Raw genomic sequence first — 276,002 nt, forward strand, 5'->3', positions numbered from 1 at the left:
TAGTGGGGTTTTATTTTTATTTTTCCCATTACAAGTTAAAATACTTTGATTTGATTTTAGGCGTAAACTGTCTATTGCTGTCACAAACATTCCTTTAGGCTGAGAAATTTTTGGAGCAAATCATGCTTTGGTTATGCACCATCTCCATGAGGAACCCTGAAAATCTGGAAGGGACTTCTAAGGAACATTTTATATCATATAATATCAGGAGAAAGTGTTGTGAATCACAGAAGTGCTACCATAAATAATGTGAATATGCATTACCATATTTTGTAGTATATGTCAGTACACCAGACACCATGACGGAGCTAATCTTAGTGTCTGTGGTTCCATGGGGATCTTGTGGGATGTGCACTGCTAGCAACCAGTGGGATTCTCCAGATCAATATTTATTTTGTCTGATGTTTGCTTGACTGTTATTTGCCTTTCTATGCTTTTGCATGGCTCATGATAAAACAGATTTCTGAGATGAAGGTGTGCAGTATAAAGCTACCTTTAAATTCTTGATGTTTCTTTATGTACATAAAGGGGAGCAAATTGCACTGGAGAGCAAGCTTTGATCCGCTCATTATCATGACTTTCTATAATGCATTAAGATAGTCAACTTTTGCTTCAGGTACACAGAACTGCAGACTGTGATTCTGCATGAAACAGCAAATGAAGATGAGTTTTTAAGGGGGATGGGTATGTTAATTTTCTGGAATTAATCTTTTTCAGCAAAACTCCCATTCATGCAACACCATTGCTTCACAATTTCCATGAGGTTCCCTCTTCTCCTCCATATAAATGAATAGCAGGAGAAAACTACATGATTTTAGAAAATTATCTAGTAAGCTTAGAATGCCTTAACTAAATCACAGGTTGTAAAAACATGTTTTATGACGTCAGTGTTTTAAATTTGGAACCATTGTTGTGCATAACTGGAAATAAAAGTGTTTGCTACTAGATCTACACACTTGGTATACTTAAGTGCTTGCTTCTTAGTTCATGCCTTGTAAAAGTACAGATTTCTCAGAACTGCTTAGGGGTTTTTTTAGTGATTGCTTGGGGAAAATTGCTAATAGATCATAACACTTCATATCTTTGTTTGTAATATATTATCCTTCTGTGTTAGGCTGATTCAGAGACTAAGCCAGTTATTTGTAAATCCATTCTATTGTTATGAAAAAGCTCTAGCTCATTAAAACATAGTATAATCATGGTAGGCTTACAGTTACAGCTCTGTAAAAGAAAAAGAGATGCAGAGACTGCTTGAATCTTATTACCAGCAATTTGATACAGCACTATGTCACTATTGCACAAAGGTGTAAAAAATATGAAAAAAGCGTATTCAGCCAGTTAAAATGCTACAGACCTATTTTTTTGGTCATACTTTTATCAGTACTTCTATTGTAATGAAGCTGGTGTCAAATCTCCAGTTCTCTTCAATACTGTCTGAATATTCACGTTTGTTACTGGAACGTCCCTGTAGTCAAGCCCTTTTACTGGACAGTGTAATCTAGAGTGTACTCTGCACTGCACAGTGTCTGGTCTGTAGGAGTTTTGCTGAACTTGTTCCTCAGAAATGTTGCATGTAGGTTTATGATAGTTCCCTTGTTGTTTGTCATCAGAAGTCACCAGATGAGAACAGCTTGATAGAACAGAGAACTAACAGCCAGTCTGGGCAGCTCTTTTGAATTGTCGTACAGAGCCATGTCTAAAATTAAAATATTTTTTAAAATAATGCAAAAGATTCAGTTTTTAATTCTGGGCAGTAAAAATCTTTTTTTTTTTCTTTGGAAGACAGTAATGTCTAATTGGGGCTTGTACTGAAGTTCAAGACACAGATCATAATTCCACACTAAGAGTCACATTATGACAAAAGGTCAGCCTATGGGCCATCTTCTGAATGACAAACTCATCTTACTTTTATTACTCATTAATAGCTAAAAATTCCCAGGTTACAATTATGACCAAATGGCAGTTTGAGCCACTCACTAGTGACAGAGTGACTTTTCACTGAACTAATGCTGGATTCTCACTGATCTTTAACTTAATGACAATGAAGAGGGTTTACTTAAGGTTACCTTATCCTATTCATTGGCACATCTTGCCTCATGTCTTAGATAATATTTAACTTCCCAGTTGCCACACTAGGCTTAAGAAGGTCTGCCGATTGATCTTAATTAGCATGTGTCCTTTTCCTATGATGTGCTGAAATGCATAATAATAAACTGCTTAAGTGCACTACTTGATCCGGTAACATGCACTCAGCTGAAGTGTATATTCCCTTAGAAGTCTTCTGTTGTGACAAAGAGCTGCCTTCATCTGAACAGTGCTGCTCAGATTGCACAGGAAAAAGAACCTGGCTCATTAAAATGTATTTTGTCATCCGTATGTAAATGCTGTATTCTCAGGACCTGAAAATATAAGGAATTATTCAGAGCTGTCAGTAGGGGGAACGACTGGATGATTTAATTGGTCTCTTCCATGTCTAATTCTTAAGATTTCATGAATACAGATGAAAATATAAATTAAGAAGTATGCAAAAATTTATTTTGCACTCTTGTCTTTCATTAGTTTGATAGTTTTCAGTCAAGGGCATAAAAATTTAATAATTGTGGTAACTGAAGAAGTGAAGATCTTACGGGCAGAGTAAAGGAAAAAAGACAATTTGGCCTTTACTCTTTTTCCCCACCTCTGTTTTTCTCTGCTTAAGACCTTTATTCTATATTCACTCTAATTTCCAGATACCATTTTAAAGCACAATAAGGCTTTTTCATATGAAAACCTATGCAAAAAATTATTATATTTTTTTAAAACTCTAAATGACAAGCTCAGGAAAGAACGTAATCACTATGCAGTTTTTAGATGTAAGAATATTTTTTCTACTCTTAAGGGGATTGCTGACAAGTTTGAGAAGAATAGATACCCAAGTAATTCTCTATCTTAGTAAACTGTCATTAGCTGTCTGAAAGTCATCTACCTTTCAGATTTTTTTTGAGCTTATTTATTCTGTAATTTATCCCAATGATAAAGCAGGCAGTTATAGACTTGTCATGTAAGTAGTCCCTTTTTTTGTCTTAAAGGTAGCATGTCCACAAAATGAATATATTGGAAGCTACTGGAGAGGCATACTCTTTGGTGCAAGGAGTCTGAAAGAACTTGTCATTCACTTAAAGAAAAATTATTAAAAAGATATGATTTCCTTATTTTTCTTGGTGGTTAGTACTGTAAGCATTTATGTTGTGGTTTTTTGCCTGCTTTAATTGCATATGTCTCTGCATGGATGACAAGTCAGGACTGATTATTTTTCTATAATCATTGTACTTGATAGGGAAAAAAATCTTCCAGTTCATTTTGTGAGTTTCATTATTACTTCTAGGTATTGTAAAACAGGCTCCATGAATCTTGTTTTCTATTCTTTTGACACTTGCTTACAGTAAAGATGGAATAATACACTCCGTATTTGAAACTGGATGCATGTCCCTTACATCTACCTTTATCATATTCAACTACTTTTGAACCTACCATATTTTATCCTTTGGCATTTGTGTTATTCTTATATGGAAGATAGAGTCATCTTAGACAGCAGTGTCCTTTTTTTTTTGACAACATCGCAGAGAATACTGTCAACACGCTCACTACAGCATTTACTTTTCCCTGTCACATCCCCAGCAGTATTCTCTCTCCATCATGCTGGGGCTTACACATTCTTTAAAAGGAAGCCATAGCACATTGTGTGTAACACTGTCATTTCTATCCAAATGGGAATTATCACTGCAAATACGACCTATGTTTTAGTGTCTGAAGATTGCATAAGGCACCATGTAGAAAGAATCTACTAAGTTGGCAGATCCTTCAGCACTTTTCCATGTTAAATATTTCCTTTAGTATTTTCATATAGAATACCTTCAATGTTAAGCTTATCTGTAATTCTGCTTTTAATTTTCTGCTACGTACATGTGTGGCTAAATTATCCTGTTATGTTGTCTAAAATCAAACAACCCGTTCCATTTTAATACCTGAAAGCTGTGATAGATATTCAAAATTGTTTTTGTTTCTACATGAATTAATTATAGATTTCTATATAAAAATATTATAAAAACTTAAAGTAAAATTGCTGGGAGTTCTATAATAATTACTGGGACAGCCTCAAAGTTTTTGAACTAAAGCAGAGATAACCTCCAATATTGAGCCTCATCTCCTAGATTTTAGAGCAGTAATTATTATCATGAACTTTCTCTGCTGCCAAAAGAAAGGAAAAAAAAGAACAGAGGATCTGTCTTCTGTTTGTTTCACTAAAACAGAAGTTGACAGACCTGGAACTCCTGTCTCTTTAGGATCTTTTATGTGCCGGCACTTTCTGTGGCAAGGACAATTATTACCCATTTTTCTTTCCTTTTGCATGTCATCTGCATCTCAGAAAAGCTATCTAACATTTGTTGTCTCTATCAATATTACATTTCCTAAGTTATTGCAGAACAGTGTTCTTTTATAACTGTGAGTTAATACGCAATCAGCTTTTTTCCCCAGCATAAATATATTTTTCCTTCTCCAATGCAACAAACTATTCACTGACAATGAAACTGAGGAGGCATTAAGTGTTTGCATATCATTTGTCAAAAAAAGGAAAAGGAAAATAATGCAATTGGAATCAGCTGTCTTGTTAATCAGGAAAAAATGTAGCCCTCATTTCTAGGACATTACATCTGGTGAGACAATCTAAAACTCCATCATCATCTATGCTGTCTTCTCATGATTTGTGAAATACAGGTCAAAATATTCACTCTGGTTGAGCATAAATGTGTCCACCTTTTATGGCGGTGCTATTCAAAGATCTAGTTCATAGAGTAATACTCAAACATTGCAATCTCAGCTTTTAACCCTAAAAACAAGAGCAACACAATCCTCCTGGCTGTGCAGAAAAGCTTTTAAGTGCAAGTCAATTTATACAGCCTGGATGCTTCAATTGGGAAAGGGTTAATCCTCCTTCTCCATCTCCTCAGGCACCAGAGTGGGACAGTGAGCACCAGATCTGTACTGCTCTGTGTGTCCCTTCAGCATCCCTTAGGAGAGACCTTTGTGTGTACACAGCTGCTTACACCTCGCAGCAGTCAAAAATGAATAAATAACACAGCAGAATGATGGGAACAGCCAGGTTTCATAAGTGCTTCTTCTAGAGCAGAGTGTCCTTGCTGCTTCTGAGAATGGAGGGGGTAAAGAGGAGCTGTTCTTTTTAGGGAACTGCAGACTCTGTGCCCTCTGATGGCCTTAAATTATGTACGGAAAATAGGAAGAGGCCTTCTGCAATAGGGTGTTTTGAGCCCAGGGGGATTTATTCAGTGCTACTTTACCAGAGCTTTCTAGGTTGCTGCAAAGCAGCAAAGAGTAGCCAGTACACAATGACTTCAAAGAAGAACAAGTTAGAGATGCAGTAGATTACCTAGGATGTTACCTTGCAAGGTACTGACTTGCAGTCTGCAGGATGTTTGGCATTCCCATCTCCCAAGCAGTGTTCATATAACATCAGGATGTGAAGCCTTGTTAAATATGTGAAGTTCTTGCTAGGACTGGTACCCTACAAAGCTTGCCTAGAGCATCCAGTTGTATTAGTTCTGGGCTGGCTTAATATATTAACTGACTTGATGCTGTAATTCACTTGAGCTAAATGGCTAATTGGCAAGGCTTAGAATGAGCTACAGTAGCACATGATTATGAGGCATTAAGCTCTTCTTTCACACAAAAAAATGCAAACAGGTACAAACAAGTATCAAAAATTTTTTACCATTGTGTTCTGTAAATACTTCTGAAACCATTAATTCAAGAACTGTGTGAGTATGGGTAGGCTTCCTACAAAACTGTCGGTCTGCTGAGTGATGCTGAGTCTTCATATAACTAGAAAAGCCTTCTCTTTTTAAGAACCTAGAAGTACTCTGCAATTCATATGTATAGAACTTCAAAAGAATTTTATTTAATCAGCACCTCATGGGATAACAGGTAAAGAATTTTATATGCAGATTAAAGTGCAGTTTCCTTTAGGAATTATGATGTATTCCTGGTGCATACTGAAATTCTGAGAGAGCTCGTTAAACCTCCTTTCCTGTCGTTCTCAGATTCACTGAATGAGTTTCAATTGCCTGTCATGCTGCAAAGCCCATGTGTCTAAGGTAAATCATACAAGAAAGATGAGATTATTCCCTAGCCTTCATTTAACTGTACCCATTCACATCTGAAACATAATAGCTTTGCCTTGTTCTGCTTATTCCATAATGTGTTTTGATATTCACCAGTTTTCGCTACAGCAGTTGGTGCATCAGCTCTTCTAATCAATTTAACTCCAAATAAATCCAAATATTTATTGTTCTTCCTACCTCATTTCTGTAGCTGGGAGGTACAGATCTGACAGCCTTCCTGAAATCAGAATATCGTTTCTTAAATCATAAGAACAAAGCTTTCAAAGAAGCAGAGCTGATGACCAGGAGCTTAAATTTCTTTCATCAGCTCTCTGCAGCTGTGATTATGATGACCTTTCCAGTTTATGGAACATACTGGCAGAGGTATTTGGCAAAACCATATGAGCATCATAAAGTGGAATACTTTGAATATGAAGAATAAACATTTGTTATACTTTATTACAAAGCTTGGGTTTTACCTCTCTGCCTAACAGTATATAAGAGGAAGAGACTTTATCTTGAAACAAGTTAGGAAAAAAATGAAAAGGCAATCGTGTCTAACTTCTTCACATAACTACTGAAGTTATACATTCAGATTGGACAGTTGCACATGAAATAACTCTATTCAGCCGCTTGTGCATCCCATAAGAAGCTAGCCCCTATGCAAGCATAGTAAATCCACATACAAATTAATTTCAGAGTTACAATCTGTTATCCCAGCATGTGTGCTATGTCACTTATATTCTTCAGCACCTTCTGCAATATGTAAGAAAAAGCCTTAGGCTTGATGTAACCTTTTCAGGTTCTGCCTTTCAATTAAATCCATCATGAACTCACTTTTCTTTTAAAAAAAATCAAGGTGCAGCTGTTGAAGCTAAACTGATTTCCCTACTACACAAATACACTGAGTTCAAAACAAACTGAGCTTGTAGGATACACTGAGCTTGCAGTATTAAGCTGCATATACATAACTTTCTTCAGGGCAGGCTTGGACAGAACTACCAAGTCTCAGATCACAAAATGCCATTGCTTTCCATTACAAAATAGAAAAACTTGCAAATTTCTTCTGCAATTCCTTCAAGACCACACAAATTCTGCCTGTGTTAGAGAAATCAGCTGGCAAAACCGTCTGCACTCTGAAGACTCTGAAGATTCCCCAAACATCTACATGTACTGCGGACAAAAACCTACCTCTAGGTCCTGAAGCATTTAAATATGTGGTGTGCATCTTGCCCTTCTTGTAAAGAAACACGCGGACCAAACAACAGGCACGATTGCTTTTTGGGGGAGGAAGGACCGATGCTGGGGGAGAAGGAAGTTCTACTTCGCTCAGCCTAAATAATGGTCTTCCGTCTGGAACTAAGTAAAACTTACCCTGTTTTTAGCAATAGAAAGCTTTCGATGCTATTTCCCTGTATGCTAAGAGACATTTTTGTCCTAAAAGGCCTCATTCTCAGTGCTGGGCAAGGTGCAAAAAGCATGAAAGAAAATCGTACTTCCAAGCCCTTACAGCTGTAAGGCTTGAAGGGAAAAATAAAATTGTCCGGTGATCTTTGTAAGGAAGTAGCGAGTCCCAAGAAGATCGCTTGGTCTGAAGTTGTTAACTGGAAGTACAGATGGAAAAGGAGTTTGAAACTTTTAAACTGCGCTGCCTCTGAGTAGCCCCTTTGTCTGACATTGCTGGAAACTTTCAACAGCCCTGATGAGTTGAAACTGTCTTCTAAATGTTTATTATTTAATGGAAATTCTTAAAATAAAGAAGCTCGGGTTTTTTTAACATTGGGTAGTTGTATGTGAACAAATATATTTGTTTGCAACAGTGTTGTGTGATCACAGAACAGCTGACGTTGCAAGAGACCTCTGGAGGTCAGCAAGTCCAGCTCCCCGGCTCAAAGGAGCATCAACTAGAGCAGGTCACTCAGGTTGCACCTCCATTTGTTTTGTTCGTTCTGTTTTGGTCTTTTTTAAGGAAAAAAGTAAAGATTTTAAATAGCAGTATTTCTAAGGAAACTAGAGCCCTGTAAAAAGTACGGGTAAATGAGAAGAGAATCAGCCGCTTATTAATGTTTCTTCTGTGTTCCATTATGCTTGCTTATGTTCACTAGATGACGTTAGGTAACTTTGTTTTGGAGCCATGCTGTAATGAATAGTGTAAATGCTGTACTGTTGGTAGGGATAACTGTGTCAGTACTTGCTTTGGTAGCAGTTTTCTCTCACAGCCTCTGCTTTTGAATGGCTAGACGTACAGCCCAGCAGTCCAAGTGCCTGTTTAAGGTTAACTTGAAACCAGCCAAGGTTGTTAGAGCTCATATGTAATGTAAATAAAAGTGATCCTGGCCATCTGACATTACCTGTCTTTTCCTTGTGTCTCCTGGCATAAACAAGGGCACTTAGCCACACGATACCCTTCCTGTTCTCTTTTCCTGAGGCTTCTCAGGTCACTGATATTGCTGTCTATGGGAATGTGATGAAACACTGGTAGGATGGGGATTTTAAGTGTCCTTCGTTGTACTCTTCCCATCTGAAATGTGAAGACATCTTATGGATCAATTCCCTCTCTTTTTTATGATTCTGTAGGTTCTCTTGACTTGTGCATGGTATTACTGGGGGGAAAAAAAACCCAACCAAACCAAACAAAACAAAAACACAGCAGCAATTGCCAATGTGAAAAATCAATGGCTATATTTATAGTTGCCTTAGTACATCTTAGCAGTAAGGAACAAATGCAGTTTAATCATCCAAGTCTCTGGGTTTGCCATAACCATTGGATAGATCTGAGACACTATTTTTAATCTCTTCCTATGTTAGGTTTTTAATTTTAAGCTTAGGTAAGGTACAAAGCAATAGAAATTTTCAAAGGGTTAGTAAGGCTTCTGGCATTCTTTGAAAGGTGAACAGTGTTTTACACAATTAACAGAGGATGTGAAACTTACAGTACGGAAACTATTTGTTTTTTCAAGTAATTCAAATACAGTGGCAGCATCCATAAGGTTATTTGCCCAATACCTTGTCTTTCACAACTGTGTTTATCTGTATAGGTGTGTATGAGGTTCACTGAGTAGAGAGTTTTGGTTCAGCACTTTTTTTTTCCTTTTTCCTAAGTTGTATAACCTAGCTTTTCAACTCCATGTATTATCTACCCAGCTGATTAAAAAAAGCAGTTGTTATGTACAGCTCCGGTTCCAACTTTCTGTCACTTACAGACTCGGTTTTTAAGTTCTGTAGAAGGGTGCTCTCTAAAATTTTGGGAAATCTCTTAACACTTATTGCTTGCATGATCCTTTGCAGTATTTCAGGATGTTCAGCCAGTGGGGTGTGTATGTGTATATATATATAAACAGGCACCCCTTTGTGAGGGTGTAGATGCAAGTAATTTCTATCTCTAGATCTGTACTATAGATGTAGTTCAGTAATATCATAGATCGTGGAACCAGAAAGTCATAGAATCATTTAAGATCATCGAGTATAACCATTACCAAACACTGCCAGCCCACCACTAAGCCGTGTCCCTAAGCTCCACATCTACATGTCTTTTAAATACCTCCAGAGACGGTCACTCAGCCACTTCCCTGTGCAGCCTGAACTAATGCTTGACAACTCTTTTGGTCAAGACATTTGTCCTAATATCTAATCTAAACATCCCCTGATGCAGCTTGAAGCCATTTCCTCTCATCCTGTTGCTACTGACCTGGGAGAAGAGACCAGCAACCACCTTGCCACAACCTCCTTTCAGGTAGTTGTAGAGAGTGATAAGGTCTCCCCTCAGCCTCCTTTTGTCAAAGCTAAATAATCCCAGCTCCCTCAGCTGCTCCTCATAAGACTTGTGCTCTAGACCCTTCACCAGCTTCATTGCTCTTCTCTGGACATGCTCCAGCACCTCGATGTCCTTCTTGTAGTGGGGGGCTCAAAACTGAACACAATATTCAAGGAGCGACCTCACCAGTGCCAGGCACAGAGGGACAATCCCTGCCCTACTCCTGCTGGCCACACTATTCCTGATACAAGCAAAGATGCCGTTGACCTTCTTGGCCACCTGGGCACACTGCTGGCACATATTCAGTGGGCTGTTTGCCAATAACCCCCAGGTCCTTTTCTGCCGAGCAGCTCTCCAGCCACTCTTCTCCAAGCCTGTACGTTGCATGGGGTTGTTATGACCCAAGCGCAGGACCCGGCTCTTGGCCTTGTTGAACCTCATACAACTGGCCCTGGCCCATCGATCCAGCCAGGTCCCTCTGCAGAGCCTTCCTACCCTCAAGCGGATCAACACTCCCACCCAACTTGGTGTTGCCTGCAAACTTAGTGGGGTTGCACTCAGTGCCCTCATCCAGATCACTGATAAAGATATTAAACAGAACTGGCCCCAGTACTGAGCCCTGGGGAGCACCGCTTGTACTGGCCACCAACTGCGTTTAACTCCATTCACCACCACTCTCTGGGCCCAGACGTCCAGCCAGTTTTTAACCCAGTGAAGAGTGTGCCCATCCAAGCCATGAGCAGCCAGTTTCTCCAGGAGAACACTGTGGGAAATGGTGTCAGAGGCTTTACTGTAGTCCAGGTGAACAACATCCACAGCCCTTCCCTCACCCGCTAAGCAAGTCACCTTGTCATAGAAGGAGATGAGGTTAGTCAAGCCGGACCTGCCTTTCCTAAGCCCCTGCTGCCTGGACCTGATCACCTGGTTGTCCTGTACGTGCCGCATGATGGCACTCAAGACAAACTGCTCCATAACCTTCCCAAGCACCAAGGTCAGGCTGACAGGTCTGTAGTTCTCTGGATCCTACTTCCTGCCCTTCCTGTAGATGGGCATCACATTTGCTAACTTCCAGTCAATGGGGAGCTCCCTGGCTAGCCATGACTGCTGATAAAGGATGGAAAGTGGCTTGGTGAACACTTCCGCCAGCTCCCTCAGTACCGTTGGGTGGATCTCATCCAGCCCCATAGACTTGTTGTGTGTGTGTGGTATAGCAGGTCACTAACCATTTGCCCTTGGATTATGGGGGCTTCATTCTGCTCCCAATACCTGTCTTCCAGCTCAGGGTGCTGGGTGGTCCAAGAATAACCATCTTACTATTAACGACTGAGGCAAAGAAGGCATTAAGTAGCTCAGCCTTTTCCGCCTCCTTTGTCACTGTGTTTTCCCCCACACCCAATAAAAGGATGGAGATTCTCCTTAGCCCTCTTTTTGTTGTCAATGTATTTGCAGAAACATTTTTATTGTCTTTTATGGCAGTAGCCAGGTTAATAATAACCTGTCTTTTTTTCTTTATGAAAGCAGTTTTGGTGCAGGGTGTAGGCCAATCTAAGCTTGGTGACACCTCCAATCTAGATAGACCATCGTCCTTGTCACTGTTTGCTTCCACTCGCAGATCCTTGTACGTGTTGAACTAGAGTACCTGGGAAAGTGGGGCAGTCACAGCAGAGGCATGCCTGTTGCTCCAGGCAGGAACTAGATGACATTGCCTCCTATCCCTTAAGTCACTATGTTCTGCCAGAGGGAGAGAGGATAGGGGATCCTCTGTATCCTATGTCACAGAATCACAGAATAGTTTGTGTTGGAAGGGACGTTTAAGGGTCACCTACTCCAACCTCCCTGCAATGAGCCTGTCTGTCTGACAGGCCCGTCCCAAGGATGGTAGGATGCAGTTCCAGTAGTCAATCTCCCTCTCAGACCCCCTGATATTCCTCAACCTACCCACGTCCTCCTGGAGCTCTGCCACTAGGTGAAGGACTTCTACCTGGGTTCATCTCCCACAGGTATGCTCACTGCAGCAGGCTGGTACTGGTGTAAGAGCAGAACACACCCTGCAGCCTCACACCTGGGTAGCAGCATGTTCCCATTGCAGCTCTGTCTGGAAACTTGTGTCAGTCACAGTGGGTCCAGAGTTTAGAGAAGACATGGCCTTCTGCCAGGTAGATCACTTCTAAGATTCCTGGACTAGTCGGGTTTCCTATTTGCACCCACTGGGTGATCAGTGCAACCCATTTACTCCATGTAGCATCGGTTGCATGGTGCGTAGAGGGGACCCAGTTGTTTGGCTTCCTTCCCCTCTAATTCCAGACTGCTGGCCCCGTTATCCCAGCATTGGAGCATCCAGGTGACAGTATGCTCACCTGAACGATGGCCGAAATATTTTGCGTATCTTGCAGCTCACTCAAGGATAGGGATCGGGTAGTTTCTATTTCTTATATGAGTTCTTCCTCTTCCTCCTCCTCTCCTCATGATGGCCCTGCTTTTTCATCATCTCTTTCTGAACGAGTTGACTTTCTCTTTCAGGATTTCTTCATGTGTATAGGGGCAACTAATACTGGCATGGGTTGATCCTCTGATTCAGCTGCAACGCTTGTCACTGGGGTTGGAATAGCTGCAGCATCTGTCATGGGGGTTTGAGTGGCCGCAGTGCTTCTCACTTTCCTTGTCCATGTCCTTTTAGATCCAGAGGCCTTCTTTTCCCCTTGGCGGTACTGAATAGTGTTAAACAGAGCTCAGTAGGCCTGGGCCGGGCCCCAACACATTGCAGTGATTTGTATCTCTCTGGAATTGCCTGGGTGACAACATACTTCCACCAAATATTTTAGTAATATTTCAGGATTCTGCACTTGTTCAGGAGTGAAGTTCCAATACACTGGAGGTGCCCACTGTCTTAGGCATTTTTCCATACTATCCCACATACCCTGCCACCCATAGCTATCCAGCCTTGGGGCAGATCTCTGGATGATATTCTTACATTGCTTATTAACCTTAGACAGAGCTGAAATGGTCTGCCAAAGCAATACCTTAACTACCCAAGGATGTTCAAGATACTGAAAAGTTGTTGTAATGAAAGAAGAGGCATTCTAGAAGATGGTAGCTAAGGTGCTGTTCTGTATTTCCTCCACAACAAAACTCTCAGAGGAGGAAGTATAATTGCTAATTGTATCCATGAGGTGGTACCCGACGTACAGTAACAGCTTCAATATATACTTCAAATACCAAATAAAACTCAAGGTCAATGTTTTAAAAACCACTCTCCCAGGCAAAACATCACTAATCACTGCAGAGCACAGCAAACCACAAAAACTAACACCAATCTTTAACAGACACAGCAAATACAAGAGCATGGTGCAGATCAGATAAACTAATATTGAGAACAGAGTCTATGCTGTGACCAGCAACTCTTTTTACCTCAACCCTTCGTGCCCCATGTTGGGCACCAAAAAGGACTGCCGTGGTTCAGTCCCAGTCAGCAACTAAACACCACGCAGCCGCTCGCTCACTGCCCCCACCCCTGTGAAATGGGGGAGAGAATAGGAAGAACAGAAACAAAGAACAAACCCAAAACTTGTGGGTTGAGATAAGAACATTTTAATAATTAGAATAAAATAATAATGATAATAATATTTATTATTATGATAACAACAATAATGATAATATAATAAAAAGGAAAAAGGGAAAAAGGGAAAAAAACAGAAACACAAACGATACAACCACTCACCACCCGCTGTCTGATGCTGCCTGCCCCTGAGCTGCGACTGCTCCCCTCCTCCCCCGGCCAGCCCCTCCCAGCTAACATACTGGGCATGACGTTACATGATACGGAATATCCCTTTGGCCAGTTTGAATCCGCTCCCTTAGCTGTGCCCCCTCCCACCTTCTTGTGCACCTGGCAGAGCATGGGAAGCTGGAAAAGTCCTCGACTAGTACCAGCACTACCCGGCAACACCCAAAGCATCTGTGTGTTATCAACATTGTTTTCATGCTAAGTCCAAAGCACAGCACTGTGGCAGCTGCAGTGATGAAAATTTACTAAATCCCAGCTAAAGCCATTTTCAATTCCTGACAGAGCTTGGCAGAGCTACAGCACCCATCCTGCACTCCCCTGCTGCGCAAGCTGCCATGCCATGCCCTAATTGCCTAGCCTGCTTGCTAGTGCTCCCGAGAGGGTTGTTTTATAGGTGTGAGGCCTTGGTCACAGTTGCTCCAGGCCCTGCCCAGGTCTGTCAGTTGCTCTCATGCAAGCTCTGGGCTCCCAGTGGATGTCTCTGCTCCCTGGAGGCTCCCCGGGTTGAGAAACCCCCTGGTACACCACACTAGAGCAGTCTGCTACAGATTGTGCCAGCACTGGAGCTGCTCGCCTCTGCAACTGACTCAAAATACTAAGAACAATAGCTTAATTCATTATACGGTAAGGCTAATTGCTGTAGCGGATACCCACTCCTCAGCTGCAAGGCCTGAGGTGTGAAAGGTTTGAAACTGGGTAAAGAAATGAGAATTCAGCAACCTCTGGAGGGTAGCAGACATGTGACTGAAGAGTTAGGTAGAACATATCAAATCCTTAATCACCCCGCTGCCTTTTCTTTTACAGGGGAAAGATATGCTTCACTAAGATCTGCCCTTTGCTGAAAGTAGACTGAAGTGATTTTTGTCCTAATTAGTGAGAACTTCTGGTTTCTCTGTAAAGGTTATTCCTGCGTATTTCTTGGAGATATTTGCAAAGATCACCCTCCTTTTAATAGTTATTCTTAAAAAGAAAAAAGGTAACAGAACTCTTTGAACAAAAGCAGCTTTGTAAAAGTGAGTTTGCAGAACTTGAGGCTGGTATCTCTCCAATTTATCTAAAGAAGCATGAAGGTTCAAAATTGATATAACTACTCTGTTACAAAATTATGGGGGGAAAAAAAAGAAAGAAAAGACTTGAGAATTAAGGGAGGGGGGGTCTTAGAATTGAATTTTCTCTCCATGGAGGGTTTGTGAGGTAGAACCTATCTGGTTTTGAACTCTTACATTTTGAAAGCCTCCAAAGTACTGAAATGTAAGAAAAACTATCTTCTCTGATAAAAAGGGAAAACCCCCACCTTAGAGACTAAGGGTTATAGAAACTGTTTTTAAGCACTGTGTTTTGGATCTCTTGTTGAACGTTATCAGTAGAAGTGTGAAATGAGAGATTTCCTGAGAAAATGCTGAAATAGTAACTGATAACTAAAGAACATTGTGAACTTTCACCTTGTTGCATGGTGTGAATTTTCTTTTCCTTGATAGGACAGATTTAAGTACAGGTATTTGATTTTACTTCTGTGTTTTGATTACATGACAAATGAGACAATCTAGGAGAAAAGGCCCAAATCACTGCAAGATGCAGCTATGACTAATCTTATTAGGCTTGATGAGCACTGCAGATGGATGGATGTGTTGTACAACACTTCAAAGGGCTGACTGGACTGTTCCTTACTTCACAAAACAACACAAAAATACCTGATATTTGAGAAAAACCTGTAGTATCAAGGCATGTGGAACAGTTATCTTTGGAAATCTTGAGAAGAAATAAAGATAAAGATAAAGATGAAGATAAAGTTGAACCTTTTAACTGAAGTCTAATACCTTGACAGCTAACAGAAAGGTGGCAAAACTTTGGGTTAATCTAAATAAGGAAGTGCATACGCATTGTGTGCTTGAAGCAGATGTCACTAATCTACTGTTCTTTCACCCTGTTTCCAAATCAGTGAATAAAAGTTCCCTCTGGTATCCACAGAAGGGAAAAGAAATAACATGGTTCTGTGAACACTGGTCTCAAGTAATCCCTGCTGATTATGGATTGAAGGTTAACAGATTGAAGTGTGAGGTCTTAACAAAACTCTTTCTATGGCTAGGGCAGCACCTCAGCTTTTCCTCCCATTTAGGTTATCTGATATTAGATGAGTAATCAGCTGAAGAGTTTTCCCTTTATGGGAATACTAGAAGACTGGTTTACACAGAATTTTTGTGAGTTCATTACTTTTTTCATCAGCTGTCGTTGAATTTGTCCAGAGCGTTCAAAGATTATCACAGGATCTTGGGAACACATTCCACAACATTAATTTTCCTAGGAAACCAGAATAGTAACTTCAGAGACTAAATAGCACAGTGTACTAGTTACAATACTTTTAGGTGACAAGAACCACCCAAAAAAAATCTCAGTTATTCAGCTGAATTTACATTGGTACTGATAGTAGTTTACTTAAAACAGCTGCTGCATGGTTATTAGGATCAAGAAACTGAGCTAATAGTATTGATTATAGGAGATTGAAACTGCTTGACCAAGACTCAACATACACAAAATTAAAATGTTTTGTTAAAAGGCAATCTGTTAGATAATTCGCAGTCTAGGCTGTATTCAGACTATGTGATTTTTGACAAAGAATTTCCATTATGTTGTTGGTAAATTCTTAATTCCCTAGATTCAAAACCCTTACCTACAGAAGGAAGAATATCTAAAAATTAAATTCTTATTAAATTAATCTATTTCCACAGAAAAGTTTAATATGAAGCCATTTTCATAGGTTAAAAATTAAAAAGTCCTCCGGATCTAAGCTTAAAAGTGGTGAATGAAGTAGCTACATAATATTTTAATTATATTTACTGTTTTCCTTAAATTATCGTATGTGCTTTCAGGAAATATAATTGATACTATGTAGGAGTCTTGAGAAATCATCTGATAGAATCTAGAATGAGATGTCAAAGGATGGACTTAAACAGTGCTTAGAAAAGTTGACATAGATTTATAAGTCATAGTTGTCAAAAGGAAACTGAAGCCCTGAGAATTATGCCAACCATGAAGTAAATGTAAGAGAAGCCTCCATCCTGAGTGTCTATATGCACTGAGATTAAAGAGTTCTTATTAAAAACATGGCTATATTTCTCTCTGACAGCCTTTCAACAGTACAAGCATCATAAGCTAATCCTACAGGCAGGGAGGCGGTGATTTAATATTTTATTTCTTGCTTTTTTTCGGTTCTTTCCTTCCTCCTCATTCCTTTTAAAGGGTTTCTCTATTTGTTAAAATAGGCTGTTATAAGGAGGGATTGTAAATTTGGATTGTTCCTGAGGAAGCCTGGGTGTCTCTCTACTTGCAAGTGGTGTGGAATGAGAGAAAAGGCCAGGTTCATCACCTGCCTGGCTGTAACAGAGTAACATGTGTAGCAGGTTTTTTGAGTGTCCTCTTTCAACATTAATTACATGCTGCAAAGGGGTAAATCTGGAACTGACTCCATGGACATAACTTGCACATGTCCCTCTCTAATAGTAGCTAGAAAACAGCCATTTTTTCTTTCTACAGCTCTTGACTTGCAGTTAAGAACTGGCTTCTTGCCCCATTTTATATGCCCGTGGATCAACTCTGTAGTCAGTATTAGAAGAGCTTGGCCAAGAAAATATTTTTAGTTATTCTTCCTTAAATGACTTCATTGATTATATAAAATAGTATATGTGGGTAATAAAGTTTTGGATGACTGAAGCCTACCTGTTTGTTGCCATCAATTTTGACATCTGTCAGTTTTAAGGAGTTGGTAGAGGTACAATAACATTTAGAGCAATCAAGCTGTTGGAGCATCTTGGTGTCAGTTGATCATCTTGCTGTTCTCAGCAGGCTGCTTCAATCCGTAAGTCAAAGCCAGGCCTTGATCTGCTTGCCAGAATAATTTTGTTGCTGATCTGTGTTCGGTTTTCTGACATCTTGAAGTATGCCATTAAAGTTTTGTAGGTATAAAAACTGGATTTAAAAAAACCCCAGAAAACAAAAAAACAAAAACAAAAATGAAAAAAACACCACCAAACATAATCAAACAAGACATTGTTTTCAGCCACCACTGATCTTTTCCTCTTTTACCATTTTTAAGCTTCCAAGGATAAGGTAATGTCTTTGCAAAACAAAATATTTAAGCCAGAAAACTTTAATCCAGGAACAGTGTGGCCAGCAGGAGTAGGGAAGTGATCGTGCCCCTGTACTTGGCACTGGTGAGGCTGCACCTCAAGTACTGTCTTCACTTTTGAGCCCCTCAGTAAAGGAAGGACATTGAGTTGCTGAAGCGTGTCCAGAGAAGGGCAATGGATCTGGTCTGGGTCTAGAGCACAAGTCTTATGAGGAGCAGCTGAGGGAGCTGGGATTATTTAGCTCTGACAAAAGGAGGCTGAGGGGAGACCTTATCACTCTCTACAACTACCTGAAAGGAGGTTGTGGAGAGATGCCTGTTGGTCTCTTCTCCCAAGTAACTTGTGATAGGACAAGAGGACATGGCCTCAAGTTGCATCAAGGGAGGTTTAGATTGGATATTAGGACAAATTTCTTTACTGAAAGAGTCGTCAGGCATTGGAACAGGCTGCCCAGAGAGCTAAATCCAGTTGGTGGCCGGTACAAGCGGTGCTCCCCAGGGCTCAGTACTGGGGCCAGTTCTGTTTAATATCTTTATCAGTGATCTGGATGAGGGCACTGAGTGCAACCCCACTAAGTTTGCAGGCAACACCAAGTTGGGTGGGAGTGTTGATCCGCTTGAGGGTAGGAAGGCTCTGCAGAGGTACCTGGCTGGATCGATGGGCCAGGGCCAGTTGTATGAGGTTCAACAAGGCCAAGAGCCGGGTCCTGCGCTTGGGTCATAACAACCCCATGCAACGGTACAGGCTTGGAGAAGAGTGGCTGGAGAGCTGCTCGGCTGGGGGTTATTGGCAAACAGCCCACTGAATATGAGCCAGCAGTGTGCCCAGGTGGCCAAGAAGGTCAACGGCATCTTTGCTTGTATCAGGAACAGTGTGGCAGTAGAGTCACCATCCCTGGAGGTATTTAAAAGACGTGTAGATGTGGACTTCAGGGCATGGTTTAGGAAACACAGTAGTGTTGGGTTGACAGTTGTACTTGATGATCCTAGAGGTTTTTTCCAACTTTAATGATTCTATGACTGTATGATTCTGTTTCTATTTCCCCTTACCTTCTCATAATAATATTTTGAGATTTAAATAATTCTTCACAGCAGCACTGGCTGATAACTGGGTTTTTTTCCCAATGATATGAAATAAGTTGGCAAAAACTCTGTGCTGCTTTGAAAAAAATATTTATTTAAATTTTGCCTTGCTGCTAATTGTACCTAATTGTATTGAAAATCAAAAGAGAAACACTTATTTTTCAATTATCAGTTTTATTTAATCACTCTCATTTGAGGCAAAGAAATGTTAATTCATTTATATATTTTGTTCTTCACAGTCACATAGGTCTTCACAGACTGTAAAGTGTAGTTAATACACACTGTATATGTCTGTGTGTATATATATATATGAAAAAGTCCATAGATATGAGGAAAAACTACCTTTCCTTCCAAAGGAGTTTATCTTTGCTCACATATCTATCTGTGTGGTTTTCAACTGTGGCCATCTTATGGCTTTATGGTTCGGATAATCAAGCAACAATACTGAACCTTTTGCACATATGCTTAACAACAATCTTTTCCCCTGCCTTTTTTTTTCAATTTGCTAAATGTAAAAAAAACTTTACAGTAAAGATGACTGGTTCTAATTTCATCTTCTCAATCTAATGCTCTTGTTTACCTGGTGGTTGTTCAATACCTGCGATCAGCTGGTGGATTTTATTTTTTTAAAATTTAATCTCTCTTCTGGCTTATTGGCACAGGAAGCTAAGGTAGTTTTAATTTCATGCCTGCTCAGAAACATAGCATCCATAGTTAAAAATAATTGTTCTGCTGAAAAGAAAAGAAAAAAGTGAGAAGAAAGAATTGTGTTTTGGCCTGGACACTGATGCCTGTCCTGATGGTATTGAATCATTCCAGAGAGCTGGCTCTTGTTCCTCTTCATCAGACAATGAAGTATCACTCTAGTAGATCCTGGTGCACCCTCTCACATCTCAACACAATAAAGTACTTGACAGCGGCTTTATCTTGGGTGTTACAGTGATAGCTTTGCACCAGCTGACAAGGCTCCTGCATGCTTTTCTATCAATGTGAGAAATCACTCATTTTATTGTCAGGTGGCAGATCTTCAGTTTGATCAGAAAATATACGACGTTAATTTGATGCTTTGCTGCTTATTCTGCAGCTCTGAAAAATTAATTTCTGGATCTATAACAGTGCAGCTGTAGAAATAGTCCCACAAAGGCAGTACAAAGAGGTAACGTTTTTCCAAGTGAAATCATAGAATCATAGCATCGTTTAGGTTGGAAAAGACCTTTAAGATCGTTGAGTCCCATGACTCTAATACTCTGAATTCAGAGAGCAACAGATTTTCTTTAAATAGGTTTGCATTTGAATCTAATCTAATTCTAATGTGTATGAGTGGAAACTACATCAGTAAACCATGGATCTGAAGAAAATTTAATTTCTGGTTTTAATTTGTTAGATTCTCACACCCTACTTATCTATTCCTTTCCAGATTAACACCTATCTAGTTCATCTTGGGTAGAACAGAAGCCTTGATAAGAGATAATGAAAATCTATAATAACATTTGCTCACATTTATTCATGTGCAAATAATCTGTTCCTCAGCCCCTGAGCTTTTCTATGTCAGATCTGACATTATGGATGACAAGTTTCCACTTTCTAATAGTCAGCTTTCTCTAGAACTGTTTTTCCTCTTAGGAATGTTTATATTTAGTGACTTCACTTTTGCTGTCTGCCCTGCATTTTTTCAGAGGTGCTTTTTTTTTTTTTTTAATGCAGAAAAGATGGAGGGATATTTTTTTTCTTTGAGTGCACAGATAATAGAAATGACTGTACCAGGATCTTCAACACTTCTTAAAATTATTTTATCTGATACATTATCAGGAGTTTTCATTTAATGTGGGTCTTGCTCTGGCAATTGTCTGTTACTTCAAAAACAATTGTAGAGCTGTCTGTAGCTGTAGGAAGCCAAAAACAGGCCTTTTTAGTTAGGGCAGAAACATGTACGTTTGTATTTAATTCATGTAGAAACACTAAAAGGAGGATTTGATTGTGAAACTGTGAGTATTCATACAGCGCAGGTGTAATTCACATTGTGTAAGTGCAGTCATCTAGCCTATCATATTGCAAAAGACCACAAAGTTGAAATAAGCAAGATTTTCAAAAGTGGTATTCTAAATTTGGGATTCTCTTTAAAATAAAAAAAAAGATGTGGGGGTGGTGGAAACCTCTCATGCTACACTTGAAACTGTAAAAATAAGATGTGCAGGCTTTCCCCAACCAATTTCAAAGTAGTAACAGCAGGGAGAGACAATGACTTTTTGGAAATAAATTTTCTAAAGTTGTAATATGGATGGGATGTTGATGAGTCAAATGCATGGTTTGAATATTATGTATTGCCAGTACAGTATTGCCTTTTAGTGACATTTTTAGTGGGAAAAGGGCAGCAGAAATCAGGCTTGTGACCAATAGTTGTGCATATTTTCATAAGATCTCAAATTTGAAACAGCTGTTTTAAGTGAATACACCAATGCGAGCTTTCTTTTCACCAATATAGTCTATTGGTGCGTATCAAAAGGCACCAGAGTGAAACTGACTGACTAGATTTCTCTCCTAATTTAGTTTGTCTGTCCCAGTTAACCTTATTAAATATTATAGAACAGTTGAATTTCTGGGAGCAGAAAATAAGCTGAAGTTTACATTCTGTTATTTTTGCAATTAAACATAGACTGGCTGGAGCTATTAAACTTGGAATCTAATGCATCGTCTTCAACAGCAGTGGAATGGAGTAACTTTGGTCATTGTGGACCATTGGCTATAGAACACATATAGATGTAGTAGACTTACCTGTTTTCTCACCAACTCTCTCTGTTTTATCAACTCATTTTTTTCCTAAAACAAAAAATACCTAATGTATTGCTAATCCTGACAGACAATATCTTAAATTCTGGCAAATATCAAAATCAACAAAACATTTTTAGAGCTCTTCTGAGCAAATATAATAAATTAATAGTGCACACTACTTTTTTAACATTAATTATAATAACTATTATACTTGTTACAGAAATTTATAAATGTTTTGCTTGTAATGTCAAACATCGCAGATGTCAAAATTAATAAACAGCCTATTTATCTGGGTATGTACATAAGCGAACTTTTTCTAGATTTTTAATCTGTTTATTTCCAACAGCATATGTTCATTGTGAATGTCTTATATGTAACCGTTAAAGACTGTGAAATGTTAAATGTAATACTCACAGAATTGGTAGAACCAGGAAAAAACCCAATATTTTCTTCTAGGTTTTTCTCTCATAGTATGTGTATAATCACGAAAAAATATGTTCTGTAGAATATGCAAATAGAGAACATTAATTACTTGCTATTTATAGAGGGCTGATGCATGAAAAGCTTTAAGTATCATGGTTATGAGGACTATCATCATCTATCATAAAAGGAGAACATAATGTATTCCTCAAAACTGTATAATACAAATGTAATATGGCATAAACGGGACTTCATTTTGTATTTTCTCCCAACAGTTTAAAGTGCTTCATCAGCATAACAGTCTTGCATAAAAAATGATGTGCTGAGAGAAAAGAGAAGGTACAGCTGGGTTGGTCTGGTTTGTGAAGGAATACATATGCCACCTGGAAATGTTGGTCTTGCTTTCTTCTGGTTTGAGACACAAACCTAGCCTATGAGTTCAAAACCTTTTTACTACCTTTAGTCCATGAACTTCTGTTAGCATTCATCCATGCAACTTGTGCGGCAGGGATGGAATCCATGTGGCATTCTGGTTGAAGTGAGTCAGGTACTTGATGGCAGCTCTCTTATCAAACAGGAATATACAGAAGCTCCCTCTGAATATATGGAGGATTTCTGTACCACTTTGTCATTTAAGCATCTTTATGTAATATTCTTCTCCTTTCCCTGTCTGTATGTATTGTTAACTATTTTATTATATTTCTGGCAGTTATTATTCATGAAGCAACCCTATGCCATGGTACTACAAAGAATAGTTCTACTCAATGAATGAGGCAACTAGTCTATAACGTATTGTCTGATATGCAGTGTGAGGTTGTAATTACTTTGCACCTTCCAAATCACATTGTAGAAACAACTGCTTTGAGTGCTTTCTAAGCTGTTCTTTGAGTATTAGCTTGTTACCTTACAAGCGTTAATAGATTTTTTCTTCCTATTCTGCCAGAACAATTTCGAAGTATCATTAATTCCTATTTTATAGATGGACAACCAAAGATTAAACTGAATTAATTGCCCGTGACCATGTCACACAATATCTCTGAAAATCAGTAGACAACTATGGCTCTGCTGAATCTCAGTACAGTGCCCTAGTCATCTGCTTTTCCAGGACAGCTCTGGGATAGAGTCTCAGTCTCCTTGAGTACTGAACAGCAACAGCCGCAGCAGTAGCCCTATGGGGTAGCCAGCCCCATGGGCTGCCCTCTACACCTGCCCCCTCGGCTCCCCCCAGGCACCATGCCCACCAGTCCCAGTCCCCCACGTGCCCACCTCAGCTCCCAGATGACCAGTGTGGCTTGAGCCTGCAGGGTTTACCTGAAGGAGGAGGTGCTCAGGGAAGACAGGAACTTGCTGGGAGTCTTCAGTGGGGCCTGCAGCCCCAGGACAGCCGCTGTGTGGGAGGGTGAGCACCCCACAGCCAAGCAGTGGGGAGAGGGGCATGGGAAGGGGTGGCCGTAGCTCAGCCCCCAGAGCTGCTGCTCTCCTCAAAGTCAAGACTCAAGCCCAAGCCCACGGTCTTGCTTGCATGTGCTTGCAGTGTGCACGTGTGCACACCCACAGGAGCCCTGAGCAAAATGTGCTGGGGCAATGACGGGGGCCACTAAACAGCAGTGAGGTCACAGGCTGTCACAGGTGCTCCACAGTGACAGCACACAGGTCTCTGGGGCTGCCTGCCAACTGCCACCCATTGAGGATGGCAAACACCCCAAGGGGAAAAAGCTGTTTCTTCACAGGATGTTGGCCATCTTCATGTGGACTTGCCTTGTGGTGGGGCAGGTGGGTTTTACCTCAGGCTTGTCAGGTGCTGTGATGAGAGGCTGGTGCCCCTGAGCACAAGGTCCTGGTGATGGACAGCCCAGCAGTGCAGGCGGGGAACCTGGTGACCTCCTTCGAGCAAACAGAGCACCCTGACTGTGTTCCTCTGAGGGCTGTCAGGGGAGAAGGACTCACCCCATGTCACCGTTGGGAAACCCCCACAGGTGACAGAATGGCTTAGGTTGTCAGGCACCTCTGGAGATCATCTGCTCCACCCCCCTTGCTCAAGCAGGGCCACCTAGAGCCACTTGCCCAGGGCCACGTCCATATAATTGCATCTCTTTGCTTAGAAAGCCACCCGTAATTGTCTGAGCTTTGGCTCCAAAATGTTGTAAATGCTGTGCACGGTTATTTCAGGCTGACAGGGGTTGCTGCCTCCAGGTCTGGGGGAGACTACACAGCGCAGGACAAGAACAATCTGGATTGCACAAATGTTATGGAGGGATGTTGTTTAGGGGCTTGTGGAAATGTGTGACACTCACCCAACAACATTTTGGGGAAGGCCCAAAGATGGGAGGAACAGGATGGGCACAGCTGGATGAGAGAGGAAGCACTGTGGGAAGAGTAATCATAGGCTTATAGGAAAGTTCAGGCTGGAAAGGGCTCCAGGAGGTCCCCAGTGCAACTCTCTGCTCAAATAAACATCACTTAGGAGGCCAGACCACATGGTTCAGGTGTTTCTCAAGCCTGGTCTTGAAACACTCAAAGGACGTCAACTGCACAGCCTCCCTGGACAACCTGCTCCACTCTGGACTATCTTCATAGCAAAAAATCTTTCCCTTTATACCAAGACTGAACTTGTTTTAACTTATGCCCACTATCTCTTGTGTCAAGATCCTGGTTCTGCCTTCCCAACGTCCAATGTCATAGGTAGGAGAAGGCTGCTCTGAAGCTCCCCCAAAGCCTTCCTTTCTCCAGGCAGATCCAGTCCCACCCTTCAGGCTGTCCTTGCAGAGCAGGTGCTCCAGTTCGCTGAGCATCCTGGTAGGCCTCTGCTGGGCTCACTTATGTCTGGCACTGTCTTTCTTGGACTGAGGACCCCAAACCAGAGGACACAGTAACAAGGTATTGTCTAAGATACATGGAATTGAGGGGAATCATCATGTCCCTCCATCTCCTGGCTGTGCTCCTACTTCTACAGTGCTGGATGCTGCTGGCCCTCACTGCTGCCATCCTCAGTGTGGCTCCTACTGCTTTAAGTCCCCGGAGCCCTGGGGACTGTTTTGCAGAGCTGCTGCCCAGGCAGGCAGTGCCCAGTGCCTTGCACAGAGAGTAAGTTTATGTTGTTGAAGTGTTTGAGGAGTCATTTCAAGACTTGGTGGTCCTCTCATCATGTCTTTTCATAAAGGTTGGACCAGAATAACCTTCAGATCTTAACATTTTCATGGGTTCTGTACAAGCTATGATAACATCTTTGGATTATAATGAGAGCATAACTGAGATAGGATGACTGGAGAGCCATCTAGTCTAACCCTTGCTTAAAGCAAGACTAACTTCCACTTCTTACTATGTATGTTACACAGAGCCTTGTTCACCTGAGTTTTGACTGTCTCCAATGATGTACTGTCCTTACGCTTTCTTCTGTCTTTTTTTTCTAAGTTTATTTCATCTATCCTGGGCTGCATCAAAAAAAAGCGTGGAGAGCAGGCCAAGGGAGGTGATTCTGCCCCTCTATTTCCACATTCATGAGACCCCACCTAGAATACTGTGTCCAGCTCTGGAGTCCTCAACAGAGGAAACACATGGACCTGTTGGAGCAGGTCCGGAGGAGGGCCACAAAAATTATCAGGGAGATGGAACAGCTCTCCTATGAGGACAGGCTGAGAGAGTTGGGGCTGTTCAGCCTGGAGAAGAGAAGGCTGCGGGGAGACCTTATTGCACCTTCCAGTACTTATAAGAAAGATAGGGATAAACTTTTTAGCAGGGCCTGTGGCGATAGGACAAGGGGTAGTAGCTGTAAATGAAAAGAGGGTAGATTTCGGCTAGGTATACGGAAGAAATTTTTTACAATGTGAGTGGTGAAACACTGGAACAGGTTGTCCAGAGGTGGTAGATGACCCATCCCTGGAAACATTCAAGGTCAGGCAGGACGGGGCTTGAGCGACTTGATCTTGTTGAAGATGTGCCTGCTTATTGCAGGGGGGTTGGACTAGATGACCTATTAAGGTCCCTTCCAACCCCAACTAGTCTACAATTCTATGATTCTGTTTTTTCTCTATCATTCTATGGAACTGCTACAACTGGGTATAAATTCATATTGGTGAGTGATGTTAATTATCTAATTATTTGTAAGTAATTATTAATTAATGGTAAGGATTTGAAATTGCATTTTCTCAGTTTATTAAGTGCATCATCTCAAGGCTACCAATAATTTAATCAGAGACTGTACAGACTTGATCAAAATATCAGAAGTGTGAGAATAAATGGTACAGACAATTTGGAGGGAATATAAAGTGCATCCTGAAAAAGAAGATAGCTTGTTTCAGAGCTTGGGAATTTTGTCACAATCTTTAAATTGTCTGAGCCTGGTTATTTTAAACAGAAACAAAAAAAAAACCCACCCAAACCAAACCAACCAACCAAACAAATCCAAACAGAACAATGCCTAGAAACTCAATAAGAGTCTGTGCTGATGAATGAGTAACTCTTTAATATTAGAACATACTCAGATGGGACATTGTCTCTTTATAGCACAAATTGTCCAGAAACTTGTCTATCATCATTTCTTTTTGTGAATGGGCTCAGAAGGTGGTGGAACTAATACGGTACAACAAACTCTGATGTTACAGTAACTAATATTAACTCCCAAAACTTACTTTTGCTTCACCTTTTCCATTTCTTAGGAAAACTTTAAGCTTCTTTTGACTGCGCTTAAGTACCTATGCCATAGGAATTTCCTCCATTTATAAGACATATTGTATGGTTATTGGGATTACATACAGGAATTAACATATTTAAGATCCATACAGTTCTTCCTAGACCTACAGCATTCTGAAAGCAACAGTTCTAAAAGATGACATTTGTAGAAAAACTGTTAATGGTAATTTCTAAAGACATCTCAAACATAATAAAGGTTTTCCTCTTATTTATTGTATGTTGGGAATAGTGTTACAGGGCAGCTTGGTTTATCAGATGAAGCTTTGTAATAGAAAGAACTACAAAGTCTTTCAAAGGAGACAATCATTTAGTAATGGTGTCTTCAATATCAGCATATGGGGTACACTGACATCACCCCATTTTCACCTGGAAGACAGTGCATTGTACTTAAGGGGAAAGCTGATGATTAAAGCACAGCAGAACACATATATTCCTTAGGAAGGTTAAAATTTAAAATAGGTTATGTTACATTTAAAGGAACATGAAGTAATTTCTTGTGGATCTTATGATAGGGCCTAATATATTGGAGCCACCTGAAACCATTTCAGTGACAATAAAAGAATGCATAAACATTTTATATCTTCCTTCAGTAGAGTTATTACATATAATGAGACTACTGTGCACGATTTAGCAACAATATAAAGCTCACAGCACTCTATATGCTGTATGCAAAATGACTACTGATAACATAGTAGTTTCTTTTTTGAGTCTTTTTGTCTTCCTTTGAGAGAATAAGAAGCATAAATTAGAAGGACAGATGGTGAAGACTTACTGCCCCCAGGTGTCCATATAAGGATTCATTTGATCAGGAGGCAGCAACATCCCTCAAGGAAATATTTCTTTTCCTGTCAAAGAAATCAGATTCTACAATTTTATCTTAGGTATCCAAACACTTTCAGTTTGGTTTAGCATGTACAATATCATTGCCAGAGTTAGAAATAATTAAGCTCGTGTCTAATGCACTGACCAAATACCTAAGCTGATATTTTTCTCAAGAAACGGGTTGGTTTATTCTTAGTTGGGAATGGGCAAACTTTGAATCTGCATACAGCTAATGGTTTTGAACAAATCAAATCAGGTCTTACCCAGCTTACTTATAGCCACTCAGAGAACAACATTGGGAGTAACTGTCAGAGGAGAAACAGGATGAACAGAAAACAACAATGAAGGAAGCATGATTTACATCCCCAAAAGCACCATAACAAAACAAAAAAAACCCAAAACAACACAAAACAAAACAACAACAAAACCAACAAAACCAAAACAAAACAAAACAAAAAACGCAACAGGGAAAAGAAAGTATTCCCATTTGATTCTTTAGAGACTAGAAGAGTAATGGGAACTATTTATACAGTGGAACCACTGGAGAATTAGTGCTTTATGTCCCTTATTCTGCATTTCCATTGAGTTAATTGTCTGAACATGGTGCTTCCCACATTTCCTATTTGACACGTGGGTCACTAAGCAGGGAAGTGCTACTGTGTGACTGAAGCAGGTGAGCTTCCAGTGGGATCCTGTGCACTCTGGAAGGCTCATGGAAAGGTAGATTTTAATGGCAGCTGCCCTTCACTACTTAAGGACTCTTCTGCTATCATCTGGAGGCACATCTGTTGTATACAGACCCAGTGTGCCAGTCTCTCCTACCTTGTGTGGTATCTTACAGCAGTAAGCTGAAGTGCCTTTGCCTGCACTCATCCTCAGAGACCCCACTAATTACTCAAGTAACAGAGGATAGTGCTGTGAGGCATCAAGGCTCCCTGCCAGTCCCATCTTGATAAAAAGCCATTAGAGGAGTATAGCATTTTCTTAAATTAATATACACATATATTTATTTAAGATAACAGAAACATACATGAGAAGTGCTATTCCAGATTCTTTTAGGACAAGCTCTTTGTTTTGCTTGCAAGTAAGCCCAGCTGGCCAAGAACTTGATTGGAAAGATGTAGTTTGCAGGAAGCTGGCATGTGGCATTCCTCCCTTGAGATATACAAAGCCTAATACATTCACCAGCATAAGACAGGGAGCCATACATAATCTGCTGGGTTTTGGTTGATGGACTAATCCATGGGCTTTAGCACTTGTGGTTACTAAAGATTTAGATATTTTAAGGTCAGGTAACTATTAAATCATGTTTCCTAACATACTAGAACTTGTTACTCTGACTATGATCCTACCTGCACTTGTCATAGTGACCTGACCAAATTACACATGGAGTGTTTACACTCTAATTAGCAATTTATTGGCAGTTTCAAATGGGTACAATAGTCTTAGTTAATTCTTTAACTAGACTATTAAGAGACCTTTCGTAACAGCAGTGCTATATTCATTCTAGAAGTAATTCCACTTAAAGAATCCTTTATCTATCTAGGGCTAATGTGTGATTTCACGGGTATGAAAGGTACTGCCCACACTGAATATTTTATTCCTTAGGATCTGTAAATCTAAATAAGGAATGATACATACATATTTAATACTAGATGAGAAAAGTGAAGGCAGTAAGGTTAGTAGAGGATAAATCTCTACCTTTAAATTTTTTAAATGGAGAAACAAAAAGAAATGCTATATTGACTAAATACAGTATTAGAGCTCTGATGCCTTTATATGCCAGCACTTTTCTGCTTTCATCATCCAACTCAGGACTTCTGTAGCTCTTTTTAAGTGCACAAAATTAAAGCTGTAGCATTAAAAATAGAACTCAACAGATTATACAAGTCCCTTTATGAAGTTCACAGAATCACAGAATGATTGAGGTTGGAAGAGACCTCTGGAGATCATCTCAACAAACCCCCCTGCTGAAGCAGGGCCACTTAAAGCCATTTGCCCAGGACTATATACAGGCAGCATTTGGGATCTTCAAGGACCCATGAGCTTTAATATAGATTAAAGATCTATAACCTCCTGTGGAAACCAGTTCCTGTGCTCGTTCACCCTCACAGTGGAAAGGGGTTTCCTTTTGTTCAGGAGGAACACCCTGTGTTTCAGTTTGCACGGACTACCTCCTGGCATGTCAGTGGACACCACTGGAAAGAGTCTGGCTCAGTTTCCTTTGCACCCTCCCTTCAGATATTTGTACAGCTTGATGAGATCCACCCACCCTGATCTTTTCTCTCAGCCTTTCTTCCTATGGGAGATGCTTCAGTCCATTATCTTGGTGGCCCTTCTCTGGACTCTCTCCAATATGTCCATCTCTCTCACGCATTGGGGATCCCAGAACTGGACATGCTGCTCCAGAGGTGGCCTTACTAATGTTGAGGAGAGGAGAAGGATCATGTCCCTTGATGTGTGGTTTAGGCCTCCTAACGCAGCACGGGGTACCGCTGGCCTTCTTTGAGGCAAGTGCACATTGCTGCCTTAAGTTGAACTTTGCGTCCACCAGGATCCCCAGGTGCTTTTCTGCAAAGCTGCTTTCCAGCTGTTAGGGCCCTAGCATATACTGGTGTGTGGGATTGTTCCTCCTTGGGTGTAGGACTTTGCAATGCCTTTTGCTGAATTTCATGATGTTCCTGTCAGCCCATTTCTCCAGCCTGTCAAGGTGGAACTGGATGGGACCACAACCCTCTGGTGTATCAGCTGCTTCTCCCAGTTTTCTACCATCTGCAAACTTGCTGAAAGTGCACTTTGCACCATTATCCAGATTATCAATGAACATATCGAACAGCATTGGGCCCAGTGTTGACTCCCGGGGTACACTGCTAGTTACCGGCCTCCAATAAGACTTCATGCCACTGATCACAATCCCCTGGGCCCATCCATTCAGACAGTTTTCAGTCCACCTTGCTGTGTGGTCACCTACCCCATACTTCGGCAGTTTCTCTGTGAGGATCTTATGGGAGACGCTGTTAAAAGCTTTAATGAAGTCTAGGTAGTCAAGTGGGCAGTATCCACTGTTCTCCACATATTTACCAAGCTAGTCATTTTATTGTAGGTCATCAGGTTGGTCAAGCATAACTTACTTCTTCTTTGTGAATCCATGTTGACTAGCCATGATCAGCTTGTTCTTCATGTGCCTGAAAATGGCTTCCAGGATTTGTCATTCTGTCACCTCCCACAGTGTTCCCAGCAGTTGTTTAAGTAAGCATAACCTAAAGACTGATGTGTCTGGGTGCAGATACAAAACTTGAATACAATAGCTAAATTCTACTGTAATTTAAATGTGGAAAAGTTGTGCTGAAAACAAAAATGCTAGTCCCTATTAGGTAGTCACAAGTGCTGTCACACTTTTTAGTAAAAAAAGTAAACCCCTAATTTTATGTTTATGTCTAGCAAACTTGTATTACTAGATGAATAACATTCCCAAATGGGCTTTCTTCTCAGGATTCCAGCTTTGTTTAAGATAGTGGAGACAGACATGTGCTGGTTATGCACAAGAGCAGCCATTTGGAACGTAGTTTGTTAAAGACAGTGGGTGCTGTCCATCTAGAGACTGGTGAGGAATGGCAGATCAACCATGCTTGGATGGCCTCACAGGAGTCAGTGACAGTTTCTGTGGATGAAAGTCAGTGAAGGGATCTTCCAACAGCATGTCAACTGGCCTTTGCCCATGCCCACTCCCCAGTGGGTTCTCCGCTTTTGTTGCTTTTACATTTGATGAGCTCTGTGGTATAGGGGGAATTTAACTGTAGAATGGTATTAGGGATCAGTGACAGCTTTTTCCATGACACATTACAGGCACTGGAAATATGGCAACATGTTTGCAGAAAGATTTGTGATCTCTCACAGATTCTGCTGTTGCTCTGCTGTATATTGTACAGAAGGAACTGCATTGGAAGATTAAGGCAGTCGCCCACTCCTTGTTTTTCCTTCACATATCTGTATCTCTTATACCTTCCTGCTAATGTACTTCTAAGCAGGCATTAGGAATAGTCATTTAAGTCTTATCACAGTATTGAAAAAAACAAAATTTAGTCATTTACCTTTCCTATCTTTCCACCAGGAATTTTGGAAAGTGCTCAGTGCCCAGGGTACACTTTGGGGTTTTTTTTTTTGTGGTCTGTACAGAAGGAATTAATTTTTACACTCTACATTTATCAGAATACATATAGAGAGTAAATCAGAATAGTTTTGCTGACTGAACTAGAGATCTGCTGGTGGTTTGTGTGTGTGCATGCACTCACAGGTGAATTTCAATCCTTGTGCAAGAATTCACATGTACAAGAATACTTGTACATGCAAAACTTAAAATTTATTCTCTGGTTGTTGGAAATTAGTTTGAAATGTTAAGCAATCCTGAAGTCAGAATTACATAATCTATTGATGTTTTGTTGCTCTGAAATGGTTTAGAAGAAGACAATCTAATCCTCACCAAGATGGGTGATTGGATTAATAAAGCCTTATCTCAGTGATACAGAACAGAATATATAGATAGAAATAAATATATATCTGTTTGTCCTTTGTGTGTAAATGAAGAGATTAATCAGCTGAAAAAGGGAATTAGGAACATAACAGACCAATGTACCTGTAAGACAGTTTGTTTGCTTATGAAATACATGATTTGGACTTGATCATTGGTTTTTTTAGCACAATTATGTTCACAATAAATGCTTCTCTTACCAAGTTTTCCACCAGTACCAATTGCTTGTTACAATACGTAATATTATTTATCATAGTTTGTGGAGGTTTTTTCACTTACTTTAAAAGGACTTAAAAATATTAGTATCTTTAGAAAACAGATTTTGTGAGATGAAGAGAAATATCGTCTAGAAACTATGTGAATTTGTGACCAAGCTCTCTTAGTATTGGGTGAATATCTCATAACACTCATGAGAATACGTGAGGCTTTTTTTAAAACACAGTCATACTTCCTTATTTCTCTTGAATGTATCTAACCTGGTTTATTCAGAGTTGACCTTTGACTCTTCTAGAGTTTTTTTGTCACCTGATCCAAAATCTTTCCTCCTCTTTCTTACTTCCAAGATCCCAGATCTTTTAGTCCCTATGTGCACACCCTCACGCTCATAACATTTATGTTACTTTATTTCTAAAGATCACCCAGTTCTTCTGTAGTTCAGAAATAATTGTAGTTATGCTATCTTGCCAGACAAAATCTTCCACCTTTACAGTCTATTTCAGTATTGTTGCTTTTAGCAGAAACCTTAACCTGTTTACATTTGTGCATTAACCTATCCAGTGTACATGATGTTCTTCTTATTACAGGCTATTAATATGATTAATTGCAAAGTAATTATATCTTGTCTCCTATCAGACAAACCCTTTCAATATAAATTGCATTACATGGTACAATTTTTTCTGTGAATAAATAAATGCACTGCTTACACCTAGACTATTTACCTATTGTTTATCGTCGAAAAACTAGGGAAGGGAAATTCTTTGCTTGTTATGAAACAATTTATTTGCCTGTCATTTAGCTAAACTTCTTTCTGAAGTGGGCCTCTCATTTCCTTTGCTCGCAGTAAGATTATAATTCAAGCGTCTTTGCAAGGACATTTAACCATCAGTAATCTTCTTCCAAGATTTCTTACCTCATCATCTTATACATTCTAACAAAAGACTATGTAACAGGAGAATCCTATTAAAAAATTTGGTTCTGCAGATCTGCCAGACATGTGGTAGTACATTCTAGCTGCTTCTCAGAAAACAGACAAAAAATATGACTCAATTTCTATAGTGCATCAGCTTTCAAATAGGTTTTTGATTTGAAGTAGTTGCTTCTGCTTTTGAGCTTGAGACACACAGCAGTTCTAAAAGAGGTACAGAAAGAATATAAATGTCTAAACAACTTATTGTCCTAGTTGTGGAACTATAAGGAGAGAGGATTTCAAAATTAACCTGTGGGGTTTTTTTGTTTCTGCAAAGATCACCAAAGTATTGCCTCTCCCATAAAGCATATTATGCTAACCTTCATATTAAAATGAATTAAAAAAAAAAAAGAAAAATAATATGAAAAAGAAGATTAAAGGACTATGTTTGCCTTTTTCATTATATACCTCCTCTACTAACTTGCAATCAGTGCAAGAGCTATGTGGTCTTCTAATGACTCAGTAGGCATATATAAAGAAAGAGTTCTGACATAATCCCTCCTAGGAAGGAATGACCTCCCTCCTGTTGAGATAAACTTGATAAAAGACAACATACGCCATAGACAGAACATGGTTTTCGAACTTATTTACTATTGTTTCGCCATCATTCCCACAAAAATTATGAAGCATTAGGCCCTGTCCTTTATTGCTCTTGATAAGGTTATTGGTACTCCATGCATGCCTCGGTTTAGGAAAGCAAGAGAAAAACAGTCAAAGTAAATCATAATTTAGTAAACTCATATGAGTCACTCAAAATTATTTGAGGCCCCAAAGAGCCCATAACCCTGTAAGACAGATTATCAAGCAGTATTTCTTTCTCAAAAGAAACTCTCTCAAAATAAGTCTTTGAGAGAACCAAACAGACAAATAACCAGAGAAGATACAACACACATAGCTTTCTGCCTTAATATCTTTTAATCTTTTTTTTTTCCCTTTGAGAAAGTAGTAAATCCTATCTCAACAGCAAATGCTGAGGGAAGCAAAGAAGAAACAGCAATATGCCTGGGTAGCAATTCCCCAGGACACACTCCCGGTATTTCATATCTAAAGGTCTGACTGATCCAGATGTTGTATCTTGATGCATTTTTCTTGAACTAATATCTGTTCAGCTGTTACAGATCCTGCATAAGCTTTTAGTATCTACAGCATCACACATCAAGAAGTCTGAAAGCTCAACTACAGTTACACAATGACACTAATTTTGATGCTGGAATAGACTATGGATAGTTGTTTTGCATTCACCTTCTTTGTGCCACTCATGACTCGAGTTTTACATATAGCAAATCCTTCAAACTGTCACTTTTGGACTGAAGAACCCTAGTGTAAATACTTTCTACTGTTAGAAATCCAGGAGTGCATATACCAGGGACAACTAAGTAGAGTAAAACTCTCCAGCCAATGGAAAGCATATGGTGGGTTTGTGAAATCATGAGAGAGTGTGAATAAGGAATGACTTGACATTTTATTTTCCAATCTGCATGCTAGGAAACATTGATTGAAGTTATTGAGGAAAGACTGAAAATAAACCAAAGGAGGTGTTCTTTTGCATAAGGTTCAGTTAAACCATAGGATTTTACTGCCAGAAGCTGCTGTGGACAGTAAAAGTTTGCGTGGATTCAAAAAGCTTATGAACAAAGCAATGGGGAGAAAATCCCTTGCAAGCTATGAATACAGAGACATTGCATTTGGTCAGTAAGCCCTAGACCTGTACGTTTTTGAAGGTTACAAGAGCATTTGGAAAAAGTACTGCATGCTTGTCCTGTTCTAATTTTCCTCCTTAGGTTTCCACTACAGTCAGCTATTAGACCATGTACAACGGGTTATATGGACCTCAGATCTATGCAGCGCTTTGGATCAGCACTCTCAGGATTTTAGTTTGGCATCATTTTAGTTTCTTCCACATTTCTGTAGGCTTTTGCCAAAATTAAGAAAACATGAAAACTCAGATTAGCATCATAGTCTCTTATCAGGGACATCTAGGATGATGATTGCCTTCTAAAGAGAGCAGAGTTGTTTTGTTCTGTTGACCCATAAAGTGGGCATACTCATCCAGCTGATGTGGGAGCTGCCAGCACAGTTAGAGGTCTTTTAACTAAAAAATCCCTTTAGCAACATGTGCTCTTCTCTCTGCCAGGTCACTTGCCTGTGAAGTGTGGACGCTGACAGTAACATCTTTAAAACAAAACTGCCCTTCAGAATTACTGCAGCAAACGTTGTTCCTTATAACAAAAATTTTCCACACTAGAAACTCTCATCTGTCAAATACAGCTCAAACACAGCTTGCTGTTAGTGATTATTTCTTCCAAGATTTTAAAATTAACAGGATGCATTTTAACTTATCTATAGGTCTAGCAAGAATGAGAACGTGTACAAATCCAAATACAGATGCGGATTTATTGATATACAGAAAAATGCCTTTTCTTTCTACACACCTAATTGTATTATTTCTCAGGTTTTACTAAATAATAATGTAAGTATGAGTCTTTTCTCAGCTTTATCCTCTACAAAATTATTTGCCTAATATTTTCAATTACAACTGTGTTGTTAAGGTAGAAAATTATGTTCATAAAATACTGTGAAGCCACCGAGTAGGCTTTGATATGTTTTCTTAAAACTGCAATTTTGTATGGTGATTCCTTCGGTACAGGTATTAAATATAACTCAGGAGGCTAACATTGTTAAGCATTGTTTCATTGTCCATTTGAAATTACATATCTGAATCTGTAACTCTGGTTGCCACTCTGAGTGTAGTAGATCCACAGCAGAGAGGAGAGGATGATAATGTCCAAATTGGCTCATGTGATCCAAAGTCTGAAAGCTTGAAGCAAAACAAATATCATGATTTTTAAAATAAAGGTGCATTAAAAAACTTGTTAAGGTAAATACTGTTAAAATCTTTGACTAACCTGTTATAGCTATTTATGCTGGAACAGTTTAAAAGACTGCGGTTCCCACATGTCTGTCAAGCTATTCTGTTACAGGTTATTGCCTCTGAGAAGACTGTCATTTAAAAAGTGAAGGCCACAGATGTGACTTTGTTTTTTCTAAATTCTGTTAACCTCACTAACGAGAAAAGGAAATGGCGGATGACTATCATGACTGAGGACTGATTTGACAGTGCAGCTAAGCTGACCTTCTAGCTAGCTACAGTCCAGGTGGGTGCCAACTCCTCCGTGTGGGCTCTGCCCTCATTCCCCTGATTTTCATCAACAGTCTGACTCCCTAATGCAGTGGTCTCCAAATGTTTTTGAACACACACCTCATCAGTAAAAAAATTTGTAGCACCCCCGATATATGTATATTTATTTTTTAATAAATTATGTACTTTTACTACTGTACTAATATATTACATCCACTATAAAGCATGCACAAAAATAGAAATTAAAAAGGATGAGATTAAGAGGAAATAAACATTTGTTTTAAAAGAAATTTTTTAAATCTTTTTTATTAACAGTACAAAAAATATTTTCTTCCCAAACCTCAATGGACTTTCCTGTGCATGCACCCCACTTGTGAGTCAGTTCACAGACACTTTTAGAAAACTAGCCCTGCAAAACAAAGTGATTGAGTATTTTTTGCTGGGTAAACTCTCTGAACAGATTCACTGAGAGCTATAGAAGCACCAGTGGGTTAGGGGTGGTCACGTCAGAAACAGGAAGGTGCGACCATCCCATTTGTGGCAGCCAGGTCATCAGAGCCAGTGCATCAGACTGCACCCTATTTAGCTGCACGAACCATATCAGCCCTGGAATTTTAGGCTCTCTTCCCATTTTCTTATTTGCAAATTGGCTGTGTTAACCCTTGTCAGGACAAATTTAACTACCAAACATGGCACCCTGTGCTATGATATTGCAGCCTTAGGCCTTGAAGCTTGGCAGAAGCATGTACCACAGATTTTCAGGCACTCCAAAAACTGGAATTCACATTGAGAATGATACGGTATGTCTTTATGTTCTGAGCTCTGTAAGAAATAAAGCCGTGCATTACACACAAGGTTTAAAAGCATAAAATTAACTTTTTCTGTCAAGGTAAAAGTTAAGAACACCAGTCCTCATTATAGGGCTAGAGTTTAGAGATTCTTGTGACTTATTTCTATCAATCCTCTTTGTTTGCACCTTCCTCAGAGAGAAACAAACAGCTGTCCATACCATCATTCAAGGCATAACTCCTCTTTTCCTTCTCCCTGTACTTTTATGAGCCTTCTAACTAGCCACAGTGGTCAGGGACAGAGACGTCACAAGCAAATCAGTGGGATGGGACTTCTCTTCAAAGTTGCACTTCATTTGTGTCTCAGCATACCTCCGCTACCACATACGCACTAGCACTTCTAGGTGTCACTACCTCTGCTGGCTTTGTTACAAAGGTGCAGTCAGCAGTTTGAGCCTCCCTGGAAGTTTAGACCTACAGGAGGGCCTAGTACCCACAGCACTGGATATTGCGTTGTCTCCTTTTTAGCATTGACATTACATTCCTCAAATAAATTTACAGAAAAATTCATTGTACTGAGTTAGGAACCACTGCAACCCATGGGGCATATTAAGATTTCTACTAGGAAATACTGAAGACAGTGGTACTTGGAAAATTGCTGCTATCATATTCAAAATGCGTAACTGCAAGAACTGTCAGTGAGATGAGCTCAGACATCCATATAAACTAAACTAATCTGTTTACTTTGGGCAGAAACAAATCAGGAAAAAGGAACCTCTGCCTTTGGGAACTGACACTGTCCACAGCTAATTCTGCTTCCTGACCTGTAACAAGACATCTCTGTTCTTACTCCCTATCTACACTGAAATAATATAAACTTTCCCAAGGAGTCAAAACTCCGGTTTTGAGGGACTGGAAAAGATAATGGGAAAATGGAAGTACAAACATCTTAAAAACAGACAGAAAATTTGATTTGTGAACTTAGACATTTTCTATCTGAACCCTTTTTTTATTAAATTAATCCCTGTCAACTGATCTTGCTTCTTCAGTTCTGCTGTCAGAAAATAATGTCCCTGTTCTAATATTTCAATTTCCTGTCTCAATTTGTCCTTTGCAGATTAATTTGTTTGGACTGAGAAAGCTATCAATCATGCAGTTTAATCAATGTGTGCTACTCCTTGCAGCTGTCAGCACTATCTGAAGGGAGTCTCATGCATATTAATGTTGTAATTTTATTAAAGCTTTTGAACAAATAATATGATACCTGGCGGGACACTGAGGAAGAGAATATAAGACATCAGGACTAATAAGTGAGAGTGGTGTATACTACAGAATGATGGTGAAAGTCCTTTAATCATTGTCTAATTTCTGTTTCCTCATGGAAAAACAAGAGTACAAAAAAAAAGCCCTCAAGCTTATGGGTAATTTCAGCTTCTCTTCAATAAATTATTACCTATTTGATATTTCCCTCTTTAATTGCTGTTGCATCATATAAAATATTAATTACTATTCCTGCATATTAGGCTGGACAGCTGGGAGTCCCTTACAAACATACTGCTGTGAGATTTGGGTCATTTTGAAAATGCATCTCTGGGGATGTGAGAAGTTTTTCTGAAATGCTGGTAAATTAGGGAAGACAGTAGAAATTAGAGTGATTTCATTGGTTAAGTCAGCAGAGAGAGGTGGCTTACAGGCTGCACACTAATATATATGCTGCCTTCAGGTCTGTCAGCTAAAATTAATGACTTGCTGCAAACTAGAAAGGACTGTTTTCTGTGAGCTTCTAGGGGATAAAACAGCTTTGCAAGGTCACATTCTGTGCACCCTGTGTTTCTCATTAACTTCCGCCTGGCCTAATCAGCAGTGAAAAACAAAATCCCAGTGTAGACACATGATAAAATGCAGTAATATCTGATTATGTTTGGGAGACCAACAGGACATAAGTGAGCGTACTCTCTAAACAACATATTTAGCTAGATAAGACTTTGTTGGAGCAAACATGGTTTTAGTGGAATTAAAGGAAGCAAAATAAGAATATATTCCATACCTAAGAACAAAGTATGGTCCTATGATATTCACTTTATAACATGCATTTCTTCTTTTAAAACACAGATTTCATATGCATTTTAACTTGCTTTCTTAATTTTCCACTGTCCATAGATATTAGCCATAAAGAAAAGTTTTCTTTACCTAAAATGATAGACATCTAAAGTATCTAAATTGTTAAGACAACAACTTTTGTTGTCTTTTTTTATTTTGTCCATTTAGATTTCTAAAAGAGAGTTTGTAATGGGAGGAAAGAGAGGAAAAAGAGCAGAGACTTTATATTCTTTGCCAGAAAAGAGTATATTTTTACCTTTAGCCAGGATACTTGGCCCAAACTGAGTCAAAAGCTGTGTTCAGAAAAGCACCACGTTGTGTCTTCATTTTGTTCAGGAACTTAAACTTGGTGTTAGATTTCTTCAGATAAGAAAGGAAATGCGTTTCTCTCAAGAGTCTGAGAAGAAAGCACATAACGCAAATTTTAAAAAAGTTCCACAAATATTTTGGAACTACACATATTGCAGACTAAAGAAAGGCTTGAATAAAGTTAAATAATCAGGATTTATTTCAAATAATAACACATGCTTAGTCAATACAGTAGAAAATACATATAGAGTGGCTTAATGAACTAGAAAATTTATATAGTTCATATAATATACATTGGTATAATGATGTTACACTGGTTGTCAGCAAAATATGCCCGGCACTGTACATACAGTAACACAGTCCATTTTCCAGTGAGCTTACAAACAGCTGTGAAGTGGCCACGTTTCTGCAGCCCCTTGGAGCTGCTATCTTCCTCAGAACGGAAGAAGCTCCTGGGAGTTCCTCAGGATGTGTGGCTGTCTCGTTCTACAGTCTCCCTAGCGGACCGCTCTGGGGTCAAAATGCTTTTTGGTTATGCTGATATTTTTCAGGTTTGACCTATTGTACCCTAAGAAATAGATACCCTAAACCAAGCTTGGGGTATTACATAATCCACTCTGGAAAAATCACGAGAATCTGGTATTTAATATACTGCATATGGGCGATGCTTATTTTGTATTTTTCCCACACCTTCTAACCTTCCTATAAAATATTATTTAAATAGTGAACTACAAGAGCTCTCTGATACTCTCTTAATATAATTATGAGCTAGAGAAAGAATTTTCCACTTTCTTTTTTACATTGGAAAGGAGCAAACAAACTCAATGAACATTACTGTTGTTCCTAAATTGAAATGCAGGGAGACATTCTGTTATTATTTATCATAAAGAGTGAAAGCATACCACGTAGCAGTTTTGCTGCATATGTTGTACAGTACATGCTATCTATTCCTGCTTTTATAGAACAAGTATGCTTGCCTAATGCTTTCTTAACTCCATTCTGGAAGGTCATGTCTTTTCTATTGGCACAGCACGTCATGAAGGAGTATGGTTAGCGACTGTGGGTTATAACGTTGGAATAACACAGTAGTGTTATTCACAGCAATTCTAATCAGATCTGACAGGGAGAGTGTTTGAAGGCTGTGCAGGAGGTGGATATCTAAAAACTGCTACTCCCCAGATCATTTGCAAGGGAGACGCACAGATCTGGTACTCGCAGTTCCCTGCTGAGTACCTGTGCTCCTTTTGGATAAAACCTGTGATGCTGGAAAACAGTTGTGGGAGCAAGTGGAGCCTTGCCAGGGAGAGAGAGGTCTCTACCTTTTGTGACTGATATAAGCTGATGTTTCAAGCCCCGCATGCTTGTCCTTCCTTGTTTAAAAGGGCCAGTGAAGAAAACATGGTCCAGATTCACCCAGTGCTAACTTCCAGCATCTTATTGTGATACTGAACTAGGAGAAACCCTGTAGCTCAGGCTGCTCTATAGACAGAGGGCAACTTTATGGCTATCTTAAATCTAAATTGGCACTGGAAGCATCTCTCTCTGTCTCTCCATGAAATGCAGGAGGAGTAAGGTAAATAGGTGTCTAAGCTAGGAGTTAAGTGCCCAAAGTTAGGAAAGAAAATATGTGGTCGGAATCCACTGCTGCTGTTGTACTTCTCTAACATCCCACACACTTCCCACTGACATTGCTGTCTTCGGTCACACACAGAAGCAACATTATCTTTCATCGTTTACAATGAAATAAAAGGATTCAGAAACTTAAGTAACTGAATTCTTTGTACAGAAAGCAGCTCTATAGCTCTGGTGGTGTCTGTGTGTTGCACAAAGTCATTAGCAGTGTCTGAATGCCTGCAGAACAAAAACTGAGTACCAAAATGGATATAGAAATTTGGGAGTATTACAAAATTATCAGATCAGAAAAAGGTAACATCACATCAAAGTATCAAAAATGAAAATTTGCAGTGTGACTGTCATTTCACCTTTGCTGTTGGTAGGACCAGCTACTCGTGGCAGGCAGATGGCTGCAGCCACAGTACTCAGGCCATCCCAGTGCTCAGGGCACCCCGGTGCTCAGGGCATCCCGGCGCTCAGGGCACCCCGGCGCTCAGGGCACCCCGGTCCTCAGGGCATCCCGGCGCTCAGGGCACCCCGGTGCTCAGGGCATCCCGGCGCTCAGGGCACCCCGGCGCTCAGGCCATCCCAGTGCTCAGGGCATCCCGGCGCTCAGGGCATCCCGGCGCTCAGGGCACCCCGGTGCTCAGGGCACCCCGGTCCTCAGGGCATCCCGGCGCTCAGGACGGGCCGGCTCCGGCGCCCCGAACCGGCTGCCGCTCCGGATTCGCTGGGCTCTAACACTGCGGGGCTCCGCAGGCCGGCACCAACTCGTCCTTCACTTGCAGGGCTGAGAACAACGGTGGGAAAGTGACACCTTCCGGCCGAAGGAGAGATTTGCACAACCACCACACACCTGCCTAACTCGGGTGGTGTAGGGATGGCGAGGACTGGTTATTGTCTCTCCTGCAGTCTCCGTTTGCTTTTAAAATATTGATAACTAACTGCTTTCCACTAATATTACTGAACCTCCTAATGCTGGCAATCTTAATGTTCCACTGCTGGTATTTCGCAGAATCATAGCTCTGTGAATAGATCTAGAATCACAGGATGCCCTGTGTTGGAAGGGCGCACAAGGATCATCAAGCCCAACTCCTGTCCCTGCACAGGACAACCCCAAATTCACACCCTATCTCCTGAGGGCGTTGTCCAAGTGCTTTTTGAACACTGTCAGGCTTGGCACCATGACTGCCTCCCTGGGGAGCCTGTTCCAGGGCTCCACCACCCTCTGGGGGAACAACCTTTTCCTGATACCCAACCTAAACCCCCCCTGGCACATCCTCCTGCCATTCCCTTGCGTCCTGTCATCGGTCCCCAGGAGAAGAGATCAGCGCCTGCCCCTCCTCCTCCCCTTGTGAGGAAGCTGCAGACCTCGATGAGGGCTGCCCTCAGTCTCCTTTTCTCCAGGCTGAACAAACCAAGTGACTTCAGCCGCTCCTCATATGTTTTCCCCTCTAAACCCTTCACCAACTTCGTGGCCCTCCTCTGGACACTCTCTAGTAGCCTTATGTCCTTAATATACTGTGGCGCCCAAACTGCACACATGCTCAAGGTGAGGCCGCACCAGCGCAGAGCAGAGCGGGACAATCCCCTCCCTCGACCGGCTGCGATGCAGGGCTTGATGTACCCCAGGGCACGGCTGGCCTCTTGGCTGCCAGGGCACACTGGTGGCTCATGTTCAGCTGAACATCGACCAGAACCCCCAGGTCCCTCTCTGCAGAGCTGCTCTCCAGCCTCTCCTTCCCCAGCCTGCCTCTACATCCAGGGTTGCCAGGCCCAAGGTGCAAAATCCAGCACTTGTCCTTGTTAAACTTCATATGGTTGGTGATTGCCCAGCTCTCCAGTCTGTCCAGATCCCTCTGCAGGGCATCTCTGCCCTCGAGAGTGTCAACAGCTCCTCCCAATTTTGTGTCACCAGCAAACTTGATTAGTATTCCTTCCAGTCCTGAATCCAAGCCATCTGTGAAGAGATTAAAGAGTACTTGGCCAACGAATGTCCTAGAATTGGGCTGAAAGAAATAAACGAATTGGTGAGAAGTGAAAAACACTTTTCAACCATGTTGTGGTTCAGCCCCAGTCAACAACTAAACACTGGACACCCGCTCACTCGCCCCACCCCTGTGGGATGGGGGAGAGAATAGGAAGAACAAAAGCAAAAAAAAAACACTTGTGGGTTGAGATAAGAACAGTTTAATAATTAGAATAAAATAATAATGATTATTATGATAACAACAATAATGATAATATAATTAAAAGGAAAAGGGAAAAAGGGAAAAAAACAGAAACACAAACGATACAACCACTCACCACCCGCTGTCTGATGCTGCCTGTCCCCAAGCTGCGATTGCTCCCCTCCTCCCCCGGCCAGCCCCTCCCAGCTAACATACTGGGCATGACGTTACATGATACGGAATATCCCTCTGGTCAGTTTGAATCCGCTCCCTTAGCTGTGCCCCCTCCCCTCCCGCCTTCTTGTGCACCTGGCAGAGCACGGGAAGCTGGAAAAGTCCTCGACTAGTACCAGCACTACCCGGCAACACCCAAAGCATCTGTGTGTTATCAACATTGTTTTCATGCTAAGTCCAAAGCACAGCACTGTGGCAGCTGCAGTGACGAAAATTAACTCTATCCCAGCTAAAACCATGACAAACCATTTTCAGTTAAAAAAAACTGTTAAAAATCTCTAGTGATGCATGGTAATGGTATCTTCATTACCGTGTTGTAATGCTATTCGGCAAGCAAGCGCTCAATGTGACACAGACAGAACTTCTCATGCAATGTGGGGTTTCATAGATTATGACACAGATGATAGCAAATTCCAACACCCAATTTCTTTCACTGGCTGAAAATGGATGGACAGATTAGGCTGCTGAGTGACTGAAGTGTGCCATGATAATCTAGTCCAGATAAACTTTATATTATTCTTTCTACCTACTGAATTTTCTGGAAGTCTTTAGAAAGTCACCACAAGATTTCCTTGATTGAAATGTTACCTATCAGTATAGACACTGATGAATAGAATTGATGGTGAGAGCAGACGCAGTTGAATAAGTGGGGGTTTTGTTGGTTTAGTCAGCTGATGTGTCAGCTCTGTACCTTTAGATCAACTAAGACTTTATGATTCAGTGCAATGGCGAAATACTACTCCCTTATAAATGGCCTGGCACCTAATACCTCAGTCAAATTGCTGACTTTCCTTAGAGCATGTGACCTGATGTGACATCAGAAAAGGGGAAAATTAAATAGACTGGCACCTCACTTTTTCACAAGTAGGGTGATTGGGGATGTTAGCGATTTAAAAAATCCCCCCCCAAAAAAAGAAAACCAATGAATTTTAGTCGTATATTGATAACCAAATAACAGACCTTGATCATGCTCCTAGTTAGATATGTTGGTGTTTTGCCATTGCCCTTAATTTCAGCAAGGTGACCTTTCCCCTTGGGGATCTTCAATTATTCACCAAACCACTGTATGGAAAACTCACTTCTGCTTTAGGATTTTTTTCAAATGCTATGTTAATATTAGTTGCTTCCAGAAACCTCTTCTGGTCTTTTCTTGTCAGCAATAATCTTTACCTGCTCTCTTTCAGTAAAACCACTGCACCATGTCTAATCCTAGGCTGCATTTTTCTCTTTGGACCATGTTTCTATGATTCCTTCTGTTCAGTGATGACAATGATGAGTAAGTCTTTATAATTAAGTGATATTGGATGGTTTCAGTGAGAAATTGAGTGACAGCATGTGTGCAAGTGAAATTTCATCAGCTTTTTCTTCACCCTTATTAGTGTTACAGTTCTAACAAGGAAGCAGTGTTTTTACTTCAATTAGCATGTTTTGATAAACAGGATGTAGGTTTTCCTTCATTGGTACTTTTAATTGTGCAACAGTTTAAACAATTTCCTGAGAAATTCACATCAAGTGTCATATCATGCTTCCTAACTGGCTTCACCCTACCAAAGTAACTTCTCAGCTGACTCATGTGGTCCCTGCAGTTTGGGGGTGCACAGTATGCCATGTACCTTTATGCACCATTCAGCATTGTGCTACAGGAACTCCTTTTTCAGAGGTTGGGAGTCACCTGTTACTCAGACTCATGACCAGTATGGACAAGGCATGACAGGAGAAGGACCTGGTTCTCTTTACAAGTGAATTTTTTTATCTTTTTGGCTACTGCAGAACTAGTTCTTCTCCAGTTTCTCCAGAACAACATTGTAGTTTTTTCTGGATAAATAATTTAAACATAGGGCACACTGGCCAGTGAAATAATTGGATTGACAAATGAATCAATTCAGTTACACCGCTCGACTCCAAGCCTGAATTTATCTTTTGATGCCCAAGATCTAGTACACAACTGATGACCAAACACATTACATTACTGCCTCAGGTGCCTTTTCTTTGATTTAATTACAGTCAGATAGGAAAACCCACTTACACAGTACATCTTCAAAGCACGGTGCAACGTGAGGTAATTTGCTTTTAGGCATAATTTTATTAAAGGAAATTATAATCTTGTAGTCTTATCTGTGGGGCACAAAATTATGAGAAGTTTATTTTGCTTAATTCCTTCCCACATATATAGATAATAATTTAGCTCTTTTCTGAGCAGACTGACTACAGGAAGGTATTTAGGAAATACGACAATATGAATGGACTGCAAATCAATCTCCCAGATAGGCCTTAAACTTGAAGTAGAAGATTGTATTTATTCTTCTGCTAAGGTTTGTGGAAGAGAGATGAAAAAGGAAGTAACAGGCTTAAATATGCTATATTACTGCTTCATAGTGGATGAGAAGTGTTTAGTTCTAGAAATACCCCAAATCTTGAAAACTACCAGTGGCAAATACGGATTATTTGAAAAACTGTAAAATCCCAGAAGAATGTTTTCCAAATATTGAATGACTTATGCTTTAAAGAATGATACATTTTTCATTCAGTGTTTTTAGGGGGAGGGGGAGGAATATTCATCGCATTTCTTAAAACTTGTTCTTATTACTTAGACCTCTGGGGTTTTGACTGCTGCTAGAAACGTACTGTCAATTAATTCAGACGGCAAGACGCTGTGGTAAAAAACACAAGCTTGAAACAAATCGGTATTATGCAATTCTTCTAAAATTATTGCAGTATTGACCCATAAGAGAGAGAACAGCCAAAATTCAGCATGTTTCTGCTAGTAGCACTTAGCAGATTGCCAGGAAAGGGCCAGGAAAGGGTATGAGGGCATGGCAGGCACACCATGATATGCTGCAGGGGTATCTGCCACGATTTGAACCATCCTTGGATTAGACTGTCCTTGAGACAAAGGCTCTAATCAGTACTTGATACTGGCAGACTTTTCATTTGTGAATTTACATAATTACTTTTTAAGCTTGTCTAAATTTTGATACTCACAATATGTTGCAGCAGTTAGTTCTCAGTTTAATGACATCTCCTGGGAAAATTACAACCTAACAATACATATATAAACTGGCTATAGTCTTGCTTTTATCAAATTTTGTTATCTGCTACTTAATCTTGTTTAAAATGTTGTTGTTCTACAATTCTGAGAACTCATTTTCAGATTGATAGTTAAGAACTATCAGCAAACTTTCTCATTTCACGAAGCAACCTCTTTGCTTAATATGTTGAACAACATGGATGTTAGCGGGGATCCCTCCTTACACTCTGAAAGCTGAACATTATTAATTTTTATTTATTTCTTGTTAAGGCAACTCTTGGTCTATAATAGTTCTACTGCTTTTTCCTCTAGCCTTTTCAGACATTGCTGGTATGGGACCTTGCCAAAATTTTTTTGAAAGTCCAAATACATAATTTCATTTTTTCCACAAGTTTATTGATTCCTTCAAATAACTCCTACAGCTTTGTGTGGTGACAGTACTCCTATGCTGACTCTTCCTCATTGTATTATTTGTATTTTAATGTATTCTTCTGTATTATGTCATTTCTGCCCCTCTGCCCACTTACAGTGTCCTAAGGTCCACATTCTTTTTCCTCTCTTTTCCTGCAGATCATGCTCTCTTGTCTGCCTTACCTATCTGCCAAGGCAATGGCCAGCAGCAGGGTTCAGTTGTAGCACTGTTTATCCATGCTGTGATGGATCTACATCAGAGAGTATACTTTCCACACACATTTTTTGGGACAGGGGTCACTAGGAGGACAAGATCAAAGGCACATCATTCAGATTTCATAAAGGATATCTGTGATCTTGTGAAAGCATACAAAAAATCTCTCTGGATTCAAAGGAAAAGTCCCCTGTTGTTTTGTTTGATTTTCTGTCACTCAACGCACATATTACAACCACGATCTTAGAACAGGATGTTAGGATGTGCAAAGATAACTCTTCTTAATGTACTGTTGTGTCACCTAACGTATGGATGCGACGGAAAAATATTAGCCTCATTGTCTATGTTTGGTGTCTATTTCATCAAGTAGTAAACTGTCACGTCTCCTGCAGTAAAATTCTGCACAGAGATGACTGCTGCACAGCACTGGCAAACTTCTCCTCCTCTATAAAGCCACAACTCTTCCCCTTATCCCCCCATTTTCTAGGACTTCTTCTGTTGTATGCAGGCTTTGCTTTGTATGCAGTGAGAGACAGTGCCCTAAATTAGCCCACAGATAACTGGACACAACATCTATGGTCCTGTTGAATGAACAATGAGCACATCAGCCTTTACTAGGTCTGAGGTACCCCGTTATCAAATCAAGCTGAAATAGCAGCTGATATCATTCTTTCTAAAACTTGAGCTTGGAGAAACCTTGCTCTCCCTTCTCTCCACACACTTTTATTACTGACAATGCCAGAAAACAGCAAAGCCATGTAAAACTCTTCCAAAGGTGTGGAAGTCTAAAGGCTTACAGGAAGCAACTCAGAATATTCATTAGTTCGTATGTCTGCACTGTCAGTAACTGAGGCTTGGCAGAAGTGAAAAATCACCTGAACTGCTTTTAACCAGAGTATCTAATTTCTTCATGATGGCATCTGTAAGTGCTATAGACGCTTGCAGCTTCTTCTGCCTAGCCTGACCTAATAGTCATCGATCGGGAAGCTGGTTTCCCCAAGCTAACTGATCTGACAGAAGTGCTTTTATTTACTTCTCCAAAACCAGGCTGTGTCAAATCACATCATATTTTCTAGGTAATATCTATACATATTTGGATGGAAAGAGGCCAATAAGAACTTCTGCATACACTACACTTTTCTGAGTTGGTGGTTGTATCTCCTGGGATGTCTTTCTCCAAAGCGTTTTCCTGATTATTTCTTATCACTTCTTTCCTTCATTTCTGTGTCATAAAAGTTAGTGATCAGAGGTTTGCATGGACGCTTGCTGAGCAGAACCACTGCACCTGAACCTAGAATGACCCCAAGTCCTGATTGCATAATTGCATGTAATGGCTGAGCTATGTGGCAAAATTAGTTTAGCTCAAGAGAACCACATCACCCTAAAAAACAAAGTCATTTCCAAGTTTCAAAGAGTGTCTGCATGACCTCATTCCTTCTGATGGTCTTCGTATGAGATAAGTGCAGGTGCCCAGCTATCAAGTAATCTAAAATGTTGGACATGATTATCAGCTCTTTATCCACAGAAACTGCAGAATTAAAGGGATTAAACAACATTCGTTAAACAATATGGAAAGGCTATTGATATTTTATTTGCACTGGGGAGATGATTTCTTTGCAATCCATGGTGTATGTTTGAACTGTTAACTTCTTTTTAAACAGTATTTTTCTACATATTTTCCCTTACGATTTTCAGAAATACACATGCATTTAGAAAACCATCAACAGCAAAGGCTATAAATCCTCTCATTCCTCTCTTTTGGAAGAACTCCAAACTTTGCCCCCTCTGCTACTACTCTCTCTTACACATATTACCTTTCAAATTTCTATGGTAGATTTTTTAAAAAGACAGTAAGTATTTGGTATTACAAACATGACTTCTCTCTCTTATTCTATGGCAGTAAGTTGTCCTCTCAACAGTCTTGCTGCAACATCCTAGATTTGCTTAGGATGTGATTATTTATTGATAGCAGTTAGCTTTTTTGTTTCATGTTTTTGCCTAGGCTTGTATTTCTTTGCAAGAAATTCCAAGTGGTACAAATATAACTAATGGCATTCTATCCTCTGCCAAAGGTTTGCCTGCCTATCTTAGTGGCCTGTGCTGGGGGAAGGAGATGCTCAGAAACATTCCAAACAACTGCCAAAAGGGAAACTGAATGTACACTTGCTGCTATGCAGTTTATTATTTAACCTCATTTGAACTCTTCAGGCAAACAGGGCAATGAACAAGGATACAATTGTTACTTAACACAGTAGAGACAGCATTAATATATAGTAAGAAGTGCATCTCTTTATGATCATAGTAGAAGGCAATCTAATGAAATATCCTTAGGCCTCCTTTAGAATGATGACCAAGAGAAGAAACTAGTATATATTTCAATTTCTAAGCCAAGTACAGAGATTTGTCTTCACAGAAAGACTAACAGAATTTTAAATCTGTTTTCACAGAATCCCAGGACTTCCATACAGAAGTCCAACCCTTCTAGGAAGACCAGAGTCTAGACAAGATGGCCCAGCACCCTGTCCAGCCAAATCTTAAAGGTGTCCAACGTGGCCGAGTCAACCACTTCCCTGGGGAGATTATTCCAATGGTTGACTGTCCTCACTGTGAAAAATTTCCCTCTGGTGTCCAACCGGAATCTCCCCAAGAGCAACTTGTGTCCATTCCCCCTTGTCCTCTCCATGGGACTCCTTGTAAAAAGGGAGTCTCCATCTTCTTTGTAGCTACCCCTTAAGTACTGGTACATGGGGATGAGATCCCCTCTGAGCCTCCTTTTCTCAAGGTTCTGACATGTTGTGCTTTATAAAAAAAAAATTAACACTGTCTCAGAGGCCAAGACTTACCCTCCTTAACTCCAGATTCAAATTAGGCTGTTATTTTTCTACCAGAAAATAGTCCTCTCCCACCCCTGCCCATTAAACAGAAGAAACAGAGGAGACAGGTTCCTAACTTAGATGTCCAAATTAGAAGGGACAAATCTAGGCCAGATGCAAGATGTGCATTAGAAAGGAATTACTTGGACCTTACTTTATCTTTGGCAAATGCTCCCTAAAAGGTTATAGTTCCGACTAAAAATAGTTTGGTAGTCAAGCATATGAGCAGTTTAGGTCTAAAATAAGATCTGTGGGTATGGACAAATAAGAAATGAGAGAGTCTGATTCTGTTTCTCTAAGATGCCAGGCATAAGTACACTCTCCACTTCATGGGTTCTTCAAGGTTAAATTTATTGGAATTACTTACAAGTACAATATCAGTTCATACTACTTATAACTACTCTCCTTGTTATTGCATATACATCAAACATACAGAGGCTATCCCATTTTCTGTATACATCTTAACTGCTCAAGCAAAACAATAGAACAGTTGAGTGAGCAGAGTATAAAATCAAGAATGTAAAATAAGGCAAGCGTGACAAAAGCATTAGATTCAGTAGTCTTTCACTAGAAAAATAGATTTTGCTGTCAAGTTTCCTCTGAAACTTTTAATAAACATACTGCAAAAGAGAAAAAATGAACTTAACCAATTCCTTCCTTCAAGGCACTGTTATATAACTTTTAATGTCAATTTTAAAATAATTCAGGAAGTCAACTGATAGAAATATTACCCGAATAATACAAAGCCCAAAAATCTTTCTTTGGTTAAATAAAAGGCTGAATGGAAAACCAAATCAGATTAAGTTTCTATATGGAAGAAAAACAATCATTATTTTGACAAAGATGGAACAAACATTACAAGACTTATAAAATTCAGCTAGAAAAAATAACTACTGTCAATGGTAAATATACACAATTAAAAGAGTTTTTGTAGCAAGTTGTAAAGTTTGGAACTTGGGTTATTTTTTCATAAAGAACTGTTTAAAGCATTATATTTGCATATTCTAGCACAAGAAATAACATGACTGCAAAACTATTTAAGACCAGTGGAGAAAAATTTTCCAAGGATGTACCTTCTAGTTCTCTTACAAAATGTATCACTTGGCTTTATGTTTTCACCTATGCAAGTGCTTAGTAACAGCAGTTGGTTTTCCGACACTGTAGAGAACTTCCTACACAAACACTCTGAATGGCACAGCTGAAAAAATGTTGTTTTGCTACAGATTTACATTCTACATTCCCTGTATGCATCTAATTGCAAGTCACCTCAGCTTCTGCTGTCTGTCCCTCAGGACCCCTGTGGAATACCTGCAGGTCTCTCCCATGTCCCTGCAACCATTCTCAACTGGTTTCTTCCTCGCTCCTTGCCCCTTCCTAATTTTGGGGAGCTCCCAGCAAAAACTGCAACATAATGTGGCTAAGTGTGGTCAGCCTGCATGTGCTGGGCAGCTCAACACTCAACTGAGGACCACTCAACTGAAACCTACACACACACTGAAGACACCAACCAATTTCTTTCTAATTTTAACTGCTCAGCAGTCAGTGTTGAAAAGTTTTGAGGATTAATTTAAAGGCAGAATATAAAACTCATTTTCTTTGGCTGAAAACAGAGGCACATGGATGCCAATTTCAGTATCAGCATCAATACTGATGGTTTTTTCCTCTCTTCCTCAAGATTGTGTGTGTCAATTGACCTATAGCTAATCACTTAATTATCCTGGCCCACTACTGGGTCATTCTTAGGTCTCCATCTGAAGGAGGTATTTATACAGTTCTATCCAAGCTCAGTCTGGAAACTGTTCTATTTGTCAAGCTTCACTAGGAATCTAGTCTCACAGTTGTTTGTGTCTACTTTGGACCTACAGAAAGGATAAATTTACAGTGACCAGTTTGAAGCACTAGGAAACAGCCCTTCAGGGTTGTTTCGCAGACTTTAATCTTTTCCTCTCAAATGGATAAGGCTTTTGTTGGTATGGAAACCAATAACATACCACCTCTTGCAAGAAAAGGATTTGATCTTGGAAGACAAGATTTGCCAAACAATTGTAATGGTTAGAGTCAGCCTGCCCATAAGTCAATTATTGTAGATTCATGTTTATTAGAACTATTTTTGTGGATCCTCACACTTAGCTCTAACTGCTGTTTGAAGAAAATATCTTACAGAGCCTTATGGCTCTCATTTGGTATCTCTTGGCAAATGAGGTGTAAAAAAATTATCACTTAGGGTTTTGGCTTTTTAAGATTGCCAAATTTTTTTCTGTTGAAGGCTATGTTTGCATAACAAAACAGACACACAAAGCAACTACAGTAGGAATGTTCTGAACATGTAAAACATGTTTCTCAAAACGTAACATTTCTACATTTCCAGAGCTTTCTATGTAGTATCTGGACTAAAAAATTAGGGTTTACACCTTTGAAGTTATGACCATTAATTATGCCCATTAGTTAATAGTTATCATTTAATATTATATATTAGTCCCCTCTGTAGGCGAACCCAAGGAGGTTTGAACCTTGGCAGACATGAGGAAATAGAACTACTTACCAAGAAGAAAAGACTACTTGCCAATCTAAAAATAAACAAACACCAAACCCCTTGCAGACATGGCAGGCAGAACACACTAGAGGCAGATCAAGACAAAACTACAATTACAGCAGCCAATAACCAAACTATCCAGTCCTGATAGGAGGAACACATCATAGATCTATAATCCATGCTTAATCCAGGTTGTCCAGTTCCTGCCTGCCTTCAGTGCAGCTCTTGTTTGCCAACACCAAAAAACCAGAAGTATCTATTTACATAATTTGCCTATGATGGCTAAGACTTCATACTACAATCTCAAGATCAGGTAGGAATGCTCAGTGAAGGTATATATAAGTTGTTACCATTTCAGATTAAAAGGCTTTTTTTCATGTAGTACCTAGCCTCCTTTTTGTTGCAAAAGATTGATTCTACGTTACTCAGAATCTAATTCTTAGATCTATGAGTAAGCTTACATTTTTACTACTGGATTTCCTACAAAAAATGTTTTCTACAAAAAATAAAATTTTATGTTTCAAACAATATACAGAAGTAAATATTTTCAAACTGCAAACATTTACTTGCTATAACAAAAATGCTGTTGTACCAATGATAACCTCATACAAAACCTGTAAATGCATTCTGGTTTTTATAGTGCATAGAAACTCCAAGGCAAAATACAATAAACACAGTATCTTAGCAAGGGAAGTCTTTATCAGTGTTCAGCCCTTACAGTCAATCACTTAATGCTTAATATACTCCCCATTGTTTTTTATTTGGGCTTTAACTTGTAGTTGTTAAAGCTGCAAAATAAACTATGAAAACCAAAAAAGCATGGATCAAACTGAGTTTTGTCCCATCTCCAACCAAACAGCCAGTGCTAGACTTTTCTAATCTTTTCCAACTCATAAGAACAGTAAAGTAGAAAAAATAAAGGGATTTAAATCCACTTTACCTTTTATTTTTCTGTGGTCATTTCTTAGAACACAGATAAAGGAATATTTTGAGGAAATTCTGTTCAGATTTTTTTCCTTTTGCTTCCCTAGAGTGTCCACAAATGCTGCCTATCTTTTCCTCATACTTTTTTGAGAGATGAAACTCCGAACTTCAAAGATTTTACTTTTCCCTTTCTTAAAATGGAAGTTATTTTTCTTTTGGATCAGCAAGCAAAGGCAACTAATGCAATCAACTGTTTTTCTATTAGCTGCACATTTTTCAATTCCTGAATGCATAATCTAACTAAATGGTTTTTAAATATTTTAGATATTTTAAATTCTGGCAACGAGCTCTTCTAAAGGAATATTGTAAGTCATAACAGCAGTGTCACAATTTTATGTACAAGAGAACTAGCAGTGTTGATGTTGCTTTAACCTATTACCCTGAAAATTTTAGCTGCTCAATACCTTCTCTATGCTCTGATGTGAGTTTTAGGAACAATGCTGTATGCTGCAAGAAGTAGGAGTACCAACCAGACAGGATGTATGACAGGAACCGTATATTTGTGAAATTTCTGAGTTCTCCAGAAATTATAATTGCAAAACTGGTTTTGCAGCACTCAGACCCTGTGGCAATTTCTGAAATAATTCCTTACATTTGTGGTTGTATTCTGGTGTGGCACTGCATCCCATTTTCTTCTTTTATCTGCTCTGAAATATTTAAGCTGTAGAGTATTTAAGGGTTTAGCCTATTTAAAATTACAATATAGGCGCACAGACATATGGCAGAACATCTTAAGAAAATTCGTATCCTAAGTATTCAGAATGTACCTACTATTGCTTTCTCATTTAAATGAAGCTAAGGAAAGGTAGAATGAATACTTCTACTGTTCAGAGCAAACTGCGAAACTAATTTTTCATTTAAATCATGACAAAGACTTCCCTTTGACCATTTCTTTGGTAAAAATGGCTGTATCACATCTGCTTTATCTGCAAGTAAAAGGCATTTCCTTTGGTGGAAACACTTTTTTGATCTTACAAGTCCAGCTTTATAACACTTAGATAATAGGCCCATTCTATATAACCCTGTTCCTTCAGTGAATGCAAGGTTAGTTCCGATTTAGGACATAAAAAAATCAAACACATCAGTCATAATACAGGAAGTCTGATCAGGTAAAAACTACCTTTTAGTAGTAAAATGACGAGCAATGTGACAGACAAAGGTCTAAATGCAGACTACATTATCGGCTGTATCAAATGAGCCGTTTCACAGGTATCTTAAAAGCATCTCATTTCTCTCAGGTGTAGAGGAGTTTATTTAGAAGCATAGAGGATGTTAAAAAGGCATAGCCACATACATCTTCTGTAACTTCAGGATGATTTCCACTTCTGTTGTCTTAAATCTCCTGAATTAAAAAAGAATAAAAATTTCCTTATAACATCAAGTCTATTATTTTGCTGTTAATATTTTCCCATATTTATTTGTAAACAAAATGTAAACTAGAATGAAGTTTAAAATTTTTTTTGAGCAGTCCAATTTGCAAATCTGAACCCTTAGTGATTCACTAAGTGTCATGTGCCAAAAGGCCTTTACAAGAATGGGACCTTAGATCCAATATGGGATAAATCCTTGTTTTCTGATATGTTACTCTTTATATGAGCTTTACTTGTCACTTGCTTTTTCTGTTCTTTAAAACAAACGGTATGGGAACAATCTTCCTCCAGGTCGATGGCTTGATGAGGAAACAGTACCAGCAGTGACATGAACGCAAAGTCACTCGCACCTTATCTTGAGATGAGAGATTGGGGTGCCAGATGCAGATGACAACTAACAAGGGGAAATAGCTAGTGTGTATAGGATGGGTCTCAGCTGACAGACCATCCTGACAAGCATTTCCAGCTGGCATAAGTAGAAGCAGCTGTAATTAGACTGTAAAGAGGGTAGAGAATCAGCAAAGTTCATTATATAGGTTCCACAGGGCTACATATCCTCTGCTTCCTTCTACCACTAATCCCTTCAGTCACCATCTACTAAGCTCCATCTTCTTTCCTAGGCTCCTATAGCCCCTTGTCTCCTACTTCTAGTACTGTCCCATTCCACGCTTGCTATTACACTCGCATCCTTCCTCCATAAACTCACTCGACACCCAAAATACAGCCAAAAGAACAGCAATTTTTTGCATCTCAGCACCTACCCTGGCATTTACAGAAACGCTGCATCAGTAGCTGTGCGATTAAGTAGGTTAATCTGGTTCCTTTTTTAAGGACTGCATGGGTGAACCAAACTATTAAACCACAATGGTGACAGCATTAAATTAAAAGGTTTAACTCACTTTCTTGCTGATATTACATCATAAATGACTAAACATTGTTTTATGTAAAAAAAACAGTTCTATTACTATGTTTTTCCCCACATCAAAAAAAAAAAACTGGGATAGCACAGTGAATTTCTTTGTCCTTGTATTAGGCTGCTCAAGAGAAAAAGTAAACTCTGGTCTCTGTTTCATCTCTTACCTACCTTTTTAGGAACCAGATTAAATTCTTCTCTGCCTAGCATTACTGTTTTCCAGACCATTGCTTTCTTCTGATTTACTGTAAGAAAGAGAAGTTCAGTTCTAAAACTCATTCCAGTCCCACAATCCAATCACAGAGTACATCTAAAATGTATTTTATTTTTCTCTTTTAGTATGTGAAGTTGTAAGAAAAAAATATTAAACAAAACTTAAGCAACCAAAATACTGATGCTATACAACTGCAATGCTATATACTATACTGCTTCAGCCAAGTAGTAAAGACAACTCAATCGCTTTCAGAAATCCCACAAAGTTCTGGGCAGAAGTTATAACTGTGATAGTACTCTCAGAAGTTACTGTTGTAACGTCATTTCATTCAGTGTATAGGATTGGTATACAAAGTGAAAGCTCAAATACGCAAGCAATATGCAGCTCAACACCCTCAGAACATGGGCTGAAACGTCCATGTGATTGTTCCTTCTGGAGTACCTATAACTATATGGTGTTGGTCACAATCAGGACTTAAATTATCTATTGTCTTGCTATAAAATTCTGTTTCTGAATTACTAGCCTCTCACCTAAAATATTGTTGGATGTGATGTTTTAATTATAGCCTCAACCAAGGTCAGCTGTATATTAGTCATCACTTAACATAATAGAGCAGAGAAGTTCCCTTTGGAGCCATTCTCTCTGCTACACAAATCTATCTTCTGAACAGCCAGTAGTTGAAATAACTTTCAGTTATTTAAATCAGGCAAGAAGTACATGGTTTAATAGGTTTTCCTTGTGTGTTTATCTAAGATAGGACTCCAAAGTATCAAGCAGCTGATCAAAACCACACCCCACATCTCACCACTCATGAAAACATTATTTCAGTGTGCTATACTGTGTTACAGTCCTATTGTAATACAGTTTCAGCATGTTTAAGAAGCAGACCTGTGCAATAAGTGCAATTATTCAATTTTCAACCCAAGACATATCCCCAAACACTCACTCAGCATCATAATAGCATACTATATTCCCAAGACATATCCCCACTTTATACTATAATTGAATTACAGCTTTAAAGCTGTTTAGGTAAGGGGAAAGCACTAAAATATATTTTCAGCTAGCACTGGAAAAAGGAATAGGGAAGTGAATACAACACAGAGAAATAAAGAAGGTCACTGCAGCAAGAAATTCAAAAAGGGAAAGACAGCACTACTCAGAGGGACAAAAAAGGGAGATAAATATGGGAGGAGAAAAGGAACTGAGGGGAGGAAAACTGGAGTAGACTGGATACATCCAAAAAAGGAACCACTAGACTGCATCTTAAAACAAAAGGAAAGTTAACAGGCTAAATGAAGCAACTGGGCTTCAAAGGATGGGCAGTGGGAGATAAGAATAGCTTATTTTAGCAAGCAAGACTTTAGAAATGCATCATCCTAAGGAGGGGGTAGCCAGCACAGGAGCACCAACCCTCAAGCAGCAGGACAGCAACAGAAGTGCCTACATCTGCTCCTTTGGCTCCAGCAGTGCAGCCATTCCTGTGCCCAGGGAGCCCAAACCATCCGCCCACTGGGAGGCCGCCCCGAGAAGTCAGAAATACCACCAAAGCAGCCAACACCACCAGCTCCCAACGCCCCAGCAACTACAGGCTTACATAGGAGAGTCAGGGCTTTGACCACACACAAGTGAGAAAAATGTACGTTAATATGGACAAAAAAGTACATACGAGAAAAAATTCAAAGTCTCCTCTGTAAAATTTCCACCTGAAAGGGATTTTCCTCATAGTTATAAGCCTTTTAGAATGAGTTTATAATGAGGACACACAGTACTCTCACAAAAAAGTGAGATTTTTTTAAACACCAAAATTAAGTGCCAGGTAGAAAACAGCATTCTGCACACTCGAATTAGGAAGTCTTAAGGAAAGGAATAAACTGTACTTTCACATTCATCATTAACCCTTACCAATCAGGTCAACAACAAGGTATAGTTTTATACAACACAGTAATATGCAAAAGAGCAAATATTTAACCATACAAATTCTTTACTTACAGTTGCTCAACTTGGTCAAATTCTCTTCCATCTTCTGCATAACAGAAAAAGGATTATATAAGGTCTCAATTTAAACAGAACTTTTCTACTGTTTGTTAATTATATTATTTGCTGTATGTGTATGCAAAACAATCTTATTTTTTCATTTTATTAGTTTTCTTGAATTTGTAATTCAAATTCTCCTCTTCCTCTATTCAATGGAATTACAGAATCACACACAGAATCACAGAATGGTTTGGACTGGATTACCTGCATGTTTGTCAAAAAGTTACTTTGAACAAGTTTCATTAAACTGATTAATACATATTGTGTTATGTATTAAATAAAATATATATGTATATATTATATAAATGCATATATGCATAACTATAATACTGTATATGTGTAACAGGCATATATATATAGATTTTATATACAGGTCACTTCTGTTTCATCTTGCGCATCTTGCTTTGCTCACCTGTGTGTGCCTAAGGTTCAGCAACCAACATTAGTGTATTCTGTTTTAATGCATTTTTCCTTCTTACTGAATTTGTTGACAGAAGTTTCTCCCATCAAGACTACTGACAGTTGCTTCCATTCCTAAGCATTCCCCAAAACAGTATAGCCTCTAAATTCCTTTGTCTTGTGAGGGAGAAAAAAAGGACTGTATCAAACCCTTTATGAGAAAGTATTGTTTATTGAAAGCATTTTGTACCTGAGTTCTAGACTCATGGAAGACATTTAAAAATCTATAACAATGCAATGTTGTAGAAGAAAGTATTTTATCAAAATACAGACGTGAAAGATCACACTGAACTTCATGTATGAAGTGCTATGGGGTCATAGCTTTCTACTTTTGGCTGCAGTTTCAATGGAAAGCTAGAAGAGACTATAAAAAGACTTACCTGCACGTTTCTCTTTCTTTTTCGAATACATCTCATAAAGGAAAACAACAGTTACTAAAACCCCAACTTCAGCCACAATTGCTAGAAAGGGTTTGAGAGGCACCATGAGGGATAGAACTTTAAGCTCCAGCTTTCCTTTACTTTTCCCTAGTTCAAAAGCAGCTTCACACCAATATACACCATCATTTTCCTTGGCAAGCTTCAGTATCTTCAGATGGGTTACATTGGCAGACATTTTATTAATTACATACTTGTCTGCCAGCAAAGAGTCATTAATGACAATCTGAAAATAAAGAATACATTACAAGTCTTATTAATGCAATGAGAAAGTATTTAATCAAATTATTTCGATTACTAACAGATAGTTCTATAGAGAGAGGTAAAATGAGTTAAGAACAAGCGGCATTTGTGAACCATGTTTAGCCCACTTCCAGGGGAAAGATTTACCTTACCTGACCACCCTGGTTCCTTTTACATTCAGTTAAGGAAATTATGCACTTTTAATGAGCAAGCTGTCTGACCTATTTTAGTGTATTTAAGATCAGATGAAAGGTACCCTTGACTGTATTTACTCTTCAGCTGTCAGGACCTCATGGCCAGGTTTCAGCACAGCACAGCATACGCTTTCAAGGAAGTTGAGCTGAGAATGCTGCTTCACTGGGAATATTATGTTGACAGTCTTACAATTCAATGCTACTCTCCAGCAGTATACAGGAGACAGATCTATTTACCTCCTCTCAGTTGACAGTGCTGCCCCCAGAAAAGGACTAGAACAAAGTGGCTATGCTTCCAAGGCTAAGGGGGGAGTCCTGAAAGGCAGGTATGTGAATGAGGAAAAATGCTGAGCAGGATTTTTTCCTCACAGCCTTTAAGGCAGGAGCTGAAATTAAGATTTCAGCTCCTTCAGAATCAAGTGGCACAACATTCTCCACCATGGGATAACCTTCTTCAGGTTCAGTACCCCAGAGAAGTCATACAGGCTGGAAAACACAGAAGTACATGTAGCTGGAGGAGGAGGAAGAGAAGGGACATGCTCCTGTTCTCCCTCAAGTCTCTAATACCTTACCTTACATATCTTTAAAAGAGTGTGCTGCTATGGTAAGATTTTTTCAGTATCAAGTAGTAAGATTTGAGCAATGTAGCCATCATCAATATAGTAAAGGCAAGTATCTCAAGACTCATCTGATTTGTTTTACTCATATCTGGGCTCTAGGAGTGGGACAAGGAGTTTTTGAAAAGAAACATCATACAAACCAGAACAAAAACTACATCCCTGTAATAATGAATACTTCTAAGTATCACAGATTATTTTCCATGTGCGGAGATTTACATTAACTCTAATGGAAATGCAATTTATAGCGCTTGAGTGAAAAGTCATTATACTTTACAAAGTGTCTGCACTTTGTCACATTGTTTTGCTTGGCCAACAGACGGAAACCTTACCTGTTCACTTCCATTGGTCATGTACCAAGTCCAAGCAATGGGAGTATAGCCACAACTTTTACAAATCAGTACAGCTGCATCTCCTTCATAACTGACAATGGGTTTGTCTTTTGCTTCAATTTTCGGCACTAAAAACAAATAGGGAAAAGTTCATCAAGTAAGACGTACAGGTTTTGATTACAGTATTACAAAGAGATAAAATATATTTATACTATACATATTTGTAGTAGTCCAATCATTTTCTTTTCCCATAAACACAGATGATTCTACTATCCATGACATGATCTAAATGAAGAGTCGTTTCAGGCTGATACTCCATACACAGAATTTGCACAGAAGACTACAGGAATCCTACTCTCAGTTGCTGTGTGATCTTAAATGTTGCCAGTTAATACTGAAAACCAAGCGATAATCAGATTGATTTCTACCCTTGCCCATTTCCTCTTTCCCTTCCTTGACAGCTGTGAGCTACATGCTTCAGTTCTAGTACACTACAAACAAACACACTATTCCTGCAATTTCACTCAGTCTGCAAAAACTGAAGAGATCTTTTCCAGCCATAATGCTACCACATAATGGTATCTAGCAAGTTGTGCATGCAGAGAACTTTTCTGTAATTAAGACATAACTGCAGTTTGAGGGAGCTCTGTAGTTACAAAAGCATTTTCTAAGCTGAGGTAATGACTTGTGGGTGCATGCCAGTAACGAGGACTTTTGGTCCAATCTTGCCAAGGACAGAACACGGCCACAAGAAACAAGACATCAGGTTATAACTTTAGAGCTACTTGTCCCAGCCATTATGACTCCAGATGCCCCAGAGCCTTCCAAGAGCAAAAACCTCAATAAAGCTGTTGAATATATTGAGGCATCGTACAGATATAGTTACAGCTGAGCAAATATATTATGATGGAGTACGTATTTCCCCTTCCCCCTTCTTTCCCTCTTTATAAGGATGTTTACTAGCACGTTTTCCTCAGATGCATTTAAATTTTACTTCAAGTTTCATTGCTTTATCTTGACCCAGTACACCATTTAAATTATATTGGTCACACAGGACTAAACAGGCCAAGAACTTGCTTTCAGCAGTTATGATAGAACAATTTGATATAAACTAAGATTGCTCTTGTTCCCTCCCCTTGCTGACTGGGTGAGCAAAATTAATTGCCCCAAAAAGTACACTTCTCATGAGTATTCAAACTTTAAAATTTCCATTCCAGAAATATATTTGAAATGAATTTGTTAATAACAACACTGCTTACAACTCAGAATTTGCTGCACCATACATCAATCCAGCCTCATTACTAATGAAGTCTTCTCATTCCATATGTATTTGTTTTAACCATTGAGCACTATCTCTTTAAAGAGCAGTGGCAGAGTATCTTTACTGCTCTTAGTAAAAGGGACAACTTTACTAACAACTGCTGCCACTTCCTTTGCAATTTTTAGAAGAGAAAAAAACAAAAGCAGGTTGGAAAAAGAATGGAACATGTGAAAACAAAATAAACCCTTCTAAGTAGCATGACAGATCTATGTGGTGGTCAAAAAGATTTAGCACACTGATAGCTGTGCTTTGCCACTGATAAGCATACCAGCAATACCTTTACCACATTAGCCATGATTAAGGAAATGAATATCCATCATGAGTTCTGGGATCTGGCTCTGTAACAGAGTGGTTAATCCTTGAATGTGTGCAAGGAAATAAAATGCTTTGTCCCACATATTTTTGGAAATAAATGGCACAGAATTTGGTAACAAAACACTGCTGCTGCACAAAAACCCGAACTATTGGAAGAGATGAACAGACAGGTGACCACACCAGCATTCACACCAATCAGATTTCCACACATGTTTAAGACCACAGTTGTTTTATACTGTATGTACCTGGACAGCTGCTTAAGCATCCCTCAAAGCGCAAACAAAAATTAATCTACTGTACCCTTGAATATAACTTCACACCATTCTAAGACACCTGTGAATGGTCTCCATGTTTAACAATTTGAACTTCCTATAAGCATCTCTCGAAATGCTGTAGTTTCTGCAGACCTGGGTAAAGCCTCAACTCCTCAAAATCTGCAGGGCTTTGCCAAGCCAGCAGCAGGGGGAAGGCAAGGACAGGCAACCCATCCAATAGTGACTAACGGCCTAGTGGAAATGCTACTGCAGTTAGTTACAGCAGTGATGACTTTAGCCACTGAGTCTATACCAACACATTACTCATCTTTCAGTTCAAGAATTGTTCTCTCTGCATTATTGACCGAAGATTCAAGGACTTCTTTTTCCCCATTTTCTTTACTCCTCCATTAATCTTGCAAAGTCTCAAGCCAGTACTTTTTATGGCATCAGAAGTGGCAGCATTCAACCATTATGAAGCAATTCTCCCATCTTCTTGTAATAAATCAGCCAGTCCTAAGCACTGTTCTGGAAAAGACGACTTCCCTGTTGAGACATTCCTGCCCTCACTGAAATAGTTATTGCATACTTTTGGAAGAATAAGGTCTCCTTTGACTTTTTTAATCTAAAAAGACATGGCTAGCCATTCCACTAAACCTTATCCACATGTTGACAGGAAAAATATATAAACATTTTTAGAGATTAAATATTTTTAGAAATTAAACAGTCTGAATAAACTATAATTTTGTCTTTCTTCAGTATTACAAGTTTGAAAGCAGATATCAACATTACTGTTCAAGACTTAAACATATGTGAGAGAGTTTCCTCAAGTCATACGACCAGATATCCCACTGAACAAAGGCATCTTGCAGCACTGAGAATTACAAAGCCCTGCTGGTTAGTTCAGATGGAGTTAGGGTAGTTATTTGAAGAGTTAGGATTTTTAGGAGCCCGAGTTCGGGAAGAACCCTTCTTATATCACAGACTGTGGAGTTTTCACAGATCAAATGCTTGCCTTGCTCTTGGCAAAATTTGGATGGTGCGAATAGAGAAGGGAATAGCTCTCATTAGATCTCAGCAGCCTGTATTTGTTTCATTTCCACATGTCTTCCATTCAACTGGATTTCACCTACTACTGTCCAGGGCAACATTATTGGAGAAGAGAACATAGAATAGAAGAAAGGGTGATCATTTGCTCAGTGAAGCACACTAACTTTTAATATAAGAACTGTTCTTATATTATGTAGAATGAAAAATGCACTACGGCAATAACTTGGTGTTTCAGAAATACAACTGAATTTGTTCAAAAACCTGTCTCCATTCTGCCAATTATTGCTCCTCTTCAAACAGCAAATCTCAGGCCAAACTTTCAAGTCACTGGCTCTGCTTTTTAATAATTTATCGGAGACCCCATACTTTCTTCCCACTTCCCAGAAAGTGATGAGTACTCACTCCTGCTGCAGGGATGGAGAGGGAAGGGGAAATCAGTTACTCATTTAGCAAAAAGTAGGCTTTTTTGTTAGCAAATTTTGCTAAAAAGGCTTTTAGTTTTCCTTCAAAATTCTTCTTCCCTCCATGCTATAGAAATGCCTTTGATAGCAAGTCTCACTTAGCTTGACCATATCACTCACTGATTACCAAATTAAGTTGCAATTTCCATACGATCCAGAAACCATATTAATACAGGTCAAGTGAAGCAAAATTTAAAATAACTTGCCTTGTAAATGAAACACAGCGCTGATTTCTTCTTCACCTTTCAGAGTACAACTGTAACTTCCCAGCTTACTGCTATCCAAGACCATCAATCTTCAAAAAAAAGTTTTACCAATTCACTTTTTTGCTTTTATTTTATTTCATCCTACAACCATCAGTGACTGCTAATTAACATTCTAAAGAAACCGGCAGAGATTAGTAGTGGAGCAGAGAACATACATCACCGAAGCACTAGGATTCAGGTTTAGTGCAGTAGAGAAACAGCATGGCATTTTTAAGAAATCAGAAGAGCACAAGCACACCTAGGAACATAAACATCATTTTCACCCTTGCTGCTCAGAGAAGGCCAAACATCTTCAAGCAGTATGACATACAGGTTACCAAATTAGACATGGGTTCACCACATTAACTATGTAGCATACAGTCTACAGGACTTCAGAAGAGATTATTTAAATGGTTTGCTCTTTCTAAAGCCAGTCAGGCAATGGCTAGCGTAGCTCCACACAGAACAGTTTTAAAAAGCAGTCATCTAATAAAGTCCAGCATCTTCTCTGCTGGCAGACTATACATTTCACATGCACTTGGAAAAAAGATTTACATTGTTGTATATGTGTACATGGAGTAGAATTTTTTAATCACAGACATTTTATATAAATATTTTATATAAATATTATTGATGTTAAGAAACTAAAACAATGCAGAAGTCACCTGGAGACTACCTGGTTAAAATTAGCATTGATACCTTTCAGACTTCTGCAAAGTAGCACTGAGGTGGAAAAAAGAATGCTAAAATACCTCAATTTCTTTTTCTATACTCTCAGACGGTGACTACTACTTCACTTGCTGAAAAGAATTACTGGACCTCAAGGAATTGTCCTTATTCTATGTTCTTGTCTTGAATAAACCTTGTTTTTCCAACACTAGAGGAAGAGCAGAAGCTCCTTCTCCAGGCTTGAGATAACTGCAACCTTTTACCCTTTCCTGCAGCTTAATATATGCCCATAATCAACATGTTAAATCACCGCATTTGGCTCTTTTCTAATATATACATGACTACTATTGAGCACTGTACATGCACGTGGTAACTCCTTTGAACCCACAAGTCAAAATAAAGAATGCTACTTACTGGATGCTCCAGCTGTTTTCAGTTTTATTGATGTGTCTGATTGTTTCATTTCCCCTCTTCCAAGTCACTTGAAAACTTTTCAAATGTGAATACTTATTGTCCAATCTGCATGAAAGTTCAATTCTGGATGCACTGTCCAAAGGGATATTTTTTTCAATGGAAGTACCAGAAACACCTAAAGGGAAGTTAAAAATTTTTTATGAAAAGCATGTTTCTTCATTCTTGCGGGAATAAGACATTCAAAGATTGTGTTTTACACATGCCAGATTACAGGTAGATAGTGTGCTGCTGTTTATTACCCTGTTGTTCCAAGGTAAGAAAACCTGCAAAATCAGACAATCATCATTTGACAGTAGTTTTCCTAAGCCGTAACTGAGTTATGCTACACATCCATTGCAAAAGTGACAGTCACTCCATTCTGTAGGCAAACTTACTAGAGAGCTCCAATATAGAAACATAGATCTTCATTTCACTGAAAGCAAGATAGACTTATACTTCTACGCAATTTAACCCATACCAAAATATATTAAGTAGCTAGCTCTCAAAGGCAACAAAGTCTGCTCGCCATCTAAACTTCCTTTTTGACTTCACATCTGGTATTAAGAAAAGCAGGATTTATTGGATTTAAAATATTAGTAAGCATATAAAAATTATATTAATAATATCAAAAAGAGTTAGACTTGTAAATATCTATAACCATCCAGGTTTTAGCCAGTTGTAGATTTTTATTATACTGTGAGATTAAAGGTAATGTCCTGTTACTAGTGAAGCTGATGATAAAATTCACAACCTTAACATTGCTGGATCTGGTCTTTCATACTACAGCTACTCAACTTCAAGCCAAATAATCTTCAAAAGGATTTATGGCTGCCTTAGCTTTCCTAGTGGGAAGACAGTAGAAATACAGTGTGAAAAACACTCCAATACAGTAGAAGAACCTGATACTTTTTTGCTTTTAATAAACTCCATAACCATCAGATGAGCACACACAAAAAGTAGGTTTCAACAGCAGATATCCTCTCCAATCCATACAAACAGCCTCATATAAAAAACATGTCTGACTTGGTATCTTTCAGCACTGACATTTTATTTCATAACTGGCCTTTTAATTCACACCTTCTATATAGAGCTGCAGTTAGTCAATCTGAATCCATTCCAGGCCTCACCTCAATCCTAGACCTACCACATAGTACTTGATAGTCAAAAAAGTGCAGCTGTATTTCACAGCTAAAATTATTTCTGAGAGAAAAGGAAGTTTTAACATACAGCTCACTGACTTAGTAATGCAAGTCATACCTAAGAAGCAGTGAAGTCTGGCTGAAGCAAAAGCACTGGATACTCCCATAGAATATTTGAGCTTTACTGGGTCTGGCAGAGACATTTACAGCCTACAGAACAGCACACCCAGATCTCCAAGTCTCAGCCAAAATATTACAGATCTGTTGAACTGGAGTTAAACTTAGAGGTGCAACACCTCAGTCTTTCATAGCTCTGCTATGAAAAGTCAGTTACTGCAACTCATTTATTAGAGCCATTACACTCAAATAAGCCAAGCATAACTCACCTTGCAGAGGTTGTTTACGATCAAAGTAATTTTGCAAATGGAATTGGCTTCCCAGTAGGGAAAGTTTTACAGTCAGATTAATTACACTGGCTAAAAACCAAATCCATACCTTTTGAGATTATTTTTAAAATAAATCCACACTTTATAAGAACAGAACCTGAAAACCCTATGCTGTTAAGATTAACCACTAGGCAAGACTGATATCTGGGGCATCTCTGTACCAAGTGTACATGTACCAAGACAAGAAACAGACACTACCTTAAGTTTTCTGCTAGAAGAAAGTATAGCATAAACGCTGTGCAATTATGCCCTCGAAGTATCATACCAGTACTTTGCAAAGGAGTTCTAACTGGTCTCAAAACTCCAATTGAGAGATATTTCAGTTAGATCAGTTTCTCCAGTTGTCCAGGAAATTAGTTCTTAATGTTTATTTGGCAACTGGGAACTTCACATCTACTTTAGGAAGAGGCTTTTTGCCTTTTCTCCATGCTTTAACTCCTGTGATGCTGCAAAGCTGACTAACACCCGCTAGTTAACAACTACTCTTGCTTACCTTGTCTCTTCAAGTGGATTCACTAGTGTAAAGAAATTGTCACTTGAATTCATTTGGGGAAACAGATAGCTATGAGTTGGTTTTACTTCTCATTTTAATTTTAAAAAGTAATAATCTCATTCTCCACTGCAAAATAGTTACCTGAACACAAAACTGAATAGTACAACAAATTTATTCATCTTTTCTTTTACTGAGCTCATTGCTTGCTCATTGTAAGCTTCTTATCAAGAAGTTGCCATCCTAGATACTTCTACAACTTGTACAAAAGATTTTGAGTAATCATAGCCATTTAATGTAACATAATTGGAAGAGAAAAGTAACACACTCACCAGGTAGAAGCACTTCATACTCCACAAAAGTGACATTAGACACTTTGGTTCCCTGCTTTAACTCTGGTGTGGCAAGATCTGGACCTAACAAGGTTGTGGGGGAAGCAAAGTGATGTGTTATGATCCTATAAAAGTAATCGCACAGCAGAGTGTCAATATGGTACTGCAATTGTTTCTTACAGTAATCTTGGGGGATAAAAAGACTTTGCCAAATGCTGACTCCTATGGACATCCTTTCATATACTTTGTGTGTTAACAGCCAGAATCTTAAGGTAGCAGTGTTGTGTGGCCACCGTTACCGTAACTATACCATTTTAGAAGATGGCTTCTAACTTTAATATGATGTTGTAATTGTGAACATCAGTACTCCGAAGAGGTCGTAACTATCTATTTCACAGCTTGATTCAAAGGGTCACCTATACATGTGGCTTTTCCTAGAGCTTACAGGGGGTCCTTGAACTGTATAGGACTACATAAATGTTTAAGTAGAGCTGGGAAAAGTAATAAGATTAGAAAAATAAAAAGAAGAAACAGAAGGACACAACACTGCTATTCCCAAAGCCACTACAATTTAACAACACAGCCAGAAAGCCAGAGGCAGACTATCTAATCTAGATGCAGCTCTAATGAATGCAGGGGCAAAAAGACCCTGTGCTCCACTGGAACATTGTCAGAGTCCCTCATTGCTCCACAGAACTCCTGTTATACTGCACAGAATTTCCTTCCACATACAAAGAATATCAATATTGACCATCATCTGCCTGACTAAAATGTACTCCTTGCCTTCTGTGAGGGAAAAATACATTTAAAAGGTTTAACACGGCCAGCAAAATCCCTTTTCTGTAGGGCTATGAATAGCATACTATTCAGAGACTACCTTTACAAAGCTCTGCAACACTTGATACAGCTGTTAGGCAGGCAACTGCAAGCATATACAGCCTGTTCCACCACTATATTTGCTTTCATGCTCTGTGTATTTCAATGGATGTAGCCCAGCTAAGGAAACATCACCGTTCCACATCTAGAGACATAATTGTTTCATTAGTATTGTACTGTTTGAATACAGGTTCCTAAACTGACATACACTGTGGGAGAAGACATTAAATTATGCTTAAAGGAAAGGTCAATTCAATTAAGTTATAGCAACTTCCATTTTTTCAGTATCCACAGTTACTTTCTATACAGTTTTAAACATCAAACTGTTTGCCTCGGTAATTATCGAATATATAAATTCTCTGTAACTACTTGACTAAAAAATATGAAGGTAGAACCTTAGGGTAACCAAAGTTTAACAATTTAAGTAGAAGACAACATGTGATTGCTTTTACCAGGTGTAGATACATTATGTCCACAAGTTGAATTATTTGCAGGGCTTCCCTGACTTCGCCAGTTGACAGTTTGCATAGTTATCATGGGCTCTGAAAAGTGAAAACACAAACCTGTTAAAAAAGTTAATTTTCTTTTGATTTAGTGATGAACTCTGCCCATGGCGGATAAAATACACGAAATGTTTTAAGCCACATTCGACATGCTTGCAAAGTAATTTTATTGTCAGTTATTTTATAATGCATTTCAGGAATATATAAACAGTAGTTACTGATTGAATCTGCCTAATCATACAGCACTATAGGAGAAAGTTATTCCAGTTTTTGTAGAAGAAAGGGGTTTCATAATCTCTCCTGTTCATGGATTCAAAAGGTTCCCACTCACAGTTGGGAAAATAGAGGAAATTGGACTACAGCTTCAGTCTTCCCACAGAGAGAAGCACTGGTTTGTAGAGTTGATCACTGTGTAGTAGAAATAGTATCTCTGAAAGCCCAGATCATCTCAGAATTAATACCCTTCTCTTTTCCTGCATAAAGTACTGAACTTTGAGGTAAAGTTCTTAAACACACACCTCTCCCCTACAGTTAAGAGTAGCTGGTTGGGCTGAAGGAGGTCCCTGCTCGTGGTTTGCCTCTAAAGGTCTCCAAACAAGTGTAAGCAGATGTACCACATGCCTCCCAAGTTGCTGGCCCGTTCTGTTTTTCTTTGTCAACATGCCAGCTTACAACACAAGGAATGCTATGCCAAGGGCAATCAGCCTTTTGCCTGGCTAGTTCCATCTGCCATTTCATACCTTCCCTCATGCTTCAACCAGTTTAAGTAACAATAATCCTGTATATTAAGGTGGATGATGTGGAAGAACTGAGCTTCAGGCTAGTTCATTTGGTGGTTGTTGACAATACACTGTTGCCACTCTCAACTACGAGTCCAAAATGGCTTTTTAAGCAAAAAAAATTATGAAGCTGTCTCCTAGTACTAGACAGTAAGTCCTTTTCCCCTAGAAAAGAGCACAAGCCTTGATCTCTGCCTGATAGAGAAACAATCTAGTCCAAATGTTTACCCCTGAAATAACACGTGAAGGCTGAAAGCATTCTGGACAATCTTCCTCTAAGCATGCAAACACCTTGACAGCACACCACGATTGTCATGGATCGCCTGAGTTTATGTCAGTCTAGTACACACATCACCTGGTTTGTTACTAAAATCCCTCATAATGATAGATTCAGAAGGCACCAGTGCCAGTTCATATTGTACTTATCTATCCACAAAAGATCAGACAACCTTTAAAATGTCTTGCACACTAACAGGATCCTCATACTAACTTCCTTCCTCAATTCACATAGCAAATGGAAATAGTCAGGTGAGGCTACATCATACAAAATACTTCATGTATTTTAACTCATTCATATATGTGTGTTTATGTATGGAAAGCATTATTTGAATCTACTAGCTATTGCAGTCCTAGTTCTCACACACACTGTGCTAAAAAGCTCTGAAGATAAACACCAGGTAAATTAATCAAAGTGAGCTTTGGTCCACCACTGAATTTCTGCTGCTCTAGTGCTTACAGAGAAATGAGATATGGGAATCAACAATAATCAGTTTCTTCTTCTGCCTGGAAGTTATTCTCTGCTCCCTATCTAAACCACAATTAGGGTCGAGAATATGGTGAATAAACTGTGGGGTGGGACAAAAGGGTTTGACACATCCATAATTTAAAAAATAGATGACACTAGCAGGCACAACGATGCAAGGGCATTATTGTACCTCTCACTAATACAAGAGGACTCCTCACATAAAAAATTATCAGGTGTAAGTGCTAGAACAGAACCTCCTGCAATGGTTCTAGTTTTGAAATTGTCCCCTCTCCAAGGTCATTGCCTGCTTTTATGGCATATACACATACGGGCAAAAGACTGTGCAACTGACAGTTGGACAGCTTTCTCCCCAGTCTTTGAGATGCCTATGACACTTAAGCTCTTGCAGTGGCTTTAAAAGGCCTAGATAATATATTTACTTCTATTTCTTATGAAAAGTCACAATCTTATTTCAAAAGACTTATTTAGTATGAAAATGTACACTCTACATGGTAACTTAGGATCACTAGGAAAAGTTATTATAGCTTTATGTGTACTGAAATAAAAGAATTACCAGAAGATGACTCATTAAGTCCAGCTGGGGTCTTAGTCAAAGAGTTTGCCTGAGACTGACTGGCATCTTGTGTTGTCGCAGCTGGATCTAAAAAGAAAAAAGGGTTTAAAGAATCTTTATTCTGTCTGTGGAACTGGGTTAGAAGTCTCTAGCTCATGAAAAGATTTCAGACAGAACCTCCTCACCTCAGCCTACTACCTCCATTTTCCCAAGTTCTGAGCATATCCAGACAAAGTGTGCAAAACTTACTTATTAGTTCTTTAGTTTACTTTAGGCAAGAAAAGATTAAAGAGAGGCAGTATTTGACCTGTAATTTCTGTATACAGATCTTCTCTTGTAGTTAGCTTAGAGTCAGGCAGAACCATTCTTCAGAACATTCCAACAGACCAATAAACTTTTTAACCTGTATTCAAACCCTGCCTTGTTTGTGGGCTTAGACCACCACAGCCTATGACACTGGCACTAGTTGATTATTTTTAAACATAGATTAGCAGACTCACCAATAGAATAAAAACCTTGTTACAATATTATATACCCTGTTTAGAGATGCAGTGAACAACCTCTTTGCCTTCTATTATCACCTTGGTGAGCAAAACAAAAGGCATCTCTGTCAAACAGACTTCACCAAGTAATACTAATAACTATTTCCATTTTCCTTAAGGACACTGCAAATCTGATTCTGCTCCTATAACACCATTTTTGTAAAAGCCAGGCAAGACTCTCGGGTTTTGTTTTGTTTTCTTGACTGAAGAAAGGACAGCAGGGGAAGAAGCAGAAGACTTGCTTAGTTTGCATAAAATAAACCCTGTTTTTTCATGTGCTTAGGTGTTCCAGGACATATTCTGCCATAGCAGCAGGATGCACTCTTCCTCAGGCTCAGGCAATCCCACAATAGTGGCTTTTAAGTGATTTGGCCAGTAGTTACACAGGGGGAAAAAAAAATGACGTGTTCTGCAGGTGTAATTAAAGTCTGGGAGGGGTAACAAGCTCTGCTGGACATCCAAGACAGCAGCAAGCACAAATGAAAAGTGAAAAGCTACATTATACTTCAAGTGTGTTCAAACTTGTTGAGAACTCTGTGCCTTCAGCAGAAGGTAAAGTCAGCACCTTGCCAGTTCCTACAAGTGAACAACACTACTAACACTCCTACCCCATTTCAGCACTACAGGCATAGACAACCTACAGACTCTCCCACTGGCACCTGTAGCACACAGTTACTCCAGACTATGTCAGAGTCATGCCCAGTTTGCACCATCTGCTTTCTCAATCCGCCCATCATACTTCAACCAGTCTGGATCAAGAGTAAAACAAGACAGCGAAAGGATATGATTAAGAAATTAAACATTAGTGGTTCTTAACAACAGGCTCTTAATTTCTCATACTTTTTCATACCAGTCCACTGGTCCCACAGACACATGTTCCCTCCCAACCCTTCACCCAAGCAAAGAACTCAAGAAATCTGCTGTCTGAGTATCTGCTGGCTTATGACCCAGCCAGCAAGAACACCGATTCTTATTCTTTGCTTGACAGAGGCGCTGAGAGCAGGGAGAGCTATTATGCTTCTGATATTCATAGTAAGGTTGAAGAAATGTCCATGAATTTTTATATCTGCAGCATCTTGAGCCGTTCTAAGGATGTCATGGATCACCTGACTGTGTCAGCTTAGTAGATGCATCACCTGCACAGTAATTAAAATCCCCAAAGATGATAAATTTAGAAGGTGCCAGTGCCAAGCTGCACAGCAGCTCTGTTACCTCCCTGCAAGGAAGCCAGATAACCTGCAACATGGTTTGCATACTAATAGGGTTCTCACCTTGGCTTTCTTCCTTGATTCACATACCAAGTGAAAACAGTCAAGTAGTGTTATTTCTAGTCATCACTGCTTCCACATCTTGGCTTTTATATGTCCATATGTCAAACTACATAGCACAGGGACAACATTGCACCACTCTTGTGCTCCAATAGACCTGCTGCATAGCATCAGAGACAAAGGTGACCCAGCACTGCATAATTAGTGTCATCAAGCCACCCAGTGATGTAAGCAAGTCAGACAGAATAACTTCTCAAACTATTGAGTCATGGCTGCACATCTCAGCCTATAATTGATTTGCATTAGATTTAATCAATAGTGTGGTAGCTTGCCGAGTCCTTGTTGCCCTGATCTCTATGCAGAAAGGAGTAGATGAGTGTATGAGGTCATTAATTTATTTTTCTACCTTACCTCTGTTCCCTACTGTTGCCACTATTTGGGGGATAAAGTGTGGATGTACCATACCTGTCACCACCAGAGCAATTTCAGACTTTAAAATCTATTTCCTCTTTTTTTTCAGCCAGAAAAGTAGCTGAATAGGAAAAGGTTGGTATAACATTTGTTAATTTAATATCATTAGTTTAATGTTTTATTTAATGTCAATTAATTTAATATCCATATTCTACTTTGTGCAAGTGTACAAGCATTCAGTAGCATCCAAAACCAGCCACCAGAACCTCCTAGTGCCCCTAGAAAAGGGAAAAGCTGCAGCCTGAGCTCTCCGGAGGTACCAGAGGGTCCGCATGAAAGACTTCCAAATGCCCTGACAGAAGCCCTTCCCACAGGGTAAACCAGAAAAATCCAACCTGGAAGCAAAGCCTGTAAGAAATTAGGTGTATCCTCTACTCATACAAGTTGGTAGACGAGATGTGGTGCATTTGCTTTTCCTGATGTAATCTGGCAGCACATGCTGCAACAAAATTAGGCAACCACAATGACAACCAAATGAAACCGCAAACTTAACAACAGAGTTACAACAATTAGAAATTACCCTCAATTCAATAAAGAACTAAAGTGATGGTTTAAGTTTTTCAAAACGATTAACTAAACAGTTACAAGACTAAAAGACAAAAGTAACTTAAGAACTCTCCTTAAACTACTTATCTAAAAAAAAAAATCTAAGAGGCCTCTTGTGGTATCTGCGTGACCAACTCCAGAAGGCTGTGCACCCTTCTGCAACTCAGTCCTTGTGCACCTAGTACTCCCCCCAGTTGCTTTTACTGCAGGCATTTGTTTTGATTGAACAAATCTGCTGAACACCCACATCTCCAGAACACGTACTCTTTCTGCACTTCACTAGAAGGCCATTTTAGTTCTCCTCCCTCCAAGGGAGCTTGAACTTCCCTTTGCTGCACCTGTGCTGATAGTACCCCCGTGCTGATACTACCTGTGTTTGACAAGGTTTTTGCACATTTTGTTATCAACCAGTGGAAGAGTAAAATACTCTTCCTCATGCTTAAATCATCAGAAATCACAGTATGAAGCCTCCCTACCTAGTTCATACAAATATGAAAGCACTTCTTAAAAGCCTGACAAAAAACAGCCTCACTGTATACAGATAAAGGGTACTAAAGGTGGCTCATTTCTGATGTCTGCTGAAAACCAGACAAAACATCCACCACTTTAGGAAGATGTTAGATTTGTGAAAATTTTGGAAACAGAAACAGGGGGTTTTTGGTTGGTGGTTTTTTTTGTTTTCAGATTAAGATATAATTTTACTGATGGCTTTACATAAACTTAGAATTGCTTTGACCATCATTAGGTACAGTTTCCAGCAGAAATAGTGATCAAAAATAAATAACATGTGGCTAACCTGCCTTAATGTGACTCATGTTCCTACAAGTATCAGGCCATTTACAGTCACGAAACTTTTTGAGCAATGAAATTAATTGTTAGAAAGGATTTCAACTTGTGTGAGTGTACATACACATATTTGTTTTAAGGAAGCTTTAAGAACTACAAAGCATGTATTCCTCTGTGTGCATACATAAATATATGTATTTTATACAAGCCTTGAGAACTGCAAAACACATTTTTCTGTCCTTTCACATTAGGTGAAACTACTACAAATTTTACAGAAGTTATCATCACACAGGGAGCAGTATTGCCCTTCTCAGCGTGAGGAAGGCCAACAGGGGCACGCACAAACATGTAACTACTTACATACAACATACTAAAAACACAGCTAAACCATTGACTGGTTAATTAAAGCCACAGCAATAATGTTCACATACATGTATCGACAGAACTTTTGGCCTTGGCAAGACATGCTCAAACAATTACATCTTGCACAGCTGACACCAGCAACCTGATATTTCCTTCTGTTACCATTCTGTACTACTCTGCAATGCTTCAAAAACAGGGAGTAACAACAAAACTCTTCTAGTTTTAGAAATGAGCTCCTGTTTCCTTAGAAGTGGCTGGCCAGCTCCTGCACTGCTGAAAACCACTAGCCGAAGAAAAGGGCACAGAAGGCTCAAATCCCTCCTCCCCCGTGGATTTAAAAATGTTACATTTAAAAAGATATTATAAAATCCTCCAAGGAACATTCCTCACAACCTGCTAAGGATACTGGTATTTTAGTAACTTAACTTGCTAATTTAGTTTTTTTCAGGACTTAAGTCATGCTTTACTTGATAAGGATAGCGCATAAGCCTCGACCTTCCAAGTCCTGCACCTGTGAACTAATACATCCTCCCGTCTGTGGGGCAGAGAGCGGGAGATGGTGTTAGACCGCAGGACTGGGCGCCACGGGAGGCGGCTCAGCACCGCAGCCGCGCACCTGCTGCCCCGCGGCCGCCACGGGCGGGGAGGCGAGGCGAGGCGAGGCGAGGCTCCGGGCCGCCGAGCGCTCGGAGGGCAGCGGCCGAGGGAGCCCTACCTTCCAGCAGGCCTACGAGAAACCCAGACGCTTTTTTTGAAGCTAAACACGAAGGAGCACCCATGGGGAGGCAGCATGGGGAGCTGCGACCCCGGGGAGGGTCGGGCCCGCCAAGGACAGGAAGCACCTCAGCCGTTCGTACAGGCAGGGCGGAGAGACAGCCGCCTTGGCGGGCCAGCGCCTCCTCGCGCGGTGAGCCGGGGGGATGCTCCGGGGCCCGGAGGACCTTTGCTCCGCCGCAACGCCCCGGCCCCCACCGCCCCAGCCCACCCCGACGCCGGGGGCGGTGTGACAGCCGCCCGGCGCAGCCCGCGAGCGGAGGGAGAGTTTACCTGTGGGGCTCCCGCCCGAGAGGCTGAGGCAGAGGCAGAGCAGCACCAGCTGCCCCGGGCGCTTCCCGGAGCGGGCGGCAGGCATGGTACCCACGCCGCACTACCGCTCCCCGCAGCGGCTGGCTCGGCTCCGCTCCGCTCCGCTCGGCGCCGCCCACGGGCAGCTGCCGGGGAAGCCTCCAGCGGGCCGGATCGGCTCTTGCGAGAGAGACGGCTGCTGCAGCAGGGACCGAAAACAAAGCAAAGCGGCCCCAAATCTACGAACAGGGCTAACGTAAGGTGACGGCCAGTAGAGAAGGGGGAAAAAGAAAAAAAAAAAAAAAGGCCGGGGAGCCGCTGCAGGCGGGGAGTGCCGGCCGGACCGACGGACCACCACTCCTCCTCACGAGGAGGACACGCTACCGCCGGCAGCTAGCGCTGCCCCGGCGGCCTTTATGGGGTGGGGCGGAGGGCGGGCGTGGGTGCGCACCGCTGGCTAATCGGCGGCGGCCTTGGCCGGTGCGGCCGCCGCCGGCGGCGGGAAGCGGACGCGCCGTCAGCGGGGCCGGGCGCGGCGCCTTGTTTCTTTTGTCGGGGCACAAGCGGCTGCTGCCGCGGGGCTGTCTCAGCCCGAGCAGCCCTCCGAGGCAGGCGGCCTCGGTAGGGTTTGCCTAGAGGAGGCTGCCTGGGGCAGAGCGCAGCCTCTCTCTGCCCTTTGGCTGATGATCTTCTGGAGAGCCCAGCTTTGAGGGTCAGTGGCTCCAGGGCAGCTGGGTTATACTGTACGAGAGCTGTGGCTTTTCACATCTCTCTAAATCTCTTGGCTTGGGCAGCCATGCCCGGGGAGCACCATTTCTCACAAACACCTCAGGACTTTTGAGTAGTGCTTGGTGCTTTAAAATCACAATTTAATTGCTTAGACTGTTACAATCTATATATGTACATAGATAGTAAAATCATTCCTATATGTAGTATATGTGCATTTCTGTTTGTTACTTAATAACTGAATTTGGATATTGCAGCATTAAATCTGGCAGGGTGTCATTCTCTGAAGGAGAGTCTCCATGATGGGGTGCTTGCTGCTTTGTCTCTCCTATCTAGATATGGTTACTTCAGCTAATGCAAAAGTTTAATTGTGTGTAAGGCTTGTAAAAATAATGCAGAAAGGTCACTGCCTTTACATCATCTTAGCTCTCTTGTGCTGGTGGAGCTGTAGGAGTTTATGCAGAGCAGGAATAAGCCAAATGCCCTGTGTGGTGATTTTCCAGCATTGCTTGTGTTTATGCTGCCATCCTTGTCCTCCAGTACAGTGTCCTTCAGGTCAGAATTTCCATCATTAAATCTCCCAATTACTATAACTAATGGGAAAAGACTGGGAACAGGATTGTTTTCTTAAGCCCTTGCTGCATCTCACAGGAAGAGTCAGGATTCCTGCTGGCTAAATGGGACCTTCTGTAGGTAGGAGCATTTTCTGGTGTTGAAAGAATGAACACCTTTCATACACTTGGAGCAATGGGATGGAGCCCTCTGTGCTCTAGCCTTAACGTTGTTTGGCTCATGTACAAAAAGTATGGAGTCATATGTATGAGTAGTCAGTGTACACTGATGCCTATACAGCTGTAAATCCACTGCTGCTGAAATTGAGATACAACCTATAGTTCTGTGGAGTGGTTTGATAGACAGTATCAGTGTGCTTTAAGGAGAAATTTGAACACCCAGAGTTTTGCTAATCTGTCAGCCTGCCACAACAGAGTGATGGGTTTCAGAGAGAAAATCCAATTGAGATAATGCCATTTAGGAACGGCAGATATTCAGCATTTAATGGGAAAAAAAAATTGCCTGGAGCTTGAAAGCTGTTTTATCTGAACCAGTTAGGCCTCAAAGAGACTTATCTCGAGAGGCAAGGGGAGGGAAAAAAAAGGGTATGTGACTGCCTTAAAATATGAAGGGGCTGTTTTGTAGTTCCAGTTAGCTCTTCCTGGAAAGGGGTGAAACAAAACCTGATGTTCACCTGATTCAGCAGCAGGGTATGCAGCACCTTTAGGCAAGTCAGATTCTACCCACCTGGAAACCACATGGGTGGGTTGGTGTGGGGCAAGTCTATGTAAAAGGCTATGGCTAAACTCTGCCAGCTGGCAGGAATGGAGCTGCTAGGACAGTCTGCACAAGGACCTAGCTGTAGCTTTATCAGTTTTTGCTCAGAGGAGGTTGTAGAGGTTCTGATGGAGATGATTTGTGCTGAGTGATTTTACATTATGTCCTGAATAGAACTGACTGTCTTTCCCACCAGGTCATCCTGGGTAGAGCATCCAAGCAATCTCAAGACATGATGAATGCCTTTGCAGGATTCCTTCTCAACTCTTCTTTAGGGCTTGTCATCTGCTAATGGTACATCCCACACTTACCTAATGCTGACTAGGAAGAAAACAATTATTAAACGACTCCTGAAAGAGTTGTTGTTTCCTATACTCATGAGATGAAATACAGAAGCCACAATGCAACGGAAGGGGGAGAGGCAAAGAGGAAACAGAATTTAGAGGAACCAGCCAAGCAGAGGAACCAGACAGCCTGTCAAGGGTTTCAATGCTCCAAAGTTTGCCTTACTGTAATAATATGCTCGTACTAGATTATTCCTCAGGTACTACTGCTGAATTTGGTTGGCATTGTATAGGAGTGAGAAATTTCAGAAATTAAAAGGTTAGTGATCACAAACTATGAGAAAACAGAATATTGGCGATATTAAAAAAATCAGCTGTCATATTTGCTTACATTTGGAAACACTGACTGGTGAGTTATTAGGAATTTCAGGAAAAGTATCTCTATTTAGACTTTACATACTAGGACTAATCTGCTCTGTCTGTTAACATACAGCATATTTTCCTTTTCTCCCTTGAGCTAGTCCTTTTCTGTCACTTCCAGAGAGAAACTTTGACTTGTTCTCACCCAGTAATTTCTTGGTAAATGTGATGGTCATTTTGGAACAAGGGTTCATATGTTGAACGGTACTCTGGCTTATAAGAAAACTTTTATATTTAATAAAACTTCTGATACAGGGAAATTACTGGTTTATTCATCTGGAAGATCTTTGCCAAAAGTTTTTTATGGCAGAAGGAAAGTAAATGAAGCTCTGAAAATTGCTGGTTATTGGCTGAAGAAAAATCTGGGTGATAATTTGTACTTTTAGAGCTCCTTTTCTCTAACCACCAAGTGTATGCTCTCAAAGCCCACTCTTTGGTGTTCATTTATTTCTGTTAGTAACTAAAGCAGTAAAATAACCAAAGGACATACCTGATCTAGCAGTTTCCTTGACTGGAGGTTTGCTTTTATAAAATCCACTCAAATTGTGAAAGGGTAACTAACGTATTTAAGAAGAACGGGGAGAAGGAAGAAACAGTCAAAAGGGACTGAAAACCTCTTGAGGTGGCAGTTCAGATACTATTCAGCTGTTTTCAGTATCTGAAGCTGAATCATCATGCACTTATTAAACTCTAGCTATATTTTTCCAACGTTCAAGTCACTTTAATGAGGAAATGTCTGTTTATGGGTGTGAAATTTTTAACAGGAAAAGCATCAAAACAAACAGTGGGAAATAGGAAAAACAATTTAGAATTACTTCAGAATTAAGTCATGCTAGCATGGCCAAGAGATAATTTTGCAAAGCCAGGACATAATGTTTTACTAATCTGTGGAGCGCTATCAAAAAGATGTGCCCAAAATAGATTCTGTGCAACATCTATATGAGTTCCTCATTCTACAGTAACAGTCAGGTTGTAATAAAATTTAGATAAAAACGCAGAATGCATGTGTTTCTGAAAGCCAGAGCAATATATTGAATGCTGGTACAAGACTACAAAATGGACTTTTATTGTCTTCCCCAAACATTTGTCTTTTGCTTGCTCTCTTTGAAGATTTTAACTAAACTGACCTCTTGGCTGGATTTAAAATTACCGGCCAGATTATGCAATCTGCATACTCTGCAACTGCCTACTCTGCAATGTCTGCAGCCTGCTGAGTGGCTGTAAATCCCAGTATCTCCTGTCACTTCCTCGGAGGCAATTTGCAAGATTAAGCATATACGCTCTATTGAGAATTCTGCCATTTATCAAATGTTTAATGTCATTTGCTAAGATTTGAACCACAGATGAAATAAAAATTTGGGCTGTAGCGCTTTAGAAACATATTTCTTAAAAATCTTAGGTTGGTGTCAATACCAATTATTGAGATTGGTGATACTGATCATACAAGATACAGTATCAATTGTTATTGTGCAGGGTTTGATTTTGGGCAGGGTTGCAGATTATGCAGTATGGCTCTGCTCAGAAAAGTCGTTGTTCACATGGCAAACATACTGTCATCAGAAACTGGCAACCAGAATGTCAGCCAAGTATGATTTTTGGCAAAGAGCTCTTTTGCCTTTCTGCCACCCTGTCCCCACCCCCACTAAAGCCTGAACAAAATTGACTCTTTTTTTAATGGAAAATATAATGAAAAAGCAGTGTTTGGATTAAAACATAATTTAGATTGAAACCTTATGCACAGACATCTAAAGAATTTTCTACAATCTGTTGGTTAAATGTAGAAATGAAGTTCACTGCAGTACCAATGCGTGCCACTCCATCAAAGGGTTTGTTTTGCAAGCTGTCGCTTTGAACATTGCAGAAAATATTTTCAGATGTCTCAAGCAAGACCATATTTTGAGGGAGGTAGTATTCATTACAGTAATATAGCTGGAAAAAGTAAGCCAGCCTCTGATCTGAATACAGTTTGAGAACAATTACTCTGTGTAATTGTAGTTATGCTGAAGGCACACAGTCTCAACTATAGCGTTAATATGAAGAAGGTGACCTCTAATAAGTCTTTCTTTTTCATGAATTCTCCATTTTCCAACCTTTCAGACTCTTAAAAACAGATTCCTTTTTGTTGCAAAGATAAAAAATAATGAGAAGCCGTGTATACAATAAACTATGCAGGAAAGCCTCCTCCATTGTTCTACTGCACTTGCTCCATTATTAGCAGCAGTAAGTGGCAGCACTAATTCGCCTGCTGAAACATCACTGAAATTGGGCTATGTGGGGCTCCTGCTCTGGGGGGAAGTAAGATGTCTGCTGCAGAAGATAATGCTTTTCCGTTTTTTTTGTGGGTGTGGTGAGAGAGTGTAGACTTTGTCTCATTCGGCTGACCTGTTTTGTGGTTTTCCTCTGCTGTGGGTTTTTTCAGGTAGTTGATGCAAACCTAGTTTCTCTGAATTTTTTTTATTTGGAAATATGTTTGTAATGCTGAAGGTAAGACCTGAAGATAAGACAGTGTAAAATAATTAACAAGTAAAGTGGCCTAAGCCTTATTGATTGTATTCCTGGTGGAGGGAAGTAATTCAAGTTAAACATCACTCCATGTATTTATTAGTCAGCTTCAGGAAAGTTTAGAAACTCTACCTCTAACAGCATCCTTTCACTTTCAACATTGTTTTTCCTTTAGTCTTTATTTTAGAAAAAAGTGGAGAAAGCTTTGCAACTAAAACTGTTATAATTTCAAAATCCCAAGTTTTTAAACAGTTTTTATTAGTCTTTTGAATTTTGATTCTCTTTTCCCTTAAATGAAAGCTAAGGTTTTTTACTGAAATCACAGAACTCCAGAAGTGGGAACTGTATGGAAGGGAGAAGGAAAAAAAAAAAGAAAGGAGAAAACGGATTGCAAAAGTTGTGATAAAATCTTCGGCACTTCTACTGACTGCAGAGTCATCATAGCCAAAACTGAAGAACTGAAGTGGGAAGAACTATGCTGCCTGCAAACATTTCTAGTTCTTCACATGTGGAAGAGCTTCTTTTGGAAATTGATTGTTTTCCATTCTGCAAATGGGATGTAGCAGAGTTCAGACAAAGAAAGGAAAGCCACCAGAACACTAAGAAACTTGTCTGCAATAAGAAAGAGTATAGTCAGGCTTTGCATGTCTAGAACTTATGGAATATTTATTTGTACACCATTTTCCCTTGTTGGCTTTTTCAGTCTGACTATGCATCATAATCCTACTGTTTCTGATGCCTAAAGTGGTACACGCTTCACCCCTGCACAGAAACTTTTTCATCCAGAGCTGTTCACTGCTCCATCAGAAGTGTCCACTGGGATCTGTGAGAGAGGAACTACTGGGCTGTGAAACAGTCATGTTATGTATCTTTTTAGTACTATTAATACATAAATTTTGTTTGTCACTGGTAATAATGGAGTTAAAATGCCTTTTTCAGCTCAGCTTATGTCACACCAGAAGGGTTCAAAGATGAACTTCTGAAGGTGACTTTTTAACAGCAGATTTGTTCTGCGAGGCATTTCCACAAAGGATTCATCAGGGTTATATTATAACTTGTACAATGTTATCAATATTTCCAGGGAAAAAATACATATATAGTTTTAAGTAAAAGAGGCCTAAAATATATTAGTGTGTAGAATGTGAATTTCAAAGTGAAAAAGAATGGTAATAAATAGTTTTTACTTTTAGGTCTGATTTAACAATTGTTAATGTATTTCCAAATATTTCTGCACTCAGTAAGCTGGGGGAGGATTATGCAAAGATAACTTATCCTAATTGAGTTTTACCTTTCAGTACAACAATTAAAAAAAAAAAAAAGATTCCTCATGAAGAAAAGAAAGTGCAGAACATATCAGTAGTGAAAAATCTACACAGATAATGTAAATTTTTTCAACAGTAACTGATATCAGCTTATCCTGGCTGATCTATGAAGTTTATTTCAGGTTTTGTAAATGTCACAAATGCCAGAAAAAAAGCATATTTTTGTTCTTTTGTTCCAGCTTCCTCTGCAGCTTGTTTCACCTTCTTTTGGTTATGAGAGTTACTAGGACCAATAGTAAATTATATTGTAGAATTTCAATTTATAGTGTAAGAATTAGTTTAGTTATTGCATTTTGATTAATCAGCCACAAGTTAGATTCAGTAATGCTAAGACAGCTTTTTAGAAGAAAAAAATAATTTTGTTTGGTTTTTAAATAACTCAGATAAGAATAAGAAGTGATAAATTACATCTGGCATCAGTAAGACTTTAGAAAGCATATTGCTAAGGGTTATATAATTATTTACTGGAAAATAAGGTTCCAGAGAAAAATGTAAATCTGTCTGCTGTGAGGATGTTGAGTCATTCCGAATATTTAGGTGGCATATAGTTCTCTGACTGACTTCTCAGTGTTTCAAACACGTCTGTTGGAGGAAAATGTGATCTCTCCCTGTGGACCCTATTCCCATTCTTGACAGCATATCATGTGTTTGTCCTCACATCAGCCTTGTGGGTAATGTTAACTCCGGTGAAACACTGCATGGCTCACCTGAGATAACCCAGGAAGAGTGCTACACTTGACTGTTCTTGTCTACGTTTTTCTGCCCTATGCCGGGTTCTTTTTGATTCCCCAGGATAAAGCTGAGTAGATGGAAAAGGCTACTCCGGGTGCACTGAAAAAGTCAGAGGTATTCCCTGCTGACCTGTTTTATTACTCCTCTTCCTTCTAGGAGAGGGCAAGCCATGCCCTTTGTACAGACGGCATGTTTGGACTTGGCTTGGGCAGAATTTGAGTTGCCCCCTCTAACACACAGCACAGATTGCAAGGTGAGCATCTAAGACTGCAGACAGCTGTATGGACATGGTGATTTTGATGCAAGCAAATGTTTGAGCGCTTTTACACATTGGCGTTATGTTGGAAATTAGATTCCAAGTACGAGTGGCCTGAAAAACTGCTGTTGTGCAACAGGTTCATTATCTTCTAGGACTTCTTGCAAGGGTTTTGATTGTGTATCTCTAGGACTTGATGGTTACAGGTCTCCTGGACTTAGAGCTAGTGTAGTATATTGACTAGGAAAAACACTATTTTTTAGCCTTACTTTTTACTTTCTTACATATATGTCTTTTCTGGGCTTTACAGACAGAAATTGTTCAGCTTTCCTGTAAAAGTGGTGTGCTCACTCCTAATTTGAACTGTCCTGGGATATTCAAACCAGAAATAAAATTTCAGTTGCACTTTCTTATTGGTACACGCTTCTTTTAAACATGCTTGAAAGTTTCATAAAATTATTTAAAGCTTCTCAGTAAGTTGCTAAAACAAAGCTTATTAATTCTATATTACTTCAAGGCTTTTTTTCTCCTCTTGAGGGTGATGATCCCTCACTATTACAATGCATGAAGCCAGGGGCAGTGCAGGTGTTAATTACATTTTTTTAAGTAATCATTAAAGAGTTTGTACAACACACAGAGACCATGACCTCCATGCAGGAAGTTAATTGAACTTAGTAGTAGGAAAATGGGAGAATAAATCTGGATTGCAGAAGCCACTGCCAGAAATCTGTGACTAGAGTGGTTGGAAACTACATGATCCTCTTTTCACAAGCCTTTCTTAGTCACTGTTCCACTTAATCTTGATAAGGGTGGTTGGACTAGATGACCCTTAAAGGTCCCTTCCAACCCCAACCGTTCTATGATTCTATATGGGTATCAACAAACCTCTTGCATCATCTAGTGCATCCTAGTTTATCAGTGCAACATAATTCATCAATATTTCTACAGCATCTCTGCAGCCCTATCCTTGAACAGTGAAAGAAATCAGTTCTAAGGCAGCTCTCATCACAGTGCACTAATTCTTCCAGCTGTCGTGTGCTGCAGAAGTTGCTCTGCCCACTGAAATGCAATAAATGGCATCTTTCCTTCCTAGTAGGAAAAAAAATTACTCATGTGCATTTATTACTTTTTTGGCAGTTTCCCCTTTAGGCTACATATTCATTCTTGAAAACCTTTGCACTCTTTAGCAGACCTTTCAAGCATGCTCTATGACATGTCAGGTAGAAGCAATATCGGTGCTGTTACTGGAGACACAGAGATCCGTGCAAGGAAAGCCCATATCTAGATGGGCTTGTAACAAGGAATATGACACGGTTTGTGCAACACTTAATTTAATCTCACTAACAGATTGAGTGATGACCTTTCAATTACCTCATTTTTTAGCAACTTGCAAAAATTAATCTCTTTTCAAGTACTTTTTGGTGGTGTTAAGCTGATGTCTGAAGAATGATTCCTGCATTTTCCTAAAATGCATGCTGCGTAATGTGTAACACACAAAAAAACCCACACTTGGAGCTTTTCAAAAGAGGAACATTTCAAAAGAGACAGGATCTTGTAATGGCAACCTGAAGTCAACTGAAGCCGGAAACATCACCGTTTCCAGTTCTGTGTCTGTATGCCAAGTATGTAGCTTATCTGATTCACGGTATGACTGTCCACAGTTAGTCCTAAACAGGCGTCCTCTGTAGTTCAAAAAATTGAACTTCCAGGGTTTTAAAAAGGAAGGAAAGTACAAAAGGGAGATACCTCACAAAAGGACTGGATTTCTCTTGGAACTGAGCAAACATTTTTCCAGATAACTACTGAGAACAGTAGTGCTATCAAGTAGCACTTTTGTGTCTCTCATTCAGATAATGCCTTTGTGCAGTGTTTGCTACTTTTTCACTCTTACAGCAGGAGGTAGACAATAATGTTTATCAACTGCACGTTTGTTTCTTGCTGTCTTCGTGATACCTACCTGTAACAGCTTTTGCCATTTTTTGTGTGTGTGCATATGAGTATAATTTGAATGAAGAAGTACAGTCATCAGCTGTATTTCTTATTGGAGAAGATGAGATAATAAATGTGAGTATCTTCCCCTTAATGCTAAGTTTATGTAGTTTTTTTTCCTTCATCACTCTTCTTCCTACATAGACCTAGAGGGAAAATGCTGTCTGTAGAATACTATCAGATCATGAACTACAGGCACAAAAAACTGGCTTGTAGGAAACATGCATAAAGTTCTTCACAGTGTCTCTGAGGCAGCAGATTTACTGTCAATAGGTGCAGATCAGAGAGCAGGCAGAAACGTGCTTGGGAATCACACTAAACAGTAGCATGTGATTCACTGTTTTATTAGGAATGGTCAAATCTCGCCCACAGTCCATGAACTTCTGGCATGGATGAACTTGGACTTGAGTGCAGGTTTGAGTCTGTACCTGGAAGGCAGTGTAGACATATCCAAAACAAGTCATGTTTATAGAAAACCCAACCAATGGGGAATATGCAAATCAGGCTCACAGCAAAACAAGAAACCTTTCTCCAATGCAAAATTAACTTTTTGTATGATAACGACAAGTCATTAGTTTCCTTTCACATCTGCCCTGGGGCACAATTCTGCAGGAAAGAAAACCTCCTTTTATAGGTTCCGCCTCATTATCCCTAGGCAACTTCACTGCTGATACCCACATACTGACTTGCCAGCATGCTGGATTCAGTGCAGCAAAGAGAGTAAATGGGTGGTGTCTGCTTTTTATTTTGGGGAAGAAGGTGATCTCAGCTCAGCTAGGAAATAAATTTGCTTTTGTCACAGTATATCATCCATTATACTTATTTTTAAATCACGGTATCTGTTTTTCAAATCAGTAAGCTCTGTTAAGCTAACAAGAAAAAGTGCACATATCTGTGACAATTGATCCTTATGGGTCATGATCGTCATGGGTCCTGGGGTATTCTATGATTCTATGAATTAAATGGTGGGTTAAACTCATGTATAATAGAAATTGCTGATACATCTTAAGAAAAAACTTTCCTGTTTAAAACAACCAAGAGTAACATCCATCTCAAAATCATACAGAATCTGCCGTTCTCTGAGTTTTCACCAAATCTTGTTAAAAATATTTATCATTAGAAAATGATAAATTAGAAAATAAAATTGCTTTTTTTTTTACTTCTTTGCACTTTCTCATGCACTTTATGTAGGCCATATTTATGCTCTCTGGCTAGGCGAGTGCATGTCTGAACCTGAATTCTGTCTATAGAGCTAGAGGAATATCCTACTCCTGGCACACCCTCTAGTTTCCTCTGTATTAATCACTAGAAATCTCAGAATAGAGCCAGCCCTCTTGGGTGAGCTTGATCATCCCCTGATACTGAGTGTATACTGTGAATCCCCTGAATTCCAGCTCTGAACAACAGAGGCGCAGTGCCTTGCAGCAGACAGCCCTGCAGCCAGGCAGTGTTTGGACATCAGACACCCGCAGGTTAAGAGCCAAGGCCCTCATAGCTCGTCCATGCTAAGCAGACACTGTGAATGCACTTTTGAACGGTAGTTCCCTTGTCCATGTTTGTCATTGAGACTGCAAAGAAACTCTTGAGACTACAATGTATGGTACTGTTTTAAACACAGCTATGAATCTGGTTGCGTTCCTCTATTACAATAAATAACTTTCTTCTACTTTTCTGTGTGTAGCCTCCAATCAGTTCTAGGTTCCTGCTGTGTTTTGCTATTGCACTGGACACTCATGCATTTATTCATTTTAAAGTCATCTTTCTTCAAAAATAGATGAGCAACCTAGGCTTGTTTTCCTTTCTCTGACCTTACTATTTCTTCTTTTTGGTAGGACATATCTAGAAGTGAATATGTGAGTTGTTTTTAAATGTGTTAAAATTATCTGTATAGACTGCAATATGGTTGCACTCCATATAGCGCAATAATGTTTTAGTGTAAAAAGCTCAGAATGTAACAAGACTTTATAGTTCAAGGTAACAGCATTCAGTCACTGCTGAGAGAAGCTAGTTTTGAACTGCTGACCTATAAGATAAAGGGAGAGGTGATCATTCTCTGGAGACACCTAAACTACTGTGTAGTTTTAAATGTAAAAACTTTTCATTGATCCATGCTAGAAGATACTGCACGTTTGGCTGGTTTGGGAGATCTTTGGGTTTTTGAGTGGAGGTGACAGGAGTCAGGTGAGACTGGTTGTGGTAAATCATACATTTAGTGAAATGTCATAGTCATAACATGAATGTTCCCAATAACAGAATTTTACCGATAACATTGAATCACTGAAGTGTCAGTTTTCCCTGACTGGCATTATATTGTTTTGCTGAGTATTGCATAAAAAAACTAAAGCTGTGATACAGTGTACAAGACATTTTAAAAATGAGCATTTTATTGTATGGGTGGTTTAATAGGAGGAGTGGAGGGTTTATTGTCAAAACATAAAGGGGAAAGTCTAGAATAAGACATGAGCTGTGTTTTTTTATAGGGGTCCTTTATTCATAGATTTGAATGCCATTTCAATATTTATTACTTCCACAGTGAGCTCTAATAAAGGAACAGAACTGACACTTCAGCTTACAGAGAATTTCAGAGAAGCATCAGATAAACCATGCTCATGAAGACTTAGTACAACCATGAAGAAACAAAAAAAAGCTTTGTTAAACAGAGTGTTTTCAACAGAATTTTGAAAAGTAGAAAGATTTTCAACTCTCACCAAACAGTGTGTATTAGACCCCTGCTTTTTTCTCAGTCAAGAGAAGTGGACATTGCAAGTATGCAGGATTGCATCTAAGAACATTTCATTTCCTCTTCATAGCAAGGTGCAAGATGATAAATACTGGTCATATGACTAGATCAAGGAGTGTAAATGTTTTAACATGGTCTGTGTGATTTTTTTGCTGTTATTTCTTATAATGCTTACATCAGCTCAACTTTTTAAAGCATTATTAAACTCTGTTATGCCTCTTATAATAGTAGGTTGGATGGTGACAGTGTTGGGTCTGTTTCAGACACTTAGAAATCTGAGAGAATACTGAATCCTGAATGTTGGCAAAGAGTTCTTTTCATTGTAATCAACACAAAATGAGGAGATGGCCTTAGAAATGATGCCCTGTCTCTTCCTTGTAAATTTTAAGGTGCGTTATTTCAGACACTGCCATATCTGCCTAAGTGCTACTGAGGAGATACCTGTAATCTGGTAATTTCCAAAGCAAAGCCTTAGTTATCAAATGTAGTTGATACTTCTAGAGCTCTAGTGATAGTGATAAATACATTGTGAAAATTTTCAGCACAGGAGCTTTTGGGAGTGTTCATTTCTTTAAAAGAGGGAAAAAAATGCAAAAGGGTGGGTCAGGTCCTTAAAGGTTGTTTGACACAGCACCCTAAATATCTTCAAGAGCTAGATGCTTCATGTTGTAGACAGTATCTAGTAAAACCAGTGGGAAAGGGGGGAAACCACTTTTGGGGAAAAAAGTGGTCGTTGTGTGTCTTGCTATTTCTTTGCACGCCTTTTCCTATGTGTAAAGTCAGCAACCTACTGATTTCTGTTTTTTTCCCTGGATGTACCTACCCAAATGTCAATGAATTCAATGTTTCCCTCATTTCCTTCACAGTGAGAAAAGTTGGGACTTGAGAACGTTATACCTCAGAGTAAGACTTGTGTCCATTTTTCCTGTCTTTCCTTGCGCTAAGTTCTCTCTCTGTTTATAATCCAAATGTTGTTCTAGATTTTGTCTCAATTTTTTATTTTGTTGGAGTGAGGAACTAATGTACTCCTGCTCATGAAAATCTGCTCACCTATCATTATGCTGATTTTAGAACAGCCTATTCAGTACTAGTCAGCAGTTTCCTATGTTTTTATGCTTGTAGTTTCGTCATTTGTATCTTCTCAGGGCTCATGCTTCTCCCCCTCAACAAGGGACTGTCTCTTCTCTTCCCTGTCCCTCAGGCTTATCCTGACACTACTCAGAGCTTTGTCCTTTTAACAGACTCCCTTCTGTCTCAGGTCCAACAATGAAGACAATAAAGACAATGCTTTTATTTTTGTACCTATTTGGCATTGTTTGTGAATTTTTTTTTCATTGTGTTGGTAGCTATGCTTTTACAGACACTTCAGAATATATTGATTTCCTTAAGGAAGAAGGTAAAGCAAATCTGCCTTTCTCTCTCTTATGCAGTACTTGAAGTACATAACCAGATATTACAAGCTTATTTTCAAGGCAAGAGTTATTGATACCAACATCCCACCTAAATTGCCCTTTCTACATTTACAGTTAGAACAGATGTAGAGATCTGTCTGTCCTAGGGATTGACCCTAACCTAAATTGGGTGATGAATGAGAAATTGTGAAATGACATCCTCTCAACATCCAGACTGGGATAAAATCCCCTTGTCAAGGCGGCACTGAGACGGGACTTGCTCTTTCACCACGGCAGGCTCCAGCCTCACTCCCTAAGCCCAGCACACCCCCACCCCCTCTACCATGGCTCTTCTATTTATCACAGCATAATTACAGATTAATTGGGCCAAAGAGACAGACGGAAAGGGAGCACGAATCTGTGGCCGTGCAGTCAGAGCACTCATTAGGGAGTGACTAGAAACACTCTAAATCCCTTTTATGTACTTTGTTCAGTAACTGTTCTTGAAACAGTGTGGGGAATCCAATTTTTAATTTAATTTTCTATTTCAAATTTTCTCTTCAGCATGAAAGTCTTATCCAGTAGGTACTAAGTCATGTTTGTATGTATGAAGAGGTAGAAATGGTGGTCTCTTCTCCCTTCCCCACATAAGGCCCATCACGTCCCACCCGTACCTCTGTGTGCCAGGCCTGCAGCATCTGCAGGTCCTGCCTGGCCCCCCCAGCCTGCCCAAGCCCCCATTTCTACCCAGACCAGGCTGCCAGTCCCTGCCTGGGCTGTGTTGTTGGTGTGTCTGTCTCGGTCCTGCCCACAGGGTAGGGGTTAGGCCCCCCTGCAGCCCAGCTTCTCTTGCTCCTGCCAGGGCTGCCTGGAGAGCGCTGGGGCTGCTGAGGGGGCTGTAACCAGCTGTCTGCCTCTTCCAGGTACATCTTTATTTCTTGTTTTGAGGAGTTGGCCAGCCTGGGTGGTGGGGCATTCCTGTGGCAGAGCCCACAAAGACGCAGAGGTGCAGGAGGCCAGGGAGGGCACACCAAGGCAGGCAGCGCGAGCAGGCAACAGTGCCTTTGTGTGCTAGGCCCCACTCTGATCGTTACATGAGCATTTCATCTAATGACAGTTTAATTAATAACAGACCTTGGAGCAAAGACCAGGAAAAGGCCCTTGTGAAGTTAAAACCCTTTCATGTTACTGCCAGCCCTCGAAACCCAGTTACCGAACAGGGACTCCGTGGCAGTGGGGCGGCCTCACTGGCTAGGTGAGACAGGCTGCTCAGGACATCCCCAGGGTGATGGGGGCACTTCCAGCAGTGGCTCTTTCTCCTCCTTACCCTAGCGTCCTACCTGCTGGTCCACAACACTGGCTCCTGGGACTCACTGCAGGGCTGTCCCCCAGCTGTTCTGTATGGACCTAGTGTTAGGGGACTGGCTCCCCTCAGGAAGGGAGCTGGTTCTTAGCAGTGCTAAAAAACCCACCCTGAAACGCAGAGGCACATGGATGGATTATAGTGCAGTCTGTCCAGGGAAGCTGAGGCCCTCAGTCCTGTCAAAACAAATGCGTGATGTACAGAGCTAACCCTTCTGAGGGATGCCTGTCAAAGGCAGAGCCTGTGGCACCCCATGTCATTTGGGTGTCTCCAAGGTAGGGTGGCAGCTAAATGGTGTTTTCAGGCTGAGTAGGTAATTCATCTCTAAACACCTACACGAAGGATGTCTCTCTTCTCTGGATCTTTCCCAGGTTCATAGTAGCTGTCGTTTGATTGTTACATACCTCCTAAGGGTTACATTTGCTCTAAAGGACTCACATAATAATCTATTCAAAAAAGTAATCTTTCATTGCTGCCAGACAGGCAACCTCTTTTGTACTGTCATTGTGAAGCTTCTCAAAACTGAAGTCCTTTCAGAAGTACAGTCTTTAAATGTCCTCTTTTATTCTCATTCAGGAAAGTGTAGACTTGATAACAATCCAGGATTTTAGTATTTAATTTTATCTAAAGGAAAAAAGTCCAAGCAGAAATATGGTAGTTTTTATTCCTTTAATTATGATTTTGTTTTCTGAAGTAGAGCAGTGAATTCTTGCTATCAACATATAACTGAATGAAGTAAAATAATCTTATCCGTAATTTTAATATTTGAGCAATTCTTGAAGCAAAAATATACCTGTATGTACAATTTTGTTCACCTATTACTTCTAAGCCTCAGTGAGAACTGCTCATTTTGTACGATAGTCAGCATTTTGCCTGTATTTGTCATTTGATGCAATTTGTCATCAGTTTGTGCCTCTTTAGGGCTTGGCAATGATTTCTTAAATAGTCTCTTGTAGTTGCAGTGTTCCTTTCAAAAATTACTTTTCCTTCCTGAGGCTCATGGAAAAAGGCAGAAGAAGGTACAGTGGCAGAAGTATTACAAACTAAAGCAGATGGCATTTCGGTTTCGGAGAATATAATGAAGCTTGCACACAATGCTAATTTCTCATAACCAAGTGTATTTCTTACACTATGTTGAAAATCAACCAGACACTTCAAGGAGGAGGGATTTTCACATAATTTAAGAAGGTATCAGTAAAATAACGTGAAAATAAATAGAAACATTCCAAACATGGGAAAACTTGGAGAGGCCAATAAATTATCTAATATAAGGACTTTGTCTGGCTGATGCTTTTGAAGATGTCTAGTCCTTTCTGATACCATGTTTAAAATTCTCATGTAACACAGACTCCGTAAGTAATTCCAAGTACTAACCTATCAAGATACAGAGAAGAGTTGAACTGAGTCATCTATGCCCCCCCACTCTCTTCCTTTAGGAACTGTCAATAGCATGATTAAATCAGTTTTGACCAATACATCATGGTCATTTGAGGATGGATTTCTCCACCATTGAAGGTGAAATAAACTTTGTTGTGGCAAAAATTTAAATGCCTTTTCAGGTCAAAGGGTAATTTAATTTGGGGTTTTTAATGATCTCTAGCATAGTTTCAAGACTGTTCTATTTTACCAGGGAAAACTGCTTATAGTTCACTTTAGAAAATGAATAAAGTATGTGCTATTGTAACAGAATAAATAACGCTGGTGAACTACTTATAATCAGCTGTATTTTTAGGTATGAAAAGAATGGTATTAGATCTGAGATTCCAATTTTTGGACCAGGCATCAGAGAATATTAATATAACTATGGAGGCAAAATTAGTGTTCTAAATGTAAAACAATAAACAAGCAAGATGTCCCTTGCTTGTTTTTAATTTTTCTTACGCTCTTACTAGTCTCTGAACTGTCTTATCCCTTGCAGTTCTTCCTCTCCCATTTTTTCTGTCAACACATTCTTGGATTATAACTCTTTGCCATGATATATATTTAAAACCTATTCATTTTTTATTCCTTCTTTAAGACTGTGTTACTACACTGTATGCAACATATACTGTCAACCTTATATAAAATGCCAAAACAGTTGCCAATGACACATCTTGCATGTGCCTCAAAATTGGATGAAGTGTTTATATCTGATTTTAGGGTGCCCTACAGCATTATTAAGCAGAACAGTTATTACAGCCCAGTACAGCACAGTCTGTATATACAGATGTTTGTTAACCATAAGATGATAGTTTAACACAAACCCTTCCTGCCTGGTTTTGCTTAAGCTACAAGTGGTCATGTTTCTTCAAATACCCAGGAGTGATTTTTCTCTTCCTCAAAATAGAAAATAACACTGTGTGGTAGTGATCTAATTCAGAAAGAGGAAATCTGTCATCCATATGAGAAACTAAACTAGTTTTTGGACAATAGGTACATGAATTTGAAGCTATATTGGGGGTGGGGTGGGGGGAAGTTATCACAGGTGCTTACTTGCACTGAGATATTTAACCATATTATTTTTTTAAATATAATATACTTTACCAATTAAATGCTATCAAATAAGTTGTAAGGTTCAACTAGAATATGGAGGTTAAACTAGAACATCAAGGTTAAACTATGACACCAACAAAGGAGAGTTGGACTCCATCTGGTCCTCCATACAGTATCTGTAGGAGACTTTGCCTCTTTAACCTCCAAGCACTGACTTTGACTGTAACCAAAAAGGGTATTTGTGCAACTTCTTTCTGCAACTATTCTTCCAATGTACTTTCTACCAGTCTGGAGATTGTGCAATCACATTGTACATGCCTTTGTTTTACTGCATATTTCAGCTGTGTGAACTTTGTGCGTTTGAAGAAAATCTGTCATTGCTTTTTGTTCTCCTCCCTTCCCAATACTGAAGGAAATTTCTTTGCACAGTGGAGTTTAAGTCTTCTGTACAACTGCTTGCAGAGCTCATAGCCTGGGAGACAACAGGAACAGTGGAAAGTGTAAGAAACCAAAGACAGTCGCTGGCAGAAACAAGCAGGTAGTGTGGGGACACCTCCATCCCAAAGCAGAGGAGGAAGCTCTGGCTACCTCGTGACAGTTGCAACTAGTCAGATGGGGGAAATGGTTTTCAGAGCATATGCATGCACTTCAAGAGGACAGAGAGCTTGTCTCTAGCTATTGAGAGAGCAGCCAAGGCTGTGTACAGGATCATCATCTCTACAATTAGCTATTCCCCAGCTCTGAATGTTGCAATAATTTTTGCCATGTGCTATTACCTGTAGCAGTGATCAGCACACTGATGAGGAGAAAAGGGGAATGTTTCTTGGAAGAAATTATCTAGAACTCAGCTTCTGCTATAAAGCACAGGAAATAAAAATACCTATGATAGGAGGCAGCTTTTAAATTAAAACTAAACCATCCACTTTTGTTGTCCACTTGGCTTATGTACCTAGCACATTTCCTTTGTTGTTTAGCTGGTGTGTTTAAGGCTCCCACATTTCCCAAAGCCCTCAACATCACCCATCTCCCAGAAGCCCCAAAGAATATAAAATTGCACCAATCAACTTGACGAGGGGCTCTAGAACCCAAAGAATTTGTACAGCCAAAAGGCAATTTTTGGCTTTCAGGAATACTGAATATACAAGGGCTCAGATGTCTAACGGAATAGTTCTGATTATATACAGTTAGAGAGCAGTGGTACACACCTTGCACAGTTCCGTGATCACTCAGATGTCTATTATTTGCTATGATCTTAGAGACAATTAGATATCAAGGTGGGATTCAGCAAATCCTATCACTTAAAATCTTTTTTACATTTTGCAGTATGAAGTTATGAAGCATTAACATACCCCTTTTCTCCCAGTTATTTCTGGATGAAAATCAGAAGGGAAACACATCGTATATTTAAAGGAAGCTGCAGAAGGCTACATACAATGATTTATTTTTTGGATACACTGGGAGAAGTTTGATTCCAATACATAGTTTTTACCAGTACAAAATATTTCAGGACAACCTGTGTAAATTGACTAAAAACTAAAGCTGAATACTGCAATGGAAAAAGAATGAATACAAGCATATATACAAGCATTTCTTACTGAAGAACTAGAAATGCTACATTACTTTCTTAAATTGTAATATGGCCATAGGACAATACATAATTTTAAAATTTGAAAGAATTTAATGGACCATATGCTACTAAAGGAAGTGAGTTTCTGAACTTGTGATCAAGTGTTTGTATGGAAAGTCACCATGCCTTTTTTTCCCCTGCAATATTTTTTCTGAATTATATTCTTCACAAGTGGTGTTCAAAATAATTTATTGGATAATATCGCCATGCCTTCCTTCCAGGAGGACAGAAGTGAGGGAAGGATTGCTTCTATGGATCATGCAGTGGTGCGGCTCACCTCTTCAGAAATGCTGGTGTGTGTTTAGGAAGAACAATGACATTTATTATTCCAGGCTGTGAGGAGACAGTTCTTTGACTTGGCGCTCTGTGCCCTCATAAACTGGGACCCACAGATCTATACCAAGACTATCTGAAAAACAGTTCTGAGGCTGTGGTTTACATTACCACGGTGAGCATTCCTTCCTGGTTAGTTTGTGTCCTTACCCACTTGGCAGCTTCCACTTCTCCAGATCCGAGCTATCCTTGTCACCTCTGCAGTAAGGAAGTAACTGAGATCACTGCATCAAGTTATTTGGCCTTCTGAAACTCAATTTTGTGATAAGTTATTGTGTCCTTCTTACATGAAGTGTTTCATGCAGTATAGCTCAGCTGGCATTATCAGGACCCCTGATGTGAAGTGACATGCTCTGTACTGCAGTACTTTGAGGTACGAAGATGATCAGGGGACTGGAGCATCTTTCTTATGAGGAAAGGCTGAGAGACCTGGGTTTGTTCAGCCTGGAGAAGAGAAGACTTGAGAGGGGACCTTATCAATACTTATAAATATCTGAAGGGTGGGTGTCAAGAGGATGGGGCCAGATGCTTTTCAGTGATGCCCAGTGACAGTATAAGGGGCAATGGGCACAAGTTGGGACACAGGCAGTTCCACCTGAATATGAGGAAAAGCTTCTTTACTGGGCAGGTGCCAGAGCAGTGGAACAGGCTGCCCAGACAGGCTTTGGAGTCTCCTTCCCTGGAGACATTCAAAACCCACCTGGACATGGTCCTGTGCTCCTGTTCTAGGTGTGCCTGCTCAAGCAGAGGGATTGGACAAGATGATCTCCAGAGGTCCCTTCCAACCCCTGCCATTCTGTGATTCTGTGATTCACTAGAAGGTTTATGTTTTAGACTGTAAGATTTATATTCTTGCCTACGCAAGGGGTAAGTAGGCTACCTAACCGTAATCAGTGTATGCAAGATCAGACTTGCACTTAGGAAACTTTTCAGGACAGCTGCAACCTATCAATGGGGTTTGCTGTGGTCCTGTCCCCTTTCTTGAATCAGCATGCTTTTTCACATATAGTTTCATAATAAGCCACTTCAAAAGCTGATCTTGTTGAAAATTGCTTTTCATGTATACCTGAGTTTTGGTTTCATTCCCCACACCAGCTCACTGTGGGTTTGCACAAGCTCCACTGCTCGTCTAGCAAAGGAGCTTAAAACACATAGGCAAAGGTAGAAGGTAGGTGGACTGTGGAAGCTTGAACTTAATCTGTGAAATTTCACCACTATTTTGGGGGAGGAAGAGGGGAGGGGAATGAAGGAACTACCTTGCACGGTATGTTGCAGTGGCTATTGTTTGCATTCACATATAAACTCATATTAAAAGTTTGGTCTGTTTTTTTTTTTTTCTTTTATCTCTTTATCCTCTTTCGTGTTTGTTTCCCTGCTTATGTGTACACTTAGAAATCTTCAATTTTACAGACATTTTCATTGGTCATATTTTGAGAAACATGGCCCTAGAGAACACTAATGACTATGTAAATCAAATATTTTTCTGAGAATTAAGGATTTCCAAACTCCAGAGGTGCTCAAACTATACATCATTTTCCTGAACATTCCTCTTTCTTATTCTGTCTTCCTTCTTAGGAGGATATCAGAGTCATATATGAACAATTGCTCTTTTTATCAAGTATAAAAAATGCCTTCTAAGGAACATCTTGAATTATTTATTCTGGTTAATTGTATGGACAGATTTTTTTCCCCAGCAGGAAATAATCTTCTCCTTCATTGGGTAATGTGGCTAGTGCATTCACTCCAGATATGGGAAAGTTGAACTGAATTCCTTCCTCTTCAGGAGACAGGTCTTACGCTTCCACACCGAGTGCCGTAAGTACCCACTTCTCAGATGAGTGCTCTTGCTCTGCGCTTATAAAGCTGTTTCTTTTTATGTAAACCAAACACATATTGAGTGATGGCCTAGAGTCCTCCTGAGCAGCAGTACAAACAGTGGAGCTGAAGTTTCATTACTTCTCTGTTTTCCAATCAAGGCAGGAACAAAACCAAATCTGGCTTCTGCCAAGTCTTCTAGCTAGGAGCTGGGGGAATTTTCTAAAGTGGGGTGCTCTTGTTGAAGCTGTTTAATTTCCTATAAAATACTTCAATAAATGTCAAGAGGCTAAGATGTGAGACATTGACATGAAGTCTCCTCGGGCCTTGTAAGCTACAAAATAAAAGTATGTTTCTTCATAGTGTAGTTTTATGACTTCTTGTTTTTCCTCAAATGAGCCTCCCAAAATGAAACTTTTTGTCTCAGGCTCAAAAGATCAGTTTTGTCTTAAATGGACCAGAACTTCTCTATCTCCTCTTTCAGTCACAAAAAGAGATGGCAAAAATAAGTTTAGCTTGATACAAACCAAATAAGGTTTTCCCTTTCCTTTGATTCAATAGCAGAAGTCCCAGTTGAAAGGACCTCAGAATGCTGAAGACCTTTGCCCTGTCATTTTTATTAACATATTTATCACTTCTTCATTATTTAAACAGCTTTGTGTGGAATAGCTATCAAGTACTGTATTGCTTGAAAACTGTTCACTCTAGTATTTTTAATAATTTATACTACTTTGTCTATGATATGTGTTGGAATTATGTTACATATTATTGTGTCTTTCTTGACCATGTGAACAGCTGAAAGTAATTTTCTGGCTCAAATGTAAATACTAACAGTGGTACCAGAATTATAATGGCTGCATACTGACATCATCCAAAAAATGATCCTGCTGAATATTTTTTTAAAACAAGCAAGTATAAGGGGTGGGACTATAGCCAAATTGTAAGGGGTTTGTAAATATGTCTATGAATAATTTTTCCTACTATTTACCCAGCTCTGCTCTTGTGACTGAGTTTACTGAAATGCATAAATCAGTGCTGAGTATTTCAGGAGTCTATCCAGCTGCATTTCTCTTTTAGCATTCTCTTGCCAGTATGAAACATTGAGCCAAGAGGTGTATCTGTGTAGTTTACAGATAATTATGTAGGAAGAATAAAAATTAATTTAATATGAAAATAAAAATAGGGTTTATAGTATAGACCTGTCCTTAGCTGCATAAAAAAATCACCAAGACACAAGAACTAAAAGAAATCTCCTTACGTAACATTTTATCACTGTTCTGCACACCAAAATGTCATAGAGCATCTCTATAAAATTGAAATAGTTTAAAGACAATGATGGACATATTAATAATTGATTTCAAGGAAAGGCAAATGTATAAAGGAAAGTTTGCTAAAATATTATCAACTGATCATTTTATGGGAAACTTCTTTTCACCCTTGAAATGTTTTGAAACATTTACGTGTTAGCCTCATGGTTTTCACCGTTTTGAAAGAAAAAAGGAAAGCATCATGTGTAAAAGTGTAAAAAGCTATATAAAAATATAAATAAAGTTTATATCTAGAAATCAGTAGTAATGACCTAGTTTCAATTGTGGCTGTTTTTCTATACTATTCCCACAGAGCAAGGATAGAAGGATAGTTGTATAATTGAGTTAGTTGATTTATACAAGTATATACTTTATGTTGTGAATGTTAGAAGAAATTGGCCTTATGCTACACACTACAGCTTTAGTATAAACACACTACAAGCCTTGTAAAACAGCCTGATCAGTCACAAGACACCTCATCTACATTTTATAATATATTTAATTAGTGTTTATGGGTTTTAGATGGGACAAAATAAATACAAAGTTCAAGCAACACAGATGGGGCTCCAACAGGATTTGTAAAATGGGTTACTTCGCTGCTGGCAGCCTAGAGCTCATTTCAGAGAAAAATCAAAGCAGAACTGAGGAAGAAGAGGAAAGAGAAAAAGGTCACGTAGGAGATCTGAAAAAAACACTTCCTCTGGAAACCGTTTTTTTGCATTTTTTCCTCATTAATTTTGTGGTTTTGAAGTAATATGGCACCCCTCTGCACTAAGATAGAGGAATTGCCTACAAGAGGGTATCTTTAGTTTACTTTTAGGGTATAACTTTGGTGTCATTGCATGCTCTGTGTATCAGAGCAGGAACTGAGAAGATGAATAGCACTATGAATGCTCAAACCTGTACACTGTATAGGCATTGCTCCATTAGTGGGCATAACCCAACCTCCTTCCTCACAAAGGCCTTTATGAATCTTTTCAACAACAACAGTGAATTATTTTGGTATCTTTTTCAATAATATATTGTACTTAAGGAGACTGCTTTTAATATTAATTTAAATGATATTATTAGGAATATGCAGAAATATTACCAGAAGAGGCAAAGCCTCACTATGCTTACAGAAAATGCCACTTTTTAATATATATTTCACAGAAACTTATGGGTTTTAAAAATAAAAAAATAGATGTAGCACAACTAAGACCTGTGTTAAAAAACTAATTAATAATTTCATTTTAATTCATAACTTGTCCTGCTCACATCAGTGGGACTACTCATGCTGAAAGCTTAGATGTGATTTGCAAAGCAAGGTCTTCGTTATTAATTGTTAACATCCATGGACTTTTTTTTTAATAAGAAGCAAGAATACTGACATGGTCTCCTTTAAAAAAAATCAAGTAAAGTTCTTAAATATTTCTCCTCTTCCAAGTAAAAGCAATCTTACTCCTTTTCTCCCCTTTATTTCTGGACTTTTTTATTAACTCCTCTACCTTCTTTCTCCCCTTCCTCCCTTCCCTTAGCCCTGCCACACTGTAGATTTACCTCAGGCAGATAGTTTTGTTTCATTGCCACTTCTTCTGTTTCACCCATTTCCTATCTTGTAGGCAGGCAGCAGTCTCACCACTGAACATCCAAAGCTTATCATCTAACGAAAAGCCTTTTGAAGTTAGCACACAGTTTTAAAAGAAAAGACATCTACCTTATATGTGGTAAGCATGATTTTGTACAAAGTGCAGCAAGTGCATGAAAGGGAGTGGATTTGTTTCTCCAAATACTGGTGGTTTTGACTTATAACTCCACAGGCTTCTTGCCTAAGATTTTTTTAATTGTTCCAGTCTGTTTGGGATATAGTAGAGACTGCAGGTTTTTACTAGTTTAGATTATGGTGTTATTTAGCTTAACGGTGACTTTTGGCTTCTGGGTACTGTTGGCTCATGCTGTATTTCAGTGTTAAGGTAACAGGGAAGCCAGGGAACTGGCTGCCTTGTAGTAATCATGAACATGGCTTAAAAGAAAATTATCTGGATAACTACCAAAAGATATGGTCAATGTGGTGAATACTGTACACATCTTGGCTGTGTTTGCTAGCAGCTAAAGAAATAAACAAAACCCCACACAATGTCCTCACTTGTATGAGTTTAATTTTAAATACAATGTCTGAGCTAGTATTTTTAAAGGAAAAAAAAACCCTACTCTGGCTCCTGCCAGGTTACACAACTGTTTTACCAGATGAGAAACAACCATAAAAGATGCCCTATAAACAGTTAAAAAGCCAGAACACTTTTCTTAGCCCTAGGGGCACTGGACAGGAGACTGTGGGAAAGTGACTGAGAAAGACACCAGTATGGGGTCTGAGAGGTAGGCTGCTGTATGCAAGCTTGGGATGCTTTTGATAAGAGTTAGACGAGACAGTTGCATACGCTCATTAATTACTGTAAATGTCACTTTCTTTTATGTTTAGTTTCTTAAGATTAAAGAGTGCCTTGGTTTAAGAAGACTGACTGAACATTGCATTAACCCCTGGTTCCAATCTTCTGAAGGGAACAAATGCAGGCACCCAAATCTAATTACATCTGTGAGGTTAAACACAGTTGGTTGTGCAGCAATAGCTGAGCAAACACTAAATGAGTTTGCTTGGGTACAGGAAGCAGTGTGGTTGCAGCAGAATGAAACTCTGCATGTGCTAATTTTCCCTCTTTTTCAGCCTCTCATTTAGAGTTTGGTCAGAGAGCAAAACAGTACTGCACAGCTTGCAGTATAAATGAGACATGGTCTACAGATGGAATTAGTCCTCAGTTTCTAAGGGCTAACCCTGCAAGGTGCTGAGTACCTCCCACTCTATCAATTTCACGTAAACTGAGAGCACTTGACAATTCCTTTTTATTCGGTGTTACAATTTCTTACTTAAGATGAGGCACAGGTTGGCTGCAATGAGGTTGTCAGAGCAGGAAAGCATCAGTACCCGATAACAGATGGTGACATGGTGAATCATATTTACTGTTGCAGAAAATGGAGTAAATGGAATATTTTTAGCAAGGTAAGTATTTTACAGTTTGAGTACATTCTGGCATGACTATTTGCAATTAAGAAATTGCAATCTGGAAATAGGCAACAGAGGCGTTTTCTTTTGAGGGTTTTTAACCATGTATTTGCTTAGCAATTGAGAAATTTGCCAGGTAGTAAGTTCAGCTGTGGTAAATGACAGCAGTAATACTACAGATTTCAGAAATAGTCTGCATACCCTTGAGCAATTCACTAAACTTTATCATCTGGGACTAAATGTGAATTGGGAGAAGCAGTGCTTACGTGCTGTCCGCAGCCCGTAAATGCAGCTATTCCAAGAGCATAGCTAAGCCATCCAGGTTTCCTGCGCAGTGAATGGGAGTAGTAAAGCTCTTGGGAAGGGGATTTAGAATAGTTGTAAAGCGAGCACAGCCCAAGGCAAGTAAGGAATGGAGCTGAAATTCTGCCTTTCCCTGGGGCTTAGGTGCTTATCTGCACCCCAGAGATAGGCGACTCTGATTGGGAAGCCATTTGTTATGCTCAGGCAGGAGGGTGTAGCTTCAGCACTGATCACTGCTTGACCTTAGGGTGTAACTCTGATAAGAGACAGTTGTGGGGACAGTAAGCATCAGTTTAATGTCAGCCTGTAAGTATACACTCAAAACTTTCAACTTCTAGAGAAATATTCTAACCACCGTGCTGCAGTGTAGTTGAGATGGCGGCCCCGTTACTTGCCTCACTGAGCACTGCCACTGTGCAGGCAGAAATGCCCACGATTCATGGAAATAACAAGGATGCCGCCAAGAGGTAACTCATTTTAGGAGCTGGCAGGAAATGCAGGGTTCCCCTTCTGGATTGGTTTGTGACTGACATCAGAAAGTCACAGATAAAAGATTTAGGAATATTTCTCATTGCCTTTCTTATAAAACTCCAGTTTCTGTAAGGAAAGCTCCATTTTAGCCTTCCTCCTTGAGCTGCTCATGAAGTGAGCTGCCAAGCGGGAGACTGAACGGATGGCAGACAGAAGTAAGAGTTGAAAAGAGGGAATAATGAGATGCACTAGAAAAAACCAAGGTCTTAATGGTGTAAGAGTTAGTGAGGAAAGGAGAAAGGAATAAGAGAAACGAGGCTAACAGGCAGAGGCTGAAAGATTAGATTACATTAGTGAAGGAGGAAAAACAAGAACAAAGTAAAACCATCATTAGAAAGTGTAATGCTAAAAGTTACAATAAATTGTGGTGTCATTTGGGACTCTAATTGCATGATTTATTGAATGTTGCTAGGAGCCATATCATGACAGCAGCCATAGGCTTAGCTATTGTGGGTCTCAGTGGCACCTGGAAGGATGAGTACTTGGTCTTTGATGGGAAGTTAAGAGGTCACTGTCATAGCAATCCACACATTCTCTGTGAAACACCTGTAAAGCCTTTTATTTTGTTTGAGGTGACTATTCCTGCTTTTTAATGTATTTTTTTAAAAAAGAAAAAAATACAAGTGCTTTGGAAATGTCAACACTGAATGGAAAAAAATAAGCCTTGGTCCTCTGGTACATCACTTCGACGCTTTTATTTTTTTTCCCCTCCATTGCTATTCCAAAAAACAAAGCAAATAAAATATGTAACATTACAGTATGTTAGCTGAAGTTTTTTTTCACCCCCTAGGCTAGGTGACGTATCTTAAAATAATTTTTAAAACTTATGGAGGGTTGGACAGGTGATAGTTTAAGCTAATTTTTCATATTGTAATCTAAGTAAATACTTCAGTTTTTGTCATGCAAAATTATTTAAAGCTTTTTTAAAGAATTAAGCAGTATTAAGTGATGTTGTTAATTCCATTTTAACTGTCATTCTTTTTTAAAAATCAAAGGATTTTTATCAATGGACCAGTGCTAACCCTCCTCAAAAATCAGTTGAGATGCGTTACCTACAGTGAAATTCACTCTTAAATCATGATAGGCCCACCATGCTAGTGTGTTTTTAATCCAAGTCATCACAGCCTTACAATCAATCTATATGTAACTTCACCATCATTGGAGCAGCTTTGTATTTTATTATGGACTCCTTTGGTTAAGGATTGTGGCTACATAGAGTGGCAATGACTACTTAGACGGGCAACTGAGAGCAATGGCATAGAGGACAGCTGACTTGGTATCTGTCTAAAACTGAAACAGCCTTAAAGAAAATGAACTACAAAGTTAGAGTATTGAATATTACATCAGAATATTAGCTTGCAACTGGTAACAGTAGAGTTTGAGTGAAAAATATACTAAAGCTTAAAGCTAAACATTTTTTTATGCGTTGTGTCACTTCTCTGTTGGTGGGAACAGCTAAAGTGCCTATGTTTTCAGACCTTAATGCCACAGTGTCATTTAGAAATGACTGTGTCATTTTGAGGAAGCTTAGCGGAAGGGCAGGACTGTGTTTTATACTGTAAGAGAGGAATGGTATTAAATGCTCCACCTCCCAGAGCTCACAGTTTACAGACATCAGTGAGTTTTGCTGTATTGGTGACTGGCAAGTAGTCCTTGAAACTGGAGAAAAAGCAGAGGTTTAGTTTGTTTTGTACTAGAGTTTTGTCTGGAGCACATAGAAGTGGAGACAGTTTTTTGTTATTGTTTTGGAGGGCTGATGGCAATTACATGTTTTGGAGGGTTTTGGAATCTTTTTCTTATCCCTGTCCTTCTGAAATATTGGACAGATGCCACATCGCATAGCCCTGAGTTCTGTATATTCCCTACAACGGCAAGTCTGCATATTTTTATTTTTCCTTAAGACTTCTAAGATGTGTTTATATGTAACAGAAACATGTTTAGAAAAATATATGAAGAAGATACTTTGGGACAGAACAGGGTGTCCTGATGCTTACTGAAACATCTCTAACAGCTTTACTAATAGAGGGAAATGTTTCTGGCATAAAATGAAAAAGAATCTGCTATTCTAAAGGAGGCAGAACCACTCTATGAGCAGAAATTGGCTGACCTGTGCATTTCCTCAATAACTTTCTCAGTCACTGCTCACACACTATTGAAACACATTCACTGTGTTGTTTCTCTCTCTCTTTAGATCATTTTCCCCATTACCTCTTGAGCCAATCTTCTCACATTTATTTTATAATCATGTAGCTCTGTGGATTTAATTTTCTTTCTACCTTAGTTACACCTCTGTAAATGTTTTCAGGTTCCCAGGAATACAAATACAAAAGTTATTTGTGCTTCTTTTCTACTTAATTGGGGTAATCAGTTCAGTACAATCTAGAGATGAGCTTGAGACAAAACCAGAAATGACAGGAGCCTATTTTCCAAGACTGAAAAAGCAACTGGAAAGACATACATTGAATTCCCTTGAGCCAAAACCATTACTTCCAGGACCAACTGTCCTATCATTCATGAAATTACTTGTAAAGCTCTTCAGAAAGTTTCTTCAAGAGGGTGGTATAATGTACAACATTAAGGGGGTTTCAGCACACATACAGATACTGTTGCAATAATGGTTAGGCTACTTGGATGTGAGCAGTTTGTCAATCTTTACAAATTTAGGGATCAACTCTGAAGTTTCACCTTGATTTTCTAACACTTCCATTTTTAGAATGAACTAAATATATAATCTAGTTTCTCCTCACTGAAATCAGCCATTCCTGCTGTAACAGTACTACAGTCATCAGGTAAATCAAGGGCCAGATTGGCTAAGGATCTAGAAATTTAAGAGCTACTTACCATGAATTACAATAAGTGGAATAAATAACCAACCATATTTCCAGACTTCTTATTCTATTCTGTTGATGCTGTGAAACCAGATACCAACCATATTAGCTTTCTTGAAGACAGTAGTGTTTCTTTGTGGATTGACTTTTCAATTGACTGTTACCAAGCCTATGAAAATAGTTTGAGGCTTAAAAAGGCAGTCAAGGATTGTTAACTGGCACAACACTGAGAAGTACCCCATGGTCAGAATAAGGTGTGAGCAGAATTGTGACTATCTAACAATCTGCTTACTTCCCAATACATGTGGGAGGGATAACAGAAACCTTTCTCTACAAGGTTCAGAACCAAAACCCTGCCAGAATAAATCAAGTTCTGATTATATCTTCTAACTATGATTAAGGGGAAGGCACCAAACATGGCTGCTGATGTTCTATCTTGAATAGTGTCCTGGTTTTGGCTGGGACAGAGTTAATTTTCTTCATAGTAGCTAGTATTGGGGCTGTTTTGGATTTGTGCTAAAAACATTGTTGATAATGTGGAGATGTTTTAGGTGTTGCTGAGCAGTGCTTACACTAGTCAAGGACTTCTTCAGCTCCCCATGCTCTGCCAGGTGCACAAAAAGCTGGGAGGGGACACAGCCAGGACAGCTGACCCCAACTGACCAACACTGGGGGGGCAGAGTGATGATGTTTGCCTTCCCAAGTCACCATTACGTGTGATGGAGCCCTGCTTTCCTGGGGATGGCTAACACCTGCCTGACCATGGGAAGGAGTGAATTCCTGTTTAGCTTTGCTTGTGTGTGCAGCTTTTGCTTCACCTGTTAAACTGTCTTTACCTCAACCCACGAGTTTTCTCATTTTTCTGATCTTCTCCCTCAGCCCACCAGGGGGGAGTGAGCGAGTGGCTGCATGGTGCTTAGTTGGTGGCTGGAGCCAAACCACAACTAATAGCTAGGAAAAAAACTCTAGAAAAGCGTCACTCGTTGACCAACCTGGTGTTACTTGACGAATGACAATTTCTTACCATATGACACTGTATTTCTGACTACAGTGACAAGTTCTGTATCCCGCCTTGGAAAAACTCTTGCTGCAGTAGGAGAGACTTGTTAACAGTGCTCAGAAATGGTCTGGGAATCTCCTTTCAACGACAAATTATATTCTTAGAGGCAGAGTCCTACCACGGGATGGGTTTTTGTTCTCTTTAAACAGTACCTGCTTCTCCTTGTGTCCTCCCTTGTTCCCTCCTTCAGACAGAAAATCTCACCAAGAAAAAATATGGCATCTTTTTATCCTTGCCTTTTCAGCTATTTCCACGTCAGCTATTTCCAAGTCAGAAAATACTGACTGTGTGTTTCATACCAACAATACATGATTAATACAGGCTTGCTTAATGAAAAAAAAACAACCTCTAAAATGACTGAGCACAATAATGAATGATCCATGGGAGCTGTTTACAGACGGGTGAATACGTAAAAATAAAATTTTGTGAACAGTGTATTTTTTTAACCAAATGGTTCTACTACATTCGCAGCTGTTTTTATTAATTATTCACTTTGCACTTTGATTAAAAATATTTGGTTTTGCAGATTTGACCATTCCTTTCGAGTTCTATTACGGTTATCTGGTGTACTGCGTCAACGGCCGGAGCTCCCGGCCGGGATTAGCGCCGACTGCTAGGCGCTTGCCGACTCCCGAGCCCTCCCCGAAGCCTTTGCTGCACGACAGGAGCGCCATTAAAACCCACGATGGTCAGAGAGGGACTAGCCACACCATAGTCCTCTTTCTAGCCTTTTCCCGGGCATGCATCCCGCCGGCAGGCCGGAGGCGGAGGCAGGCGGGGACGGCGCCCGGCTAAGGCCGGGCTGCCGGGTTTTCCTGCCGGGAAAGGCCGGGCAGGAGCGCCGCGGGGGCCGGCGGCGGGGAGAGCGGCGGGGGCCGGCGCACCGCCGCTGCCCGGGGGAGGGCGGCTGCCGCGGGACAGCGTCCCCTTCGCCGCGGGGCCGAGGGGAGCGGGCCCCGCCGCCCCGCCCCAGCACGGCGGCCCTCACCCGCCGACCGGGAAGCGCCTCCTTCCCCCGTGCACCGCCGCCGGCCTTGCAGCGCGGCGCTGCCCGCCTCCTCCCCGGCGCCGGCCCCGCCGCCCCGACCACTTGCCATTTGCATGTCTCCGGTGCTCGGGAGGAGGCGGCAGGCTATGCTCCGGGCCGGGGAGGGGGGGGCCGGGGCCGCGGCCGCCAAGCCTACCGCCTCCCGGGCCGCCCGCACGGATCTGTGCATCCGCCTCTTCCTTCCCCCGCGCCGCCTCCGCCGGGGGAGCCGGCGGGGGCCGTACGTGCCGGGCCGGGAGCGAGGGGAGGGTCTGCGGCTCGGCGTCGCTGCAGCAGCGTCGGCCCCGCCGCGCCGCCAGGGACCGGGTGCGGGCGCCGCCGCCGCCGGCTCTCCGCGCTGCCCCCGCCGCTGCTGCTGCTGCCGGTGGTGCTGCCGGTGCCGCGCGGCGACCGCCGCTCCTGGCGGGAGGGGCAGGGATGTGAGCGGTCCGGTCGGCTTGGCCCCCCCTCCTTTTTTTTTTTTTTTTTTTTTTTCTTCTTTCCCCCTCTCTCCTCCAAAAAACCAGACCAAACCAGCCAACCAACCCCAAAAAACCCAGAGGGCGTGGGGGGTGGGGGCATCCCGTGTCGCCGCCACCACCCTCCGCTGGATCCATTGTGAGGAAATTGCTATTCGCCGGCAGCGGCGGCACATCTGGGCGGGCACATCTGGGCATGCAACATCGCCTCCCGCCGCCTTCCTCCTCCGTCCTCCAGCCGGCCGAGCGGATCCCTCCGGGCCGCCGGGGAGGTTCCCGCTCGCCAGACCCTGGGTCCGTCTTTCGGACTGAATATTAAAGAACTGGCAGCGCGGGGGGGTGGGGTGGGGTGGAAATAAAGGCTGCTTTTTTTTTTTTTCCCTGGGATTTATTTCATGGGGATGTGTTCAAGACAAGAGAGGATTCAGAAGGATATTGACGTTGTGATCCAAAAGTGCAAGGCGGAGAAGGACTGCCTGTTTGCAGGTGAGTCTCCCTCCCGGGCGCAGGCTGCCGGCGCCGCCGCTCCCGCCGCGGCCGCCCGGGCTCTGCCCGTGCCCTTCGACGCCGTTCCCGGGCGCGGGGGCCGCCGCCGCGCCGGCCTCTGCCTGCCCTCAGCCCCCTTCCTCCTCCTCCTCCTCGCCTTCCGAGGGCATGTGGGAGCAGAGGAGACCAGGCGCCGCCGGCCGGGAAGGGGAGGGTGGGGGACACACAGGCACGCACGCACGCACACGCATCCCGAGCCAGGGAGCGTGGCGGTGGCCACACGCAGCACCGGCGGGTGTGGGTGCGTGTGAGGCGGGTGCGTGGAGCCCCGCTGCCCGGCGCAGCCCTGGGGCGGGCGAGCGCAGCCCTGCGCGGCTCGCTCCGGGCGGGCGGGCTCCTGCGCCCCCCACCTCCCGGTGCCCGCCTTTATCCCTGCCCCAGGGCAGGGCCCGCGGCAAAGGCCCCCGCTTTCCGTGCGAACACCCCGCACGCCCCCCGCGGGGTGTCGCGGCTGCCCCGGCGCGGTGCCGTGGCCGGAGCCCGGCTCGTGGCTGCCTGTTGCCGTTCCTGACGGTTGAAATCCCTGCCGTTGCCATAGCACCGGGCACTTGTTGCGAGGGGCTGGGGGGGAGATGCTGCATTTCCCCCGGTTCACCACGACCCCCCTCCGCCCACCCTCGTGTCGGCACCTCAACGCTGGTCTGTAAAACCTCGGCTATTTCAGCCAAAATAAAGACAAGTTGTAATAACGCAGCTCTTTGTCTTTCAGATTTCAGGTACTCAGACTCCACCTTTACCTTCACCTACATTGGAGGCTCCAAAAGGTACCGTTTTTTAACAGTAACGACTCCCTTCATTTCCTGCTGGCAATGAGGTGCAGTGGTTCGATACCGTGGCAGGATTTTTTTGTTTCCTTTCCTTTTGCAAGGAGGATTGGCAAATCCTCTGCGTCCGTGCAAACGTAAACTGAGGAGGAGTTGTCTGGGGAGGTGATCGGAACGGTGATCCTACTTGTCAGAGGCATGTTCCTCCGAGTGCTGCTCTGTTTCTTTTGGAAACACCTTTGCTGTTTCTCTTTTTTTAATTTACGTGATACATCATAGAATTTCTGCTCTACGTAAACTTAAGCGCAGCAAAGGCATCAACGTATGGTATAAAGTTAATTCATGTTAACAGACTGGGAAAAGTTACGATTTTAATAAGAAATAGGCCAAATCCCACATCGGCATCTTATGCTCTTGCATGAGAGCCATTTTTAGTCCCATGACAGATGCAAGACTCTCTGCAATTGAGCAAATCAAATTCTTCAGACATTAAGTGAAATGTCGGTATAGCTTATAAGGCTAAAAAATGTTTTTATTGAACGTTAGTTTAAATATTCCTTCAAAGTGATTCCAAGCTTTTGGTTATAAACTAGATTGCGCCTGTACACATTTTAAGATTACCTTTCAGCATTTGTTGTGTTTGTCTGTTTTCAAAAGGAAATATATGTGAAAGCTTGAACACCCATCCTTTGTGTTTCCTTCTCAGTTACCTTTTACTTAATAAGGTATTAACATTATATGCTACGTCGTTCTCTTACCCTTTAGCTGAATTTTGTTACAGCTGGCAAGGAGTCTTGGTTTTACTTTTTTAATTTTAATTTTTTTTTCCCCCCGCAGTTCATCTGATATCTTTGGCAATTATTTTTCTTCCCCGGGGTGGGCTAGGTTAAAGTGCTGTATTCTTTGCAGGTGAACATTTCAGTGCAGGCAGCACTCCCACAGGCATCCGTTTTCCCCTCTGCACGCTCAGGGGTCTGGCTGCAGGACCAGGCTCCCACATGGTCCCCAGGCTGCGAGAGTGCTCAGAAAAATGCTTGTCCGCCTCACCAGCCTCCCTCTTCCTACTAAAGAAAAACACAACTTCTGTCATTTTCAGTGGAGTAGGATAGTTCAGCCAGTAGCTTAGAACTGATACATATTTTAGGTTGCTTGTAGTATACTCTTTCATTTAGGGTTTTAGTGTATGTTTTGTTGTGGTCTTGTTTTAAAGGCAATTTTGAAAAGCTTGATAGAGTAAAAACTATCTAATAGAAATACTATTTATCATGTACTTAAAATGATTGAATTTGAAAGTTACTTTGCATTGTTTTCTAAACCAAATATTCCAGCAAGAGACCAGGAAGTGAAACTTATCTATTGTTTCCATTTTCCAAGCTGAATAAAGTGAAAAGCCTAAGGTCATAACCAATGGGAAACAAACTGGTTTATAAATATTGAAACAAAACATCACTTCTATGACGAGAGACAGAAGAGGGCCTTAAAATCCACAGCCTTGAATTTTAATTGGGGTCAGCATTTACTTAGGAAACTGGAAACTAGTCTCAGGACCTTGAAAATTCAAGCTGAATTGAGAAACAAACATTGTGCTTACAGAAATTGGTGAATGCTGGTTGTTATTTAGAGCATACTTAAATTTCACTTTCCTTTTCACATTTTAAGGACATTTGAAAAGCATCCTTTGAGATAAGGGTTTCATATTCTCTGCTTGTTTGTATTGCAATTTAGAAAGATTTACAATATTCAACAAGTGGTGTACTTAGTGGCAGGTTTATAGTAGTAAGCTTTCTTGTGAAGTACGTAAAATGAAAACCCTAAGCCTTGACTATGAAGAGCCAAGCTTCAGTTTCTCACATCAAAGAAGAGTTAGTGGTTTCTTCTTAGAGAAGGTGCTGGCTGAGCAGCAGCTGTACTGCACTCTGTGCAGCCTTCAGGCAACTCTCCAGTACCAGGTCAACAGCAGTGACTTGTACGTGGGAATGACTTAGGAGAGCACAAGGCTAAGGGTCTTTTTCTTGCATTCGGCCATGATTTTTTTTCTTACTGTGACTGCTGCAGCTGTGGACTTCCTCAGTGGTGACCCCATTTTTTGACTACTGCACTCAGAAATTGTCCCTAAATGACAAAATCTCTATTAGCTCGTGATCATAGACTTGAGTATCAGCCAACAGGCCTGGTCCAGTTACTTCAGGTATTCAGCATGGTCACTTTGTTCCTCTAACCAAGAGGAGCACGGGCTTCCAAGTAATGGGCAAAGGGATGGATGTTCACTGGGTGGATGTTCCAACCAAGAAACAGATTTAAATGAGTAAGAGTAGAAATAGTGTGTAAGGAAGATGATTGTACTTCAGCACTCATTAGCCGTGCTTGGAACTAAGCCTTTTTCATGCTTTTTTTCCTTCAGATGTTCCTTTAGGTCAGTGTGTGTTATGGCTTTGTTGTAGCCGTAGTGGTTAGATACATGAGCAGAAACCCTTGAAAGAAGGCAGGATGTTTTCTGTTTGAGAAGGGGGATTCTTCGTTCTACCTTGTATAAAGGCAGACGACAATACTAGCAAGTTAAACATCCCTGGCGGTTTTACTCTGCATACTGGAGTTGCCTTTGGTGCCCACTAACTCCATTTATCAGTGGTCTTAATCTATAAACTCAGAGCCAGGTTCTCAGTAATTCAGTGTAAGTCCATGTACCAGTATAATTTCAGTTATGTTGATGACCTAAGGTTTATTTGTGTTTGTTCTTTAAACTGTTAAGTTTATCTGTGTGAGATTTTTCTTCTTGGGGCCAGCTTCTCTGACTTTATCTTATTTTCTCTGTTGCTTGCATTGATTGCACAGGCTCTTCCTACATTAGCTCTATTCAAACATTGAGGCAGTACATAACAACACTGCAGATCAATCCAAATAGATAGCCCTGGTCTGGAGCACATTTGTCATCGCTTTGGTGGACTTGTGTTCACGCAGTGAAGTGCTGAACCAAACCCTGAGGGCATGACTTAGCTTTTGTTCAGGTACAGAGGTTCCAACTGAGAACTATTTTTTTTTCTTTATATAGACCTCTTCCAACATTTGACCTTTATACTGTGTAAATAATCTATGTGTAAGTGATCACTGGATGGGCTTCAAGATGATTCTGCATTTGCAGGATTTTTCTTGAAAAGTTAGAAGGGAAGAATCTCTTCAAGTACAAACATATTTGTGTGAGTTATCATAAATAGTCCTTTACTTATCTAGTTCATTTAATCCTTTTGGACTGTATTTCTCTGTACTACTTTTTTTTTTTTTTTTTAAATGCACAGTGTTCACATATCCAAATTATTGAGAGCTGTTTGACACTGCAGAGAAGCTCCCTGTTTTGGGAAGGTTGTAATTAGCAATTTATTAGTGAAAGCACATCTTTGTGCATTATGTGGGCACTAAATATGGGGCAGATTGTTCATCAATTTAATGATTTTTAATTTTATTTTCAGAAAGCAAGTAGGGTGATAGATTTCTTATGAAGTGAGGTGCTTATTCATGTGCTGTGACTGCAAGATTTACTCTTCTTTAACTGCATCTGGAAGAACATCAGAAATGGGTGGATTTTTTATGCTTTTTACTGCAGGATCTGAAAAGGATATTAAAGTGTGAACATGTCGAGTTCCCTTTTTTGTTAAAAAGAATCTCGTTTCCTTTTTCCTATTTTCTGCCCCTGTATGAAACATTGCTTCTCCAGAAACTGTGCAGACTGAACAGAGCTGCTGATCTGTCATCTGTCAAATAAAAATGTATGATGCCCTGAAGTTGTTCTCACTTTATATGTCATTTGACATGTTTTATATAGAAGCAGGGCTTGGTTGTCCTAAAAAAAAAAAGTGTTTCCTTTTTTTAGGGTTTTTCTCCCCCTCCCCCCTTTTTCTTTTTTTTTTTTTTCCTGAGGCTAAACAAGGACATCATATCAGTCCTGAAATACCTCTTCATTCAAGTATGTATTTAACTCTCATTGGCAGCGAGGGACAATGACAATAGGGCTGTGTATGAGAACAGATCTAATACTGCAGCACATTATAAAGCAACTAGATAAGACCTGTAAGAACTGAACATACACATTAATTTTGTCAGCAAAATTCCCATCTCCTATTCATCCAGTGGAGTCTTGTGTTCTGCTCTCCGTACTTTAGCACAATGATTACAACAATGGCAGTACTGAAGAAGCAAGGAAAGTTGAATTTTGTTCTGAAGCAATTGTTTATTTTGGCTTAAAATAATTACAAGTTGTTAACTGAGGATGTTTTGATTTTGAATATTTGGTGCTTTTTTGTTTTCTATGCAAGAGGTTTTACATAGTGCTTAATATTGTACATAATGCTTAATATTGTAGTATCAGAATTTCTCGTATAAACTGATGAATTAATTGCCACCTTGCTGTAGCGGTGAAATATTTCACAGCTGGGGAGCTGTGCCACTGGAAGAATAACTGACTGCTTCTGGCTTTCTATAGCTAGAGACAAAACCCACTATCTGAAGAGTCCTAGGACATTATGTCCACCAGGTGTTTGAATCACTTGATGATAAACAGTGATAAGAATGATACAGATAAGCTTTTTTTTCCCGTTAGTGGTATGTCCTATTGCTACTTAGGTGAATTTAATAAAACTACCGACGTGAGAGGTTCCATTTGGTGAGTGATTTTGAGATTCTGGTATCACTCTAGTAATGCTGAAAGTCTTCAGTACAAAAAAGCACTGTGAATAAAAATGGTTTTGATATTGGTATGTATTTTTATCTTAAAATTCATATGCAATTTATATATACTGTAGCAAAAAAGGAGAGGGAGAACTGAAAACATTTGTTAAGCAGTGATGGCTTACATAGGAGGAGAGTGTCCATGAAAGTATAACTTAAGAACATGAGATTTTAATGGAATCCATTGCTCTGAATGGTTTTAGTTTTGCTGGAATCAGTTTTATACAGGGCTTAGGAAGGGCTAGCACAAATACAGTTCGTCATCTGTTGCTGATGGCTGTGCTTCACTTTGTGTTCAGGTTATTAAATATGTAATAACATTCCTAAAATCTACCTCGACTACAATATGAGAGGGGTGAAAACTAGATAGACAGCCTGTACGTAGCTGTTTGTTTATTGATATTTCAAAATATCTGGAAGATTGTACCTTGACTTTCAATTTTAACTTCTGTATCAAATATGGCCTAACATTTTTGCTGGGTCTGCACCATTTCCTGGGAGAGAAATCTGTGATATGAGACAGGAATCTAGTTTAGATATAACATGGCAAGCACTGATTTTCATTTCTTCATTAAAGATTCTGTAGATGAAGTAATTTTGAATACAGCCTCGGGTACTTTTAAAAAACATTTTTGTGTCAGGTAATTAAGTTTCAGTTTTAAAATCCCTCTTTAAGACAAGCCTTTGCCTTCCATCAATTCCTGCTAACGTACCTAGTCTGACTTTATACTACTTTCTAATATTGTCAGTGAGTAGTATGTATATGAGATCTACCCATACATTCCTATAGACAGTTTTTTGATAGATATGACAAGAAATTTAGTAGGTGTGATTTAAAAAAAGATTCATCCTAAAAAGAGATCTAGTAGAACGCTACAGTAAAAAGTCATTAAGTGCAATGTTGAGGGTTTGTGAAAAGCAAAATCAACACCATTCTACTCACGGTCTTATGGAGCTCGCCTTTTTTTTTGATGGTCTGTGTCTGACAGATCCTTCCGGCCTTGCTGTTAGAATTTCAGCGCTGTCTGGAATTAACCGAGTCCCCGTCGTTGCATCTGGTAAAAATCACATACTTCAGGGAGAGTATGGTCTTGTGGAGAACTGTTACTGGTCTGATAGAGTGAGTGGCTGGCCTCTTTCAGCTGCATACTGTACTGATAGTAAGAACAATACTTTCAAATTGTGATTATCTACTTTTCAGTGAGAAAAACGTGGTTTTAGGCACTTAATGGCCTAGTTTTCAGCAGTGCCAAACTTCAACACCATGTAGTGGTCTCGGTATTACTGTGCATTGCTTAGCACTTTCAAAAAACATGACAATCTTTATGCAGGTGTTTTTGTTGTACAAATGTATGCACTGTTGTTTGAATGGTTCACCAGCACAGAGTTGGGAAGAGTGCTTGAATGTCTTTACAGAAAACATTTTCAGTAACTTCTTCTTTCTTTGCTTTCATCACATATTTTAGCATATTAGCTACCTAAAAATAGACCTGTAGGCTGTCATTGTTAAAGTGTTAATGTGATAAGACAAATAAATTTGAAAGCAGAGTTCACTCTGACAAAATAAATTTAGATCGCTTTTCTCTGTATTGAGACTAATGCCATTTCTCGGTTTTCCTGTTAGTCTCTAATAATTTCCCGTATTTTTCATCGCTCATAAATAAAGAGCTGAAGATACCTGTTAGCATATTTTTCCATGGATTACTTACTGTGCAGAGCGTGAATTCTCATTTGAGTCAGCATCTAGTCACTCAGAGTCAAAATACCTACTTTAATAAGCTTCAGCACCTAGAGGGAAAGTAAATTTTAAACTGCTGGGAGAGTTCACTTTAGTTACAATTAAAACTAAGAAGAGGATGAAATGTGAGTAAGTCTAGAAAAACTCTAATGTGTAATTCTGCCTTAGCATTAAATAAATCCCATATAAGAGGACAGCTCTTAAGAATTAATGTCTTCCTTGCTACAGGAGGGTGAAGATTTTTACAGATATTTCATTGAACTGGCTTCATCTGAGGAAAAGGAGCTACCTTTAACAGGGAAAAACTGGCTCATAAAGATAAGCCAACTATGCTGTGCAGCAATAGCTAAAAATCTTACTGGGAGAAGAGGGACTAAACAAGGTACAGAAGTAACATCTCCTTTCCCTGACAGCCTTCTGCATGGTCACACAGGATTGCGTCCAGCCAATTTCTATGGGAGGAAGAGCAGGAAAGAGTCTTGCCTGAGGACCAGGAACAATTGTTGCTTTTATGAGTCAGACTTCTCCTGGGAGGACCCATTATCTCCAGGGAGCTTTATGTCAGAGATTGTGTTCCCCTGTTGCAAGGGCTAAACACCATCATACATACGTGCTTTTGGCATTATGTAATCCTGTGGGAGTAAGTCATGGTCTTGCACATGCTCACGTAAGGTAACAGGCAGAAAACAGTCTTGGGTAAAGGTGGGAGGCTGAGCTTTACTTTCTGTAGCTTGCTTGAAGGCAGAGTACCTGTGTGAGCCCTGTAGAAGGCTTTGGCTTCTGTTGTAGAAGACCATGGCATGTCCTGGCAATTAGGATTGAGCTGCATCACCTCTTCAGAGGGAGGCCTGTGCAGTGTTTAGGGGCAGCCTGTCTGAAGCAACTAATTCAGGGCAAAGAGGAAGCTCAAAGAAACTAGCAAACCCTCCAGATGCCTCCTTCCAGCCTCTAGGCATTGATCAGAAATAAAAGGGGCAACAGCATGTCTTCCATATAAAGAAATGTACTGTTTGCCAAAAGAGAGTGCAAAAAATTGTGATATACCATTTGTAGAAGGAAGCTTATAATTAAAGAATAAGTTCCTTTCAAACTGTGTAGCATTCTGCATTTCATCTCATATATTGCAGGTTACCATCTTGAAATCTTGTTGCTTTAAATTACTGTTCCATTTTATGTTTATAGGTAAGAATTTTTCATATCCTAAGAGCCAAGCTAGAAGGCAGAATAACTTTGCACCATTCAGCTGTCATGCTTCTACTCAATAAGGTGTTTGTGAGAGACAGCATTTGCTCTCAAGCAGGAAAAATAGCTTATGGGTTAGACATGGTATGCCAGGTCATTAGCTTTTCTGCAAATGGTAGAATATTTTATTTTAGGGTTATTGTTGTTGTTTGTTGTTTTTTTTTTTTTGTGGTATTGCTCATTTTCACTTATTCTTTTTCCTTAATGTTGAAAACTTTGTCATTGATGGAGAGTTCTCACCCTGTAATAATCATACACATAGCAAAATATGAAAATAATTAGGTTGCCTTTCTGTCGGATTAGGACCTGGGGTTGATAAAGGTGTTAAACCCAGGAAGCACTTCACTGTCAGAAAAGTACTTCCTGATAGTCAATTGCTTGATCTCAATTACAGTTCTATGAATCTGGAGTAATTCCACTGGTGTGATGGCGTTCACTGGGGTCCACGGTGATACTGCTGAATTTTTTATTTGCCCTGACTACTGCCTAGTGAACGCCAATCCAGGTGACTTTTTTTACCTGGTGGGGGAGTTATGAAGGCCAGAGTTCTGTTTTCTGCCATCTTTGCAGATGTATTCTCATTTTTGAGTACTTTCCTGGATGGTGGGAGAGCTGCAATTTATCCAGGGAAAGAAGCTTGTTTTCTTGCAATCTTACCAAGTCACGGGCGTTGCAGAGGGCACGGACAGAACGCCAGTTGTCAAAACCATGCTTTTCTTCCTCTTTTTAGCCTTAGTGTCTGAAAACCTGGTTGTCAGAGTGTCCTCTTTTGAGAACATAATTTGGTAGGCCTCTTTACCTGCCACTCATTCAGAATCAGTATTAAATCTTAAGCTGAGTCCCAAAATGGTTTCAGAGTTTTTTGTAGATATAACCATTAGTTGAAATATAAATGGTGATATCTTCACAAGGACTTTTAGGTGAAAACACCTAAAAGGAACATGTTGACTTTGTCCAGATTAAAACTGTGTGAAAACTGGTCATTTCAGTATATATTTGTGCAAAACAGTGGAAACAATCAAACAAAAAGTTTTACAGTATTTCAGACCCAAATATGTAACCTTCAGGTATTAAAAACTTCTGGAAAACATGTATTTGGTTAATGCCTTAGTACAGCAGTTGTGGACACTATCAACAGACTTCCCTTATGGATAGGGAATTATATAAATTAAGGTGGTCTACTGGTTTAATAAAGTTCTATGAATATTGCATAAAATCTTTTGTACATGGTTGTAGCTATAATGGAGTTAGAGCTGAAAGCTGAGCTTATTAATTCTTTTAAGTTAGAGCATTATTTTGCTATAAAGGCTTTCAATCACACTATAGAACAAGGCTTGTTAGGCTTGGCATAAAGTCTCAGTAGTAGGATTTTGTTGGCTTATGTATTGAAAAAGGACTCATTTTATCAGTGGATGACCAGAACAGAGAAATTGGTTGTGTTTAGGTGGCAACAGGAGGAACATAACCTCTGCAAGAATATCCTTGGGCATATATTAGTGGTGTTAGCTCAGGCCAACAGAAGTTTTAAATTAGTTTAGTATTGGTCTCTAGAGTGCAAAGTAGAGAGTCACAATGATCAGCCCACCAAAGATGCAAGCTCTCTTGCCTCTAGCAGACCTACATGCACATACTTCCTCCCTCCCCTCCCCCCACAAATAGCTGTATAACACTAGAGCAGCATTGCCTTTGGCATACAGTCCTGCTTTCTATATGTTCCCTGTGCCAGATTTAGCTGTTGATGGAATTTTTACATCAAACTTCAGTGTTGGTTAAAGCTGCTCTACCTTAGTTAATGAAGTAAAAATGCATGGGATTAGCAGACACCCGTTTAGTTCTTCTTGTTAAGGTATTTTGGTTGGTAATCTAACAACATTTACAATCCCATGTTTTGGCTATTGCATTTTGTTTGTTTGTTTTGATATTCTCATTTAAAATGACAAATTGTACGGAATTTTACTTTTTATTTGGTATTAGATATATATAGTGAATTAAAAGAAATGTGTTATCTCTGTGAACCACACTACAGGGAGCAGATGAGCGGAGGGAGACTCCAGGCTCTTTCTGTACCTAAATTTATATTTTACTGATAAGCTTTATTTGTTTTAGGTTGTCCCTCTTGTGATGAATAATAGCTTACTATACTGTTTCTGTGTTTAAACATCAATAACTAGATGTTAAAAAATACTACTTCATAAAAGTGTATGCCTTTATTTAAGGCATGAAGAAACACATTCATCCTGTAGTTAGCTAAAAACTGACCTTTGCCAAGGACAACACACACAGAGATACAGAGTGTGAGTACCTTTCACATGTAGCACGGTCTGGCTTCAAGTCAGGCATGGTTGTGTGGAAGATACTGGCCTCCCAGTGTGCTAATAAGGATTAGGCATTTGCTGTCCATGAAGAGGAGTTGCAGTTATATAAGTCAGGATAAAAATTACAGAAGCTGTTGATATTGCTTAAGGAGGACATAAACCAATTGTCATTTAGGGTCAAGCAAAGCTTTTACACTGGCTACAAAGTCCTTCCTCATTTCCCCTATTAGTAAGGCATTACCAGCCAACAGCACAGTGGGTCAAGCCTTTGACAGGCCACTGTGAAAGGTGGCATGTCTTGTCTGGCATGGCAATTTCTAAAGCATGTTTCCAGCATATTTCAGTGTATGTAACAGTTACAGAACTTTTGACATAAGTGCTGAGCAAATCATCATAAATTGCCAGTATTAATTAGCATTTAGCTAAAACTCTGACTGCTTACAGCATATTCCCGTCTGCGTTTTGTCCTAAGATATTTCTCTGTTGTACTTTATGTGATGTAATAGTATTACCATATTCTCAGCTGATTTAAATTGACAAATTGCCATGGAATTCAGTAAAGTCATGCCAACTTATAGCACTGAGGACCTGTCTATGATTATATTCGTCTTGTTAAGGAAGTTTAAATAGATCAAAGCTAAATATAAATGCACTATGTTATCTTCATTGACTTCTAATAGAATAGTTTAATATATGCATGATTAGTTACATACCAAAGTGAAATTACACATTATTTGTGTCTGCATTTTAGGTGACAGGTAAGGACGAGTTTCATGGAAGCTGATGAAGTGAGATATAAATTATGTTTTTTGGGAATGGCTCCTATCGAAGTGGGGGGAACAGCACCAAAATAGGGCAGAGATGCCTGAAGTGATGGAGTCTTGAGAAGTTTTCCTGCATAGCAAACAGGTGTTCTCAGCAGTGTGGCACTCAAGTCTGAGGTTTGCGTGTGGTGCAACCCCATGAACAAAGGCACTAGCTAAGACACTGCAGTGCTGTCTGTTTTCATTTTCAGTGCTAGGGTGAGCTTGACAGAGCACTTGCCTCTCTGTGTGCAACATAGATGTTCCTACAGGATCCCTTTGGCACAAGAAATGTCTTGTCCCACAGAAGATACCACCTCTAAACTCCCCTGTGAGACATAATGATGATTTCAGTCTGCAGATGTTAGAGAAGGTTTCACACCAACCCTGACCATGCCATTTCCATTTTGTACCATGTAATCATAGAATCATAGGATGTCCTGTGTTGGAAGGGCGCACAAGGATCACTGAATCCAACTCCTGTCCCTGCACAGGACAACCCCAAATTCACACCCTATCTCCTGAGGGCGTTGTCCAAGTGCTTTTTGAACACTGTCAGGCTTGGCACCATGACTGCCTCCCTGGGGAGCCTGTTCCAGGGCTCCACCACCCTCTGGGGGAACAACCTTTCCCTAATACCCAACCTAACCCTCCCCTGGCACATCCTCCTGCCATTCCCTTGCGTCCTGTCATCGGTCCCCAGAGAGAAGAGGTCAGCACCTGCCCCTCCTCCTCCCCTTGTGAGAAAGCTGCAGACCGCGATGAAAGCATAGGCTCCTTACAGTTGCCTTCCCATTCCTTCCCAGCTTGTAATTTTCCACCATTCTTTGTCCTGGCCTTTCGTTTTCCAAAGGTGCTCTGCGTACTGATTTGTTCTGACAAAATCTGGTGTCTGTTGTGTTCATGTTGTTGAAGCAGACAGACATGAAATAGTTGGTATTAAACAACTGTACTACACAAGTTAACAACATGGAGCAGCTATAGATCACTTATCTCCCAGTTCTCTTCAGGTGGTGTATATATCCTGAAATACTTACTTTGGATCTTGGGAAGTTTCAACAGAATAACAACAGGTGCTCACACTGTTCATCGGAGTGGTCACATGTTCATTGCTGTTCGTTATTCTCTTTTTGGTGTCTAATATGTGGGTGGCTAGAAAAAAAAATCACTGCTGAAATAATTGCAGCTGCAGCCTGAGTTATTTGCTGATTTAGGTTTAAAAATCTTTTTTAGCTGGGCTGGTTTTGAGATTTCTGTTGTACCTAAGTAAGACTGAACAGAGATGTTTAGAAATAGTATGTATTTCACTGAGGATGCTGCGCAGGTGTAAGAATGCATTTTAGCTTGAACCAATAAAAGTTGTATGGTCTTAACATTATAGAAAATGTTTTAAATAGAACTGCAAAGCAAATGAAAAAAACAGGTGTTGCTTTATACGGTTTCCCATTCTTCATTTTACAGGCTACTTACTCTTGACCGTTGTGAGACTCTCACCAGTAACTATTCAGTTCTGTTCCCCTGAGTATAGGAAACCTGATATTTCCATCAGTAACAATGCACACTTCATTAGGTGCATAGTGCTTTTAATTGTCACTCGCACTTCCCAGGGTGTTCAGTACTTGCATTGGGGATGATTCTAATGTTCTTTTCATGTATTTGTCCAGTAAAATAACTAGTTCAGGGTTAATTTTTGCCCTCCATGATACTCTTTCGGTTGATGTTCAGTTTCCAGCCAAAACCAGGACAGGGGTTTTCCTTGGTTGGCTTCTGCTTTGATTTGTAATGGTATAAGTGACAGATGAAAGACTCATCCTGTTGCAAACCTGCTGGTGGAGTTTCAGTAGCGTGAGCTGAACTCCTTGAGTATGTCTGTGGTTTTTTTAAGGCTCAGGCTTGAAAACCGGGTTTCAGATCGTCAGCCCTGCAGGCACAGGATGGGTGAAGTGTTCCGTCAGCGCGCAGGACCTGTACAGCTAAGGAAATCTGGTGGGGTGCTGTGCCAGTAGTTACAGTCCAAGGAACTGGCCACGGGCTGTGCTCTGCAGAACCGTGTAAATGGAGGGAAGGTGAAATTCTTGTGCATATACCCTCCCGAAAGGCTGCTCTTCCATGCCTCAGTAGATGTAGCACTGGGATCTACGTAGAGTGACCATCTTTGATCAGCCATGGTTCAGGGCAGGTGGGAGAGCTGCTGCTCCAGGTGGAACGGCATGGCGCCCTGGCGCCTGGCAGCCTGCCGTGGGAGCGCATCCTTCCGAGCGGCTGCTCTCCTCCCGGGTCAGGACAAGCGTGACTCCCGGCAGGCTGGCAGGTAGCACAGCTCCACAGGACCGTACAGTGGGAGTCAGGTCAGGTAAAATAAGTAATTAACTACTTCAGTGAAAAAATATGTGGTGAGGGGGAACCCTTTTGTTGCAACCTAAAAGCCCATCAGGCAAATGGGAGGAATACTGTGTGTTCAGTATCTGCGCAGTTTGGAAAAAAAGAGCTGGAGGTCGATCACAGACCTTTCTCATTGCCTCTGCTTCCCAGCGGGCTTGGAGCCCTTCAGGTTAGGCATAAAATATTTTCTCTTGGAGAGGAGCTAAGTGACAGCATCTCTTTTCCAGTGCTAATTTCATATAGTAATCTAGCATGCACAAAGCTGCAGCATATGCAGCTGCTCCAGACCATATCCAATGCATGCACGCACGTTGATTTTAGACAAGTGGTGTCAGCTTTCTCTTTAGCATTCTGTCCTTTTCTCTACCTCAGAGGTGTTATAGCTCTGAACACATCTGAGCTCTCGATAATAACAACTCTTCCTTTTTTTTTTCTTTTCATTTTTTCTGATTCAAAGCTGTGTGTGTTTTTTAAATATGCATGCAAATAAGTTTTGCCCCTCAGTTTCCTGGTAAGTTGCCACAATGGCCAGGAGGGTGTCGGAGGTTCTGCACCATTGCTCAGGGGAGCACTAATGTGTGACTGAACGCGGCAGGGCCGTGTCGCAGGAAGAGGTTCGCTGTTTCCTTTTTGTTGCTGCTGCTGTTGCAGGAAGGACTGTAAAAGAGAAATCTGGAGGGAGTGGTGGAAAGAGAGCACAGGTCGGCATTCAGCTCTGAGTTACATCAGTGCAAAGTGGGAGTCTGGCTGCGTCTGGAAAGGCATCTTTAATAAAGAAATCGTGTGTTAAACAGTGAAGAAAGGATAAGATGTTATTTGTTGCCATCTACTTTCATATACAACTGAAATACTTTAAAAGACAATAAGCCCAATGTAAATATCTACCTGTGTATGTTCTCTCAGAGTTCTTTATCATGTATTTTTAATGAAAACGAATAATTCTGGCAGGAGGTAGAAGCCAGACACGTTACCTAGTATGGTAGCGTTATTTTCTTCAGAGATACAATGACAGGTTTTGTTTCACTTTATTTTGAAGGGCTGAGGATGAGTAATACCACACCTTATTCTAATATTTCTAAATAAAATTAAAAAAAAAATGCGTCTGACTCACATGCATTCGAGGCTCAGGTAGGTGTAACATTTGAGCTGTTCTGCCCCTAGCATTTTGAAGTCCCTTGTTGGATGCTGCCCATGGCTCTGCAGTGGCAATACATTGATTGGGACATTAGCTGCTACTGAGTGAGAATCCTTTACAACTCTCAAACTTCAGTAATTTCAACGTCTAATGATTGCAATATGCTTGTGGTTAACTACTGAAAAATCCTTGAATTGTGAGGTGACGACTGAGCAGGCTGAGGTGATGTTGGGACTTTCCTTCATATATTATTTCTGTTTTGAAGTCAATCCGTCAGAACTGCTAAGGTTTTTATTGCTGTACTTGATAAGTTTCAGGAGATTATGCATAAATGTTTTCATTTTGCTGGTGATCAGTATTTGGACTGAAATGAAATACATAAAACGTTTCTACATTTAGCCTGTTCCTCTCCACCTCTAGACTATGTAAGCTGATGACGTAAGCCCAACTAAAGAGAAAGTGCCGTTTTATTTCCTTTATGTGGTCATATTTTGCCTTTATCATTCCATTTATTTCAATTAGATATTACTGGATTAATTGAAGCAAATATTTAATGTTTGGCCAAATTCCATTTTGAAGTAAATCCATTTACAGTTCACATTGCTTTGATGTGTTTTACAGTCTTAATACCTGTAGCTGCAGTCATCTGCATAAAGGTGAAGCAATAATGCTGGTTCTATTTACACTTGAAGAACTTAATACTATCTATCTGCCTGGCCATCTATCTAGTTAACCCCCCCCTTATGTTTATATGTAATGTATATTTATTTACAGAGTCTTCAGGTACTCTGTGATTCCTTTGTTAGTAGTATTTGCATTAACATGGACGATCTCACATGACCAATGTCATGGCCAGTAGCACCTTGAGAGAAGAATAACTGGTCATGGGACTATCCATTAATTAAACTTTTGAGGGATTCTACTTTATCTGAGATTTCCATCAGGATCCTCCAACATGTAACATGCCATGTTTATGTTCCTTATGTAAGTACGTATTTTTGTTGATGTCGGGAAGTTGGGTCACTGAACTGTCAACTTTCATTATTTCATAACCAGCTACTTCATGGTTACACTACTAAAATGGTAAATGACCCTGCAGAGGCGTGTTGAGAAACAGAATGGTAAAAACATTAATCTGTTAGAATAAAATTTGAAAGAACTTTATTTTCTGTGGAAAGTGAAGACAGATGAACACGCCAAGCAAGTGCCATTGTACTAGTAAGAAGGCAACGGGGTGTTTGTATCAAAGAAACTCGTTGGCCTTTTGAACCATTCCCCAAGTATCTGTGGAAAGAAATTTACTTATGTCTTGTAGCACCTGTCTTGCAAGGTATATTGGCCTGTATTTGCTTTCCTGTGCATTGGAGCTGCTGGTGTGGGGACCCAGCTCCTGGCAGGATGGGTAGGCTGCCCAGGAGAAGCTTTGCAATGGGAATGTCCTGAGGTCCCCAGCAGGAAAAGCTGCCAGGCTTGTGCTGGGACATGCACTCTCAGGGAATTAATGTACTTCCATCCTGTCCAGAGTCATGAAGCTTTAGGTATCTACACCAGCCCATTTTGTTCCAAAACACAGCTAAATGTTTTGTGGCAGTTGTTCTCTTTCCTTACGTAGCGTATGATCCTGCTTGAGTCAGGGTGCTCAACTGTGAGGCTCCACAGCACATCCAGGCCCACAGTTAGGCTGTTCTGGCATGAGAACAGAGCCTAAACATTTCTTAAAACCTCTGCGTTGTCCAGGCCCCTTCTCATATGTCATTTAAGCTGTGGAGGTTTCCAAAATTTGGTCTCACGATCCCTAAATTCTTTTGTACGCCTGTGACTAATTGTGTAAGACTGCTTGGATGCCGGCAACTTGGATGCAGGCTCTGGAGCAGAAACGTAGGTGCTTGAGGGACGTGACTAGTTAAGAACGGAGATGTCAAAAGATTTTTTAATGAACATTGAATATTCTGTCTCCTGGGTCAGCTAATGCTTTCCTTTCATGAAGTGAAATTCATCTGATGTCAGTTGACATTGCTTCATGTATTTTTTCAATGGAATTTTGTTCTAAATCCATCTTTTAATACAAAGCAGTTGTGAGATTCTTGCCTCACTATGGTGTTTTGAGTAAAATGGCAGTTGTATCTTCAGCATACTGTCTGTGTGACAGTTAGGAGCCACTGAATTGTGAAGGATATATCAAGTGCTTGACATCTAGGATGTATTTCATCAGTAAAGAAAAATAACAGCTTATTGTTTTTCACTGGGAAAGTCTGTTTATTCTGATCCCCAGATAAATGTATCTAATTCTTACAACTTATCCTCAAAGTACTTTGGTGCAACATGGTTTACAACCCGTTTCTCCTCCTGTGTGTTAGCCTTCTCAGATGGTATTTTTTGGAGAGGTTAGAGATAATAGAGGAGAAAGTCTAGATAAGATTAGCTTTCACAGATGGGTATTGCATTGATGAAACAATGTAATCCAATCACAAGTTTATGAAACCTAGCGTCTGTACTGTATGAATGCATATACTTGCATTCAGATATTTGAAATCATGTTTAAGGTATTACTTAATGATATGGGGGAAGGTGACATACAGTTGCATCAGCATGAACACCTGCAAATCTCAATGAGGAGAAATGCTGTTAGGTCAATTTTAAAGCAATATGATTATGCAAGTCTTGTCCTAATGTAGCTTTGGTGCAGATCTTGCAACTCAGTTAATACTGTTGTCTCGTTTCATTATGAAGTTTACGAATGCAAAGGTTTAGTGACAACAGGGGCTGTCCCTGGCTTCATTGGAGTGCTTTGAGGCATTGCAGGAATAATGGTCTTTCACTGTCCCATGTCCAGCTTCATGCCTTCCCATACCTATGCAGGTTGAAAATCTGACTCGTAGCTCAGCCTAGATACACAAAACCAATCCTCACCTGGCTGTGCTGGAGCTGCCTTACCCAGTCAGAGCCAGAATGGTATAGAGGAGCAGGTAATGAGGAGACAATGGTGGAGAAACTGGGGAAGAATGGGGAGCCAAAGGTGGCTGGATACTAACAGAAAGGGTTGAGGTAGCGACAATGAGGTACGCACGTACTTTGGAAGGGAAAATGGAAAGACAGGCGTGAGAGCTTGAGTCAGAGAGAAAATGCCACCAATAAGAGCGTATGAGGAAAGACTGTGCCTGCGGGGAAAAAAAGAAACCCTCTTGAGAAAAAAGGAGAGGAATTTAAAATGCATTATATGTACTATTCCACATTGAAATCACAGATTTGATTAAAGCAGGCTAGGAATAAAGGGGAAAATACATTTTGTTGCTGTATGTACAGGGGCAAAGTAGACAACAGAAAAACAGTAAAAATCAGAGCAGTGTGTAGTTCTTTGTGTATTCAGTGCAGCTGTGTAGAATAAGGCAGGTTTTGTCATTATGTATCATGGACAAAAGTCCATATGGGCAGATACCTGCAACATTGCTCCTCTCTTGCCAGCCATCAGGTTCTTGATCTAAAACATCAGGCCTCGAGGTCTTGCAAAGATGTATATGTGTTCTTTCGTATGGGTAAAGAACACAGTCTAATAAGACTAATTCTTAGAAATAATTTGCTCATTTTAGATTTTACTTTTTTTAAAAAAAGAAAACTCAAGATAGATGATCTGTTGGGGAAACTGCCCCTAAAACATAGTCTGATAAAATCATAGGACATTTTTAATAGTGGCCATGCTGTGTACCATGACCAGATTAAAATCTGGCTTTAAATGGATTTGTGTCCCTATAACTTCTAAGTCTGATTGCAAACTGTAACAGCAGTCACTAGATCTAACTCCTGGCTGAACTAGCATTTTCGTTTCAGGTAAACAAATTAAAACTGTGTTAATTACAAAATAGCTCTTGGATGTATATAGCCTAGGCTTCTTATTAAAATACTGCACTTTTTGGCTGCAGTCTGAAAACTAGATACTTGCATATTTGCATGCATAAAGGAGACGTTGTAACATCTGTCTAATTGCCAATGGGGTATTAATATATGGATTGCAATACTGATTGACATAAATGTACTCATATAAAGAGGTTACAGCAGGGGATGTGCAGGTAAATATTCAGAATGAAGTCTGCAAAAGTACGTGGGAACAGTGGTAGGCAGAGCTACCGAAAGGAGCTGCAGTGAGGTATGGGCCCGTGGCTGGTCCTGTCATGCATATTTCAAAAGCAGCTCTCATGGTATTCCAGAAGTAAAAAACCTGATACAAGATTGGGTATCACTGAAAAGGCAATATCACTGATGCTTTTCAAAGTTCCTTTTAAACTGGAGACATACAGTCTTGCTGGGACCTGCATGAGTTAAAATGGAGAAGAGAGGTAAGAAAAGTGGATCTGGATGTGTTTGAAGATTTACAGGAATATTTGACTTTGGAGATATTCATACTGTTACAAGAAATTTAAGTTTACAGCATATACTGTTATGAGCTGCCTCCTAACAGAGTACCTATTGTGGTTAACCCTGGCAGGCAGCTCAGCCCCACACAGCCGCTTGCTCACTACCCGCAGTGGGAGTCACTTGGGGTCGGCTGTCCCAGCTGTGTCCCCTCCCAAAGTCTAGCCCACCCCGAGGCTACTCACTGGTGGGGCAGCGCAAGAAGCCTTGATGCTGTGTAAGCAGTTGCTCAGCAGTAACTAAAATATCCCTGTGTTACCAACACTGTCTGGTCACATATCCAAAACACAGCACCATACAAGCTACTGTGAAGAAAATTAACTCTATCCCAGGCAAAACCAGTGCAGTACCATACTTTCATACTGACACTGCAAAAAATATCTAACACATAATCTGAGAGGATATATGTCAGACTGTCATTTATGGGAATTTTTCCCCGTATAGAAAGAAGGAAATAAGTTGCTAACTATTTCTCAGCTCAGCAAGTGCCTTTCTCCCCTTGCTAATGACATTTAAATTGTGAAGAATTTCCTTTGAAATCAATAAAGTTTGTTGGAATTATTACCAGTGGAAAAAAAAAGCAGCAGCACATTCTCTCAATCTTCTTGTGTGCTTCTTTTCCTACATCTCAGGCTGTAGGTCTCTTTGATCCTAAATTGTAAGAATTCCCACCTATCTGGATTTGCATAAAATCGTAAAATATTTTAAAATATAATTGAAGCATGTTAAACAAATATTTGTATCTGTTCCTAAGATTGCTTTAATTTATATACCTTATGTTTCATATAGGTGCAGCCACTAAATCTGCATGAACCAAATGTCTTTGGTGAAGTGAGACACCAGGGACACTTTTCCGGGTTCGGGGAAATTAAGTCAGGTCATGATAGCACTCTGTTTTTTATTCTTCAGATTATTTATTTACCTGACCAAAAGCTATTTTCCTCCACCAATTCACTTTAAAATAAACCTTTGAGCACTTCTGTTCAACAGACATGGAAAAACCCATGTCTGAGGGAGAATCTAATTTAATTCAGACCTTCCTTTTCAATTTAAGACTTCCAGTAGCAATGGGAACTCACAGATATTCAGTGGACCTGAAAGAAAGAGGAATGACATTTTTACGCTGTCATGTATTTAATCCATCAGTGCTGAGACATTTTAAAATTAAAATATATGGTCCCATTAACTGTTTTTTACTGTATACATATCTTAAGGAAGAGTATCTGATGTGCACCCTTAGAGCAGCGTAGGGCTGTGGGTTAAAGCCAGTCCTCTGTGTACTCTCTGGAGGCAGCAGTGGGAACATCAGCCCGCTGGCTCCCATTCTTTGAAGAGTTTCCACTTTTCTGGGAGAGGAATAAGATTTATGTAAATGGCTGCTGTCAATGCTGTTTCTTAACAGCATCCCTTCCAAAGTGTTTCATTAGGATCTGCTGCTGAAACTGCATGAGCACAGAGGTCTGCAGGTATGTGGGGTCCCAAGCCTGGGACTGGACTACTGTTGGAGGGCCTGCTGAAGAGGGAAATGCCACGATGAGGCCGAGGTGAGGGGTGGAACTAGGTGAAGATTTGGCCGTCACCCCTTGCTTAGCCCACAACCCCAGCTGTGCAGAGTCCAATAACATGCCTCTACCACACCGTACACTGCTAATCGGTTGCCGGAAAATTAGACCTAAACTTATGTTAAGAGCCCAGACAGTTTCTAGCAGAGCACACTGGGGGAGCTATTTAAACCAAATCAAGAAGCTGTCACCCACTTGCAACTAAACAGTAATCACAGGCACAACTTGTGGTTGAGGGTTTAGTTGTGTGGCTCTAAATTATAGAAGAGTGAATGTTTTTGCTGAACCATGAGGCCTTCCTCCCTCCTTTCCCATCATTTGTCTACCCAAACAGCCCCTGCTCAGCTCCAAAAGTCATAGCAGGGTGTGCTGTGGCAAGTAGGGCTCTGGGACCAAAGATATGTGGGGACTAGGGGCTTCACACCAGCTATAAAATCATAGCATGGGAGTAACTTGGTGCAGCTCCTTCTCAGCTGGTCTGAGACACCCACCACCTTTCACCTGGCCGCGTACTACTGGAACACCAAACAGGTCGTATTCCTTGTCCCCCATTTGCAAGTATCTTGCTCTTCCAAATTCTGTCTTATTATGTATTGGCCTTACTATATAGGTTAAAATAACTTGCTTAAGGACAGTGTAAAATCTAATAAAATCGTGGTATAGGTTAACTGCCTGGCGTCTCATCAGTGAAGCGCATTAACAGACAGAATCTGTCTCACTGCGGATAACAATCCAGGAACAGTGCATGATAAGGTAGTCACATCTGCAGGCAGAGCAGGAGCTCTGTGTTTCTGCTGTGCAGGACTGCTGTATCTGAAGGGTGGGATCTACTGGTCACGCTCCTAGTCTACTTTTTGCTGGCTTCCATAGGAAGCCCAGATGTATAACCAAATATTCTCTGTACCAAAGCTTGACTCTCCAAACCTTGCTCCCATTTAAGCCCAAGTGCTCTGATTCTGCTGTGAAAGTGGCCTCTGTCTACCTCTAGAGATACATACGTATTACGACATTTGTAGAGGCATAATGTCTGTAGATATTTGTAGATATTTGGCTTCTTTTCTGAAGGAACCTGAGGCTATTCTGTACAAAGTAGCTCCTGATAATGAATACTTCTCCCTTTGTGGGAAGTGCTTCTACTGCTGTGCCTTCTGCATAGAAGGCATTTTATGTTATGAATGTTGTTTTGGGTGTGTTAGAAATGCTTTGTCTGACAGGAACAGGTTATCACGTATCCTAAAAATGCTCAGAGTGTGAACAGAGTGAGGTTTTCCCAAGTGATTGTTTTGTCCATGGCTTTCATATACAGGTCTACCTGGTCATGCATGATGTTTTTGAAAAGCACCATTGTCTGAGCAGTGTCTAATAGGTCTCCCTAGCTACATCCCAGTCCTTCAGAGAACCAAAGCAGCTTTTTGGGCATTGAGCTTTTTATCCATAGAGGCTTTTTAGAAACTGGTCAGATGTAATGGCTTCATCTCTTGACTGGTGTAGGTCCTCCTTCAAAAGCGAAGTGGTGGGTTGGCAGTGAGAAAAGGGTAAACCGGGACAGGGAATTGGGTGCAAGGACAAAACAAGCAAAGCTGCAGGGCTGCTGTTACCTCTGCCCCCTCCTGTACTGTCAGTGGGAGATGGAGTTTCGGTCGTGTAATTGTAGCTTCCACGTTTGTTTGGGTTTTCAGGCAACCCTGAGCATGGGCACTCTGTTGTTACCCTTCCAGGCTTGGGAGCCTGTAGCCTACAGGTCTCAGTGCTGCTGCTGATGCCTTGGGCTCTGCACTGCTTATTAACACTTGTTTCTAGAGCTTCACCTCCAGGGTGGGTTTATGCTTTAACAAGTAGCTGTCAAGTGAGAGGTTAATGAAACGAGTATAAGGGTAGTTCAACATGGGTTTGTTGTCGCAGTTTTGCTTAATTTAGCCCATATTATATACAGAGGCTGACTGGCTTATTTCTTCACATCTGTGAAACTTCCTGTGGCCCTGGGTCAGGGTCTTCTATGCTGGCTCTCATCTGTGTAAACTACCTTCCCAGAACCCAGGCTGACACCCAGACTGCCTGCCAGGACAGCCCTACCTCTCAGCCTGTCTTTGGCTTGGCACTTCTGTCCATGTGTTCTTCCCGTCAGTTTCCCAGAGATTGCAGAAGGCATCAGACCCTGGACTCTTTTTTTATGTAGTGGAAGTTATATATTCCCAAACTTAACACCTCTTCAGAGAAAACAGAAAAAGCCATTTTGGGTTGAAGTAACCTTACTTATTACTTACTAGCTCTTAATTACTGTGGTGGGTTTTTTTCTCTGGCAAATTGGTAGTTGTTATTGCTCTTTCTTAGCAGAAAGAGCACAGTTCAATACACTGTGAGAGTGAAAAGCAGCTGTTAGACATAAAAATAGAGGCAGGTCATAAAGGCAAAACAGAATTAATGTGACTTTTATATACAGATTCATCCACAGCAGTACAGACAGCATTTTCAAGTTTTGCTTGCGCTATCTCCTTCTTTCTGTAAAATTTTTGTCATGCTTTCAGTTGTACATGCAGTATTTTTTTATCTGCAGAAATACATGCTTAAGATGCCCAGTGAAGATACTCTTTCCTTCTAAGTCCGCTGTCTTGCCATGTTCATGTTGCCTTCTGTTGTCTTGGCTTTCTTTGGGATTTTTGTGCCTGAGTGGAGACTTGAAACTTGCTGGGTGGGGATGGGAGATGGGATGCACCTAGCATTATGCAACCTTCATCTCCTCTAGCTGCAGTTGCTGCCATCCTGTACAACAAACACAACACAGAATCACACAGGTCCTGTGTGTGAATGCTGAAAGAAAAGCTGACATACTTGTTGGGGAAGATGATACCTCTCTGTAGAAGTTTTAGAGGAGGAAAATACCAGTTTCAAAGGGATTACTGTATGGGTAAAACCTCATACTGTGTTGTCAGAATTAATCTGGTGAACATAGATTTTTTTAAAAGCTACTTCTTCCGTATGTGTAGGTCTTTACACAGTGACTTTATAATAGAGATTTGGTAGAAAGGTTACTATGTTTTAAGCACCAGAGAGTTTCTGTTTTGTAGTATTGTGTGTTGGCAAAAATCACAAAATATTATTTTCCATATTTTGTGCCTCTCAGCTGTCATACATCTCCCCTGTCAGTCAGAACATTTAACTCCTCCTGTGTTTTAGCTTGTTTTGCTGCATCCCTTGTGTTTACATATGTGTCATCCCAGACATAGCTGTATGCCGTACACATTCTGATAGAGAAAGCCATAAGCACCTTGCTTTGCTCCCCTGTGGTCTGGTTTGGCTGAAATCTCTTTCCAGCTGAGCAGAATAAATGAAAATCAGCCACAAACAAGAAGCTATGGCCTTCAGTTACAAACCTCTAATTTAGAAGTCTCTTTCTTTTAATCATATATACTTGTCAAAAGGTGCAGTTAATAAACGTATACTACTGACTTAACAGGCCCTATCTAACACAGTAAGGCAGGGCCAACAAAAAGAAGGCATATACCTTCTGGTGTTTAGTTCCTCTGATGCCTGAGAAGAGGTGATGCATGCTGTAACATTTACTCCTTCAGACTCATCTTTTTATGCAGAGAGCACATTGAGACAATCTCTCACTGTTGTGTGGCAACGGTGGGAGCGGGCACATCCTTACTGCCCGCACAGCAGTCAAGGATTCAGGAGCAGTTCTTCTCCCACTGGTCTGTGTTTATAGCTGGCAGGTTGAGAATTAGCTATCAGAAAATTTCCTTAGCCTCAATATTGATCATTGTAGGGCAGCAGTGATGGTAGTATGACTTCCAACTGTCTATATCTGCTAAAGCAGGTAATTGCAATAAGTAGGCATCCGTGTCCTCACGCATGAAGACATTAAAACTGCGAAAGGAGTGGGCTTGTGTCAGACATGCTTTGGGGTTTGCCTACCTAATAATACTGCTGACAATGAGATGGACTTTCTGACAATGATGTTCTGGTGAGAGACCTGGTGGAAGCTTTGAATATAAAATTGAATAGGTCCTGTAGCACTGAATCCAAGCTATTTCTGGGCAATCCTCTCATGGCAATCCACTTGGCAGATGTATAAATTTCCATATAATGTAAAATAATGACGTTGAGATAGATTTCAGACACCTTTCTTTTGATTATTAGAAACTTTACCCATTTCCAGTTTAACTGTAGGTGGTGAACCAGTACTCATCCACTCATTTTTGCACAAACATTTTCCTTTACATTAAATAGTTGCTCTTTCTCATGGAATTTTGTCAGAGACAAGCCACACTTACTTCAGCTTTGTTGTTTCTTGGCCCCCTGCTTGGATCCCTCTACCTCATCATTCATGTTGAGAATGGCTGTAAAGAACCTGGAACATGACATCTGTTTTCAGGCTACAAAATAAACTCTCATCTTTGTGCTTCAGCTTATTGTGTTAGGTAGGGCCTGTTAAGTCAGTAGTAAACGTTTATTAACTGCACCTTTTGACAAGTATATATGATTAAAAGAAAGAGACTTCTAAATTAGAGGTTTGTAACTGAAGGCCATAGCTTCTTGTTTGTGGCTGATTTTCATTTATTCTGCTCAGCTGGAAAAAGATGTCAGCCATTTAAAAAGTGGCAGCCATTAACCTGGTATCTCATAAGGGAATGTTTGCATTTTCTCTTGAGCCGTCTGTTCTCAGTGTAACACAATGTAAATGAAGGAACTCAGCGTTCCCTAGTATTGTCTAACAGTCTCATTTGTTGGACCTGGCTACTCCATTGTAACAACTTACTTACAATATAGTTTGATAAGTTGTAGATTCACATATGGTAGAGGTGGAAGGAAGAGCCTGTGGAGTGAAGTTTCTCTGTATTTTAATGCAATCGCACATTGCACTGGATTCTGCTAGTAAAAATTGTATCTGGAAAATCTATCCTAATGATAAAGGGGATGGCTCTCCTTTTCTTCTATATAAAAAACAGAAATGTTAGGATAAAATTAAGGCAAGTGCGAATATATATGATTATTATATATGTAGTTGGTTTTCTGACCTTGGCAGAAAGTCTCAATATGTGGCATGTAGACATAGCTCAAAAATGCCTGTAGAAGTACTTTCTTTTCCCCTGAGGCTAAAAAAATAAAAGCTGCACCGCTGTTGTTTTTCCATTGGTATGTATTTTGTGCTTGCACTTGATATACTATGTATGATAAAGCTATACTAGGATTTATATTTACAGGTTACCAACTTCTACTTTGCATATTAAAGGACTGGCATAAGCTGGTTCTGCATGCTTCACTAGAGCCACAGTGATGTATGAGCTGCAGACCGGGCCCTCAGCCAAGGTTCATTTCACATGTGTATGTCTTTGTGCGAGGGCGTGCCTTCATTTCTCAGTGCATGTCTTCAAATTTTGTAGGGTTTCTTGACAGGGACACAGATGTATTCCACGTAGCTTTAGGTACTTACCTGGAGCTGATGCTTCTGCTCCACTTGGTGAATGGATGTGAAGAATATATTATTTAATACAACTCTCTAATGTTCTTGAATTATATAGCATTTTATTCTTGCTTGCATTTACAGTCTCATATTTTTGCCTTCTCACTTTGGTCATTTGATTCTGTGATGTTTGACTCGGTGAAGGGTGAATGATCAAAATAAGCTGTTTTTCTCCACTGTTTTTCTTCTCTTCAGCTGTTCTGTTTTCCTCAGGAAGAAAAAGTCTTTTTCCCTCCTCTGTTTACATTTTAGAGAAAGCAAGGAGATACAAATCTCTCTTTTTGTGTCAGCCTTTCAGATTCTTCTATTAAATCAATAGGTGCTCTTCTCTTTGAAATCCATAATTCCTAGACTATTTATTAAAGTGGGACCATTTAGCCTGGCATGCAGTATTAAATGATGCAGTGCTATAGCTTTTGTTTCAGTTCCGCATTGCTGTGTAATGAAGATAATTTAGCACTGTTGACACTATATACCTGTGTTTGAGTTGTGTCAAGAATATATTTCCATGGGTAGAAAGATTCATTACGAAAGGAATTTTAATAATGCATGGACAAGGTAGGGGTTCTGCTAATGAAGAGAAAAGTAACCAAAGCAATAATTTAGCTAGGATCCATTTTAATGTATTTGTAGGTAGGCAAATGTGAAACAGTTGTTTGGAAATCTAGGACGATCATATTAAATGGCATTAATAACTTTGCACTAACATTATAATTTAGTTATTACGGGGACAGTGGGATTTGGGGTTTGTGCTTTATTTCCTTACTTGACCAATATAGCCTATGTGGCAAGTGTTAGGAGAATAATAAATATACCTTCTACACCCTCAGGTTCTGGAGAGTTTCCTGTGCTTGCAGTAGCATTATTATTATTTTTTATTATTTATTACCTCTGACACTTAGATGGGAATTGTTAATTCTGTGTCCTAATATGAGTGGCGAAAAGAGGGAGAATATTACTTTAATACAGAAGTCAGTGTATTCTCTAATGAGGCTTATGCATCTCATCTCCTTTAGTGCTTTTGAGTAAATACTCTATAATACTTGGAAGTATAGCCCAGGGAGGATTTTAATTGTGAAGTACAATTTTCAGCTGAAGTTTGTTTTTCCCTCCCACCAAGAGGCAAAAAAGTCCCTGGTGGAAAGTGGCGCTGAGCTAAGTTCTAGAAGGACTAAATAAACTGAGGAGATGGAGTGGTAGTAGGCCTTCCTGACAACTTATATCACACTTGCTTTGTCATATACCTTGTTTCTCAGTCATCAGCATCAACTAAAAACTCAGGGAGAGCTGGACCTAGTTGTGTAGCAGTTTTTATTGTACAGAAATATTCACTGAAAACTATTACGCTTCTTTCACTGTTGAGTCTCCTACGGTATTACTTATCACAGTGAAGATTTACCAGTGGTTATGTGGAGGAGTTTGAAAAGACAATCTTAGTGGCTCCTGCCAGAGCATAGGATCTCACTGCTGAGTTTTATGGGTGTCACCACCAGGTCATCCATCCTAGCAGGATGGGAAATAATGGGAAGGTCTAGGTCAGTCATCTGTCCAACATACATGGGTTATTCTACATTGAAGTCCGAAAAGCCACATCATCTTATGCGTTATGTATTCACAAAGTCATTATATGGACATTCCTTCCCTGCCTACATGCAGGATCTCATATCTAAATCCATGAGTTTTAGTCCAGTTTTGCTGTGTGTTTCTGTGTTTCCGTAGTATCAGACCTTGATTGAATGAGATTGTAGCTTTGCTTGGGTAGGTACACTTGTAATATATATCTGTACAAGGCACAGGGAGCCCCACTCTTGCCTCAGTTAATGTTGTACAAGTAATTAAGCTGTTCATAATTAAACTCAAAGTGATTTTTGATAATAAATTGTCTAATTATAAAAGTTTGTAAACACCTCAGCTTAGATGCTGGCTTAATATTATTTCTTGTCTTCCTTATTGTGTTACTGGCAAGGAACTTGCAAAGCAAACAAACGTTGCTGTTCCTGGTGACTCCGGGGCTGTTGCTCCTGCACCCCTTGTGCTTGCCTTACCTAGCAACTCTACTGGCAAAGTTGAAATGTCTTATTTTGCCCCAAGACATTTTGCACTTTGGCTGCTGTGGAGCTTCTGCTCCTGTTTTCCCTGTAGAGTTCCTTTTATTACCTCTTTGCGATGAAATGTGTGTTTTGTTGGTTATTTGCTTGGCGTGATGGATCATGTGCAAGGGGGTCTGACACTGTTAAATACAGGATACTTACTCCGTTCAGGCCACAGAGGACATGAGGTTCCTCAACTACAATTTCCAGGATGCACTAAGGCTATATAAAAATATTTCAGTTGGGAGATATTTAGCAGTTTGATTGAAAACTCATCTGCAGGAAGCATATGCTTCTCATGGAATTTTTGCTTTAGTGGAGACATGGTTTTCAGTGGTTAAATAAATGATGAGGAATTTTTAAACACACTCCATTTAGCATAATGAACTATAGCCCTTTTAGAGCTCTGTGCAGACCAAGAGAGCAGAAATGGATGTGAAGACATGGTGGGAAAATAAAATGCTGAAGAAAATTGGGAAGGAGGAGAGAATCTGATACGCAAATCAGGAAGAAAGACAGGGAAGAGAGGGAGTGGAGGCTTTGATGATCTTGTTCTATTAGAATGAAATGAAGTTTGTCTCTGTATCACGAAGTGATTAAAATAACGGAATGAAGAGAAATAAATCTTGTCCCTTCAGTAATTTTAAAGCAATGTAATTTGAAGTGCAGGAATCCTTAGCAAAAGTAGTTTTAATAATTTGTTCCATAAATAAATGTGCACTTTAATATTGCAAAGATAAACTATTAAAAAATGCTTTGGAAATCTTCACTTTCCACAAAATCTGCAGACTTCTATTTTCAGGGGCAACAATGCTTTCCTAGTGTTGTTTTATATTTGAAATTTAGATTTTAGAAACTGTCAGATTAATGCCACCAGATTTGATTCGTATGCTGAAAATATAGTAACATACACAGTTTTAAGTTAAAAATAGTCCTGAATTTATTGTCGCTTAGATTTTTTTTTACAGGATAGGGAAGCAAGTTGGCGTGGAATATGAATATTACTTTTTAAGTCTGCTCAGTCCTAAAAACTAAATTAGTTGGGGATGTGGAAAACAAGTGTTTTTCACAGTGCTGGCCCAGTGTGGCAGAGGCCCTGGGTCACCTGGGCAGAGCTTGGCTGGAGTTCTTCTCGCCAAGTGTTGCACTTCATCTAAACAAGCTGCTTTATACTGGGGGAGAGAGACAAGGTTTTTTCTTTTAATCTTAAAACTAAGCACCAAGACCTCTACAGGGTTGTGTACCATGTTTGCCATTGGGTTTCTTCTATTTTTATTCCAATACCTTTTGTTTCCTTTCTGTTTCTGTTATTGATCATTGAGAAATATATAACAGCAAATATATTTCTGACAGACTTCTGACCTCACCATATCTAAATGAAGTGCCAAGGGTGAAAAGTTTGTCTCTCTGCAAAGGAGATAATAAGCTGTCACTGAAAGTCCCAGATTGTCGTCTAGACCAGTTTGAAACTGAAGGACAAAGACATAAACCTTTCTCCATTTTTGAGTGTGCTGAGGTGTAGGGCATGAATGGATTAAAAAACCCTCTAAGACAGGAATTGGCCGATCTTTCATATTTTGCCTGAGGGTTCTGTTCTGACCCACCCTTAAAAGAAGTGAAGTATAATGCAATACCTTGAAAGACTGATTACTCTTTAAGCCCTGGGTGCACAGATCTTGTGTTCTTCAGTGACATAATGCTTTGTGGGTTGTCAGCTAAGGAGAGATTTGATACACCTGCAAATATTTTAGATGAGCTGTGCCTAGTCATGGTGAACAGGAAATCTGAATCCTGAGTGAAGATTATGTCTTTGGACAATGGTCCAATGAAACCTGAGTTCTCTGAAGTTCTGCAGCTCTTCCAGAAATAGTTCTGTCTTGTTTGGCAGATGATCTGTGTTCAGCTCGTGTTTCTGTACTACAGACTCAGGCGGATATGGACAGCATATGGCCCATGTTTATAACTGTAGACTTACACGGTGAATGTGGCTATATCCCTAGTCCTGGGAGATACACTGGGGGTAGTTTCTTCACTGAGGTCATTATAGAATAGTAACTCATACTAGATTTTCTTGGCTTAGCATCTGCATTTGTCAAGATTTCGGATGTGAAAATGTTCACTAAGAGAAATAGCCATTCCTATATGACAGCTGTCAGTGCCTTGACTGTGTCAGCAGTTTCAAGAAAATCATGCTTGAGTTGGAAATGCAATGAACAGAAGACCTTATTGCCACTCCTGATGCACTGCAGTTTAGGAGCAGTCATGCCTCTGTTGTTTCTCTTCTGTTACTTCATCGTATCCTACAAATATTAGTGAATCTATTTGATGTTACCCACCTTTGGGTCTGTGGTCAGTAAACAGCGCCTGGGTTATTCTCATGTTGGGAAATCTGGGAAATAGATTTGTCTTGGTACTGACTTGAGAGATGAAGGGTGCGAAGAGGCATCTTCAGATCTGCTCTGAGATCAGCAGCTGCTGGGTTGAGGAGTTCATACACACAGGAGGCTGATTATTCTGTGTATATCTTTAGGGCTGCTTGCACAAATGCTCTCTGAAAGTATTACTCTTCTGCATATGCTTGTGGTTGCTTGTGAACATTTTTGTTTCTGCCTGAAAGCACCTATCCACTCTCTTTGTTTGAGCAGACCTTGATCCCTTCCCCTTATAAATGTAAAATCAAAGTCACTCTGCAAGACTGCACTATCTCAGAGAGAGATCTATGAACCATGTCAAATATTTGTTATGGGACAGGTTTAACTGGACACCTGCATTTTCAATGGTTTTAACAGAGCGTGGACCTGGCACTGTGTAATGTTTAAACCTGAATAAATAAATAAGTTTATCTAGCAAATAAGAAAAGAGCATGGGAAGGAATTCTTGAGTCGTCACAGACAACCCTATAAAGTAACAACTTTTGCAACGCAGCAAGGCATTAGAGAAAATTGTCTCAAAATAAGAAGAGGTACTTGAGTTTAAATTAATATATATTCATATTTCACTGAAAATGATCATAAATGCCTTTCCTCTTAAGCTAAGAACAAGGCAACTCTTGATTTATGTTTATGTACAAAGTATAGGACCTGTTGGAGTCATATGCATTTGGATGGCCTCCTACATGGTGAGAGTTCCTCTGCCTCCTTCCCCACCCAGAAAAATTTCTTCTTTTTGATGCTTGCTCCTTCTCTGTTGGCAAGGAACAAAGTGTGCTGGCCTTTCCCTCGTCTGTCCTTAGCCTCTTCCCTCTGCGGCAGGTGGGGACGCACACGTGGGTGAGGGCAGAATGGGTGCTCAGCACCAGAAGCAGCATGGCTCTTTGCGTTCTGCTGAAGGGATACTGGAGGTGTATGGGAGCAGCGTGGGATGCTGGAGGGCAAGAGGTCCTTCTTACCACCTGATGAGAGCTTTCTATTCGCCCTTGAAACTAGCTCCTCCTAGCTCCCTACCTTTCTAAAACCCTCAATTTTTCTGCCCTCCCCTTTCAGCCCACTGGAGTTTCATTACAGCCACTCCAGGATGGATGCTTTGCCATTGCTGGGAAAGACTCTCTGCCTGTGCTGCTGAGAAACCATGAGTCAGCTTGCTCAAGGGAAGGAGGAGGAGGCGAGGAAATCTCCTTTTATCATAAGTCTTCCCACACTTCCTGCTGTTTCTGTTTTGGACACACTGGTTCAGAAGCTGGGGGCTGTTTTCTGCTTGGCTTTTGAGCATATGAATATTGTTCCTTTCCTATGAGGATTCTGGGATCACCTGCTTGTCCTGATACTAGGTGTCAGTATCCTGCGGTTTTCCCCATCTAGAATAAAAGGGATTATATATCATCCCCACTTGAAGCATAGTGTAGTAGGGGGGCACTGGGACAGGGGAAAGCCCTTAGTGAGCTCTGTAGAGCTTCAGAGTCCAGCAATGTTGCAGAAGTTTTCTGAGGTACCCGTTACTCTGAGAGGCTGTTGTTTAGTCTAATCTTAGGGGATAAATATATTCTCATTAAATACATGGAGAGTCTGGTCCTAATTCAACTAAAGCATGACTAGACTCACAACACTAAGAGCGAAGAAGTTTTTGCGAGTAACAGACCATTCATTTGAGTAGTTTATGCAATAAAACCCCTACTTCTGCCTCTGTGGTCGGAAGGTCAGATTCTGAGGGTGAGCATAACAGTGCTGAAATGATTTGAGTCTAATAAGCATCTGGATAAAAATTATGACAAAAGACGTAACAATCATGCTGTTCAGTTTACTTGCTGGAAACATCTTGCAAGTGCTTCATTTCTGTTTCATGCTGGAGTTTAGAGCTGCTACAATAGTGACGGGGGAAAAAAATAGAATTGCTTCAGCTCTATTCTCCCACCCACGGATGTTCTTTAATGTGGAAAATGAGTCATCAAGAAAAGATATTTTTACTTTGCAACAGAATTAGAGAAGCATTGATCTTCAGACAAACTGTGTGTCAATTGATTTACCAGTCAAAAGGTCTGATCCTCCTTACATCGATTTACACAGATCTTATTTTCTTTGGAACCACTGGGTAGTCACAGCAAGAAGTGACCAGCATGAGCTGCCCAGAATTCACAAGCAGCTCAGACGTGGCTCCCACTTTGGCAGTTGTATGACATGGCTGACATGAGGACTGTGGCAACCTGATGGGCTACCCAAGCCTGTATTTGGGAGAAACTGGGGCAGATCCTCAGCAGAGACTGATTGTCCCAGGGCCTTTTGCATGCACGCACCTGACCCCCCCGCCCTTGTGGCATGGTGGGTCTGCCAAGACTGGGCTCACTTGCTAGCTTGGCCTTGGCTCTGTTGCATGTGGCCAGAGGCGGTAGTTGCTTTTGGAGGTCGAAGCTTTGACGTATCACAGCTTTGCAAGCAGTTTTTAAGAAGTTTCCTGTCACAGGTGAAAACTAAGTACGAATTGATTTGTGAGCTGGCCTCTTGGTTTGAGAAGATTATCAGCTGGGATGGGGTCAGTGCTGCTGTTTACCATCTGAGAAATTGGCTGCTAATTTACATTTACTTTGTATCTTATTTTGGAATATAAGGTTTCAATATAATGTATAATAAACATTGGCTTTTCATCTGTAGTTTTCAGTGCATTTTGCAGAAGGGCAAGAGGAATCTTGAGGCTTGTAAAGCCATGTAAAGGAGTTCATCAGTTGCCAAGTGCAAAGCTCAGACCTCATCCTCGTTTGTTTTCACTGGACCACACTTTTATCAGTCTCAGCTGTTCAAAGGTGCTAATGGCTCAGCTGAATATAAAGCTGCTAACCTAGAACCACAAACCAGTATTTATCACCCCAAACTTGTTTTCTGGCAAGCCGATGTGACTTTTGAATTAATATTTTTCCCCAGCAGAAGTGTAGATCATTTATTCCAGTGTCTACATCATTATTACAACTTTTATTAGGGTTGTCATCATTAACTCTCAGATATCAAGTTTGCACAGGTGGAACATTTGGAAACCTTTCTGTATTGTTCCATCATAACTGATCTTTGGAAGTTTGTGAGCTGTGAGGATTATAGTTAGAATATCTTAACTGTACTTTGGTGGTTATGTCGTTCTTCCTCTTTGGATATCAAATGAGGAGTTGACAGTTATTTGTGTAAATCCAGCACAAAGGTGGTATCTGCCAGGAGTTGCTGACCCTGGTAGGCTGCCAGAGGTGAGGCTGCCACAGCTCCACATCCCCAAGTCCAGCTGGTAGCGCATTTGAGCATGTATTTCCAGTAGGCATCATATGCATAAATATATGCATATAGGCCACCCCCCAGCCTCTGATCCTAATCATCAGCTAGTCCAGCTTGGTGCTCATGAGAGGCCAGCCCATGCTTAGCCAGCGCTGAGCATGGCCAGACAAGCATACTGACCTGTTGACACAGGACCAGCCTCTTTTATGCCCGTCCTTCTGTTTTCTCGTGCTTGTTTCACCCCCCAACCGCCTTTGCCCACCTTTGGTCCTTCCCATCATAAGTCTTGGGCAATTCCCAAGCGCTCTTCCCAGGCACCTCATAAAGTGCCCCATGTTCCCTGGCAGTAACCCATGTCTGCAACATGCTTCAGGGAACCTTTCCCATTGACCCCCCGTGTTGGGTGTCACCCCCAGCCCATGGAGCCGAGAACTCCCTTGGGGCTCCCTTGCTTGGACCAGGCTATTTGGGTTCCTTCTCTGGCTGGTGTGAGTGCATGTGGAGGGGATCACCTAACCTGCCAGCAACCCAAATGAAGTGCCAAGTGCCCATTTCCATTACAGCTATTCAATGCTTCCCACCATTGGCTCTACGATGCTTGCTGTAGACGGTGGCTTCAGCTGTAGACCTTGTTGCAGGCACCCATTGTTTGTGAAAGCTGTGGAGATCTCCGTCAGCTGCTGAGTTGTACTGACTCATCAGGCCGTTTCCGGATAGTTTTATCTGTCTATTAATAAGTCAGCTTGCATTACTTTCATTTGTGCCTAGGCAGAGCTGAACTCCTTGAACCCTTGTGTCTATTTAAATTAAGTATGATTTGAGTGCAAACTGATTTGGGCAAATTATCATTTTTTTCTCCTTTTTTTTCTATATGGCTAGATCTCTTAATGGATCATAAAACAGCCAGTTCACTTGCATCTCTCGTACTGGATGCTCAGTTACTGAAACCTCTTCTTGCCTGATCCTCTATGAAGCTTTGCATCTGCACAGAAGCAGTTTTTCCCTATGGAAATGGATGTCAGGGCTCCCGTTGGTTTAGGAGCAGTTAAGTTTAAGAACGTAATTGCTAAGCATTCCCAGTTTGCATTGCTCTCCACACCTCTTCAGTCCCCCACATTCTGTGGGTTAAAGCATACCCTCTCCTTTCCCCCTCTGTTCCCCATCCTCTCCTCTAAAAAAGGGGCTGACATGTTTTCAGTTCTGGCGTTAGGGAAGAAGGTTCATTTGTGCCTGTGGATTTCCAAGAAGAGGGTGTAAAAGGAGAGGCAAACACAAACAACCTTTGACTTAGAATTCTGTTTTTCTGAGGGTGTAAGATCCACCAAGGTCAATGGGGGGATTGCATGGTCCTGGAAAGAATAGACTCCTGAATTAAATAGTTCACATGCCTAGACCTCTAGTTGTCTGAACAAGCTGTACGCTTTTTGTTTTCCTTTTCAGATTTAGATTTAGACAGTAGTTTCTGCTTACACAAATACTTTGATGAAAAAAAATATAGCTCACTGGAAACACATTGTGTAAGTTGTTGATGCCTGTTTGCCTACTTTACTAGGCACATTTACAGTACAGTGTTGCATTTCCATTTCTCTCCTGATTTAGTAAAGTAAATGTAGTACATCAAATGAAATTAGCTTAATTTCACACTTTCTCAGTAGTGGATCCAGTGTCCTGCAGGATCTACTTTTTATTTTTAAAACAAATCAAACAAACAAAATTTAGTTATTTCTCTGTAATTTAATTTCTTTCTAATTACAGTTTTGGGAGGCAAGTGTTTTTGATGTTAGAAAGATGTAGTACACGTTACACTGAGGTTCCCTGGGTTAGAATGACATGGTGAATTCACAGAAGGTGAGGGACAACAAATTGGTTAAGAGATTGAAGTATCGCAATTTCTCATGAAAGCTAGGATTCATTAGTGAAGTATATTGTACAACAACAGTTTTCTTTCTTGTTTCAATGTGATCTGTGTTGCAAAAAATGTTTTAAAAAAAAACAAACCAGAAGAAATTCTATAAGCAGAGGATTTGCCTGTTAATTAAAGCGTAGTGTAACTTGTCACTTAACTGACTTTTCTTCCGGTCTTGCTTACCAGTTTTCTATAGTGTTGCTCCATCTACGAGCTCTGTATTGGCTTTGCCACTCCTGTAAAGCTTATGGCAATGATAGGTTTTGGTCCTTTTGGTGGGATTGTGCAAGAGTTCTCATGCTCAGTAGTCTTGTATAAATCCATTGTCCTAATTTTAAGAGGTATAGCTATACCTCTTATTACCAGTGGAATTACCTCTTGTTTCCATTGCCGTTGTGCTACTTACCAGGATATAATGTTAGTACCATTTTCCAGCTTTTATAAAATCAAACTGATTACTACTCATCTAATTCTATTTGTAGACAGTTTAGCAAATGTGAGGTCAGTAAAATCCCCTTGCTCTGGGAAGCAGTGGCAATAGAAATGTCAAATGCTGTGACTATGTTTGGTGGAAGTTTTGGTAAAAATATATAGTGGGTGTTCCAAAAGTAAAACTCAAAACCTTTATTTTATTGAAAATGCATAGCAGTTATCTTCATGTAAGCCTTTCTATTTTGTTGCTTCAAAAACGGAAGTGGTAGGGTTTTGCAGTTTGCAGAGGAGCAAATCTGTGTTGTCTATACTAGTTAGAATTTCATTCCACAAGATAGTCACAGTTGGATATACCTAGCTAAATGAGGCAGGTAGTAGATATAACATTTTCATTATATATATCTGATGACTTGAAAAAACGTAGCAAAAACTCAGGCCATTTTAAACCTTCCATTGGGATTGAAAATACCTGTATTTGGCAGGAGTCAATCAGTTGGAAAGACTCATATCCTGCGGATAACAATAGTTTTGCCAGCATTGAAGAACTTTATATGAGAAAGGACGGTCTTCCAGCTGGTACCTGTGATAGGTCTCTTGTTATCTACCACTGACTATCTGTGTGAGCTGAAACAGTTCAGTGTCATCCCTGGGTGTTTGTTTCCCAACAGGAGGGCTGTCAATGGCTTTCCCACCCAGGCATTGTCCCAGCACTTTTGACAGCATTTGCACAAGTGCCGAGGCCCAGAGAGAATGCATTTGAGAACAAGAGCAATAGGTACGTCCCCTGGTGGTCCACCAACTAGAGAAGTTGGGAGCAGGGGAAGAGAGGCTTATTTCTGTTTCCTTCAGTACAGCCGGAGTTTTGCTGCTGAGTAACATGAGAGGTGAAATAGTCAGTGCTAAGTTGTTGCGTGGTGTTGGGTTTTTGTTTGTATTTTTTTTTTAAAGCTTGACATTTGTTTGCTTACGTCACTAACCTTGTTCTTGTTAAATGTTGTTAATTAAAGCTGCTTGATCTGATTGAGTCCTTCAGGTTAAATTTAGGTTAGATTTTCCTTTGAGCACTGGGGATCCTATCCTGCAAAGTTCTAAGCATCCTCTGCTCCCACAGCTTTCTCAGTAGGAGCTGAGAACACAGCACACCCCGGGAGGTCCTCGCGAGGCCAGGCACACACAGTCTAGCAGAGTTAAAAAATGTGATGAAGCTTTTCACATGTGTTTTGATTAATATATCATGGACTCTCCCACAGTAATAATTTCTGTACCTTACTATACCACTGCAAGTATTTTGTTAAGCAGTTAAATCTTGCTACATTTTTCAGGCCCTCTTCTATATGCATCCTGGTGTGAAAGGAGACTGCTATTTTTCCTTTTAATTTCTCTGGTGCAAATAAGTGATATGGCTTTACAGTTCCATTTCACCCCAGGCAGTAATTTCAGTTATCCCACTTCTCTTGGGCATAATGACACTATCAGGTGGTGGAAAGTGAGTCACCTTTCAAAATGGAGTGAACTATAATCACTCTGCCACCAAACTCCTGGTTTTCTGTTCTGGAGGAGCAGCCTTCTGCAGTAGCCCCATAGCACCTGAGGGGGCTGTGAAAGAAATTGAGGTGTTTATTGATTGAGATACTCACATGACTCACATTACTGATGCTTCTGATGATAAACAATTTTGTGAGCAGGTGAACAGCTTGACCTATGTCTGCTGGTAAGTTTTTCAGGGGAATTTTTTTGAGGAGCTTAAAATGCAGTGTACCCATGCATTTGAGGCAGTATTACCTGAAGGTTTTTCTTTCTCCTCCCTCAAGAAGAACTCAAGACCCCAACCCTCAAACTAAAAAAATCTTCCCAAGTGTTCATATTTATGTTATTTTGACTCTGCCTACTTTGAACTGTTTGCAGTTCAGTTACCCAGTGTTGTGTATGTTTTATGTTTCCTGACATGCCTGGGAGAATAGTTTGTGTCTTGGTAAAACTGGTCCAGATTTTAAGATGTAGATGCCTGAATCAGATTTTTTAATATCTGTATTTAGATACCTCAATGGTATCTAAATGGTCTCATACCTACAATGGTCTCAGTAAGCAGGGTGACAAGCACTTACAGCTGCATTGCTGCTTCCATTGATGCTTTCTCAGCAGTCTGGGGCACTGCTAGCTGAAGTCACTGAAAGTGCATGTGGTGTCAGTCAGACATCAAAAAGGGAGGAGTTATTCATTGGTGTTTAATCCCTTTTTCTTTCATTCTATAGATTAATTGGTTTTGTTCTCTTTATACCATCTCATTTTTCTTATGTTAGTCTTCATAGCTTTGTCTTTATTAAAGGCTCTGAAGGGATCTTCAGATTAAGAGCTCTATATTAGTGAAAGGCTTACTGATTTTAATCACTCATCAGCAGAAGACTGAAGTTTTCTGGGCATGTTTACTTTCACTCTTTAGACTTACTGGAAATAGTAGTAGAATGTCTCATTATAAAGCTTATTGCTTATGGGTCGTTTCCCACCTTCAGGATGCTTTCCAAATTTTGGTTATCATTTTGGTGGCTGACTGTGTTAAACAGTACGGACAGAGCAAGGAGTAAGGAAGGTATGAAGGGAGTACATAATCTCTGACATTTTTTACTGCAGATTTGCTGGTGAAGAAGCTGAGATAAGGGTAAACCTTCACTTTTTCTTTTTAAGTCAGTGAGAGTTTTGCCTAATTAATTTAATAGGGCCAGGATTTCATTGTGTATTTTGAAAAGTGTACCAATTTTGAGTACCTTAGCATGAGTATTACTTTGCCAGTTTCTCAAAGGTATTTACATGCTGGCTTTGTAAGAGATGCTTAGGTAGCCAAATCCCTTTTGAGACACCTAAATTTCTATAGAAATCGACAATAAAATGGACATTTTTATACCTTTGTGAGTACAATGAGTTCTCTGAAATGGTGGATATGTACTGGTGGGATTGTCAAGGGAATACGAACAGCTTAGGGGTCCAACTGCCAGTTCTGCACAATTATTGTTGCCTAATTATTTTTTTCAATTTAGGCTATAAGGCCTTATTTTTCAAAACTGCTGGTGGAGGTGTAGAGGTTCAGCACACAGGAAAGGTAAATCAGTGTCTAGAAAGGTTTGTAGCTGCTGATCGCCTTTGAAAATGCGTGCATTTTTTCTTGCTGGGAGGGACCTAGCAAGTCACTGTAACACAGCTGGAAATAGAACTACCTCTGCCTTTGCAAGAATACAGGCTTTTCCTAAGCCAGTGCTTCATCTGACATGTAATTAGTTTTGTGAGAAGACAAGGATCTAATTAAGACTAGTGGAGGGATTTTTTAATTGTATCTTTACAAATTGAAATTATATTCAAAATCTAAATACATATTGGGTTAGGATACTAAAATTATCTTTTGTTATTTTCTCTATAGTTTGCTTAGCATTTGCTGTGGGAATGTCTGCCAGTCTATATTCGGGTATTGTTGTTTGGGTATACTATGAAATTAATGTTCTTTGAGCAGTCATGCATCTAGAAGCGTTCTTCAGCCAAAGAACAGCCCATGCGTTTAGAAATTGTTCTTTATTAAGTGGGCTGTTATAAAATATTTTCTGTTCCATTCTGTCATGAAGAAGTGATAGGAGTGTGTGATATTCAGGAACAACTAAAATTCATGAGAAGTTGGTAGAAGAACTGTTTCACATCTTAGCCAATGCTGCCACTTCAAATGCATAAAAAGCACTTGGACTGAAATTTCCGGCTGCTATTGTTCTGCACACTGCTGAAATACAGTACAAGGGTATGCTTTGAATTTTTTCCTATAAGTCACATTGAGAGTCATCAATGTCATATTCAACCTACAACTTTGTTCTCTGAGCTACTAGTAGGAGAGGCAAGTACATTTTACTCATTCATAACTCACTGAAACTAGCAATGGGAAACACATTTGTAAGTAACCTTGCCAATGCGAAATTTTCCCATCAATTTTACTTAAGCGCCTTTTCCATCCTGACTTCAAATTGCAATGTGATTAGCCCTCAACCCTTCCCTGGGAGACTAATTCACTGTTTAATGGGGTGCTCCATTTCTGATTTTCAGCCAAGTTACACTTTCCCTCTACTTTCACCTGAATATGGCTGGCCATTTACCCTTTGGCCATCGTCTAAGTATCATATCCGTCTTCATATTTGCACTCTGGAAAACATGTGTCAGCAGTCATCACATTTCCTGCCACACTTGCTCATTGATTTGCCATACTCTGTATACCTAGCTTTCTGAACCCATTTACATTTTTTTGATCACTGGCCTGATCTGCCAGATTGTTACTTGGTGATTCCTGTACTCCCCCACAATTTACTGTCATGTTTCTGACGCTAAGGACACCCAGGACTGAATTTTGTGTTCAAAGTGTACCTGTGCCCTCAGACTGAAACTGTCATATCTGAAAAGAAAGGGGAGAAAAAGGTCATGTTTTCTTGTTGTCATCTCACACTGAATTTTCTATTTTATTTGCTGTTCATGAGTGCATGCTATTCGTGACTGTAGTATAGTGGCAGTGAGGCTCCAGGTGTGAGAGTTTGACCTGCTCTCGTGCTTCATATTGTCTCTTGCGCCACTGTAATTCTCGGGTCTTCTGGGCTGAGGAGGCAAAAAGCCTGCTGGCATTGTGGCTAGCCAGGTAGCCCATGTGTCTCTCACCACAGAAAATGGTGTGGTTTTGACCATGTTAGTGTAATGGGACATCAGGATAAGCCAGTCCATCGGTTCTTCAAGAAATCCTGGCAGCTGTGTGGCATGGGAGTCAGGAATAGCAATTGTCACCTTGGATTAAAATGTGTGCAGTATATGGGTCTGTGGTGTGTCACAGTCTAGCAATATTCAGAGGTGCTGGACACCACTGTACTAACTTGACCAGGAGACTGTGTGTACCTGTAAGCAGTAGATAAATAACTGGCTGTAAGTATGCCAGTGGTCCTGAATTATGTGAATGCATTATGTCAACATGAATAAACTGGGCTGGGTAATTTCATAGGTAACATCTATTGATAGGTAACATCTATTGCCCTATGGGATTTTGTTATGTTGAATGTGTGTAAGAATATGCAGTTATAGTTTAGAATATTGCTACAAGCTATAGTTTGATGTTCAAATTCTATATTTGGAAGTTAAATGTATTGAGTTTGTACTGGTGTTAATGGAAGCTGTGTGTATGGAACTTACAGAAAAAAGTAGTTTTAGTCCATAAATTTGTCCAGCTATACCAAGACATACCAGGGACTTTATGTGGGGGGAGAGGGGATTTGAATTCTGTAAGATATCTCAAAGAACTGAAGAGAAAGAGTATTTAGATTTGTTACTTCTCCCCTGCACAGCAGTGGCTGCCACACTCCTCATTAGATCAACAAGCAAACTGCCAGCTAATTAATTAATGTGTACACTGGTCTAAGAAGGATGCCTAGGACTTTTCTCTGTTGCTGAGAAGTGCATGTTAAGGAGAGGAGCCACTGACTTGTTAGGGACACGATGAAGGTAAAAGGTTAATATCTCCAGGGGTTTATATGGGCTTTATTTTTGGTTTTAATGATGAGATGCTGAAATTAACTGCTAAAATGATTGGGTAAAACTTCCTATGACAAGACGCTCTCTTTGGTTGCTTGGATCACTGTAACTGTTCGGTTTGTTACAGTTTGCCTGTGTCCCTGCCTTGGGATAACAGTTGTTTCTTTTCGTGTCCTTTATTTTTGTTTTGAAAGATTGCAACATGGAGGCTTAGAACAGGGGTTAGGCAAGGGATTTCTGTTCAACTGATCTGAATTGAAAAATGAGTTACTAGAATTACAGCCACAAGAGCCTCAGAACAGCCTTCCAATAGGAAGAAGGGGACCAAAACCTCATGGCTTTAAGATAATTCTTAATTGGCTCCAAAAAGATGATATCACGGTTGCTTCTGACAGCAATGCTCCAAAGCAAAAAGAAAGAAGCTGAAGAGAGGAAAAACATTTTCCCTTACCTAAAAAAAAACCAACACAAAAAACAAGAAACTGAAAGACACTGTAGAAAACACATAGTGGAAGAAGATAGGCACAACCCTGGAAATAAGGTACCCTAAGGCTATGATGATGTACGCTGCTCTGGCTGCAGCTGAGTTGGGTCAAGCGGTTACTGTCCTGAGTTTGTTTTGTGCTCTGTGTCCTGGGGAAGACTGAAATTGGATGAAGGGCTAATGGGGAGGATGGAGAGAGAATTCAAACCAGTGGGATCAGTGGAGAGAAGGAAGAACACAGAAGAGAGGTTTAAAGAGTATCCATGTCAAGGGGAGGGAGCTGGACGGGGTCAGACAGGGTTGACTGCAAGAAGAGGCAGCTTTTGTGGTTCTGGGTGAAGTGGTCTGATTCTGGTTTAGTCTTATTGTGGTCAACCTGGCTCTGCACACACAGCCGTATTCTCATAACTGTTTCTAGAATGACACACAGCATGCATGTTTTTTTTCCCCCCAAGTGTCCTTGATTTGCTCATTTCATAAGTGCTATTTTTATTTTTAGGAGTGCCCTCCTGTTTGTTGGAGTGATGATTAATCCTGTAGACTTTGGTGCATTTACTAGAAGTTGCCGTGCCTTTTTCATTGGATGCTTTGCAAAAGGGAAATGGTTGAGCTGCAGTCTTCTGCATCCACTTTATTTGAATAACATGGTAAATCAAGCAGGGCTTTATGAATAATGCTCACCATTTGATTTAGGTGCACTTTGGTTGCGTGCAGGGACCAGTAGCGCAATTATTCTTAGCAATAAATGCAAACATATAACAACTTTGACTCAACACCTCTGTTCCTCCAGGTTATGTCAAGAAATGAAAGCAGTGCCATTTTTGACTCATTGACGCTGCTCACCTCTCTGTGGAACAGTTCTAATTTGTCATCAGTAGATGTGCCTGGGACTTTTCATATGTCGTCACAAACATGCATTCTCCAACATCCAGAGGAAAAGATTACTCACAGTCACTTGCTATTCTTTTCTGTCTAACTGCTGGTGTACTATGGCCAGTTTTGATGTATAGCAAAAAGAGTGTGTCTACAAATTTCAATTCTTTGCAAGCACCTGGCCCTATCTAGCCGCAAAAAATAGCTGTGACTGTTGCTCGGTCATCAGTTATTAGATCACAAGGGATATGGAAACTCATTGAACTAATGTGTTTCAGAAGGAGTTTTAGGGTGGCCTGTATATCTGAAAACAAATTGCTGACATGCAGACACACACATTCAAAACATTTTCAAGGGTACTTCAAAAGCTGTTTAGAAATCCAGGAAGCTTGTTTTAATCAGAAATCCAGAAAATAGCATGGACGTGAAATGGTTCACAGTCCAGTTGTATAGCAAGCTGTAAGTGTAAAAAAAGAAGAAAATTCTCACCAAAATTTGCACCCTCTGGAATACATCTTGAAATTGTTTCTAGAAATACCAGGAGTGTGGTAGGGGCCAGAAGTCTTGTATTTTTCTGTGCAGCTTGTCTGCAATCTTATTTGTCAAGTACTAAAGTCTCCCTTGGAGGAGTGGGATTAAATCCAGTGGGATTTAATTCAAGTTCTAAATTCTGTAACAGAAAAGAAAATAAATTTTAATATAATGAGATTATTCTTGCTGCCCTTGATTAGCAGTCACTTTTTCCATAGTTGTGCTAATATGTGCATGAAAACTTAGGTCCACCTCCTTTTAATTTTTGTCTCATTTGTGGGTACTTCTAATCCTCTTTTCCAGAAGATAATAAGGTTGTTTTTCAGTAATTGTTATTTGATTTAATGACATCTGTTTCTGTTTCACTGTTTAAAAAATAAGCATAATTCCTGTGCTTTAATAGTTGACTGTGTGAAAGAGCAAAAAGCCTGTATATTTATTTGCATTTTTAAAAGCCTTATGCAAACTCTTATTTTCAGAACTGTGTCATGTAATGTGCTGTCTTCCATATTTCTAAATCATGTGATTCTAACTACTGTTTGTGTGTCTATCTATTTGGAGATGCATGTCACTCTGTGGTTAGTGTTTTACACAACTGGAACTTTTTTGAGTTCCATTTATGTTTTTGTGACACTACTGGGACTGTGTTGTAAAGGTATCGTGAATGAGTGGAATACAGTACTTAATGATTTCTGTCGGCTAATAGTATTTACTTCGCTCATTAATGTGATTTGCAAAAGAATAAAATGCATTATATTATTATAAATATACATTTATAAATACATTTTAAAAGTCTCCATATTTTTTACTACAGACTTTGTGGATGCTAGCAATAGTTGATTATAAAGTTTACCTGATAAGAAAATACAGAATGCTGCCATAGTGTTAAGTATATTTCTGAATATGAGCTTCAATGGAGCACTTCCTCAGCTGATGTGTGCTGGATGGGATGGAATCTTTCAAAAGCTCCAAACTGGAAGAGCAAGGTTATTTTTCCTACAGTGTAATTGCATTGTTTTTAAGAGTTCCAGTGAAAGATAATGAAGTGTTTCATAGCACAGTAGTCATACATGCCAAATGATGCAGTATTTTGCTGATTCACTTTTCATAAATTGTCAAAAAACCTAACATTTATCATTGAGTCATGGTTGTGGCAGTTGAACACCAAAAGGAGAGTTTGCATTAAGTTTGTCTTACCTGTAAGTAACACAGCAGTAATTTTTTGCATATTTTTCAATTTCTTTTATCATTATTTTGTTTGCTCTGATTTCAACATAGAACAAAATGGTTGTCCCCAGGCTGTGACTTTGGAAGGCGTGTCTTTTGGTGGTGTCTATTAAGCAGAAGAGATCTTTTTACCATAGAAAAGTGCTGCTTATGGCTGCTGGATCTCTTCTGCTGTTATTTGCATGCATGTCATCTTTGTACAAATTGGAAGAAAGACTTGATATTGAAACCTTTTGCAGTGTGTTTAACTATTAGTTTTGAATTGTAATCCTTTTCAGAGAATTTTCTACTTCAAATAAGGTCACCTACAAAAAAAATTAATGGATTTTATTTTCGTGTTAAGTATTCAAAACTTTTTGTGTAGATAGCCTACCTAGTTTTTCAGCTCACCATTACCTAAATGACTTAATCTCCTACCAATTCTCAACGCACCTGTTCAAAGGTCAGATATTTCAGGAATGCAGTTTGAAAGTTTTGTTTGAATGGGATCCCACAGTACATCTTCTGAAAATCATAATTTCCACCCTGTATTTGTGATATGATTTGTTGCCAAGCTATTAGGTTTCAAACTGGATCTCAGACCAGTTCCTAGAAAAGAAAGTGGTGGAATCCTTTTGCAATAAATTTTCTTTCATTTCAGGAAAAGGCTGGTCAGAAGTGTGAAGGGTTTGGCTTCAGGATCAAATGGTGGTCTTGTTGAAGTAGCAGTGAAAGTAATAGGAATCCATTGAACAATTGAGAAGCACTTTCAAAGGAAAAAAAACCAAAGGAGTGAAGATGAGAGTGGAAGTATTTTCTGTATAATGGTGGACATTCATGAAATGTTGTTCTAATGTGGCATGTTGTATGTAGATAATTGAGTAGTAATTTTGAGAGTTGATAACTAGTAATTGCTAAAAGAATACAACTTCAGTTGCATCTGTTCAACTGGACCTTTTTCTTATTCCTTCTTACTGCCTCACCTAGAGGAGAGTAAAAACATCGGGTCTATATCATGCTGTGCTTTCAGAAGTTTTATACAGTTCATTAAAAAGGCCCTTCAGGCCAAAGTTTTCACGAGTATAATTTTATTTTTCTTATCAAGGTTTCACTAATTTTTTCATCAGCTCACCAACTTGTTCAGAAGTTGATTCTGGCATATAATCAATACCACAGTAGCATTTCATCTTACATATTTGTCCATAGCTTACTTTACTGAGTCTTAGCATTTTTCTTCAGGTATAAAGTTTTGTGCAACCTTTTAACTTATTGCATTAGTTCATTGATGAGCTATATCTGGGGTGGAAATCATAAACAAAAATAATCTCTTCTGAATTCTCTGGTTCCAGGTGCATTATGAAAGTCCTATTTACTCTTTTCTTGTATCTTGTTATAGATTGGCATTAGACTGCTGTAAGATTCCACATGACAGAAAAATCTTGTTTCCTTTCTTGAGCAAGTTTGCAGGTTACAACACTAGCACATGGAGCTCTGGCTCTAGTAGAGTCAGCTAAAACTGGAATAGAATCTAGATTCCAATTTCCACACTTAATAAGGCAGTAAGTTAGCTGTTGCCATGGGACAGAGCTGGTTGAATTGTCATAACCATTCCATAGACATAAATCTTAGACTTGCACCAGACGCTTCATGCTGTTCCTGCTGTGCAAAACAGCTGGAAATTCAGCTTAAAGGATTTCTTTCCTAGAGAGAAACTACAGGAGACATACAGAGTTGAGATAACGTGAATTTGATGGGAAGATGCATCATACACTCCAGCTCCAGCATCGCTGTTTTGGCTTCAGGATGCATGTCTGATCCCGGGTTTTGTACCATGATGGGCAAAAACTGCAGTTCAAGGCACGGGAAACAATCTTACAAATTGATGCAAAGAGGTGAAACTGGTTCTTTTTATGAATGTGCTTTGTCACAGTAGTTTTTGCTTTACTGCCTTTTTCAGTTTTAATGGATTTTTTTTCTTTGCCCCAGAGCTTCAATTTTGGGATAATATTTTACCTGGTAGTATAATCAGTTTGGACTCTGGACTTCTTTTTTAACCAGCTTTGAGAAATTATAGTAATGTCAAAGGCAGGTGAATCTGCTTGTTCTGTATCAAAGTGGGGCAGATTCAGCTGAAAGATAGCAATTAGGTGGTGAACCCCCATCTAGTTGATTAGTTAGTTGTCAAACGCAGATGGACTTTTGCAGGATGGTCTTTCTGAAGAAGGAACAGATATGGTTAAAACACATTGGAAACTGCTTGCAAGGAGTCCCCTGTGAGTAGAATTGTTACTAAGCTAAGGCTGTGGATCTCCATGTTAATGTTATTTCAAGCAAGAAGAAGTTTACATTAAAAACTTATAAGCAGTGAAACACAACAGCTCTCACTAATTCCTCATATAGTGTTTTACTGTTCATTAAATAACAAAAATTTTACTAGGCCATTTCTAGTATGAAGCTTGTTCTGAGCTTAAGGGTCGAGAAACAACTGTAGGATGCCTTCTGCAGAGGGTCTAAGCTGAAGAAAACAGAAATAACATGATCATTGAGGCTTTGTTTATACCCAAAAGTTTAACTGTGTTCGTGTAGCTAAATCAATATAACTGATGGTGGTTGGCTGGTTAGAATGTGTTTACGGGAATGCAAATAAATTACAGTGCTATAAGCTGTATTTATAGCAGTGTAACTGTGAGAGGGTTGTACAGAGGAACTGCATTGCCAGAAGGAAAAATCACATCCCTCACTGGAATAATCATGTTGTACTTATATGTGGGGCCAAGGCCTAAATTAATTCCAGTTGCATTTCTCAGTACTTAAATGAGAAAGCTGCTTCAGTAAAGGCTTGCTTTGGCTCTGAGAGGATTTAACACGAAGAGGCGTTGAACATCTGCATCTTCACTGAAGTCTGTGCTGTTTAAGGTGCTGTAAGCCATTACAGTCCTATGTTTCTTTCTTGGCTTTAAATCTCATTGAAGTCAGCAGGAAAATGCTTGTGTGGCTGCAGGACAGAAGCCTCTTAAGAGACCTTTGTTAGCTTAGTATATCTTGTTTTCTGACAGATCAGGTGCACAGTAAGTAGGAAGCAGTTTATCCAGAGTGCAGAAAAATGTGTTGAAGTATGATCTTATGTGACAATCACAGGGGCAAGCTGGGACACAAAACCAAGTTTTGTTCTGTTCCGTAGTGTTATTTCCACTTTCTGTTTCCATAGCCTGCACATAACTAACATAAGATTCCAAGCCCAAGCAAAGCACCATCACCTCTCTTCAGGGGCTCAAACAAGCCATTTATTCTCCCTAAAAATGAGTTAAATATGTGTGAGAGGAATGGGCTATCTAAAAGGCTGTTCCCACAAGAGTTTTCTCTGGCATAATACCTCATTAATGCTTCCTAGAGTACACTGATCTGGGGACACTAAAGAGAGGGCAGCACAGAGATCCCTATGTGTGCTGAAGGTGTGAATTTAGACAGAAGACAATTAGACATTCCCTTTTTTGGGGGGAAGAGGGGTGGAACTAATAATGTAAAGAGTTTCAGATTAAACATACCCAGAATAATAAACTAATAGTTCTGCTCAGTCAGGGACTAAACTAAGTTTGTTCAGTTCAGTAGTTTTTAATAAAAATTACTGGTTTATTTTAATCGGAAGTAAATATCCCATTTTCAGGCATTTTGTTCTTTAATCTTTGGTTCACATCTCCTTTAAACACTGCTCTGAAGTGGCAGCTCAAGCTCATCAGATTCCATTACTGTTTCCAACATACTTCCATTTAATTTTGGTTTGGCAGACAGATTTTCTATTAAAGTTTCTCAGATGGAGGTGACATCAGATTTTGGTGGCAAATTTTTTTTCTGTAAGGGGACTTTTTGTTACTGGGATCACAGAATAATTTTACTTTACATAATTTTTACCTTTCCTTTCTCCTTTCTGATAATATTCATCGTAGAAGTGAGACCACTTCTGGCTTCAGTGGGCTCTGGGTCAGACCCTGAATTTGCTTACAGTCATTACAGGATCTGGTTTGAGACTATTTCTAACCAGCATCTTCATGAACCCTTTCATTTTAGTTCCATCTCACAAGACCTACAGTATGTTTTTTTCTTGTTAGTTTCCATTTAACGTTGCCACAGCTGCTGCTGACACAGGTACCATATGATGAAGAAGAAGGAAGAGAAACACACTTTCATCAGGTTTCTGCACATATGCATATAGAGCAATTATGTGGGGGATGATCTGTGCCAACTACCTGGTCCGCCTTCCACTCAAAGCAGAAGTTAACTCTGAAGTCAAGTCCAGCTTCAAAGTTAGTTTAGGTTGCTGAGGGGCCTTATCCAGTTGAATTTTTAATATCTGAACTGATGGAAATTCTGTAACTTCTTCAGCCCCTGTTCTTTCTCTCAGTATGAAGAACTATTTTTTTATATACATTCATGGAATTTCCCTGCTTTGCCTCAGTTTTTAAATTGAATTGAGATGGTTTTTAAATTAGAATATGGAGTGGGTTCTTGAAAGGTTTTTCTTTTCTTGGCATAAAAGTTCACACTTGAAAATAATCCTATATAACAATAGTCAGACAAACCCATACACAGCAATTCTGGAGGCAGCAAAGAGGTGTGCAATCAGCCAGTGTAAAAGAGTGAGACTGAAGTACCTCTTTAGGTAGTAGAAGGAGGAAGTCATGGTTACAAACACAACATCTAGAAAATAGGTTTTTGGAAGGACAGGCCCTTGGTTAACTTTTTGGGTGTTTTTTTGGTGGGTTTGGGGGCAAGAGGGGTCCACCACAGGGCAAAATTCTCCACACATGACTGCACAGACATATAAAATTTTATTATATTGGAATATTAACCTATTTCAGATAGTGATATTTTAGGTAATGACAGATTAATTAGATTTAATTACCTCACTCTTTAGGGAAAATGCCCCAAGATGAGGGAATACACATGCTGCCTATTCCAAATGTCCGAAAAATAATTAAAAGAGAAAAATCACAAAATGTTGAATTTACACAGTGATGGCATTTGATTCTGGCTTGACTGAGGCTATCAAGAGTTCTGTGGCTAAATCTGTTGTCAGCTGTAATAAACATTCATTCTGCTTCAATTTATGTGAGCGTTTGCAGCTGTTGAAGAAACTGGCATCTTTGCCTCTTAGTTAAACAATACATAAAAAGAATTACACTGGAATAGATGATGTGCAAAAACGGGTGACAGAGCTGTGCAGTAATAAATTCACTTGTGGAAGAAAGTGTCCGGGACCTACTTTTTCATACTTCTTACCTCCTAGAGTGAAGATCTCCTGAAAGGTAGGGACAGCACATGTGGGCTGAGCTGGAGGGCCAGGATGATGTGTTTGTATGACTGCTTTCGGATGAAACAGGTTCAGGTGATCCACATAGCGAAGCTACCCTGTAGTGTGACCATGGTTTTTTCAATAAAATTGTCACAACTGTTATAAATATGGAGGTTTGATGAGAGGAAGGAGCCCAAGCCATCCAGAGCCTTTGCTGAGACTAACAAGAACATACAGAAGTGCCCCAGCCAGCGAGAAAGACTTCCTACTGAGTCTTGAGGTAACCCCAGAAACCAGATGCAGGGAAAACCGGGCTTTTCCAGTTCTGGTGTTCAAACAGCAACTTTTTTATTTTACACATAAGTACAGCTATTACTCTGTGTAATGTGAAAAGTTACTCTAAAGTGAATATAATGCAGTCCTGATATTCTCTTTAAGAAGGTTGAAATTGATACGTGCCAATTTAGCAAAGTAAGCTTTCAAAATGGGCGTGATGCTTTTTGTTTTTAGCTGAGGACTTCAAAAACCTTCAAAATAGCTGTTACCTTCTGTCCTGGAAACTGTCAGGAACCTATAAATAAATATAAAATAATACAAGAGCAAGAAAAGATGTATGTCAGCAGTTAATGTTGTTATTAATTCTGTTGTTCCTTTTTTTTTTCTTTTTACAGTGTATCCTATTCAGTGCACGTCTCTGAGGATTACCCAGGTACAGTGCAACATTCTTGTCCATGACACATGTATGCATGTTAGTTCAACTTGATATATTCAGATGAGAGTATCTGAAAGGGTATTGATGTCTTCCAGGTGCATCCTTGTGCTAATCATTTTCCATTAATTAGATTATTTTCACAGTCATTTCTTCTTTTCAGGTGACATTTATCAGCTGGGTCAGGGTGAGAAAACCTGGTTCACAAGTTTACACAGACCAAAGTTTGTGATGCTTTCCATGTCAGGAGCCAACAGTGACAGGAATGAGAAAGCGTTCAACTCCTCTTTGGCATGGTAGATAAAGCTTGATCTTTTGAGAGGCTGAGCAGCCTGGCACAGGGCCAGCAAAGCACTTCTGCATTAGACCTTAATGCGACTGGTCATGGTCTTCAAGTTAAGCCTGTGGACTGTGCATTGATGCTTTTCAGAGTCAGTTGGAGCCTAGGGTTTGTTTATGGGTATGTCTTTGGTAATGTAAGCTTGTAAAGCTGTTGCCAGCTGCTGAGTCCTACCTCCCTTTCATACTCTGAGAAGGGTTGGCAAAAGCATTTGTGTGACCATGTGGCCAATCTAGACAAGCAGAATTATTCATAGAATCAAATCATAGAATTATTATTATTAAGGTTGGAAAAGACCTCTGGGAATATCAAGTCCCACCATCAACCCAACACCACCATGCCTCCTAAACCATGCCCTGAAGTGCCATGTCTACATGTTTTCTGAATGCCTCCAGAGATGGTGACTCCACCACCTCTCTGGGCAGCCTGTTCCAATGCCTGACCATGCTTTCAGTAAAGAAATTTTTCCTAATATCCAACCTAAACCTCCCCTGACACAGCTTGAGGCCATTTCCTCTCATCCTATCACTAGTGACTTGGGAGAAGAGACCAACCCCCACCTCGCTACAACCTCTTTTCAGGTAGTTGTAGAGAGCGATAAGGTCTTCCCTCAGCCTCCTCTTCTCCAGGCTAAACAACCCCAGTTCCCTCAGCTGTTCCTCATAACACCTAGACCCTTCACCAGCTTTGTTGCCCTTCTCTGGACACGCTCCAGCACCTCAGTGTCCTTCTCGTACTGAGGGGCCCAAAACTGCACACAGTACTCGAGGTGTGGCCTCATCAGTGCTGAGTACAGGGGCACGATCACCTCCCTGCTCCTGCTGGCCACACTATTCCTGATACAAGCCAGGATGCTGTTGGCCTTCTTGATCATATGTATTTTGTATGAAAGACAACCAGGCATGAGCAAAAGCTAGTTTTCAGCTAGCTTGTTTCCTTGATTTCCTTCACAAGGAGACTGCACAGATACTTCAGATGGCACAGAAGTTTGCAGAAGCAGAAGAGGGAAGCGTGGATGAGGGCAGACAGGCACTGTGAAAGTAAAGGTATATGGTTGCACCAGAGGTGTACTGTTGGATTGCCCCACATTGTGTATTTTGCACCTGGGAATATTTAATAGTGTAAGTACCATGAACGATAATGAAACCCTCCGGCCTTTTTTGATCTTTATCAGTAACATCTCTGTAATATTTCTGAATGAAATATTTCTTGTTTCTTTTAGAATCAATCTCTAAAGAAGTGAGGCTTTGATATTCACTGATAAGCAGTAGACTATGTTCAAAACAGCAGAGTGATTGAAGCAGATACAGAGAGAAATCAGCATCACCAGTGATGCTAAATACAATGGATTATGTGAAAGAATGCGAACAACCTTTATAAGAGTTGTTTGGTTTTTTTAACCAGTAAAAACTGGAGGGAAAACTGCTGCTAATAACAACCTATTCAACCTGTAGTAAGGGGAGAAACTGAGACAAAAATACACAGTCATAGCAGCGATAAATAGGTTTGCTGATTACAACATTGGCCTGGTAATGAATAGAGGAACAAATAGTTGAAAAACACTGCATCATATGTTATTAAAGTTTGTTTTATTAAATATCAGTAATGGATTTATTAATCTCAGGGATTAAGCTATTATGAAGGCACAAAACTTGATCTCTGGGAATCCCTAACTAAATGGCAAGCTGGAGCACTGAACCAGCAGTTACTCCCATGGCACATGAGAAATCATCTCTGGGCAAAATTCTGTCTGACAGACCTCAGGCTTCCCTTACAGATGCTATTTGCAGCATGCCCTGATGGCCTACAGGCCTGAGTGACTTTGGTGTCTCTAAAACCTAATGAATATTCTCTGCCATCACCACCTATATTTTGAAGTCAAATAGAATTTGAACATTTTACATGATAGGTAGCTTGGTGAGGGGGTGTAAACCAGCTGCACACGTTTACTAATCAAGGCTTTGGAATAGCTGATTTCATTAATATCTCAAGCTTTTGCAGGATCTATGTTTGCTTTGTGATGAAGAGGTGATTAGTGGTTTAGGATGATAATGACTGTTTGCCATTTTACAGCTTTGATCCTAAAAATACTTGTTTTGAGTTGGTGAGCCAGATTCTTTGTTTCCTGACTTTGTCCTAAATCTCTAATTAACATTACTGCTGACTGTGGCTTTCTTCTCTGGCATGTATTTTAAGGGATGTTTCAGGGACATGTTAGGGTGCAATGGTGTCATGTCCGGGAAGCTCTGTGCTGATGTTCTTGTCAACTGGAAGATGTTCTTCAAGTATTGCTGCTATTTGATAGAATTCAGAGCAACATGTGCTCGTCAAATCAAATTTCTCACAGGATAAATTACATTCAAGTCATTAGTGCATAGCTATACGTAAATTGTATCATCTGGAGATTAAGAGTGTAATACACAGTGGATCAAATTTGGAAATCTGAGAGAAAGCTGTCAGGCTTGATCATCAGATAAATTGCTAATGCATGCAATAAATATATGAAAATGGAAGAGATTAAGTTACTTTACAAATTATGTTCATTCAGCCAAAAGTGATACCACCACATGTAAATTTTAGGTACTATAAGAAGAGCTTTGGGTACTGCATATACTGTACTTCCCTGCATTGCTGTTGTGTATGCAGTGTCACTGCTTTGGCACTGATAACTGTGTGTAGCTACTGCAGAACTGCTTCATAAAGCATCAAAAGATTACAAAACAGCTGACTATTAAATCATACTTATGGGAACCATAATATGAAATTACAACTTGTTAATAGGAATAGTGTTGAGACAGTAATTTCTCAAAGTTATATATACATCGCTGAATTATGAAAATATCACTGAAAATTTTAGAGGCAGGTAATAACAATCCAGCAAAATATCTCTGTAACTATATTCTGGTAACATTGACACAAATGGGGAAAAATAATGCTCCGAAGGAGCAGTTACAGAATATAATGTCAATGGGTAGCCTAAAGTTCCATTAATATCAGTGGATCACGACTCCCATGAGAACCATTACAGCAACAAGCATTTTGCTAATGAATATATGTTCGGAGTGATATGTGTTCTCTGCCATAAACTTGTAAAACTTCAGTAGTCTTTTATCCCAGTGGTTTGGGGGTTACACACACGTTAACAGAAACACCCTTTTCTTAAACCTCGTTGGATTGCAGCAGAGATGGAGACAACTAGTTTGGTAGCAAGTGGTTTGCTGCATCCCTCCACTAGGTCCAGGCACTAGGTCCTCCGCTTAAGAGGAGAGGTGTTCCTGGGTGTAGCATGTTACAAACTGGATGTTGAAGAAAGCAAACCAAAACCGGTATCTTCATATCAAGTTTCATTAGACTGATGGAAGGAAAGAGAAAAACCCTAATGGCTGCCAAATAGAAAACAGAAACTTGGCAGTGAAAATCATATTACCCATATGCCAAGAAAGAATGACAATGGGCATAAAAATATAATGAAAATCTATAAAACCTGTAACTGAGCAGTCCTTTTTCCCATATATGTATATTTTGGTAAATGTCTATGCTGTACAGCACATATTGTTGATTTTCCTACTTTTTAATACAGCAGTAAGTTCTAGCACATGGATATCTTGTCTGCCATCCATAGGTGGTGTTAGGTATATTTAGAGCCAAATGGTGGCCTCAGTTATTCCAGCTCATTAGACTCAATAGCAGTACATTACACTCCCAAACCTGGGAAAGAAATGGACCTGTGTTGTATATGCTCAGAGCTATCCAGCATGGTGAGGCTGACACTGAAATGATGACAGCAAGGTGGAGCATGCAAGTAGAGGCAAGGCAGGCGTCCATGGAGAGGGTGAAATGCAGCTGTCCTGCAGGCAGATTTACAGCCTGTTGTGCCGTTAGACAGAAGTGGGAGAAGGAGTGAATGCTGACAGAGGGCTGGAGGAATCCCATTATATCCGCATGATGCTGTCGCTCTATAACATATCCCTCTGCCAAGTGTGTAGCCAAGCAGACACAGACTGAGCTGATAGAGCAGGTTGCTGTTCCCACTGGAGTGCAGAGCTCAGGGAGCAGTGGTGTCAGCCTCCTGCAGCAGTTGCCTGCACGCAATATATGCATGTTGAGCTGAGCGCAGATCACTCAGATTACCTTGTGGGACAGCACAGGAGTGGAAGTAGGCGAAGGTGTTAGATAGTGTCAGACTTGGTAGATGTGTGTGAATGTGGCAGAAAGGCTGTTTCACAGGCAGCAGGCTGGAAAAGCCCCATGTGCCTGTCTGTGTGCGGAGGTGCAGCTGCTAGTTTGCAAAGGCAGTGTGGCACACCTGTGCGAGGGAGGGGCGGCAGCACCAGGTTTCTTCTTGATACAGGCTGCTGAGAACCTCTGGAATACAAAGAATAATATTATTGAATTTATTGCTCAATTTATGTTAACATCTTTAACATTTCACTGCAAGCACTGTGGTCAAAGGCTTTGAGATTGCAGGCAGTATACTTAAAATTACATATGACTTCACACACTTTACTGATGTGGGACCAGAGTCTTTGGAATGATGATGGATCAAGCCCTTGTTTCAGTTCTCTTATTTGTGTCTTTATCTGTGATGATCTTGTCAGTCCTTCTGCTCTAGAGCATAAGTTTCAATTCAGTCAGGATCAGTAGAAAACAAAATAGTATTACTTTCATAGGCAGCTCCGCAAAATTAGCTTCTGCAGATACTACATAAAAACTTGCTGTTCCTTGTCTGTTGTAACTAAATGTTTGGGTGGAAAGCAAAAAAGAAACCAAACCAAAAAACCATCACACACACCCCTCAGCCTAATCCCTACGTTTTGTGAGAAAATTTGGGATAGAGTTTCCATATTCGTATCCATACTTAACATTCCTATAAGTGGGAGAATTTTTATTTTCCTGAATCAGGCACAAGAGAAGTTTTCCACTGATTAGAAGATACTTCAAACAGCCTTTATGTGACTAGGCAAAATGAGGCACAAATATTTTACAGCATGGGCAGTTAACACCCAGCTCTGAATGCAGCCTCAATCTGCACAGCAGATCTAGCTTGAGTTTTAGTGTCAGGCATAGCAAATAGCATAGAATAAGTCTTCATTTCGGACACGGTTGGCTCAAACCCCCATAAGCCTTGTGAGACAGTTCAGAGCAGTGCCTGGTGTGTTTCATGAAAGCCATGACATTGGACTCCAGGGGTTTGCTTGTATAAAATTTGGGTCTGACTCTTCCAACCTTCTGGTCTTTTTCTTTTCATTAGCAATCTCAAGAGAAAAAAAAACACACCAGGAAGATGATAGTTCTGGGCTTTCTTAACCATCTGGGGAGTGGCTCCCTATGGTACAAGGGTGGGCCAGGCAACACGGGAAGGGGCTGGCAGAACACAACTGGACTTCACCATGCAAGGTGTTTTTCTTTCGTAGATAACACTTACGTTTCCAGTTCTGATAACGATGAAGATGTGTTAGTTACAACAGACCCAATTCCAGTAATTTTCCACCAAATCGCTTCAGGTAATCTTATGTCCGGAGTGTTTTATCAAGTTCATGTTTTGTGAGGAAAGACAAGATGTTGCCTGCACTTAAAGGGAGATATGTTAATGTGTGCAGCTGTACAGTTTGCTCTTTTCTCACAGTGTTGCTGTGGTAAATTGTCCTACATTTCAGAAGAGAATAAATTAAAATATTTCTTTTGGGGATCACCACAATTGTGTAGACAAAATGTATTTCACTCTTTTAATGTCTTACAGTCTGTGCTAAAGCAATTCTCCTTGAATACAGTTGAGGTGCTTAATACTTCCCAATTATAAGTTTTCATGCTCACTTGTTTAAAACTTGACTAACTCTTCACCACTGGAGATGAAACAGTCTATAACTACCATTGTCTCTGGTGAATTATTTCAGGAAATTTAAAACAAAATGGTTCAGCTGTTTCACTAAATTAGACTAGAAAAAAAAAACATTTTCCCCCCATGACTTTGGGAACCTCTCATTTGAAATTACTTTGATACTTTCAAAAAGTATTTGATACATGGAAGGATATGCTTTTCAGGCATATAGGCATGTTTATAAAATATTTAACCAAGATTTGTGGATACTCCTTAGAAACTTTTTAGATTTTTGCAGCGAAAAACCCTGGTGATTTCAGGCTGCAGGAGAAACTGCATAAAGCAGTCTTAATTCTGGCAGTTCTTCAGATAGAAACACTTGACTTTGCAGTCTTCTTATTATTACAATGCTTTAGGGCTTTTTTTTGCGTAAGACAGAATTACTTTGAATTCCACTGGAAAACCTGTATGATCTTTAGTCTCTGATCTCATTTATACTGATGTAAATCAAGAGCAATTTTACTGAAGTTGGTTCAGTAGCATCCAAACAAAACCTGGCCATTACAGTCAGAAGTTTAAGACAAATTTTACTTGCAAATATTTCTATAATTAAAAAAAAATAAAGCCTGTCGTTTAAAATAGAATAAAAACCTCTGTTCTGTATAGAAGATGATCTGATTTAATTTTGCTGAGGGGTTTTGATTTTTCATTCTTTATAAAGTATACAAAATTAATGAATGACACTAAATTGTAATTCATGGATTGAGAAAAACAAATCTCCTGGATGGACTGAGTTTCATTTCACAGTTAAAAATATGACTCTTCTGAGACATAGGGGCTTCTTAATTTTAGTCTTGCTTTATTGTAAACTCTGTGATTTTCCTACCTGTAACTTTTTGTTCCTTATTTGCTCTACTACTGCAACTAAGTATTTCAAGCCTGTATATGCAAAATTATTTTCACATTTTTCACAGATGTTCACTGTTTTCCCTTTTCTTTTAAGAATTAAGAAAAACCAGTGATGTCAACTATTGCTTATCCATAAAATCAAAATTACAGCGGGAGAATGGAGAGGTATGTATTTCTTGTATTTTAGCAGAAGCTATTTTAAGAAACAACAGAAAATAATAAAATATGAAACGTTTACTACAGATTTCCTGCCAAATATGCGCTTACACAAACTGTACACATTTACATATTTTAGAAGATGTGTGTAGTCCTCTGGGTTTCATATATGGATTAACCAGTGAATCACTCAGTTGGGATAGGGATGCTCCCATCCTAGCAAATATGGTTTTGCCGTTTATTTAATTTTTTGTTCAACAGTGGTATAGACCCTGTCTGCCCTAAAAATACAGACCTCCTGGAGAAGTAGGTCATGATGCTGTTACCTTTTAACCTACTCTTGCGTATAGGACCACATCCCGTTTATTAGCTCACTGCTTCTTTGTGTGACCTACAGCAGTCCTGCTGGAGGCTGTAGACCTCTGCTTGACTCCATTCACCATAAATAGCGGCTGAGTATTAAGGCCTTCAGGTCATTGTTGTATTTGTGCTGTACTTCTGGCATGGGTCCCTGACCAGTCTCACTGAGACATTAACTCAAGAAAGAAGTGGCACTATTATGAAGTCTGCAGGGCTTGACAGTGTTATGGGCTCAAAGAAAGGCATAGGCTCCTACCCCAAGCAAGAAATTGAGCATTGTATCAAGAATTCAGGTGCTTGACTTAAAGACTTTGTTTGTAAGGGTGGTTGCTGAGTTCCTTGATGACTGCTTTTTAGGCTCTGATCTGTATTTGATCCTGGAAAGGGGACATAAGCATGCCCAGATATGCTAACGTCTAAGGTTGGTTTTTTTAGTAGAGAAACCTGATTTGATGTCAAAAGCTGCACTGGGAATACTTTGCTTCTACTGCCTTGTCATTGTATTCAGTGTTCGGTAAACATCAGAAAAATTCAAGTGCAGGAATAATTTACCCATTTGATTAAAAGCTTGAATACAGTTAGCTTCTATGGCATAGAGTTTGAGCCTTTATTCTGTTTTTTAGTTGAACAAGGTACTTAAATATGAAAGTACTAAGAAAAACCCTTTAAAAAAGGTCTCAAACGCTGACCATTTCTGTTGGCTAGACAGTTAGAGGTTTGGTTAGAATAGGATGGGTTTGTCACTATTCTAATGTGAGAGTTTCATTTCTCTTTGGTTTGTGTTGAATTTTTGTTCAGTTGAGTTCTGTTTTAACACAGACTTCCCCTTGAGCTAAGGTTATTATAAAACAAAGAAGACCAAAGTCACTTTGTTTCTTTTCAGTGAAGTAGAAGCAGAAATTATTTTTATGCCTTGTTCTAGAAAATTTCTGTGAAATTGGCTGAAATACAATTTTTTTGTTCTATGTATACATACAGTGAATAGAGCAGGAATTTAGAGGCAAAGGTAAGGAAATGGGATTAGAATGTCTGACTATAGAAATTGGTGATAAGGATATATTTGACATTAATGAATATATGGGATTTAGGGGTAACTTCTATTCTTTGATTCATACATCTGATTTCTCTTCCATTACGGCAGTTCTGTGCAGGACATAAATACAAAATAAGCAGTAAGTACATCATGTTCAGGTTGAAGTGAAGAATTATGATTTTAACAGGTGTTCTTTATGGGATCCTTGTGAATATAGGGCCTAAAAATGACACATGCATTGTGGGAAACAAGAATTAATATCTTCAAGCAATTACATAAGTAAAGGTTCCATTGGTGGGAAGCAGTGTGTAGCGCTTCGGCTCACTCTGAGTTGCAGTCTGTACCAGGATCAGTTCTATTTACTTGAGTGCAATTATTCACAGAGCAGCCTATTTAGAGCAGGTTTTACTTGGGTAAGCATATTACTTTCTAATCCTTAATTTTCAAAGTCTCAGAACAGAGCTAGTCAGAAAATGAAGTCTGGACTTTTCTGGCAACAGGCTGGTGCTTCTGCTAAAAATATCGATTAAGCAGCAATGTGTCAGTTTTTCACAGAAGGGAACTTAAGAGATCCCATCCTTAGACTTGAATTATTTCCTTAAACTATTAGAAATTATTTACCACAATAGAATAAATTTAAATATTATTACATTTCTGAAACACTGAATGAACTAAGTCCAGAACCTGCCTTGGTGAGTAAATTATGCTTTGTTTAGCAAAAGCACAGAGTGAGGCACCCCTGCATAGTCTACTGAACTCCCCAGTTCCTTAAAATACCACACTGTCTGTAGCCAGACAAAGTATTATTTCTCCAACATATATTCCAGGTGTTTTTATGTACCCAGTTAGTAGGTACTTGTTTTGTCTGGTATTTTACTATTCTAAAACAGGCCCTTAGTACTCTTCTGGAGAAATGATAGTAAAAGATCTCTTAATGAAGGCTGCTATGAGCTTATTTGTAAAAACATAATTCCTGTAATTATAAAATTAGGACTATAAATGCAAGATAAGCATATTGCTTGTATCATTGTTAATTTTCCTTTTCCATTAAGGAGTCGTGGCACAACAGCACAGTTGAAGAAGACTCTGAAGGAGATAATGATTCTGAGGAGTTTTATTATGGAGGACAGGTAATGGAGGAAATTGTTGCCCAAGCTTCAAGAAATTAATATTTGAAAGCATCTCTTGTTCATTCCATTATAAATTTCCATAATGAACTTCTTATGTTTGTTCAACATTGAATAGAATGCCATGTGTATATATACATAGTATTTTATAGCAGAAATATTGTATATGTTATACTGTATACTTATATCAAATTTAAAATAAGATTAGTTTGTTTACATTTGCAAAGCTGTAGGAATAGAAAAAGCAAATGCTCTTCAGAATGTTTGAAAATAGAAGCCAGTTGCTTACTTCCAGGAAATAGATATTCACTCTTTGAAGCTTATCCCATGATTAATGCAAATGGGAAGTCAAGCTTGATCCAAATCTGTTTCCTTCTGGAGAATTGCCATTTTGTAAAGGCAAGAGCACTGCAATTTAATGGTAAAAATGCTTATTACAAAACAATTTTGATCTAGGCAATACCATTCTTTTTCTTAGCTCTACAGTTAAATTTACCTTGAAAAGTGCTTTTGTATTTTTAGATGAATATATTGCTCTGTGTCTTTCCTGCTCGTTCCCTCAGCAGGATTAGTTATTGTTACATTCTCTTATGTATTGGGAAATAAAATCTCTTAATCTCTTTTCCTGTTGCAGTGTCAATAGAGAACTTCACGCTGCTAGCCTTTTTATTCAGATTTTTTCTTATCTTTTTAGTTTGACTATTGCCCCAAAGGATTCATTCCTCACTTATGTTATTAGAACTGTTTATTATTATGAACATTTTAACGAATTACCGTTGCTGTCTATGAAAGCTGTCACTGCTTCAGCCTTGAGGCTGAAGCCATCCGTGCCCTGGGTGCGCAGAGCTGAGGCTGCAGGAGCACGCCAGCAGTGCCAGCTGGTTGCATCGGTGCAGAGAGCGTGGGATGCTGATGAGCAGGACATTGCTGAGCCTCTTATCTTGTAGAGCCAACAGTGTGGTGGGGTTTGAACACAAAATACACGTTGAGGTGCTTTAAAAAAAAACAACCCAACACACCCCTAAAAAGCTATTAAAAGTGATATTGAAACTGGAACTGAAAGAATTTTCAGTGTCAGAAATAACTGACATGGGGTATTGACTCATGTTCACTTTAGAAATGACTGCAGGAATTGTCTTCCTTCAGCTCCCAACTCCTACAGCCCCATGGAGCACTGGGGAGGACCCTGTGCACATACTTCAGTGCAAAGAGCGATGTTTTATTTTAATCTGCCTGAGAGGAAAAATCTTCTGATTTTGCCCTATAGTGATGAGTTGTGTGGACTGGCTCCATTTTTCAACTCTGCAGAAAGGGCAGTCACCTCAAGGTGAAGGAAAAGGCAGCAAACAGCTGGGAGTGCTTATCTCTTGAACAAGTGCTAATACATTTGTTAAAGGATGCCTGCCAGTGCCCAAATGAATTAATAAATATTAACACTGCCTATGAGATATGAACACAGAGAGCAGTACCTCATTTTGAAGGGTATAAAAAAGCTGTGTAATAGGCAATAGTGGTTAGAATTTAGTTGCCTTATATTTGAAGTGGAAACTAAGTTAGATGGCATTGTCATTTTTTTAAGATATTAAATTTAATCGAAGGAATTTAACTAGCAAAAAAAATACAATTAGATCAGCAATAAAATAAAATATCAGATGATTGTGAATGTCTTGAGTACAGAATATTCAAAAAGCAAAATAAAGAGAACAAACAAACAAACAAAGACATAATGGAAAGTATATTTAACAAGAGAGAAGATAGGAAATTTTTAATTTAAAATTTCGTGGTCAAAAAGACAAAATTCTAAAGAAGACCTGTAGAATTAAAGAAAATATTAAGGACTTAGAAAATAAATAGGAAATTGGGTTATAAGCAAAGTTCCTCTTTCAAATAAAGAGATTGTAGGAGTTATTAAGCGAGCACAAGGTGTCTTAGGAAGACAAAATAGTTGACTGTGTGTGTGGGGAAGAAGCAAGGCAAGCTGCTTCATTTGAGACAAGTATGTGCAAAAATATTGGCTTTATCAACTAGAGGAAATAGATGCCAGTGTATTTGGGTGAAATACAGTTGGAAAAGGTGGAGATCAGGGAAAATTCTTAACATTTCTAAGTGGTTACAGCGGGAAAGACAAGAGAGCAGCTGATGATGAAACAAGGACCATGGAAGATGGGAAATGGCATTTGATGGACAGTGAAAACAAGATACAACCTTTGGGTCACAAATTAAATGTTTGTTTCTGCTTCCTAGTCACCTACTTGTAATCCTTCCTAAGGATTTAATGGATAAATACTTTAAAATAGCGAAGTGATTCAATAGCCTAAGTCCTATTGATTTTCAATGGGATTTAGGTTTGTAAATCACTTAATCTTTCAAAATGCAACCTTTTGTCATTATGTGGGACAAAATAATCTGGATCGGGTCTCAGATTAAAAACAGAGACTTTCTAAACAAAGACCCTTCAGACACAGCAAAGTTATCCAGTTTTTATAGCTTTTGTATTCACTTTCTCTGAGACTTTCTGTTAATTCTTACTTTGAACCTCTTCTACATATGCAAGTGAGAACAGGAGATTGAAATAGTAATACTGCTGCCTTTGGTGCTCGCTCTCACTCTCTCATGCTTCAGTTACAGGACATACTTGCAAATGCAGATATACAAAACTCTGGCAGTCTCCTCTGTGTACATCAGCATGTCTGTGGCACTAATTCAGGGGTGGAAAATACCATACTGTTGTCTTATAATTTGCCAGAACACTGCTTTGTTTTCTTTTTGAGTTCATAACCTCTTACCATCAGAAAATAGATCGGGGAAAGCATTATGTTGAGCAGTTCAGTGTTCTGTGTTGTGTTTCTTTTAGATTTTACTATTATTGATACATGCAACTGGTTAAAAAAAATGTGGTTTAGGACCAACAAAGGTGGCAGGTGCACCACAGCTACAATATGTGAAATGATTGCTGTTGTTCTGTCTTTGGAAGCAGGACAGAAATTATTTATGCATCTTTAAAGAATTCATCTTTGAGTAATGAGCATGTAAAAAGGATTGGGTTTCACGTACCTAAAGGGGGGGGGGGGGGGGGGGGGGGGGGAAGCAAAGCGTTCTTCCCATGCTTTTCTACTTGGAAAATGATTCTGACATGCCTGCTCAAACAAGGGAGGGATACTTAGCTTATACCCTTCTGGTCATGAATATGCCTATGCTATGCTGATGAGTTCTGTGCCTTGTCTGTGAAGAATTTGAACTCTAATCAGGTTATTCTTTGCTAATTTTCACATGTAATAAATTATCAGCTGATTATTATTTTAATTCTATTGAAATGTATTTAGTTAGATTGAAAAGTACATCTCCAGATATCAAAGCTGAAAGTGTCACAGCACTGGTCTCTTACAGATCTGGGTGTGCAAGCAGGGGAGACAGTACTGCAGTTAGATATGGTTCTACAATAACAAGAATTCTCTGCGGTAATTCCTGTATAGGAGATATATGTATGTCTACAGGGATAAATTATACTCTTTCGCTTTGCTGTCTGAATTTGTCAAAGGTACAAGCTGAATCCTACTCTCATTTCTGAATCTGTCCAGATCTAGGGCGTTCGTTGACTTTTGTGGAATTACTGTCATTCTAATTGTTCTAAAGAAATAGAATTAGATTCACACAATCAGGAGCATATTGCTTAACAAGAAAGTAGTAGTAGACTGAATAGATTGTTACAAGCCTAAAGAGGTATTTTGGTCCTTGTGGAAGTGTCATGGTTTAACCCCGGCCAGCAACTGAGCTCACTCACTCTCCCCTGTTGGGATGGGGGAGAGAGTTGGAAGAGTAAAAGTGAGAAAACTTGTGGGCTGAGATAAGAACAGTTTAACAATTGAAATAAAATAAAATTAACAATTAAACAATACACAAAGCAAGTGATGTATTATACAATTGCTTACCACCCGCTGACCGATGCCCAGCCGGTTCCTGAGCAATGTCCCCCCAGGCAACTTTCCCCTAGATTATACACTGAGTATGGCATCATACGGTATGGAATATCGCTTTGGCCAGTTTGGGTCAGCTGTCCTGGCTGTGCCCCCTCCCAGCTTCTCCAGCCTTCTCAGTTGGTAGAGCATGAGAGCTGAAAAGTTGTTGATTTAGCGTAAGCACTGCTCAGCAGCAACTAAAACATCAGTGTATTATCAACATTATTCTCATACTAAGTCCAAAACACAGCACTGTATCAGCTGCTAGGAAGAAAATTAGCTCCATCCCAGCTGAAACTAGGACAAGAAGGTAGGAAGATATTATTATTTTGACATCATACAGTCCAACCACACCAGCTCACAAGTTTTGCTTTATAATGTAAGCGCTATCATAACTCTTCCATTTTTCATGTGAAGTTTGACAAAATGGGGATGATGTCTAAATATGTGTTTCTTTACACCATCTCTGGTAAAGCACTTAAAATGGGAAAGTCTTTTTTTTCTTATCTGATATCGCTGCACTGGTGGATAGAATGCAGCCAATGGGTGGACTGAAAATGTAATTTAGATGCTGAGACACTTGGTATATAGAATAGTTTCCTGCTTCTCTTGTTGAGCCCAGGCCATTCTGTGTCTAATATAGTAGTGTGACAACAAGCAAGAGGGAGCAAACCTTTGTCCTGCAGTGGTTGGACTGGGATGACATGACTGGGGAGATCTGGTTCTTCTCCTTTTAACAGTTTTAAAAAGTGCAAGTGTCCCAGAACAAACCCCAGGACAAGACAGGACAGAGCGATGAGGTCTCTTCCCAGAAACAGGAGTGGGACCCTCAAAAAATTTCAATGCTGAGGTGCCTGCTGTGCAAATCTCTCTGCTTAGAAGAGCTAGACCACCTCAGTGCCTCATCTTATGAACACAGGGACCTTTCTGAGCATGCTATTAAGGAATCTTTTTGCAGCATATTTTGCAGGGGTAACTTTCAAGAGCCTAGGTCAGGTGCCAGTAACAAAATAAATAAGAACTCCTGGGATTTTTTTTCCCTGGTAGGTTAGCTATGATGGAGAACTTCACAAGCACCCACAGCTGGAGGCTGATTTGGCAGCAGTGAGAGAGATCTATGGACCTAATGCAGTATCTCTCAGGTATGTCATTGACTTCATATTGCGAAAGCTTTAACATTCTGGAGACTGAGTTCCATGTGGACCTTCCCTCACTGCCAAAGCACAAGTCTCTTCTGGTGATTTCTGCATATTGTGTGGCAAAAGGCAGGAACACTATGGGCCAGCAGTAATGCTGGTTTTGTTTTTTCCTTTTTTATGTTGTGGTTGAGTACTGATACAACTGGCTGTGCTGAGAACAAGCCCTGGCAGTCTGTTCTGAAACATCATTGTCTTTTGCAGTTAAGTTGGTATTTGATCGGCATGTTGTATTTTGTTGAAAATTATTATTCCACATTACTCTAAACCCTTGTTAAACTCCTTTTCTCTCATATCTGTCTTTTGCCCTGGAGGTGAACAACAGGAATGATAAGAGATTCAGTAAATGTTTTCCCTAGGGAAAGATTGAAGGAATTGGAACTGTGTAGTCTGGAAAAAAGATAAGGAGAAAACATAACAGTTCTTCAGAAAAGCTGCTTGTAGGTAGGAGGAGTGATCAAATGTTCTCTGTTGTCATCATGAGAGTGACAATAAGAAGCTAGCTGTGTTACCAGAAACAAGAATTTGATTAGCTTTTAGGAAGGCTTTTTGGTTTTGGGAATATGAAGTATCCTACACAGGGAATTGGTGAAACCTCAGTCAGACGTGGATTACAAAGCATAATTACACAAAAATTCTGTTGGACATATATATGAGTGTGTATGATTCTGCCATAGGGCATAGCTGTATGATATTTTTAATATGCTTCAGGTCTTTTATAACTGCACATGCCATCTATGCAACCGTATTAATTTAATAAAAATAACAGCTAGGCAAGATGTAATAGACCTGTCAGATGTATTACAGAGAAAATATCAAAATTGTTGTACAAATCAAGTAATAAAATACAGAGAATATAATAACCTTAGGCATACATATATTGCAAGTAACAATTCCCATTAACCTTTAAACAATAAGCTCTGTTATTTTAGTCTAAGAGAGATCATGTCTACAACTGTGGTGTACTATACCTTTTCAAATTAAGCGGAAATTTAATTACATGTCGAGGACCTGGGGAATTGAAATCTGAATAGTTGTACATGGGTTTAGGAAATGAATGAGATAAATGTTCAGTTGCCAAACTGATAACTATGAAATTGAGAATACCTTGATAATAGGCTCCCTCAAGCTCCTGAAATTGAAACATTATATGTAACCTTTCAAAAACTTTAATGCATCTAATTTATTGAATCAACTGTTTCATTGGAAGCATTGTGATCTCCTTAAGCTCACTGTAGTAGAAATTGACATCTGTGGCTGCTTTTAGACTGTGGAAAACTTTAATGCTTCTTCCACTCTGTTGCAGTTGAAAATACTCATAAATTCCTGGAAATGACAAACACAGCATTAAACATTCAGTTTCATCCTGCTCCTGCAGCTCCAATTCTCTGTGGAGAGAGAAGTCTGTCTGACAGTGACACCCACTAAGATGCATATTTCCTAGACAGCTGACCCTTTTTTAGTAGTCTTTTGCTGTTGCAGAGTCAACTGTACATATAAGAGTGAAATTCCTACACCTGTATGCTTTTCACCACTTCCCTTTGAAATCTGGCCACCTAAGCCATAAAAGGTGCCTAAGCCAAGAAAGACCTCAGAACCGACTGATCCAAACTCTTCAGTATCTATTTACATTGCTTATGCATTGATTGATAGAGGACCTCTGGGAGCTTCAAAATCAAGGTGCATTCATGGAGCCATTGTAGGCAGCAGATAATAAGCTGCAGGTGCTGGAAGAAAACATGATTTCTTCCCCCTTTCAGCCTAGGAAAGTAAAACTAGAGTCAGCATCATCTGTCTAGAATCTATTTTCTAGGATGGTAATGTAATCCGGGCAAAGGGATTTCAGTGAGTATGGGATTTCCACAGTCATATCTTATTTTTATCTTATTCTTTCTTCCACTAATATTTCTGTATTTCTTTAGTTCAGCTATGTTTATGTTTAATTTATAAAATTATGCTTGTTCAGTCTTTTGAATCTCAGTTATGTGAGTAACACCAGCCTGCATTCATAAATATTACTTAGGGGTTCATAACAATCTGTCTTTGGATCTTCTGGAAAATTAAAAAAAAATATCTGAGGCCACTGTTCTGTAGGATCGTGGCTAAGCCATTCAGTAGGTGGAGAATTTCACTGTTTCAAACCCAGGTCTTCAGTGAGCTGTAGGAGGTCAGAGAATGCCTGTACATGTAGCTCTGGGTGAGTGGACTCTGGAGCAGCTATCAGGGTAGTTGGGAAGCCTGCAGGTAACACAGCCCTGGCCAGCCGTTTACCTGCCCTGTATGTGCACCTGATCTAGAGAGCCTTTGGGTTTGCCCTTGCCAGAGAGAACCATTTAGGATGCTGAATTTTTGGATGCTGAATTCAGATGCTGAATTTGACCTTCACAAGAGGTCAAGGCATTTCCAGTGTGAGCTAGGTCCTACCATGGGCTGAGAGGCCACTTTGGTAGGAGATAATTACTTTCACAAAAATATTTTTGTATTTCAAAATTACCTTATCAACTTATTTATGCACAACTGCTACTGTGCACTTAGTCTAGCTTAATAGGAAACCATGGAAGTCACTGTGAGAACAAGTATATAAATGCAGTGTAAAGAAAAAAAACCTAGTGACTGGAAACTAATCTGTGAAAAATTGAGAGGGATTGCACTTTTACAGTATTGTTCCCTTAAGTAATTTATATCAAAGGGAAAGCAATTTTTTATATAGGTGTTGAATGAGTGGTTTTTTAGCCCTATTTTTCAGAAGTCTTCAAGTACATTGGGAGAGGGCAATCAGAATGGGTCAGAAAATAAGAGTCAGAAAAGTCACACTTTAAATGTAACACCTATGAGCACGAGTTAAATCTGAACCTTGAGGATTCCAGCAATTCTACACAGAATAGATAAAATAAGGTAACTATTGCCTTAAGCACGTTACAGGGCAATCTTTATGTTTTGACAAACAAATGCTTGAATGTATGAAGCAATCCCACAGGCATAATATGCCACCCCCTAGGCTATGTTTTATTTGTCTTCAATGATTTATCTCAAGCCTCTTCATAGGTTACTGGCTGCTAACCTGAAATACTTTTGAAAATCAGCTAGGGTTTTCTTTTGTCATAAATAGGAGTAGCATGTGACTGTTATTGTTTTCTTGATTTATCTGTGCAGTACGCAAGACAAAAATACATAGCAGCAATGGAAAGAGATTTTGAGGGCATTAGGAGAAAAAAAGATTTACCCTGTTTAAGCAACATCGACTGAAAGTAAGTTTCAGTGCAGCAGACAGTCACCCACTGGGAATTTTGATCCAATCTATGTAAATGTGTGTTTTATAATCATTCTGATTTTACAGACAAGATTAGCCTTTTAAAATCTTCCCTGTTCTAAGTACTCCTGGGCTGAGGAGTATCTTAAAGAGCTCTAATGTAATGTAATTCTTTCCTTTCAGGGAATATGGAGCCATTGATGATGTAGATATTGATCTGCATATTGATGTCAGCTTTCTTGATGTAAGTAATCTAATCACAGAGTTACATGATGAACATTAATACCCATTTAATTCTACTACACATCAGACTCTTTAGACAGCCACTAAGACTTTCCTTTTTAGGAGACTTGATTTTCACAAGTGGCTGTCACATTATTGATTGCTACTGAGTGGGAAGGTTTCCTTTTCCTTTTAAGATCACATTGTTAAAATGTTTTGTAGGCTTTTATGTACTGCATGTGTATTTCCTTTCAGACATGCTTTGTGAATGGTAAAATGTTTTAACTGATATAAATTAAATACATTTCTTTTTTTGCTATCCTAGACATTAGTTAGGTTAAATCGCTTCATAGAGTCCTGGAGGGAAGAAGACCTTGGCTGGAGCTCTCCTGTGTGCTTCTCAACATCTGCAGCTGATTAGGGAGAGGCTTGAGTGGCAAAGGAGACACAGGGCAGTGGTGCTATCAACTGGCAGCATGACATCTGTAACAGTTATGCTGTCATTAACTCTACACTTCCTCACCACTCTGTGCAGTGACTTTCTGTCCTCTAGAAACAGAATAAAAATTGGCACTTTTAGGGGCATTGTTAGCTTCTGCACAGAAATTTCATATTCTTAGGTCTGCACAGCACATAAGATAGTTGTTCTTGGGCTTTTCTAAAATTTAAGAAAATCTGATCATACCTTGAATTATTTTAATCACTCTTAAGGAGGAAAAGTGTCCTTTGCCCTGTGTTATTTGATGAGTTCCCTTTCCCTCTTTATTTGCTCCTTTGCTTCTCAGCTTTGAAGCAGTATCTCTTGACAATGGGAATGTGTCTGCTTGCACTGTAGATGTAGTGTTGTGTATATAATCCTGTGCTCAGATTAAATGAGCATACTCAACGACTGGAAGGAGTCTTAACACTGCTCTTAGGGGCATCAGCAGGCAATAGTTTGTCCTAAGTCTCAAGTTTAAAGTTGGAGTAGATATTCCACAACTGGGTAAATGGATGGATGGTGTTTATAATAACCCTAAGGTAGACTGACAAAATGCATCAGTTCCTAATGATGACTAATGGTGTCTGTTGTTTTCTTTTTATCTTGAACTAGGAAGAGATTGCTGTGGCTTGGGATGTAATTCGCACAGAGCCTATAATAGTGCGACTGCACTGTTCACTTACACAATACTTATTTGGTCCAGGTTAGTGACCTGTGTATTCATCATGTGCCTTGTATGGTGTCTCAGTCTGAGCCATGTACTAGGGGATAGATACTCATTCACTGCCAAATCTTTGACCTGTGTGTGTGTTCTTAGATCTACTGCTGAGAGCAGTTCAAGTGGTTTGAAATTATGCTTACATATATTTGCATGGCTGGGCCTTCATTAAAGACATGGGCTTCTACTTTAAACTTTCATAGGTTGATTTGTGGAACTTGTTGTCCTGATATCCTTTGAAATGCAACTGCTTCCCCTAGGAACCATGGTTAAGGAATAAAAATCTGCAGTTTCTAATATGTGATTTTCTGATTTTCGAAATCAGGGATCATCTGCACAGATGAGATATCACTGATAAGGCATACATACACAGTTCTCTACAGCATATTAATATGCCCTTTTTCATGCACCTTTGAAGAATGATATTTATCCTTTCAGCTTCTGATTTCTGTAAGACTATGTGAATCTGGGAATCTTTAGATTTGAATGAGTTGTTAAGTGAGTAAAGATTCCTCATGAGAGTAAAAATGGTCAAACTCCTGAAGAATCAACAGATTTTGAAGATTTGGAAACATTGATATGGAAGAGTCGACTTCAGATATATTGTTACAGTGGGAAGTCAGAACTAAGTTGCAGTTTGGATCATAACTTGCCCAGCTTTGGAGGCTTCCAGTGCAATCTGTCAGTTCAGGCTTCTATCTGTGGGAGAATTCTGCCTCTGGAAAATTAATAGATATTTCCAGTCATAATATGTTTAGCAAAACCAGTCCCAGTGAGCTATTTTTATAGGATGCGTTGCCTGACGATGCTAACTATAAGCTATATTCTGTTCATTCAAATAAGCATTTCATTAAATCAGTTATATCAGTCATTTTTTTTTCTGTTTTGTTTGACTTTGGTCTTTTTGTCTGTATTTTATTGCTTCAATCCTTTTTATAAATATGCAGATCTTAAAATATGTCTTTGCCATAGCTGGTAGCAGTGTTAGTATTCAGAATATTTCTATCAAAATGTAATGGAAAGAGAAAAAAGTGCAGCCAATAAGAGAAGGTGAAGCATGAAGAGCAGCATGCAGTAAGAAATGATCTAGTGAAACAAGAAGTAAAAACAAGATATCTTCTGTGCTGTTGACAAAGTTAAAATGGGAAGCTTAGTTCCCAGCCCTGCAGCTGACTGATTGTGGGAGTGCCTGAGTACCAAGAAAGGCAAGATAAGGGCCAGAGGCAAGTGTTTTTCCGATACTGGTTTTATGAGCTCAGCTGCTGTTGCAGCTGTCACTTTATTTACCAGAAAAGGACAATAATGTCCACCATCTTGTGTGTTAACAAGACTCTTTATCTGTGAATTCCTTTTCCCCCTTAAATATGTTGTTTTGAGACTACTGGGCCATAACTTTATGCTACGTCTTTTTTCCCTATAGTACTTTCTGTTGATTGATAAAAGAAACAGAAATGCAGTGTACTGCAAAGCACTGCGAGAGGTATTTGTACCACGTTGTAGCTGTGTAATATCCTGATTTTAGGTAGTCATTCTTCTAGTTAATAGCTTGTCTCATTATTGTACTTGCGGGCCATTTCTCCCACATATGCCTTAAAAACCTGTCTTACATGAGGATGAATCAGCTTTTGGAGGTACTGTGCTGTCTCCTCTGGCTGTAGAGCTTAGACAACAATTCTAGTCAAGATGTCAGATTTTAAGGTTGCTGGTCTAGTTATGATGACTCTCATTGAAAATATTTCCTCCCATCATGTGCCCTAGATTTGACCATCTGAAGACATTGCTGCTCCTAATCAAATAATTCATCCCTTTTGAAAAAAATAATCAGTTTGTCTGTAAAAGATTAGATTATATTTGAATAATAACATTAGAGAAAGGGTATCTACAGGGCTTTGAACTAACCGAAATTGGATGGCCATGTTCGATATATTGTCTTTTATTTTTAAATTTAATTTATTAAAGCAAAATTAAAGGATAAACTGTGACATTCTGAATAAAATCTGACTTTCTGAGTCATCAGAATAATACAGATTTTAAAATACTGGTTTACTTCTTGTAATAAAATTTGAACCAACCCCCAGACTTTTTGTTTTCATTCCTTTTTTAATGTACTGTAGTCATTATCACCTTATGTAATATGAAGGATAAAGTCTGTTCGTGCTTGTAGTGTATGTTGGTTGGTGTCCTACCTTGAGGACCTCAGGCTCTGTCAACAATCGCTGAATTTCATCTGCCACTTCTATCTAGTAAATGTTCTTAAAGGATTTTAGTAATACCAGGAGCTAATTTCCAGCCTTCACCCTGTACACTTTCAATTTTCTCACAGATGAATATGGAGGTACCAATGTTAGGACAGGTCTTGAGGAAAATTCAGGGTAATCCTTGGCCACTGGCATGCAAGCATCAGGCACATAGATGATGATTATGGATCTTGTATTAAAACATCCTCATAAAGAAAACCCAAATACTAATTAATTCAGTTTATTCCACTCTGGGTTTTCTTCGTTGTCACAGGAACTGTAGTGTGTAAACACTACTTACTTGGAAAAAAGTTTAAGAGATTAGGCAAGATGCTTTTCTAGCCCCAGATACGTATGATCTGATGGTGCTCTCTAGTACTTGCTTAGTATAAAAAACAAAGACATGTTTTTGTAATTAAAATTAGTGGGAAGAGATACATTTGGGGGAATTCAATTTCTAAAATCTCATTTGTAAAATTGCAAATATATTGGCTGATATTCCAGAAAGAACCATTCATGTCTTAATAGGCTTCGATGGTACATCCACTCTCACCATTGCTCCAATGGCATTGTCTCTAGTAAAGGTCCAGGTGGAACAGAGTCCTTAAATATGACTTACATGGTCATGAATTCTTGACTATTGCTGCAAGTTCATATATCAACAATATCTCCTTTTTCCGTAGTGCCAACTGTGGATGTATTTCAGATCTCTACTAAGGAAAGATTTGGGCTGGGACATCAGCTGAAAAAGTAAGTCTAGAAAAGGGTAAACCCCTGTTTTTAGGCAAATAACTGCACTAGTTTCTGAAACGTGAAGTAGGATAAAATTCACAGATTGTCAGGTTAGTTGGATCAAAGTGTTTTGAACTTGTCTTTCTTTAAATAAAAAGTAACAGGATTTGCCTGCTTAAGTTCAGTTTTGACAGTTGTTGGAGAGAACCCGATTTGTGCTGCCTGCCAGGGTTTTCTGTCACTTTGCTGCCATTTAGGGAGTAAGCTACAAAAGTTCAACAGAATGTAGCTAGGAGTATTCAATTTCAAGTTGCTGCTTAGATGGTGAAGCCTCTGGAGCAGGAATCTTTTTGAGCATCGTGCATGCCCTAAGGGGACTACGATTTCATGGTGGCCCCTAGGATGTACCGCAGTAACTAGGCCATCCATGTTTTGAGGACAAGAGGGAAGAACACTTGAAAAAATTAGCAGTTTCATATGTTCATGGTGCAATTCAATGTAATAAAATTTTGCTGAGCCATATTTTCACATATGCTTGTGTATGTGTATTAAAATGACAAGAATATAGGCTTTAATATCTGACCATTACAACATTAAGAATCCCTTAAGAAAAAAAAAGTATTTTGCTGTTTGATGTTTTAAGAAATTCAGTACAGTATTCTAGTAATCTTACTAATGAAGGAATGTCACTAAAATCTCCGTGATACATGATTTTGAAGAAAAAGAAATAAAAAGCTCCCCAGACATGAACAGTCTCTTAAAACGTTTCAGTACTTACACTGTCTCTGATTTGTGCATGGGTAATAAATAAAGGTTCCCATAAGACATTTTCAACGACATAGCTGCATAATTCACAGTTGATGAGAAGTCAGAATTCCCATAAACCCCATGGCCCCTCATGGCTGTGACAACAGGTTATTCATCTTTGAATATTCAGTAAATTTTCAATAAAGTTCATATCAACTTCCACGTTGACTTTATCACTCAAATACCCCCATTGCTAGATTAGAGCCACAGTAATTTTTCTTGGAAGGAGCTACTGGAGGTCACCTAGTGCAACCACCTGCTCCAAGTAACACTAATCTCAAAGTTAGATTAGTTTACTCAGAGTCTCAGGCATCTGAGCTGTGAAATTTGCAGACTTTATGTGCAACCTGTTGTACTTGAACACTCTTGTTATGGATGTCTTCTTTTTAGAGGCTTTATGTTTGTAGCTTTCCTTGCTACAACTTGTGACCACTGCCTTGTGCTGTCCATCTCTGGGAAGTGACTGACTCTGTCTTCTTTGTAAACCCTCTTTGGGTAGTGTAATATTTGACATCCCTACCTTCATGTTTGTGCCTTAGGCGAATATGCTCCTACCTGAGCAGTCTGGATGACGTAGCCTGCCTCTGTAGTCACTGGAGCGACAGACTCCTATGGTTGGATGGGATGGCTTTGAATCAGTTTCTCTCTAGATCTTCATGAATGGCATACCTGTATAAGTCTTGCAGTCATTGTTTACACAAACTGTATTCTCAATATGATTTCTATGTAAATTGGTTTTATGTGGAAAAAAAAGGCTTTTGAGGAGCTGAGGCATCCAATCATCAGTCCGCCTACATGACAGGAAAACTCTGCCTGTAGAGTGAGGATATTGTATCATGTCGCCTACATGGTGAGCAGAGAGACCCTAGTATTAAAGTGAGTATTAAAGTGAGACTAGGATAAGAAAGTCTTTTTTTCTTTCTTAATTTGCAGAATCATGCAGACATTTGTTACACAACAGTGGAAGAACAGCAAAGAGAAATCTAATTGTACGCACAATAAGAAGGTGTCTGACAAAAAAGTGAAATCCCCTCTGCACATCTTTTCTACATTGCGCAGGTAATAGCAAGGAAAATGAGCTGTTAACATCATATCCTGTTCAAAATCCACAGCAGACTTCACAAGGTGAAGTGTTGACTTTTCTCCACACAGAAGTGCTCTATTTATATCTTACCTCATGGGTTTCCAGTCCTTGCCTTGCATGACATCAAAAGTGAACTAGGTACTACTGCAGCTTCCAAGACTATTTGAAGGCAGAGCATTTCAGTGCCCTGCTCTCTGAAACAGCCGTATTTCATCTAGAATTGGAAATAATTAATTTTATGTTATTTAACTTGTTGTATTTATATTTTTATAGCTTGGTAACATTTGACTGTTACTTCAATAGTAAGAATATAAATAAAAGTAATATATACAAGTAATATATAACATATATAATATATATATCAATCATATATATATATATGTAAAAAAATTTTGTGGTTGCCTATGTGTTCTTTCCACAGCTGTGTGTATTTTTAAGTTTTTAAAACTAGAATGTTCATTAATAAAAGATGGATTTTTAGAGCTGCTAAGCACCCACCCCTCTCCACTGTTTCAGTACACTAACGCTTACCACTTCTGAAATGCAGGCACAGAATTTCAAATAACAAGAGCATTAAAAATATAAGTACTAGTTTGTGAATAGTTCATTTGAATTCATTGTGACTTTTGCCAGTTATTCATACTCTTAAGCGTATGTAAAATCAGGCTCTGAATTTACCTCTTTCAGAAATGTGACTATTTACTCTGGCATGTTTTCCTGTTTATGAAGGGTTGACAGGTCACCCCTTCTGCAAATTTGAATTGAATTCTTCTTTGAATGTTCCTTCTTTTTGATGAAATTTGCCATTCTAAATTCCATGGACAAAAAAAGAGGGAGTATAGCAATCTCTCACTTTGAACAAGGGAGGAATGTCAAAGATGTCACAAGAATATTTGCCTTTTCAGAGGTAGAAGAGGAAGGTGGTGCTTTATACCCATTCTGTACCATGCCACGCGTCATTGCCTAGCACGGGCTGTAGCTTGGGGTTTGGCTTATTCAAAAAGGGCATAAAAAAGCCAGCCGAATCTTTCCCATCTTGATTTGGCTGCTGCTGCAGTGCCTGTCCAAAGATGGCTCAGCCCCAGTGCAGGGACCCCTACTCTCCCTAGAGCGCCATTCCCACCTTCTGTCTGCAGGAGGGTGCTAGTGAGCCAGTAGCAGTGAGTCAGCAACCTCTGCGTGCATCTTCTACTGCCACCACTTCCTAACAGGGTGGGGAAACCTGCCAGCCTCTCCCCTTGGGGTTTCACTTCTTTTCTTTGCCATCCAAGCCCAAAAACTATGCCAAAAATTGGGGTTTATAAAGCATAGAAAAATGATTCAGCATACCTGTTACATGTTGCTTTGCAAGGACAGGTGAATGTGAACCTTACAGAAATGTGAAAGTTCATGTGAATGTTATTTCGTAAAAACATTTGTTCTTTACTTTCTGTATTAATAATTTAGGTGCCTCACATTCTCATTTGCATTGTTACAGAACTAGGATTTGTCTAAAACAGGAAAGAAGGGCATTAAATTGTTTTACACGAAATACCTAGATTATTATGATTTTTTAAAAAATAACGTTTATTTCAGCTGAATTAAATTTTATTTACTGCTTGCAAGTTTCACTGCTCATTATATTTTCTGTTAGATCTGGACATAGAATTTGGTATGCTATGTCCATAAAACAGTAACGGGATCATGCCACGATGATTACATAGGAAAGATCGATTAACGGGATCATGGCATGATGATTACAGAGGAAAGACAGATTTTGATAAGTAAAACGTGTTATAATCTCATGTGAAATACATGGGTTTCATTTAAAATATAATTTCCTGAATAGAGGTTTGTTTAGAGACATAGAGATCTTTACAAAGAGCTGTAAGGATACAGCTCTAACTTCTACTTATGTAGTTAGTCGTCTTTTTGATTGATGAGCTTGCATGTAAATAAGAGTAGGATGTCTGTTTGGTATTGGGAAATTAGTCCTACAGACAATTGCTCATTTTTTTAATGTTGGGCTGCATTTATCACTAGTGAAGTACATAATGACAGGTGACACTTAAAAATCTTTACGTATGTGTGCTCTTGCTTGATTTGCACAGTTTTGATTATCTTCCAGTTTTGATTTCTCCTTTATTTTTAAGGTCGCCAAGTTATCCTCCCCCTGGCTGTGGCAAAAATAAATCAAAACTCAAGTCAGAACAGGATGGCATCTCCAAAACGCATAAACTACTGAGAAGGACTTGCTCTAGCACAGTGAAGGCGGAAGATGTGTGTGCCACAAAATCCCACAGAACCTTTGGCCGCTCCTTGTCAAGTGACCCTAGGGCTGAACAGACAATGGCTATTAAATCCCACAAACTGTTGAACCGTTCTTGCTCTACAGCCGTCAAGCAGGAGGAGTGCATTACTTTAAAGCCCCATAAGCTGTTAAGTAGGTCATGTTCTGGGGACCCTCGATGTGAGCACAACAGCACCTTGAAGCCCAACAAACTTTTAAGCAGGTCCTACTCCAGTAGTCTTAGAATGGAAGAATTGGATGGATTGAAGAATCACAAGTTACTCAGCAAGACTTACTCCAATGCCCCTAAATCATCCAAAATGGAGCCTTTCAAGGAATCCACCATAGCAGAGAGCAGGAGGCTCTCTCTTACCTCAGGGCTTATTGGTATCTTAACACCATCTTCATCATCACCTTCACAAGCTGTTGTGCGTAACAGTTTTTTATTCTGCTCCTTTTTCTCCTATTATTTTCCAAACATACTGTTATGCTTCCTATGGAAAGGCATTAATACTTAGGACATATGTTAGTGAAGATATTGGATATATTGAATATATGGGAAGACATGAGCAATGGAGTCAGCTTTTAAGGGGGATTTATACAATTGTGCATGCACATATATTTAAGTTATAAAACTAGAATTTGCTTAGGTCAAGGCAGAGATTTTTCATCACATTGAATACAGCTCAATGTACCTTCTAGCCAGGGGAAAAGTTCAATGATCCACTTCCTTCCCTTCCTCCTTTCATGCTGCAGGAAGAAGGGAGAGCTTCTGTGCCACAAAATTGACTTGGTCACACAAGTCTTTTTTCATTTCACTGTCTGCTTGTGGGGGAAGTAACCATCCGTTGGCTTGTTCGGGTGCCAAGTCACTTCTTCTAGTCTTTGCATCTGTGATCATCATCATAGTGGAAGGAATGCAGTCATGATTCAGCTCACCTCATGTGCATTTGTACTCTGTTGAAGGTTTAACCTTCAAACACCCTGGTGGCAGCTGGAGGTCAGGGAAGGAATTAGGTCCATGCTGACCCCCTTTCTTTCCACAGAGACAGGATCAGTTGGGAAGGCAATGGGTAGCACATATTGTTAAAGTTAAGAAAGAGTGCTCAAAATTAATTCTTCTGCCTTTACATCTTAAAAGATGGGTTTTGTACCTTAGAGGAGAGAGTGGGTCTGTTTGCACTCTTTCAAGGCACCTGTCTGTTTTCTGTGTTAGCTCTGGGGAGAGGCACTTAGGAGACAGTCCTTTCCACTCCCTCAGCCTGGCAGTACCTTGATGTTCTCAGTGAGAAAAAGTTGAATCTTGCTTGAAATGCTATACATATATTCAAAATAGTGCATTCTGAGTAATGGAATTACATGGAGTGTGCTACGCTCATGGTAAATGAGTTTAATAAGCTGTGAGCTATACTCATCAAATCTAAAAGCAGTGATATACTATCATAAAATCATTTATATACATGCTGTGTTCTCTGATTCCTCTAATGTGCACAGCAATATTAATTTAAGTTGAGCCAACAGACTTTTTATTTGTCACAGTTTAGGAGATGCATTTTTTTCTGAATCAGCAGAGGATGTCTAAACGTAGCAAGATCTGAAGTCAGTAGGGAAAGTCCCATTCATTTTGATGAGATAATGAAGAGTCGAATACGAGGTTTCATTACTGATGTTATCAGCTGATATGGAAGAAATGCAAGACCTGCTCAGCAGTCTATAAAAACTACCAGTAATTTACTGCTAGGATGCATTTACTGTGAGGGAAATCATCACATACATGGTCAGGTGCAGATCGACCAATGTTAGCAGAAGGGCATCAGCAGTCCATTTCACATCTTACATGCAGGCACCAGATACATGGGTAGCCTGGGTACCTAACTACAATGTGAAGTCAGTGGAAAGCAATGAATCAGGACCCTAACATTTTTCAGTTCTCAGCTGAAGCATTTCAGTTTCATATATGAATACAGTTAGGAGGATTATTTCCCAGGGGAAGACAAGAGAAAAGTTTCGCAATTAAGCACTTGGAGAAATTAAAGTAAATAAGCCTATAAACAAAACCAAAGAAAGCTTTAAGTGGAGGTGATCTGACTCTTACTCAAAACAAGGTATGGTTGAGATAGATGTCAGCCTAGAGGTAATTTTATATCTCACTGACTCCTGTAACAGAAGTTCCTTCTAATTTATGTTGCTGTGTGTTGAAAGAAAAAGGCAGAAAGAATTTGAGTGGGATCTGAGCACAGAGGTCTGTTAATGTGGTGCTTACAGAAGTGAGATCTTAGCAAATATAAAAGAAAAAAAATTCAGCCATTCTGAGAGTTGTTAGACTTTCAAGCCTAAGCAGATAGCCCATATTTGGGTAGAAAATATGCAGTTAAGATTCAATGGAATTTACCAAATGCCAGTTTATCAGAATGGAGTGATGGCACTGGTGTTTCTATTTGAGATTAAAGGTTTTGGGATGCTGAGAAACAAAGCCTCACTAGATTTAAGAACTAAAAAGAAATGCTAAAAATCTACCCCAAACTCAGCAAGCAGTAAAAGGATTGATTATTTTGGATGACTGTTTTTTGCAAATGAGGGATCTTTTTAGATGCAAATATTGTTTAATTAACATATTTGCATGCAAAAAATACAAATGTTTTACCATTTGTCTATAATTAGTGTACCAACACTGAAGTTGCCTCAACTTTTTTCTTGCAGCAAAATTATGGTGCGAAATGCATTCCGGTACGAGACCGTGGCTTTCTTGTGCAGGTAGGATGTCATATCTTGCCCATTTGTGAAACACTGTGGAGCATGAGCTGACTGTTAATTATTTTTAAGCAGATGTTGTTATTCTCATTTTCATTGTTCTCAGACTATTGAATTTGCTGAGCAGCGGATACCAGTATTGAATGAATACTGTGTAGTTTGTGATGAACCGCATGTGTTCCAGAATGGCCCAATGCTGAGGGTAAGTGGTGTACTTGTTGGGATAAACAATGCGTTTTATAATGTCTCACATAGCATTGGACAATACAAACCTGTTACAAAACTACTGAATTATTTCAGATGTGCTTCATCCTAATATCCTTTTAAGATGCAAAAATGTAATGCATATTAACTAGATTTTCCCATAAATTTGAAAAAAACCAATGCATTGCAAGCAAGGGAGATGGAAATCAGGCTTGTATAATATCATAGAAACATAGAGGGGAGGGATGTCTTTCACTGAACACTATTGTTCTATCTACAGCAGTCACAACCGGATAAGATAGAGGAAGTGGATTAGAGTGCTTTCCTGGTCCTCTGGCATCTTTCAAAGGCTTAGGGTCACCTCAGTCCTTGAGTTCTTATCAAGCCATGGCCAGGGTATTCAGATACATTGGTATTAATGCCACAAGACGGTGGAGTTCTTCTGACCCTCTTTTGCTCATGGACCACTGGAATGAGCCATCTTCCATAATGTGATAAAAAAGCCAGTAAAGGAGATGCTCTGTGAAGTGTCTGATCTAGCAGCTACCTAGCCCAGGGGTACTGTTGTCATTCAGTACGCCCAAAGTCTGGCCAGTTAGGCAGCTCTTCCTTCCCTTCATTCCTGTATAACAAGGGATGAGGAATTTTGCATGCTGAACATTGTACCTTCTCATGCTGTTGGTGAATTGATACTGTGAAAAGAGTCATATTGGTCATGAGAGACACACTCTGCCTGGAGCTAATGGATCAGTGTATCTTCATGAAAGAGTATATTAGGAGAATAAAATTCTTACCTTTAGGACTGATCTTGCAGTTTAGAATCTTTCTTGTTTCATCTGTCCCAAATCCTTTGGAAACCTGAGTAACCTTAAAATATTAAAGCCATGGAAAAGTGTTTAATACCAGTGTGTGAATGGTCTGACATGTGCCAATTTCTCCACAGTGTGGCAAGCAACTACATGTAAGCTGAAGCAGATATAATCTATGATAGTTCCATGGAACTAAATTCAGGAAGCTTATTGCTTACACAGTGTCAGAGGTCACCTCACATACCCCGTGACACTCAGTGGCACCTCAGTCAGGCATTCTGACTGCAGGCAGGTATGCAAATACGCTGCTAATAGGATTAGCAAAAGCATCTACATATTCAGTTAACACCATTTTAAGTCATGGTTAAACTTCTGTACTTTTGAAAATCCTATCAGGTGACTTTGGTTTTGCCTTTTCAAGCTCATATCTACCTTTGAAAAACATGTTTTTTGCCAGATTTACAACCAACCAAATCGTGATTAGAAGCCTGTAGAAGAGGCATCAGTTCCTTATTGTTCATCTTTGAATGCACTGCTATGCATATTACCTGTGACAGGATGAGGTAAAACAAAGTGGGTAAAGTTTGGATAGCGAGTAAAGATTGGATAATATAATAATTTAAATTGTCGTGTTTTATCTGTTGTCCATTAGACAAAGCAAACAGTAGGATTTATTCCTCTTCACATGATGAACTATTAAAAGAAAACAATGGAAATTCATCTGCTCTAAATAAAAAAATCCTAATTCTTGCTTTCCCACCTTAGAAATTAAAATCCCTCAGTTATTTTAGCTATCTGTTTGAGAGTTTGTCAGCACTTCAAAACAGAGGAAAGTGCAAACGTGTTTGCCACTATACTCATCAGTGCCTTTGCAAGCAGCATAGCCTAGCAAGCTTTGCAAAAATGAAAGGCTGTCCTTATATAACCCAGGGAGAAGGAGATAGTGGCAAGAAGTCTAACATGCTCTGTGTATGCTTGAATGACTCAATAAGCAATATAGAGCCATTAATGAGTTTGCAGTTCTGTAGAAGGTGAGAAAGGATCTCAGTTTGAATTAAGGATGAGCTTGCCAGAGGGTCTTAAGGAAATTTATGCTTCATTCTACTGAGAGCTCTGGCAGAGGCAGGCTAAAGTAGTCAATTGTAGGGTTTATTTACATGCTTCAGCTGCACACACATATACATACACACATATATAATGTATATAAAGGGAATAAAGAGTGACCCAAGTGAAAAAGCACTTTATATTTAATACTGCTGCAACAGCAGATCTCAGAAATACAGAACTTTATTGAGCAGAATGCAGGGGGCTTTCATTTAAGGCAAGGCTAAGTGCAATCTAGCCTTATGTCACTTAGTCAGTAGTACCCCTGGCCTTCTTAAAGAGATTTTGAGTGCTCATACTTTTGATACCACAGTAACTTCACCAGGTTCCATTATGATCATAACTTTGCTAAGGTCTGTTCTTATTTTTAGATTCTGTGTCTAGATCCCATTTCCTACAGATGTCCATATCTCAGAGGCGTTACTGAGGCTCTATCTGTAGTTGGTTGTATGACAAGAGATGCCACAGACTAAATAGCTCTGGATGGTTCACCAGTCTCTTCCTTTAAAGAATAGTTCCTCCACACAGATGCACACAGGGTCATGCCTGGGTGTGTGTATCCTTAATGATGAGTTTCTTTCTACCTTTTGGACCTTTCTTTCAACAGCAAAGAAGGCATATGAATTTATAAAAACATAGCAAAGTTATTGGTTGAGAAGTTAGTTTTCTGCTATTTAATGGAGTTTTACGCAATTGCAAAGAAGCCAGTAAGGAATTTGATTCTGTAATCCTCCAGTATGTCAGCCTGACACCTTTCCTGAACTATAGAATGGTTTAATTAATTGTCTTGAATTGCAGTTTAAAAAATTCAACACTTGCCATCACACAATAATTACATTTTTTAAATACTGTAAACTCTTGTACCTGAGCATAATTTTTTTGTGCTGGTTATTAATGACTTGCGTAATTCAGATGTCTCATCCTCAGGATAGCTGAAGATACCAAGTGAAACTGAGACAGTTTTTCTTTCTGCAGACTTGCTCTACAGGCTGTGTTTTTATCTTAGTTATAAAGTATCTCTAAATCAGTCTCTCTCAGCACAAGCTTTCTTCTCAGTATTGTGTTTCTTTTTCCTAGATAAATTTTTCTGGGGGGTGTTCTGTTTCTAATATCTATTTCAATTTCCTTTGCTTTCTTAAAATCTTGACATCTTCTTTCCATAAGATAACAGCAATTTGATGATGTGTCTTTTTGTATAGCTTATTATAGACACTAGACCCACATGGCAGACGTACCATTGTATGGAATATGTCTGTTGCAGAACACCTGCATATGTTGCATATGTTTGGCTTGATGCTCAACAACAGGCACCTGACTTGCTCCAGTGCCCACAAACTAATCTGATCATGCAAATGTTCCCTGCTGGTTCAGAGGTCCTGTTGTACACAGGAATCTTTGGATGTTCTTAGGCATCTTAGTCACTTATTGAAGATAAATAAAGAGGATACTTAGTGACTTAGTGAAGATGAATGAGGACAAAACTCTTAGATTTCTCCTGGGAATTTCTTTACGGAGCGAAGTATGGATCTTTCAGAACAACCAGTTTTCTTTTGAGGTCCAAAATTTCCCTCAAATGCAGAGGACCAGAATTACAGATACAGTTCATGTGTGTACTCCACAAGTGCATGTTTAGATAAAAACACATTATCTAGATGGGGTATCTTCAGAACACTCAAAAACCTAATGTTCTCACAAGGAACTGCAGCTGTATTACTATCAAGGAGATGGACAAAGGTTCTCTGGAATGGAAGAAGGAGTCTTAGAAAAGTACTATAACGCATCATGAAGCTGTAACACTCTTCTCTATAAAGGTCCATGGTCCATTGCTTCATTCCATCCCCTTTTTAAAAAACACCATAAAGCAGGCAATGCTTTCCTGTAGGTATTCACACTTTTCCCTTATGAGATGAGGATTAATGTAATTTCTCATCCTAGCGTGTTTCTTTAATATTTATTTCAAGAGCACGGTGAGATCTAGTTATTATTTATAGTGCATCCAAAGTTATGAAAGCTAAATTGGATGTTTAGAGATACACACTTACATAGAATGATACTGAAAACTGCAAATTCCCTGAAATCACTGCATGGCATAATTTGCCATCTTTCTGCAAAGCACAGGGAAAATTCAATGAATACGTGGATCCCAAGAAGGAAAGGTATTATTTTACGTCTTGCATAATGTAGATCATACTATTTCTTGTGGTTATTCCTAGCAGTGACCTGAGTTCTACATATTTCACTCTTCATAGAAGTATTAAGAAGCAGCTTTGAAATCACTAGTAAGGGTTGAGACTGCAGCCTTTACATCCAAACAGATCCCTTATCTCATGCAAAGAATCACCATGCATCCTCCTGCAAGGCAACCTGTGCTGCACAGCTCTCAGGAGCTCTGTCATCAGTCTCTTCTGAAGTGGCTCTTTCCACAGCTTTGAAAAACTGGGCAGTACAAGGTCAGACACAGGTTTTGTGCTGAGGAGATACAGAGAAGGCAGACCTGGTAAACCTACTGAAAACAATAGAAGTCTGCTCATTTGAATTATTAGCCTCGTGTTACTGTCTTCGAATTTGTTCTCAACAGAGAAGTTGTTTAGATGAGTGAGACATGGACTATTATTTGTAATTAATGACTAGATGTGAATTGTTTCAAAAGCATGTTTTGAAATGCTCTTTTTTCTAACATTTTCAAACAGTTGGTATATCATTCACATACACGTTAAAATAGTTAAATAGGTTATCCTGATTTCTGTCAAACTACCATATTAGACTAAATATTAGAATTAAAGTTAGGAAATCTTAACGACTTCCAGAAAGCCCATTCTGAAGTACTGAGATATTCTCCCATGGGGCATGTGTCTCTAGTGAAAAGGCCCTGAAACTGGAGCTTGTTTCATTCACTGTCTTTCGCTGACTTCTGAAAATCTCCAGGGATGGAGACTCCGCAGCCTCTCTGGGCAACCTGTTCCAGTGCTTGATAAAGCTTTAGAGAAAGCCAATTTTAGATTTCTCTAAAACATTAGATAAAGTTTAGGTAAAGCTCAGTCCTGTACAAAAGAATAAAAGCACTAACTGACCTCCAAAGGTCCTTTTGAACCATATGATTTGGTTCATCTAAAAAATATATTTTCCAAAGCAGATATAATAATGTACTAAAGAAACTTCAGCATTATTTGGTTCTATATTATAAGGCTATTAACTTTTTTTTTTAATATCATATGAAATTCTTCCTGTTACTCAAGAATTGATAATAATATTCTAGGGAAGGGCTAAGTTGCATTTTAATAATGCAACAGTTTTGCTGCTATAATAGAGAGATTTCCTGTTCTAGGAATTAAGCATGTACTTTCATTACAAACATTTAAATATTATGAGATCATGAGTCATTAACAAAAGTGGTTATTATATTTAAGGATCTGATTAAAAGAAGTATAATAAAAATGTATCATCATGTAATATCATACTCAAAGACTGGAGGAAAGCAAAAATCACTCCTCTCTTCAAGAAGGGCAAGAAGGGGAGGACCCAGAGAACTACAGGCTGGTCATCCTCACCTCAATCCCAGGGAAGATGATGGAGTAGCTAAGCCTAGAAACCATTTCCAGGCACATTAAGAACACGAAAATCATCAGGAATAATCAGCATGGCTTCACCAATGGGAAGTCGTACATGATCAGCTTGATAAACTTCTACGATGAAGTGACTGGTCTGGTAGATGAAGGGGAAGCAATGTCTGCCTGGACTTCAGTACGGCCTTTGACACTGTCTCTCATAAGATCCTCATAGACAAGCTGTTGATGCATGGGCTGGATGAGGAGATAGTGACATAGACTGAAAACTTGCTGAATGGCCCAGAGGGTGATGATCAGTGGCACAAAGTCTAGCTGGAGGCCAGTAACTATTGGTGTACCCCAGGGGTCAATACTGCGTCCAATCCTGTTTAATATCTTCATTAATCATCTAGATGATGCAGCAGAGAGTACCTTCAGCAAGTTTGCAGATGATACAAAACTGGGAGAAGCGGGTAGTACTCCAGAGCAATGGGGTGCCATTCAGAGGGACCTCAACAGGCTGGAGAAATGGGCTGACAGGAGTCTCACGCACTTCAACAAGGAGAAGTGCAAAGTCCTGCGCCTAGGGAGGGACAATACCGGGCACCAATATATGCTGAGAACCACTCAGCTGGAAAGCATCTTGGCAGAAAAGGACCTGGAGGTCTTGTTGGACACCAAGCTGAACATAAGACAGCAATGTGCTCTTGTGGTAAGGAAGGTTAATGGTATCCTGAGCTGCATTAAACAATAGAATTGCCAGCAGGTGGAGGGCAGTGATCCTTCCTCTCTACCCAGCATTAGTGAGACCACACCTAGAGCACTGTGTCCAGTTCTGGTCTCCCCTGTAAAAGAGAGAGATGGAGCTACTGGAGAGAGTTCAGCAGAGGGCAACTAAGATGATTAAGGGAATAGAGTATCTAACATAGGAGGAAAGACTGAGAGAGCTGCAACTGTTCAACCGGGAAAAGAGAAGGTTCAGACTGGATCTTATTAATGTCTATAAATACCTAAAGCGAGGGTGAAAAGAGGACAGAGACAGGCTCTTTTCAGTGGTGCCCAGTGACAGGAGAAGAGGCAATGAGCACAAACTGAAACACAGGAGGTTCCATTGGAAGACTAGGAAACACTTTCTTACCTTTTTTACCTTTTCTGAGAGTGATAGAGCATGGGAGCAGGTTGCCCAGAGAGGTTGTGGAGTTTATATCCATGGAGACATTCAGAAGCCATCTGGACACAGTCCTGGGCAACTGCGTCCGGAGAGCCTGCTTAAGCAGGGGTGTTGGAGCAGATTACTTCCGGAGATCCCTTCCAACCTCCATCGCTCTGCAATTCTGTGATCATATTTAGCTTTTACTTAGTATAAATTGTGCAGCTAATGTCTGTCTTACTGTCTCTGCCCTCCTGAATTCCTCATTTACAAATACAAAAGCCATTGGTAAAACAGCATCATTGAATGGATTTTAAAGACCTGTGAGGCAATTATACAGGACAAAAAAAATCTCAGAATATATTCAGTAAGGTGGTTAAAAAAACCCTCTCCGTATCAATAATTTTTCTTTCAGTCAGAAATTCTTTTTAGAGTGCCATCTTGTGTTGAAACTTCAGAATGAGGCCTCTTTACTAGAAATAGTAAAAACTCAGCAAAACTAAATATTGACGTTAATTTCTTTGAAATTTGTACTCTGGTAGAGACATCTCTGCTGTTTAAAGTTTTGCCCATAAAATATGAATGGTAAGATACCATAAAACAATATTTGAAATACTTGTTGTTTGTATTTAGCTGTAAAATTAAGTACAGCCTGATAATTCTGATATATCTGTCCTTAAATTAGTAAGCTTACATTTTTAGTATGTATTTCATCCCAAAATGTTCAGTTATGATTTATTCATTAAGGGTGAGATTTTGGACTTGGTGAGTCCCGTTGATTGAAGAGGTTTTGGATTTCTCTGTCCTTTGAATATAAGATTCTTCACCACTGCTGAAACTCAGTAGAAACAGTACACAGCTTAGGGTTGTGAGGTTTTTGGTGCAGAATAAACATATTTGGACTATGGAGAAAAGTGTAGGTGTACAAATAAGTTTAGCCAGATGAGTTCAGCCAAGATGCTTGTGGCATTCCAGTATTCTTGTGGAATAACGCCCTGGTCATTCTGATCATTACTCCACAATATAGGCTGGTTTTATCTCTTTTTATCAAAAAGTTACAACCAGTACATTAGTAGAATGGGTTTCAATCACTTTATTTTTTACTAAGAGAATAAAATGGCTGCGCCAAGTGTTCCTGTCACCAAGAACTACCAAAGTGCACCTTGTCCAGCAACCACTCCATAATGCTTGTCTGTTTGCCATGTATTAATATATCTGGGAAGTAAAAATAAAAGTTAAAAAATATGTATAAGCTGTCCAAGAATGCAGAAGAAAAGAAAAAATAGAAAATAAAATCTGGATCAAACTAATCAAAACCAAACAGAACAAGTAACATTTCTTACTCAGCCTCAGTCTATGCTCAGATTTCACAGGTTGTATCTGCTTACCACTGTAGTGTTCCCCATGTCTTTCTGTGGCATGTTCCACATATCACATGAATATTGCGAGATTATTCAGAGAGCTTACCTTACAGATTTAGAGTGAGATAGAGTATCAAATTAATTATTCCTACTCTCTGACAGTGTGTATATTTATATAGAGGTTGTAGTAATTTGACTTCATTGAGCTTACAATACAGAATAGACTCTGTTTTGAAGGGACCTACAACCATCATCTAATCCAACTGCCTGACCACTTCAGAGCTGACCAAAACTTAACGTGTGTCGTTAAGGGAATTGTCCAAATGCCTGTTGAACACTGACATGCTTGGGGCATTGAGCACCTCTCTGGGAAGCCTGTTCCAGTGTTTGACCACCCTCTCAGTAAAGAAATGCTTCCTAATGATTAGTCTAAACCGCCCCCGGTGCAGCTTTGAACCATTGCGACATATCCTATCACTGGATCCCAGGGAGAAGAGACCAGCACCTCCCTCTCCACTTCCCCTCCTCAGGAAGCTGCAGAGAGCAATGAGGTCGCCCCTCAGCCTCCTTTTCTCCAAACCAGACAAACCCAAAGTCCTCAGCTGCTCCTCCTAGGACATTCCTTCCAGCCCTTTCACCAGCTTTGTTGCCCTCCTCTGGATGCATTCAAGGACCTTCACATCCTTCTTAAAGTGTGGGTCCCAGAACATCACATAGCACTCAAGAGGAGGCCACGGCAACGCGGAACACAGCGGGATAATCTCGTCTTTTGGCTGGCTGGTTGTGCTGTGTTTGATGCGCCCCTGGATGCAGTTTGCCCTCTTGGCTACCAGGACACACTGCTGACTGACTTGTATTGAGCCTGCTGTCGAGCAGCACCCCCAGATCCCTTTCTGCAGGGCTGCTCTCCAGGCACTTCTCTCCCCGTTTATACTTGCGTCGGGCATTACTCCATCCCAGGTGCAGAATCTGGCATTTGGACTTGTTAGATTTCATCCCATTAATCATAGCCCAATGCTTTGATCTATCTTGATCCCTCTGCAAGGCCTCCTGTCCCTCAAGAGAGTCAACAGCACCTCCCATTTTGTTACCATCATCAGACTTGCAAATGGTGCATTAAACTCCTGCATTCAGGTTGCTGATAGATGTCTTGAACAGAACTAGCCCTGGAATTGAGCCCTGAGGAGCACCACTGGTGACCGGTCGTCAGCCAGATGTAGCCCCATTCACTACAACTGTTTGAGGTTTGCCCTTCAGCCATTTTTTCACCCAGCACCTTGAACCCATTCATACCATAGTTGGACAACTTGCCCAGAAGGCTGCTGTGCGGGACAGTATCAAAAGCCTTACTAAAATCCAGAAAAACTACATTCACTGCCTTCCCTTCATCTACTTGGTGGGTGACCTTATCATAGCAGGATATCAAATTATGTAGGCTTTCCCTTTCTGAACCATGCTGACTGTGCCTGATGATTGCATTGTTCCTTTAATTCCTTTCAACAGCACCCAGTATAATCTTCATAATTTTTCCAGGAATTGAGGTTACACTATCAGATCTGTAGTTCCCTGTGGTTGTTTGACTTCATTTGAAAGTTCAGGACACAGGTGTACTTTTTAGTAATTTCTTAGTAAATTTCTTTTTAAAGCAATTCCTAAATCAGTGTAAGTGGGTAAATATTTAATTTGAATAAGTTTATTTTTAAATATCTGTTTTAGTATAAAGCAAAAACTTGTCAATAATGTTACTAAAATACTAAGCTGAATTTTAATAAATCGTAGGGGTTTAATCCACTGTGAGCTAGTGTTGGATGCTTCACTCAGAAGTATAAAGCATAGCAGAGTAGGCAGATGTGCATTAAACTTGCCCTTCAAAATAATATTGATGATTAATAATTAAAAATTGCTGGAATTCTGAAACTTGATGAACCTTATATTACAGTTAAGGGTAATTCTGCATGATTCCAGTAATGATGTAAGTAAATACAGAAATCATACAGTTTGGACTCAGACCTTTACCTTGTAATTCTGTGTGAGTGTGTTCTAAGATACACATTACCGAAACAGTTATTTTATCAAATTTGAATTGAATTGACCTTTCCGCCATACTCTAGGAAACATTAAAGTCTTAAACTCATGAACGTGCTTTCCTCTAGTACTCTTACAGAGACTGAGCATTTTACATGTGGTGTATAATCAGCACTGGTAGAAAGTATACAAGTGCCTCATCAGTGCCTGCCTTCCAGGTACCACTCTTACCTTGTGTGTCAGATCTGTAGATAGAATGAGGTTTCTGGTGCATTTCCTAATTCATCTGAAAGTGTTGCTTACAGATGTAAGCTATGAGAGAGGCAGATTTAGTAATGTTACTCTTACTGGTCTGAATAGAGCTGATCCTTAAGTAATATAGACTTAGGTAGTAGAGAGTCATCAACCAGTCTTATTTTACCTTTTCTTACAAAAGTAGCTAAGACTATCTAAAAATAAGTAACTGACGCAAACTGAAATAAACCTTAAAAACTTGAAAAGTCACTGCAAGAGAGAACTTTATCTACCAGACTCCTTTTACCTCTCTCCCTCCTTCTCCCTCCTTCTCTCTCCTGCTCTCCCTCCCTCCCTCCCTCCCTTCCTCCCTTCCTCCCTCCCTCCCCACCCACCCCAGCCCCCTTCCCATTTTCAGTATCATTGCAGCTGTGTTATATCCTCATCCTTCTGGAGAGTGTAATGAAGTGAAAGAGAAGTTTCTCCTGTGGAAAAACTAATAATTACCGTGGTTGAAAGTAGGAAACAGAACAGAGATTTGAAGTTACATTTCACCCCCATGCCTGTTGCTTTCATTAGGAGAAGAGAGATGGCCGCAAATGGTTTCACCTCTACCATTTGCTATATTTGCTCTAAGTCAGGCTATGAGCCTTCCCTGAGCTTCCTTTTTTAGATCAAGAGTTTTTAGATGTGTCAGTCATGTTACAGCCCCATTAGTGTCTGTGTGACATCCCTCAGGATACAGGAAAGGGTGGCACATTGCCCTTCTGAGCACAGCCTTAGCACATATTAGAAAGTAGCAAGATCAATATTGACTATGAAAGTTTCAGCTTTTTTGAATTGAAAGAATGTCTGGAAAATATTTTAAGTAGTGTATGAGTCCAGGAACGAGCATATGTCATAGTACCTAGAAGGTTTGCCTGTCTGCCATTTATAGTCACTGCTGTAAGAAGTGATACTTGCATTGTAACGTATGGAAACACTGATTGAGTACTTTTCCATTACAGCAGCTGTTGGGTGGGTGCTACTGAGCACGCAAAGAATGGGGATGGCTAAAGGAAAAGTCTCAAAATCTCAAAAGCTCACAAAATGGTTTATGCTTCTGTCAGTGCCTTCTGCTTCCAAGCATTTGCTTTGAACCTGAGACTTGGGCAGGTTAACTGCCCAACTCTTATTTCTTCTGGAATAATTATCCTTCTAAATAGTCTTTCTTCACTTAGCTAATAGTTTTGTGGAAGTCAATTTATGTTTTATGTTTTATTTTATGCTTTATGTTAATTTTCTCCTTTCAAGTGAAAAATAAAGTATATGTGAAACCACTAGCAGCTGTTGTTGTGGAAGAGGAGTTAACAGCTGCTCTCTTGAGGGAGTGGAGAACAAAGTTGCCCAGCCAGTCAGTTCTGCGTGCCTTCAAGGTGATGGTTGTAATCTGTAAAATTCTGTGTGCACCTAAGATAAGGTTCACATTCAGAAATATACACCTAGGTGTATAAGTGCTATTTTGTTGTGTATTTTCCCTTTGAAAACAATGGAAGTTAGCAATCTAGTAGAAGTTGGATATTCTGTAGCTTTCTGGATGCAGATCCACATGAGTAAGAACATGTCTATACTTTCATGTACATAACACAAAAGTTTGTAGAAAGTTCAGTGTGCTGAATAGTATCTGTACTTGAACCAAAAAAAGAGAATCCAAAAATGACACTGGAATAACATAGCTTTTATAAATGTGTTAGTAGTGTTCTTGTTTGTTCACTGTGGCTAAGGTAATTTCCCATATTTATGATACAAAGTCAGAATAAGACTGTCCCAAGGCCTCACATCCTATTACAAGAGAAGAGACAAGCAGATGCTGTGAAGGGAAACACACTGGCAGTATGCAAAACATTAGCAACAGTGTAAAAGCAGCCTTGAATCCCTATTTTCCCATAAAGTTTGTGATTTTCTTTAAGCTCTGTCTTCCAGAATTGGTTTATTAACTTAGTTTTCCAATGTTTTCATCAGTTCTAGCATGCACAATTATGAACAAAACCAAAATATGGAAATGTGACACTGAGTAGTCACCATCTTGTGACAAACAAAAGCCTTCTGGATGTTTGCTTATTAATTGTAAACCAATCTTTTAATTTTGGAGGGAAAGAAAGAAGTTTAAATGGTTGAACCCAACCAGTGACTGGAGTAGGGGACAGTGAAATGGCCATACCAACACTCTGTTAACACTTGTGAGGAATTTAACTTAAAAGCACATGACTTGGTTAAATTGGGACAAATTTCAGAAACAGGATCCAAAAATGCTCTTAAAATGGCTGGAGTTTGGGTTAGAAGACATCTAGGCTAGATATATGAAGGCAAGCTATTGAAGTGTCCATATAGCTGCAGGGTTTGGGTTGTTACTGGGAATCTTTGGCAGCAGACTGGCCAACTTGGTGAGGCGAGCTTTAAACTGAAGGACTTGGGTGGCAGGGTCCAAAGTGTCAATGCTAATGCCATCATATCCAATGGGGGAATAAGCCAATCCAACTAGAGCAGCGACCAAGGTGCCTTAGCTGCCTCACAAGATGACAATCAGAAGACCAACCACCTCAAGGGTGTGTATCACGATAGTGGGTTATCATGCACTCCTCCAGGTGAACCTGTGTGCTCAATTATCTCTCTGAAATGCCTGTACACCAACGCATGCAACATGGGGAATAAACAGAGGGAATTAGACATCTCTGTGTGGTCACAGGGCCACAATTTCATTGCAATTACAGGGATGTAGTGGGATAGATTGCATGATTGGAATGCTGTTGTGGATGGCTACATACTTTTTAGGAAAGACAGGCCAGCAAGGCAAGGTGGGGGGCTTGCTCTTTATGTGACAGACCAAATGTAATGTATCAAGCTCTGCCTAGGGGTGGACAAAGAAGGAGTTGAGCGCTTATGGCTAAAAATTAAGGGGCAGGCAAATATAGGTGACACTGTTGTGGGCGTTTGCTACAGGCCACCTGATTGGGAACAAGAAGTCAACGATGCCTGCTAAAGACAGCTGGCAGTAGCCTTATAATCAACAGGCCTTGGTTCTCATGGAGGACTTGAACCACCCTGATACTTGCTGGAAAAGCAACACAGCATGTAGAAGAAAAGAAGGTTATTGGAAGTAGTCAACATGGATTCATCAAGTCGCGGTCATGCTTGACCAACCTGATAGCCTTCTGTGACGGCATGACTGGCTGGATCGATGAAGGGAGTTGTTTACCTCGACTTTCAGCAAGGCTCTTGACACTGTCTTCCATAACATCCTCATAGAATCATAGAATAGTTGGAGTTGGAAGGGACTTTTAAAGGTCATTTAGTCCAACCCCCCTGCAATAAGCAGGGACTTCTTCAACTAGATCAGGTTGCTCAGAGCCCCGTCCTGCCTGACCTTGAATGTTTCCAGGGATGGGGCACCTACCACCTCCCTGGGCAACCTCTTCCAGTGTTTCACCACCCTCATCCTAAAAAAATTTCTTTGTTATATCTAGTCCAAGTCTACCCTCTTTTAGTTTAAAACCATTACCCCTTGTCCTGTTGCAACAGACCCTGCTAAATAGTTTGTCCCCGTCTTTTTTATAAGTCCCCTTTAAGTACTGAAAGGCTGCAGTAAGGTCTGAGGAGAGCTTTCTCTTCTCCAGACTAAGCAACCCCAACTCTCTCAGCCTGTCCTCATAGGAGAGGTGTTGCAGCCCCCTGATCATTTTTGTGGCCCTCCTGTGGACCCACTCCAATAGGTTCATGTCTTTCTGGTGTTCCCAGGTTGAATTCTTCGATGCATTTCTCAATCAGTTTCGTTCTTCGAAGCATGATTAGCATATGAATTTTTAATAATTTATTTCCTTTTAGGAAGTAGTTCGAAGTACCTTTTCCAAACAAATAAATAAAATAGGTAAGCTTAGAAAGTGTGGGTTAGATGAGTGGACAGTGAGGTGGACAGAGAACTGGCTGAATGGCAGAACTCGGAGGGTCATAGTCAAAAGCACAGAATCTGGCTGGAGGCCTGTCACTAGCGGTGTTCCCCAGGGCTCTGTGCTGGGTCCAGTCCTGTTCAACATGTTCATCAATGACCTGGACAAAGGGACAGAGCGTCCCCTCAGCAAGTTTGCTGACAATACCAAACTGGGAGGAGTGGCTGATAGGCCAGCAGGCTGTGCTGCCATCCAGTGAGATCTGGACAGGCTGGAGAGCTGGGCTGAGGGGAACCTGATAAAATTCAACAAAAGCAAGTGTAAGGTCCTGCACCTGGGGAGGAACAACCCCATGCACAAGTTCAGGTTGGGGGCTGGCCTGATGGAAATTGGGTCTGCTGAGAAGGACCTGGGAGTGCTGGTCAGCAAGCTGACCGTGCATGAGCCATCAGTGTACCCTTGTGGCCAAGATGGCCAATGGTATCCTGGGGTGCATAAAAAGCAGTGTGGCCAGGAGGTCAAGGGAGGTTATCCTCCCCCTCTGCTCCACCCTAGTGAGACCACATTTGGAGTACTGTGTCCAGTTCTGGGTTCTGCAGTTCAAGAAAGACAGGGAACTAACGGAGAGAGTCTGGCGGAGAGCTATGATGATGATCAGGGGACTGGAGCATCTCTCTTATGAGGAAAGGCTGAGAGACCTGGGTTTGTTCATCCTGGAGAAGAGAAGCCTGAGGGGGCGATCTTATCAATCCTTATAAATATCTAAAGGGTGGATGTCAAGAGGATGGGGCCAGACTTTTCAGTGGTGCCCAATGGACACCACCCAACAGAAAAGGGGCAATGATCACAAATGGGAACACAAGAAGTTCCACCTGAACATGAGGAAAAGCTGCTTTCCTGTGAGGGTGCCAGAGCAGTGGAACAGGCTGCCCAGAGAGGCTGTGGAGTCTCCTTCTCTGGACATATTCAAAACCCACCTGGACGCGTTCCTGTGCCCCCTGCTCGAGGTGTGCCTGCTCAAGCAGAGGGGTTGGATGAGATGATCTCCAGAGGTCCCTTCCAACCCCTACCATTTTGCAATTGTGTGGTTTTCCGCATTAGACTGCAAAGACAAAATATTCAGTAGGCATAAAGGTTCATTAAATACATAAAATCAAAAGAATTGTATAGACCCTAACAGTAATGTCTGTTCCTCTTCAGAGCTCAGATTTTGCTGCCCTGTTTTTCCTCATATCTACAGTTTGCCAGCCTTAAAATCTTAGCTTCAGTGTCCACCTGAGAGAAGAAAGGCCTTTCAAATGTCAAGCACCAGTACAATGCCCATTTTCCTAACTTCCCTCTTCCAGATGCTCAGTTATTTCTGGGGTCGTAACAGAGGCGGGGGCTGGGAGGGGGAAGAAGCAAGTATGAAAAGTCCTGTATTCCCTTTGCCATCTTTAAGTCTCAGGATAACTTACTTTGTTGCGTTTGTAAAAAAAAAAAAAAAGTCAAAAATAAATATTTTCTTAATACATTTCTTCATGGCAAGCATGGCTAAACTTAGATTGCTCTGCTATTCCAGAGCAATCCCTTGCTCCGGAGTAAAAAGGAGCCTGTGTATACTGTTGATTACAATAGCCAAGGTGGTAGTACCAACCATGCATCCCCAACTAAGCAAATTATTTAAACACATTAAACATTATTTTTAAATGTGGAAAACCTGAGAATAATGACAATAATAAATACTTTTTGTATAGTGTGCCATGGCACAGCGAATTGGATCATGTTAGGCTTCATCTGCTGCCTAATGCAATGTAACGCAGCAGATAAAATAAATCAAATGGGTGACACTCTATTAGACTTGAAAGATGATAGCTCTTGTAAAGCAACTGATGTGAGAATATATCAGTGCAGTAGATTTCAGACATTTATTGAAGCCTCGAATCTTTGAAACCCAGAAAAGGCATATTTTAAGGGCTAGGAAACAAGTGACTACAAATACAGCAGTATGCTTATTACTGACAAAGCTATTGCCTGAAACAGGATTCAGCTAAATTTTATGTTTTCTTTGTGTGCTCAATTCATTTTTTCATTTCTGCAAGTGCTTCATAGAGACATTAGCTTGAACTTCAAAGCGATGGCTATGAATGCTTTAGTGATTATTGTGATAGCTAGGCTCAGAATTTTTAGTTACAAAAGTTCAGTAGTGCCTACCAAAGATCATTTTAAATTTCAGTGAGTTAGGATTTGATAATATAGATTTGAAGAAATAGTATCCAAAAAATAGATTTGATTGTTTTCAACATTGTAATAAAAAGTTATGTTTACCAGGGTCAGTTTTATGGGAGGTTTTAATTTGTGTTTCTTTCTTGTATTTTTGCAACTGTTTGTTCATTTTGAATGCTTATAACAATTCGCTGTGTGATTCATTATTTAAGCCTTCAAAAAGTTGATCTGCTAAATATCTCTCGGTAAGTAAGCATGGAGCTGCTGTAAGGGTTGTAACCAATTAGGAAGCCTTTGAAGTCATGCCTATTCTCTTTACTTAAAAGCTCGGTTCATTTTTTTTTCTTTCTGCTTTGTTTGCTTTATGAAAGCAGAACACACAATTCTCACTCAATATGCAGTTTAAGTAAGTTTTTTATTTGATCATTGTGATGACATTGTGAATTAATTTTTTCAAAAATATGGACAAAAACTGGTTCAACAGCAAGGTTTTTTTATTTTTTTAAATATCTGAGAAAAGAGAACACCTTTATTTATTAAAATAACATTTGGCCTTCCCAAATATGGTGTTTATTCTGTACAAATGCAATGCGTTTTCTTAAAGTTTACAAATAAATTGTTAAATTAGTTAAAAAATAAATTTGAAGTACTTTCTTCAGTAAATTTGTCTTCAGATATTTATGTGTGCTCTCAACAGCAGAATAACAAGCTGTGAATAATAAACCTGCATTTATGAAGGGGGTGTGCCCCCATTATTTTTGGATTTGTTCTCCATTTAATTATGTAGGAAGTTTTTGGAGTCTGACAGGGTAGTGTTAAGGACATTCAGGTACTCCAATTTGGGTTTTGTAATTTGTTAGGATTTGGTTTTTAAGTTTAGCCTCTGTGAGTACTTATGAGTTTGAGAGTTCTTCAGATTTGTTCTTCAGATTATTAAAATGCTTCTCTAATATATCTTCCTCAATAATTGACTTGTATTTGTAATTTGATATTGAAGTTGCAGTTAATATCTGAAGAAAAAAATATTAATTTTAAATGTATTTGGGTTTGGTTATAGATATTACATGGTAAAACCAAGAAACCAAAACTAGACCAAAAATACAATCCACTTTCTTTCTCTATGTAGCCCACTGTTTGTGAACGGGAGCTCTGTGTGTTTGCTTTCCAAACATTAGGAGTGATGAACGAAGCTGCTGATGAAATTGCAACTGGAGCTCAGGTAGAATTATCTAATGCTTATTACATGTCTGATTTGATGTAGTGTACTCAGGCTTCTCAGCCTCTTCTAGTTTTTATTTTGACTTGTATTACCCATATGAGTACTGTGTGGTATTATTTATTTGTCCGCTCTTAGAGCTGTAAATACACTATTTTACGCATGTGTGTTTTCAAACGGTACTAATGAGGTACTTCCATTGTTTTGCATCCATGTAATTAGAGTAACCCTGTTTTCTTGTTCTGTTGTATTCAATTAGGTCACCTGGGTTGTTAATAAAGGCAGCCATTGTCATTTGGAGATAATTCCCATTTATTTTCACCTAATGAGCCATTACTACTCTCATGCAATTAATAAGCTACTTCCTGTTCATGGTGTTGGGATGCAGCTATCCACTGAGCATCTGTTGTTTTGATCATTAAATAACAGTGGGAAAGTACTTACTTAGGTTGCTACATCGGGGTTTTCCTCTCTTCTCAAGGATCAGGAATTTAATATAAGCTTGCTTCGTGACTCTAAGTTCAGTTATTAATGTAGTTATAACCATATCATTGTGGGTTTTTTATAATTTTATATGTGCCTTAAAACAAAGTATTTTAAACTATGTTTCCAAATCATCATTTAACCTTAGATTACAGTAAATTCAAACGCTACAAAATGCATTGCTCTCTGATTTCCTAGGCATATGTCACTCATTATGCATTTATACAGTAAGCAACATCTTTTTTTTGGAAGAGCAAATTTTCAGTTCAGTTAACTTTAACTAGCACTAGTGAGCCTAGCCACTGGAAACAAACTATTCAGCTAAGTGCCTGAATACTGCCTTTGGGTATATCCTTGGAGGAAGAAACTTACAGCACTGTATGTCAGCTTCTTCACTTGAGAATATGACTGCAGGATCTGAACATCAGCTCTTCCTCTGATCTGATGTCTGAAGACTGTTAGACGACTATATTTGCAACATTCAGCATACCAAATATTGAGGTACCTGTGTAAGCTTGTAAGAAATGGAGAGGAGTGTGCTGATGAAGCCCTACCTCTTCCACAGCCTGAAGTCCTCTGAAGACTTCAGCTATGTCCTTCTGGGGAGCTAGAGTTTTATTTTTTCAATTTCGGCACTTACATGGTACTTTACATGTACATTTAGAATCACAGAATCATAGAATAGTTGGGGTTGGAAGGGACTTTTAAAGGTCATTTAGTCCAACCCCCCTGCAATAAGCAGGGACTTCTTCAACTAGATCAGGTTGCTCAGAGCCCCGTCCTGCCTGACCTTGAATGTTTCCAGGGATGGGGCACCTACCACCTCCCTGGGCAACCTCTTCCAGTGTTTCACCACCCTCATCCTAAAAAAATTTCTTTGTTATATCTAGTCCAAGTCTACCCTCTTTTAGTTTAAAACCATTACCCCTTGTCCTGTTGCAACAGACCCTGCTAAATAGTTTGTCCCCGTCTTTTTTATAAGTCCCCTTTAAGTACTGAAAGGCTGCAGTAAGGTCTGAGGAGAGCTTTCTCTTCTCCAGACTAAGCAACCCCAACTCTCTCAGCCTGTCCTCATAGGAGAGGTGTTGCAGCCCCCTGATCATTTTTGCGGCCCTCCTGTGGACCCACTCCAATAGGTCTGTGTCTTTCCTCTGTTGAGGACTCTAGTGCTAGATGTAATACTCCAGGTAAGTGCATGAGTGTGGAGCAGAGGGGCAGAATCACCTTCCTCCACCTGCTCTCCATGCTTCTTTGATGCCGCCCGACATATGGTTGGCTTTAGGGGTTGTGAGCGCACATTGCTGGTTCATGTCCAGAAGCTGAAGAAGATCAAGAAGCACTTGGACAATGTTGTTCAGGAAGCACTTGGACAACACTCTCAGACACATGGTGTGCATTTCAGGGTTGTCCCTGTGCAGGGACAGGAGTTGGACTTGATGATCCTTGCGAGTCCCAACTCAAAACATTCTATGATTCTATTTTCATCCACCAGTAGTCCCAAGTCATTCTCCATAGGGCTGCTCTCAACCCCTTCATCCCCCAGCCTGTATTGATACCAGGGGTTGCCCCACCAGGTGCAAGACCTTGTACTTGGCCTTGTTGAACCTCATGAGGTTCACCTGGGCCCACTTCTCAAGCTTGTCCAGGTCCCTCTGAATGGCATACCATCCTTCTGGTGTGTCAGCTGCACCACAGAGCTTGGTGTCATTCGCAGTTTGCTGAGGGTGCACCCGCTGTCTGTGTCACTGATGGAGATATTAAACAACACTGGTCCCAATACAGACCCCCGAGGGACACCACTCATCACCAATCTCCATCTGGACATTGAGCCATTGACCACTACTGTCTGGAATTGACCGTCCAGCCGATTCCTCATCCACTGAACACTCCACCTATCAAATCCTCATCTCTCCAATTTAGAGAGAAGGAAGTTGTAGGGGACCCTGTCAAATGCCTTACAGAAGTCCACATAGACAACGTTTGTAGTTCTTCTCTTGTCCACTGATGTAGTCACTTCATCACAGAAAGCCACTAGGTTGGTCAGGCAAGACTTGCCCTTGGTGAAGCCATGCTGGCTGTCTCAAATCACTTCCCTGTCCTCCATGTGCCTTAGCATAGCTTCTAGGAGGATCTGTTCCATGATCTTCCCAGGCCCAGGGGTGAGGCTCAGAGGTCAGTAGGTTCCGTGGTCCACCTTTCTACCATTTTTAAAAGTCGGCACAACATTTCCCTTTTTCCAGGTCCCAGGTGCTTCACCTGGCTGCCATGACTTCTCAAATATATCCTGTAGAGTGTCTTAGCGACTACATCTGCCAGTTCCCTCAGGACTCTGGGATGCATCTCATCAGGTCCCATAGATTTATGCATGTTCAGGTTCCTCAGGTGGTCACGAACCTGATCTTCTCTTATTGTAGGAGGGACTTTGCTCCCCCAGTCTCTGCCTTGAGGTCCATCCACTTGAGAGGTGTGGGAGGAGAGGTTGACAGTGAAGACTGAGGCAAAAAGGCGTTGAGTACCTCAACCTCCTCCTTGTCCATTGTTACCATTTGCCAGTCATGCTCATCGACAGTGTATGCTTTCTTTGACCTTTCTTTTCTGACTGCCATACCTGTAGAAGCCCTTACTATTATTTTTTGCATCCCTTGCCAAATTCAGCTCCATCTGCACCTTGGCCCTCCTGATCCCATTCCTACACAACCAGGCAGTGTACCTATACTCTTCCCAGGACACCTGTCCTTGCTTCCACCACCTGTGCATTTCCTTGTTGCCCTTTAGTTTGGCCAGCAGGTCTCAACTCATTCATGCCAGTCTCTTGCCTTTGTTTTCTGATTTCGTATATCTAGGGATCAAGAGCTCTTAGGCTTTTTGGAAAGCATCCTTAAAAATCTGCTAGCTCTGTTCTGCTCCCTTGTCCCTTAGGGCAGCTTCCCAGGGGGTCCTATTGACTAACTACTTGAAGAGCTGGAAGTTTGCTCTCCTAAAATTTGGGAAAAAATTACGTACAAACTAACATGGTATGTTACATGTACATTGTACATTAGGTAGAAACAAGTAGTTCTCAATTCTCTTTTTAAATGTGGCTGATAAGAGAGAGAGTCCTGTTAGCTCTCTCACTGTGTGTTATGTAGGTGTCACTGTTGCAGGCAGACCTTGCTCTAGAGCACTTCTACAGAGTACTGAAGTGATAACCACCTTAACAGTGCTTAAAAGAGTTCAATAAGAGCTTTTGTCAATTGTCCCATTGGACCTGGATGATGAAATTTTTTTAAGTTTCACTCTAGTGATAACATTGTACCCAGCTCACTACATCTGATCTGGTTGGGCTACCATTACTATTTGCAGAAAGAATTCAGCTCTTCTACGGTTTGATTCATCTGAGCTATTTCTGGCATTAGTTTAGGATAGTGTGAATCACAGCATAGACTATCAGCACAGTTGTTATTTTCTCTTGGTTATAAACAGAGGCTAGGCTGACTAGTAAGAGGTAGGTGTTCACATTGTGAATCTACATTTTGTCAGATCAATCTTCTGCCAAATCATTATGTGTAGTGAAAGAGGCTAAATATAGGTTCCCATTATCAGAAATCACATTCTGTTTTTTTCTGCTGTGCTTACAGCTAGTTTCCTAAGGTATACACCCCTCCTTTGACACTGCCAATATTCTGGTGGCTCCTCCTTAATAGTAAGTGATTATACTTTCTAAAACTTTCAAGCCTAAACTCACCTTGCCTTATTTTAGTCATGTAGTCACGTAGTCAAAATGCCTGAAAATTAAATGTCTGATTTGTTGATAGTTCAGACTCCCCGTAGAGAGTATATGGAGACAGAGACGCACTGTCTGAGAGACTGATGTCGTAAGAGGGAATGAATTATCCTCAGCAAATGTCGTCTTGTTCTCCTTGAAAATATTTTAATCCTTACTTACGTACTTCAGTACCTACTGTTAAGGAGGAGGAGTTCAGGCCCAGCTATAAGGTCATTTACTAAATGCACAGCACTTTCTATTACCAAGGGACACATACACAAGGTTGTATTATAATGTTTGCATTAGACTTACCTCCCAATTTAAGTTGCTCTGTGTTCTATCAGCTCAAAACAGTGATCTCAGGGGAAATAACTAAGCCTAATCTATGTATGTTTTCCTCCATGTCAGAGCAATATGCAGGTATCATGGTGAGAAACAATATAGGAGTCAATGGTTGGTTTAAAGGATGGCTTTGGGATGGCTTTCTAAGAAGAACTGTGGCAATTTTAAGACAAAGTCCCATTGTACATAAAGCAAGACAACTTTGAGACACTGTATTAAGATATTTGGGGACTCAAAGTACTCTTCCCTAGTAATGTTTTGCAACTGGAGGCTAAGAAGTGCTTCTGAGAAGCAGGATGTATGAACTTAAGCTCAATTTCATGGTAGTACATTTCCACAGTTGCGGCCTGTTGTCTGACCTGGCTGTGTATGCAGACTCCTGGTCTCCTTTGCAAATGCTAACACAGATGCCATATTTTTAAACATTCATCACATGTACAGGTATTATAAACTGCAAAGTAATCAGAGCACCATGGAGGAAGGGATCATTTAAATAACTTCATTTTTCAATATATGTGAGATATTTAGTAACTGGAACTAACAGAATATTTTTAAACCAATGGAGAAAATTGTCCATTCATGCTAAAGGAGCACAGGCAGAGAATGGCAACAGTATGACTCACTGCAGCGCTGTTCCTTTTCCCTTTCATCAAGATTCTTCTTTTCATTCTGCTTCCCTAAAGGACCATCATTTCTTTTCTCCAAATGATCAGATACAATGGCAGTTACATAATAAGCTGAGAACAGCTTGAGCTGTGAGATGAGATCTGATCCTTGTGGAGTTGTGGAAGGAACCAGGGATGCCTACAAAGTACAACTCATCTCAGCTTTTCCTTTCTTTCATGGAAATGTCTGTTTTCGCACAGGAATGTTTTCAGAAGGCACAGAAAAAACGGGAAATTACCTAATTTGCAGATACATCTTTGTGTAGCAACTTTGGATTTCATTATGAGCTGGATTTAGGTTTCACAGCTGCCAGAAGGCTGCATTCTCTGATTTGTGATTGCTGTATTCTATTTTTAACCTGTAAATTATGAATTTTTAAAACAATTATACAGAAATCTGTTGCTAAATAGTATATGTGCCTATATGCACATACGTGAATACATGCCTGCATACACATTACACACGATTCTTATGGTGAAAAGTTGGAAATCACAGGTATTCAAAGCCATGTTGTAATTTTGTACAACGTAATAGAAGGAAGAGGGTCTCCCAGTGTGGTCCATGCAAATGACTGTTAAATAAATCACTGCACTTTTCTGGCTTCATTTCCCTAGAGAATTAATTTAATCCAGGAATTAGCACATGTACACGAAAGAAAGCAGGACAGCAAGAATGTACTTGACATGGTAACACACTTAGGAGCAGATACTGGTACTGCTTATGCATCTGGAATAATGAACCAGGGAAGAACCTGAAGCCTGTTGAGGTCAATGGAAGAACTTCAGTTCTAAACTATATCCTGTGGATAATACGGTTTGGGTAATATAGGTAACAATGAAATATGGTGTTTCTATAATGGGTAAAAAAAGCAGACTGCAAGATACAATGTGAAAGTATGTTTTGAATAAATATTTTTCATTTTCTGTAGGTGGTTGATCTGTTAGTATCCATGTGTCGGTCTGCATTAGAATCACCTAGGAAAGTTGTCATTTTTGAGCCATATCCTTCTGTAGTTGATCCTAATGATCCTCAGATGCTGGCCTTTAACCCCAGGGTAAGTAGTTATCTTTCATTATGTCATAGCTTGGTTTTAGTCATGCATGAGGTTTCAAAGCAAAGCCTTCTTCTGCAGTGTCTCTTTTACTATGAGATATAGCTCCAGAATATAGCACAAGCATGTGACTATTTTCAGAACTTTGTAGCTTTTTTAATTGTCTCTGAGAAGGTATTTGAGTATAAACTGTAAATTGCATTCAAAATTATGTTGAAGCCAAGAAATTATTTTAGGATACAAGTTCTAGATGCACAAGTTTATATTCTTAGTGTCTTTCTCTTAGTATACACATTGGACACAAAGAGAAAGGTGGCCTTAGGGAGGTGCAGACCATGTAAACCAGGGGATTTCCAGTCCATCTTTTTATTCTTAAAGTGGTTATTGCTGTCATCTCATTTTCTCTTTGCAAACAATGATGTCCTTAAATGTAATTTTATCAAATGTTGACATAATAGTCAAGTTTTGTACAAGCATCAATTCTGAAGTAAAGAATTGTGTTTACACTAATTGCTCCTCAGGCTGCAAATACTGCCTTTCAGGGTAGCCCTTGAGAAGCTGTGAACTATTCCATCTCACTTGAGCCATCCCCAAGGGCTTAAATGAGAACTTTGGATGCCCCCCATTAGGATGCATTTCACTTTTTCTGAAAAAAAAAAAGGCCAGTTAGCAGTTGTTCTTCCTCAGGAAGGGATGAGTGTGTTCTGTAGCATGTGGGAAGAAAGACTTGCCAGGAGGTGCTTGGCAGGGGGCTGATGAGGAGACATATAGTCTGGTGGCTGAGCAAGGCAGGAGCTTGAAGCAGACAAGGGAATATGGAAGGATCACACCAGAAGAGGAATGAAGAGAGCCCCTGGGCTGGCAAAGCCCACACTGCCTCCTTCCAGCTTCTAGCCAGCATGGGTGAGGTGAAAGCCCATGGGCAGAAGTTGGCAAAACCCAAAGATGGGTAACAGTGAAGCTCCTGAAGGTGACGTGCCATGTGGAGCAATGAAGCATGGACGTTTAAGCTCACCCACGCAGAAAAGGTGGAGCCATCTGGTAGTGTTTCTTAAGCAGAAGGCAGGTAAGGATCAGTGTGAGGCAGAGGGACAACTAAAGGACCTCTGATGTTTTATAGAGCTGTTAGTAAACACATCTGTTTATTGAGCATTTTATTTTAAAAAATATTTGGCCATTGCATTTTTAACTTAATAGCATGTTCAAATAACTGTCAGAACCTGTGTTTAATTGCAAATACATGTTTAAAAAGTGAGCTGATTTCTGAGTGTGTAGGAGATTCCAGTGAAATTCAAAGAAAAAACACCATGCTAATATTTTTGGGGGGAATTTTCCTGGACTATGAATGAGAGGGTCTTTGTGTGAGATGGAAGGAAGCTATTGGTTAGAAATGTTTGAAAGGATTGGTTCACTGGACATTAGTCCTAGCTTTGGTTTTACGCACACTCAAAGAATTCAGTTTTTTGTAGAGCCAAAGACTAACATTCTTCTAATTTATTTGCTTATTTTATGCTATATCAGAAGAAGAATTATGACCGAGTCATGAAAGCATTGGACAGTATCACTTCTATTAGAGAGATGACACAGGTGAGAATCTTCACCTAACTTAATTGCTATTTCTAGAACTAGGAAGATGTTTGTATTGCTTGTCTGTGATGGGTGGGGAAGTCAATAGTATCATCTTTTTCCTATAGACCTGTAATAATACTAAAATGTGTGTTAAAAATAACAAACCTAGACTATCCATGGTGGCAGTCAAATAAAAGTGATTAAGTAGAATTTAATATTTTGAAGTTTAAATAAGAGATAATAACAGCAGATTGGAAGATTTTACTGAGATAATCACCGACTGCTGCATTTCTGGAAATATCAGAGTGAAACTAAGTCTTTCATTTCCAAAGCAAAAGAAACTGATTTTGTGACAGTGTACTGAATTATAGCTTTATTTTTATTATAGCAAAACACTTGATCAGCTAAGTATGCCTGGGGACTTGGAAGGTTGGATCTCTTGGGATTACTACCATACAATTTCTCAATATTCACAGTGGGACAGAATCTGATAGCCATACTTGTTTATTGTTACACTTCCTTTCCCAAACAGCCCAGCTGATCATAACTCGTTATTGAAATCTCTCCCATATACCTTGCTTTTCTAACTTCTAAAGAAATGTAACCTCATGTCAGTTTATAAGTCTTACTCTAAATGTATTCGTAGAGTACCTCAGGATTCTGGAACGAAGAATGAGGTGTATAGAGAGGAGTAAAATAAATTTAAAAATAAAATTCACATATTTTTGTTTCTAATGTAACATCCTGTAAAGATTTTTAAAGTCAGGTATTTCTGTTACCTAATATAAACAAATAAGAAGAAATTTAAAAATAATAGTATAAAAATATAAATAAAGGTACTCTTTAATATCTTGGTAAATGGCTTGGATTCAGGACTGGAAGGAATACTAATCAAGTTTGCTGGTGACACAAAACTGGGAGGAGCTGTTGACACTCTCGAGGGCAGAGATGCCCTGCAGAGGGATCTGGACAGACTGGAGAGCTGGGCAATCACCAACCATATGAAGTTTAACAAGGACAAGTGCTGGATTTTGCACCTTGGGCCTGGCAACCCTGGATGTAGAGGCAGGCTGGGGAAGGAGAGGCTGGAGAGCAGCTCTGCAGAGAGGGACCTGGGGGTTCTGGTCGATGTTCAGCTGAACATGAGCCACCAGTGTGCCCTGGCAGCCAAGAGGCCAGCCGTGCCCTGGGGTACATCAAGCCCTGCATCGCAGCCGGTCGAGGGAGGGGATTGTCCCGCTCTGCTCTGCGCTGGTGCGGCCTCACCTTGAGCATGTGTGCAGTTTGGGCGCCACAGTATATTAAGGACATAAGGCTACTAGAGAGTGTCCAGAGGAGGGCCACGAAGTTGGTGAAGGGTTTAGAGGGGAAAACATATGAGGAGCGGCTGAAGTCACTTGGTTTGTTCAGCCTGGAGAAAAGGAGACTGAGGGCAGCCCTCATCGAGGTCTGCAGCTTCCTCACAAGGGGAGGAGGAGGGGCAGGCGCTGATCTCTTCTCTCTGGGGACCGATGACAGGACGCAAGGGAATGGCAAGAGGATGTGCCAGGGGAGGTTTAGGTTGGGTATCAGGAAAAGGTTGTTCCCCCAGAGGGTGGTGGAGCCCTGGAACAGGCTCCCCAGAGAGGCAGTCATGGTGCCAAGCCTGACAGTGTTCAAAAAGCACTTGGACAACGCCCTCAGGAGATAGGGTGTGAATTTGGGGTTGTCCTGTGCAGGGACAGGAGTTGGGCTTGATGATCCTTGTGCACCCTTCCAACACAGGACATCCTATGATTCTATGATTATAATATAATGTCTTTTAAAAAGTAAAATAACCACCATTTTGCTGGTTTTTTAATGTTAAAATAATTCTTGGAGTGAAGAGTTTTAAAGGGATGCTTTGCATTGTGATTGAAATCAAGAAAGGTTTTCAAAGGGATTAATGGTTGATACAGTATTTTACTTTACCAGTTTATACCATGAAACAATTAAAAAAATGGGGTGGATTGCCTTGGGGGTATTTTGAGAGACTTAATTTTGTGAAGTTTCTTAATCCAAGAGCTGAACATAAATAGATGTCTTCTGCTGTTATCCATGAGATCACCAATGTTTGCTATAATACACTCATTTTAATGCTAATTATATGCTTATTATTTTACTCCAGGGAAAATAATTGCTATATTAATTCTTGTTGTTGTCAAAACATATTTATAACTGTACAACACTGAATGTCAGTAAAACTGTGATTTAAGCCTAATAATGAGTCCCATGTATTTGTTTGAATAGATGAAATCATGGGCAATGTAACATATAAAATTTAACCTTATGATTCTTATGATTTCAACTACAAATAAAGAATGTAATTACTCTTTTCTAGGCACCTTACTTGGAAATAAAGAAGCAGATGGATAAACAAGACCCACTTGCACATCCTCTTCTACAATGGTATGAAATTGACTCACTTGAGATGATAACTGTTGAATAACAGCTTTAATGAATAATCATTTTACCAGTGTAATGTGGTATAACTTCACCCTAAGAATTAATGTCACGGTTGACATTTGCAACTGCAGGTGTTTCTGGACTGTTTCTGGACCTCATGTGGGCCCTCTGAAAACACTGGAAAGATTTCAGCTTATTTTTGCAGCCTCTGATCTCATTTTCTAGTTAAGATTTGGTCTACTTCCACCTGATAGATTCAAAGAACTGCAGCTGGGTGCTTAGTGGTGGCCATTCACAACACATTTTTAAGAAGAAAACTTGTTTGGTTACCATGTCTAATACATCTAACTGTTTCTTATTTTAGGGTTATTTCTAGTAATAGATCACATATTGTGAAGCTACCAGTGAATAGGGTAAGTGTCTGCGGGTTCTTTATTATTTTCTCATTTCTCGTGGCTCGTATTAGCATTATAAGTGGGAGTCTTCTAGCCAAGCATAGGTGTTTACATTCAAACTACTCACATGGACTCTATTAATAGACAAGGGAGAGAAATAGGCAGGTTTAGGTCATGGCGCATAGAATCATGTCGTGAATATCTGAAATAGGTCAAAGGAATAATGCTCAGAAAAAGCCTATTTGAGGTGAGTAGCTCAAATACAAGTGCCTACCTTGAGTCATCTGAGATTGGGTGAGAATAACTTCACTATTTGTTTTGTTACCATATAGAATATTAGATACAGAATAGTACAGAAAGCAGCACACACAAACACAACGTACCAGGAGGTCCACATATAAGTATACCTTAAAAAGAGTATAGCTCTTGAATTTTAGAGGTGTGGTGCTGCGATTCATTTCTGAGTATGTGTGCCTCTGATTCTCTGATTAAGGGCATAGTAACCTGCAACCTTTCAAATCTGAACCTTAATTCAAAGCCAGCTCTGATCAGAATACCATGATGAAATTGTTCAATTTCATTACTTTACTAGAGCTATATTAGACTGAAATATGTTTTAGAAAATTCCATATGTTTCATAAACTGAAAGACATTTTTACTGTTTCATTTCAGGTAAAAACTATGGTAATGAGACTGATTTCAGCTTACTTCATGTAGTTATTTAGATGCAGTCATGTATTGTGCAAAATAGCATGGTATCTTCAGAACTACCATTATGGAAGTACAATGCTTTTGTGTTAATCAACTTCTTTTCACTTGTGCACTGTTACATTTACAGCAACTGAAGTTTATGCACACTCCCCACCAGTTCCTACTTCTCAGCAGTCCACCAGCCAAAGAATCCAATTTCCGAGCTGCTAAAAATCTCTACGGAAGTACCTTTGCATTTCAGTGAGTACATACATTTGTATTAATCAAAGGTTATCAAAATGCCATGCTATTTTTTTGTTCTTGCCATTTGAGGTTTACAGCTGTGGATTTATTGTTTTAAAGGATTACTGATCTCATTTTGCATTTTACACTGTGGTTTTTAATGTTTCGTTTTTCATTTTTTCAGTGGTTCACACATTGAAAATTGGCATTCCATCCTGAGGAACGGCTTAGTTGTTGCTTCCAATACGAGGCTGCAGGTAACTAGTAGACTAAATAGACTTTAGCTAACCTGTGCATGCTTGATTACATACTAGTTTAGGCAAGTTTTCAGGGGATGTGGTTCTGGTAGTCATATAGATGGAGAAGAGGGATGATTTCAAATACCTTCTTGTTTCCTGGAAGGGTACTTTTCTGATGCAATTGAAATTAAATAATGTGTCTGCTAAAATGGCTAGAAAATCCCATTGCTGGAATCAGTGTTTCAATTTTGCATTGCAGAGCAGCACCTCCAGGAGGCTTAGCTCAGTACTGCTTAAAAGCAGTCTCGGGATTAAAATTTAGAGCTATATAAACTATCTCTATGCATCAAAGAGCATACTAGATTTACAGGAACTGGGTTTACAGCATCTTCTTTTCTCCTCTGGTTTCCTTGGGAATTAAAATAGGAGTGTACTGGCCTGGAGGGAGCTATGGCAAACTTCAGTTTGTTTTCACAGACCGAATTGTCAGGACACCACTATTGCAGAGCAAAGTAGGCAGTACCAGAGGGACTGGGGAGCTGTAACTCAGAGCACTTTAGCATCATGGGTTTGACAGCTCTTCCAAAGAGCTGAGGCCATGATAGCTTGGAGGAGGATCCCAGGGTGCTGACTAAGGATCAGGGTACAGAAGCCACTAAATAAAAGGAAATGGAAATCTCTGCAGATCCTCTTAGTGGTTTGGGTGGTTTTGTTAGCGTCTTTGAAAGATAATTCCCCAAGAAAGCAGGCTTTACATACCAGAATTCAACAAAGTAATACCCTTTGTTTATGCTTATTTTTTTGTTGAGGGTTGAGATACCAGAAATAGGAGGAAGCAGTAAAGCCCTATTTTATACAAGTCATCGTTTTCAGATCTCTCACACACCTAAGGCTTATCCTGAGCCCAGTTCATCCTATTTACCCCAGTACCAACCAGTCAGGAAAACTATCTACTCACCAAGGATCCTATAGAACATTGTAGGATCCGGAGGAGTGAGAACATGTTTGCACATTCCTATGAGAGCTGCACATTGCAGAGACTATGTAAATATCATTGGGTCAGAGGAAAGAAATAAGGGTGGGCATGACTCTAAAGCACAGTGGTTGTAACATCTACCTAGGCAGGAGATATTCTGGGTTCTCATTTGTGCTCCAACAACTACTTGGTGTGTTTTCTTTAAAGGATTTTCCAGATAAAACAGTTGGTCTCTGGTGAGGAAGTAAAACCCATACTTCCCCCTTTCCAGGCATGAAAACGTCTGCAGGGCTAATAAAAAGCACTCAGTTTTGCTGCATAGCCCTAGCTTCATGACATGGAACAGTGATGTTGGCGAAGAAGAGGCTTCCCTTTTCTCTATTCTTTGCAGACAGCTGGTAGCTTTGTGGCTAAAGTGCAGTCCTGCAGTGATGGGATATGCATGTCTGAATAGGCTCAGGCAAAAGCTTGATTGAACCTATTCCTCCAGTACTTAGACTGAACTAGTGACTAAATTTTGCTATAGCATATGACCAGAGTCATCACCATCTTTTAATTTCTTAACCTTAAAGAAAAGAAAAGCAGCTGTTGCTACGCTTCCTGCAAAGGTTTTGATGTGAGATGCATGGGCTGAGGTGTATTTGGCCATGTACAGAATCACCCCCTGTAGGCATCCTCCAGGGTAATGTCAGATTCAAAAACAGAAAATGCAATTTTATGTATAAATATGATGTAAAATTATGTTTGAGCACTGGGACATGGTTTCCAGAATACTAGTTTTGTATTTCCAGTATTTTAATAGTTGTATATTCGCAGCGTGATTTTTTTAGAGACTTCTTTGAACACCTTTTATTACAAGGCAATAAATCAGTGCAGTGGGGCAGACTCTTATTTACGTTATGACCTGTTCCTATCATTATTATTTTGCCCAGATAACCAAATTGATGTTAAACAATCACTCTGCTCTTTTTCAGCTCCATGGTGCAATGTTTGGAAGTGGAATCTACCTTAGTCCATTGTCAAGCATATCATTTGGTTACTCAGGTGATATTTATAAATCACTCTAAAGTTGGAGAAATGTAGGGGGGTATCTTAGTCTACTGCTTTTCTTACCAGCTTCACTGTTTACAACACTATTAAATTTTATCTTTGTCAACCAAGATCTAATATCTTCAAAAAAGAGAAAATCTAAATTCCCATATTAAATACCTGTCCTTGTTTTCCAAGGTGCTGAGTGTCTTGAAACTCTGCTTGAAGTAAATAGTAGCTAATACTGGATGCTGTGTGTAATGGAGCACTTCTTGATTATGCAGTGGAAAGCCAACTTTGTGTTTCTGATTTTTTTTCAGCATCTGCCTAAGTCCATCTAACATTTTCTATAGATTCATGGGTTTTTTCAACCTGATCTGGTAAACCAAATATTCAACAGACATGTTCAACTATGTATATTTAAGAGCATTCCCTAGTATCACCATGCCAGGATTACATAGAAAGTACAGGACAGTGTTTTAGCATGAGAAGGGGAGGGAATATAATTTGTCCCACTAGTAAATCCAAAAGTGAGTTGTGAAGAGTTTTCCATATAAGAATTAAATCATAAATAGAAACATTATAGAAACAAGGTACACCAATGTGTATATTAAAAAAATCAAGAGATTTTTAAATATGGTGACTTTTTCCTTTAGATATATTGTATTTACCATTTCCTCACATAGAAAAGTGCTGGTATAGTTGAATGTGTGTTTGTGTGCATGTAGATAATTCTGAGAGGTTTAGTTATACTTTCTGATTTTCAGTATTTTTCGTTAATGTCACAACTCATTTAAGGGTCACCTTTTTTTACTACTTTTTATTGAATTTCAATACCAATAATCTCTAAATGCACTTTCAGCTTTTCAGAGATTACACAAGTTTGGAAGTTTTTTAGCACTCACTAGAAGTGCAGGATGCAGTATCATTAACTAAGAAAATTCCCTTCTGTTTGGACAACACTGCTTTGTCAGCTTCAGTGTGGTTTTTCTCATCTCTCTACCTTCCTTTGCCCCTTCCATCTTCCAGAAAGGAGGCCTGTATTCCTATGAAGTATGTAATACTTGATGCCAATAAAACCCAGGAGCAGTCCTACATTCCCTGTTCCTTCAAAGAGTTAAACCTCCCCATAATTCAGTCTGTGTTTGTAAACTGCTAAGAAATACAGGATACTGGAAAGGCAAGGAAGCCTGTAGTAGCATACAATACAGGAATTTTATATAGACCAGCATAAGGAATATAAAAGTGATGTAAGGCACAAATGTAGGTGTTTGGATTTCTGAGATTGAAACTGGATCCAATGTGGCTGACAAATAATTTCAAACTTTTACATGTAGATAAATTATTTAAACCAAGGTAGACTTTCAGACTTTAAATAAATTAACTCTTCTAAAAATTAATTAGACTTTTAATAAGTCTAAACAAAGTATTAAAGATTAATATCTAAAGTTTGTTCTCATGTGATTTTGCTCTCCCACCCATAGTAATTCAGACTATTGCTTCAGCCTGAATAAAGTCAGACTCAAGACATGCTGACATGCAACTCTGTTAAGCAACTGCCCAAGACTATTCCCGAGTTGCATTCAGTGGCATTTAAGCTCTTGTTTATCTGGTTTTGCACCTATGTAACGCTAAGTTGACTTTCCTAGGGTCTTTGCAATGAATGCAGAAGTACTGGTAATTTGCAGTATTAAACTGAGATATTCTATGACAAAGCTTACTAGCTTTTTGGGTGCCATGCAACAGAGTGTGATTCGCATTGTGCTACCTGTTTCATTCTCTGCACTGAACTTTGCTTATTATAGTATTTATATGCCAAAGTGTCTTACATGATTTTAATATTCCTAGGGATGAACAAGAAGCAGCAGAAGGTGTCAGCTAAAGATGAACCAGCTTCAGGCAGCAAGGGCAGTAATACATCACAGGTACAGTATATCAACGATTTCTGGAAGATTTATCATTTTATGCTTGAGAACTTTATAGTTGAAAAGGAGGTAATATTCCCTTTGTGAAAGCTAACAGTTCTATTTTATTGAACAAAATCAACAACTTCAGAGACTGCAAACATCAAATGTGGCCCAACTGCTTTTAGTAACATTTTAAGGCGTGTACTGCAGGTCTTGTGCCCTTCTTTTCCAAGTAGAATAATTCAGGAAGAGAATGAAAATTAAATATAGATTGCATTGTGACCCTTAGCAAGCCCTTGTTTTCTGAGTTCTAGACTTGCAGAAGAATGATACAAAAGGAATTGAGGGTGGTTATTGCTGGAAAACGAGTAGCGTTGTATTTACAGCAAGTCAGTTTTTCTTCTACATGGTTTTTACATATTAAATCATTACGATTCTGCTTTATGTGAAGCAAACTCATAGCATTTACCTCTAGGGCTAAGCTTTGAGAAAGAAATCTTACATCTGTCTCCATAGTTAACACAGAAACTGCCGAATAATCTAGCTTTAGAGAGAGATTGTATGTAACAGCAGAAGCCCTCAGGAAGGGGAAGGCCAGTAAAATATCAGGGCAGTGGCCAAAGAGTTGGTGATCAAATTCACCTTTTTTTTAATTCTGCTATAATTTGTCTATCAAACACTCTGATATTTCTAAAAATATTATTCAGTCTGTAATAATTAGGAACTTTTCTTTCTGGTTGAAGGAGTTCAAATACCTCCTACAATAATCCGAACAAATAATGTAAATTATTTTACAAATTCTGTTACTTTTTAGAAATAAAATAGAAACGTTTTAGAAAGGCTGCTTCTATCTTTGTTCATTAATAAACCACTGAAATTAGCAGCCCTTGCCTTTGTTACTTTTTCACTCAGTTTGACTTACTGCACTAATTAAGTTTTCTCATGTTTTTAAATCTCAGTCGCAGAAGAAAGGACAACAGTCACAGTTTTTGCAAAGCCGTAACTTAAAATGCATAGCCTTATGTGAAGGTAAGCTGAAAGCCCTTGAAAAACTGTTTTAGTCATGGACACAGTGTTACTGGATGCATATCAGTGAGACCTTTAGTTCCAGTATTGGGTTTTTCTAGGTAAGACACTACTGGTAGGTGTACAAGTACTTGCGTAATATCTGACCTTTATATTTCAGTTCAGAATGTTTCCCTCTTGGACAAAACTGTAACACATGCTGAATTTTCATGAAGTAATCATATGCGCATAGTGCCTGATCATCTGGTCTGTCTTTCAAATGTGATCATATTCCTAAGCCATCAAGATAACCCAAGTTGTGGCCTTTATTTGAAACACCAACTTCTTGCAAGCTCTTAACAAATGCATTAAACACCTACAGGGCAGAAAAAACAGCTTTCCTATTGAATTTCCAAATAGTTTTTCACTGTTCAGGCAAATATACTGTTCATCTGGCAACCACTCAGTTGTCTCTGACTGCTTCAGAAATAATGTGAAGTTAAAATCCAGTGTGTATGAGTACAGTCATTCTTGAAAGACTTAGCTATTCTTTTAATAGCTAACAAAACTTCAGCAGGTTTTGAGAAAAAAGAATTATGAAATTTGAATAAGAAATATACCAGTTGCTGCTAATTAGTTTCATTGGCAAAACAAAAAGAAATATTAAACTCAGTTTGCCCTTTATTTGGAGCACTTATTTATTTTTGAAAGTAAAAATTAAGACAGAGTTGAAAAGATGTTCTTTCAAAGTGGAAGCTTTAAGCTGTATATGCTGCTTTTTAATATATATATTTTTGAGAATGTTCAAGTGAAATAATATGAATAAGGAGAAGTCAGTCAACATGAAAATGCTATTTGTTCTGGACAGAAAAATACCTAAGTTTAGTTCTAAAACTTTCAGAAGAAGATACAGAATGAATCTAGGGTTTACTTGAATTAACTTGTCCTATGATGCTGGAAGTTTCTAGGTGGAATTTACATCTTTCATAAGGACTTTTAAATCCATGGTGTTCTTTCCTTACACTTGTTAATGGATTATTGATTTTTTAAGGCTGAATTTTAAATATTTGATAAAATATATTTTACATCATTCATATTCACTTCATTTTTCTGTGAAATGACGTGTTTAGGGGAGGTAGTTAATATAGATTTTAAATAAAATTAATTACAAGAGATAAATGTTTGTTAAAAATTACAATTCATGGAAGAAACTATATAAAAATTGAATATGCATTTATTCATGGTTGTCTTAGAATAGAATAGACTCTTTCAGTTTGAAGGGACCTGCAACCATCATCTAATCCAACTGCCTGACCACTTCAGAGCTGACCAAAACTTAACGTGTGTCGTTAAGGGAATTGTCCAAATGCCTGTTGAACACTGACATGCTTGGGGCATTGAGCACCTCTCTGGGAAGCCTGTTCCAGTGTTTGACCACCCTCTCAGTAAAGAAATGCTTCCTAATGATTAGTCTAAACCGCCCCCGGTGCAGCTTTGAACCATTGCGACATATCCTATCACTGGATCCCAGGGAGAAGAGACCAGCACCTCCCTCTCCACTTCCCCTCCTCAGGAAGCTGCAGAGAGCAATGAGGTCGCCCCTCAGCCTCCTTTTCTCCAAACCAGACAAACCCAAAGTCCTCAGCTGCTCCTCCTAGGACATTCCTTCCAGCCCTTTCACCAGCTTTGTTGCCCTCCTCTGGATGCATTCAAGGACCTTCACATCCTTCTTAAAGTGTGGGTCCCAGAACATCACATAGCACTCAAGAGGAGGCCACGGCAACGCGGAACACAGCGGGATAATCTCGTCTTTTGGCTGGCTGGTTGTGCTGTGTTTGATGCGCCCCTGGATGCAGTTTGCCCTCTTGGCTACCAGGACACACTGCTGACTGACTTGTATTGAGCCTGCTGTCGAGCAGCACCCCCAGATCCCTTTCTGCAGGGCTGCTCTCCAGGCACTTCTCTCCCTGTTTATACTTGCGTCGGGCATTACTCCATCCTAGGTGCAGAATCTGGCATTTGGACTTGTTAGATTTCATCCCATTAATCATAGCCCAATGCTTTGATCTATCTTGATCCCTCTGCAAGGCCTCCTGTCCCTCAAGAGAGTCAACAGCACCTCCCATTTTGTTACCATCATCAGACTTGCAAATGGTGCATTAAACTCCTGCATTCAGGTTGCTGATAGATGTCTTGAACAGAACTAGCCCTGGAATTGAGCCCTGAGGAGCACCACTGGTGACCGGTCATCAGCCAGATGTAGCCCCATTCACTACAACTGTTTGAGGTTTGCCCTTCAGCCAGTTCTTCACTCAGCACCTTGAACCCATTCATGCCACAGTTGGACAACTTGCCCAGAAGGCTGCTTTTTAAATGTGTTTATAGAAATCTTTTCAAATACAGATTGATGGTATAGGTTCTACCTAGCAATAAAAAGGTTTCTTTCCTTTGTTGTCCTCAGTCTGCTAGTAAACAACATATGATCAAATACATTGGTGTTTTCTAAACATTGAGCAACCTGTGGCAAGCCTTGTGATCCCCTTCAATAATAATTGCTATGCTTAATTTTAAAAAATATTTTATAATATTGCATATCCCAAATTTGTCATACCTCAGTTTCAGGCTTTGTCTGTAACTTCGTATTTTTGGCTCAGCCATCATCAAACACAAATATCTCTGTTGGGAAATCTGATTAGTTGACTCAGATCCTCCTTAACAGCCCTATGACCGTTTAAAATCAGTTTTTAATAAATGTGCTTTTTCAATTTTTATTCCAATTAAGAACTGGCTCACATACATCAAGCATCTGTGTTTTCTGGAAAATAGAACATATTTTGGAAAAGAACCAAGTTCATCTCCCTGTTTGTAGTAGCAGCCAACTCAGAGTCTATACCACATCACAGACATGCAGTGGAAAACTACACATTCCCATAAGGCTATTTAAAGTGTATAAAAGAGGAAATCTTTTAAAGTGATATTTTCCAGGCATGTTTTCATCACTATGAAATTTATTGTTTCCCTTATAGTGATAACCTCATCTGATCTGCACAAACATGGAGAGATATGGGTAGTTCCAAATACGGATCACGTGTGTACAAGATTTTTCTTTGTGTGAGTACAAAGCGTCTTTCGACATTCAACTTCTGTTTGTCCTAGACCTTTTCCCCCATCCTCCCTCCAACAGTTGTAACTGAAGTAGATAAAAGACATTTTTTCCTTATTCTTTTCAGTATCACTTCATTTATCTTTCTCTGTACTTCTGTTAGATGTATGGATAAGCTAGTGACAAAGGTTTAGTAGATGTTTTGTTATACAACAAATGAATAAGTTACTGATTTTTCGCATTCTATAGTATTAGCTCATGTTACAGTAAGTCTAATCCATGTATCATAAAATAACATTTCTCTTTGGCTATATGTTTTAAAGCTGAGGAATTCATTAAAGGCTTCCTGTCTATGATGTGAGCATTTCCTCTCTCACCTATGACTTCTCCCCTTTGGGTCTTAATGGCTTATTCAGCCTCAGGGTTTCAATGACAATGGCAGCGTTACCCCCTACACTCTTTAGAGTTTAGATTCTGCATATAATGGTGAAGTGCAGCAGAGCACTTTAATAGAAACATGATAACATATGGAATAAGCGCTCTTGATCATTTAACGAATGTTTTGGATGGTTTTAGGTAGATTAATAAAACACTAATTTGATTTTATTTTCTGTACTTTTTTTTAGTTATGAAGATGGTCAAGTGGGTGATACAAGTATAAATACACAGGAACCAAGCATTCATAAAGAGATTCTTCGAGTCATTGGCAATCAAACTGCTACTGGTTAAAAGGACCACTCTTATTTGATTGATGTGATTTGGAAGCCTTCCTCAGTCTCAAAGCTGGATTTTGAACTGAAGAAGATGCAAAAAACTAATTTATTATTATTATTCTAAGCAAATTAACCCTTTGAATACTTACTGTTTTCTTACTTAGTATTTCTTATCTCATCAAAATACCTGAGATGGTATGAATAAGCAACTGTAGGGGTGCAAAGTCTATTACTATACTACAACTAATAATAATTAAACAGGCATTTGGGTTGCTCACAATAAACAGACTTTAAAAAGGAGTTTTGTGCTGATATTTTTATATTAAACTTCAATTGGAGGTTTTAGTACTGTATACTGGTATTTTAAATTTCGAATGACTGAATTATAAGCAAGAGAGAAGATTTTATAGCAGAGCATCTGTATTATGCAGGATACTTTGCAATAAGTAAAATATTCTCATACTTAAACACAATAAAAGGTTGTCTGGAACATGTCAAATTAAAGAAATTGGTTACCTGCAGCTATCTTTGATTTATTTTGTTGTACACAAAAGCAGCTAGGATTTAGAGTCAAAGGTTAAAACGACACATTTTTTATTCAATGATGGAAACAAAGCAAAAAATAATTAATGTGGTGATGTATGTTTAGTTTTATCTTTTCTGGAAACACTATCTTATCCATTAAGCAGGTCAGTTGCATTTTTTAATTATACAAGCCTAGCAGTGTCTGGGAATTCTGAAGCTGTTAACTTCCTTTTTACAAATTTGGGTTTTTATATACTAGATTTTACAGTTTCTTTAGAGCAATGAGGTTCTTTAATGTTTTCATCTTAACTTCAGTGAAACTGTTGTGTGGTTAAATTTAGCCACCTATTTAAAAGTGTATGTTGAATTAAGGATTTTACATGATTGATTGTTGGTACATCAGAAAATACAAAAAAAATGCAAAATTTTACTGATTTTCTCTTGGTGAAATATTTTTATTAATTTATTCCTAAGGGAAAACAAACCAAATCTCTCTGTCCTTTAAATTAACAACTGTTTTTTCCAAGTGAGCATGATAGCAACACAGGTAGGGAGGGGCTCAGTCTCCAAGGCATAAAGCATATCCTGTGCCCTGATGAGTGCCCTTGGCAGACCTCACAGTAGCTATTCTGAAGCCTCAATCACACCCTTGAATATGGAGCACAGTTCAACTTAGCCATCTGTGCAACTATTACAAGCCACCTCAGAAAGCAAAAATAGACTGAATCCTCTATTATGTTATTTTCATAGTGAAGATACTGAAGCACCAAATAACAGCACAACAGAGCACAGGCGTATTTGATTCTTTTAAACAGAACTGCATTATATGTGCTGTAATGGGTGATTCCTTCTTTCTAGTTCAAGCTACACTCCCTTATTACTTGCTGCGGTTGAAGTGCCCTACAAGTAAAATAGTGCTATTGGGCCTAGGAGCACATACCTGGAGATGTATTTTAGCATTCCACATTTATTTGCTGAGGACTTCATTTTTTCTGGGTTCACATCCAGACTTGTAAAGCCAACCCTGTTTGCATTTTGCTATTGAATTTCTATTGACTTTCACCCCCTTTTGGGGGACCCCCAACTTGACAATCGCTACTCTAATTGTTATCTTCTGTGTTGGGACACAGGTTAACTTCTCAAAACAAAGAGTATTCCTGAAGTTTGTCTGTCTGCCTAAGAACTGCCTTAGGTTGCATATCTGCACAAAATCAGTATCATTCAGAAGTGGAGCTGAAACTCTGGAATGACCATCTTGCTATAATTTGTCCTGACGTATGTGTCTGAATCCCTATGTTTTGCGTAGCAAAAAGAAACTAGGAAGCAAGTCCACAAAGATACTCTACGCTGACTGGGCTGATAGTCCACCACTCTGGGAGGCCTCCTCAAAAAACTAGGAGAAAAGAAAGATGACCATGAGTGAAGTGGAAAAGCCAAGTAAGCAGTCATCTTCCCTGTCCCCTCAAGCTGCAGCAGCGTCACAAGTGAGCCGTTTGAGGGAAGAAACTTGGAATGTAGTTATGGCAGCAAGTCAGCCTTGGTTTGTGTGGTGAGGCCATGCACAGCACCATCATAAGTAAAACCCCTGGAAAGGGGAGGGAAAACACATCTTTGACAAATCTTAAGACTGCTCAGAAGTTTGTTTTAAACTGATGAGCAGGAGGAAGGGACAGTGTGGAGGAAAGCAGGGCTCTGAGGTATATGGAGGCCTTGCTGTTGTAAGGTGCCCACTTCAGGGAGTACTGAGGCAACTGGCTTACACGTAGGGGAGGAGGATAGCCAAGAGTACAAGGCAGAATGTGGCAAGCACGGGCATTACAAAGCACTGGGAGACGGCAAAACCTTTCAGGGAGAAAGGTAGTTCTGAAGGGATGCGGGGATTGCTGGCAGGAAAGAAAAAGAAAATGAGCCACTGAATTACTAACAGGTGGCATTGGCAGCATAGGTCCCACACGTTGCGTTGCAGGAAAAAGGGCTGCGAGAACGAAGCTGCAGTGTGGGGAAACATGCCCCACAGAAGTATGGGGCAGCATCATGCCTAGGGCAGCTGGACCACCTGGGAAGGTGTCACACCATAGGGGACAGTGCAAGGATGTAAGCCCAGTGTCGCACACGAACAGCAATTGAATTAAACCAAAATTCACTTGCTACACAAAAACTCTGTCACTTTTTTCTTTAGCCAGTATATTAAAGAGAAATTTCTTCTAAGGCATTATATTACCTGCAGGTGAACATGAGTCTTCAGATCATATAAAAAAAGTATTAGTTCTCATCATTTTTAAAAGGTGAGAGGAAAGAGGGAGTTTCTTTGTCAGTCTGTTACTCAAAAATGAATAGCCCTTCTATAGCAAACTTCAAAGCTGAAACAAAAACTTTATTGCCAAGAACTGGAATGAAAAAGCCCAAGGATGAGATTTTCTTTGAAGGCTTTTTCCCTTGTGGTTTTATCCAAGAGTGGAAGTTGCATGTTGCCAAATTCTTCCAAATACTTACATTCCCATGGATTCCAGGGGATAAAAAATAAAATGCCAGGGTCCTCTGAGCAAGGACCCTGTGTTATCCCCAAAGCCCTTGCATTTCCTTTCCTCTGTTATCATGCACACATATTGGTGATAGAGCAGTCTATCATTCCCGCTGTAAAGATGTAGGCTTTTCACAGAGAGCTCTTAATCAAAGAAAATAGAGCCCCAGGCTCTACTATCTTTCTTGGTAGAAATCCCCATGAAGCCATAGGTATCTGGCTGTGGCCATGTCCTGCATGGAGCAACCAAGGGAATTCCTGGGAAAGAACTTCCTAACTTCTTCCTACATCCCACAACAAATTACAAGCCCTCAAATGGGGAAGGTTTGACAGAAAACTTATGTTAATAACTTAATGTTGCACCCTAATTATGAATTGCCATATTTATACTTCTGAATATTTTAAACATAGTGGAAGGAATACAAAAAGATGCTTTTAAACCTTTCTTGATATACAGGCAGATATTTAGAATTCAAGGGGTTAAGCAATTTGAGTTATCCTATGATATCGATTAGCATAGCTCTGTTCTCTTCAGCAATGCTACAGTGTTTTGATAACTTGAGTCTTTGGCTCCATATTACTTAGCATAAAATGGCCAGTTTGTCTAATATTCTGCTTAATATTTTACAGGAACTAGTTGATAACATCGGAATTGTTTATGCTTATTTTTTTCCTCTAAAGCCCTTGAAAAACTGTTATTGATGTGTATAACTTTAATATTATAGCTGTTAGTACTAAAAATGCATCTGATGAATAATGCTAAGATTATGCTTTTGTTAATACAAATATAAGATCACTCCAAATGAAGACTTTGTGCTTAGATCAATTATACTTTGCTTATAAACCACTTACTGCTGTGGAAGCAATTAGCATGCTTCCAACATAGATGAGTACAAAGTGCAAAAAAACCCAGGAAGAGACAACTGAATGAAAAGATTCATGATTTAAAAAGAAACAGTAAAAAAAAAACCTAAACAAGTATAAAAACAGTATATAGTTACTTAAGCATTAGATTAATTTAGATGGATTTCTTCTTGGCTCTAGAATATGTAAGTTAGATACAAAGAGTATGAGCCGTGACTGACAGGGAGGTAATACCATGGGAGCAGAAGCTGTCTGTAATCTTAGCATTTTCACAACAGATAGGTTTAGGGCCTGATCCCATGTTGTACTGAGCACCCATTGGAGGTGCTGAGGGTCAGGCCCTTGAACAAACACAGCTGGTTTTTGTACTAGTCACCCCTCGCTCTCATGGTAAGTTTTTTAGAAGCTGCTGAGGCGAAGGCCCGTTGCAATGGCATCAGTATGTGGACGCCCACCCATTGCCTGGCTTCTAGGCCTGGGCGGGAGTTAGCAGGACTCGGCTTCTCTCTGGCTACGTGATGGCAGGATGGCAGCCATGGTGGCGAGGGCAAAGGGGCGAAAGGGTTGGGAGGGCCATGGTAGGCAGCGCCCAGCCTTGCCATGCACAGCATTGTGCCAACAGCACCACAGCAGCCCTGCTGATGCTTGCCACGCATCCACTTGTCTCTTGGGGCACGTAGGGTCCTGTGGCTCTTTATGTGCAAAACCGAGGCGTTAATCTCGTGTCCCGCGCAATGTCTTCATTACAAACACTACCTCAAGGTGAAAGATGAGCCTATTGACTAAACTGAACAAGGTCTGTTGTTTGGAAAGCAGTTAAGATACATGTAGCACTGAAAGTTGTTCAGAAAGGATTTTGAGTCTGAACAGCAAGGACCGTGATAATAATCAAATTTATTCTTCAAGCACTCAGGAGCTGAGGGACACTTGTGCTTCAGAAGGGGATATATAAAAATGCGAAGATTTACTCAAAGAAGAGTGGCATTCTGCATGCACATTGTCATATAAAATGCACAAGGATTTTTCCAGTAATTTGAACTTCTGGTTTTGGTTTTGGAAGCATCAGGTATGAAAGCGCTGATCTCCTCTGTCTTCCATGGGGTGGCAGTTTCGTACCCCTGCTCACCAGCTGGAGCAACAGCCACCAACAAGAGTGAGGGGGAATAAAAACACCTTGAGCTGCTGTTTCATAATATTTTGATTGCGTGCTCCTGCTAAGTTTCAGTCTGCTGCAGACGGCTGTGGTGTAAATTACTACCCCCCATACTTTTCAGTGGGATTTTGTATACATACTAGGTATAAGACTTTTGTAAGGCAAAAAAAAAAAAGAATTCAAGTAGTTTTTAGATGAACATATCTAGCGTGTGAAAAGCCTGTTGAAGAATAGATTATGTTAAACATTTACCAGCAACTCAGTAAAAATAGTCCTTATACACAGACACTCAATATAATTTAACGTTCTAAAAATAATTTCAGAATTTACCCAGTATGTATTATATCTTTGAATTTTAAGAAGGAGCCACTCCTTTATGTAAACATACACCTATGTTTCTTTTAACTCTACAGCCTTTTTCCCTCCAAATAAATTTATTAAATTCTGTGCACAAAATAGTACTGCAGCCTGCTATTTAGCCTATGGTGCCTTAAAGTTACTACAAATATTTAACAAAATGTACATAATGTAAATACTGCCAGAAGATCACCAAGGCCAAATATTTTCTCTCTTCACTTTTTACTGCACTTGCTTTCTATTGCTATTTAAGCCTCTTTTATCCAGCTTTGTAACAGTTATAACATTGTAGCCAATGTAAATGTTTACTTTCAATAAATCAGAATTTGTTCAACAAGTACTGTGCATTTGGGCACTATTTTGAGAACTCTGTTCAAAGTTAAAACAGTCATTTAAGAATGAAACTGTGTCTGAAGCAGTTTCTTGACTTTGCTAATCTCAACGACATCTAAAGGTCATGCCATGCTTTTACACATATCATTGGAGTAAAATTTTTCTGCAGTGATCTTTTTAAAAAACACTTAGATGAACAGTAAAACCAGCTTTCCATGCTGTGTTTATGTGAATGGGTTACACAACTGGTTCAATATAAAGATATTGGAATTAAAACAGTATTTTGCATGTACAGTATCATGTAAAATGCATAAGGATGTCTCAAGATGCCTTTTATAATTGCTTTTAAAGAAGTCCTCTTTTTCTGTAGAGCTGGTTTGGTCATGAAAACACAGCAAATATATGACAAACCATGTACTTTAATATGGGTATGCTTAAAGTATAAATGCACATCTGCAGCTCATAAAATATGCAGACATTTGTGGGACTGGTTATTAATTCAGTAAATGTACGATTTTTTTCACTGCCTATGAGCTCTTTTTAATTATATGGGTGGATATTGCACGTTTTGAAAGTTTTAGCTTTTGCTTTGTTAAATCTATTATTTTGTTATTGAAGATTTTGTATTGGAAAAGTCAAAGTGGTACTATTATTTTGAATGCTGTTAAGTTTTTCACACAAATACAACTATGGGAGAGAGGAAAAAGTACATCATTGCTACCCTAAATGACTGTTAATTTGCCTTTGACTGGAAACGTACAGGCTGGAGCTTGAATCCTACAATGGAAGAGATATTCCATATTTTGGGGACCTTAAAGTTGGAACAAACAGTACCTTCCAAATGCACAAAACAAGAGCTGAATCAGTGGTGAAATCTCAGACTTCACTAAAATCAGGGCCCACAGATAGCAGGAGGACAGGATTAATACCAACTTTGGCTTCACTGCTACTCCATTGCCAGGCTGCTGCATTGCAAACTCTCTCAATATGCATCAATAGCCAGTTTTCCACTGAGAAAGTTTATGTCATATTGTATTCACCTGTTGAACAGTTCGATGTGGGACCCAAGAGGTTAAAAATATAAACGTTAATTGACAGCAATACAAAATTATTGCAATGGAGCAGAGCTGCTTTTAAATGCACACATTGCCTTTTTGACAGGAGGAAGAGCAGAAAACCTTGTAAGAAAATACAGCCATTGGAAAAAGTATGTGCTGTATTGATTAAACTGTTTGCACACTTGACCAACTTATTTTTTGTCAATTACTGTGCAGTGCAGATTGCACCAAATAATTTTGCACAGGTCACACAGCCTGGGACCCCACCAAGAGGGGTTTGTCCACCTGAAATATAGGGGTGCACTAAATGAATGAAGCCAATAGTAGCTGAGGGCCACAGCTTTGCTATGGCCCAGCTCTTATCCCAGTGCAAGCTCTTTAGTTGCTAAAGAGAAGAAATCTTAAGGAATATAACAAAGGCTTACTTTAGGGCTCAGTGCCTTGCAAAAGCCTAGTGTCAAAACAGGTGAAAAAGAGGAACAGCACATGAAAAATAAAACCCTGTAGATTTTAAATTGGTATTTTTTATTAGCCTGCATAATAGCTCCCTTGGGATTATTTTCTTAAATGTGGCAAACATTTTCCATTCACGTTCAAGGGAGAGAAGTGTAATTCAACACATGGAAATTGAAGCCTCTGAACGGGGCATAAGACCCTTTTAGTAGCAGCACTGAATATAGCAAGCCCCTGCGCACAGCATCAGCTATTGGATTCCAGACAGTTCCAGAAAACTGGCATTTTGCAAAATGCTGAAGCAGTGGGAATAACACCAGCAGCAGGAAAAGAGACTGCTGCAGAAGCACAAGTCTCCAGAGATCGTGCCTGGAAAAAAATACAGGAACTCCTGGCTTAAGGTTTGCTCAACAAAAGCCAGAGCTTATCATCAGCAAAGCAATTCTAATTTGTAACTTCTAAAGAGAAAGCTTTCCATTGTTTGGGGGAAATGAGGGGAAAAAAAAAGTTCGTTTTCTTCAACTTGCTGTCCTGTAGCTGGATAGGTCACTCTAATAGCTTCCTTGTGGCAAGGTCCCACTGTACTTGCATTTAGCAGGCTTACTTAACAGCAGCAGCAGCTTTCTTACAGATCTTGGGCAGAATGAAGAATAGTTCAGTTAACTGGCCATTCCTTGGAGCCTGTCTCATATTTTATTTATATATTCTGATGGAGCCTCTACAAGTAAAAGAGTCCAGAAAGGGAACAGGTGTCTGATACTTCCCTGCTGGTTTTCAACTGTGATCAGATTATTCTTCCCAAGTAAGCTGTTGAAAAGAATAATTTTCCTGACTGTTTGAGAAAATAATCTTGCTCTCTCCATCTGTCCTAGACAAATAGCTCAGGATTTGGGGATATTTCTGCTCACAATGATCTACCAAGGTTAATTCAGTATGAAAAAGTTTGAAGATGAGTGGAGTCAGAGCCCAAGCTAATTTAAATATATAATTTTAATATAAATAAGTATATATTTAAATGTAAATATATTTGCATCTATATATAGGAATGTAAATTTCAAAATCTCTGTTGACTCAAAACTAAGTTTCAGGATATCCCCGTTTACAACACTCTTTTGACAAATGCAGTGTGTTACAAATACAGTTTTTAACTCACCTAATGGGGTACCTTTTGGTAGCTCTGACTTGCTGCCTTTTTGGCAATGACATGTTTTCCTAGATGCTTTCAAAATCTTGACCATGGGGAATTTTGAGGGGTCAGTCATGCCTCCTCTCCAGTTACTCTGTACCTGGCACGTTGCTTTTCATGAAATATTCCACCAGTGTGAAATTGTATTATTCCACTATTTGGCTCATTATTATCTTCTGCAAACTTAGATTTCATGTTTGCCATGCTAATCAGTAGGACATAAATATCAAACAGCACAAGTCTGTTCTGTGGCTGCAGAGCTGCTCATACTTGTACCGTGCTTCTTTTCTGCTTAGAAAGCATCTTGATTTATGGCTATTTTTTTGTGAATGAAACACCAAGGTCTCCCTTACTACCTTATCTTTTAGTATCAATCTTTCTTCAAACTCCTCCAGATACTCGATGCTTTGGACCTTTGCATCTTTTTTTCAGCCACATCTCTGGAGAGTACCAGTAGCATTTGGTCCGTTTTATGCCCTGGTTACAAAGGTCTTTGGGTGGCTGCTAAACCACCTGCTAAACCTGAGCTGTGGTACTTCTCTTTCTCTGGCACGCTGGCTTATCTTTTTTGTCCAGCTTTTTTTTTTTTTTTTTTTTTTTTTTTAAGTCTCTGGTAGTCTTGTCCACTACCAAAAAGTTATATAAAAGAGAGAGGACTTGTTGGGGAGCAGACCATTTTTCTCTGTGTTATGTTTTTCAATGACTTCATATTCTGTATAGGCATGCTAATGTGGCCTGAATTTCTGATCCATGGCAGCTTTCTTCCTTGTCACTCACATTTTCTCACACAGCTAGCCTTTAGAACAGCATCAAATATTAGCATTAAAATACAATACTAAGGATATTTCAGTTAAAACGCAAAAATGTGCAGCTATGTATAATAAAAAAGTATTGAAATTACAGTCCTGCAATACAAAAAGCATGTGTACAAACTATTAACTTATACATGAGAACAAGAATGTGTGGATGAAATAGTATGCCAAGAAAGATGATGTTAAAAGCTAAGGAGTTCTAGATACACGATTTCCTCTCATAATTTCCTTTCACCTAAGCAAAATTGGCAGTGTAAGTTTAAATACTCCCTAAGTATAGTTTTGGCTACATCTTTAAATAGAGCTCGGTTTGGATTCCTGGTCTTTCCTTCCCAGATTCTTTTTTTCCTGTGTTGTTATTATTAGGAAGGCTTACTGGGGTCTTAGTTACTTAAATGAATGTTATTGATCTCCTAGATTAATCTGCTTGAACAATTTACATAAATTGGTTTGATATGGGCTTTTTGGTCAATAAGATACTGTATGCATTTGCATTGTCTCCACAGAGATTTTTTATGTTTGTAAACCCCAAGCCCATTTACTTGAATCAAACCTAAATCCATAGAGGATTGAAAGATTTGATGGCATGTGTGTATGAGATTTATTATGAGATTTTTTAAAAATTGTTTCTTTGTAACTGGAGTTTCTATAGCCTGGCAGCAGATGCTTTGGTGTAGTGCTACAATTTATTAATTGGTCCAAATGAGGACTGATTTTGGTTTTGGCTTTTAGGGTATTGCTGACCCATTGGATAAAGCTAAAAATTCTGGCCATTCTGACCTAATTCTATTATGTGTAAATGATGTTACTTCTCCTTTACATTGACTGCTCTGTGGATCTGTATTCACATATGTTCTTGCCAAGTCTAGAATGCATGAATACAAAGAAAGAAACAAAGCTACAGTAAAGATGTGGTTCATGGTCCATGCTGACTGGAAATTGTGAAGGAGTTCATCTAGGGTAAAATTCTGCAATGGATTGCTCTAGCAGTTTTATGAGCTGTACAGTTGCATTTTGTGCCCAGCAATGTGCGTGAGCCTTTCAATTTGCTTGTACAGGTACAGCCATCCTGGTGAAACTTGGGAGGTTGTTTGACTAGACCTAGATCTTTGCTCTGCAGTGGTAAAGCTATTCCTTGGTGGAAGATTACATTTCTTAAGGCACTGCTGTGCTTGCTTTTCACTTTGTACAATCTCCTGTGGGGAAAGCAAATGCAAAATGGATGAATGATGCTATTATTTTGATTTGTAGCTTTACTCCTACATCCTCAGTAAGTACAAGTGATTCCACAGCATTTAATTCAATTATGATTCAGGCCTCTATATAGACTTCAGTATCAACAATAATTACCTTTGTTTTCTTTAACTATACATACATATATATACATACATATATTCTTTTTAATTTTGATTGGCAAGTTGGTGTTTGAATACAGGAAAGTGGTGACCCTTGCTTTCTATACACAGAGGTTGCCTAAACTTGCAAATACAGCTGAGCAAGAAGAGCTCAGTCATGAACAACGATTTATTCCAGTGCTCTGCTGAAGAGAGACTGCTGAATCCTGTGGGTGGTTTTATAAAAAAATGTGAGCCAGCATCTACTAGGAAGTTAAGTCTCTGTGGTCAGAACAGATTCAAACCCAAGCTTCTTGAGGTGCAAGGCTTGTGGTTTAACATATTCTATCCCACCAGGCCCAAAACAAGGATTTGATTAAATAGTTGTACTTTTTTTTTTTTTTCACCAGAAACTTTGCCTGGGCAAATAACTATAACCAAAAACTTTTCTGACTGTAAAAGCCATTGCCAGTTAATCACAGCTGTGTCAGTTTAAAGATGTGATTTCCACAACTTAGTCCTTCAGATTTATGGTGCTCTCTATGATTTTTATTTTTTCCCCACATTACGAATGCCTCATTTCTCTTGAGGGCCATAAAAACTTGAAAGGTATGGTAGCAATATGCAACACAGACTTCCTTGCACCCTCTTGCTGGTCTGCATAAAACCTGAATTGAGGTACTCATTTCCTGCAATGATTAATCAACATAATGTGATCACTTGGTGAAAATCATGCTATAGTAGTTGGATATTTTGAAGGGGGGTGTTGGGGGGTGGGGGTTGTTCCACTGAGCCCTTTCAGCAGTAAGTGAAATTTATTCTTTCTTTTCACTGCTGGTTTGAGCTCATCTCTGTATCTTTACTTTTGATTTGATTTCTGTAGGTCCGGATGTTGGGCCAACCACACATGGGCTAATTAACTGAGGAAGCAATTTTACTTACAGAATTGTTCCTACAACATCCATACTGGAGGAGACTACTGGTATGAGAAAGCCTGGGTGAGAACTGCTTTTTCTGACCCATTTTTTGGTGGGCAGGGTTTGCTTCCTGCAGGGTGCACCATAGAGCGTCCTGGAAATTTGGTCATTCCCACAAATTCTCTCTGAACAGGAGGCTGTCTTGAGTCACACCCTGAGCCACAGGGTCTTTTACCTTCTCCTGTTTGCCCAGGTGGATTTGCCCTCGTCTCCTGGAGGTTCAAGTTGAACTATTTTTTTTAATTCAGCTCCAGCAACTCCAAAGGCTCACTTAGGGCAAAGCATGCATTCTTGCTCAAGAAAACACTTAGTTCTGTGCTCATATTTTAAATGTTTGCATAAAATTATTTTCCATTGTTATCATGGAAGTATACCCTGTCATGGCCACAAAAACGATCAGGGGGATGGAACACCTCTCCTATGGGGACAGGCCGAGAGCATTGGGTTGCTTAGCCTGGAGAAGAGAAAGATCTCCCCAGACCTTACTGCAGCCTTTCAGTACTTAAAGGGGACTTATAAGAAAGATGGGGACAAACTTTTTAGCAGAGTCTGTTGCGACAGGACAAGGGGTAATGATTTTAAACTAAAAGAGGTTAGATTTAGACTAGACCTTAGGAAGACATTTTTTTATGATGAGGGTGGTGAAACACTGGAAGAGGTTGCCCAGGGAGGTGGTAGGTGCCCCATCCCTGGAAACATTCAAGGTCAGGCTGGACGGGGCTCTAAGCAACCTGATCTGGTTGAAGAAGTCCCTGCTTATTGCAGGGGGGTTGGACTAGATGACCGTTAAAGGTCCCTTCCAACCCCAACTATTCTATGATTCTGTGAAGATCACCTCCTAGGCAAGATCACCTTGCTATGTCCACATTACCTTTCCTGGGCAGTGTCTGTGGGCTGAAGACCCATCTCCTCACTTTTCACTGTGTTCACCCTAGGCAGTATTGCCTCTGTCTCTTCTTACACTCATAGGAGCTTCACATGCAAAGTGGCCGTGCCACTTGGACACGGGCCCTGGCCCAGCATCAGAAAAGCTGGTCTTTCTACTGGCTGGTTTTGTGGTGTTACCAGCAAAGTCACCAATCACACTTTTTTGTTCAAATGATTCTTCTCTTGTATAAAAAAAGTAAGCTGATAGAAAAATAAACAAAATGTGTAAAACCCCTGCTGGACTTAGGGAGTGACACTTTTGAGATCTAACACCAATGTTGCAGTAGCAAAAATATAACAGCCTGAGCTTTCAAACACTTGTCAAACTCTCCACTCACCTCAGCATAATCAGGTTTGGATTTTCATCAATGCTATGTGAGGTGAATGCAGTATAGCTTTTCTTCTGGAGTCCCCTGAAATACATGTGTGCATACTAAACCCAAGTCTGAGCCTGCCTTCTGCACATGCATACAGCAGTGCTGAAAGAGATCAGACTCAAAAACTCAGGCTTTTCATACAGCCATGTACACAGTGTGTCATACATAGAAGGGAATAACAATAAGAAGCTGCACCTGTGAGGGTAGAGATGTAGGAACTGATGGTAGTGATTTAACCTGTGTAAGAGGTGGGATTTGAGTTCTTCCCTCTGTTTCAAGAACCCCTTTTCCATTACCCTTCTTGTGCTGCAGGGCAGCAGTTCTCAACTCAGCTCGTGCAAAACCACAGCACACTGACACACAATTCCAAAAGAAGATGATGACAGTGGGACACAACCACACGTCATATACACCAAAAAGAACTGAAAGCATATTTGACAACATACAAAGCCTTCTTTAGCTTGTAAAAGTAGCTAGGACAGTAAAAGCCAGTATTTCCTGGGTTTTGTCATTGTTTGCTCAGACAGAGAAAGGAGACCTCTTCCTCAACAGTACCACCAGTGCAAAACAGTCCCCAAGGAAAGCTGGCTCAAACATGACGCTGAAGATATGTTCCTTCAGCCCCTTGCTGGTGACTCAGGCCTGAGAGTCCTGGCTGATATCAACTGTCAGTAGAGAAGTCCAGGAGAGCAAGAAGCTAATCTCTGAAAGGTAAACCCATGATTCTATAGGACGAGAGCTGCAGAAAAGTGAGAACCAGTGAACAAGTGGGTTCTGGGTAGTGTTTGGGTGATGGAGAAGTGTGTGTGCAATGTTATGTGCCCAGTAGTTTTGCATATAAATGACAGTGCTGTCTTTATAGTTGTCCTTTTCTCATAAAACTAACTCCAAGGAATCATTCTCATAGGACTTTCTTTAGTCCTGCCTATGAACTTCATAAATATTCCAATTTGAGATAAACCTGGCTACTGGAATTCCTACAGAGGACTGGGCTATTGAGGCACTTCCTAAAGGCAGAATAAAAGACAAGTCATGCCAAAGAAAGGGTGAAAAATGTCTCCCACATACTGGTCTGTTTTTCCCAGTAGAGCAGATACAAAATTTAATGATCTCCATCTAAGGAAGAAAATCATAGATCCAAATCTCTTATTAATGATGAACTGTAGTGCTCTTTCATAAAAGCCAGTGCTATCTTTGGCAACAGTTAAAAAAGAAAATAAGATGTGCTTAGTTTTTCTGAAATAATAAATATAACACACTTACTTTCAGTGCTCTGTATTATAGAAGTATTTGACTGCAGCAGCCCATCAAGTACCTAATCCCTGAAAAGTACCATCTATTTCATGTTTTCTGAATTTTAAGTGAATATTGGTTTATATATATATGTAGATTTATGAGGTCTTTTTACAGGGTGCAGCTGCCTCCACACATTGTACCAGAGCAGAGTCACTCTGGTTTGGCTATTAAGATCCAGCTATCATAGTCATCGTCATACTTTCTGCCTTGTAATCCCAGTTTTTCCAGACAGACCTTGTTAGATTTCCAAAATATTTCTAGGACCTGAGTATTAGCCAGCAGGGAGGGAAATAACGGTGTACTATAAATTTGATGCTCCAGATTTGAAGTAATTTATTTCCTTCTGTCAGAATGGACTCATTTATACCTTAAAAAGCAACTCAGCAAATTATTTGTTCCTATCATCTGAGTAAAGTATTGTGTTTTGCTTGCTTCCTTAAGGAATCATGTATTAAAAACACATTTTTAAATTTGATCCCTTGCATGGTTTATAATATTTGCCACAAGTAATAGCAAAAAACTAAAGGCATAAAAATGAGCATTCCTAGGTTTTATTATATAAGTTTATCTAGGAGGAAGTTAGGAGCCATGCAACAGTAGTAGTTCTCTTCCAAATTTGCTGAGCTGCAGGATTAGGTTTGATACTGTTTCCTCTTCCTACTAGCTTAGATTTTGGTCATTTGCCTCCATTTTCATTATTACAATGAATTATGTAAACTGACAATTATCATCAGCTGTGTTGAGGCATTGAAAAGCATTACCAGATCCGGCATTTGGCCATGAGCTGTATGGCCAAAATCCATGTAATGTGTAATCACTTAAGTACAGGAGGTTTTAAGGACCTATGAGCCCTGAGGTTTTGATTTTTGAGTTTATAAATCTTTGATAGTGATCATCAAGCACAAATGATTAATATATCTTCTTGTCTGGAGAGGGATAAATTAAATTATCTGTATGAATAACTGAATATATACTTTTTATGTTTGTGAAATGGGCAGTTCAAAAACCTGTAATGTTAATTCATCTTCCTTTAGCATTAGACTTGGGAGATTTGATTCTCTTGGAATATGATTCTTTTTCCATGTTCTTTGAGTATGGGAGTAAGGGTTGTCTTTTCACTAGATGTCATCTAAAATAGGGTTGCAAAAGGATACCAGTTAAGGTTCACGACATGGCATATAACCTGGACATTTGTATTTTCTATGGTTTACACTTTAAGTAAATGCTTATTTCAGAAGATTTTTATTTCATTATAGTTGGAAAGAACATTAGCAATGGTCTTTAAAAAGTAAAGAAACTAAGCTAGAATTATATCAGCATGCCAGCAACTGTTAAATGATTACACATTTGTACATATTAAACCTTTACATTAACCATTAAACTTATATAAACCATTAAATTTATTAGACAAATTTGTACTTATTAAGCAAAGAAAAAAAAGGTGTTCCCTGTGGAAAGACTGGCCCTGAGGTCAGCATGGGAAGTACACGTGAGATGCATTTAGCAAATCTGACTTGCTAAAATGTGCTACCATCTCACAAGGTAACTAAAAACCAGTGATATTCAAGACAGCCACTCCCAAGCACTCTCTGGATGGTCTTTGCCCCATGTTTCCCCTGATTTATCCTTGTTTCTCTCTTCAGAGGTACACAGATGAAACAACAGATATTCCGAAGGAGAGGAAAGCTAGACTGCTAGCAAAAGTGACTAAAACTAAAAAAAGTCTTTACTGCTTGGAGCTGTTATCCAAGGTATAACAGTAGATATGCCTGTTCATTTTAAACATATGCTTGTCTAGAGCTGTTGCAGAGACCACATGCTTACTTTAACATATTTCTGAAGACACTGATTTAGCCAGGTGCTCTAGGTGGCGGCAATGAAATGAATATATTCCCAAACATAATGACTGTGGCATTTTAAATACTTTGCATAAATAGGTGGGAAAAAATCCCCAATATATCCTATTTGTCTCTTGTCTTTCTTAATTAGACATGCTTGCTTCCCCCTAGGATGTCTTCATTGTGGCAATGCTTTGATTGATGGTAATCTCTTATTCATTAACAGATTACTTCTTCAATATCATTAGCCAGCTCACAGCTATGAATGTATTGACTACATTAAAATTTGCATACAGTACTTTTAAGTGAAGTATAATTGTTGCCTTCCATTTTAGAGAAAGGGAAACTGAGACACTGAACAATGTAATTTTCTCTGTCATGGAGTACTACATGCTGTTCCACTGAAAGCCAGAACATCCATGCAACAAATGTGATTGTTAATGCAAAGGCAGAGGTAGCAGTATGCTGGTAGAAGGGACAGAGAAGGAGCATGACGTGGTAAGCTCTTGATTCTGGGCATCTGGATGTCTGATGCAATGAGGTTTCATTTTTAGTGGAGATTCATGGATGCTGGCATCATGCCATCAAAGAACACACTTAGGTAGCCTACTACAGTGTGTTCTCCTGCCTCTGGACTGAGCAGCGAGGGAGCTTCAGGGATCTCTACTGGGGCCAGGCATTTGGGCCAGAGCTGTACGTATCCAGCACCTTACCCTGTACAAAGAAAAGGTACTAGCCAGTGTCACACAGCAAAACAGACCTTTCTGGCATATCACAACAAACGACTGCCCTTAGCTAAACTCTGTACTTAACTAATCTTCAAAATGACAATAAGATCATTGGTTCTGATTAATCACTTTATGCCTAAACGATTGAGATATGGAATTTAAAGAAAAGTAAGGGAAAGAAACAGAAAAAGCAGTAAAATTGTGGTCTTCTCCTTCCCCTCTTTCTTTCTTTCTTTCTGAAAATGACTGAAAGAAAGCATTTCCTCAGAAAAAACAGAGTCAAAATATCTGCCACACATACTGGATATGCCCTGCCACCCTGGGAGCTAGCTTAGGTGCCTAGCAATTTTCTGTGGGTGAGCAGGTATTAGGGGCAGTATATTGCATTACTTAGAAGTCATTGCAAAACACCTTTTCCAGTTATGCAGATTGTGAGAAAAGGAGATGACAAAATTCTACCTTGAAAATCATGCTGCAAAGCAGCAGGACAGCTTAATGGAAACCCTGCAAATGCAGTAAGAGGCCATTTCTTAGGCTTACTTTTCAGCTTAGCTTATAAATCAAAAGGGCAGCCTCCTGTCACCTGCACAGCAAGCTCCACAGACTACCTGAGCATCATGCTCAAGGCCAGACTGCCTCCAACTACTTCAGCACAAAAAATTCTGCAGTCTGGCCAAAAATCAAGAGTGAAGTTTTCAAAAGCATTTGATGTCTAAGAACCTTAAATTCCATTTTAAAAAACATTTCTTCAGCTTGCTGGGTTTCAGTGGAACTGGATTTCTACACATTTTTATCACTACTGGGCATAAGCATGGGGAGCTGAAGCCAGTTAGGTGCTGATGTACATTACAATCTTTGATTTCTTATTGCCCCAGAAGAAAAAGAAATTTTACTGGAAAGTGGCAATCCAATAAAGCTTAAGGATGTTTTGTGGTAATATATTGTCTTCTGTGGATTAATATTAAAAAGACAAAAAAATACACTGCCCATGCTGCCGAGGAGCCTGTATTTCCAAATCTCTGGCTCCTGGGCAGCCAGCCAGATCCCAGCAATATTAGGGATCTCTGCTTCTGGAGTGCTGCTCTGTAGCAAAGAAGTCCTAAGGATACTCAGGGATCCCTGGGACTCTGCCAGGGCATTAGGAAAATGGAAACTTGGGAGGATCTCAGGCTGCAGAGGATCAGTGCCCCAGAACCACGTGCCCAGAGCCCCAGCTCCCAACCCTGCTACAGCACATTGAGCTGCTCATTAAGAGTCATTGAAACATGCCAACGTCTAATGCTTTATTTCAGAATTATTTTTGTCAGACTTTCCAATGTGGTAGCAATTTTGTGATGCTTATATTTTGCTCTAGGAAAGAAAACTTTTCTACACAGAGCTTAGTGCTGAGTGAAAATTCTTGCTCTGAACCAGAAACTCCTCTTGAATTTGGAGGTGTCCATAAAAATGTTGCAAATTTGGGCCATTTACAATGCAGCTCAGGTCTCAGAGAAGGACCTCCAAGCTCTGTGATAGTGCTGTTACTGCCACTCATATAGCAGTACTTATGTAATGTAAACTTATGGCTCTGGTAATTAGTACCTGATGGATATTGCACTCCAAGTGTTTGTTTTATTTTTCCTCCCTGCACTGGTCAGGTCATCTGAGGATCAGCTATACCACAGTCTTTGTAAAACAGTTCACATACCTTCTTTTCATGCCCCCAAAGGTCACTTTTTCTTCAAGTTTTCTGCCCCAAACTGGAGTGTAAGTTGATATAATGTACCACCCCAAACTCTGAAGAGGGTAATAATTCTAGTTTGTATTGAATTCATTTGTAAACAGTTTTCTAGCCTGAACAGAATATATTTCTTTCCCTACTACCAAGCTCTTGTTTATTTTATAGACATTTTGTTTTTCTGAAAAAATAACAGAGTTTACAGCTGTTTTTTCACTCTAGGTTGTTTCAACACATTAAAAGAAAAATGCCTCTGAGCAGAGTGTCTCAGGGTGTTAGTCTCTTTTACCTCCTCTCACTTAGCCATTCACAGGTTGTTTTGCATTCCACCTCCTGTCCTGTACATGGACAGTTTGTGAGATCAGCAAAAATATATAGTATTTGTGAGAACTTTTTAAAAATATTACTTCCAGAGTCACTGTTTTTGGACAAAATTTGTGCAGGCATAATGCAGACAGAGGCCTAGTGATATTTACAGTATTGCCTAAATGAGTTAGGAGCACTGCAGTGAGATAAAGCTGCTTTTGTAAATTCTGTGAGGAATGAAACTAGCTACTTTTGTAATAGCCTTTAAAGCCTGGTCCCTTTTCTTCCTCTAGACATGCTTACCACTATTTCCTGTATGGCTCCGTTTTGAAATCTGTGCTGACTTCTAAAGGCTTTTGTAATATATAGCTGCTAACTCCACATGGTCCCATAACATCAGCTCAAACATATTTGAAAGTAGTAATTGGACAAGTAATCCTTCCAGGGGAAAAAAATCATGCACAGTTGTAGTCATCTGAACGGCTCTTATTTCCTATTCTGTGCAGTGTTTGAGATACTTTGGTGGAGAGAGGGAAGTAGATCTGCTAAAAGGCAGCTCATGAGTCTCGCAGAGAGAGATCAAAATGATTTTGCGCCTAGTAGGTGAGCAAAATCACACTCGATTTTTTAGCAGGTGTAACCACTGGGAATGGGGTGAAGTTATCTGTAGATTTCATTCAAAGAATACACGTTTTTCTGAAAGACATCTGTAAGGCCTGTTACAGGACTCACAGGGTGAAACACAGTGAGCTGTGCTATGCAGGAACTCGCATTAGATGGGAATGTTTATTCTTCACAGTATTAATTCTATAAAACTCTGCATTAGCCTTTCACTCTTCTTCCATCTTGTTAGGCAAGTGGTAAAAATTGGATCTCACACATTTACAGCCACAGATATCTGCCTAGAAGTGGTTGATAACTACTTGAAAGTGAAGAACTTGCCCACTAGGGCCATTCCAAGTCGATTGACTATGAAGCAGAGTCTTTAGGAGGACTGGAAGTACAGGAATACTAACAAGAATGAAAATAATCCCATGCATAACAATTCATTGTGTTTTCACAGGAGAATTTGCTTTTAATGAGACAACCTTTTCCTCAAAGATGAATAACAAGGTGAGAGAATATGCCATTATTTGCAAATTATTTCCTACAAGAAAGAAACTGTGGGGTAACTGTGGACAGTGCTTTAAGAGTATCAACTCTGTACTCAGCTGTAGTCTAGAAGACAAATTAAATTATAAGAATTACTAGGAAGGAGTTTCAGAGCAAAACATGGATCACTGTGCTAGGGTCACCTGTGGTCTGCATACTGTTCAGATACTGAGATCTACACATTTTATAATAGAGCTAACAAATAATACAGGGGGGTGAATGTATAGCTAGAGGCTCCATATGATAAACAGGATTTGACTCTTCAGCTTGTGGAAAAGGGGTTTCTAAGAGGAAGAGCTACGTAGTCATCAACACCATAAAGAAGGTGAACAGAAATGATTCCTCATTATTTCTTATAACAAAAGCACTACAAAGCACATAGGAAAATATACAAAAATCAAACATGAAAAATGAGGTGCCTTCCATGTGACTCACAATGATAGTGAAATGCATTGCCACAGGATGTTGTGGAGGCTAAAAAAATTAATAGGATTAGATAAATTAAGAGAGAAAAAGTCCATCAGATGATATGATGATCCTACTTCAATCTGTGGCTCAGAAAGTCACTGTCATTAAAGCCAGAATCAGGAAAGAAGAGCCCCAAACCTCTGTATTTGCCTTGTTTCTAATACTCTTCTATATGTAGCTGCTACTAGGCATTGCTGTAGACAGGCAGACTAAGAAAAAAACGGACTTTTGTCTGATCACATTTTTCTTGCCAAGTTATACATCTGCTTTGAAATTCACCAAACACTTTCTGATAATATCAGTCTTTACAATTGTTTTCCTTTCATATTTGAGTCATGGGGGAAGAAATATTTTCACTACACATTACACATTTAAGGTTTTCTGTTGAGTCTAAGAAAGGAAACATTTCATAATTTTGCTGGTAAATGTATTTATAAATCTATGTTTTAATTGTTACAAAGCTTTTGGATGGACTGTAGAGAGGGAAACCTGACAGAGAAATGAAGGAAGCAGGTATTAGCTGCCTCCATAAATTGACCTGGCTTCAGTAGTAATGCAGGGTTAGACTGCTTTCTTTTGAAATCCTGTGTAAGCACACTCCCAAAACAATTATTTTATCTGGTGGCTCAAACACAGATTTGTTTTTAGATTATAATATAAAAACAAAACAGATAGTATATTTCAGAGGGAATTAATTCCTAAAGTATGATGTGGACACATCAGGTGTGCATCTATTAGACACAAGCTTCTTGGCACCCGTACAAATGTAATTCCTTTATGCATGTTTTTTATATAATCTTTTTACAAGAAAATGACTGCTCAGTTTCCAGTTCCTGCCTCTTAATTCACCTTCCAGCTCTAATGTTGCCAAAAGGAAGAAAGATCCTGACTGATTCCCAGAGACTTTGATGTTGTCCTGCTTCCTTTCATCTAACTGTAATTCACCGCTTTTCCTTCATTTTATTTCTCTTTCCCTCTCTTCTTCCCCCCACCCCTCTCCCTCTGTGCAAGCTCAAGACAGAATACAACTCGATCAGTTAAAGATGCCGTGGCAGTATGCATAAGGAAGCCGTAACTAAAGAAGTGTAAACACACCTACTAGCTGCACAGCTGATAAAGTTCCAGGCCTTCTGCTCAGAAACACAGAGCCCTGTACTTGTTTTCAGCATTATGTAAAAATAAAGCAATCTTTGAAATGCCTCATAAAATAATTGCTTTGAAAGGGCAGGCTCACATGTCTTCTGAAGACACTAATCCTGCAATCACATTAAACAGTGAGATGAGAGCAGGAAATATAAAGACTGTAATTTAATATTAATTATGTAGACTATGCCACAGTTGCACTTGAAGATAGGAGTATATGTGGGGGAAGAGTTTGAAAAGGAGCAGGAAAGTGGTTCAGAACTTTAAGCCAACATTAAAAAGAGAGTGCAAATTCCTTTTTTAAAAAAAACAACCATGAAACACTAATCATTATAAATTGAAAATGCCTCTGATTCTAAATCCTATGATGACTCCATACAAAATGGATCCCAACAGACCAAAATGAAAATTCTAAATCAGTGATGTGCCTCTGGATTTTCATAATGCATACTCTGAGAGAATATGAAACAGCAGGGTGGTTTCACATCTCTGTCCAGTCAAAACAATGGAAAATATTGTGAGTGCTCCTAAGCAGCTGTTGCTCAACTACTGCAAAACATCTGAGACACATTTAAAAAATTACTAGAAATTCTCATTTAAAACATGGAAAAAAGTAAAGATTAAGGGGAGAGTGCATCTGATCTCTCTAGCCTCTGTCAAAATGCCCCCCACACTGCCCAGGGTTTTGCATGGCAGGAAGAACTGCAGTGCACTGGTGGCTGCCAAGCACCTGCCTTTGCAGAAGGACTTTGGTGATGGCTGTTGAGATGTTTGTACAGTGACTAGCACAATGAGATCGTTGTGGAAGGCTGCAAGAGTAGGAGAAATAATAGTAATGATAATAGTAATAATAATAATAATAATAATAATGATAAAATGATGTTAATGTGCTTATGTTTCAGAAGTAGATATTAAAGCCAGGAATACAAATACTTACAGTTAGTACCAAATAGTGCCAGTAGTACTACAAATAGTATAATCTATTTTGGATTCTTCTCAGAACCCACTTCTGCCTTGAGGACTTAAAAAAAAATGCCAAAAGAGAGAGTGATAAAATAACAAATAGCTCTGTTAACCCAGAATAGAAGTGGTGGTCTTCAGTGAGCATGTATCTTCCTTTGCTCTTGTAAGGGACAATTGCTTATAGGATGGTGACAAGACAGCTATCACCTTCAGCTCACATAAAGCAGACCCTGAATATTTTTCCAATAAACAATTAAGTATTATATCAGTAATTTCTTACTAGACCAGTAGGGTTTTAAGGAAAAAAAAACTTCGCAGTTGGTGATGACTTCAGTAGCGATACTGGAATTACCCATGAGACCCCAAGTAGTTGCCCTGGGTACTACTATGGCTGCTAATATTTTAATTACTAAATTGCTGCACAGTCTAGAATCCTGGGCAATGACTTATTTCTATGTCTCTCTATCTATATCAGTTTCATTTCTATATCTTTTCAAAACAGTTTGATTTTCTTCAGAGAAAAATAGATAACCCTTGTCATAAAACCAAGAAATCTCATACTTTAGAGACATTGCTTCCAGTTATTTTTTTCCACACCAGTACTCATTAACTGCATTAATATCTAAGCAAGCTGGATTTGCTTCAGTAGTTGAAATATTTTGCATGTATAAAGACTGCAGCATTTCTTTTATTTTTCTTTTGTTGTTGTTGGGATTTTTTTTTTTTTAATTTAGCTGTGGAAGTTCCTGTGGAAAGTACCAATGCAAGATTTCTGCAGAAAAATTGACAGTAGGATGGAAATGCTGGTAATAATGTCTCAGCATTGACTGTATCCTGTAATTCTGTTTCCCCACTCTTTCCTGTGTGGAGGTCTGCTGCAAATACTGTAGACTTTTTCTTCCTCGTGGCCCACCAAATCCCCACACATTTATGGGCCTTTCTTTTAGTCCCTTAGGGTGAGAAGAAGCCTCTTCATAAAACTAAACCACCTAACCCTGTGGGTTCTCCTGCTTTCCCTATTATTCCTACCTGGCAGTTTATATCTGTATTTTTAATATACATCTAAGGCAAGCAAGCATAATCCTGCCAACATGAGCAGCTGCTGGTACATTGTGATTCATTTTTATGGTATGAGTCATGGTAAAACATCCCATTTCTTTAGACATCATCAAACTCTATCATCAAAGACTATATGGTCTGCTTTGTTATTTATATATACACTCTTTGACTAAGCAACTACAAAACATCTTATCTCTGGCACTGCTTACTTACCTTTATAGAATAGTCCATGCTCTATAAATCAGGTTTCTCATTATTATGTTCTGTCTGTACCATTCACTTACACAACAAATCTGGATGTGTCTGTAATGGCTTCCAGATTCTTATTGGCATTTTAGCTGCTTTGGTTCCATGAGCCAGTAATGGGCTAACGCCACATGCCAATAATGGTTATCTAGCACACAGGTTTTATAATGGGCTATTCTGAAGTCTGTAGTGACAGAAATGATTTTTTTTTTTTTACAGATGCTTTCAGTCACAATGGTTTTAGTTAACACATGCTGTGTTGTTGTCTACAACCAGGACACATTGTTCCTAGCTATTTTGTTATGCCTGATGTTTAGATACCGTTAATCATCTGCCTAATACCCTTTGTACTATTATCTCTGTAATATAAATCATCGTGATTGGTCTGCTTTGTCCCCTTTCTTCTATGAGATGTAGCAACATTTTGGCTACTGATATTTTGCCATTAATTTAGGACTAGGGGTATGTTCTGTGCAGCTTGGGAAGAAACCTGTATCTAATGCTGTCCTTCTGCATTTTAGATTCTCTCACTGGTGGAGACATGAAGCTTTCTGGGGCTTGTTTCACAATAAGAAATATGTTACAAGGCACTATTCTAATTAACATGTCTGGAAAATATAGTTGAAGCAAAGAACTTCTCTGATGTTAAAGGCTGTGTACATTGCCTCCATTGTACATGGAACATATTCACAAGCATATTGGCTAATATGCTAATATGTTAATATGTTTGGTTGCACTTTTAGGCCTAGAAGACTCTAATTAGAGCATTGGTAGTCTTGCTTAAAGGAGTCTGTACAAATTTCTATCCTTCTCAAATACTAATTTTACAGCAGCATAAAAGATGATGTTTAATAATTAAACAAAGCATTAATTTTGGAACATTTGCAACAGGTAAATTCTTTAAACTCTTTGAAGCAGATTGCTAAAAAAGTGGAGCCCTTAAAAAATTATCTCTGTCAATACAAGCTAAAACAAACCTTACCGAACACATGCCTGTTGGTAAGATGAAGGGGAAGCCAATTTAGCTTTTCTGTAGTGTGAGATGTGGCTTCTGTCATTTTTCTTGTATACCTTAATGTTTTGGAAGGTTAAACTGCTTTGAATGGTCAAGTGATGATGTTCAAGCATTACAGAACTGGAACCTGACCAAAATTGCAGTGAACTATTGCTGCCAGCAGTGATCTACTACCCCGCTGCGTGGGGACATAATCAAGCAGGTTTCTGGATCATTGACAGCAGGTCACGCAAACAGAAGCTCTGCTAGCTGTGGTGAGTCAGGACTTGCTGGGTATGACAACATTCACGGAGTGCCCTGTTTGGTGTATCCATGTCGACATGTCTTCAGGTAATAACATATCACTCCCTTCTGGTGGAAACTGGGAAAACTCTAACTTTGTGGGCTACTTCAAATGTCAACCATGTTCATGGCCTTTACTTTAGACCTCCCATGTAACAGCTCTGAAAATCTCCAGCTAGCGGATCTTTTTGGTTTGCTGTTTTTTCATAGAACTATCACTGAGATTTTGTGAGATTGCTTCTTAGAAACTCAGCACCACTGTAATAGCGTGACAACAAATCCTGATGTTCCTCTGTGATATCTGAGCTACTCAAGCTAGCAGTCAAAGACATATCTGTGATCCTCTCAAACAGTTTTCTACAATGCAAATGCATTTTCTAAAGTTATTCTGATGTCATGATATCCTTCCATTGTTCACAGTCAGAGAGAGAAGTATCCACAGATTGCTCTCTGTTCTTGTTGAGAAAATCAATTTCTGTGATTATGCAATGTAGTTTACTACAGTCAGAGAGAATTTAGTGAAGTTATTTACAATCCTGGTGTGCCAGTAGATAAATACAACCTATTTATTAAGCTCTGTGAACTGAAAATTGACCTAACCCCTTCCTCTTTCACCATGATTTTTCCTTCCCAAATTAAACCAGTTGTGAATTAATTGCTTTTGGCCAGTGAACCCAGAAAAAAATGTTCATTTATTTTGCTGGTATTTCTGGGTGTTTAATGTCTGTCATCAAAACTCTTTAGCTGTTTAGAGTGAGGGAAGAGAAAAAAAAGAATAGTTTGTAACTTTGCAAGTTGTTACACCACTGCAAGTGTGTGTGTCTTTTCCAGGCTTATCGTTGATAGTATTAGAGGCATAACATTTATAGCAGTTTTGAAGACAGCATCCTCCACTTCCAAAGATTTCTCACTTCTTAGCCATGCTATCAATTATTTTTCAAGTGTCATTCCCAAGGCTGTCAATGACAAAAGTATTAACTGAGATTCTCAGGAGAGATAGAAGAATATCTTCTGACAAAGCTGGAATAAGCCAGTCAAGAAATCAGGACTTAAGACACTCCCCCTTGCACAATAAAGTTGTGTTTGGTCATGGAGTTGTTTGTTCATTTTGGAGCATGAAGGAGATGTTGATGTGCTCCCATGGCACAGGGAAACTGAATTACGATTAGTGCTATCAAAACCAGAGGATTCTAAGAGTTAGGACTGGAAAGGTTTTCCTATAAATTGAGCATTCATTTTAAGAGGCTGTAAAGAGTGAGACAGTGTGGTGCCATTCAGTGCCTCTAGAGGCTGCATTTAAATCTTTTATTTCAGTTTTAATTGCATTATTTCATGCATAATTTGCCTCTAAGAGGCTAGGACATTTCTAGAATAAATACTAAAATTTAGATTGCTTTGTGACAGGAAGGAAAAAAATATTCCTATAGCTGGTTATTTATTTCTTTGTTTAGTACTTCACATAATACATCACTTTCCATCTGCATCTGCAGTATATTATAAAGTAAAAGCTTTTTTTTTTTTTTTTTGAGAAAATGCCCTTAGTAGATGGTCCCATGTCATAGAAGACCTCCTTAAATAACAATGATGTTGTCATCTGTCGGGTACTCTGACTACTCACAACATTATTGATTGAGATAAAAGTGTAAGACAGTTACCAGAAAGTGAAAAACTGAATCAGAGGATGGGGAAAAAAAGTGAGAATTAATTTAAAATTATTGAAGTGAATCATAAGGCCTGTGCCATAAAGTATCAGTCTGGGGAACTGTGACCTATTCAAGGCTATTCCCAGTGTCAGCTATGAAAAGAGCAGAATTGATTAATGGCACCAGGTGCTGTGCTATAGTCTGGATTAGGTCTGAGAAATAGTATTTTCAGATGACTTTTCAAAACTGATGCATTGATGTACACATCTACATGTTATTCTGCCCTCCTAAAATTTTAACAAGTATTGGGCCAAATTCTCAATGTTGCTTTACGCCTCTTTGTCCCAGGAGGTAGACCAAAAAATCTACCTGCCTCTCCTGGTGGTTGTTCTCAATGTGGGAGGAGCCTGAAGGCTGAAGCTTTGCAGAGCTGTCCACTGGGCACTGCTCCAGAGTCCTAGCTCAGTAGCGCTCACAGAATTTTCACATTTTTTGGCAATAAAGTGTAAGTCAATTTATAGGATTTTCTTTTTCTGGCTTTTGCATATAAGCCTGCTCTGTTGGTTTTTTTTCAGAAGAGTGTCTTCATGAAGAAAATGCTTTCTCCAGGGACTGTCATGCTCGCTATACCACTTGAGGACATCCAGAAAGTAATTTGATTCAAGAATCCCTATTCTGGTAGTAAGCAACCAGATCAATTCTTAGGTTAGTATGATTCCTGAGGCAGTTTGGGGGGTGGGACAGGACTTTATAGAAGGTCTTTTAATGTGAGTGATATATAAGAGTCAAAGTAACTACCTACTCTCTGTTGTCAATGGAAAAAATGGAAAGAACCTCTACAGAATAATTTAGCCCATCCTAAGATGCATACATTTAAGGGGATGAGTCAGCATCTGAAGGTGCCTTTTTCTTTTCCCTGATTAAGAACTGTTTCCAGGTGGGAATCAAACTGAATTCCAGGAAGGAATTGAACACCTAGCTAAGTGATAAAGAAAGTAAAGTTTTCAACTGTATGTAGGCATCTTAATCACATAAATTAAAACAACGAAGGGCTTCAAAGGGACTTAGTATCCAAGTCTGATTTACCTCTCTTGAACCCACTGTGTACCTAAACGCTTTTTAAACTCTGCCTTTGACTTTGCAAATTTTATCTTACAGTTTATTTTGGAAGTGAGCTGGACACTTTGCCTTAAATTTTTCAAAGCATTTGAATATCTTTCTACTGAATATGTGACAGCAAATTTGTAGCATTTTCAGCTCCAGCTGGGTTCAAGCAGCTTCACGCCCATTTTAAATCCAGTGTCTAGTATTTCTGGTTAGCTGTCTCTAGGTCCTCAGCAAGTGGAGAACACAAGGGTCAGGCAGAGTTCAGGGCCAGCTCATTTGGGTCACTGTAAACCCTGGCTCACTAAGTCACAGAAGTCAATAGCTTTTATGCAATCTGAAATAACTTTTTTTTCTCTCTTTTTTTTTTTCAATTGCAGATTTGAAGTTATGTTTGGCTTTGCTTGGAAGTTCCTTGCCTCAGATACTTCATATCTATGAAATTGCTACTGAATAATGATAAAGCTAGAAATTATTATAAACCCTTCAGTACTGATGTATAGTTTACCTGAGAAATACTTACTGGCTTAGAAGGGACAGAGAAAAAAAGGTTCAGAGAAAAGGGAATAGTTACACCATAATTTGTTTTTTGGTGTACAAAACCAACAGCTTCTTCCAGAACACCTTTCTTAAAGCGCTCTCTGCTGTATAGCCTGCTGCTTCCTGAGCTGCAGCACACAGTAGATGTCAGGCTCGCACCACCGTGGAAACAGCAGACTGTATCAGATGCTCTGCTGAGTCACAGTGCCGGCCTGCCTGCCAGTGATGACAACCAGCAGGCTTGCACGCAGCAGTATGGCAGGTCTTTGTCTCCCTGAAGGTAAGGTAATCTTTGGGCGGGAGAGACAGTTGAGATGATTTGCTGTTTACTCTGTAATCTTCTTTCCACGTTCAGCCACTTTCTCATTTGATTAGTCCACATATTATACTTACGCTGTCAGACTTTCTCTGGCTTTACAATATATCGACAGTTCACTGGCACATCTTTTTAATGAAAAAATCCTTTTTGCAGGGGATGTTCTATACACAAAGAGAGTCTGGAAAATGTGCAGACTCATGCCCTGATTTTAATTTTCTTTCAAACATAGTAAATAAGTAGAACACACCCTTCATCTCACTTTCTATTTACAGAGTCACTAACATAATGCAACAAAGCCCCTTCCTTGAAACTCCTTTTTCTAAGTCCTAGACCATCAAGCTCCCTCATTATTCTCAGCCTTCCTATGCCTTTTCCACCAGAATGAGTGGAGGTTTGGGAAGATCCTGTAGAATGCTCCTCACTGCGTCCACCACACAAGACTTAGTGAGCTTATTTGCATAGGTACAATTAAACATATAGATATGTGCTTTGCTAGTTCATGAGTCTAGCATGAATTCACTAATCAGACTGGAGCTAGGAGTGTTCTTACCTGAGAAAACCTTTTTTAAAATCAGCCAACAGATAACACTGCAGATACAAAGAAAGAAATTATATATGGAGTGGAGCTAAATGCTGAAAATTAGAATGCCTTAGTGCACTGAAGCCAGAGTTCTGTATGAATGCTTTATATGTTATGCCAGGCAAATGTATTTTGATGTACAAGTGGATTTATTTTTGTGAATATTTAGTGTGATGTTTATCTATGAGTTAGGCAGCTGTGCTGGAAGATATCCTGTGTATACATATTTTGCTTACACAACAGCAAGGCCTTTCAGAGTTTTTTTCACTTTGTCATGTTACTTTTAGAACTAATACAGTAAAACAGAGTCTATAGTTAACCAGGGCTTAAATAAGATTTTAATTTTTTAAAATACTGTATTTTTAATTAACTTCAACTTCCCCTTGTCTTTGTGCTCATTTGGTGAAGCTCACACTGTCATGACAGTGGTTGACAATAATAGATAAAGTGTTGTAGATAAGAATGAGGTTGATACATTTTACATGAAAGCCCTAAAGCAACTGGGTTTTTAAATCAACTATCTGACTGGGACAGCTTTCATTTTGTATTTTAGCACCTCATTAGGATTACTGCAATTTTCCTGCAGTACTAAACTGCTGCCCCAGTCACAGTTCATTTTCCTCCTCTAATGTCCAATTACTCCATTGTCTACTGAAAATTATCATATTTTCATTCCAGAATAATTTAATTAAAATATTTAATTCTAGAATATAAATCAGTAACACAGAGGAGCATCATGCTGCAACCTCCTGTTACAGCTCTGTGGCATCCTGGGAAGCAGCACAGCTGTCACAGCTTGCAGGGATCACCAGCAGAGTTTGTGCCGTCAGAGAACACCACTGGGCTAAAGTTTTACACTATTTACCCCTTCCTTGCTTTTAAATGACATTGAGGGCCCTACAACATTTTTAGGTTTCTACAGTTCCAGAGCAGTAGCAGCACCTCTGCAATGTGCCCAGAAACCCTGGACGAACATTCAGGTTCCTTTGACTATGACACAGGACACTCCTTTTGGACTAGGCTACCTTTAGGTTTAGAATTGTGATGTCTTTTTTGGGCACAGACCCTCAGGGTGCCTTTTCCTACCTGTCTCCACCAGCACCAGGCACCAAGGCACAAGGAGTTTCAGCACTCTTCAGTACTAATACCCAGGTTTTGCAAACACTTACTAGCACATTTAAATGTAGGCAGATGTGAAATCCCATCACAACCAATGGGCTACAAAAGGGTAGTGGAAGCCATTCTGTTGAGATTTAAGCACAGGAATCTTTGTAGGATAAGGACAACTGTTGTATTTTTCTTTTTCCTCAAGGAGGGATACAGTTATTTCTATTTGAAATGCTTCCTTGACATTAAAAATTGTTATTGTTGACCCTGCCCTTTGGGAAAAAGCTGTAATGAGCTACCAAGACAAGACCAGGGCTTATCCACCCTGGTTCTGGCCACTGAAGTAGAACATGTGGTCAGTCCACAGACCTCTCTGCCACCACATTTCAGAAACACAAAATGAACTTTTGTGAGGCCTCTGAAGCAAATCTTGAATGACAGCCTTTTGAAAAAAAAATACCTAGGAGAAGCTTAATGCCAAAATATTTCTATAAATAATCTTTTAAAGTTATGTAAAAGAAAAAGTGAACTAGAAAGGTGAGTTCATCATAGGAATCTCCAGCTGTGATGTGCTTTGGTACCTGGCTGGATAAGGCTCTGAGAAACCTCATCGCACTTTGAAGTTATCCTGGCCTCAGGATAGTCAGGTAGACTATCACCTCCAAACATTCCTTTCAGGCCAGACTTCTATTATGATTCTGTGAATGGGGTACAATATTTTATGTTTCATAATAGAGCTAGACCTGATCAGGTCATGCTCTGATCTTTTTCCCATTTATTTTCTTCACTAAGGTCATTGTCTTCCTTTCCCATATTTTTCAGTTAAATCTTGGAAATAAATGCACCCCCCTTCACAAAGGATGTACTTTCATTTGTGAATTTGCCCTTATTCCTTTAAAATGTAGAATTTTCCATAGTCAAATGGACATTGTCCCATGGGACAGTAGCCTTGACTTTATGTACACTAACTTTGGCTTGGGCAGACTCACCCTCAGACTGAAAAGACAGCTCTCTCAGGACTGGCATGTACTTGTGCTACTGCCAAAGATCCCAGAAAAGGACCTGCATACTATGACAGGGATTTTTCTCAGAACGGAGTTGAGCAAAGTCTTTGGAATCTGATCAACTTTATTTCCAGTTGGACTACAATCAACCTTATTTCCTGTCAAATGGGCCTGGGACATAGAGGCCAGTGAGAAAGAACCAATTTACTGACAGGAATCCATTAGGGAGGAAAATACCCCTGTTACGGGGTGTTACATAGTCTGATAAGATAGAACAAAATTTTGGTGCTCAGGAAGGAAAAGCCCTTCTGTGTGGCATGCATGTCAGATCTCCTCAGTGCAGCTAGGAAACCAAGATTGGTTAGAAAAAAGTGATACTTCGTGGGAGGTTGTAGCTGTGGAGAAATGGGTTGGAACACAGTCTCTGAATCTGTATTCTTACTTTTCTTACATACACTTTATATGTATATATGGCTATATATATTCTTGCCTGATTTATACTTATTTATTAAGTATACTTATTCTTTCATGTCAAAAGTAGCTGAGACATCCATAAAGGGATGTGAGAGCATTAGTATATCAGAACCTTAATGCTCTTGTCCAACATATTTGCTACATTATTTTTCATAACACGAATGGGGTAGTGTTCTTTGACTATAGCAGTAACTTAAGCTATAATCAGAGTAACACTGCTAGTTCTTAATTACAGTCACAATGAACAGTGGTAAGAACTAATCCAAATCTATATTGAAGTTAATTTTTGTACAGGATGTCAATACATAGAAAATATAACTTCTCCATCCATGAATGCCTCTGAGGAAAGAAAACCATTCTTCTAATAGACACTTTTTTTAAGAAACAAAACTTTTTTTAAGAAACAAAATCAGATTCCCTCAACTATTCATAGTATATATTTATTCATAGTACAGACTGGAATTTTGGGGGGAATGTGTGTTCCTTTTTAACATAGGTTATTTTCAGAATTTATTAAATTCAGATTGTGTTGAATACTTTTCACTGGAGACAAGAATTTTGATTATTTCTGTCCTCTTTTCCCTTCTTTCTTTTTAATCTAGGTGGCGATGATGGAAACAAATACATAAGAATAGGTAGATGATGAATAGGGCTGCTCAGTGATTGACCAAGGCAGTGGTCAAAATCCAGAGTACCAAATCAGCTCACTGCGGTGACGATCAGCACACTATAAAAATGTTGACTGATGAGCACCTTCTATTCTTAGACTCCAACACAACATGACATTTCCTCAAACCAGGGCAATTGAAATTTGAGACTGTAGAGTGAACTTGACATTTGGGGAAGGTGCAGGCTGGAGAGAAAGGAAAAGAAAGAAGTAACAAGGGGTATTGTGATTAGGCTCATGAGAACTATAGTGCATGATACAGGTAGAATAAGTGGTTATTTTTGGGCACCCAGAATTGAAGCTAAGTGGATGCAATCTGGACCTTAGCAGCTGCTAAAACTTCCAGTTGCATACATAAGAGAAGGAGATTTATATATGAAATACCAATGTTCGTAGTCTCCAGCGTAAATAACATTTTAAATCCCCCCAAATACCCAAGATCACAAACTACAAGATTTTATAACTGATTTTCCAAGGATTATGAAGTCCCACAGTACCAAGCAGTTCAGCTATGCTTTAGTCTTGGCTTGCACATTAGCAGTCCCAAAAGTGCAAGCCTGGCAGCTAGTCCCCTTTTGGAAGACAAACTCTGGGTCACCAGCAGATCCTGTGCCTTGCCACCATTTCACTTCTCCTGCTAAGTTTGTATGGCCTCCAAATAATCTCAAATAATAAGTACAGCTGCTGGAAAAAATACAGTGAATTGCGTCCTGTAGCTAGTTATTTGTGGGCTAAATAACATTATTAGTAAGTGGACAGAATTACAGGAACACCATGACTCTGATATCAGCAATAAGGAAGAGACCTAAGAGAAATCTGTTTTTTAACCCACATACAAACCTGTGAGAAACCAGATCTTTCCAGTGCTACTGAGCTAGCAATCTCATTCATGTCTGTAAGGATGCTGCTGCATGTTTAATTGACACTAAATTAAATAACATCCCACATGCAATGAGTTGCAGACCTCTATACCAAGGTATGGCTGAGGTAGTAACTTACAACACATAAGTTATCACTTGAATGTTTAATATAACCTCTCCATCACTCTGGTCCTTTCTCTTCCTTTTGGCATACAAACATAGCCTAAAAATAAACCATTTTGATTAAACAACATGTGTATTTGCTTTTTATGTTGTTTTGCTAAAGAAGTGGTGCATGAGGGGAAACAAAAAAACTTACACAAAAGCTCCTGCAAAGAGAAAGACCTGTATTCTGTAATTTTTGAGGAGAGGGTAAGTGCTAGTGAGTTCTGATTGCAATACCAAAGATTCAGATTGGACATTATGGAAACTTTCATAACTATATAAATAGTGAAGCACTGGAGTCTGTGGAGTTTCCACCTTCAAAGGCGGTAAAAATAAGTTAGCTAAACATCTATCAAAAATATTGTGGGTATAATTGATTTTTCTGTGTGGCATATAGGTGACTAGGTGACCTTTCAAGGCCTTTTCATCCCTATGACTCTGTAATTCTATGAAGCTGCTATTTTTAAAACACGCCTTATTGTTCCATTCTATCTTAGCATGGAAAGCAATCATTTTTTACAAATACTCTGTCCAATATTAGATCACATGTAGGAACTACAGGGAATGAAACTGATTGCCGTGTTGGAACTTACAAGACAACTGCAAGTTAACTGCAAAAAATAAATCAAATCCAAGTTATCAGTGCCACAGAAACACGATGGGTATAAATGAATTACCAAACAAGCATCAGGATCTGTGCAGTATACATGTGACACTACTTCTAAATGCAATGTGGATGTAGAATATTCTTTGTGGTCTGGGCTCAAACCGTTTGGGTTATAACTGAAGAAAAAAGTGGTGGTTAGCTGAAATGTTTGAGTTCCTGTAGATATAGCCAGACAGGTTACTGTTTCACCAACCTGTTCCACGTGTCCCTTTGGGTGAATGTACTGCTCCTCCTGCAGGTCAACATTTTTTCTGGCTGCTACCTATCCTGTAATTTTATTGTTTATACAAAGTGAAGCTATGCCATCTAATATTCCTAAAAGATGGGATGGAGGTGTTTCATGTATGACTTTTTTCTGTCAAAGGAGATAATTTATTTTTTTAAATCCCAAAGTGAGATCAAGGTTTAAGTCACAACACTTTTTAGACTGTCTAATTGCACTCTGGACACACAGCTGGAGCTGTTAAACTCAAAAGGCGGAAGTACACAGGAAAGTCGAACATTACAAAAACCAAATATATCTCCTTTAAAGTTCTAATCCAGTAGGACTTGGTTTTTAGGCCTTTGCTAGCCAAAATTTGCCCTGCTATACTTTGATTTATGTTTAAACCGTCAACAGAAAGCATTTGAAATTATGATACAGAGAATGCAAAATTAGAAGTGTTCCACAAAACCTTTAACATTTGGAGAGAAAAGGTCTTTTCTGAGCCAAGATGCCTCTCAAGAAGAAACAAATTATAGCTCTGCACTTGACTTGCTTTCTGTGAAGTATCGTCCAAGCACACACACTTAGATACAATAATCTGCAACGTAATATACTATTTTATTTAGCAGCAAATAAAATGTGACCTCTTCGCTTTAATGAAGAGAGATCTGGAAAACTTCCTATAAATGCATCCTTTCTTGTAGACAAATGTGAGGAGAATACAGTACCTAGCTAATCAAGTACCTTAAATAATAACTCAAAGCTCCTGGCTTTTAAACCATTCCTACTGCTCTTCTAGTGACATCACAAGAAAGTGCTGCCAACATCACTCCTTAGCAGAAGATAAAAAATTGCTAGCCATGGAAAATTTTGGACATGGTGGATGTAACCAATGTCTCCCAAGGCAGGTGGTTTCTGAACTCAGGTACATGTCCCATTTGTGGAAATTACTCTTGCCAGGAGGTTAGGAGATGCTGCTGGTTTTGATGGCCTCTAGAAAGCTGCCCCACAGAAGGCTGTTAGGTTGGTCCAGAAGAAATTAAACGATTCCAGATGTTTGAGAAATGTTTGGTTTTGGTGGAGCAGATTGACAGTAACATTATTCACATGCAGTGAAAAGCTAAACAAGGCAACCATGCCAAGTACTCAGATTTTGTGCAGTCAGCTTCAGATTGACTTTAAAAGAATAATTTTATGAAAGTAACTGACAATAGGAAAGAGAGTTAAATAATCAGGAAGATTTTGCTTTAGGACAATATTAGGGTGTGAGGACTTTTTTCTACTTCTTACCGAAAATCTAACAACTGTGTCATGATACCATTGGATTTTGTGCAATTATTTTAATCCAGAATCTCACACAATAGGGAATAGTATTTCATGGATGTTGACAAGTACCAGACATCTTTACAAAAGTTTGGAACAGGGTTTCAGATAATCATTGAAAAGCGCAGATGCTTGTCCAAATATATGTGAAACTTTACCACCCCATTCCCTCTCACCTTGCTAGATTAGTTAGAGTGATACTCCATTCCTTCTTTCTCTTTGAAAACTTGCAGGAGCAAGGCTCCTGTCCCCAGGCGAGCTTTGAGTTTAAACTGCCTTTGGAAGAAAATGCACTTACAAAAACATAAGACAAAAGTAAACTAAACTTGTTCAATAGTCAAAATCCCAAACCAAAATGCCTTTTCCGTGTTAGAAAACACTAAAATGATCTGAATCTCAAATGTTATGGTGAACTTCTTACAGCTGTAATTGGATGATCTAAAACCTAGAGCCAAATATTCTGACTGATCTCCATCATGATTCAAATCTGGATAAAAATCTTGTTTTGAGATTTATAAGTTGGTCTTCTTTCATTAAAAAAATAAAAAAAAGCTGAAAAGTTCAGAGTTCTCTGCAGTGTGTTGGGGGAAGGAAAGTTTGCATCAATTTCTGACTCTACGCAAATCACTTTTTTTCCTCCTTCACATTTATTAAAATCCCAACAGATCATGACAAATTGGATCAACTGTTTGACAGGTAATCATCTCATTGCGGATCGCCCACTGGTGCTTCAAAAGCATCCGGCTGAAACTCAGCCATCTCTTTTATCATCTGTAGAACACAAGAATATTATGAAAGAGAGAAACTAGTGCCAAAAAGGTGGGAGATGCCAGAGTTTTTATGAGAAATATATAAACTGTCAGTTCTTAATGAAAAAGCCTGCAGCTTTTAACAGAGAATAACTTTTCCACAGATGTTTTATTCTGACAAATGAATATTATAGACAGTTGGTGATTTCTATTAATTGTACAGCCTAGTGTTTACAAACCATTCTGGGGATAATACATGTTAGCAAACTCTGTAGGATTTTAGCCTAATATAATTGCTATAATTGCTATTCTATTACTGTTGTTCTTTTTTTTCTTTTCACAAAATGATGGAGCAGAAAGTGGGAGAGGAATCCACAGGATTGGGTGTGCCAGGGCCATATGCAGACAGGATGCATGTCACTCAGAATTAAAATTCTGCTCAGGGGCAGGCAGGAAAAGTAATTTCAGCTGATCCCAGTGCCCGGATGAGAGGGTGGGTGGATCAGGGGTGGAGGGATGGGACAGAGCAATCAGAGATTGGATATACAGGATGGGGACTTCCAGACTGGAGCTAAGCAGCCAGGGAAAGAGAAACCTGGTTCTGCTTCCACCCTAACCCTGGCACTCCTCCTCCCTGTTACTGACTCACATCCAGGTCCTCATATACTCCACCTTCAGCAGAGATGGCGGTTTAAACATGTCCCCATGATCCCTGCAGGCTGCTTGTTTCTGCACTCACCCCTCAGCTCACCAGGGCTGTGCTGCCAGGGCTCAGTTCCCTGTTTCCTCACCTGCCTCCTTTGTAATCTTGGGAAAGTCACAAAGGAAAGTGATCCTGATCCTCACATTTAGGAGGTTAATTCTCACTCTCTCTGTTTCTTTGCATGCCCTAAAGTCTGTCAGCCTTGTCAGTACAGACCAGCTTGGTCTCATGCCAAACCCAGGAACACTAGGTGCCTTGTAATGAGTCTCACACATGCCAAGGGGATGGGTGGAGGATCAATGTGAAATGTTGATGTCAGAGGTGTTTTATGCCTAACTCAAAGGCTTCAGCACTCAACTCTGGGACGGTCACAAGCTAAAATGGTAACCCACACATTATTCATTCTGCAGTTTCTCAGAACATCACTTTGTGTGAGAACATCACTTTTGTACTTCAAAAGGGACAAAAGAAATATAATTGTCATTAAAGGAGATGTCTTTAGCATTCTCAGCAGTGAGACAAATTCTTAAAGCAGGTTAACTAGGATTTGATTACATTTTGATAGTGGCTGTTCATATGGAGAAAATAATGCTGATGCTGTCTGTATCAAGTCTCAAGGTGTAAGGGAGAGTGAGCTAGCTAACAGAATATGGATCTCTAGGAAAGCATAAAGAAAGCGCTATAACTGTTTACATTTCTATTAAAGGTAGAAGTTATGATGGGGATCTCTATTCTTCCAGATACTCCGGAGGTTGTCCAGGGTACACCACTTCCAAACATGCTTAGCAGCTGCCTACCATTCACAGCTAAATTTGGTTTAATCCTACGGCAAATTTTGGCAACAATCTTTTGTTAGTGTTCATAAAAAGCTCTTATCTGTGATATATATGGTACTTCACAGTCTCTGAATGTGTTAGTGTGCTGATGTTAAAGATGTTTCTTAGTATCAATGTTCCCAAGCTGTGCTGTTTTTCTCTTGGGTCTTTCTTGTATAAGACATTGCAAAATATTTCTTGGGGCAGTGTTTATTATTACTAGAATAAATTTTTTTAGAGCAGTGATCTCCAAAGTGGCATGTGTGCATTCCAGGAGGTGCACAAGATGATACATTGTGGTGTGGGAAGAAGAGATTAGAACTTCAGCAGGACACGTACATAATGAAAGTAAATAAATATTAGGGGTGCGCTCTCAAGAGAGTTTGGAGACTGCTGTTTCAGAGCATTGCCTTCTTGCATTGGTGCTTTTTTATTTCTTATATAGACTTTGACTTGAAGTGGTACTGTACAAAGAAGTTTGCTGGAGAGTTTTACACCCAGATGCACAATGTTCCTGCTCTTTTAATTATCTTCTTCAATGATTCAATACTCGCCTACCTTGCAATACATCTTTAGTGGCTTGACCCAAAGGAACAGCTCTTTTCCCTGCTTCCCGGAAAATGATTGCTTGCAAATATAGCACACAATTAATTTGCACTAGTTGGCATAGCTACTAAGAAGAAACTAAGAGGAGTTTTTTTTCACACAATGACACCCTGAAGTCTGTAACTTTGTAAAAAAAACCAGTTTTAATAGTCATACTTAATGACTACCATATATTTAAGGCTGATGAATGCAGAACTGTATTTAGCAATAGTTTATTACACATTGTGGGAGCTTCACTACCTGTGCAGTTTTTATATAATTCTTCTTGTGAGGGAAGGACCTACCTGGCTTTAAATTAGCTAACTACAAGATGTTGTAGCACTGTGAAACTTAGCATAGGCTGAAATACTTCTTGTGGACAGACACTAGCACAGTCGGCGAGTCCTGTACAAGGTTAGCTACCAGCCTGTCTATAAATGGGACTGAAGCATAGACATTACCTACTGACTAAGCAGGGATGCTGTCACCTGTGCTTCTGTCTTCCTTCCTCAAGACAAACTTGCAGTAACTGAATTTTCTCTTGCGTTTCACAAGCTCCTGCTCACATACAACCAGGAGAAATCAAGCTTTACCATGCAAATCTCTAGTGTTAAAAGCGTGTGTGAATTAGCTAGAATCTGTGGAGGTACCATGGGCTTCCTTCTTTGCACAGCTACTGTTTTTACAGTAGTAATCTCCATCACATACGTTTGCAGCTATTTGGGGTTTAAGTTGTATTCAATTCTAGAGGTATATCAATGATTCTCTTTTGTGTGGAAACATCTAGACAGCAAACTGTTAAACTTTCTGGTGTTTTTTCTCATTTTATTCTACCTGTGTCTCATTTGTCCTGCTGGTTGAGAAGTATGTCGCTGGGCACCCAGTAACGGAGCAGGAATAATTAGACTTTTCTAGAAGATTGTAGTCTTCTGATGTGTTGGATTTTGGTTTGTTATTGGTTCATATGGGCAATGTGTTGATTTTGTTTCAGTCTACCTAAATTCCCTAAGGAAGCTAAAAGTAGAGTTTTTCTGATGTAATCACTATGTCTGCAGGAATACTCTTCCTGGCCAAATGCCAGATGACAGGCAGCCCTATTATCTTCTGGATCTCCCCACTTAACAGCCTTCCTTAGCTATTGACTCTGGATTTGGAACTGCAAAAAGTGCCCAGATCTAACCCAACTCTGTCAGAAAGCACAAAAAAGGCCAAAGACCAGAATTTCCCATAAGATACAAGAGACTTCATATTTCAATTACTAGAATCCATTACAGTGGTTCTCACTGAAACTATTATTCATGAAGTCGTGATGCTATGCATAAGGCCTAGGACTTTCACAGATTTGTTGGATATCATTTTTTGTGTCATGAATTGCACCAAGACAGGTGTCTGGCTTGCCTGTTGCAACTAACTCCTGCAGTCCCCAGTCAGACTCCATGCTTGTGCAAATACAGATGGTACTTGCCCCAGAAAATTCATAATGTAACAAAACGTATGCTCATAGTACTCTCCATAGATACAAATATAAACATGGCCATGCTTGGGTTTGATGTATTATCCTGAATAGGTTTGCTTCTTGTGGAAGGGAATCTTTTTCTTTTTTCTCATCTTTGCTCTTTTCACGGAGAGCAGATGCTCCAGGCTTTAGCACTCACTGCTTCTTTCTAACTGGCCTGATCCCAAGCACTCTTGATTTTTATGAAACCACATCCTTCTCAGTCTCTCCATCATGCGAGTGCTCTTGTCACTTCTTTCCTGTTCAGCACTGGTTAGCCTGCTGCACTTAGCTCCTGCCCTCACCTGTGGAAAGGCTGCCTCTTCAGGAGATGCTCTCTCTGAGTTTTGCCCAGGGAATTGTCACAGAAGCAGAACTGATGAGGCAGTGATGGAAGGAGGGTATGAACCTCTGTGAGGATCCACCCACAACTCTCCTTCCCAGGAAAAAAAGGACGTGGATGAAAGTAAATGATGTAAGAGTCTTTTCTGCCACAGAGAGGAAGGTGTAACTAAACCCTGGGGGACACAGACATAATGTTGAAAAGGCAAACATCTTAGTAGATCTTTAAGACGTTTTGATAAAAATTAGTGGCTGAGAGAGACATGTTGCAGAGCGTAAATGCTAGTGATATGGGCCAATCAAAGTGTAAAGAGAGCAGGTGAGGCACCAGCTTGGACTTGTTGAATTGAGCAGGTGTATGTGCCAAATTAATTTCTGGTATAATCATACAAAGAACACCAGCCCACCAGCTACTGAAATTTGTCTGGTATCTCAGATCACAACAGATACGAAGGGCTAAGAAAGACATATGAATGGCTATTAATGATATGTCAGCATACATCTGAGAGACACTTTTGAGAGATTCTTATTAATATTTGATATGTGAATTAATGAGCAAAACAAAAGTATAAAATGTAAAGCACAGGAGAAAATGGTTGTTATTTCTATTGCAGTTGTGGTAGATGTGGTACTAATAGCCTTTACTGTTGATATTATTAATTGTGTACCTATTATCATTACCAATACTTAATAATATGCTCACCTGTAATAAATGCCTTACCCATAGCCTAAATGGATTATAATATACTATATAGCTTTTATACAGTTACATACAAGACTAGTGGGGAAGGTCTTTGTCATGGCAGGAAAAAGAATTTTGTATACATATATATATACACATATAAATATACGTATGTATAATCATTATATAATAGAAATAATTTTATAGCTTAATTTTATTTCCCGCAGCTTGAGTAAAAGGAAACAGAAAAGTAGTGATGGCAGAAAATAAAAAAAGGTTTATTAATGGTCTATTCGCCATTTTTTTGATTGCTGGAGAAGAACAAGTGAAATTTTTGTAGCTAGTTTATTTTGTTACAGATGTTTCTAGTTGGTTCAGCCACATCCTAAGCAGGGGCAATTGCCATAGTGCCACTGACTTTCAAGTTGCTAGTCAGTTTTCAATGAATCTAATAAATGACTCCTAGTTAAACATGATTAGGAGTGTTTCCCGCAGTGATACTTTCTAAGAATCAAGGAACACGCTCAGGATTCTTCAGACTTCTACAATAATAATGAAGAATCCATTCACCTCATTGCTTAGGCAGCTGGGATCCCTCACCTTGCCTGGGGAAAGAATCCGTCGTGGAGTTCCTAGGGGTCAATAAAGTTCTTAATTTAAATGGGATGATGGGGGTTGTAACAGAAGGGGTACAAGAGCTATCAGTCTTCAAAGCACAGAGTGCCGTTTTCTCTCAGCTTGGCAATGTATTGACAGGCAGTATGGCTCTGTGTGCAATTTACACACAAATCAGCCATGAATTCTGAAGTACTTTAATGTGAAGATATTTGATCCATAAGTGCCCATAACCTGTGGATTTCTAATAGTATCTGGAAATAAATATAAAAATTCTGAACATGCTTTATCCCTACTTATGCATTAATCCCACTCTTAAGGTTTTAGGAAAGAGTTAATCAAAGGACACAAATATGTGCAGCTAGCAGAGGATGGCACAGGCTAAACTTAAGTCCACTGAATACATGTAATGGGATTTTGTTGTGGCTAATAAATACTTTGAAGCGTGTGATGTAGTATGCATGAGGACTGGTTGTGCCATTTGCTTACACAGCAATGGAAGCAAGAAGTATGGCTTTTGGTTCTGCCATAGAACAAAGCTAATCATAACTGATTATGCCAAGCTAATGATAACTAACTATACCAAACTAAGAATGAGGCAAAATTATCATTAATTTATGCTGCAAGTGTACTCAGAAAGCCTGTTTTGATCTGGGACCCACCGAGACCTGGTTGCCATCAGGATCTGCACAGCTGCCGAGTAACTTATCTGGCAGCTGAGCCCCGCTTTAACTGCAGTGATTTACCAGTTACCCACTTCTGCCCCTGCTAGATATGACCATTGACTCCTTATTAGCTTAAATGGCTCATAAAATGGGCTTGTGTTCAGATTTTGGACTGCTAATTGCTGAGGCATTGTACTCTAGCGCTCCTTCAGCAGGATGGAGAGGGATGAGCTTACACACAGCTAGAGCGCTGGCCTAGCTACAGCCTTACTACTAGCTCTAACAAAACAACCTGCTCAAGGAGAGAGATAAAAAACAAAATTAACTAATCTAAATATTGAAGGTATGAAGGACCTCATTACTTTAAAAGTAAAATAGTATTTTGTTCATTCTAGGTATTAACAACACTGAAGTTCATCTCAACTCATTCAGCAAAAGACTTAAGCAGAATTTCTTAAGGAAGGCCTATTCTACTGAAAATTCAGGTCTTTTCAGTCCTTCTACTCTGCAAGCATTGTATGTCAGATTCCTCAAAAGAGAGCTATATAGGGTGCTGAGGAAACGAGGATGCTGCTTCCTCCATCCCTGACCCTCACCACAGCTGTATTTCATGATGAGATGCTGCATGCTCCCATGATACTGTGAAGGGGAGAATGCAGTCTTGGATGAAGGCACCACTTAGTAGTAGGCATGATGTGACAAATCTGGTCACCAAAAGGAGGCAGAAAAAAATAGTGTACTCTACACTGCCTGAGGTAGAAAGCAACATGGATAAGTTAACCTGGGCACTCAGTCCCCCTCTTTCACCAGACCTTTACTCGTGCTGCTGCTTGGGACAGTTCGAAAGGTCTATCTCAGAAAGCCAGGTGGACTTCATGACCTGTACAACAGCCTGCCAAAATCACGCCCACGGTTTAGAGTCACACTAGGGGCAATGGCGGAAACACCCCATCACTTGCCTGCACACAGGCTGGGCACAAGGTGACAGTTACCCCCCCATTCTTACACCGTTGAGGTTGGGGCACGGTTGCAGGAGAAGACCCGTGGTGTGAGTGAGGAGCAGGGGCAGGTGGCAGCGGGTGGCAGTGGTGGGTGGCGGTGGTGGCGGCGGTGGGTGGCGGTGGGTGGCGGCAGTAGGTGGCGGTGGCGGCAGTGGGTGGCGGTGGTGGCGGTGGTGTGGTGGTGGGTGGCGGTGGGTGGCGGCAGTAGGTGGCGGTGGCGGCAGTGGGTGGCGGTGGTGGCGGTGGTGGCGGTGGTGTGGTGGTGGGTGGCGGTGGGTGGCGGCAGTAGGTGGCGGTGGCGGCAGTGGGTGGCGGTGGCGGCCCGCCAGGTGGCAGTAGGACCCCGCGGGACGGCCGTGGCCGCCGCCGCCCCCTCAGCAGGGGAAGGGGCCGCTGCCCCGGGGCGGGGGGTGCCGGGGTACGGCGCTCCCCCCGCGGGGGCAGCGCGGCCGTCGCGGTGGGGCCCGACCTCGGGGGGGGGGGGTCCGCGGCGGGGACCCTTTGGCGGAGGGGGGGGCCGGGGGGGGGGGTGGGCAGGGGGCGCAGCTCCGGGTTTAGACCGGGCGCAGGAGCGCGGTGGAGACCAATCTGCGCGTTCATCTGGTGCAATTAGCGCCGTAACCCGTGCCAGCTCGGCCCGCTCTAAAGACAAAGCTTTATGCAAATCGCCCTCCCCTTCCCCATCCCCCGTTGCCGGGGTCTGACGCTGTTTCCCCAGCCTGTTTTTAATGATACGGCGCGCGGAGTAACTTAAAATTAATTATAAGGTTCTTGGCTAAAAGGAAGGGGGGAGGCGGTGTCATTAGGCGGGTTTGGCACTCAAAGCCGCGGCCACCTGCGCTTGGCAGCCGTGCCCGGCCAAGGGCGCTGGTGGTAGTGGCCGGGCTGCGGAGGTTCTGCAGCCCCACTTTTGGGGCAGCTGTGGGTCGGAGAGGCCGGCTGCCGCGGGCAGCGGCTGCGGAGCCCGGCGAAGGTAGGGTGCCCGGGCGGGCGAGGCGAGGCGAGGCGAGGGCTGAGGGAGGGCTCGGCTGGCCGCGGCTGCGGAGCGCCCGGGCGGGGTGGGGGCTGCCCCCCCCCCACCCCCCCCCCGCCCCAGGCGGAGGAGCGCGTTTTGGGGTGGGGAGTGTGGAGTGTGTGTGCGCCCGTCCCTCTGGGTCTGCGGGGTGGTTCTAGATCTCCTGGCTGGGGCTCCGAATTTTTCTCCTGCAGATTCCACTTTTTTTGAAGACCTACATGATTTCTCCCCCGAGAAGCCGGCTCGTTGCTTTCGGGCAGACACTAGCCCCCACCCTCGAAGAGAAATGTTTCAAAATACTGAGAGGACGTGACTACAAAATGCAGTATTCTGTGGGGAGGACAGCAGGAAGGATGTGAGAGCTAGCGAAATCCTTTAAAAATACAGTCTCTGACATGAATGTTGTTATACAGAGTTCTATGTAATCTAGTCGCAGCAAAAATACTATAATGGGTCTTTCTGACAAGACTTTTATCTGCATATCTCTCTCTCTTTTACATCTTTCTGTTTGTCTCCCCCATATTCTGCTTTTATTACAAGAAGTTTGTTAATTAGACATTTCAACGTTGCTGGCTTCAGACTGCACCACTGTAGGAACTCTTTTTTTACAAAACTAGACTGAAAAAAATTTCCCCCAAACCTACACTTAACGGCACAACTGGTATGTATAAATAAAATCTTCATTTTTTAAAGTGACGTGGATGTGGTTTACTCTGTAGCCTCAGTAATTTAAACAGCACCTATCTGCTGCAGATAGAGTTGCTATGCACGTCTCTACTAGTGAGTTCGAAAATTCGAAACCAGCTTTGATTTATTTCCTTTCTATCAGTGATTAATGCGCCGTAATTAGCTAATCTCAAAGCCATTATTTACAACTGGGGCAGACAAAGGGAAAAACTGATGATCCAGCACTTAAGTCGGTTTGAAATTATGGAACGGAAAGAAATGTTTAGGTCTCAGCTCGGAACCGGACAGCCCAGCCCCAGGGTTTTGATGATGGTCATGATGATGGTGGTGATGATGATAATAATAACAATAATAATATCAATGTTTAGTCAATCAATTATAGCTAGTAATTTTTTTTTTTTTCGGGCGAAAACGTGCTCGCACCATCTCCGAGTCAAAAAAAGTAAGCGCCTGCTGGGAGTCTTCCCTCTTCCCTTTTGTTGCTGTGTTAACGAGAGGAGCTGAAGGCGCGCTGCCCGAATGCGCGGGCCGTGGGGACAGGCGCGGAGGAGGGACCCCATGGCTCCACGCGCGGTGGGGTGCAGCCCACGCGTGCCCGCGGGGGGGTGCTCCGCGCGCTCGCCGGTCCCGCTGCCCCCAGCCCCGCCCGACACCGTCTCCGGGTAGCCCCGAGTGGGACAGGGCTGGCGGGGATGAGGAAAGGCGGCGGGGGAGGGGGGCGCGACGGGGCCCCCCGCAGCCGGTGCGGTGCGGTGCACCGCCCGGACCTGGCCGCCGGACTCCGCCTGCTGCCTCCGCATTTCGCGGAAGGGTGTCGGCTCCATTAAATCCTGAGATTTCTCCCTTTCTCTTCCTTTTTGACTGTGGGAATCTGGCTTTCTAATAATATCCTAATCCCCCACCGCCACCAGCCCTGGAAGAGAGGGAAGCTTCCGTTTGATCTGGGAATGGGAGGCGGGAAATAAAACATCTATGAAAATAGCAGGGAGGGAAAGTAGCAATTCGATTAGGAAATTTAAATATATTTTTAAAAGTAGAAAAACAAAACCCGAGGGGTGCTGGGAGAGGGGCAGAGAAAGGTGCCTCGTGTGAACAGGCGCTGATTGTCCAAGAGGAGAGGTGCAAACGTCCTTTGTTCCGAGGTGCCTTGCCAAAGGCGCACGAAAATCATCATTATCGTCAAAAAATATTACCACTTACGGGAAGGAAAGAAAAAAAAAGAAAGAAGAAGAAGAAAAAAGCTAGCAAAGCAGAAACCTTAGGGGACGTATATTGCAAGCTAAACAGCCTCCCCACCCTGTTTATCATTGCGGGGGGGGGGGGGGGGAGAGAATCTGCAACCTTGCCAGTTGCTACTCGCTCTCTCCCTCTCTCCCTCCCCCTCGCTCCTTCCCAAACAAACAATAAATTACAGATGATCGCCCCGTGCCCGCTGTAACGCGGCGACACGGAACAAACCGGGAGGGAGCGGGCATGGGAGGGAAGTGAGGCGCTGCAGGGATATCCAGGGCAGCGCGGGACTGGCCCCCCTCCGCCAGCGCTAAAATCCCCTCTTCGCTTTTCTTCTTCTCCTTCTTCCTCCTCTTCTTGTCTAATGAAGGATTGATTGAGACATATGAGTTATGCCTGATGCTACTTAGTCCCTGAAAAACCGATTCTGGGCTCTAAACTCCAAAGAATTTTGCAGGGATTTTGGTTCTGAGAAATGCCCCTGTTTGTCCTAAATCCAGCCACGAGGGAGGGGGGTGGGGGAGACGACATCTGTTTAATTTGAAGCAATAAATACGCCGGATCTGTGGCTTTTTTGGGGTTTCCATTTTTAAAGATGATTAATCCCACCTCCACCCCCCCCTTTCCAATTCGACTGTAAAGAAATGGATTAGGAATGGTATCAAGAAGGATTATTCATTTATATCAGACAGATGGAGCTGTACAGTGGGGTCTCAAAAAAAAAAAACAAAGAAAATGGTTTCTAAATGGTTGTTTGGCATGAATTATTTGGTGGATTTGCAAACAAGCAAGGCGAAGCACTGTACAGCAAGGTGTAGGGGAAAACCCATCTGGCACCTTCCCTGTCTGGGGCTGGAGGGGTTTCCAGGCAGGTAGCGGCAGAGGCGCGGCTCCCGAAGGGAGAGGACCCGTGGGCACCAGGCTGCTCTTGCCTCCGACAGCCGAGAGCCTCCCGCCTGCCCAAGTTGCGCTGCCCCGCGGCCCTTGCGGGGCGTGGGGAGTGGGGCGGGGGGCTGGGCTGCGAGCCGCACCTGCGGGACGGGATGGGACGAGACGGAACGGGGGCGCCGGTCTCCGCACAGCCCCACCTCTGCCGGCTTCGGGGGGCTCGTCTTACGGGGCACGGAGCTGGCGGGTCCTGCTGCCCCGTCCTCCCGGCTCCCCTACTCTCCGCCTCGCCCGCTCCGCGCAAAGCCGGCTTGCAAAGTTCAGGGCTTTGGAGGGGAGAGAATAAAGACAAGGCAAACTTTCGGAAGTGTTTTCAGCCCGGTCCGTCTCCCGTGCATTTCTGTTTCTCCGGCATTTTTCAAGTCAGCCCCACGCTGAAATCTGCAGCCATTTCAAACAGTTTCAAATGTGATTGACACGTATGTTAATGGTTTGTTTTTGTGCAAAGCGGGTCTGCAAATTTCCAACACAAACACATTGTGTAGATCAGATGTTAGGTATAAAAATGGTTTATTGATTGAAATAATAGAAGCATTATTTTGATTTGTCCTGACATGATGGCTGATTTATAGATTCCTACCCCATCGATTTCTTCTTGTCCGAGCAGAGGGAAATGATCAAATCTGATGAAAATGCCCTTTTGTGCTAATTAGGAACCCGGGATGAACTAACTTTTCTTTCTTTCTTTCTTTCTTTCTTTCTTTCTTTCTTTCTTTCTTTCTTTCTTTCTTTCTTCTTTCTTTCTTTCTTTCTTTCTTTCTTTCTTTCTTTCTTTCTTTCTTCTCTCTTTCTCTCTTTCTCTCTTTCTCTCTTTCTCTCTTTCTCTCTTTCTCTCTTTCTCTCTTTCTCTCTTTCTCTCTTCTCTCTTTCTCTCTTTCTCTCTTTCTCTCTTTCTCTCTTTCTCTCTTTCTCTCTTTCCTCTTTCTCTCTTTCTCTCTTTCTCTCTTTCTCTCTTTCTCTCTTCTCTTCTTTCTCTCTTTCTCTCTTTCTCTCTTTCTCCCCTTTCTCCC

The 276,002-nt window shown here is 39.9% G+C and overlaps 2 protein-coding genes across 2 annotated transcripts; one reads left to right on the plus strand and one right to left on the minus strand.

Annotated features, from left to right (window-relative positions):
- Window positions 1-50,534: 50,534 nt before the first annotated feature.
- EMB (embigin) lies at window positions 50,535-76,645 on the minus strand. Its single transcript, XM_064438236.1, has 11 exons — window positions 76,200-76,645; window positions 71,177-71,263; window positions 69,028-69,117; window positions 67,700-67,783; window positions 65,254-65,428; window positions 64,132-64,220; window positions 60,525-60,652; window positions 59,082-59,364; window positions 58,198-58,231; window positions 56,166-56,239; window positions 50,535-55,053 (listed from the first exon to the last, which is right to left on the minus strand). The coding sequence occupies exons 1-10, from the start codon at window positions 76,282-76,284 to the stop codon at window positions 56,182-56,184; spliced, it is 1,113 nt and encodes a 370-aa protein (XP_064294306.1). The 5' UTR covers window positions 76,285-76,645; the 3' UTR covers window positions 50,535-55,053; window positions 56,166-56,181.
- Window positions 76,646-108,447: 31,802 nt separating this feature from the next.
- On the plus strand, window positions 108,448-233,458 carry PARP8 (poly(ADP-ribose) polymerase family member 8). Its single transcript, XM_064438290.1, has 26 exons — window positions 108,448-108,576; window positions 109,346-109,400; window positions 159,873-159,910; window positions 165,665-165,754; window positions 167,072-167,142; window positions 169,579-169,656; window positions 174,657-174,751; window positions 178,239-178,299; window positions 179,371-179,461; window positions 182,397-182,463; window positions 184,186-184,311; window positions 186,469-187,033; window positions 189,306-189,359; window positions 189,463-189,558; window positions 207,043-207,135; window positions 213,297-213,422; window positions 214,941-215,006; window positions 217,348-217,415; window positions 217,777-217,825; window positions 218,646-218,758; window positions 218,925-218,997; window positions 220,930-220,999; window positions 222,833-222,909; window positions 223,851-223,920; window positions 226,923-227,007; window positions 227,626-233,458. The coding sequence occupies exons 1-26, from the start codon at window positions 108,486-108,488 to the stop codon at window positions 227,726-227,728; spliced, it is 2,571 nt and encodes an 856-aa protein (XP_064294360.1). The 5' UTR covers window positions 108,448-108,485; the 3' UTR covers window positions 227,729-233,458.
- The last annotated feature ends 42,544 nt before the right edge of the window (window positions 233,459-276,002 follow it).

Source organism: Phalacrocorax carbo, chromosome Z, assembly GCF_963921805.1.
Source record: "Phalacrocorax carbo chromosome Z, bPhaCar2.1, whole genome shotgun sequence".
In the NCBI taxonomy this organism is placed as follows: domain Eukaryota; kingdom Metazoa; phylum Chordata; class Aves; order Suliformes; family Phalacrocoracidae; genus Phalacrocorax; species Phalacrocorax carbo.

Bases quoted from the DNA above. Each gene is read 5' to 3' on its own strand.
- EMB (XM_064438236.1), bottom strand. From the start codon at position 76,284: ATGCCTGCCGCCCGCTCCGGGAAGCGCCCGGGGCAGCTGGTGCTGCTC. The intron at 69,118-71,176 runs GTAATTCTTTTA...TTCACTTTTCAG, and splicing joins ACTTAATGAGTCATCTTCTG to AGCCCATGATAACTATGCAA. The intron at 60,653-64,131 runs GCAAGTTATTTT...ATTTGTTTTTAG, and splicing joins CGCTGTGTTTCATTTACAAG to TGCCGAAAATTGAAGCAAAA.
- PARP8 (XM_064438290.1), top strand. From the start codon at position 108,486: ATGGGGATGTGTTCAAGACAAGAGAGGATTCAGAAGGATATTGACGTT. The intron at 108,577-109,345 runs GTGAGTCTCCCT...TTTGTCTTTCAG, and splicing joins GAAGGACTGCCTGTTTGCAG to ATTTCAGGTACTCAGACTCC. The intron at 178,300-179,370 runs GTAAGTAATCTA...ATCTTGAACTAG, and splicing joins TTGATGTCAGCTTTCTTGAT to GAAGAGATTGCTGTGGCTTG.